Below are 288358 nucleotides of genomic sequence, written 5' to 3'. Positions count from 1 at the left end.
CCTCAAACAGTTGTTAATTTAAAAGAGACATAGACTCTTAATTCTCCTCTTGAATAAGGAATTCAACAAAACTCTGGATTTTACTTTATCTTTTGAATAATGGGAATAAACAAAATTTCAAAGCTCTTCCTTAAAAATAAGACTCACAAGTACCTATATCTTTGATAAAACATACATGAATTTGAATATTATAACCAGGGCTAACATTATTAAAATAACTATTCAGAAGCCCATACTTTCAGGGGATATGTTACAAACCATAGAATGACTTTTATATAATATGCTTCTGAGAGTCTTTGTAGGAGAGATGATGGGAAATATATTTTAACCAGGTTGGCTTACAGTTAAGCAGCCGGTCCAGGCTTTCCCCTACTGAAAGTCCCACTCAGAGAAAAAGGCCTTTCACTAAGTTTAGGTAATTTGTGATAGGACAGTATGCCACACTGCTCCCAAGAAAACAGAATTATTTACTGTAGGGGGGGGGAACCCCAATGTAAATCAAGACAAAAGAACTATTCATTGTAGAAAAATTATTGAGACAAAAAGCACTGTGTTGTCTTTAGGTTTTAGGAAAACTAGGAATCATCTAGACTTATAATTTCTGATAAATTTGTAATTTATCTTTTTTGATGCCTCAGAAAGAGGAACAAGTGAAATTGTTTATCTTCATCATCAGAAGTACAGGAATTATAGTGAAGTTGAGAGTTATTGTAATTTTCACGTCATTGTTTTACATCTTTATATAATTATTTAAAACAAGATTTTTCAAATTATCATATTGTATAGCTAATGCATATGTTCTTTTCCATATGCAGTTATTAGAGGGTGATGTCCTTTTTTCCTTTTGAAGAGGAAAGTGAATTTTGTCAGTTATGATTATGTCTCCATCTAGTGGTGGAAATATATTTCAAGTACTTGGACAATAAGGAAACATCTTATCCTTATTTCCTGTATTTCCACACTGTGAGACATCTGCAGTGCTGAATAAATAGGAATTACTGTGGTTGTTATTGGGTACATATCATTAGGGTCTCCACAATTTCTTTTGCTGTTATAAGGGAGGAAATACTATTTTCTGCTGAGTGATATCTTTATTTAAATTTTACTTTCTTCCATTCAAATAGTAGCATCAAGTTTTTGAAATATTAGCAAAGTGTCTTCCTAAAAAATGTAAAATTCTAAAAACATATAGTAAAGATGCTGGTACTTCTTATTTATGTGAAGAAGTCAATTAGCTATATGGCCATTGTATCAGCTCTGCCTCGTCCTAACATTTAGAGCTAAGGTTTGTTATTAACACTGTCCTTAAAAATAAAAAGTTCCAGGTATAAAATTTAAATACTTTTGTAATGACTCTCCCTCATTTACCAACTGAGTCTTTCTGAGCCTTCATTTCTTTACCCATAACAATGTAAATAAACACTTGATAAACCCACAGTACTTCCTGCATTTACACACATACTCTCAACCCTTCTTACAACTTTGCCAGGGGGTAGGAAAGGTGTTTATGACTCTGTCTTATGATGAAGAAAATGTGGTGCAAAGAGATCTTATAACTTATCCAACCTCAATAAACAGGTAATGGCAGAAATGGAAATTTATGGTAGATTTCCAGATTCAAAATTCAGTACTTTTTATAAGACCTCTCCCCACTTGACAATTATAATGATTAAGTGAAATAATACTCATACAAATGCTTAAGCCCAATAGGAACATAAGTTATTGTAAAATTACATAATAAAGAGAATGATGAGGTCCCTGAATGTAAGAAGGTTATGGGCAGATAAGATAGAAAAATACTTCATAAAAGTATGTATGTCAAGTTGAATTGAACGGACCATTAAAATAAAAAAACTCCAGAAATTTGAGAAGCTTTTAATACATACAATTTATACAAATATATATTTTTCTACCACCCCACTCTTTTCCTATAACCATCTTCTTAAAATACTGTTGGGTGGATTACTGGTAGGTTAGGATTTCTGCCATAAATTAGAAGAGTGACTAGGAGAAGATGCTATATAGTTCAGTAGACATTTGTTTATAATAGAAGAAAGAAAGAAAGAAAGAAAGAAAGAAAGAAAGAAAGAAAGAAAGAAAGAAAGAAAGAAAGAAAGAAAGAAAGAAAGAAAAAGAAAGAAGAGAAGAGAAAAGAGAAAAAGAAAAGGAAACAAGCTAAGTGTTGATTGTATATATAAGGCACTGTATGTAAGAAGTGTGCATGTGGGGACTGGAGGCTGGCTGTAGAGAAGAGTAAGGTCAGGTTCTTTCTCTTGAAAAAGTTCTTGTTTCCTTCCTCCTGTACTTCCCTTTCACATTTCACTGTATTCCCATCAAGGGAATTGTGATTTATATACAAGTATGTAACAATAGAAATGGAGGAGAGAGATAAAAGCTGAGTCACATCTTCTTCTGTTCCCATCAAGTTTCATGGGAACAACTAGTCTGCACAACTAGTCTCCAAATTCACTTGGAGGTCCTTGTACTTAGTGGTACCTTAGGAACCTGCTGTATGTGGTTGTAGAAAAGTAGATTCTGAGTACATACTCCACGTAGAAGGGTAACTGAATTGCAACCTCAATTTCTCTTAACTTCTGCCTCCTGGCCCCCTCCTTCCCACCTCTTGCTCCTTTTAGAGATAATGAGATGCAAAACCCAAAGATCTAATCTCAAGCTCAGTCTTTCTTGTCAGCCATTTCTGAAAACAGAGGGGACTGGAATTACTTGTGGCCCTAATAATCCAACCAGGCATACTCAAAGCTAATCACAGATTTTTATTTTAGGACTAAAATTGAGTTTGGAAACCTAGACTTTCTTCCTTCCTATCACAGGTACAGGCTAGCTCACATTTTTTCTGCACTTGGAAAGGTCCCATTATGTCTGGACAAATGACTTCTCAACCAGAAGTTAGTATTATCTTGTCTCACATATAGGCCAACTTGGAGCATGTTCTCCAGCCCAGAAGAGCTTTTGGTTGTATCTGGAAAGGACATTAACTAGGTGTCAGGAAATCAGATTCCAGCCCCAGCTGTCCCTGACTTGTACTCACCTACCTTTCTGGACCTTAATGCCCTCTCTTGCAAATTGAATGAGTTAAACTAAAGACTCTCAAAACTTTCTTCTAGCATTAGTAAGCTGATTCTAGTGTTTAATAGAGAGCTGGAAATGAATTCCTGCCTGACATTTGCTTCAAAAGCCCCTGGTACTGGAGTGAGTCAATTCTCTTAGCAATCCTTGCAGAGAATCTGCTCTAAAAATAACTGAAGCAAGCTCAGTATGAGTTCTTCCACAACAGAATCCTTCCTTTCCTTTACGTTTAACATTTTATTTGTCAGCAAAGTTAATCTATTTTTTATAAGTGCCAAAAGGATAGACTCAAGTTCAGGGATGTCTTTATCTGACTTCGGAGAATCACTGTCATCATTGCTGCTTTTCCTCTTTCTTAGTAAACTCTAATTTAAATTTTAAAATTCCATGTAAATCACAGATATTTGATTGCATTTAGCCTTTTTTCAATATCAGCTAGATTTTTTCTTTAAGGACTCTTCTAGAGTCCCTCTCTGAAAGAGGAGTCACCTGTGGAATGAAACATGGCCCTCTGCTCTCAATTTGACAACAAGCCCATCAAGTCTGTCATGCTTAGTACTGGGGCTGCCTCGCTCCTAAAACCTGCCCTTACTCCTTACTACTTGCCCCTCCAGGGATCCTGGATCCTTCTGGAGAGAGGTTTCCTAAGATTCTGATATAAGAATCAGGCACGCAAATAAATTACCCCCCCCCCCGCTGTGCTCCTCAAGTTTCTCAAATTTGTATCATGCCCCCAGTCCCCAATTCTCTCTGTATCCTCTTTAGGTAAATTGTCTAAAAAATTATCCAGAGTCCCAAGTTTTCCAAATGATTCATTTTTTGCAGAAAGCAGCCAAAATTCCTTCCTCCTTAAGGGAAGTCTGGAGCAACTCAATTGCATAAGTTTCCAGCTAAGTGTCTCTAGGGACTTTCTTTAAGTAAAGAAGAATGGGGTGCCTCTAACTACTGAAGTCTCCAGCTAGGAGGTCAACTGAAGACCCTTTCAGTCCTGCACTGCACAAGCCTTCTGGGAGATCCCACCCCTTGTGGAGCTACAGGCAACAAGTGTGAGACTTCAAAGCTCCTACAGCTCTCACCTCCTCCTCACAGAAGAGTCCCCTGCCTCTGCATCCCATTCTGCTCTGGCTCCAGATTCTGAGACTGTCCCTGAGTGGTCCAATGACAGGTTCCCAAGGGTGCCACCACCCACTCCTTCCTGATCCCTCACCCCCATTTGTAAGGTTTTGTTTCTTATGCTGTTTACTAGATGTTTATTTTATCATTCTCTATGTATCTTTGTATATCTAAATTACTTAATGATGAGCAAAAAAATTTCAGAGGATTGGATCTGTTTTGTCACCTTCTACCTTAGTGAACTGAAACATTGCTTCTATGAGGAGACATTATTTCTTACTGAGTTTTTTCTAGTGTTATATTTTCTTACCAGCTTAATAGAGAAAACTTTAAAAATAGCTACTAGTTTAGGGATCATTTACATACTTAACTAATTAACAGGTATCTTGAGTCAAATAAAAACAATGAAATTTTGTCTTAAATTTCATTTAAAAAAATTGAACTTAATACATACAAGTTTTTAATAACCTTTTAGAAAGCTCTCTTGTATTGTTTTCAACAGATACTTATTCCACACTGTATTCGGCCAGTGTTGCATTAGGAGTCTTAGAGCGTACAAATTGAAATAACATGCTCCATGCCATTTAAGTAACCTATAACCAAATAAGGAGATAATAAATTCATGCACTAGCATCTAACATTATTTTTGGAACAAAGTATAGGATAAATATACTTTCATCAAGAGTTAAAAGCTATGATTCTGGAAATTGAGAGTGGGCATGATGCTCTTCTTAATACTCCACATACATCAAGGTGATATGGTAGATGGGACTGACTTTTGTAACTTCTCATCCCACATAAAATAATTAGAAAAACTGGGTACGATAAGTGCAAATTAACTTTGAAAATACATAGCTGAACTTGGAGTTAAGAACGAGAGATCCCTAGGTAGAAGAAATGAATAGAATATTCAAAATCAATGTAGTGAGCAAGAGCTAAACCCAGTGACCCATAGAGGAGACAGAATGAAGTAAATCCCTATGGGGACCATGGTTTTAACACTTACCAGGGTTCTGGACTTGAGCCCAAAATCCTAGACAACATTGACACCTAGAACTGGGCCTTTTCATACATCTGAGAGCCAGTCTATAACATGGAAAGTAGAATATCCTGCCCACCAAGCCAGTGAGGCAGCAAAGAAGCAAAAGGGAGGAAAAAAAGAAATAGAAAGCCTGCCTCTAAACCTTAGAGTGCCGTATGAATTTGCATTTTCTTATCTATACGGAAAACCCCAACTGATAAATTCTTATAAACACTGAAACCTGTGGGGCCTTGGCAAAGTCAAATGTGCTCCTGTCCCACAGGGAAACCACAAAGTAGTACACTTCATTACTGTGGAAACAACTCCCACTGAAGAAGAGTTCCTAGTAAAAATGTATAACTCACTAGAGGAGACAAAGGACTAGGGATGAGGGTAGGGGGGGAGAGGGAGAGAGGGAAAGTGAGAGAGAGAGAGAGAGAGAGAGCAATGAACTAGAGAAATCCGATGTATTATCTATCCCAGATAATAGAAAAATATGAGCATGCCTTAAGCTAAGAATATTTACGATGTTCAAAGAGAGGTAAGGAGTAGAAATTGTATTGCAAGAACAAGACATAATGAAGAGGATCAGACATGTTTAAAACAGAGCAAAACAGAAATTCTAAAAATTAAAAATATAGTAATTCATACTTCCATATCTGGCCAGAGAGAATAGCTAGTACCAGACTTGCCCTGCTACATAAACAACAAGTAAGTTGAATAAAATATAGGGAACAATTGTTTTAGACATTACATTACAGCCTGAGAAAATGGAAACAAATAGCTGACCCCTACAATTGCTCTGGCTTCTATGTGGTGACATATTTTGGATCACAACAGAGAGAGGGAACGCCCAAGCAGAGCACAGTGAGCTCAAAGAACTTAAGAGAAGAAGTCAGGGTTCAGGGAGGTTGAAGTGGAAGGATTTTTCTGAGAAGAGTGAAGAGAGCAACACACAGAAAGAGCTCCATAAATTCGCCTAAGCATCACCTTGCATCAGACATTGTAGAAGCAGCAGCACAAGACTGTGATCCTTGAGAGAAGGGAAAGAGACAAGGTGAACTTCACCACAGGAACAGCTTATCACCTGGAGATGGTTACCAGACTACAGTACTGGGAGCTAGCAGTCTCACTGGTTGACAGGCAGAGACTGGAGTTTGGTATGGGCAAGGCAGCTAGGATTTGCAGGGTCAAGTATCAGACAGAAAAGGAGCTGCAAAGAAATTTATGGAGGGATGCTCTCAAGTATTTGGCTGAGTGCTAGCTACACATGTATAACAAATTACCTGAGACCAGAGAAACAACACCAGAAAGACAAAGGCAGAACATTCTCGAAGCTCAAAAGACTGGGGATAATTTGTGTTCTCACTGGAAAGACCTCAAGACATGGGCCATCAGGTAGAAACCTGAAAGTGTATTATTGCCTTACCATTAAGGCCAAATTAACTTGAGTAAAGACTGTTCTGAATCAAGTTAACAAACTTTAGGAACAGAGAAAATAAGAAAAAACAAAAAAACTAATGTTTCTTTTTAGGATTTTTTTTTATTGTGGTAAAATATACATCACACAAAATTTACCATTTTAACCACATTTAAGTGTACAATTCAGTGGCATTGTACACATACATTCACCATATTTTGTGACTGTTACCAAACTCAGGTTCAGCTGCTTGCCACTCAAAAGCCAATAATCAAGGGGCAAGTGTTGGTAGAAAGGAAAGTTGTTTTATTCAGAAAAGCTGGCAACCTAGGGAGTAGGTGGACTCATGTCCCTAGACCAAAGATTCTGCTCAACCATGACAAATTTTAAAGGGAAAGAGGGGGAAGAATCTCAGTGAATCATCAAGGCAGGCAGTCAAGATCTGCATCATCTTCCATTGTGTGCAGGCTGGCTGACTCCTCATGATCTTTCTTCAGATGTCTCATCTGAGTGGTCTGCCTGCAGGATTGCTAAGGTGGCTGCTGGGGGTAGAGAGAACTACTTAATTCTTCATTCCTACTTCTTTTAATCTAGGGGAAAAATCAGCAGGTTAGGAAAGGTATTGTGTGCATTTAGTAGAGCATAAGTCAGGAGTTAGGGTAAATGTTACCTAGTGATCTCAGGGTTTTTTTTATGTTTTTTAAAAATTTTTATTGGAGTATAGCTGATTTACAATGTTATGTTAGTTTCTGCTGTATAGCAAAGTGAATCAGTTATACATATACTTTAAAAAATATTCTTTCCTATATAGGTCATTACAGAGTATTGAGTAGAGTTCCCTGTGCTATACAGTAAATCCTTATTATCTATTTTATATATAGTAGTGTGTATATGTCAATCCCAGTTTTATAATTAAGGTTTAAGGGGAACAGAAATGGAAAATGTCAACATGGGTCTGTAGCATCTCTTTGTTGACAGTTTTAGTTGCCCACTTACATATATGGGCAGAGCAAGCTACAATTATTTTGATGACCACAAAAATATAGATTATTATGAGCAATAAGGTTAATTCCATTCTCTTGAGGTCAGTTCTTGGCATTTTGCTAGCCATAGATGGAGTGGCTTATGTCATGGCTAGAGTCTGGTCATCATGCAGTTGGCTTTTTTCATCTGATGGCAGTTACAGTATCTGTAAAACAACTCAAGAATGTGCAGAGTCTGTGACTCTATTGTCCTAATTATTAACTGCTTGAGCCTGCTGTTTTGTGAGTCTTGGAGGCCTGGGAGACTTCAGATTTTCTACAAACAAGAGACAGGGGATATAGAGGGGTCTTTTTACTTGAGGAAGGAGCTGCACAGTTCTGCTCAGTCCCATAACTATCACCACTATCCATTTTTAGAAAATATTCATCATCCCAAACTGAAACTCTGTACCCATTAAACAATAACTCCCCATTCTCCCTTCCCTCTAGCCCTTGGTAACCTCTATTCTATATTCTGTCTCTATGAAGTTGCCTATTCTAGGTATATCATATAAGTGGAATCATACAGTATTTGTCTTCTCATGTCTAGCATTTTCACTTAGCATAATGTCTTCAAGGTTCATTCATTGTGGCATGTTTCAGAATTCCATTCTTTTTTAAGGCTGTATAATACTCTGTTGTATGTATACACTGCCTTTTTAAAATATCATTTTCTGTTAACGGACATTTGGATTGTTTCCACATTTTGGTTATTGTGAATAATGCTGCAATATACATTGGTGTACAAATATATATTGGAGTTCCTGTTTTCAATTTTTTTTTGGGGGGGTGTCCCTAGAAGTGGAATTTCTACATCCTATGATAATTCTATGTTTACTTTTTTGAGGAACTGCCAAACTGTTTTCCACAGGGGCTGTACCATTTTTCATCGTCATCAGCAATGCATAAGGGTTCCGTTTTCTTCACATTCTTCTTAAAAACTACTTAAGTCAACTTAATTTTTAAATCTTTCCATCTCAGCTGGTTGAAAATTCCTCTTCATTTCTTCCTGTGCCCTCCACACCCACCCCAGGGCTGTATTGAAGTCCAAGGGAGACAGGGTGTAGGGGTTTGGGCACTTACGTCACTGAAATGTTCTTTGCTGCTGACTGATACCTTCAAGGTTGGCAGCTTTCTGTCACTTCCACCACCTTTATGACATGGGGCATTCTTGGAAGGCAGGGAATCCCAGGGTCTATAAGTTCTTCTCCCTATATATAGCATGCAGACATTTCCCTCTGAGGTCGCACAAGACCCCAGCATTATCAGAAAGCCTGTCGTGGTGCCTGGTATTCTGAAATGCACAGATCCTCTCTTTCAATCTCTAGACTTCATTTTGCTCTCTGGGAGCAAGTTTCATCCCCTTCTTTTGTTTCTTCCAAATCCCCAATTTGTCTTAAAAATTTTGCAAACTTTACACCTTCAAATGAAAGACCGGAAATCCTGCATATAACTTCTGCTTTCCTGCCAACCACATACTTTCCCAGAAGCAAGGAAGCCCAGGGTCAGTCTGTTACCTGATCAATTGAATAGGGGAAGGAAATAGGGAGATTTGGGGGATAGGGGCATCATTAATACTTCAAAGTATTATCCAGACAAATAAACATTTAGATTTAAAACAAAAATAAACACTTATACATACTCATGGAGAAAATTTGAGAAATTCAGTAAATAGAAAGAAAAAATACAAATTATTTATAATCATAGCACCTAAAGTTAACATTTTGAAAAATAATCTTCCAATCTTTTCTTTAAACATAGAAATGTGCTTTACAATTTTAAGTTCATACAGTATATATGTTACCTTTCAACGTATTAGTCACTGTTTCTTAAATAACTAAATAAAATACGTTAAGCTTCTATTTCACATGATTTCCAGAAATCTAGAGCCTTCTCTACTAGTTCTGAGATTTCTGAATGACAGAGAACCTGCTTATGGTCATTTATCTTTCACCCACTATTTCTGGTTTTATCTAAACACTATGAGTTGTCCAATATGATAACCACTACCCACATGTGGCTACTTACATTTAAATTAGTTAAATTTAAATAAGCTGAAAATTCATTTCCCCAGTCACACTAGCCACATTGCAAATATTCAATAAGCACATGTGGCTAACAGCTATTGTATTAGCACAGACCTAGAGCATTTCATCACTGCGGAAAGTTTTATCGGCCAGCATTGCTCAGGATCAACTAACTCATCTGACTTCTCCCCTGCAACTGCTACCATTTCCTCTCATCACCTAACTCCCACTCCCACATTCCCCAGAACACCAAAAGCACGTTGCTGCTGGATGTAAAAAAAAAAAAAAAGTATATTTATAAAAGTCTAGTAATATCAGAGGAATACTATTGCAATAGATAAGAAAATAACTTAAAACCAAATAATGGGTGTCACTGTTGCTCAAGTTCACTAACCTGCAAGCCCAGTGTATAAATCCAGGCAACTAGTTAACCAACTAACTAGTTAATCAGTTCTGCAACTGATGGGTAAAGCATCATAATCTTTTTATCCAAATGTTAACTGGTTTTGAGTATTTATTATTCTCTTCTAATTAAAAACTGTATGTAAATATAAATATATATGATGTAAAGTTAAAAATTAAGATTGGGACTTCCCTGGTGGCGCAGTGGCTAAGAATTCACCTGCCAATCCAGGGGGCACAGGTTTGAGCCCTGGCCTGGGAAGATCCCACATGCCGCAGAGGAACTAAGCCCATGCGCCACAACTACTGAGCCTATACTCTAGAGCCCGTGAGCCACAGCTACTGAGCCCACGTGCCACAACTACTGAAGCCTGCGTGCCTAGAGCCTGTGCTCCACAACAAGAGAAGCCACCATAATGAGAAGCCCACGCACCACAACTAAGAGTAGCCCCCACTTGCCACAGCTAGAGAAAGCCCGCGTGCAACAGTGAAGACCCAAAGCAGCCAAAAATAAATAAATAAAATAAATAAATTTATTTAAAAAAATTAAGATCAAGTATTCTTATGAAATTAGATGTTCATTTTTATTACAAAAGCAACTTTTCCTTAGTCCCTGGCCTGCTGCTATAGTGCTGACCTTCTTTTTCCTTCTCCTCTCTTTCCTGAGTAAGTGCTCCAACTTTCTTTTAGGCTGCCAATGCACAAACTTAAAACTCCTGTTACATAATATGCTGAACAATTTAGCTCCTGATTTCTAAACCTCTACATATATAGACTGGCCCATGGCCTTCCCTTTCAGACCCAGAGAGTCTCTTTCATCAAGAATTTTGCCATTCTTCTAAAATGCTGAAGCAGCCACTGGGAAATTTGTTTATATAACTGACAATTTTTCTTTCTGCTTCATGCTGCTTGTTTCACTTCTCATTACTTCATAAGTATTTTCATAATTATTTTGGTAGATGTCTGTAATATTCCTTGGCTATATCCTTTACTTAACTATCTCCTGTTGGATACTTAGGTATTTTATTGGCTTGTTTTAATCTTACTACACATGCAGAAATTAGTAAATTTTGCACATACTTATGATGATTTCTCTGACCTAGGTTTTTAGAAGTAGAATTATTTGATCCAGAATAATTTAGCAAATATTCACTACCCTCCCACTGTAGATGAGTTTACAGCCCTATGCTCAACACCACCTACCCCACCTCCATTGATGTTGGGTTTGGTCAAGCTACTTGCTTTGGCCAATAAAACTTTAGTACATGTGACACAAGCAGAAACCTTAAATGTCTTTCAGCAGTTGGGCTTGCCCTCTTGCACTTCAATAATCTGCCATGAAAAGAGCACACTCTGTGTAGCAACTGACCTTCAGACTTGGCCCTTGAATCCAGCCCATAGCCTAGCGCCGGCCCAGCTGACTCCTTCTAAAGCAGAGCCACCTGGCTGAGCCCATCCTAGATCAACCAAACTGCAGTCTACCTGCAGAGCATGAGCATGAGAAAAAAATACTGGTTAAAATGGCAATGACTTTTAGGGTAGGTAGTTACATATCGTTTATTTCAGTGTTAACCAACTAGTGTACTTTTCTTATTATGGTTTGCATTCAGTAACAAGGTTTCCAAAATGTTCTAGAGTCAGGAGTTCTAGCTAGAACTTATAGTTCTGATTCTAGAAAACTCAAAGGACAAAACCTTTACCATGACTAAAGAGCTTTTTATTATACAGCCAAGACCAAAATATAAACTAATTTTACCTAAATGAGACTAACATACTATAACTCAAGACATTAACTTTATAGTTCCAAAATCTTGTGGAATTCAGCTTTTAAACCCCAGGCAAGAGTCACTGTGATGATTTTCAAATGCATATTCTTAAAGGTTTTACCACTGGGGCACAATAGTAACTGTCCACAGATAATACCTGGGTAACTTTGCTGCAGGCTCCAGCTGCTCAGCATACACTGGCCAAAGCTAAACAACTCCAACCTTAGGAGATCTATAAACAAACATAACATGTGCCTCATGCAACTGTGAAGGAAATAAATATATTTCTATTTTTTCGTTAGCCCATGGATCTAATTTTAATGGAAATGAAGGAACTCTAAGGACTGTATGGTCCATTGATTGATTCTAAATGCACTGAAGAGCATGAAGGAAGAAAATGATAAGTTAAAGGCTTTACATTCTCAATTCAAGGTTAATATAGGAACATGAAAAAAATTTTGAATGCCATGAAAAAAATTATCTTTTATAGCCAAAGAGTCAAAATTTCTGAAAAACAAACCTACAGTCAAATTCTAAGGGTAGCCAAGTTACAGTGTAATAAGAAACATTTATTTTGAAGAAGTTTTAATGAAATTCCCAGAGAAATTATACATGCTAATTCTCATCAAGACCCACTTCTATCAGGTTTCATTTCTTCTAGACCTATAACCGTTTCTAAATTCTATCAGTTCTCAGGGCTTGGGTAAATGTGTGACCTGGGAGGAGGTACCATATGCATGGAAAGAATTTCAAGTTTTTTCTAATTCATATTCACAGAAGCCTGGGAAATATGAATGGGAGTGTGTCCTAACACAGTTGATTCAGGGTGGAAAAAGTATAATGTAATATTTTGCCAGATTTCACATTGATGCACTAACAAGAAATGCTGAATTTGATGTATTCACTTAGGCAACTGGGAGTGGCTCTAACAGTTTGCTCCATTGGTTGACTTAAACCTAGACTCAAAGGTGGCCTATGCTGGATAAAATTGAAATGCCAGAATTTCCTTGGTCTATTGTAGAGGAGGGTGTCTAAGTACTAAGGACATTTCTGCTTCCAGCAAAGACAGAAGAATAGGAACTGGATTTACCCTTCCATCTGTAACAATCAAAGATAGATAAAATATATAAAATAATAATTTGGAAGACATTGGATATCACAGAACAAAGAACAGTGATCCATGTGAGGTGGAGAGTAATGAACTCCATGAGTTGAGGAGATAATATTGAGTTTCAGGAGACCATGGGACCAAGGATGGTAGAGTTCATAAGACAGAGACGAAGAGGAGAGAAATACATAAAAAGAGAACTCTGGATATCTGTAGAGGGTCACCTTGAGTGTTCAGCTGAGTAACAATCAATATATGCATGTGAGAAAAGTACCTGTCTCCAAGGAAAAATCCACCCCCCAAAATTAGCTGTAACAGGGCCTGCTGCTCACAAAAGGGCAGGAACAGTGTCTGTTCTCATAAGCTTGAAGTTTGAACCTCAAAATTCATGGGGCATTATGTAAAGTACCACAGTGTTTTTAGCCCTGAATTGAGCACTGCTCTGGTCCCATCTAAAAAATCCTTAAAAATAAGATACAAAAGGATCAAATGGTTTTTAAGTAGGTAAATTGCACCCAAGAACAAAGCTCAAGAATATATAGAAGTACAAAAATATCTGCCACCCAACAAGGTAAAATTCATAATTTCTAGCATCTAATAAAAAATTACCAACTATGCAAAAAGCAAGAAAAACAGTCCATAACAAAGAAACAAATCAACCAATTGAAACATACACAGAATTGATGCAGATGTTAGAACTAGCAGACAAGGAGAGTAAAACAGTTATTATATCTGTATTTCATATGTACTAAAAGTTAAACAAAGGCATGGAAGGTATCTTTTAAAAAAGACCCATGCTGAACTGCTGGAGGTGAAAACTATATCTGAAATGAAAAATATAGTGGATAAGATTAGCAGTAGATTAAACATTGCAGAAGTGATTAGTAAATATGAAGACAGCAATCACAGCTATCCAAATGAAATACAGAAAAAGGAATAAAAGCGGGGCAGAGTATGTTTGAGCTGTGGGATAACTTCAAGTGACCCTAATATACATGTAATTTGGGTCTTCAAAGAGGAGAGGAAAGGAGAACAGAAAAAAAAAATATTTGAAGAAATAATAGTCAGAAATTTTACTAATTTGATGAAAAATGTAATGCATAGATCAGATAAGCTCAAAGAATCCCAAGCACAAGAAATATGGGGAAAAAAACTACACCAAGCACATCATAATCAAATTACTCAAAACCAGTTATAAAAAGAAAATCTTAAAAGTAGTCAGAGACAAACACCTTATGTACAGAGAAATCATGGTAAGGATGACAGCAGAGACAATGCAAGCAAGAATATGGCACAGCAATGTCTTTGAAATACTGAAAGAAAAACCATCAATCTAGAATTCTATACGCAGCAAAAATATAGTGAAAAATAAAGGCTTTTTCAGACATACAGAAGCTGCCAAAATTCATCACCAGCAGACTTACACTACAAGAAATATGAAAGGAAATTCTTTAGGCAGAAGGAAAATAGCAAATGGAAATATTGACCTATACAAAGGAATGAAAAGCACCAGAATGGTAATACATTTGTAAATATGTCAGTTTTCTCTTATTATTCAAATACTAAGGGATATTGGAATTCTGAAATGGATTATGTACAAGCTATTCATCTGTCACATATTACGTCCCATGGGAGAATCCAGAGGAAAATACCTTCCCAAGAGTTTGAGAAATACATTGGTGAGAGGAATTTCAAGATTCTTCAAGTCCTCTGTACTACATTTTCTTTGAGGGCTGGAGATGACAGTAGGAAATTCTGCCAGTTTTCAATGGCAGCATCCTGAAGTGCCTCTTTGAATTCAGTGAGGGTAATTGAATCCTGAAGTGGTAAGGGTCAAGTGGTATCTCTTATTCAACAGAGACAAGGTGGTTATTATAATTAAAATCAATGTCAAAGCTGTAATAAGAATGGTTGACCCAGAGATGTCCTTGGCTTTGGCTAATTGATTAAGGTGGTCCCTTTAACTGATATAGGTGAATGATGAGTGGAGTTTTTGACTCAGGTCCATTTCAAAGGGAGCTCATGAGGTCCCTGGACACATTTCATAGATATTTTCCAATTCCTGAATGCATAGTTGAAATACACATACTCAGCAACTGGCAAAATCCAAATATTGTTTCTTTAATTGGCATATTGGGGTTATTCTGAAAAGAAAACCCAAGAAATGACTAGTGGAAACCCCTAGAACTACTACTATTATCAAAAGAGTAAACCAAAGCAATCTCACTTTCCTGAAGAAATTGCAGAGATTAATTCAACCATCAGAGAATTGAAAGAACTGGAGATTATGATTTCTATATCATCATTCAACTTACCTGTTTGGCCTTTGCAGAAGAGAAATGGTCATCAAAATGATATTGATTTATTATTAACTTAATGAGATGATGACTCCAGTTGATGGTGCCAGTCAACACAGCCCATCCTATCTGCTATGTAGTTGTTGATCCAGAAAATAGTTTTCTTTTTACCTGTTAGTAAAAACGACCAGAAGTAGTTTGCTTTCACCTGGAAATGCCATCAATACACCTTTTCTGTTCTACTTATTATTACATCAACTCTCAATCTTCTGTCTTAATCTAGTCTGTAGGGATCTTGATCATCTCTCCATTCCAAAGAATATTACAGCCCTGTGGCATAACTTAGGAACAAAGAGAAACTAGGAGGATAGTGGTAGAAGGCAAGGCTCGGAAGATTGGCATGGGCCAGACAATTCAGCTTCTTTTAGAGGATTTCAAGAATGTTAAGGATTTTGGTCTTTAGATTAAACACAATGGAAAGTCTTTAAAGATTTTAAAGCTTGAGGGATTGATAAAAGATGGCAACATTCTTTTAAAACTGTTATTCAATAACAATAAGAAACTTATTCTAGCTGAGAAGAACATGAGAATTGCATTTTGAAGAGACCACTCAGTATCTTGTCAAAAATGGATTAGAATGGTGAAGTACAGGAAGTGAGGGGAAATTAATTAAATGACTAGTATGTTAATTCAGGTTAGAGATGGTGGTGGCTTAGAATATGGTGACAGAAGATATGGAAAATGTGAATTGATAGAAAAGAATAAAGAATAGATGAATCTCAAAGAAGGATTAACTTTTGGAGTGTGAAAAGAGTCCAATATCATGGATGAATCTGAGATTTTTAAGTTATGCATCTGTATGCATTGTGTAACTGTTCAATGACATTAGAAACATTGCAGAGAAAAATAAACTTTGGAGGGAGTTTGGTGTTTGACATATTGAGACTGAAGCATTCATATGGAGATGTGAAATAAGATATATAGTAGGTTTATTAGACTTAGTAGACTCAGGCTTAGAAGAGAGATGTGAGCTACATTTAGAATTTTTAAAGTTATGTACATATACTTGGTAATAGATGTATTTGCCTGTAGATATGTAATAGAATGTGAAGAGAGACCAGGCTTGAGTCTTGAGAAAGTCCAACATTTAATTAACAAGTAGAGGAGGATGAATCTGCAGAAAAAAATTTTTTTTAATTATAGAAAGTTAGAATGGCCGGAGAGCTAGGTAGAAAACCAGTAGATAATACTATCCATGGAAACCAGCGGGATTGTTTTAAGACGAAAAGTGAGGTTAATAATGTCAAAATCTGCCAAGATCTGAAAAATGTCCATTGGGTTTGGCAGTATGGAGGTGATTGTTAACCTCAGAGGCCAAATTAAAGAAGATAGAACATCAGTCAAAGTGTTGAAAAGAACAGGGAATCTATAACTCTTTTAAGAGGTTAAAACATTTGGCTCTGAAAGTGACGAGAAAGGTGGAAAGTGAGGTGTTAGCCAGAATGGGGTCTGAGGTTAAAAAATAGACTTTAAAACTTTTTTTTTTTTTCCCGGTACGTGGGCCTCCCACCGCTGCGGCCTCTCCTGTTGCGGAGCACAGGCTCCGGATGCGCAGGTTCAGCAGCCATGGCTCACGGGCCCAGCCGCTCCGCGGCATGTGGGATCCTCCTGGACCGGGACATGAACCCCTGTCCTCTGCATTGGCAGGCGGACCCCCAACCACTGTGCCACCAGGGAAGCTCTAAAACATTTTTATGCATGTTTAAATGTCATTGGGAATGATCCAATGTTAGGAATCACTTTAACATGCAGAAAAGAGAGAGGAATTATTTGGTTGTGTAATGTTTATGAAAGATCAGGAAGGAGTAGAATCCAAGACTCAGGTGAAAAGATTGACCTTAAATAGGAGTAGAGACAAGAGAGAAGGAAAAGATGAGTGCAGGTGGCGGTTCATAGAACTGGTAGCAGGAAGTTGAGAAAATGTATTTCTGTTGGCTTCCAAGTGAGAAAGCAGGAAGGAGGCAGTATGTTTGGAAGGGTGAGGGGTATAAAGAAGTTACAAAGTAATCACTGAGAAAGTGAATTAAGAAGAAAAAAATAATTGTAAGGTTGCTATGCAAGGTGGAAAACCGATTTGAAATTGGTTACCCTAAATTTATCTGCCATTGCAACATGCAGTTGAAGAAGAGCATTCAGAGAAAGAGGAAAATAGGGCTGATCCAGGTTTGGGGCTTTCTGAACACTTATAATAAGAAAGCAAAGAGGCAAAGGAACATTTGTTATTGGCAGGAGTGCTATTGAATTTGAGCTTTGTAATCTCTAGACTGATTAAGGAACTGGAGAAAGAGTGGGCAAGCGGATTAGGAGGACAGGGAAGGGCAACCGAAAGTCCTGATGTGGTCAAACAAAGGTCAAGAGTGAAATAAGTAAGCTGAATATAGAGGAGATTATGGACAGAGAACAGGATGTTCGAATTAGCAATTTTGTGTGCAATATTGAGATGCAGTATTATGATGTAACAAGGTCTAGGGTGTTACCAAGGAAGTAATTTGGTGGGAGAATCTACTTGAAACCTTGCTGAATTTTAACCTCACTCTTCAAAGTCAATACAATGACAATTATCATTTTTAACCCTGACATTTGGGGTTTATATTATAAAAAAATAATAAATCCACTAGGGATAGCTCTGCATGGTTAATCTCTGAATCCATTCTCATAGACTTCATTTACATGTCTTCACCTGCTGGCAACTGTAAAATTTTATATTTAGAGGGCATACTTCCTCTCCATGGCATTCAAATTTCTCTTACCCATTTACCGGAATTTCCTAAGTCTGTGGTTTCACAACCTTGGCTGATCATCAGTATCACCTGTGGAGCTTTTTAAATTCATAAATTCCCAGCCTGCCCAAGGTTAACCAGATTCAGTAGTTCTCAGGTGGTGCGTGGGAATCTGTATATTAAACAAAAGCTACCCAAGTCATTCTGACAATTCGCCAGGGATGGCAACCATTGCCCTGTGGGATGGGGGAAGTATTCTGCCTCTGACTTATCAACTCCTCAATACAAACTTCTGGAGCTAGACATGTCAAAGGAACCAGGTGGAATTCCACAGACTTTAAAATAATGAGGCCAACGTTTACGTTTCATTGAGCTAATTTATGTATTTTGAATAATTTAAAATATTAAGACATTCTGTTACTTTGCCTTCTGGTTGTCTTTAAGGTCAAGGACTGTGACTTGACCTAAGTAAGGAGAAGGGAATATTTCACAATTTCTCTGAGAGTAATACCCAGATAATTTTATTGTAACATTACTGTGTAATAACAGTGTGATAGACTTTACTGTAAAATGGTATAATGATTTGTGATATCGATTTCAAAGTTTTCTTTATTAAAATATTCCCCTCCATATCTGATTTTTGGAGACTGAAAAAAGAGAGAGGACTTGGGAAGCTGTTGTAGAAGACTACATTAGAGATAATGGTTGATGGAATCTACAAAAGTAGCAAAATGAATTCAAAGAAGACAAAAGGTTGAAAGTGATTTATGAGATAGGATAGAGACAATTTGGGATTAGGGATAGTACATTCATATTTCTACTGGAGTTCTAAAACTAACTTTGTATGAGTTATATCTTTAAGTGCCACAAAGTAGAAAGCGTCTTTATTTTGGTTTAAAGATTGTACCTTTGTCTTATTTCAAATTATACGATTATTCCTAATATTAGCTTATTGTTTTAACCAAAAACAGAGACTTAAAACCAAATTTCAAAGTTGTCACAAACACTCTTAACTCTTCCAACTTAAGAAGGACCAGAAAAACAAGAATTGAGAAACGAGTGCAATGTACCTTGGTTCCTATTTCATATGGGAAGTCTTATGAGAGTTTAAGCTAAAACCCATGGGGGAAAGGAGGAAGTGAACTTAATTATGTAAGTCAGATCACCAGAGAACAGATAGAATAAAACAGTAACAAGACTCACCAACTCCAGGTGGAGGAAATTAAACCCTTTTAAAGTCCACATGTAAGGAAATAGAGTTCAACACTGCAGGGAAGCATATGCATGATCTATGAGGTTGTGCTTAAGTTAAACTCATTTTATTTTTACCTTAATCCTTACAAAATAATTATTCCTTGCAATTGATAGTTCATTCTAAATAGAAGCATGACTTTGGCTCTCTGGGTGACTTGGAAGAATTACTTATGGCTTGTGTATAAAATGTGTGATTGATATGAATTAAGAATGAACAGCCAGAGCTAGTTGAAAGGATGAGGATCCAAAATAATATTGACCTAGGAAAAGTTTAGGCCAAATGCAGCATGAAGAATATTGTAAATATAACTATAAACACTGGTACTTAATTTTTAAAGCATCTCCAAGTGTTCAAATGTGTAAATTCAGTATGGGAACTAACATGGCTTAAGAGCAGCACATATTAACTTCAGGATTTAATGAATTCAATATTAGCCAATAATGTGATGAAATAGCCTAAGCTGCTTCTGTTATCCTGGAACACGCTGACACAAGTATAGTGTTCAGGAAAAGAGAAATGATAATCTCATTCTTCTCTTCACTGTTTATACTGCACAGTGTTGAGGTCAGCTTTGCCCACCATATTTTAGAAACAACATAAGCAAACTGGGTGGTATCCAGCTGTGAGTGAAGACAATCGTACTAGAACTTGAATCCATAATGTAATTAATGAAAGAAGCAAAATACTTGCCCTATATAAGAGAAAGACATAGCTGGTGTCAAATATGTGAAGTAGCATTAGATTCATTCTGTGTAGTTCTACAGTGGCAGGACTCAGAAAGGCCAATGGGTGAAAATGGCAAGTAAGCGAATTTTGTCTGTGTGCTAAAATAAGTAAGAAGAGAATTGTTTTACAAATTTCAAGCCAAGAGGGAACTAGTAAAGCTTCTTGGGGATAATACTAACACAGAAACTCTTGCATAAGGTATAAGAATAAAATGTTTAGCGGCCTTCAATAATTGTTCAAATATTGGTGCTAAACTGACTACATGCAAACAATCACCTGGGAGATCATTAAAAAAAATTCTAGATTCTTCACCTGGGGCTTCTAAGTTATTTGGACTTAATTGGGTTGTGGTACAGGAATCCAGATCTTTAACATGCTCTTGGGTGATTGTGATGAACAGCCATGTTTGGAAACCACTGAATCATATTTTTTCCAAAAGTCTATTTCAGCTCTTAAATTCTATAATTCCAAATACTTAAAAAAGATCATATTATTGGCCAAATGATCTAATGAGATATTCAGTGAAGTTAAGATTTAATTTGTATTTATTAATTTGTCATTTGTTAACATATATGAATGTCCTAAAAAAACATGACCTGAAAGAGAATTTGGAAGAATTAAGAAGCAAAACCAAACACTAGGTTTTTTTTGCTACATAGTCACTCCACTAGATCATTTAAGAACATAGATGTTTGTTAGATGTCATGGAAGCCCTGGGGTCAAATATAATACTCCTTTGCAATCCTGCAGAAAGCACCGGTCTTTCTTAGTTTGATATAGGGGTTTTCCAAAAGGGAGCAAGGAATCTTTTGTCCAAATAGCCAACTGTATTGTCTACTATTGCTGCTCATTTAAAAAACATATTAGAAAGAAAACTGTTATGATTAAAAGTTTCACAAAGCACAAATGATCTTTAGTCAGCATGAACATAAGCCAGTAACACTTAGAAATTGTTTCTGCAATATCTGTTTTCTACTCCTGGATTCTGGTCCCACTGTGTGTACTCAAACATGTGGCAACCAGGACCTGGGACAGTAATTTGTTTCCTCAGAACAAGGATACCTGAACTGAAAAGGCTGGGATAAAAGCAGAGTTTTATGGGTGAGGCCATAGACCTATTTTCAATAGGTCAGTCCTGAAAGTGCTAAGAGACTTAAAAATCATAACACACAAGAGTTGAAACAGCCGTTAAACAGTATAGAGTGCAACCCCCTTTACAAACAAGAAAACAGATCCAGAGAAGGACTGTGACTTGACCTAAGTCTTTCCCTTAGATAGTAATAGAACTGGGACTGGAACCTGAATCTCCAGTCTCAGGCCTGTTGAAAAAGAAAATCCAAGATACCACTTTGAGGAAAAGGAGCTCCATATAAATGGAGAAGTCGTGATGGGAGATGTAATTAACACTTGATATGCTCTGTGCTGACAACCAGAACTGGATAGTGATTTGCTCTGCATGTAGAAGGCAGGTAAATAGGATGACAATGAGGTGGAATCAATAACTGTGGTAATTTAAGAGCCAGCCAAAGAAAAGAACTGCAGGCTAAATTCAGGTTATTAGGATGAAAATTTAATCTGGGATCTCTGGATTAGCCTTTATAAAATGTCATTTATGTCATAAATAGAACACGAGAAATAGAAAGAGAACCAGAATCTTAAGAGTACAAAGAGTGCAATCCTGCAAAGAAAGAGAATTAGACGCACTGTGGATTCTTTGGGGCTGGAGTGGGAGAGATAACATCTAGAGAGAAAGCATTGGAGTTCCCTGTACCACCACAGTAGTATCACACCATTCACGCTAAAATACAGTTCTAGAGCAATTTTAAAATTAAAAATGAGGTAAACGTTAGAAGGATCTTCAAATAAATTAGTGTCTAGGAGGGAATATTAGGAAAGAATATTCTAGAAGGAAGTTAGGATTTTGATTCACCTATCAAACTGGAAAACAGTCAGGTATTATAAAATGAGACTTTGTAGAAATGCTACAAACCTAAAACTTAACCAGCTGTCATTCAATCTTTTTGGATAGGAGTGTGGAGTCATAGTTAAATTGGGTAAATGGTTAAGTAAATTTTGGAATATGTTTGGTGAATATTATGTGACTATTAAAGTGACACATATGAAAATTTTAGAAATAAATTTTTTAAATGTAAGGCCTAGGATAAGTGAAACATATATCACAGGTTTATTGTGAGGATTAAAATAAATAATTGATGATAGTAATTTTAAACAATACAATGGCATTAAATATAAAATATCATTATTATAACTACAGGAAAAATATTTTTACATTTGGATAAAGATTTTAGAAGACCATAGAATATATATAGCTGTTGTTTTAAGAAGAGTGGTCCTAATTTTTCATAAAACTGTTCAAATAATAAGCATTTGTTTTAAACAGTTAAATTAAATTCTTTACCAAACGTGAGAACTCACATATAATGTAAACTTCAGGTGCTTCATAGATGGAACTTAATGGATAAAATTCAGTTTTATCAAACCATAAAATCTTTAGGAGGAAACACTCAAAGAAAACATGTACTGCACTTGTAATGATCTTATTGAAAGTGAAGGAATTGCAGAATTTTTTAGTGAAACTTTTTCACGGTATAGAATTAGAAAGTGGACCAGAGAGCTAATGACTGGGACAACAAAGTTGACCCCCAAACTCCAAACTGGTTTGGAAAATCTGCAAAATACATGACAAGATCCAGAATTTTGTGTGGGATAAATGGCAGCTTCCCAAACAGGTGGTGTCAGAATCACAAGGAAAGAAGTTTGTGTGCATTCTTGATTTAGCTAAGAGAAGTCTTCTGTCCTTATCTCACCTGAATTCTATCACAGTTAGCACTCAAACAGAAGTATCTGGATTGTCTTAGTTCTACCATGAAAACCCTATGCAGCTTGGAGATGACTAAGGACATTCTCTTTTAAAAAATGCTTCTCTAAGTCACAGACATCTTGATGTTTCAAGTTTTTAAAATTACCTGCTTCTTTCCTTAGCCCTCATCTTGACTTGTGTTGTCCCAGAAGCAAACCTGAGTACAAGTAGTCTGAAAGGGAAGCGACTCCAGGAAATACTAATAGGAGTATGAGAAGATGAGACATGGAAAGGAAAGAAACCAAAAGTGGGCATTATCACACTCCAGTCCACTGGGGAACTCCAACAGTGAAGAACCCACCTCAAATTTATCCCAACCGAGGGGAAGAGAAGGTGGGATGCTTCTCCACCAACTCCCAATTTGTCACTAGTTGAGAATTGCGTGGGGGAACATGGCTTTCAAACAGTTCTGACTTGCCCTCTTTGGGCCCAATATTCCTTCATAGTGAGAACAAAGTCCATGGACAGAGGATCCCAGTGTTTACAGTAAACAGCCTTAGGTATATAGAGGTAAAACACCAAGGGGACCTCTAGCTATAGTGTCATCTGCTACAGACCTTTTCATATAGGACAAAAGATATCCCTCAAGAAAAGTCTCTGTGCTTCTGCTCTTCTCTCTATATATGAATTTACTCAGAGACCTAACTGTTACTTATCACTTTACACCTTTTCTGTGTTGCAAATTTGTAATCTGTATTTCACATTCTGTCTTTCCCTCAAATCCTGATTCCACATCCCTGGCTGTTGATAGCATAAATCCATTTGGATATCACCATCAACAAATATCCACTAATATTTTCTGAGCCCTAGCTATGGTGCCAGGCATTGTCTAGGTAGTGGGGATATGCCAATAAATAAACTAAATTTGCCTTCGCAGATTTTAAAGCCTGAAGATGAAGAGAGGTATATAGTCAAACAAACAGGTGATTTTAGGGTGTGAAAAGCCCTGGGATACGGAACAGTCCAGAGTGCTGTGGGAGATGCCGGAGAGGCATCTTGGGCAAGCTTGGGTGTGAGGAGTCAGGAATGCTCCTTGGAAGAAGTAAGGCCTGAATTGAGACCAAAGGATGAGTAGAAGTTAATGATCCTTGTCAAGGCTGTTTTCCCAAGACTCAGATCAGGACCTAGAGCAAATTCCCAATTAATGTTTGCCAAATGTGTGAATAAGGAAAAAACACTTCAGGTACAGATAAAAATGTATAGGGAACTCAGTGTTTTGAGAGAAGTCACCTTACATTTGGGCAAATGGTAGTAACATTGTATGGATAGAAAAGGGATGAATTTCCATCTGAGATGAATAATACTGATGATAAAACTATTCATTCCAATAGATAGAAATGTGATTGCAAACTTTTAAAAGTGCATTTCCTTCCTGTGCATTGCGCACTTCCTTCTAGCTCCAATAACACTGAGAATAGTTAAGCAGTAAAAGAGAAGGATCCCCAGGGGATGTGAGCTCTAAGTTTGAAACCTGAGAGATGAGTAGTTGTCCAAAAGAGGGAAAGTGGTAATAGTTGTGGAAAAGGAGTTGGAAAAATATCCTAGGCAAGAGAATACCTTGTTCAAGGATGAAAGCTCAGAGACTTGGCAACTTTAGGTGGTAAGGCAAGTGATTCAGTAGTGTGGAAGTGAAGACAAGAGCAAAAAGCCCAAGGGACCCTACTCATAAGTCTTAAAGGTCTTGTTAAAATATTTGGACTTTACTTGAGGATAATGATGAGTCAAAGATTTTATATGGAGCCATGTGATCAGTTAGAAAGAAAGAGTGAGGTGTTGAGAAAATCTGACTGGATGGCCACCCAGACAAGGTTTCTCATGGTTACTATTTGTATCCCCACATTCCAAGGTCTAATCTTTGACTTCAGAGTTTCAGAAATTGGCTTTCATCAACATAAGGACAATGGATTGTTAGTCTCACACTAACAGAACTTCCAAGGAACTTTTTCTATCAATTATATAAATTTTCCAGTGACCAGTATATTCATGTCTCCTACACAGAATCTCACCTCCCTTCTCTGTATCCAAGTCTGGACCTCAGAAAGTTACTTCTTAAGTTAGAATCAGAGAAAAGAGACAAGTCAAGTATATTGAGGGATATTTTACCCCAGCCTGCAGCTCTCAACCCTGACTGTACATTAGAATAATTCAGGGAGGTTTTCTTAAAAATTATTGATGTCCCTTTTAGCCCAGTTAAATCAGAATCTCCAGGAGTGAGCCCCAATTTACTTTTGTAAACCTCTCACATGATTCTAATGTACAGCCATTGACCTAGGCCCTGGTCTAACTTGATGAGACAACTCCACTACTGAGTAGATGTTCACACCCTTCCAAATTCATTGTTTGCTCACTGGACAAGACAGGATACATATTGCCAACTTCTTGTCTCTGACCCCAGGTTTTCTAGTTTCTGTTGCAAACCACCTCTATTCCATTGACATATACTTTCTTTTTCACTTTAAACTATTTCAAACATAGACTAGAATAGAAAATAGAATAATGAATAACTGTGAATCCAAAACCAAACTTTCTCAAATCTAACAATTTTGTACATTTGTTTCAGATATTTTGTAAGATTACAGGTATGAATTTTAGTCCCCTATACACTCTTGTCCAATCCAATTTTCCTCCTTCTCTGCTTAGAGGTAACCATGATCGTTAAAGTGGTATTCATTATTTCTAAGCATATCCTTTTACCAAAAATGGATGCCTTTTTAAACGGATGCAAAAAACCAGAACTGCTTTGTGTACTTGTAATTTTTATATAAATGACATCATCCTTCATGTAGCCTGCAATTTTCAATATCGATCAAGAGTATGTTTTGGAGAATTATTTATTTTAATACATTTAACTTCATTTCAACCATTTTCACTGATGTATAAACTATATGAATTTATATAAATGTAGCTTCCATGCTAGAGTTTCTCTTGGGTATATATCTAGAAGTGGAATTACTGGGTCAATATATATATATGCATATTTAACTTTCCTTGATGTAACTAAATTATTCTCCAAAGAAGTTCTAATTTAGTCACCCACCAGCAGGGTATGAAAGTTCCATTTGCGTCACAGCCTTATCAATGCTAGACATTGTTGCCAATACGAACTTTAAAATTTTGCCAATCTAATGAGTGTAAAATAATATGGGTTTTAATTTGTAATTCCTTTGTTACTAGTGAGATTGAGCATCTTTTCATATGTATTGGCTATACAGTTTTCCTTTGCTAGGAAACAAGAGTCAAATATTTTTATCCAGCGTAGAAAAACTTAATGATCTTTTTTTTATTTGTTCTATATACAATGGAACTTGAAATGACTACTAATTACCAGTTAAAATTATATGTTAACTGGCAAGAATTTATAGACTTTCTGGGAGATTTACAGTTTGGGGGATGACAGATTGTCTAAGTTTCCTATTTGCTGTCACTGCTGATTTTATGGATCTTTGCTCAATAAAAACCAGAATCAAAAGTGAGATTGTATACGTTGTGTGCTTTAGTATATTGACCCTATTGTCTTGTGATTACAAGTTGTAGACCCTTTATGAACTTTGACTTTTTCATCTACTTGCTATATGTGCAGATGTCAGCTATCTATTTCTACCAAATATGTATAAAAATACTATAATCCCAAATTGTTTTGTATTACCCAATGATCTAAGAACTTTAAAAAGGGATTTTTCATAATCTCTAGGTCCATGCCAATCACATTATTTCATTCTTTTTTATGGCTGAGTAATATTCCATTGATATACGTACCACATCTTCATTATACATTCCTCTGTTTATGGACATTTATGTTGCTTCCATGTCTCGGTTATTATAAATAGTGCTTCAGTGAACATTGGGATGCATGTATCTTTTTGAAATATGTTTTTTCTGGATATATGCCTAGTAGTGGGATTTCTGGATCATATGGTAGTTCTGTTTTTAGTTTTTTAAGGAACCTCCATACTGTTCTCCATAGTGGCTGTATCAAATTACATCCACCAACGGTGCAAGAAAGTTCCCTTTTCTCCACACCCTCTTCAGCATTTATTGTTTGTAGACTTTTTGATGATGACCATTCTGACTGGTGTGTGGTAATACCTCATTGTAGTTTTGATTTGCATTTCTCTAATAATTAGCAATGTTGAGCATATTTTCATGTGCTTTTTGGCCATCTGTATGTCTTCCTTGGAAAAATGTCTATTTAGGTCTTCTGCCAATTTTCTAATTGGGTTGTTTGTTTTTTGATACTGAGCTGTATGAGCTGTTTGTATATTTTGGAGATTAATCTCTTGTCAGTTGCTTCATTTGCAAATATTTTCTCCCATTCTGTGGGTTATCTTTCCATTTTGTTTATGGCTTCCTTTTCTATACAAAAGCTTTTAAGTTTAATTTGGTCCCATTTCTTTATTTTTCTTTTTATTTTCATTACTCTAGATGGTGGATCCAAAAAGGTATTTCTGTAATTTTTGTCAAAGAGTATTCTGCCTATGTTTTCCTCTAAGAGTTTTATAGTATCCAGTCTTACATTTAGGTCTTTAATCTATATTGAGTTTATTTTTGTGTGTGGTGTTAGAGGATGTTTTAGTTTCGTCCTTTTACATGTAGCTGTCTAGTTTTCCCAGCACCACTTATTGAAGGGACTGTCTTTTCTCCATTGTATATTCTTGCCTCCTTTGTTGTAGATTAATTGACCATAGGTGCAAAGGTTTATTTTTGGGCTTTCTATTCTGTTCCATTGATCTATATTTCTGTTTTTGTACCAGAACCATACTGTTTTGATTACTGTAGCTTTGCCATTTACAGCAACATGGATGGACCTAGAGATTATCATGCTAAGTGAAGTAAGTCAGACAGAGAAAGACAAATATCACATGATATCACTTATACGTGAAACCTAAAGAAATGATGCAAATGAACTTGTTTACAAAACAGAAATAGACTCACAGACTTCAAAAACAAACTTATGGTTACCAAAGGGGAAAGGTGGGAGGAGGGATAAATTAGGAGTTTTGGATTAACACATACACAGTACTACATATAAAATAGATAATCAACAAGGGCCTACTGTATAACACAGGGAACTCTACTCAATAATCTGTAATAACCTATATGGGAAAGGAATCTGAAAAAGAATGGATATATGCATATGTATAACTGAATCACTTTGCTGTACACCTGAAACTAACACAACATTGTAAATCAAATTTACTCCAATATAAAATAAAAATTAAATTAAAAAGGAGATCTTTCAAACTGTTTATAAAATTAAGGTTTTATCATGTTTATTGCTGCTACTGCTTTTTATTGTTTTTGAGTTTAGAGGCATTGTTTTTATTTTAATTTTCAGATCCTATGAACTCAAGTGAACATACTGATTTAGAGCTTTTACAGAGGTGTTAAAATTGCTGTAATAAGCTTATCAACTTTTTATGTATATAAGTATTCTTGTCATGAACAAGTTAAAATTTTCACTGGGTTAGTTATACTATATGTCATATTAATTACTAATTTTACAGATTATAGATTTTGACAGAAATTCAAAACTACTTCACTTGATTACTCTTTGTCTTATTTCCGATGTTGAGAATAATTCTTTCTAATTCCTCTTAATACACAAACTGAACTCCATCTTATAAAAATTTGTTTCCGGTTAGAATACCAAATACTCTTGGGCTTATAAAGATGCCTTTATAAACTCATACTTTGCTCTTTGTAAGCTTGTATATATATTTCAACTAACTACTGATAAACTGTATAATTTGGCACTGTCTTTCCTCAGTCTTCAAATCTTCAGCGAAAAGTTTAAAAAATACACTTGATTGCTGAGTGAATTAGGGAAAGTGATTTTTTGAAAAATAAAATTATGTCTTAAGTGTTTGGAATTTAAATTAGTGTTATCAGTAAATTAGTCTGTTAAAGTTATTTTTAAAGTGAACTCTCTGCAAGGAACATCAAATGAGGATTTCTTCACATGTCAGGCAGAAATGCGAGACAATGAGCTGTGAGATTCCTGTGTCTTCTTGACACCAAAGATCTTTGTTTAAATGAAAATTTGGATAAACCCCAAGTAAGAGAAACAAAGGAACCATTAAGAAGGTTGGAGAAGTCTGGAAGGAGTGTGAAAGGACACTTTCCTCCACTACTTACTGTCCCCTCACTGCTCTTCTTAATCAGGCCTCCTCAGGAGGCAAGATAGGATGACAAAAAGGACAGCAGTCAGTCTCCTTTCCCAGGGCCTTCACGAGGAACATTCAGGGGTTCTGCACTTCTGAAAACTGTAATTGGTCAAGCCTTTGCTTCAGTAACCTATAAACACAGGATCACAGGATATAAGTTAAATATAGAAAAATATGATACGTAAATTCATGAGTTTTGCAGGTAGGTAGATCCAAATGGTAGGAAAATCTCTTCTGCCTTGACTTTAAAGGAATGAAAACAGAAATGGCGATGAAATGAATGTTTATAAAGAGTTAGGCAGCCTGCAAAGCCCCTGTAAATGTCCCTGTCCCCTAGTCTCCTGACCACCCCACACCATTATCACCACTAGCACCACCACCTGGCCTCAAGGCTCTGAATTAGAAATTGATGTTTGACCACTTTCGTGGACATTTCATTCATTGATTAACATTATGTGATAGAAGTATTCTGAGGCAACTTAGTATAGGAGGCGCTTGTTTTAAACTGGCCACTCACTGAAATAATCAAGCAGTTTGGGAGGGGGAAGGAATTGTCCTAGCCAGAATCTAGACACTGATTCTACTCAGTCTGAAACTACATTAAATCTGCTTTCCAAAAGAGAAAGAACATTCTTCCTTAGGTGACTCCTGTATGAACTTTTTAACTATTGAGGTCCAGCATTCCACACCCCCAAGCCAGTGTGGAAACTCCCCAAAGGAGCAGTTCCTCTTCTGTTTTTTAAATGAATTGACCATATCTTTTTTCCCCAAGAAATCCCTAGGGATTCTTTCCTTCTTTCTTTCACACACATTACTTTTGTTGTATTCAAGAGACCACATTCCAAGTAATGTTAATGTTAATTAATTAGATGGTAAAAATATTGCAGTTCTTTTAAAACTCCATATCAATGTCATGATAGGATTAGTGTCATGATAGATTTTTTTTAACACTATTTATTTTAAGTTGCGAAAAATTAAATTTCATGGAGAATGATTTTCCTCTCTTGTAGCTATCTGGGTGCTCTCTATCATGCCTATACACCCCCTATACATATGTGTTCTTGGCAATACCCCAGGAGGTTTGTGTCCCAGATCCTGTCACCACTGAACATCACAATATGCAGATGTGGTAGCCCCACTCTTATAATGGTGATTGCTCCATGCTGGAGCCATGTGCCCACCCACAACCTATGGTAACCTAAGCGTAAATATAATTTTGTCGTAGGAAAGGGGGACTGGGGATTATTTATGATGACTTGAAATCAATCTCCTTTATAATTCACCAGAAGTTTGGAAGTTCCAAAACTGCTCATAGTCATAGATAAATATCTTTGGGTAAATCATAGACTGGGAGGCATTTTGCGAGGGAGTTCTGGGTTGATTCATTCAACAAACTTAGCATGACTTTTTTTTTTTTTTGTGGTACACGGGCCTCTCACTGTTGTGGCCTCTCCCGTTGCGGAGCACAGGCTCCGGACGCACAGGCTCAGCGGCCATGACTCACGGGCCCAGCCGCTCCGCGGCATGTGGAATCTTCCCGGACTGGGGCACAAACCCGTGTCCCCTGCATCGGCAGGCGGACTCTCAACCACTGCGCCACCAGGGAAGCCCTAGCATGACTTCTTGATCCATCTGCAGTAATGACCCTATAGATTTCCGTATTGTGGATTTTCATATGAATGGATCATATAATGTGTGAAATTTTGTGACTGGCTTCTTTTGCTTAGCATGTTTTCAAGGTTCATCCAACTGTAACATGTATCAGTACTTCATTCTTTTTATTGAAGAATAATATTCCATTGTATGGTTGCTTATCCTTTCATCAGTTGATTGACATTTGGATTATTCCCACCTTTTGGCTATTAAGAACAATGCTACTATAAACATTCGTTTACAAGTTTTATTATGAACACGTTTTCATTCTCTAGGGTATTTACCAAGGAGTGGAATTGCTGGGCTTAATCATTTGAGAAATTCCCAAACTGTTTTCCAAATAACCTGCACAATTTTATATTCCCACCAGCAGTGTAAGAGAGTTCTGATTTCTCCATATTTTTAAAGCACTTTTGTTATTTGATTTTGTTATTTTAGTCATCCTTGTGAGCCTTGATTTCTGTTCTCCGTGGCTCAAGAAACTTTTAGAATCAAAGCTCAAATTCTCCCACACCCCGCAAAATACCTAACTGGCTTCCCTCTTTCTCTTTTATTTTGCCCTGATAATTTCACTTACATATTCTGGTTACATATACTTAAATGGATATCTAAATAGATAAATAGATCCATACACACACACACACACACACACACACACACACACACACACACACACACTAGCACTTAGAATTGTTTTCAGTAGAACGATTTGTCTAATTTACCTAGGACATAATATAACTGAAAGTAGAAATTTGTTCTTTTGTCCATTTTTTATTGGGACCTTTTTATGATTGATAGTAGGAGTTCTTTACATATTCTGCATAATAATCTTAATTTTAGTTATATGTGTTGTAAATGTCTTATGCAGTTTATATTATTTTACTCTTAATACTGTCTTTTAATGAACAAAATTCTTAATTTTAATATAGCTGAATTCATCAATCTTTTCCTTTAGGGTTTTCATTTGTATGTCTATTATAAGAAATATTTCTTTACCCCAAGGTCATAAAAATACTGCCATGTATTTTCTTTTAAATATTTTAATGTCTTTCACATTTAAGCCTTTATCCATTCGGAATAGATTTAGTCTGTGAGGTTGGGATCCAATTTCATTAATTCATTATGTGTAACTGACTGTCCTAACAGTGTTTATTGAACAGTCCCATCTTTCACCAGTGATATACAGTGCCACCTGTGTCATATAGCTCTCTTCTATATATGACGTCTTTTTCTTTTTTTCTCATTAATTTGTCTGTGTATTTATAAATACCACACTGTCCTAAATATTAAGAATTTATGTCTTGATACCTAATAGAACAAGTTTCACCAAGTGCCACATTAACTGTTTCTGTCATTTTGCTTTTCTTGTATATTTTAGAATTATATTACCAAATTCCTTGAAAGCTGTTATTAAATTTTGACTATAATTGCATTTAATCTATAGATCAGTTTGTAGAGAGCTGATATATTTTCTTTGTCAAGTTTTCCTACCCATGGGTGAGCTTACTTATCCACTTATTTAGGGCATATTCAACTTCTCTGAATAATATTCTATAATTTTCTTCATAAAGATTCTTCACATATTTTGCTAAATGTAGTAAGCGTCTTGTCTTCTTTGGATTTAAAACGGGATGCTTCTAATAGTTCACCATAAAAAATGGTATTAACTGTAGGTTTTTTTTGCAAATACCTTTATCAGGCTAAGGGAGTTCCTCTAAATTCTGATTTATTTGAGAGGGATTTTTTAAAAAAAAATATGACTTAAATTTTATTAAATACTTTGATTATGAGTTTATATTTGGTTGATCTTAATCTCTGAAAAATCTGATAGCCTCCATCAAGTATGCTTCCTCTGAAGGAATGTGTTTCCTGCAGTCAGAAGCTGGAGAATCACAATAGCCCCCTTTTAGGTTACTCAGCTTAATTCAAGAATTTTAGATGGGGACTTCCCTGGTGGTCCAGTGGTTAAGAATCGACCTTCCAATGCAGGGGACATGGATTGGATCCCTGGTCGGGGAAATAAGATCCCACATGCTGCGGGGCAACTAAGCTTGTGCACTGCAACTACTGAGCTCACGCTCTCTGGAGCCCGTGTGCCACAACTAGAGAGGAAAGCACGCCACAACAAAAGATCCAGCATGCCACAGTGAAAATCCTTCATGCCACAACTAAGACCCATTGCAGCCAAATAAATAAATAAACATTAAAAAAAAAAAAAAGAATATTAGATCAAATTATCTACCTTTTGCAAATCCCTACATGCAAACCTTAGTCCCTTGATTGCAGTAAAACTTGACATTTGCTCTCAGGGAACCTGCCTTTTGTGAATACCTATAATTCACTGTTACAGTTTCAGTTCCATTTAGATTTTTTAAATTGGCCCCACAGGCAAAAACATATGTATTCTGGATTTTGTTTATTAATAATAATTAGAAAATCCTCCCAATGCATACCTAGTGTCTTAAGTGCAGTAGAGGAAGAAAACCCTGTGCAGCATCCTCATTCCTCCATTGGATTCATATATTTTTTAAATTCAACAAATTTCTATTGAGGGTCCACTATGTACCAGACAATATTCTTGGAACTAGGGAGTTTGGTCATGGATAAACAAAGAGACAAAAAAAAAAAATTCTGCCTTCATGAGTCTTACATTATAAACACAGATAAACAAGATCATTGTAAAATATATAAAGCATTCAATAGGATTAAGTACTAAGGAGAAAAAATAAATAAATCAAAGGGAATATGAATGGAAAAGTAGGTAAAAACATGAGATAGGCTATCCAGGGAAGACCAGGCTGAGAAGGTGTCATAGAGTAAGACTAGAAAGAAATGAGGGAGCTGGCCATTGGGATATTCAGGATAAGAGTCTTCTGGGCAGAGCACACAAGACCCTCTGTGGTCAAAAGAGCTTAGTTAGAGCATTAAGGGTCTACTCTAGAGCAGCAGAAGTCTTTGCGATCAGAGGGGGGAAAGAAAGGGAAGTTAGCAGAAGATATACTCAAAGAGGTTAAAGGGAACCAGATCATATAGGGCCATATAGTTCTTACTTTGAATGAGACAGGAAATTATTGGAGAGTTTGGAGCAGGAAGAAGTAATTTTTTTTCTGCCAAAGGTTTAAATAGAATCACTGCAAAACACTAGACACTCAGCACACTTACCTGCTGAGAACTTGGGTTTTGGTGTTGGTGAGAGGTGTTTATTTGCAAAAGAATATACTTTGGAAATCCAGGAATGAGCACAGGAGTAAACACCAAATGTATCATGGATTTACCTGTAAAATCAAGAAAATGATACAAGTGCAAGAACACATGGATGAATTACTTTATAACCTGGGTGTATTGTACATAAAGCTTTCTCACTATAGCTCATAATCCAGATACAATAAAAGAAAAGATTGATCAACTTTTGATAAAAGTAAAAGAAAATGTTTACAAGGCAAAATCAACATAAATACACATCACTTGCACACCCCTCAGAAGGGCAAAAATTAGGAAGTTGGATAATGTCTAAGACTGGCAGGGATATGGAGGCAGAAGAAGCCTGATTCAGCTGTTGGTAGGACTGCAGACCAATGCAGGGGGGCCAATAGTAGCAGTGTGTATGGTCGAATAGTACAGGCACTCTGTAACCCAGTAACACTGCCCCGAGGTAAATTTCCCAATGAAATTCTTTTATAATTCCATATGGTACATATATAAGGATGTTCCTAATAGCATTGTAATAGCAGAGAGTTAAAGGCAATCTAGGTGCCCAACATCACAGGGAGTAGGTAAGTGAAATGTGGTATATGTAGCAGTCAGAAGTAACAGATTAGATGTACATTTAGCAAAATAGATGGATATTAAAAACATAGTGTTGATTGAAGAAAAGAAATAGAACAAGGCCTATATGATGATAGCATCTATGTAAATTAAAAGCAGATACCCATAAAACTATATATTTTGCAAGAACATATGCAAATAAAGGGATACACATCAAACACATTAGAATGGTTATTTATGGAGAGGAAGAAGAAGCGTGAGAGTGAAGAAGGGAAATAAAAGCAAATGTCATGGAGTCTTCTGAGGCTCACCTATAGGTAATTCTCCTTTCCTCCTAAATGTATGAGAGGATAGCACTTCCCTTCCCCCCTCCACCCTTTACTTGGGCAATGTCATGGGGTTAGTTCTGTCTTAAGAGTTGTAGGTGGAATTCATGTGTGCCAGTTCTAGAACAGAGCATTTAATTTCTGGTGGGAGATCATCCAGTGCTCTAGTCCCCTACTGCAAATAATCATGAAAGCACACATTGCGAAGAAACTTCCATCAGCCTGGATCTCTGAGCGAATACAAGGAGCTGAGCACTCCTCCAGATTCTAACCCACTAACAGTCATTGGACAGGTAGTTTTAGTGAAAGATATACTTTTGCTGTTTTAAAATTCTGGGATTTGGGGGTGTTTGTTAATACAGCATAGTCCTAGCCTATTCTGATTAATACAGGGAATAATCAGTTAAATAAAACCAGAGGGGGGTCTTTCAGGGACCAGTGATGCTGAAGAGAATGACTAACTCAAATGTATACACCTGAGCTTTCCCCTACCCCACCCCAAGTGAGATGGAGAAAGAAGACAAGGTAATTGCCTAAGATCACACTGCCTTGAATTAGGGCATGATAAAAACCCTCAAAAGAATGAACAAGAATAAATGCTTCACCAGCCTAGAATTCAATGAAGTTTTCACAGAGTTCCCTGTGTCATTTTCAGAGATAGGATAGAGACTTTTAGGCTGAGGAGTATGGCTACTGGTTTTCTCAAGGATGAAAATCCATCTTACCCTACAAGGGCTGAAGAGTGAATCCATGTTAGCCTGAAGTTTCACCCCATTCAACCTTAAAAAAATAAATAAACAAAGTCAAAGTATAACTGACTTACTGGGAGAAAATATCTGCAAAAACTGATAGAAAAGTGGACAAAACCATGAACAGAGAATTCACAAAAGAGCAAAAAATTAATTGCTATTGAACCTATCAAAATATGTTCATACTCACTCATAATAAGAGAAATGCAAATTCAGAGTACACTGAGATACAATTTCTCACCTATTAGTTTGGCTAAAATTAAAAACTATGATAACAACATATTTGTTTAATGAGACTGTGGAGAAATAGAGTGCTCGTATGCAACCCAGGTAGAAATGTAAATTGATACAACTCTTATTGAGAGAATTTGGCAATATCTAGCAAAACAAAATATTTGTTTACTTTTTAAACCAAGAATTCCACTTTGAGGAATTTGCACTGAAGATAAACTTCCAATAGTAGAAAAATAAATACATACAAAGTTATCTTTTATAGCATTATAGAGAATTACAAAACATTAACTACAACCTAAATGCCCATATATAGGAAAATGCTTGAATAAACTATGGTTATCTACATGAGGTCCTATAAGCTATAAAAGAATGAGGAATACCTCTGGACTTATGAATTCCAGCATATCTCTTAAGTGGGGGAAAAGTGTCTAAACTATGCTTTTTTTATGTAATAAAGAGAGATAAGAAGACATACGTGGTCTGCTCATTTGGGCAAAATTTAAAAGATATATCCAGAAACTACTGAAATTGGGTACCCATAAAAAGTGGGTGGAAAGGAAGAGGACAGAGTAGAAGTGGTGGGCAAAAGGAACATGTCGCTGATCATATCTTTTTATATAGTTCTGACATTTGAAACTATATTAATGTTTACTGATACAAAAACTAAAAAATAAAAAAGGATGTGAAAAAAACTAAAATGGAATACAAAGAAAAACAAATACATCTATCAGTATAACATACCCACACTGCAGGGAGGAGGTAATTAATCTAAGCAAATTTTGGACAAAGCAATGTTATTTTTATGCTCTCAGGCTAAAGGCAAAACAAAATAATTTTAAACTAATAGGTTTGATTTCCACCATGGTATAGGATTAGCAATTCCAAAACTTCTTTCTGTGTATTCTAGGACTGAGTAAATAAGTTAATAGATTGTGGATAATGGGAACTAGGTATCTCACTGCTGGAAAGGGAGTTACAAATAAGGAAAAAGGGAAGGTTAAAATAACATCCATGGTATTGACTTTGAGTTTGAAGAACTGATATAAATTCATGACTTATACATAAATATGAATAGAAATAGATTTAAATAGGTATAGGGATATGTATACAAACATATGTTTCCCAGCTCTGCTTTCTGAGAGAGTCTAGAAGCAATGTTACTCCAATGGCAATGAACACACTTAGTATCCAGATCTTGGTTTTCAAATACGTTTCTCTACCAAAGGAACCAGAATCCTTTGGAGAAGTGACAAATTCTAGTGCTGGGTCTGGAAAAACACAAGGTGAGCCTGGGACATCTTGTTTTGCCAGAAAAGAAATGTTCAAAGAATGAGGACAACCAGTCAAAATGACACAGGAGCTACTTTGAGGGCTCCCACCAGCCATATCAAGGGCAATCAAAATAAATGATGATAGTAATAGATTATGACTCATTAAATAAATGAAGTCTATATTGATATAGATATTGAGTCTGTGTTGATATAAATAAATGAATAAACAAATGGGAGAGAAGGGAAATCTTTTCTTTATAGTGGAATGTCAATAATAAATATAGAAGTAATGACTGAATGAGAAAAAAATACAGTTTGGCAACCATCATGGTAATAATCGATTTAGGCAAGAATCATAAAAATATTAAAACTAAAATTAGTGGGTAAAAATTTGATGAAAAATGGGATATCTACATAGTTTTAAAGAATCTCTTCATAAAATGCTTATTAATTACAAAAGGAAAATATTAACTTTACACTAGAACAACTGAGCAGACACCACTTTAACTAAGTGATCAAAATTAACACCATCCATAACAAGACAAATAGATAATATATGCCTCCTGCTATAATGTACTGAAAAGGACATAATCTCCCTTCTGTGATGTTCCTGAAAAAAATGCATAATCAGAATCTAATCTGATGAAGAAACATCAGACAAAACCAAATTGAGGCAAGTGCTGGACAGCCTCCAGGATGGCTCTGAGTGATCCCTGCTTCCTGTTATTCTCATCCATGTATAATTCCTTCTCACACTGAAAAGGGCTGATCTGTGTGTCTATATTAGTCAAGGTTCTCTACAGAGAAAGAGATATAGTGACAGAGACACAGAGACTCATACACAGAGACAGAGAAAGAGACAGAAAAAGTGACAAAGAAAGAGAGACAGAGGCAGAAACAGAGATTTATAATAAATAACTGGCTCACACAATTATGGAGGCTGATAATCCCCAAGATCTGCAAGGTGAGTTGGCAAGCTAGAGACCCCCAAGAGCCAACAGTGTAGCTCTAGTCCAAAGGCCAGCAGGCTTGAACCTCTGGAAGAGCTGATCTTCAGTTCGAGTCTGAAGACAACATAAAAGCCAATGTCCCAGTCTGAGGGTAGTCACACAGGAAGAATTCTCTCTTACTCAAGGAATGTTCAGCCTTTTCTTCTATTCAAACCTTTAACTGATTAGATAAGGCACATTAGGCAGGACAATGTGCTTTACATAGTCTACTGATATTACATGTTAATTTCAAGGATTCCAGTCCAATATGGTGACCTGGGAGGCTCCTGAACTTACCTCCTGCCATGGACATGCCAAAACACCCATTCCCTGTCTTTCTCTGAAAGAGGCCTATTTCCATATCTTAGAAGATATAACCTGAAGGTCAAGCTTCTATTTTAACACATATCTCGAGGTGGATTGCAATCCTCTCCAGAGACCGGGGACACTTGCAGGCACTATCTTCATGTTCTCCCTGTGGCCAGCACCAGGTTGCTGGTGTCGTCCTGGAAAGAGCTTATGTACACATCTGGCATCCTGGCTTTTGCGACTGCCATCCAGGGGATGTACACCTTGGATAACCTGGTTCTGATGGCCAGCACTGCTTGAGGTCCAGTTCCACCGGACTGTAATGAACAAAGAAGCACTTCTTAATCAGCTATCCCTACCCCAACCCTCCAGGCTTAGTCCACAGGGAGCAGACAGAAATGGCCATCTCCTAGTCTTTCCCTAAAAGAGGTCTATTTGCCTGCTTTAAAAGGTGCTGCCCAAGTGTCAGGCTTCTAATTTAGCAGTCACCTAGCAGACTGTGATCCTCCCTGGAGACCAGGGATGTTAGCAAGTGTCATCTCCATGTTCTCCCTCTGGCTTGCTCCAGGTCACCAGTGTCTACCTGGAATGAGTTTGAACACATGTCTGTCACCCTGGCTTTTGTGGCTGCCACCCAGGGGCCTTTTATCACCTGCTTCTGGTGGAAAGCAGGGCTTGTGTTCATGTTACCACAGACTGTAGCAAACAAAGAAACAGTTTTTAACCATCTATCTCCCCAGGGCTCAGTGCAGGGGGAGCAGACAGAAATGCTCAGCTCCCAGTCTTTCCTTGAAAGAGGTCTACATATACACTTTAACAGCTGCTTCCTGAGGTTCCAGCTTCCAATCAGCATGCTTCTAGGTGATGACTGAGATCCTTCCCTGTGGGACACTGAAAGATCTTGACACACCCACATCTATTGGGAGCCTCTGAGAACAAAGAGGTGTCTTGGGCAAAAAAGTTTGAGAAACAACCAAGAGCTAGGGCTGGCATGAACAACATGATTCATTTTCTACATAAAACCACTCTGTCAAGACTGGAAGAGGTACCTGTTTTCTCTAATGCACAGAAATCAACAGAGAGAATAAAGAAGATGAAGGAACAGGAATATGTTATAAACAAAAGAATAAGATAAAGGTCCAGAAACAGACCTTAATGAAAGGGAGATAAGTGATTTACCTGGAAAAGAGTTAAAAATAATGATCATAAAGATGCTCGCTGAGATCAGGAGAACAATGCATGAACAAAGTGAGAATCTCAACAAAGAAATAGAAAATATATGAAAGAAGAAAACAAAAATCACAGAGCTGAAGAATACAATAACTGATATGAAAAATTCAACAGAGTGGTTCAACATCAGGCTAGATCAAGCAGAAGAAAGGATCAGTGAACTAAAAGCAATTCATGCAATGAGTAAAGAGAAAAAAGAATGGGAAAGAATGAAGGAAATTAAGGGATTTGTGGAACACCATCAAGTGGATCAATATTCACATTATAGGGGTCCCAGAAAGGAAAAACTCGAGAAAGGGACAGAAAGCTTATTCAAAGAAATGATAGCTGAAAACTTCCCTAACCTGGGGAAGAAAACAGACATCCAGATCCAGGAATCCCAGAGAGTTCCAGTTAGATTAATCCAAAGAGACTTATACCAAAGTACATCATAACTGAATGGTCAAAAGTTAAAGACAAGGAGAAACACTTAAAAGCAGAAAGAGAAAAGCAATGTATTATGTATAAGGGAACCCTCATAAGACTAGCAGCAGATTTTTCAGCAGAAACTATGCAGGCCAAAATAGAGTGGCATGATATATTCAATGGCTGATCAAGAATATTGTATCCAACAAAATTGTCCTTGAGAATTTAAGGAGAAATGAAAAGTTTTCCAGATAAGTAAAAGTGGAAGAAATTCATCACCACAAGAACAGCCTTATAAGAAATGTTAAAGGGACTTTCTCAACCTGAAATAAAAGGGTGCAAATTAGTAACAGAAAAACATATAAAAGTATCAATCTCACTGGAAAAGATAAATATATAATTAAATTCAGAATACTCTGATGTTGTAATGGTGGTGGATAAAACACTTATAAATCTAGTATGAAGTTTAAAAGATAAAAGTAGTATAAATAACTATAACTACAATAATTTGTTAATGAATATAATAAAGGTGTGAATTGTGATATCAAAAACAAAACATATGGGTGGGAGAGTGTGAAAATATAGAGCCTCAGTACGTGCTCAGTCTTAAAGTGTTATGAGTTTAAAATAGACTATTATAAGTACAAGATGTTTTACACAAGCCTTGTGGTAACCACAGCACAAATACCTATAACAGATGTACAAAAAGTAAAGAGAAAGAAATCAAAGCATAACATTACAGAAAGCCATCAAATCACAAAGGAAGTGACACAGAGAAGAAAGGCACAAAGGAATTACAAAACAGTCAGAAAATAATTAAAATGACAATAGTAAGTCCATACTTAACAATAATTACTTTAAATGTAAATTGACTAAATTCTTCAATCAAAAGACATAGAGTGTCTGAATGGGAAAAAAAAAAAAAGAGCCAATTCTATGCTGCCTACAAGAGACTCATATCAGATTTAAGGGCACATACACAGTGAAGGAAATGAATGAAAAAAATATATGCCATGCAAATGGAAACTAAAAGAAAGCAGGAGTAGGTATACTTATATTAGACAAAATATATTTTTAGTCAGAGACTATAAAAAGAGACAGATGGTCAATATATAATGATAAAGAGGTCAATCCAACAAGAGAACATAATATTTGTAAATATTTATGTCCCTAACATAGGAGCACCAGAACATATAAAGCAAAGATTAACAGAGCTGAAGGGAGAAACAAACAATACAGTAATGGTAGGGGATTTCAAAACCGCACTTTCAGCAGTGTATAAATCATCCAGACAGAAAATCAGCAAAGAAACATTATACTTAAATGACGTTAGACCTGATGGTCTCAACGGAAATTTATATGTTCTATGTAACAGCAGCAGAATACACTTTCTTCTCAATATGGAACATCTCCCAGGATAGATCATATGTAAGCCAAGAAAAAGTTAATAAATTTAAGAAGATTGAATTGATATCAAACATCTTTTCTGACCACAAAGACATGAAACCAGAAATCAATTACAAGAAGAAAAACTGAAAATTCCATAGGTATGTGGAAATTAAACATACGACTGAACAACCAGTGGGTCAAAGAAAAAAATCAAAATGGAAATTAAAAAATATCTTGAGACAAATGAAAATGGAAATAAAAATACCAAAACTTACAGGATGCAGTAAATGCAGTTCTGAGAGGGAAGTTCATAGTGATAAATGCCTATATCAAGAAGAAAGATCTCAAGTAAACAATCTAATCTACACCTCAACAAATTAGAAAAAGAAAAAACACAGCCCAGAGTCAGCAGAAGGAAGGCAATAATAAATATCAGAGAGGAAATAAATAAAAGAGAGACAAAAAAAAAAAAAGAGAAAAGATCATTGAAACAAATAACTGTTTTTTGAAAAGATAAAAATATTGATAAGCCTTTAGCCAGGCTCATAAGGAAAATAGAGAGAGGACCCAAATAAATAAAATAAGAAATGAAAGCAGAGAAATAACAACCAATACCACAGAGATACAAATATCATAAGAGAATACTACAAAGAATTATATGCCAATAAATTGGACAACCTAGAAGTTGACAAATTTTTAGAAACATACAACCTTCCAAAATTGAATCAGGAAGAAACAGACCATCTGAACATGCCAATCACTAGTGGTGAAATTGAATTTGTAATTTAAAATAACTTCCAGCAGACAGCTTCACAGGGGAATGCTACCAAATAGATAAATACCTACCCTCCTCAAACTATTCCAAAAAATTGCAGACTACAGGGCACTCCCAAGTTCATTCTATGAGGTCACCATGACCCTGATACCAAAACCAGACAAAGACACCACAAAAAAGAAAATTACAGGCAATATATTTGATGAATATAGATGCAAAAATCTCAGCAAAATATTAGCAAACCAAATTCAACAATATATAAAAAGGATCATACACCATTATCAAGTGGAATTTATTTCAGGGATGCAAGGATGCTTCAATATTCATAAATCAGTCAATTTGATACACCACATTAACACAAGGAAGAATAACCACATCATCACCACAATAGATGCAGAAAAAGCATCTGACAAAATTTAACTTCCATTCATGACAAAAACTCTCATTAAAGTTGGTATAGAGGTATATATCTCATATATGTTGGTACATATTTCAACATAATAAAGGCCATTTATGGCAAACCCACAGCTAACTTCATACTCAATTGTGAAATTGAAAGTTTTTCCTCTAAAATCAGGAACAAGACAAGGATGCTCACTCTTGCCACTTCTATTTAAACATAGTATTTATTTAGCAACAGCTACAGCAATCAGACAAGAAAAAGAAATAAAAGGCATCCAAATTGGAAGGGAAAAAGTAAAACTGTCACTATTTGCAGATGACATGATACTTTATATAGAAAACTCTAATATCTCCACCAAAAACTATTAGTGCTAATAAATGAATTCAGTAGAGTTTCAGAATACAAGATTTATATACAGAAATTTGTTTCTTTTCTATATACTAATAATGACCTATCAGAAAAAATAAGGAAACAATCCCATTTACAATTTTAAGAAAAAGAATAAAATAGCCAGGAATAATCTTAACCAAGGAGGAGGAAGACCCATACTCTAAGAACTATAAAACATTCATGAAGAAATTTGAAAATGATACAAGGAAATGGAAAGATGTCCCATGTTCCTGGATTAAAAGAATTAATATTATTAAAATGTCCATGCTACCCAGAGTAATCTACAGATTGAATGTAATCCCTATCAAAATACCTATGATATTTTTCACAGAACTAGAAAAAAAATCTTAAAACAAATTATATGCCAAATCTTGAGAAAAAAGAACAAAGCTGGAGGTCTCATGCTCCCTGACTTCAGACTATACTAAAAATCTACAGTAATCAAAACTTCATGGTACTGGCACTAAAACAGACACATTGGTCAGTGGAACAGAATACAGCGTCCAGAAATAAACCCACACACATATGATCAATTAATCTACAACAAAGGAAGCAAGAATATGCAATGGGGAAAAGACAGTCTTTTCAATAAGTGTGTTGGGAAAATTGGACAGCTACCTATAAAACAATGAGAATAGAACATTTCCTGACCCCATATATGAAATAAACTCAAAGTGGGTTAAAGACCTAAATGTAAGACCTAAAACCATAAAACTAGAAGAAAACATAGGCAGAACACTTTTTGACATAAATTGGAGTGATATTTTTTTTGGATCTGTCTCCTAAGACAAAAGAAATAAAAGCATAAATAAACAAATGAGACCTAATTAAACCTTTTTCACAGCAACAAAATGAAAGGACAGCTTACTGAATGGGATAAAGTATTTGCAAATGATATGACCAATAAGAAGTTAATATCCAAAATATATAAACAACTTATACAACATGATATTTAAAAAAAAAAAATCAAAAAATGGGCAGAAGACCTGAATAGACATTTTGCCAAAGAAGATGTACAGATGGCCAACAGGCACATGATAAGATGCTCAACATCACTAATCATCAGAGAAATGCACATCAAAACCACAATGAGAAATCACCTCACGCCGTCAAAAAGTCTACAAGTAAAAAAGTTTGGCAAATATGTGGAGAAAAGGGAATCCTAGTAAACTGTTGAGATTGTAAATTGGTGCAGCCACTGTGGAAAACAGTATGGAGATTACTCAAAAAACTAAAAATAGAATGTCCTACGATCTAGCGATTCCACTGTTGGGTATCAATGTGAGGAAAATGAACACACTAATTCAAAAAGATACATGTGCCCCAATGTTCATAGCAGCATTATTTACAATAGCTAAAATATGGAAGTGCCCATCAACAGATTAATGGATATCATTTCAAACATTTAATGCCATAAATTTCTCTCTACATGCTGCTCTAGTTCCATCCTACAATTTTTTGTATATTATGCTTTTATTATCATTCAGTTTGAAAATTTTAAATTTCTCTTGAGATATTTTTTCTTTGACACATGGGTTATTTATAAGTATTTTTTATAGGTATCTAAACATTTGGTGATTTTCTGAGTATCTAATATTTATTGATTTCCAGTTTAATTTCATTGTGATCAGAGAATATATTTTCTAAGGTATCAATTATTTGACTTTTTTGAGACCTACTTTATGGATCAACATGTGCTTTATATTGGCAAGTGATACATGTGTGCTGAAAAAACTAATAGATTCATTGCAGTTGGGTTATTTAGCAGTCACTTGGTGTTGTGTTCTTTGTTTTCACTTTTGTGCTTTTCATTAAATGCATGCACATTTAGAATGTTTGTTTTCCTGATGATTGTTTCTTTTAATATTATGTATATTCCCTCTTATGCTCTTGTGAAATTCTTTGCCTTGAAGTCTACTTTGTCTGATATTAATGTAGACATGCCAGTTTTCTTGTTGTTACTGTTTGCATGTTATAACTTTTCAATTATTTTACCTATCTTTGTCTTTATAATGCATTTCTTGCAGAAAACATATGGATTTGCAATAAACTGATTTTCTAAGGAAAAAACCAGATGAATGGATAAAGAAACTGAGTAATATGCAACGGAATATTACTCAACCATAAAGAAGAATGAAATTCAGTCATTTGCAGCAATGTGGATGGACCTAGAGGGTATTATGCTTAGTGAAATAAGTCACACAGAGAAAGACAATTACTCTATGTTATCACTTATATGTGGAATCTAAAAAAATGAAACTAATGTATATAACAAAACAGAAACAGACTCATACATATACAGAACAAACTAGTGGTTACCAGTGGGGAGAGGGTGGGGGGAGGGGGGAGATAAGAGTATGGGATTAAGAGACACAAACTATCATGTACAAAATAAATAACCTACGAGGATATATTGTATAGCACAGGAAAATGTAGCCATTATTTTGTAATAACTTTAAATGGAATATAATCTATAAAAACATTGAATCACTATGTCATACACCTGAAACTAATATAATATTGTAAATCAACTATTCTTCAATAAAAATAAAATAGAATAAAGTAAAATGAAAAATAACTGTACAAGACACACATAAATGCAAAGATATTCTGTGCTTATGAATTAGAAGACTTAATATTGCTACACTATCCATACTACCAAAAGTGATCCACAGATTCAATGCAATCCTAATTAAAATTCCAATGGTAGTTTCAACATAAATAGAAAAAATGATCCCAAAATTCGTATGAAGCCACAAAATACCCCTAATAGCCAAAGCAATCTTGAGAAAGTATAACAAAGCTGGAGGCATCACACTTCCTAATTTCAAACTATAAAGACAAAAATTCAGCTTTTTACTTTCCGGTGTAGGGAAAACCCCAGTTCTTCCCCACTATGTTTTTCTTTCTTGTGTGTCTCCTTTTCTTTTAATAGAACACTCCTTCTGACACTTCTGGTGACCAAATGTGTGGAGGATTTTCCTCACATCAAGCAATTCTCTGCAACACCTGCTGAGGTCCTACACTACAATTCTGACACTACCTACACAGAGATTGCATTAGATCTCACAGGTTAGGGGCTCAGTTCCACAAAACTGCCCCCTCACCCCAATTCAGATGTCAGTCAGAAGCCCAGTTAATTTCCTGTGGCCGTGACCAACTGACTATAGATTGGAGGTTACAAATACCCCCTCCTTGAGTCTGATAAATTTGCTAGAGCAGCTCACAAAACTCAGGGAAACACTTCCTTACATTTACCAGTTTATTAAAGGATATAATAGAAAATACAGATAAACAGCCAGATGAAGAGATACATAGGGCAAGGTCTGGGAGGGTCCCAAGTGCAGGAGCTTCTGTCCACACGGAGTTGGAGTGTGTCACCCTCCTGGTGTGGATGTGTTCACCAGCCTGGAAGCTCTCTAAGGCCATGCTATTGGGATTTTATGAAGGCTTCCTCATGTAGCTATGGTCAATTATTAACTCCATGTCCATCCTCTCTGGAGGATGCGGAGGGGAGGCAAAACTTCCAAGCTTCTAATCATGGCTTGGTCTTTCTCATGACCAGCCTCAATCTGGATCCCATCCAGAGTCACGTCAAGGGAATAAAAGATGTTCCTCGTGCTCTTATCATGGGAATTTACAAGGGTTTTATGATTCCTGTGTCAGGGGTGGGGTCAAAGACAAATATCAGAACAAGAGATCCTCCTAGTACTCTTAACAGTTAGACAATTTCAAGGGTTTTAGGAGGTCTGTGCCAGGAACAGGGGGCAGAGACCAACATATATATTTTATAGTATCTCCTATGAACTATATTACAAAGCTATAAAAATCAAAACAGTATAATATTTGCATAATAACAAACACAAAGATTAATGGAATAGAACAGAGCACTCAGAAATATACCCACACATATATGCTTAATTAATTTACAACAAAGGAGCCAAGAATATACAATGGGGAGAGGACAGTTTCTTCAATAAAGGGTGTTGGTAAAACTGAACAGCCACATGCAAAAGAGTGCAACTGAACCCCTATCTTACACCATACACAAAAATCAACTCAAAATGGATTAAAGACATGAACATAAGACCTGAAACCATTAAATTCCTGGAAGAAAGCATAGGGCCTAAGCTCCTTGACATTGGTCTTGGTAATTTTTTTTTTATTTGACACGAAAAGCAAAGGCAACATAAGCAAAAAATAAACAACTATGACCACATCAAACTAAAAACTTCTGCATAGCAAACATGAAAAAATGCTCAATATCATTAATTGTCAAAGAAATGCAAACCCAAACCAAAATGAGATATCACCTCACACCTGTTAGGATGGCTACTATCAAAAAGATAAGGGAAAAAATATTGGAGAGGATGTGGATAAAAAGGAACTCATATAAATTATAAACTGGTGCACCTACTATGGAAAAAGAGTAGTTCCTCAAAAAATGAAAAATAGAACTGCTATATAATCCAACAATTCCACTTCTGGGTATATATCAGAAGGAAAAGAATCACTATCTTGAAGAGATGGATGAATAAGGAAAATGTGCCATATATATATATATATATATATATATATATATATATATATATATATATATATATATATATATATATATATATATATATATTCAGCCATAAAAGAGAATGAATCTTGCCATTTTTGATACCATGGATGAACTTTGAAGGCATTATACTAAGTGAAACAAGACAAGCAGGGAGAGACAAATACTGTATGATCTCATTTATATGTGGAATCTAAAAAAACTGAACTCATAAAAAGAGAACAGACTGGTGGTTGCCAAAGGTGGGGGGTGGGAATCAGGGAAAATGGGTGAAGGTGATTAAAAGGCACAAAATTCCAGTTATAAGATAAGTAAGTTCTGGTTATACAATGTACAGCAGGATGACTATATTTAACAATACTGTATTGTATATTTGAAAGTTGCTGAGAGAATAGATCTTAAAAGTTATTATCAGAAAAAATTTGTAACTATGTGAGGAGATGGATGTTAACTTACTGCGCTAGTCATTTGCAATATGTACATATATCAAATCATTATGTTGTATACCTTAAACTAATACAATGTTATATATCAATTATATCTCAATAAAACTGGAAAGAATTAAAATAAATATATCAGTTACCCCCCAAAATTAATCTCATCCAAAAACATCCTTACAGAAACTCTCAGAATAATTTTTGACCATATATCTGGACACTCATAGCCCAGTCAAGTTGACATAAAATTAACCATCATAGTATCCAACAGGATATTGTGGAAGTAATACAGTGTGAATTCTGAGAATAGGTTTTAAATGACACTGAGCCTTCTGCCTTTCTCTCTTGTTCTACAGGAAGCCAGCTGCCATGTCACAAGACACTCAAATAGTCCTAGGGCAAGGTCCTCCTGGTGAGGATATCCGGCCTCCAGTCCACAACCATGACAGTGAGTCATCTTAGACTTGGATCCTCCAGTGTCAGTCAAACTTTCAGATGACTGTAATTCTGGCCAATGTCTGCACTGCAACCTCCTGAAAGATCCCAAGCCAGAACCACCTTGCTTAGCTTCTTTTAAATTCCTGACACCCAGAAACTGTGTGAGATAATACATGTTTATTCTTGCTTTAAATTAATAAGTTTAGGGTAATTTGTTCCTATGCAATAGATAACTGATTTAAAAGTCATTCTACAAAAATAATTGCTGTGTACTCTTCAAAAATGTCAAGGTCAGGAAAACAGAAAAAACTTAGGATCTTTACCAGATTAAATGAGAAAAAAGACAATCAAGTGCAATGCATGATCCTAGAATGATCCTGGACCAGAATAAAAGGGGGTGTGTGTGTTCGTGTGTGTGCACGTGCGGGCACCCGCCCGCCCGCACGTGTTTGCTATAATAAGGAATATTAGATGATTGGAGAAATCTGTACAATCTGTCCCTTATGTAATATGTTAATTTCCTCTTTTTGATCATTGTACTGAAATTGTGTAAGACTATGCTCTTGTTTTTAGGAAATACATACTAAAGTATTTAGAAGAGGGGTATCATGCTTGTAACTCATCTCGAAGAGTTCCAAAGTAAAAAATTATATAATTATACTTATGTACACATATAAATTATATGTGTATATATCTAGATCTCTCTATATATATAACTATACTATAGCTATTTATCTAGAAATAGAGATGGAGAATGATAAAGAAAATACAGTAAAATGTTAACATTTGGAGAATCGAGTGATGGGTGTATAGGGATTCTTTGTATTATTTTTGCAACTTTTCTGTAGTAATTACTTCAAAAGAAAAAGAAAAGAATAGCAGAGCTGGTTGCTGTTCCTAAGTTTCCTTTGTAAATAAACGGTTTTCAAACGGAGGGTTGGAAACATTAATAACTTTTGAAATGAATTTAGCGAATCCAAACCAGAATTTTCAAGAGAGAGGGGGAGGGGAGTGAAGGGGAAGGGAGGGAATGGGAGGAAAGGGGAGGAGTGGAAAGGAAAGGCGTTGATAATAGAATAGAACAGAATAGAATAGAATGGAAGCGAGCGTTGTACATTAGTAAAGCCAGTACTATTTTGTTTCAGTTCTCCAGAGAGACAAAAGTGGATGCACTGGGTGGCGTGGTCAAAAACGTTGGAAAGCCACTGCACTGACGAGTAGAGTCTGAGCCAAAGACTGAATCAGAGTTCTTCTGCCCGCCCGCCCCCGGCCAACCCCTCGCCCGCTCTGCAGCCCTCACCGCGTGGTCCCGCCCCCAGCAGCCAGCAGGTGCGCGCTCAAGCTAGCACGTGGTGCCAGACACTACTTAAGGGCCCACCTTCCCCTGCTTGCAGCTGCCCCCTTCTCCAGCCCTGTCATCCCGGAGCTGCCGGAGGCTTGCGGGTCTCAGACAGACGCATCCAGCCGCTGGGGCTGCAGCCTTGGCATGGGCGCCTCGGGTCCGCTCTGGGTTTTCTTGGCTTTCGCCGTGCCAGGGGTCCTCGGTGAGCTGGGAATGGGAGCACGGAGGTAGGGACGCGTCTGGGGCTGGGACGGACTCTGTGCCGCGATGCAAAGGAGACAGGCAAAAGTTAGAAGGCGGGGAAGTCTTGCATGCCTCGCTCGCTTTGGGGGACCCCGAGATCTCTTGGTCCTGAACGTCCCCGCTCGCTCCTCCTGGGCTGGGACCACTAGAATTGCAGGCTGCATCAGAGACGCACTATGTGATCTGCACTATGTGATCTGCCCAGTGTGGCTTGTGGCGTGGCGTGCCCGCTCTGTGCCCTCCGGGCTCCCCGCCCCCGGGACTCAGCAGGTGCTCAGCGCTCTGGGTCTGGAGGTCTTTGAGCTCTAACGCCCGGACACGTATCCGAAGCCTACTCGTGCTGAGTGCATGCGAATCTGTTGCATGCTCCGCTAGGCGCGGGAGTTTCTGTGCACACTGAACTCCCTCCTGCCTGGTAAAAGCAGCACAGCCTCCTGCTGCCTTCCCAGAATAAGAATAATGTCTGATCCCCAGGCGTGGGTCTAAACGACAAACATCTGGAGTTATTTAGAAAAGTTGATACGTGAATAAAAACTGCAGTTCTTTGTGTTATTTACCTTCTGTAATGGTAAGAGCTCCAGAAGGTGTCATTAAATGTTTATTATAATTTTCTTCCTTCAGACTGGCTTAATTTTAAAGAAGTATTGTAATTTTTAAACATTGGAGTCTCTAAGTGATAAGATAGGTATAACTTTTTAATAATTTTCAGAGTACATTGGATTCCCAGTTTATTAAGAAGTTTACTGTATACAGACCTCAATACTGTGTGACTTTTGGCAAGTCATTTTGCTCCCTCGCCTCAGTTTCTTCATCGGTAAAATGAAACTAGAGATAAGCAGCCCTACCCTTACTTGGCTGCCCTGAATATCAGATGAAATTAGGCAAATGAAAGTTAGATGTTGGATGTCACTACTAGATGCCAGTAATAAGACGACTGTCTGGACCTGTTTTGATGGAGTCAGCATTTAAGCTTGACCACGCCCAGCTTGTTAAGGGACAGTGCATACGTTTGTTGTATTACAGTTCACTTTGTCTGCTTCCTGACATTCAACTTTATCCTGACCCTTAACTGAACATTTCCCCAAACCATTATCTTCATCTCTCTCTCTCCTGCATGTTAACTCTTTGAACAAACACTTTCACAGCATTCTCTAACACCTCCGTGTGTCACAGTTCCCGACCTGACTTCTTACCAGAATTCCATTCCTTTTTCTAAATTTCAGAGAGGATGCTATCAATTGAAAATAACTTCTTTTCCAGTCCTGTCAATTCATTGTACCCTACAAGGATGCCAGAGCATCCCCTTCCAGTACCAGAGCAGGACCACCCTTTCGGTCATTTAACTCCAGATGCACGAAAGATCAGGTCTACCTTTCTGTCGACTGTCACAGCTAATGTGCTTCTGTTGTTTGTCTTATTCTTACACCAATATTCTAACCATATTCATTATGATTACCTTTGTAACAACCTCCTCTCTTACAGGTAATTCTGATACCAGTCTTTAACTTTTCCAATGGTGAAAACTAAAATTTAAAAACATTTTTTTTCATTATTCCACTCCCTTGCTCAAAAATCTAAAAGGGCTTCCTACTGCCTTTGGAATTAAAAAAAAGATCTGTCTTCAGCCTTTCAATCCTTTGGTAATTGGCTCTCACCTAAGCATGCCCCTCCTGATTCCCCACTGCTTCCTATCACAAATGCACTGCTCATCTTCTTGCCTGACTGACACCCCAAAGTCCTTTGCTCATGCTATACCCACGCCCCCTCCTGACTTTTGCATGATGGTTTGATTTACATATATTGTGGAATGATTACCATAGTAAGTTTAGTTAACATCCATCATCTCATATAGATACAATAAAAAGAAAAGAAAAATTTTCTCCTTGTGATGAGAACTCTTAGGATCTACTCTATTAACAATTTTCCTATGTATCATAAAACCATGTTAACTATAATCATCGTGTTGGACATTGCATCACTAGTATTTATTTTTCTTATAACTGGAAGTTTGAACTTTTTGACCACCTTCCTCCAATTCTCTCTCCTCCCACTCCCTGCCTCCAATAACCACAAATCTGATCTTTTTTCCAAACTTTGTCTTTTTGTTTTTAGATTCCACATAAAAGTGAGATCATACATTATATGTATGTCTCTGTGTGACTTATTTCACTATTTCACTTAGTATAATGCTTTCAAGGTCCATCCATGTGGTTGCAAGTGGTAGGATTCCCTTGTTTTCTTAATGGCTGAATGATATTCCATTGTATATATTCATCCACAACTTCTTTATCCATTCATCTATTGATGGACACCTAGGCTGTTTCCATGAGTTGGCTATGTTTCCATTTGTAAATAATGCCACTGTGAACATGGGGGTGTAGTTATCTTTTCAAGTTAGTGTTTTCATTTCCTTTGTATATATCCCCAGAAGTGGAATTGCTGGATCGTATGGTAGTTCTGTTGTTAATTTTTTGAGGAATCGTGGAGCCTTTTAAAAATACAGGTTTCTGGGTTCCATCTCACCTTCCAGAGATTCATATGTTTGGGGTGGGGGTGGCCCAGGAAGCTGAGATTTAACAAGCACTCTGGAAAATTCTGAAGCAAGTGTCTTAAAGAGCAAATTTCCTTCTCAGAGTGTTTTCATTTTTCTCCTTTTATCTATTTGCATAAGCCAATTCAAATTTCCTGTGCTCTTAAATTTCACTCTTGCCTTGACTGACTGCCTCACCTTAACCAACACTAAGAAAATAAAATCATCAAGTAGGAATTCCCTTATTTTCCAATCATCTACCTCCATCTGAGATCAGATCTTTTTCTCTCCTCTGGTTAAAACCTGTCAAGGGCTACCCATCACATTAGGACAAAATCCATGCTCCTTAACCTCAACTCCAGGCCTCTGCTTCTCTGAAGTTCTCTGTACTCCTCCCTCACTGATTCTTCTCCAGCCACACTGGCCTTCTTTCTATTCCTTAAGTGGAGTCATGTTTGTTTAGCTATGCACTAGGTGTTCCTCTCTTAAAATGCTCTTCTATGGGTCATCCCTTACCTGTCTCCTCAACATTCAGATCTCAGCTCCACTGACACTTTTCTGCGACGCTCTGACTCTTACCTGAAGTAGTCTATTCCCCAGGTCACTCTCTATCACATAACCATGTTTTATTTTCCACAGAGCACCTATCATCATATAAAACCTTCTTATTCATTTACTTGCTTGTTCCCTCACTGGTATACAAGTTCTATGAGATCAAGACCTTTATCTGTCTTTATTGCCTGATGAATCTCAGTACATGGTATTACCATCAACCAAGTCGCTCAAGTCAAAAGCCTAAAAGTCATTACTGAATCCTCTCATTCCCTTAGCCCCACATTTAAGTACAACAGTCACCCATTTCTCACTGTCTCCTTGTGCTCAAGCTTCATTAGTTTGGTCTAAGCTACTATAATAGCTTCCAGACTGCACTCCCTACTTCTGAAAGTAAAAGTCCAGTCCATTCTCCATCCAATTGCCAGACTATATTTTTAAAAAGTTAAATCAGGCCATGTGACTCTCTTGCTTGAGCTCTCCAGTGACTCCTACCCAGAATAAGATGGGGACATCCTCCTGTGGACTACGAAGCCCTGTGCAATCCTACCTTCTGGGCTTTTTAACTCGATTCCATTTCACTCTGATCACTAAGTTCCAGCCACACTTGCTTTCCGTTTACCCCTAAAGTATAGTAAATCCATCCCTGCTGTTAGGCTTCTGCCTAAAATGCTTTTACCCAGCACTTTACCTGTCTGGCACCTTCTTATCCTTCAGTCATAACTCAAATGTCTCCTCTTCATAAGCCTTCTTTAACCATCATAACTGAAGTCATATGCCATCCTGCCCCCTCCTTTTTCCATTGCATTACATTTTGTTACATCACCCTGTTTATTTCCTTTACCTACCATCTATTTATTTATTGGTATTTATTTATGGTCCCTCTCCCTCTATTGGAATATAAATTCCATGAATGTGAGAGCCTTGTGTCTAATGTTCACTGATGCATATTCTGTGCTTAAGACAGTATCTGGGTTCATATGCACACCCATCATTCAAAAATGATCAGATAGACAGGAAACCCAGTGTTATGTTATCTGATCATAATAATTCTCATTATCAATAATAATATTTCCTCCTACCTGCTATCTGACCTAAATTTCAGGGTTATTTTGATCATCTTGTATATTTGTTCTTCATTCATTTCAAATGGATTTCTAAGCCAGTCCAGGTAAATCCCCTTAGACACAAATAAAGAGTTAAATGTATTTCTGTTCTCTAGAAAGTCCTTTGCCTAGTTACTTTTAACATGGTTCAAGGGATGTGTATGTCAATGTTTTGTCACTATATTCTATTTTAGATCCAGTCATGATCTACACTGATGTTTACTCCTGATTTTAAAAAGATGTGAAGAGGGTCCAATGACTCTTAAGAAAATTAATGTTACTTAATGGTTCATAGGCTAACTTTCCCTTTTCTGATATGGAAGAGAACATGATTGCTGGAAATTCTGTCTTGTGACCTGGAATTTTGGCAATATCATTACTAATAAGAGCTGGTGTCCCCCGAGAGAGAGATGTCCCTAAGTCTCATTGAAGATAAAAATTTCCCATTGTTTCTCATCCAGAAAGTATGATTCTTATCTCCTTTCACCTTCTACTTTTTTTGCCTCAAGATCTTGGTTACTTCTCGGTCCATGTCATCACTATTGATTAAATCTTGTAAACCCAAATTGGTTTTCAGATTGTGGAAAATTATTTAGGATTGTTCTTATTCACATTGGATAATTACAGGTTAAATCATTTGATTAGGGTGAATTAGTACAAATAATGGCAGGGTCGTGAAGTTGGTCTTCATTGAGGTCAAACCCTGACTTTCCCTATAGAGTCTTGCTGTTTTGAGAAAGTATGCATTTGGAAACATTTGTAGGTGTTAATGGAGGAAACCAAAGGAGTTGAGGAAAGAAATAGGAGACCTACAGTGGGATCTGGGTCCCAACAGTAATGGCTATTCTTAGATCCTGTCCATATGACTTCTCCAACAGAAGTGTTGGGCCACAAAAAGGCTGGGTCTGGCCACAACTTTGGGAGTTCTGTGTTTACCTTTGTGTCAGTTAGTCCATGTTTGTTCTTTGACTTGCACCTGTATCAGTTTCAGATTTGTTTGAAAAAGGAGATTTATAAATTTGATATTCAAATATACCACCATTCTGGAGTTGAAACTTGAACTCTCTTTCATACCTAGAAAAATTCTTTTCCAGGTACATCCTCAAGTATCTGGGTGTTACAGTTTCTTACCCATCTCCTAGAATAAGATTTGTTTCATCTTCATCATCATCATCATAATTATTTTAAGTCACAGAGAAGTGTCTTGAAAAAACTGGCTCCTTTTATCTGGTACCCATCAGGAAGTATTAACTCTTTTGGGGGTATATTACTCTACTAGGTTAATGGAATAAAATAATAAAGAATAAAAAACAACCCTATTTTCTTCTTGCTAGGACCTAAAGGTTTAATGACTAAGATAGTAATGTTAATTCATTAAAGTAATTTTAGAGGATCATGCATGTGATGAGCTTTCAAGGTCTGATATACTTGTTTCCTGTGCTTTTCCAGAAAAGTTTTTACTTATAAGGTTTTAGTTTTTATTTATGAGGTTGTAAGACGATAGAACAACTCCAGGACCTTTATGGAATTTTACTAAAAAATGATTTTCTCCAGCTCTTCTTCTGAAGTCTATCCTAAAATGCCTTTGAACTCCCGAGCTTATTTCTCTTGCATTCAATATGCATTCATACCGCAATATCTTCTTTGACCCAGAAAATATTGACATCTTGGGTTTACTGTCTAAAGATCAAAGTTGTCATTGTAACTGGTGACAAAACAAGCCGAATAGAGATTTTAGTCTCTCTTAGTTTTGATATTCCTGTGGTCTTTGTCTCTAGGTCAGTGTAAGTTCCTGCCAAGGTATCCTTTTGCTAAGCCTAAAATTCAGAGTGATCAGTCTGAGTTTGCTGTTGGGACAACTTGGCAATATGAATGTCTTCCTGGGTATGTCAAGAGGTCATTCTTTATCACCTGCCTAGAAACCTCCAAGTGGTCAGATGCTCAGCCAGTCTGTAAACGTGAGTAATCAGTAATAGAAGAATCTTTGGGTCTATAGCATGTCTCTATGGGCTAACCTATTATTTTCAAGATAAAAGATGAGAAAGTTAGTAAGTAATCTCAAATGAAAAGGGCTCCTAGGTTCTCCATGTTTTCTTTTACTCCTAAGGGTATTAAGTATCAGGTATTGGGGTTAAGTCGCACAGCTGGCCAACCCTGTTTATCCTATAATCTTCATGACCTTGTTCTATGGTCTCTGTACTGCGTTACAGTGATCTTAGAAGTTAGTATACAAGGAATATTAGTTTCACCTCATATTAGTTTTCACCCAACTCAATTCAAGAAATATTTTTGAGTAACCACTGGGTATGAAGCGTTAGGCTAGATGGTGGGGCTTGGAAGAGATATAAAAATTAATCTGCTAGTCTCTGTCATTGAGGAAGTCCTATGTTATTTGTAAAGACTGATTTTTAAACAAATACTGTACTATGGTGTAATTTCTTTTATTTATAGAGATAAAATTTTATGATATCATAGAGAAGTAAATAATAAGTACTATCTAGAAGGATAGAGAAATCTAGGCATTACAGACAGAGGAAACAGCATATGCCAACGCATAAAGGTATGGAAGAATATGATGTCTCTGGAAAACAGAAAAATTCAGAGTGGTTAGAATATAAGGTGCATGATGAGGAATAGTAGTTGATTAAGTGTATTGGAGTTTAAGTGTGGTGGGCCATGCATTCTTTTCCAATAAACAATGGTAATCATTGTAAGTTTTTGAAAGTGGGGAGTGGCGTGACCACATTTGTACTTCTGAAAGATAATGTGTGCAGCAGCATAGAAGATGTGCTGGACCAATGGCGACCAGCATTAGAAAGGTAAATTTTATTACTCGAAGATCCAATGAGAGATTATAGTGGTGGCAAAATAGTTGGCTTGGAAAGAGATTTCTGGAATCCAGTCATGAAAACTTGGTGATCTATTGAATTAAGGACAGGGGGTAGAGAAAATGAGTTACAGATAGGAAATGATGACTGTGAGTTTTTTTTGTTTTAAGCCATAAGACTTGGTAGATGTTGCCATCAACTGACAGAATATAAAAAGGGGAAATAGAGATTATAAATTATGGCTGACTACAAATAATGTTTGCATCCATGCTCAGAAACATAGACTACATGCATTAAACAAATAGTGTTATGGTGTTGACTGATCCTTTGGAAGACAGAAGTTTTGTAAATGCCCCAAATTTCTTTGAATAAACATAAGTAGACTACTCAGCAAGTCCAGTCAGGTTGGAATTTAATGTAAAACACAAAACATCCCCCAAATCCCAGTCCCAAATCCTGTTTTGTCTTGTTCTCCCTTATAGGTAAATCATGTGTGAGTCCTAGAGAACTCCTCCATGGCTCTGTCCTTGCACCCAGGGGTATCGTGTTTGGGTCAACAATTACATATTCTTGTGATAAAGGGTGAGTTGCCAGGAGACATCTCCAGAGTACATGGATATTAGAACACTAGTTTCAACCCGAAATCACCCATCTTCCAAAAGAGAGCTGAGTAATTGCCACCCACCCTTAACCATAGATAAGTAAAAAGAGAATCACCTCTCTGATTTGCTCCAGAGGCAACTCTTCAGGATTACCTAGTAGAGAGGATCCCTAGAAGAGAAAAAGATTTGGGCTATTCTTCTTCCAATTTTAAATCTTCAGTGTTACTGACCAGGAGGTCAAGTTTCATTTGTCTTTAGGTTGTTGAATCTTTTGTATGAGTCCTTAATCTGTCACCATTATTTGTCATATATGATATTCTATTCTTTGCCATTCTTTCAGTGGGAAAAGAACTAAGCTTTCCTAAAATGTCCAGCTGGGAGATGATCACTCATCTCTTTGTCTTTAGATATCGACTCATTGGTGACTCCTCTGCCACATGTATTATCTCAGACAATATTGTAACCTGGGATAAGGAAATGCCTTTTTGTGAATGTGAGTAGAATTTTCCCTTTATTGCACCTAGGTAATTCCTCTTGTCCCCCTCCAAAGAGAAAGTGGGCATCTACACATCAAAATAAGTAGCCAGGTGGGTTACACTTGGCTTGAGTAGTTCTGAACACAGATCTGTGGTTTATCTTCTTCCATGCCCCCAATCCCATTACACATTCCTTTGCTTATTGTCTTTTGATGATACATTATCTCATAGTGAATAAGTGCTCAAATCTAAAATATGCCACAAGATTACACACTGCCAACTTTAATCCATGCAAAACGTTCGCCAACCTAGGTGCCTTTTTTTAACAGTTTATCTGTACTTTGGGGTTCAGGACTGGTGACCAGATCAGATTTTTGTGGGTTTTTATCAGGCCAGTTCTGTGTATCTTCCTACCTTGCTACTTCCCATTTAGAACCATCTTTGAGATGAGGATACAGAATTTCAATAATAGGGGTTAATTGTAGGCTAAGTGGAAGTTTGGTTTGCAAGAGTTAAGACAAAATTCCCAGAAGGTATAATATTTAAATGCCTTCTCTCTTTTCCTATGTACCCCATCCTCCCCAAGCTATTCCTTGTGAGTCACCCCCAGCCATCTCCAATGGAGGCTTTTACAGCAGCAGTAGCGAGGACTTTTACTATGGAATGGTGGTTACTTATAAGTGCCATGTTGGACAGAATGGGAAAAAGCTGTTTGACCTCGTGGGTGAAAAGTCAATATATTGCACCAGCAAAGACAATCGAATTGGCATCTGGAACAGCCCTCCCCCTCGGTGTATTCCTGTAGTCAAATGCCCAATTCCAGAAGTTGAAAATGGAATTATGGAATCTGGATTTAGACGCTCATTTTCCTTAAATGATTCTGTGATGTTTAAGTGTAAGCCCGGCTTTACCATGAAAGGCAGCAACACAGTATGGTGCCAACCAAACAGCAAATGGAACCCTCCACTGCCAAGGTGCTTCAAGGGTGAGTTGGGCTGAAACTTTGGGGACATAGAAATAAATTGAGACTTTGGGAGGAATAGATACATGGTACCTATGAGAAGAGGAGGATAAAGACAGTGTATGTAGTTGGGTATCCTGGTTAAAGAATTTAAAAGTAAACTTTGAAAGTAGTATCTAAATGTTGAAGAGTTGGGAAATTTACTATATTCTGGGACAGTGCTAGATATGCATTAATGTAGGGGAAATTAGAAGACATTTTAAAAAAATGCAGGTAGTACCAGAGCTAATGATCAGAGATTTTAATATGATTAAAATCATATGTGATTGCCAACAAACACATGAGATTGCCAACAAACACATGAAAGAATGCTCAACATCATTAATCACTAGAGAAATGCAAATAAAAACTACAATGAAATATCATCTCACACCCGTCAGAATGGCCATCATCAAGAAATCTACAAACAATAAATGCTGGAGAGGGTGTGGAGAAAAGGGAACCCTCTTGCACTGTTGGTGGGAATGTAAATTGATACAGCCACTATGGAGAACAGTATGGAGGTTCCTGAAAAAACTAAAAATAGAACTACCATACGACCCAGCATTCCCACTACTGGGCACATACCCTGAGAAAACCATAATTCAAAAAGAGTCATGTACCAAAATGTTCATTGCAGCTCTATTTACAATAGCCAGGAGACAGAAGCAACCTAAGTGTCCAACAACAGATGAATGGATAAAGAAGATGTGGCACATATATATAATGGAATATTACCCAGCCATAAAAAGAAACGAAATTGAGTTATTTGTAGTGAGGTGGATGGACATAGAGTCTATCATACAGAATGAAGTAAGTCAGAAAGAGAAAAACAAATACCATATGCTAACACATATATATGGAATCTAAAAAAAAAAAAAGATCATGAAGAACCTAGGGGCAAGACGGGAATAAAGATGTAGACCTACTAGAGAATGGACTTGAGGATACAGGGAGGGGGAAGGGTAAGCTGGGACAAAGTGAGAGAGTGGCATGGACATATATACACTACCAAACGTAAAATAGATAGGTAGTGGGAGGCAGCCACATAGCACAGGGAGATCAGCTCAGTGTTTTGTGACCACCTAGAGGGGTGGGATAGGGAGGGTGGGAGGGAGGGAGATGCAAGAGTGAAGAGATATGGGGATATATGTATATGTATAACTGATTCACTTTGTTATAAAGCAGAAACTAACACACCATTGTAAAGCAATTATACTCCAATACAGACGTTAAAAAAATCATATGTGATTAGATTTTATTTAAATGAGGATAAAATAAACTCTCAATCCTATTGGCCAGGCCAATGGGGGAAATGGGCTGATCAGAATTTGATTCAAATTACTATAGGTATTATACATTCTCCTATTGAAAAATGTAGCCTTTATGGAATAAGGCTAGAGTTAAGATCAAGTCACTTCCCCCATTCCCCCTTTCTCCCCTACTCTTATTGAGAAGTGCCTGACTTACTAAAAACCTGGCAACATTGGGAGCGCCTCCCATAAGGCTCAGAAACTTCATCAGTGGTTTGGGAAGCAGGAAGAAAGAGGAGATTTTTGGTGGTAAAAATGGATTATAATAGTTTGATTCCCTTGGCTACAACATTAATGAGAGTATATCCATTTAAATGAAATGGGAAAATGATGAATGGGAATAATGTTTCCTGGCATAGATCAAGGTACAGAAGGAAGATAGATGCAAGGTTGATCGTGTCTAAAATATGTAACACATGTTAGCCCCACTGCACCTCACCCAAAATAGTGTCTGCCTTATACTTTGGAGAATTGACATGACCACCTTCATCCAACTCCTGCCAACCTCAAGTTGGCTTAGGTTGTAGAGAAGAAAGTTCTTATTTCAGAAATAAAAGGACTCTGGTCCTGTTCTTTTCTCAGGGTGTCTACCACCTCCACATATCTACCACGGTAATTATAACAGATTGGATGAGGAATTCTTTGCAGTTGGACAGGAAGTGTCCTACAGCTGTGAGCCTGGCTATACTCTCATTGGAACTAACCCTATGCAGTGTACCTCCTTGGGAACCTGGAGGCATCCAGCCCCCAACTGTGAAGGTGCCTAAAGGTCTATTCCATCTCAAGGAAACTTAGCTGTTTCCTGACTCTTCATGTGCCAGCCTTGTCTCTTTTTTCCTAGCGAAATCATGTGATGCCATTCCAGACCAACTTCTCAACGGTCATGTGGTAGCTCCTCCTAATCTCCAGCTTGGGGCAGAGGTTGCATTTGTTTGTGATAAGGGGTGAGTGCAAGGTGATGGGGCCTGACTTGGGGCCTATGATCCATAGCTAAGCATTGCGAAGTGTGACCTTTAAAGGTAGTTAAAATTCTTTTCTCTCCTTTTCTTTACCCTTTATGATTAAGAATTCTGTTATTAAGCAAATTCCATTGATTTTCTCCAAATGTGTATATTGTGCATGGCCAGCCAAAGCTGAGAATTATCCTTTCATCATGTGCAAAAGCAAAGTTTGGGCTCCGAAGTTAAGGCTTCTATTATGGAGTCTGAATAGATGTTGGGGGTTCAGTAAGAGGAGCTCTTTGAAGTGAGATTAGGGAACAAAGTCTTTGATGTTTTCTTTACTAGGAACTGAGGTTATGCTCTTCTAATGGTCAAGAAAATCTTGATATTTGGATGCCAAAGAGGAAAGAGAGAATTCAAGAAAAGAACAGATCATTAGGACTGTTTTCTCTGTGTTTTTAGCTGGTCTGAAGTCCTCACGTAGCTTGGCTGATTCACAATCTTAGACATTTTCCTTAAGCCAGAAATGCTTATAAAAATAGAGGCCATTAATACCATATACTTGAGAGAAGTGATGAATTCCATGCAACCGAGAATTGTTTTGTTCTGGTGATGATTTGCTGCCCCTTATTGTTTAAGGTACCGGTTAAATGGCCAATCTTCTAGTCAGTGTGTCTCAGAAGGAATGAGAGTACTCTGGAATAATAAGTTTCCTGTCTGTGAACGTGAGTAGAAAGCAAAAATAATCGAGTATGGATCGTGCCTCTTGATTTTTGGTGTATTCTCATGCATTTATCAATTATAAAATCTTATCAATATGAACATATATATGCCACTTTTCTGTATGTTCTAGAATGCAGAACAAAGCTAAATTTATTCAGTTGACTACATATGGTATTGAGTATTCTATGTGTATAAGGATAAAGGCTCTCGAAAGTTACCCCTACTGAAAATGAATAACACTGATGTGCTGAAATGGTTTGGCTGTGTCTTCTTATGCCATTTCCTCATCTGATGAGCAATTCTTGGAGCTAAATGGAAATCAACCAGAAGTTTTGGAGGTTGGCAATTTTTCCTTTATTCTAAGACTCACTCAGGAAAGGTGTGCATATACCAACACAACTATAAACAATTAATATTCTTCATGCCTATTAGGACAAATAAATAAAAGGTATGAGGTCACTATTCCAAACCTCTGATCACTTCCTGTGGGTCTTTCAACTGGGACCAGCATCAAAGGATGACAAATGACTTGCAGTGAGGCTGCAGTATCTTTTGTAACGGGACAGAATGTGGTCTCACTACTTATAGCACCAGCTGTGTGTTTGAAACAGGCACTGCACAATTAGTATGTTCCAGGTACTGTACTTGCCCCTTCCAGGTAGTTTTATGTCACTGGATTCTCATTACAACATTGAATTATACTAGACTAGGAAACTGAGGCTTAAAGAGGGTGAGACTTGCCTAAGGTCACACAGCTATTGAATGACTGTGGGGATTTGAAACCAGGTCTAATGAGCCCAGATTTCATTAGTCCATGTGCCTCTCCACGTGTGATTAGTATGTCATTAACATATTATTTTCATGTACTGTTTGCCTTTTGTTTCATTATTAAAGTTGATTGGACACAGAACTATTTAATAAGTTCTGTTTCATTGTTATTGTTTGGTCAAGATGGTTTATAGTCCTATATTGCTTTGTTTGCTGAGGATCAAGAGAAAGGTAAGAATTTAGGAACTTGGGGACAGGCAGGGACTATGAGTAAGAAATAAATTATACAAATTTCTAAGTCTATTTCTGAAAAAGTGACATGACCTATATTTGGACTTTTACCTAAATTTGAATCTTATTGTCATGATCAGTATGACCACATATTTTCTTTTCTACTTTGCAGGGATTTTTTGTGACCCTCCTCCTCGTATCAAAAATGGGCGGAATAGTTATTATCCTAGTCCCATAGCTGTTAACGCTGTGGTGAGGTACAGCTGCTCGAGTGCCTTCCGCCTCATTGGAGAAAGTATTCTTTTTTGTATAACTAAAGACAATGTAAATGGAATCTGGGATAAAGCTGCTCCTATCTGTGAATATTACAATAAAAATTCTATTTGCTCTGAGCCCATAGTACCAGGTGGATACAGAAATAAAATGTCTAGACCACCATACAGACATGGTGATTCTGTGACATTTACCTGTAATGCCAACTTCACCATGAAAGGAAACAAAACTGTTTGGTGCCAAGCAAATAAAACATGGGGACCAACACCACTACCAACCTGTGAGAGTGGTGAGTAGAATGAAAATAAAACTGATTCAGGAGCTTGGAGCCTCGCATTTCTGTGCAGATTAAGTTTGGTATCATTCTGAAGGAAGAACAGTGTGGATGTATGAATGGTAAGGGTGGAGGGAGGAAACAACGGAAAGGGTGAAAATTACAGTTTCCTGGCTTTTTCTTGGTTGTAGAGGGATGTAAATGTTCATTCAACAAACATCAGTAGAGCAAAGAATTTTAAACTGTAATGGAAAAATCTAACTAAACACACCTAATAATTGAATGGAATAAGTCCCACAAGGATGGGGGCCAGAGTTTGTTTGGACTGCGGGAATTGGGTTTTACAGTTTTCAACTGCATATCTGGGTTATTGTTAAAACGAGAAGAAATGTGGGCTCTAATAGCAAAAACACAATGAATGGATTTAAAATTGATCTATAAAAGCTGTTAGTATAGTCTGGCAGAAATGATGTGCTGTTCTCTTTGGCCTCTATAAATACTTTCTGAGTGATCCACTATTTTTCAAACTCATGTCCTAAGCCATAACATTTCAAATCAAGTAACTTTGAAAATAAGAACTACTGTAAGCTCTTCCTTTCCTTATTATTTGGTGTGGTTTATGTTGCTGCTGAACTCTAAATCTGAATTTCAGTTATGTAATTATGGGAACCGGCAATATTTGACAAAAATTATACCATCAAAATAAGGTATTTATTTTCTTAATAAAGAACAATATTGATAAATTCTAAATTGATTAAAGGGTCGAAAAATTATTATTAGAAAAATATGGTTCTATCTGTCTGTAAACAGATATATAGTCTTGGAGGGAGGGAAGATCTGAAGATAGTCTCAAGTGGGGTGACCATGCAAAACAATTAAAGATTATAGATAGGATTAAAGATTATAAAGATTTAGATAGGCCTATATATATTGACATGGAAAGATATAGATTATTAAGCAAATAAAGCAGGGCCTAGAATAATATGTATTGAGTATACATACATACCCAAAATATGTGTATAGATATATCACATATAGGATCCAGAAACACTATATTACTAGTATCTGGCAGGATAACCCCATAAATAACAACATGCTACTTTTGGAGCAGAAAATAGGCTTAAGGGTAGAATGAGAGTATGAGTGAAAATGGACTTTTTTTTTGGTAATTGAAGTTTTTCACGCTGCAAATGTGATTCATAAAGTGTAACTAAAAATAAAAAATAATGTACTATTTGTGGTATAAAATGGATATAATTAAACCATACCTGTTTGATCTTTAAAAGACTGAGTTGAAAATTAATGACGACTGCTTAGCATAGACCATGTATCATTTATTTGGATGTATGTACTAAGTCAAAATACAGACTGTGAAGGAGCTATCTGATGACATTTTTCCTAATGTGTGTGTGTAAAGATATCTCCCTGGAGTGTCCATCACTTCCCACAATCGCCAATGGGTATCACACAGGGGAGAGCGTTGATTCCTTTGCCCCGGGATTGTCTGTGACCTACAGCTGTGAACCTGGTTACTTGCTTCTTGGAGAAAAGACCATTCGCTGTTTGTCTTCGGGAGACTGGAGTGCTGTCGCTCCCACATGTAAAGGTACCCTAAATTTACAATCAATGTTAAGAATTTGGGCTACTATGTTACTTGCCACACTTTGCTCATCTCTGGCTTGTTTTCTTAGAGGCAGAGTGTAAGCCTCCAGGACCATTTCTCAATGGGCAGTTAAAGAGGCCCACAAGTCTTCGGGTTGGTGCAACTGTGAACTTTTTCTGTAGTGAAGGGTGAGTGTCTAGAGGGCCTATGAGATTTAATTCATTTGACTTATGTGTGCATGGTGTGTACTGTGAAACCTGCAGAAGGTTTCTCTGTGACGGTCGATGGGCAGCTTAAGGTTGTGAGAGATAATGCCAATAAAAGGAGTTGGTGCCCACAAATTAAGTGAATTTGGATTTTAAATAGAGGGTTTTGTTCTGCCTAATAGTTCTGAATGACCTCCCTTTGTCTCCAGGTATCGATTACAAGGTCAACCTTCTAGCCAGTGTGTAATTGTTGGACAGCGTACTTTTTGGACCAAATTTCCAGTATGTGAAGGTAGGTTAAGTGACTGTGGTTTGCAACTAGTTCCTTGGCCAGAGGTTCAACAGGACACCACATTCTCAGCTTAACTGAAAGTTTTCATGCATTTCTTACTATATAGGATCTTATAGAGCAAAGATCTCCCCCAGAGATCTTTAGATCTTTAAGGGATATGTTCTTCACTGAAACCATCCTTGAATTACCTCTTTGTCCTTTGCTTACTCAAGTAAAACAGGGTTTCTAAGCTTTTCTTTCTCTGAAAACTATGTACAATTGCCAGCCAGGCCATGCACATAAAGGAGATTATATACTTGGTAAAAGAAATCAAAGGATCAGCAAAGTAGATATATTCAGGAATAAAGTTTTAAATCATACTTTCTGAATTATATTGCTATAGCCGCTTTGACAGATTCATTACAGATTCCAATATTACTGTCCCTGAACCCAGGATGTGAGAGTGGCATGTAGCAACACCCAAGACATTCTTTGTTTGTAGTACAGTCGGAATCTTGTCATCTCTCTCTGTAATTTCCTAGAAATTCTTTGCCCACCACCTCCTCCTATTCTCAATGGAAGACATACGGGCAGCTCTTCAATGAATGTTCGGTATGGAAGCACAGTCACTTACACCTGTGACCGGGGCCCAGAGCAAGGAGTGAACTTCATTCTCACTGGGGAGAGAACTATCCGTTGTACCACTGATAGTCAGAAGACTGGGACCTGGAGCGGCCCTGCCCCACGCTGTGAACTTTCTGTTTCTGAGGTTCGGTGTCCACCTCCCCAGATCCTAAGAGGCCAAATATCATCCGGGCAGAAAGATCAATATTCCTATAATGACACTGTGGTATTTGCTTGCGTATTTGGCTTCACCATGAAGGGCAGCAAGGGAATCCGATGTAATGCCCAAGGCACATGGGAACCATCGGTACCAGTCTGTGAAAAGGGTGGGTATTCCAATGCTCGGAACAGGTGCCACTGATTCATCCTTCTGAAGCGTTAGAGATGGGGTTATGGACTTCAGCAGGGCCTTTTCCAACTTCCAGTCCCCTCAATTTTACAAAATATAGTGAAGATAAATTATAAAGAAGGCTTTTTAAACACTGTCTCTCATTCATTTTGTAGGATTATCCTTGGGGGAAAAAATCATTAGGGACCACTAAGTTGCCTATTTCTTTAAAGGGGAAACAACTGGGAAAAATGTTTGTCTTAACAGTGATTTCTTAAAAGAAAAGTGATTTTGACTTCAGCAAAATAACCCTACAGATAGGTCAGAATCTCCCATTAGAAATGTACAAGATGATTCCTTGTACAACAGAGGAATTGGAGCACCCAGTGGGAATGGAAAAAAAAAAAATCTGCAGCTGCCTAAATGCAGAAAAAAAATTGACAACCACTGGTCTAAAATTACCCAAAATTGGGCTACAAGATTACTTCTGTACTGTACAACTGCCACCAGAGTGGAATTGTAGCATAAATGTCACTTTCTGTGGCTCAGTTTCTTTCTATCATTGTTTACATAAGAAAAATTCTCTGTCTTTCTTTTAGATTGTCAAGCTCCTCCTAAAATCCTCCATGGGCAAAAGGAAGATAGACACATGATTCGCTTTGACCCTGGAACATCCATAAAATATAGCTGCGACCCTGGCTATGTGCTGGTGGGAGAAGAATCCATACATTGTACCTCTGAGGGAGTGTGGATACCCACTGCCCCAACATGCAAAGGTTCCAGGCTTTGAATGTCGATGTTTTTTGGTTTTGAGATTGCCTTGAGTTGATTTCTCATCCTCCTCTCTTTTCTTAGTGGCAGAATGTGAACCTATAGGAAAGCAAGTCTTTAAAAAACCCAAGAACCAACTTATTAGACTAGATGTCAACTCTTCTTGTGATGAAGGGTGAGTGAGGACTGTCTCAGTCTGAACTAGGTCTGGTTTATCAGTTACACTGCAAGCTCTGTGTAGGAGTTTATCTCAAAGACCCCCCTGTCACGTGTTCATGGAAGTGTTGATCACTATGTTTCCATTAACGGAAACCATGCTGTGCAATGAGTGGGTCATGCTGCTGCTGGCTACGTTTTTGTTCCTATTGATTCCTGTACCGAAAGTAATGTGTCTGCTATTGAGCCAATAGCTCTTGCTTAGGTTAGTGGTCACCAGATGGCAAAATGTCATGACTCTTTGTCCCTAGGTTCCGGCTAAGCGAGAGTGTTTATCAGCAGTGCCAAGGCACAATTCCTTGGTTTATGGAGATTCGTCTCTGTAAAGGTGAGTAGAAAAATAACAAAGGATCTTGAATAATGTGAGATCTATAAATATGAATAACAGAGAGTCTAGAATCCTGTGAGATTTCTGTTTTAGGCATGTTATGGGATTAAGAATATTAGATTCCATTCTATTCACTGTGTCAACAGTTATAGTTGCACAGTTTTGCTTTCTTTTACTTCAAAGCCTAACAATCACTTAATTTAAATGCATTTAGTTACTGATTCTCTTTTGTGATATGGGAGAATAAGAGTAGTGAGGTCAATGAGTATGTGAGCCACCATCCTTGGGTACACTGTAGTTTAGTGGAGAGAAAGGGAACTGGTGTGGGATCTGAAGTCAGGTTCTATTTCTGCTGCTTATTGACCGGGGGCAATTTATGTAACTTCTCTGAACTCTAGCCTCTTATCTGTAACATTAGCATCAGACTGCAGACCTCAAAGTTATTATAATTAAATGGTACTATCCCTCCTTTGCAGATGAGACAATTGCCTGTCAAAAAGTAGATGTTCAATCAACAATAAATATTCTTGGCTAGCCTGTCATATCACCACAGCAAAAAAATGTACCATCTCAAAAAAGTTTAATTCTATCCCCCGTGCCTTTTATTGACCTGCTGGTTATTAAAAAAAGAATTCTTTTCTTAATTAATAATTTGCTATCAGACTTTACTGCCTCACAATATGATATTGATCTACATCTTCACTTTTAACACATTACAAAAATCTTTCCTATGAAATCTTTTAAACTGAATTTTGCGTCATAATGAGCTTTGATAGAATGCATATCATCACATCTCACCCATATCCTTCAAGAAACCTGATAACAAAAGATTCATACCAGCCTCATTTCTCTTCTTTGGTGTTTAATACTGGAACAGAATTGTACAGTAACTTTTCATCTCTCCAGATATCACCTGCCCACCACCCCCTGTTATCTACAATGGAGTACACACAGGGAGTTCCTCAGATGTCCTATATGGTACCACAGTCACTTACACATGTAACCCCGGGCCAGAGAGAGGAGTGAAGTTCAACCTCATTGGGGAGAGCACCATCCGTTGTACAAGCAACGATCAAGAGACGGGCATCTGGAGTGGCCCCGCTCCTGTCTGTAAACTTTCCCTCCCTGCTGTTCAGTGCTCACATGTCCACATTGCAAATGGATACAAGATATCTAGCAAGGAAGCCCCATATTTCTACAATGACAGTGTGATATTCAAGTGTAATAATGGATTTACTTTGAAGGGCAGCAATCAGGTTCGTTGCAAAGCCAATAACACCTGGGATCCTGAAATACCAGTTTGTGAAAAAGGTAAAAACTCAGTGGAGAGGAAAATGAGGTATTTACTTGTTTATTCTTGTTTGTTATCTCCCACCCAAAGCTAGAGTTATGGAAAAAAGCAAGGGGGCACAGATTACTGTCCCATTTCTTCCATTCTGTAACAAAACAGTCTATGTGTGTTGTTGTATATATTCTTTATGCAAATGCTCCCTTGGATCTGGGATACAGTCAGGGTAGATAATTGAGAGGAACTTTTTTAAGGTTCCAGGTTCCTTCAAAAGAGCAGAAAGCATTCAGTAATGAATAAGAGCTTGATGATCTTTGGCTTAAAAGTTTCAGACTGTCTATTGTCAAACGTTGTATACTTAGTGTTCTTGAGTTTTTGTTGGTATTTATGTGGGAAGTTTTTTCTTTAGGCTGTCAGCCACCTTCTGAGCTCCACCATGGTCGGCATACAGGTGGAAATAGGGTCCTCTTTGTCTCTGGGATGACTGTAGACTACACCTGTGATCCTGGCTACTTGCTTGTGGGAAACAGATCCATTCACTGTATGCCTTCAGGAAATTGGAGTCCTTCTGCCCCTCGGTGTGAAGGTACTTTCAGTTCCTGAGTTGTCTTTCTCTTTTATATCAGGCATGTATAAGTAATTCCAACTTTGCTCCTCTAGAAGCACCATGCCAACCTTTGAAAGAAGGTCTTCAAGAGGTTCCAGTTGGTTCACCTGTGGTACCAGTTAATATGTCCTGCCAAGATGGGTAAGTATGATTCATTCTCAGAAAGGGTGTCCACCTTGCTTTGTGCATTAATTCTAGCCTCAGTTTGTCTTGGTGACTCCCTCTAGAGGTTCCTCGTTGTCACACTAACAGAGATTGTGAGGTTCCAAAGGCCTAAGTAGCATCTCTGACTTTTCAGTCCTTTCTTGACATGGAAATGGCTTTGCTGGGAGTAACTCTTAAGTCTAAAGTAGTTTGCTTACTTGAAGGGCCAGGAGTTTTGACTCCTTTCTGCCAAATTTCTTATTTAGAAGTGCTTCTGTATTAGTGGTTTGAGGAGGCTAGGTTTCAGAGATGTGATTTTTAGGAAGAGAAAACGTATGATAATCTCTCTCTAGGTACCGGTTGACTGGACATGCTTATCGGAAATGTCAAGATGATAGGAATAGGGTTTGGTTCCAAAAGATTCTACTTTGTAAAGGTAAGTTAAAAAAAAAGTTGTCAGTGGGTTGTAGGGGGTTAAAGAGAACAGGTCACTACAGAGCTAATCTATACCTTAACAGTCGATGTGTTCTAGCTCAGTGTACATAAGAAACATGTTTTAGTGTTTGTATGGTACTAGCATTGGGAAACAAAATTGTCAAGTAGGAAATGAGTACAGTTGGCCCTCTGTATCTGCAGGTTTCATATCCATGGAGTCAGTCGACTGCAGATCAAAAATATTTTTTTTTATCCTGAAAGCTTCCAAAAGCTAAACTTGAATTTGCTATGTTCTGGCTACTATTTACCTAGCACTTACATTTTATTTACAACTATTTACACAGTGTTTACATTGTATTAGGTATTATAAGTCATCTAGAGATGATTTAAAGTATATGGGAGGTTGTGCGTAGGTTATATGCAAACACTATGCTATTTTATATAAGGGGCTTGAGCATCCTCAGAATTTGGTATTGATGGGGGATTCTGGAACCAATCCCCTGTGGATACCGAGGAATGACTGTATTTGCCATATACCTGCTAATTGCTCAAAATTTTAAAAATAACAAATATAGACTATTTCTCTATTTCATGAGAACATAGCTGTATTTATTCCTTTCTTAATACTTTACTGTATTTTCTGAACTTTTTTTGGAATGAGTATGTGTTATTCATGTAGTCAAAAATTTAATAAAGCTTTTTAAAAGAAAGCATAATCTAGCATCTAAAATTTAAATAACTTAATAGCTACATGCACTACATGCAGTTGCATAGTTTTATTATTTAGTTTTATAGTATCTGATTGAAGACTGTCCACCATGGTGTACTACCTGAAGTAGAATTTCCTAATCTCTTCTGCAGTTATCCACTGTCAACCTCCACCAGTGATTAACAATGGGAGGCACAGGGGTGTAATGGCAGAACACTTTCTGTATGGAAATGAAGTCTCTTATGAATGTGACCAAGGATTCTATCTTCTGGGAGAGAAAAGTATACGGTGCATAAGTGATTCTAAAGGACGTGGATCTTGGCGTGGACCTCCCCCACAGTGCATAAAATCTCCTCCTGTGACTCACTGCCCTAATCCAGAAGTCACACATGGATACAAGCTGAATAAAACTCGTTCTTCATATTCCCACAATGACATAGTACATGTTGCCTGTGATCCTGGCTTCATCATGAATGGGAGTCACTTGATTAGGTGTCATACTGACAACAAATGGGTGCCAGGTGTACCAACTTGTATCAAAAAGGGTAAGATATTTTCAGGACTAAAATATGGGATGTTGCACAGAATAAAGAAAAAGGGTTTTGAACCTGCACTTGCCATGCCGCCTAAAGAAAAGCAAGTAAAATCTAAGGCAGTCATATTATTTACAAAATACCTGCCTTGCCTTATCTTCTCAGCCCATTCTTTTTTTCCCTTTTCTTTCTAAGCTTTTTGAAAAAAGGTACATGAAAGGATAATGGTTAACTTTGAAACTGATGGAGTCTCCCAAGTTTATTACTTTTATTACTTTAGAATGGGGAAAATGCACATACCATTTTGGGCAAATGTTTGGCAGTAATATTGCTTGATAATTTGATATTTAAGGCTGTGATACCAGCCAGAAAGGGATCTTTGAGTATTCTGGAGAATGGAGCTGGCCTTAAAACTCACTGAATTGTCTTGTAATTTTAGTTATTATCGGTAGTTTTATTCCTATCAGTGGCTATCTACAACAGAGGCTGCCACCTGGCGACCAAGAACTGAGTTCAAAACTGTTTTCTTTGGCTAGCACAGTATTATTTTAAATGAAACCCATCCCCACCATCCAAGGCAAACAGTGAACCTGTGATACAGTGAGGGCCCCCTCTGCTTTCCTGCAAGGTACCATTATCTTGAATTGGGCAGTGGCTGCCATTTTTAGAAGGACAGGTGCTCTGTGACTTACCATATCTGGTGGCTTCACTTCCTGTCTCCTGTAGATATTTGAGGGTGTGACACTTGACTACAGCCTTTTTACCATTTAAAGAGAAAAGAAAAGATTACTATTCTCTGATAGACTACAATTGTGGGCTGTAACCACTGATGTTTCATTATCTTACATTTGACATTTGTCTTCAGATCATATATGATATAGGTAGGAAATGCAAATCTCTGTCCTGTACTGTTTGGTTTGGGCTAAATGAATACTTTTGGATACTGACTATTTGGCTTGTTGCCTGCCTTCTTTCTGTATCGCTATCACCCATTTGCTGGCTATGCGTTCCTCTGTAATAAATTAAAGATCTTTTTAAATTGGTGTCTAAGCTTTCTTAGGATGTCAACGTCCGTTTAAGATCCCCCACGGAAATCATACCGGTGGAGACATAGCTCGATTTTCTCCCGGAATGTCAATCCTGTATAGCTGCAACCGAGGCTACCTGCTTGTAGGAGAGGCAGTCCTTCTTTGCACACATGAGGGAACCTGGAACGGACCTGTCCCTTATTGCAAAGGTGTGTTGTTTATTTGTTTTCTTGTTTTTTAAATAAAATTTTTCCCAAATAGATATATTCAGTTAGGTACTTTCAACTTAAAGTAGCCAAATAAATGCATTAATTGGATCATTTAATTAAATGCATTTAATTGGATTAATTTAATTGGATTAATAGATGAAATCATCTAAATACTGCAAAATAAGAAAAGTGGCTGAGGCTCTATCTGAGCTATCACTTATGTAGTCATTTAAATATGGAAAGTTGAAGTCTTTATGTAAATCAAACAACTAAAGTACAGATTGAATTTACACTGTGGTTACAGTTATGATAAGTGTGCATTTGACAAAATACTCATAAAAAGTAAAGTCATCTTTTGAATATGTTTCCTCTAAGTGGTGATCGGATTTGGGTATATTTTTATAAAAGTTTCAGAATGTCATTTTCATTAGCAGTGCATATGAAATATGAGTAATGAATTAATACTGAATATTAGTTGAGACTTCTTACCATATGCCAGATTCTGTGCACAGCACTTTGCATGCATTATCTCATTTAATCCTCCTGAGAACCATATCAGTGATTGGTGCCATTATCCCTGTATTATAGATGAGGTCCCAGTAGAATGGAGAGATTTGTAACTTACACAAAGTCCCACAGCTAGAAAATCCTACAGTCAGGTTCAAATCCAAAATCTCACACTATTGGCCCCTACACTGAAAAGATGAAAGAAGAAATGAGGAAGCATTTACATGTAAGAAGAATTGGAGAATAAGAGTCAAAGTTGATGAAACAAAAATTCAGAAGTCTTAATGTTACCCATTCAGCCCTCATCATTTCTCTAAGAATCCATAAAATTTACTCAACATTATTGGTTTAGAAACTAAAGCACAAAGAAGGAAAGTAATCTAGTATGATTACCTGGACGTTCCTGAGGTAGATGGCTGACACTAAAAGGCTATGCCTAGGACATCATTTTGTGTTATTTCAGTGAAGTTTTACTAACTGAGAATAAACTAAATTGGTTCCATAAACCTTTCCATTAAGGGCAGTATCTACGTTCTTGGTAAAATGTCAAAATATGACTCAGCTTCAACTAGATTTCTTTAATTTCAGAGGTGAACTGTAGCTTCCCAGAGCATATAAATGGAATCCAGAGTGGTCTGGAGCCTGGAAAAATGTATCAGTATGGAGCTGTCATCACTTTAGAATGTGAAGATGGATATACCCTAGAAGGCAGTCCCCAGAGCCAGTGTCAGGAAGATCACGGATGGAACCCTCCCCTGGCTGTTTGCAAATCCCCAAGTAAGTGCAAAGGGCTTCACTGCAGCTCCTACTTGTTTCACTGGAAAGAAGAGAGTGAGCAGTATCCCTCAATGTTAGGGACTCCTGGGTTTTAAATTGACATAGGTCTGTGACCAGTGGTATAGTAACAGACGAATTTGAAGTCGGTGGTCTATTGTAGTAAAAGTGAGACTTTCTAAGAATGGGAGAAGGAAAGAAAGAAAATAAAGAGAGAAGAGCACTAACTTAAAAGGTGCAAAACTAACAACCTTATAGAGTTGTCCTTTGGTATCCTCAGGGGGATTGGTTCCAGGACCCCCTTGGATACCAAAATCTGCAGATGCTCAAGTCCCTTATATAAAATGGCATAATACTTGCATATAACCTGTGCATATCCTCCCATATACTTTAAATCATTTCTAGATTATTTATTATACCTAAAACAATGTAAACGGTTGCTGGCCTCGCAGTGTGAGTTTTGCTTTTTGGAACTTTCTGAAATTTTTTGCTTTTTTGAATATTTTTGATCTGTGGTTGTTGAATCCACAGATATAGACTGTATTTTGAAAGGAGTTGCTGCTGAGACTTCTGTTATTGCTGAATCTTGATTTATAAGTGCTTAGCAATATGACAGGGGCCTCCAAAAATATGTTAACCAACCTGTTGTAACAGTTAATGTTTGCATTCTGACCTGAGAAATCCCTGATTATAAAGCTGATTTTATTGTTTTTTTTCATGGATGAACTACCCCAACTTAATTAAGGTGGAAAAAAAATGTAAAGGCGAAGGGAGTTGTTACATAAGAAATGAAGAAAAAGTGGGTAGGGACTTCCCTGGTGGCACAGTGGTTAAGAATCCGCCTGCCAATGCAGGGGACACAGGTTCGAACCCTGGTCCGGGAAGATCCCACACACCACGGAGCAACTATGCCCGTGCGCCACAACTACTGAGCCTGTGTTATGGAGCCCACGAGCCACAACTACTGAAGCCCGCGTGTGCCACAGCTACTGAAGCCCATGCGCCTAGAGCCCATGCTCTGCAACAAGAGAAGCCACTGCAATGAGAAACCCACACACCACAACAAAGAGTAGTCCCCTCTCGCCGCAGCTAGCGAAAACCTGCATGCAGCAACGAAGGCCCAATGCAGCCCTAAATAAATACATTTATTAAAAAAAAAAAAAAGAAAGAGTGGGTATAATTCAGGGTTCCAATATCTCTTTTTAAGTAGACTTAGAGAGGAGGGGGCTGAGATTAATTTCTGGGACATTACCATGGGACTTTGAGATATGTGGAACCATGCAACTAGACTAATATTTTCATGATTTTGTATTCTCCTTAGGCTCACTTGTTCCTCTTATTTGTGGTAAGTTTTCTTAAATACTTGAAGAAAACTTCTAATGGTGATTTATAAAAATGTATGTAAAATGTGAGGCCCTATATCCTGACTGCTAATTTTTTTTTTCACTTTAACTCATAAGAAGTTATCTTTCTTTTAGTGTTTTAAGTATCTTTTAATGTGCACTTCACATCACAAACTGTCACTTTTGGATAGCATGGAATAAATGACTTGAACAGCTATTCCCAGTTTTTAAATTGAAAGTTAAAGTTTACCAAAAATTTAGTTTAACTCTTGATCTTTTGCATGATTTGGTTACTATCAAAATAGGCTGGCTTATTCTGCAGTAACAAAATATATTTCACAACCGAGAGTTAAATGTTGCTATGCAAAGTCATGGGATCCTGGTGTCCTGAGCTCCTAATTTCACCCCAGTGACAAGAATATTACTGATAAAACTGAAAAGAACAGAAAAGCTCAACAGAAACTTGACTGGAGCCCTGTGGTCAAATGGTTGGTCCTTTAGATTAAATATGGACTGGATTGAATCCAAAACTTTAGGCCCACATACGATGATCTAGGAATTCAGTATTTATATGGCTGAAGAAGAACAAGTAGAAAAGTCACGTAACATTTTCCCCACCACTAGGAATAGGCCCCACAGTCACTTCAAAACAAGGTAGGTCACATTTTTCTAGCATTTGATACTCTGATTTGTTTTCTAGGTTTTTCGGCAGGGGTAGTCACTCTTTTCTGCTTGGGTGCTATCACCTTACGCATGATATTAAAACACAGAGAACGGTAAGTTCTACGCATGCTTGATCAAAACGCACAAAAGATTTTGACTTCTTGCCTGAAACTAAACACAGAAGGACAAGTTAAATGAAATAAATACTGCAGTGGGATAACTGCAATAAGGTATCTTGTGTTAAATAGAAGGCCCTTTCTGTAAGAACTTAAAAAATAACAAACTAATTTTATTTGAATGGTGTTTATTCAGATCAGATTATGTTTATTTATACATAATAAAAAATCTGGAAAACAGAAAAAAATCCCAGTCATAACAACTGTAGGTATTTGGTACGTTCCTATACAGGTATGATCATTTTTCTTATATTATTTATCTTTTTCCTTTTAAAACTGAAATTTTGGGCTTAGAGTCTCCTGCCTTAATTTTTTTTTCATTTAGCCTCATGTACAGATTTTTTTTTATTAAATCATGTTTTCTTCTTACCTACTTAATTGCATATTTTTTCTATTATATGTATCTATATTGTGGAAATTTTAGGTTGCTTCCACATTTATTTTGATAATAAATAAGATATGAGAAACACCTTTAAAGAAACTTTTTCCACATCTCCTTATTTCCTTAGCCTAGATTCCTAGAATTGCTAGGGATAAGTGTATGAACATTTAGATGCTTAGTAAATATAGCCAAATGACTTTCTAGAAGGTTAGTTCTAACTTGATCATATGTTAACATATGATAACATCAAATAATTAACATATCTGGATGTATTGTGTTTCTGGATTCTTTTGTTGTTGTTGTTGTAGTGATCTGTCTATTCTATCACAAACCACTTTGTGTTTACATAGTATAGCTTTCTACTATTATAATATCTGATAAAGCAAGAACCCCGTCACTATAATTTTTTAAGCTTTTCCTCTCTCTTCTGTTTGTTTTTACAGGAGTATTAGATGATTTGTCATTTTCTAAAAACAGATATGTTGTGATTGCATTTAAGTTTATAGATTAACTGTTGAAAACTGGCACACTTTCTGTAATGCTTTCCCATTCAGAAATTTACTAAGCCTTTCTATTTGTTCAAGTAATCTTTTCTCTCACTTGGTTGTTTTCATGACTCCTTAAATATACTACTAGGTTTCTATATTTTGCTATGTTTTATTAACCAGAAATTAGACATACTTTTACATTTTAACTTATTCTTTTTAGAAAACATTTGTATCCATAAAGTAATGTTGCCATAGTGGGTCATGTGATATTTGGTGAGGACACAATCAAATGGACAGTGCTTGGGAATTTTAATCAGAAAAGTTTCCACAGTGGAGGAGATATTTCAGATGCATCTCAAGAGAGTGTAAACAAGGGGAGAAAGGTATTCCAGGTAGAAGGAGCAGTTTGAGCAAAGACCCAGAGGCTTGTCATTCCATCATATATTATGAAAACTACATAAGCAGTTGACATGACTGGGAAAATAGTATGTGTGATGGTGATTGAAGGTGAAGGTGGCATAGGTTTATGTGGAGGAGTGGCATAAAAGACCCCCCTGACCATATAAACCTTGTGGAAATTACAGAATATTCTGATAGGTGCAAAGGATACATTTTTAGCAAATGATATCATCAGGTATCAGCCTGGAAATGTTCCATGTACTCAGGTTCTTAAGTCTCCATACATGCTAGTGTTAGGGAGGATAATTATGTGAAGTCTTACCAAATCTCAGGTAACTTCCAGTGGGGGATGACCAAGTCATGTCACCCTAAACATGTCACCCACAAACTCCAGCAAAATTACTTTAACATGCCCAGTCACTTGGATCTATCTAAATGATCTGATTACACTGTTCACAGTTCTATAATGCCTAGTGCAGGCATCAGACATGAAGGGGTTACATTGAAACTATGTAAGAGTGGCATCTTTGAACCTGAATAGTTTGCTCTAAGCCTGGGAGGGTCTGAGCACAGTTGGTCTTGCAAGGGTCTACATTTGAGATGTACTTTTGGCAGTAGTGTTTATCAGAGTATGTATCACATTACCCTGGTTTTGTGAATGATTTCAGGAGAAACAGTGCTCTCTGATCAAAAAAGATTGGGAAATAATTCATACTACATTTTTCTCATGGTGATTCACAATGACCATGAGAATATTTAAAGTCCTACAATAAAGAGGCCTGTTTAATTTTTTAAAAACTAATCTCTCAAACTAGTTGGACTGCAGAACTTTTTTTTTTCTCATATAATGAATGCTTTTAACATCCCATTGGACTAATGTTTAATTTAACAGTTTTGGGGAAATCTGGAAAGATGGTCAAGAGCTAGATCATCAAAAGCCTTGCATGTGATGACAAGGAATTGGTGTTTATCCTGTAGAATCTTAAGCAAAGAAACAATACGTTCAGATTTGCATTTTTAAAAGAAGGGGCAGTACTGGGCTGTCAAACAAAGCAGCAGTGGTGGGGCTCAAGAGGATGGAATAGATGTAAGAAATACTTTCACTATGAAGAAGATAGGCTTTCCAGGATTTAGTGAATTGATGAATGTGGGGAGAAGGGGACACAAAGAATGAGTCAAGCAGATGTCACTGGGTGGACCCAATGGTTCATCAAAAGAAGGGAGGGACATGTTTGTGGGGAAAGATGATGAGTTCAGTTCTGACCTACTACTTCCAGGCACCCATGACGTAGGAATCAAGAGAGAGGACTGGACTCAGGTAGATGACATTTAAATCACAATTGAAGCCTTGGTACTAAACAGAACATAGAAGATTAAAATAGGGATGAGAACAGATCTCAGAAGGACAGTAATGCTTAAGAGGCAGGAGGGGAAGGAACAGTCAGAAGTAAGATGAAAGGGGAAAATAGTTTCACAGAATTCAAGACAGAAAAATGTCTCAAGAAAACAAAACTAGGGATGTCATTTGCATGGCTTTCCTCACAGGAAGTTAGAAGATAATTTTAGCCAAGGGTAATTTAAATAGAAATTTAAGTAAAATAGAAAATGTGGTCTCTATCTCCTTCCTTCCTGCTTCTAAGTTTGCTATCAGAGCATTGCATGTGTAGGAAAATTTGCAAACTTCAGGAATGCCTACAAGCTCAAACAATTCATAATGTTCCAGTCTGATTATTAAGGTTATTAACATGTTTTTATCAAATACTATATTTAAGTGTCTCAGTTGATATGAACCAAATATATATGTTAAACTAAATTCTTAAGCATCACTCACTTGTTTTATTTCCATTTTCTAACTGACTTCAATTTAGTTTCTGATACTTGATGTAGACATTTGAGTTGCCTTAAATACTTTTTGTAAGTAAGATGAGTAATGAATCATTCGAAAATTGATGTCTAGTAACAAAATTAAATATTTTTAAAAGTCATCCTAACACGTGAAGAAGAGACTATGTTATTTTTTTTCTTGTCTTCTAAGATATTTTAATAAAACCTAAATCTCACATTAACCTAAAAGTTACCATTTTGTAATAATTTTAATGTATATTCCCCTTAAATATGTAAGTTGACCTCTTAAATATGATAGTGAGTGACAGGCTGTAAGTACCCTCAACAGTAATCTTTCTTCCCCAATAATTTTGTATTACTTTATCTCAGAGTTCTACATGATATTACAATCACATTTTATTGTCCTTTGCTAATTTTGGCAAAGAGTTTTAGAAACACAGCAAAGTACATGTGCTTTCAAAGAATAAAAGTAAAAATGTCTTCAAAATAATTTAAAGCTTTTAGTACTGCATGACTATGTAAGGATTTTGAATTAAACATCAAATCTAAAAACTTTCTTTTTAAGTTAGATTGGAAGATTGGTTCCCCAAAGGTAAATTTATGATCATATTATAAAATGAAAGCTTATGACATTTTTTCAATCTGGGAGTCATAGTTATTAGTCATTAAGAGTCCTGCCTAATATCAACTTCTGTCTCGGATACTTAGCAGCTTAGCAAGTTGTTTTTATGGGTCTTTCCAAAAAACGGGGGTTACTTCATAGGATATTTAAGACAATAAAATGAAATCATCCATGAAAAGTACTTACCTGGTGTTGGGAATTATGGAAAGGAAACAACTTTTACACCTTTATAGTAATCATGGCCAATGAGTAAAGAATTTCTTTTTTCTTTTTTCTTCCATTTAGCAATTACTATACAAATACAAGCCGTAAAGAAGACGTTCGTTTAGAAACACTGGAAGTATATTCTGTTGATCCATACAACCTAGCAAACTAATCAGAAGACAAACGGGTATCTAATGAAATTTTAAATATTCTTATTAATTTATATGTCAAAATTTCCTTCAATTTAAATTTATCACTAAGCATAGTACTAAATATATATGGTTCTGTTGCACATCTTTACTAATCATGCACAAAAATTGTTAACATCTATTTCACATTGCCAACTATGTCCCTGTTTTTGTTAAAATTTATTCATCTATTCAACAAATATCTAAATAAATAGCAAAATAATTAAGAATAAGATAAATAAGAACATGATAAGTATTGTGGAGGAAAAGAAAGCAGGAAAGGGGATAGATAGGGCAGGGTAGTTGGAAGAGAAGTTCTCACTAAGAAAATGACATTTGAGCAAAGACTAATGTGAAGGAGCTAGCCTTGTAAAGGAAAGAGCATTCCAGGAAGAAAGAACAGTAAGTGCAAAGATCATAATAAGGTGGTGTGTTCCTGCTGCAGTGTGGCCTTGCATGGACTGACCAAGGGAGAGAGTGGCAGAGACGAAACCAGAGAGGTACAGGAGGAGGGTGAGGATGGTGGATCCTACAGAGTATGCTAGGTCATTGTAATGAGCGTAGTGTTTATTCTGAGATGGGAACCACTGGAGGGTTTTAAGCAGAGAAGCAAATGATCACTTTAACTGCTGTGTTAAGAAGAGAGTGTAGGTAGCCATGGGTAGAAGATGGGGAATCCCTGTGGACCCTATCACAGAACTCCAATAAATTGTGAGTGGCTACCAACAAGCTGGTGAGAAGAGTTCAGATTCTGCATGCATTTTTGAGATAGTGACAGTAGAGTTTGCTGACAATTTGTATCAGGATATGAGAGAAAGGGAGGAGTCTATGATGATGCCTGGGTTTTTTGGCCTGAGTAACTGGAAGGACAGAATTGCCATTAATTACGACAACTGAGAATGAAAAGCAAGACTGGGGAGAAAAATGAGTTCCACTTTGGAGATGTTAAGTGTGAGATAATCTAATAGACATCCACATACAAGTGCCGGAAAGGTAGCTGGATGTACAGGTCAGCACTTTGGGAATAGGACCAGGCTTGGCATACAAATTTGGGCCTTGTCAGTATATGGATGTACAGAATAATGAAACCGAGTAAGATCATCAAGGGGGTGAAAGAGGCTAGCGAAGAGGAAATGTCCAAGTGCTGAGCCCTGGATCCTCCAACATTAGGAGTCATGGAGTGGGGAGGAGCCAAAACAGGGGTGAAGAAGCAGCTCTGATACAGGACAGAACCCCAGAGTGTGGTGCTCTAGAGTCATGCAAAAAGAGAACTTTAATGAGGAGGGAATGATAGACCCTGTCAAATGCTGCTGAGAGATCGGGAAAGATTAGTCGTGAAAACTGACCATTGTGTTTAGCAGCACAAGATTTGCTGGTGAACTTGACAAGTGCAGTTTTGGTGTAGAGGAAAGAGGCAAATTAGAGCTGATTGAAGTGACCTTAAGAGAGAATGAAAGGAGAGAAATCGGAGATATTAACTCTTTCAAGGAGTTTTTCTATAAAAAGGAGCAGGTAAGTAGAGTAATGGCAAGAATAAGAAGTAAAGGGAAGTATTTTTAAGAGTGGAGGAATAGCTGTTATTCCTGTAAGCTGAAGAGAATATTTAGCAGGAAGGGGGAAAATGATGGCAGGAAATAAAAGGAAGAATTGCTGGAGCAACATCTGGGTAAGCTAGAAGGAGTGGGATCTAGGACTTAAGCAGAGGAGTAGACCTTAGATAGGAGCATGGCATTAGTAACAGGAGGGAAGGTAGAATATATGGGTGCAGATGAAGGTAGGTGGGGAGATGTGATGATGAAAGCACATGTGGAAGTTCTCTTCTGTTGCTTCTGTTTTCTCGGTGAATAAAAAGAAAAATGATCAGCTGAGAGGGAGATTAGGAAAGGAGATGTTAGAGATTTAAGGAGAAATGAGAAGGTATTAAACAGTCACCATGAGAGTTGAAGCCTGAATGATAGGGAGTATAGAAAGGTTGACAGGCAACATGAAGAGTCCCCCTGAGGTTCCCAGGAGAAAAAGGGTGTGAACATTTGACAGTTTGCTAAGCCCAGGCCGTACGCTGAGGCTCTTTCATGCCTTATCTCATTTAGCCCTCATTATAGCTTTAAAAGGTGTGTATTATTCCAAGATAATACCTAGGTGAGCATATAATATCCCAGCTGAGAAAACCAAGGCGAAAAGGCTCTCTTGGCCAAAGACTTGGGGGTCAGTAATTAGCAAAGGTAGAATTCAAGCTCCAATCTGACTTCAAGCTGCTTTCTCCTACATAATCTATAAGATATAAAATAAAGATACCACCTCTGCCCTCTTGGAACTTATTTTAGTAACAAAAATAAGACATATACATATCATAGTTTAAGATTAAGTGCTAAAAACAAGATACAGAAAAACTGCTGTGGCAGTTGAGGAAGAAAAGCTTCCTTGTTGCTAGTGAGTCATAGCCAAAGAGAAGAAGAGAACAGGAGAGACTACCAGAGTGATCTCTAAATCCAAAGCCGTGGGAACCCAAAGTAAAGTTATTACCTAAATGTTTGTTGAATGAATATTTGAATGAGTGAGAATGAAACCATTGCTTCAATTTCTCCCTCATTTATTTTTATTCATATTTATCAGTATAAAATTTAATTATTATTTGCTTTACTTCATGTTATATGAAGAAGGACCACTTAATTGAATGATACCTTCTCATAGGCTTGATGCTCCATTATTTATAGCACTTTTAATTGGTATATATAGAGAGAATGTTAAAGCTCATATTTAAACTTCGAGTTATACCACTGCCTTTCATGCTGTCTCCTAAATAGAAATTCATCTATTTCAGTATGCCTTGTTGCTTGGAACCCAACTGAACATTGGTTGGAGAGAAACCTAATATCAGCAAGTCTGTTGGCATGGTCTCAACATCAGTGAGATTATTTCATAAGTTTTAGCTCCTATATGCACTTAGCCTCAAGCAGAACAAAGAAAATTTGCTTGATGATAAAGATGGAAGCCCAGTTTTACTGCTACGTGCTCTTCAAGGACTTTTTGAAGCCTCACCTGTGACATACTTGGAGCCAGGCTATGGATATAAACAGTTAAATAGCTCTGAAAATTGTCACCTTTTTCAGGAAGGCACTAAAAAGAGCTGTCCTTGTGTCTAGACTCTTCTTTTTATAATCAGCGTACTCACTGTTACCATATACTTTTGGTTGTAATGTGGTTTAAATTATTTAAGCAAAGTATGAAGCATATCCTGTGGTTATGATGGGCATACATTTTGGGGGAAGTCTGATTTTATTTTAATAGGAGTATCTTTCTCTGATATAGTTAAATGTTTCACTTTTATTTCCTCTTGGTTTGAGTTTTTCTCATCATATATACTTTACCTTTGCATAATCACTCAGTAATTCCAATTTGCACAATTTTTGTAAATTATGGGAGTCAAGTTTTAATTCTGAAGTTTAATTCTGAAGTAACTGTAGTTGCTTGTAAAATGTCATTTGATAATGTGTACATTCATCATTCAAATAAATGTTGTCTTTAAAGAAAAACACTTGCCTTATGTGATTTTTTTTTTTTCTGGAGTCAATGAACTCTTGAATAACGACATAGTCTTAGGGTTTTTAGAGTTCCTGATTTAATGTCGATGCATTCTGGATCCCACCACTTCGTCATGTTAGCCAAACTCTCAACCCCCAAACTCAGTTCCCTCATCCTCAAGGCTTAGCAAGCCAATACTTTCCCCCAGGGCACTCATTCTCTCCTTCCACACTCTAAATCCAGCTGTCAGTTTGCTCTGTTCAACCATTTCAATTATTGAGAAAATAAGATCTTGCTCATTGGCTACCACAGATTTAATCTCCCCATTTTCTCTCAGACTGTGTATGCTGTTTGACATCTTTTTTTTTAAAGAAATTGTGGTTAAAAAAAATGTAACATAAAATTTACGATCTTAACCATTTTTAGTGTACAGTTCAGAAGTATAGAAGCGTTAAGTATATTCACATTGCTATGCAACAGATCTCCAGAACTTTTTCATCTTACAAAACTAAAGCTCTATATCCATTAAACAGTAACTCCACATTCTCTTCATCCTTCAGCCCCTGCCAACCACCATTCTACTTTTCCATTTCTATGAATTTGACTACTTTAGATACCTCATATAAATGCAACCATACAGTATTTGTCTTTTTGTGACAGGTTTATTTCACTTAGTATAGTGTCCTCAAGGTCCATCTATGTTGTAGCATGTGTCAGAATTTTTTTTCAGACTGAACAATATTTCACTGTATGTATAGACAATATTTTTTATTCCATTCATCCATCAGTGGACATTTAGGTTGTAATGCTGCTATGAACATGGGTGTGTAGATATCTCTTCAAGACATTGCTTTCAGTTCTTTTGGATATATACCCAGAAGTAGTATGCTGTTTGGTATCTTATTCATTCACAGTCAGTACCATTTTCCTTTCTACAACTCGTCTGTTCTTGCACCTCAAGCCATCTGCTCTATTATACCTTCATCTCTACTCTATTCTCCTTCTTTATCATAGCAGAGGATGAAAACATCACAGGATAACTCTATTTCCTCTCCCTTTACCTTCAAGCTTATTTATACCCACTCATCCTTATTCTCATTTCCACCTACCACTTTTTACAGACTATACAGTTCTCTTCTCATCCCTTTCTGTTTCTTCCAGGATATTGCTCCCTCAGTAATACCATCTCTCATCACTGGCTTATTCTTTCCACCTACAAATATGTTCAAGCCAGTACCCATTCAGCTGCAAGTGACAGAAATCCATCTCACACTGGCTTAAACCAAAAAGGAATTTTATTATGCCACATGAGAGAAAAGGTCAAGCATGCAGCTGGCTTCAGTTAAAATGGGAATTAACTATTCAAATCATATCCTCAGGACTCTGTTCCATTCCCTGGTTCTGTTTTTTTCTTGCTGGACTCATTCTCTGATAGACACTCCCTAAAAACGGGCAAAATGTTTGTTCACGATGCCAAGTGCACGTCTCGTCAGCTTAGCATTCCAGCACAATGAACTTCTTTTGTCCAATAACTCCTGCAAAAGTGCCTTCATTACCTCTGATTTGTCCAACTAGGGTCACATGTCCCCATTTCAACCATTTACTAGGATGAGAGCAGTGAAATAAGCAGATGACAAGGCCTAGGCTCCTTGTCCAGGCTTAGAGCTAGGGATAGGATTGATCTACCTCAGTTGTTCTCAAGTGGGGCACTCACACCTCCTCCCTGCAGAGGACATTTGGCAATGTTTATAGACGTTTGTGATTGTTACAGCTGGAGGAGGGGAGTGCTACTGGCATCTAGTGGGTAGAAGTCAGAGATGCTGCTAAACATCTTATAGTGCACAGGACAGCCCCCCAAACAGAGAATTGTCTGCTCAACGTGTCAATAGTGTTGTATTTGAGAAACCTTGGTCCACCTGAACCACATGGAACTGTGGAAAAGAGGAAAAATCAGGGGCCCAATTCCAGAAGAAGGGGCCCAGTTAAAGCAACAAATTTCCACCCTCAAGCCTGAAAACAAATCCTCCCCAAACCATCCATGCTTTCTCTCTTAAACTATCTCCCTTCTCTTTACCACCAAATTTTCTGAAAAAGGGGTTGACCTTAGCTGATTTACTCATTTCATTTATTCACTTAACAAACAATTGTAGAAATCATTCTTGTGTGCTAAGCAGTGTTTTAGGTTGTGGGATATAGCAGTGATAAATGGACATGTTCTCTCATGTAGCTTTTATTCTAGTGAAGAGAGGCAGACAACAAGCAGATTGTCAGATGGAAATAAAATGAAAACATAAGTAAAATTTTAAAAATTATATGAAGCAGAGAAAGAGGAAAGGAAGTTCCGAATGGACGTGCAATTGTAAATAGTGGCCAGAGAAGGCTTCACTGAGAACATCACATTTGAGCAAAAAAACTCAAGGAGATGATGGAGGTAGCCATGCAGATAGATATCTGGTTGGAAAGTGTTCCAAGCAAAAGAAACATTAGATGAAAAAAAACCAAAACAAAACACAATAGAACAAACAAAAACAAACAAACCAAAAAAAATCAAAGAGGGACTATGTCTGCTGCATTTGGAGAAATTTTTTTGCATGCTTATGGTAAAATCCAGTAGAAAGGGGGAAAATAATGATTCTGGAGAAAGAGGGGAATTCCTGGAGTGATGTCTTTGAGCAAGTAAGAACAAATTGAATCTAGTGCACCAGTGGAGAAGTTAGCCTTCGATAAGGGTGTGAACAGTATAACCATACTAAGAGGAGATAAGGAAACTATATAAACCAGATAGAGGTATTGGTGTTAAGTAATGAAAGAAGTTTGTGGAAGTTTTCTTTGATTTTTTTTCTGGAAAAAAAAAAAGAAGTGAAGCTATAAACAGAGACTAAGAATGATGGAGGAGAAGTCAGAGTTCAATGTCAAAATAAAAAATTTGAAATAGTCTCTTGGAAGAATGAGAGAGTAAATGGACTAGGTAACTATAGTAAGAACACCAGGCAGCATTACAAAGGTCCATTTGAAATGAGTTGTCATTAAACAGACTAGTTCCCATGGATATGTGTTTTTCTCCAACCATGTTCAATTTCATGGGTACAGGGGCAAAATTATGGAGAAATGAATCTAACCAAGATTGTTCATTTAATAAATATGATAAAGTGGGAGAAGGGCAAAGAAGCCGAGGTTGTATGCAAGATAGTGATTATAATGATCGACCATGGAATTTAACCTGGTACGGATGAAAGTGAGGACACTAAGGGGGTTTGAGATTGAAAGATGGCGGTAAGATCAATGGACTGTAGGTACTGAGAGATACAAAGATTGTTGGGATCAGGGTACTAGAGGTGAAATAGAAGGATAGGACTGGTGGTTGGACAGTGGGATGGCCAAAATTATGAAGGGATTATAGTAATTGAGGATGACAGGGTCTAAAGTATGGCCATGGACATAAGTGGCAGAGTAGAAGGAAGAACAAGATCATTGGCAGAGAAGAGGTCAAGGTGCCGAAAGGCCAGGTATTTGGAAAATACCATCACTGTGAATATCAAATCCCTGAGGACTATGACAGGAGTAACAGTAGAGGAGTTTGCCATGAGCTAGGAGCTAAAACCTTCAAGATATGAGGGAAGAAAGCAGATGCTAGAAGATTAGTGTAAAAAGAAGTGGTAATGAGTGGCATATTCTGATAGCATGTGAGGTAAGCCTGGGGAATTGAATCTTCTATTCCCTTTGCCATGGTCTACCATGATCTAGCTTCTTTTTCCGTTGCTCTGTAGAGAATATCTTGAAAGGATAATATCAAATCCTTGATAGAGTGGTATTAAAGTATTAAAAAGGAGGTGTGGTAAATGATGTGATCAAAGTAGACGTTTCTTGCAGTAGAGTCTTGGGAGAGAGTCTAATGGAAAGGAATGGAAAATTAAGAACATATCTGGCCTTTGGGACACTGCCCTTTCTCAACTAGTGAGGGTAGGAAGTGAGACTTGAATAAAAGGGACAAATAAAGTAACACAGTATTCTGGATTGTTTTTGTGAGCTAAGGCTGTATATGCTGAGTGATATAGGTTTGCTGGACTGTGTGTACATGGGTCTCCAACGGTGAAAGTACACTGAGTAGAGAATAGTTTTCAACCTTGAGTGTCTTTATTCCACCATGAATCATATCTATGCATGGAGGAGAAAAGAGCTAGCATATTTACTGAAATATCTGCTACAATATCTTTTCAACCTTCATCCCCCTCTCCTCTCTACAGCATTTGATATTTGGAATTACTCCACTCGCCATACGACTTGTTTCGACTCTTGCTTCAGAAATGAGTGGCTCTTGTTTCTACTAATTTTTAAATCTGGAGTTCTTGTCTTAGGAACCACAGACCTCCAAAAATTCGTGGCTAGAACTGTATTTCAGTTTAACCAGTGTTCTTTGTAATCCCATGTACTTTATTTTTTGCATTTAAAAAATAATTCTGAGAAGGGGTCCTGCTTGATCAAACAGGCAAAGTGGTCCATGATACACAAAAATGTTAAAAACCTCTGGTTGATAAGTCATACAGAAAAAGACAAATGCTGTATGTTATCATTTGTATGTGGAATCTAAAAAATAAAACAGAAGGATGAATATAGGGCTTCCCTGGTGGCGCAGTGGTTAAGAACCCACCTGCCAATGCAGGGGACACGTGTTTGAGCCCTGGTCCCAGAAGATCCCACATGCCTCAGAGCAACTAAGCCCATGTGCCACAATTACCGAGCCTGCACTCTAGAGCCCTTGAGCCACAACTACTGAGCCCGCATGCCACAACTACTGAAGCCTGCGTGCCTAGAGCCCATGCTCTGCAACAAGAGAAGCCACCGCAATGAGAAGCCCACGTACCGCAACGGAGAGTAGCCCCCACTTGCTGCAACTAGAGGAAGCCCACGTGCAGCAATGAAGACCCAATACAGCCAAAAATAAAAACAAATAAATTAATTAATTTTAAAAAATGAATGAATATAACAGAACAGAAACAGACTCACAGATATAAGGAACAAACTAGTGGTTACCAGTAGGGAGAGGGAGGGGGAGAGGGACAAGATAGGGGTAGGGAACTAAGAGGTACAAACTACTATGTATTAATAAATAAGGTACATCATACCTTATATATATATATATATATATATATATATATATATATATCATACAGCACAGGGAATATAGCCAATAATAACTTTAAATGGAATATAATCAATAAAAAATTTGAATCACTATGTTGTACACCTGAAACTAATATTGTACATCAACTATACTTCAACAAAAATTTTTTAAAACCTCTAGATGAATCCTGATCTTTCTATTGTTTATTGTACATGTTCTCCCTTAACAGACCCAACAATTCCTGAGATTTTTAACCCTCTTCCATCTATTTCCTTTTCAGAAGTCCTCATTATGGGCCTTACTAGAAGTCCAGCTTCATAATCAACAAACTACCTATATTCCTAAACTTTTCCTAGAACATTCCCACAGCTCCTGGCTGTCATGAAACTCCATTTGCCCAATGACCATAACTTTCTCAGTTAAAAATCCAAAAAGCTTTTGACATTCTCCCTTGATCAGGTTACCCTCCCTCCTCCATATTAATTTCCTGTTACTGCTATAACAAATTACCTTGAATCTTAAAACAACACAGATTTTTGTTTTAACAATTCTGGAGGTCAGAAGTCTAAAATGAGTATTACAGGGCTGGACCAAGGTGTTGGTGGGACTGACTCTTTCTGAAAACTCCAGAAAAGAATCTGTTCCTTGCCTCTTCCAGCTTCTAGAGGTAGCTGGCATTCCTTGGCTTGTGGCAGCATCACTCCAATCTCTGCTTCAGACATTGCCTTTTCCCACTTTGTTCTGCTGCATTCCTCTTATAAGAACCCCTTTGATTATGTTGCCCACCCAGATAATACAGGATAATCTCCCCATCTCAAACTCCTTAATTTAATCACACTTGCAAAATCCCTCTTGCCACATAAGGTGACATATCACACGTTGTGGGGAATAGGACAGGGACATCTTGGGGACCATTATTCTGCCTACCACACACTCCCATTTCTCTCATCTTTTCATTCTTACCTTTCCCTCCCCCATACTTCTTATTTCAATAAATAGCACTACCATTCATTTTGAATCCTCGGGCTAACTATTGATTTCCTTCTTTTTCTCACCACTAACTTTAAGAAAGAAATTAACCAAAATCCAATGCTTGAGTAAATTTTGTTCATCTGCAATATCTTTCTTAATTGTCTACTTTATCCCCAGTCACAGGCACCACCAAACCCCACCCAGATGATGGCAAAAGCCTCCTTGCTGGTCTCCGCTATTGCCTTATTCCTATCCAGTCTCTATACTATAGACAGCATCATATTTTTAAAAATGCAAATTTGATTAAGTCACTCTCGTTTAAAAAATCTTTCAGTGGCTTGGTGTATCTCAATTCAACATAAAGAAATTGGTTCTTCATATTCCCTGTACACTGAGCATGCTGCCTGCAACTGTTGCTTCAACAGAGAAAGCAGGCATTTCTTTAGGTGACCTACCCACGTGGATTCTTGAGAAGGGGAAAAGTCGTGCAAGGGTGTATAAAAGCGAAGTTGTGAGAATCCACCGCCTTTGTCTGGAACTGCCCATCCTCACATGCGGAATACATCAAGGAGCTGAAAACGCTGCCAGATTTTCCTCCTGTACCTGGATCTCTAAAGTGGTCTTTGGGAGTGATACTTGTTAGAAACAATGCAAACTGCGAGTAAACAAGACCTTGCTCACCAAGGGGAAGTTGTGGTCAAAAGCTTTTTGTCCCGGAACCTCCGCCACGCTTCTCAGACTCTGGGAGCGGAACCGTGTGTGTGGTACTTCTCTCGGCTGCACTTTCCCCTGACTTCGATTTTCTCCGAGATCGCATCTGGTTACTAGAGGCCCTTGGGGACGATGGGAGCCACTTCTCCAAGGAGCCGGGAGCCTCTCCTGCCGCCAGCGTTCCCTACCTTCTGCCCCGGAGGAGCCCTCCTGGCGATTCTGGTGCTGCTCGAGCTGCCGGCGGCCTGGGGTGAGATGCGGGCGGGCGTGGGAGCGGGCGCGGCGGGCACTACCTCGCTGGCCCTCGCGTCCGAAGTGTCTCTTTCCATGCGCTAGGCGCGCGAGAAGGCAAGTCGGCTCCGGGATTCCCCTCTGTGTCCCGGGACCCTGCTGGCACTGGTCGAATTCCTCTCGTCGGGGGGCTTATGTTGTGCTCAGCGCAGACGATGAACAGGTGCTGCACGGAATTGTTTGCCTTTGTGTTAATACAGAGACTGGCTTATAGCAGTGCGGCGCTGATCACAAGGAAAGAAAGGGGGGTTGGAAATTCGACAAACTTGGGTTCTAATCCTAGAAACATATTAATTGTGAGGAAAGTTGCTACATGTGTTTCGTCATCTGTCAATGCGAATACTGATCTCTGTACCTCATGGAGTTGGTACCTAAATGGCATAAAGCGTGTCAAAGGTCTAACACAGGGCCTGCCACTTGATTTCTATCGTCATTACTTCAGCTCTTTGTTCATGAGAGTGTTTGGACAAGCAGTCCAGGGGGTGCAATTATCACCTGAAAAGTGCCCTGCATCCGGCTATATTCACCCCACCCACACCCCAAACAACCACTGCCATCATTACAGATCCCAGGTGCTTGGGGTTAGAAGAGCTAGCTAAGCTGCAGAACCCTCAGTGTAACGGTTACCAGTAGAAGGAGAGTGTAGAGATGTTTACATATTGTCCTATTTTAGTCAATTGTTTAGAACAAAACTATCATGAAAATTTTGATGTGGCATCCTCCCTTCCTTCCGTTAGCTTCAAACAGGTAAACAGAGATTAGAACCCTTCTCTTCTTATTTTTGGCTTTCCTAGAAGTCTTCTTAGTTGCTTAGACTCTTGTCAACATCTTGGTTGAAGAGACAGTCTTTTTTTGCCCAGCCTCTTCTTGACAACTCAGTTTGCTCTTCGCAGTCACTAGACGTTTTGCATTCATTCATTATTTATTTATTTATTTATTTATTTATTTATTTATTTTGCGGTACGCGGGCCTCTCACCGCTGTGGCCTCTCCCGCTGCGGAGCACAGGCTCCAGGTTCCGGACGCGCAGGCTCAGCGGCCACGGCTCACGGGTCCAGCCGCTCCGCGGCACGTGGGATCCTCCCGGACTGGGGCACGAACCCCTGTCCCCTGCATCAGCAGGCGGACTCTCAAACACTGCGCCACCACGGAAGCCCCATTCACTACTTGATTGTGCCTTCTCTTCTAAGAGGAAAAGGGAAACCAAGTTTCCAAAGAAATTGCTATTAATATCTTATCTCCTTAGACGTCATAAAAGAACCTGTTCACTGAAGAAATGGGATAAAACCTAAAGCTTTATTTTCAGAAGAGAAGCATGCCAAGTAAGTTAAGCAATCTGTGCTTATAATTTTTGTGGACTTTGTGGCTATCTGGCTCCGTTCTTACTGGAATGTTGTTGTAGCCTGTCCATGTTTATTAAATTACTATTACAGTACAATCACAGACACTATTTTTTTCAATGTCAATTTATCTCTTTATTTTTAATGTAACATTTGTTCAATTTATAGAACTAATTTTTTTTAACATCTTTATTGGAGTATAATTGCTTTACAATGTTGTGTTAGTTTCTGCTGCATAACAAAGTTAATCAGCTATATGTATACATATAACCTCATATCCCCTTCCTCTTGTGTCTCCCCCCGACCTTCCCTATCCCACCCCTCTAGGTGGTCACAAAGCACCAAGCTGATCTCCCTGTGCTATGCAGCTTCTTCTGACTAGCTATCTATTTTACATTTGGTAGTGTATATATGTCAGTGCTACTCTCTCACTTCGTCCCAGCTTACCTTTCTCCCTCCCCGCCAGACACTATTAATTACAAAACAAAATTTCCTAAGGTCATCATAATAACTTCAAAATGTGAAACAGCCTAAACTAAACTATCTAGTAATTTACTTGCCAAAGTAATTTAGCTAAAGAAAATGCTGATGGAATACTGACAGTGTGCACAGCACTTTGGAGTTTGAAAGAAATGTAAGAGAGAGCTATGCCTCCAAGGTGTATGCATACAGGGTGGTAGGGTGGTGGGGTTTTATGAAATCTCCTTAATTAGGAGGCCAGGGCTCTGGTTTGCCCAGCCTCTGCTACTTACTAGCTGGGAGCCTTGAACCCAGCAAGTCAATTAACATTCCTGATCTTGAGAGTCCACACATATAAAATAAACATAATTGGCATTCTGCTATCTGAGAGGGTTATTGTAAAAATCAGATGAGGTAGTGTGTGTGACAGGGTTTTATAACCTGAAAATCCCCACGGGGATCTACAAAACCATTACTAAGAAGTCACACAAGAGCGTGAAGGCCATGGGGTGATTGAAAAGGGAGATCCAGTGATCTTAACCTGAGTGGAAGGAGCATGGCTTTAACAGCACTAGAGGAGTGAATCCAAAAAAAAAGATTGTAAAGCATGTTTCACAGGAATATTTATTTTACATAAAAATTAGCACACTAGTTAAGCATTGCTAGGACCACTTTGCACATGGAGCAGACTCTGACGCCCTCACTTGGTAAATATACATGTTTAAATATATTTAACATTTAAATATACATAATATAACATGTTACATATAAATTAACAATATAATTATGTTATATTCTGTAATATAACATACTGTTTTATATACATAAATTGTTATATTCATATTATAAAACATATGCTATATTTATGCTGTTATATAATATAGCATGTATGATTACATTGTATATTGCAAACATATAATTGTATATAATAGCTTTATTAAGTTATATAATATATATATAATGTAATATCTAATATTAACTTCTTATAGTTTGTATATATTATATATAATATATAATATTAATCTATATAATACATAATGTGTATATTAAATATCATATATTATTTAATACCAAAGTATATATTATATTATGCCATATAGAAAATCTAATGTATATTATACATTATAACAAAGTATGTAGTACATATTATATATTATATAATACACCAAATATATAACATTTAATATATATCATAAAATATATAAATATATTTAAATATTTAAATATAAAATATTTTAAAAAAATTTAAAGTGCATGCTCTTTTTTCTTTAACTTAAAGAGTTACTTAAGCAAAACATTTTCAGGTCCCTTCAAGAAAGGAGAGTATGCAGTATGGGGAGCAGAGCATACTCCAGGTTGCCAGCTCATGTTTGAACAGACATGGAAGAAATAAAGGGTAGTTTGTACTTATAGTATAGAATAAATCAACCTGCCTTGAGTAGAAGTTTTGAGTCAGGTGTATTTCAAAGTGGACTGTGTCATCCAAGACAAAAATCACAATGAGATGACACTATACACCCACCAGAATGGCTAAAATTTTAAAAACTCACCATGCCAAGTATTGGCTATAAGGTGAAGTAACTAGAATTATCATACATTGCTCATTGGTAAAATGATACAACCACTTTGGAAACAGAGTTTTGGCAGTTTCTTTAAAAGTTAAACACACATGTATCTAAGCATTTCACTCCTAGGTATTTACTCAAGAGAAATGAAAGCATATGTTCTCATAAAGACTTGTTCATGAATTTTTATAGCGGTTTTATTTGTAACAGCCAACAACTGGAAACAATTCAAAAGTCCTTCAACAACTGAAAGGGTAAACTAAATTAAGGTGTATTTTTGCAACTGAATGTTATTCAGCAAACAAAACAAAACAAAACCACGCAAATTTTTATATGCAACACCTGGATTATTCTCAAAATAATTATGCTATGTGAAAGCTAGACAAAAATAAAAAGTACAAACTGAGTGATTCAATTTATAGAAAATTCTAGAAGTCAGATCAATCTGTGTAAGAGGAAGCAGGTTGGAGGTTGCCTAAAGAAGGAGATAGAGAGATGGATGGATTACAAAGAAACATTAGGAAACTGTAGGGAGTGTGATGGAAATGTTTGTTGTCTTGATTATGGTGATCATTTCATGGTACATACATATGTCAAGAGTCATCAAATTGTACACTTACTGTATTTAATATATCTTAATAAAGCTATACAAAAAGTTTTTTTGTAAATTCTTGTATATCTTGAGTTTACAGAGTTCATATTAATATAGTTATCATAGGAACCATCCATAATTTGAGGGATTGGCAATGAAGGAGGAAAAAGAAACTAGATCAAGCTTTCTCAGATGAAGTTTCATATATTCTTTTTTATCTGGGATATTATCCAAATTTGAATTTTTAATTATTCCATATGCTATACCCAGAACTCAGGTAAGAATTTTAGGTAATTAAAGGAAAGTAATGCCATTCCAAGAACTATCCATTCCATTTGCTTTTTTGTTTTAGATCTCTGTCTTCTCCTTGTGAGCTTTGCTGTGACATTCAGCCTCTCCTAGTAAAACTTTTGGCACCAGAAGGTCCATTTGGAATCTTTTCCCTTGTCCAGCATCAATGGATGAGATGAATATCAAAATTACACTCATCCCACATATCAACTAAAGAAAAGGTGAAGGCATAACATTTGGAATCACAGGAGTTGTTTTTTACTTAGTAGTTTTTCCTGTTTGTCACGGTGGTTCTCAAAGTGCTGTTATCTATCAAAATCACCTGTGAAGCTTTTTAAAAAGATAGTTTCGTGGGCTGTAACCCACAACGACTGAATTAAAGCTTTTAGGGATATAGCCCGGACTCTTGATTTTTTCGTTTTGTAGGTAATTCATCATTCATCTATTCATTGCAACAAATATGCACAGACTGCTTATAATTGAGTGCTAGGCACCTGGACTAGGTATTAGTTTAGAGGAGCAAAAATCATGGGGCTTCTTGCCTTCATATTATGCATATTATAGTAAGTGATATAAAAGGAAAAGTAAACTGCCCAATTAGAAATTATTATGGGGGTGGGCCGAGGGAAGTAGTCCAGATTCAAAATCCCTGGGAGGGTCAGGGAAGGCTTCAGAAAGGAAGCAGCATTTAAGCAGAGACCTGGAAGAAGAGTGAAAGTCAGAATGAAGATAAAAGTAATCACATGGAGGGAATATCACAGAAAGGGGAAAGAACATATATCTTAAAGAAGGTGGAGAATGGGTTGTGGCAGGGAAGGACTACAGCTCAGTCAGAGGAGATAGTGGTACAAGATGAGGAAAGAAACATAGGCAAGGGCACTCGTGCTTAGCAATTGCTGGTTTAATAAAGAGAATGTGTAGTGATAGATATAAGACTGTCTAATATTAGGAAAAATAATTAAGAAATATGAGCTTTCTTGGATCACCATCCTTTGCTTAAGTAGGGTACACAGATTAAGTCCCCTAATTCTGATTAAAGCCATTAAACAGGAAAAAGCAACTTAGCAACTCTGTAGGCCTAATGGCTAGCTGGATCCAGTTTCTTCAGGAATTCTCATGTCTGTCAGTGGTCCCGTGGGAACCATGATAGAACTCATGGGTTACAGAGATTAAATCCCAGCCTGAATCTGGGACACACTCATTCAGGAGAACTTCTGAGATCACTGGTCACTGAGGTCCTTCAGGGCTTTTCCAACTAGACAAGTTTATTCTAAACTAGCTCTGAACACCTAGGTAGAAAATAAGCTCTTGGAAGCAAAGTGAGCATGCCCACTTTTGCAGAATATTCGAATCTACCTGTTAGCATCTACCTTTCTCTATGGATGATAACTACTATAACAACAATTTATTAAGTGCTTTCTATGTGTAAGATGCTACTAAATACTTTGCATCTTTGACCCTCTCAGCGAAAGTACTAGGTAAATATTATTATCACTTTTATGAAGGTGAAACTGAGGCTCAGAGAAATTTAAGCTGCTCATCTAAGACACCACAGCTAGTAAGTAGAAGACATTGGATTCAAAGCCAGGTCTCTACAAATTCAAACTTTTTAACACCGTGTGCCATTATCTTTTGTGTTAGTTTCTGATTGCTGCTATAACAAATTGCCACAAACTCAGTAGCTTAAAACAACAGAAATTTATTCTCTTAAAGTTCTGGAGGTCAAAATCTACAGTGGGTCCATAGAGTTGTGTTCTTTCTGGATGCTCAAGTGGAGTATAGGTTTCCTTGCTCTTTCTACCTTCCAGAGGCAGTGTACAGCCTTTGGCTCGTGGCCCCCTTTCTCTACTTTCAAAGTCAGCAGCGCACCATTTTCAAAACTTCTTCGGTCTCCTTTGATCCTTTGCTTCTTTCCTATAAGGACCTTTGTGATTAAATTTAGGGTCCATCCAAATAATCCAGGATGATCTTCCCATTTCAAGGTTTTTAACTGAATCACATCTGCAAAGTGCTGTTGCCGTCCTATGTAACATTCACAGTTTCCAAGGATTAGGGCATGGATGTTTTGGGAGCTCATTATCTAGCCTACCGCATATTTCCACACAGATTTTCAAAATTTTAGCTGAGCCTGCTGAGGGAATCCATTGCCATTAGGGTCCAGGTTAGCAGCAAATGGTTACAGCCCAGCAAACAGCCTGCAGTGTGTACATTGATTATGACTAGTGTTAGTTTAAAATGTATGTAGAATTTAAGTACATGATAATGATAGAACAAAAGACAGGAGGGAAGTAAATGGAGTTAGCATTTTCTATGGTTCTTAAATTGTTGGGGAAGTTATAATTGTTAATTACCTGTTACTATGTTAAGGATGCACATTATCTTTTTTTTTAACATCTTTATTGGAGTATAATTGCTTTACAATGGTGTGTTAGTTTCTGCTTTATAACAAAGTGAATCAGTTATACTTATACATATGTTCCCATATCTTTTCCCTCTTGTGTCTCCCTCCCTCCCATCCTCCCTATCCCACTCCTCTAGGTGGTCACAAAGCACCAAGCTGATCTCCCCATGCTATGCGGCTGCTTCCCACTAGCTATCTATTTTACGTTTCGTAGTGTATGTATGTCCATGCCACTCTCTCACTTTGTCCCAGCTTACCCTTCCCCCTCCCCATATCCTCAAGTCCATTCTCTAGTAGGTCTGTGTCTTTACTCCCATCTTACCCCTAGGTTCTTCATGACTTTTTTTTTTCTTAGATTCCATATATATGTGTTAGCATACGGTATTTGTTTTTCTCTTTCTGACTTACTTCACTCTGTATGACAGACTCTAAGTCTATCCACCTCACTACAAATAACTCAATTTCGTTTCTTTTTATGGCTGAGTAATATTCCATTGTATATATGTGCCACATCTTCTTTATCCATTCATCTGATGATGGACACTTAGGTTGCTTCCATCTCCTGGCTATTGTAAATAGAGCTGCAATGAACATTTTGGTGCATGACTCTTTTTGAATTATGGTTTTCTCAGGGTATATGCCCAGTAGTGGGATTGCTGGGTCGTATGGTAGTTCTATTTGTAGTTTTTTAAGGAACCTCCATACTGTTCTCCATAGTGGCTGTATCAATTTACATTCCCACCAGCAGTGCAAGAGTATTCCCTTTTCTCCACACCCTCTCCAGCATTTATTGTTTCTAGATTTGTATTCTGTTGTTTTTGGATGGAATGTCCTGTAAATATCAATTAAGTCCATCTTGTTTAATGTATCATTTAAAGCTTGTGTTTCCTTATTTATTTTCATTTTGGATGATCTGTCCATTGGTGAAAGTGGAGTGTTAAAGTCCCTTATTATGAATGTGTTACTGTCGATTTCCCCTTTTATGGCTGTTAGTATTTGCCTTATGTATTGAAGTGCTCCTATGTTGGAGGGATGCACATTATCTTTAAAGGAACAATAAAAGTAGATTATTATTATGTTCATAATAATCTAATAAAAAGAAATAAGTAAAATAATAAGTACAATTGATAATCAATAAGAAGGCAAAATAGAAGAGAATAAAGCACATAGAAAACATAGGATAAGTAAAAAACAAATAGTAAGATGATTGATTGAGTCCCAAAGACATCAATAATTATATTAAATATAAACAGACAATTCCACTTTAAATACAAAGACTGTCATACTACTACATTTCCCAAACTGTGGGCTGAGGTGCCCTGGTGGCCTTCATAAATTCACAGGAGACCTAAGGAATATTTTAAATTTTCAGTGGAAACAAAGCAATATTTGATATCTCTCACATATTTTGCAAACTGCTAGCTCAGAGTAGCTCCCAGTTACATTAGGTTGCAGAAAGTTCTGCTTGGTGACATCAAATCTTTGCAAAGCTGGGTTTTCAGCAGTGACTGTGATAAAGAAAAAGTACCAAATGAAAATTAATGGTATAGGAAATTAGGTGGCAGTTTATAATCTGATTCCAAGGTCTGAGAAATTGAGCAGTGTCTAACATTCTATTACTAAGAATTATGGTGGGCACAAGACTTATTAAGTGGTTTGGGTCCAGTTATTTAATAAATAAAACTGTTAAGTATTTCTTTTTTGGCTAGGAATGACGTGAACAAATTACTAAGATCCTAAGAGTGCTGTGAACTAAGTTTGGGAACATCTATCATAATTAATTAAAAATAAAGACTACAGGGAATTCCCTGCTGGTCCAGTGGTTAGCACTCCGTGCTTTCACTGCCAGGGCCCAGGTTCAATCCCTGGTCAGGGAACTAAGATCCTGCAAGCTCTGCTGTGCAGTCTAAATAAATAAATATATAAATAAAAGAATAAATAAAAGTAAAAACTATGTGTTCCATACAAAACAAATAATATATATGTTCAGAGACAGAATGAATGAATATAAAAAGATGGAAAACACATTATGCAAAAATGAACCAAAAGAAAGCTGATTTGACAAATGTGGCATTATGACAATCTTTGTCTTTAAATTATCATTGTGTGTTTATATTTAAATAGTTATAGATATATTGAGGATTAAATCTACAAACTTTTTATTTGTTTCTTAATTGCCTTATAACTAAAGTAGACAAAATAGAATTTGAGTCAAGATACATTACTAAAGAGAGATATGTTCTAATAATAAAAGAGTCTATCTACTAGAAAATATAATTTTAAAATATATAAAGGTACATTACTGTACCTAAATAAAAATGTTAAAAATATGTATATATTAATATATAAAAGTAAAAAAATGGACAGAGTTAGAAAAAGAAATAAGACACATGTACAATAGATGGAACATTATCTGGTAGAATAAGCAGACATCCAACTAATCAGTAACTGTGTAGAAGACTTAAACAAATATTAACAGATTGTCCCTCACTGATATACCCAGGGCACTGCACCCTCTACCACAGACACATATTTTTTACATACACCTACAGTTATCTCAGTTGATCATACGCTGAGCCATAAAACAAACTCAATCTCAAAACTTGTTAATAAATATACAGCTAAAAACATTCTTCAAATGGTTGTAAATTCTGTAAAACATTTCTAAGTAAACCATGGGTCATTGAAGAAACTACAATGGTCATTATCAAATATTTTAAACTGAAAAAAAAGAAAATATGACACATTAAAACTTGTGCAATACAGCTAAATCGATGCTTAGAATAAAAATAATAGTCTGAAGCTTTTTTTTAGACTATGAAAAGCTGAAAATAAAAAATTCTAAGTAATTATCTCAAGAAATTCATTTTTTAAAAAAGAACACCAAATAAACTCAAGAAAATTTTAGTAAAAATAAAATGAAGATAAACATAAACCAACAAAGCCAAAAGTTGGTTCTTTGAAGACTGAAAATATTGACCAGTTAATTGATTGGTTTCAATCTATCCTCCATTATTTGAATTAATTAGTAGGAAGTGTGGGGAGGAACAAGAGATTAAAAAAAAGAGAGAGAGATTTTAAAAACTAAAGTAAAATGGTATTTTTCCAGCATATATTTCTTCTTGATTACATATTGATTGACTCTAAATGGTATTTTTATTACTTTAACTTAAACCTATGAGGTCTTAAGGGGTAGTAGCTGAGTCTAATATTTAAAATATGCACTTAAAAATATGCTTTCATAGTTGTTGAGCTTTGTCTACAAATCATGTGCTGAAATTTCTTTGTGCTGACTTTGCAACAGACTTCCAACATAGGTTACTGCTACGTCTATGAAACATACTGGAGAAAAAAAGAGAAAGTAGCATAGAAATTTCTACAATAACTATTTTTTTAACTCAAACACATATTGTTTACTTTATTTCTTTAACAATAAAACAGTAATAATGACACAATAATTTAGTTGTAATAAAGCACTCAACAGAGCAAAATAAAAACAAAGCTAATTAAGGAGGCAGAGCTTCAGCTCAAGTTACTCATCTCCTTTAAACAGGAAAAACTATCATTAGTCTAGTGGTTCTCAAACAGGTCTGTTCATTTGAGGAATGAGAGGAAGGAGAATTGGTTCCTGAAAGAAATAGCTACATCCAAAGCCCACCTCAGAACAATTACATGTGAATCTCGCAGGAGTGGGGCCCATTCAAAACTTTTTGAAGTGTTGTCAGTGTTTATAACTACAAGTCTAACGTAATAAGCGTGAAACACCATATCCTCAAAACAATCCAAAACCAAGGAATTAAAAAAAAAAGAAAAGAAAGAGAAATATGATAAATTTCTTTCCTCTTATCCTGGGAAAAGGGGGAAGGAAGCATTTACTCATTTCTCCTTGTTTTTTATCCATTTTTTGATTGCCCAAAGTCAAGTTTAACAAATGTTAAATATTGGAACTTAGGCAAATATCCTACCCAATTAAAATTTTCACTACTTTACATTTAGAAAGCTCTTTTAAAACAATACAAGGGGGAAGGAGCTTCAACATGGCAGAAGAGTAAGACGTGGAGAGACCTTCCCCCCCCACAAATACATCAGAAGTACATCTACATGTGGAACAACTCCTACAGAACACCTACTGAACGCTGGCAGAAGACCTCAGACCTCCCAAAAGGGTCTCAGTGTTCTGACCGGGTGTCAGGGCAGTGCCTCTGAAGTGGGAGAGCCAAGTTCAGGACATTGGTCCACCAGAGACCTCCCAGCTCCATGTAATATCAAACGGTGAAAAACTCCCAGAGATCTCCATATCAACACCAACTCCACTAAACGACCAGCAATCTACAGTGCTGGACACCCGATGCCAAACAACTAGCAAGACAGGAACACAACCCCACCCATTAGCAGAGAGGCTGCCTAAAATCATACTAAGTTCACAGACACCCCAAAACACACAGCAGATGTGGACCTGCCCACCAGAAAGACAAGATCCACCCTTATCCACCAGAACACAGGCACTAGTCCCCTCCACCAGGAAGCCTACACGACCCACTGAACCAACCTTAGCCACTGGGGACAGACACCAAAAACAACGGGAATTACGAACCTGCAGCCTGTGAAAAGGAGACCCCAAACACAGTAAGTTAAGCAAAATAAGAAGACAGAGAAACACACAACAGATAAAGGAGCAAGGTAAAAACCCACCAGACCAAACAAATGAAGTGGAAATAGGCAGTCTACCTGAAAAAGAATTCAGAATAATACTAAAGATGATCCAAAATCTTGGAAATAGAATGGAGAAAATAAAAGAAACATTTAACAAGGACACAGAAGAACTAAGGAGCAAACAAACAATAATGAACAACACAATAAATGAAATTTAAAATTCTCTAGAAGGAATCAGTAGCAGAATAACTGAGGCAGAAGAATTGATAGGTGACCTGGAAGATAAAAGAGTGGAAATAACTACTGCAGAGCAGAATAAAGAAAAAAGAATGAAAAGAATTGAGGACAGTCTCAGAGACCTCTGGGACAATATTAAACACACGAACATTCGAATTATAGGGGTCCCAGAAGAAGAAGAGAAAAAGAAAGGGACTGAGAAAATATGTGAAGAGATTAGAGTTGAAAACTTCCCTAATATGGGAAAGGTAATAGTCAATCAAGTCTAGGAAGCACAGAGAGTCCCATACAGGATAAATCCAAGGAGAAACATGCCAACACACATATTAATCAAACTATCAAAAAGTAAATACAAAGAAAAAATATTAAAAGCAGCAAGGGAAAAACAACAAATAACATACAAGGGAATCCCCATAAAGTTAACAGCTAATCTTTCAGCAGAAACTCTGAAAGCCAGAAGGGAGTGGCAGGACATATTTAAAGTGATGAAAGGGAAAAACCGACAACAACATTACTCTACCCAGCAAGGATCTCATTCAAATTAAATGAGACGAGAAATTAAAATATTCACAGAGAAACAAAAACTAAGACAATTTAGCACCACCAAACCATCTTTACAACAAATGCTAAAGGAACTTCTCTAGGTAGGAAACACAAGAGAAGGAAAAGACCTACAATAACAAACCAAAAACAATTAAGAAAATGGTAATAGGAACATACATATCAGTAATTACCTTAAAGGTAAACGGATTAAATGCTCCAACCAAAAGACATAGACTGGCTGAATGGATACAAAAACAAGACCCATATATATGCTGTCTACAAGAGACCCACTTCAGACCTAGGGACACATACAGACTGAAAGTGAGGGGATGGAAAAAGATATTCCATGCAAACAGAAATCAAAAGAAAGCTGGAGTAGTAATTCTCATATCAGACAAAATAGACTTGATCAAAGGATCAATCCAAGAAGATGATATAACAATTGTAAATATTTATGCACCCAACATAGGAGCACCTCAATACATAAGGCAAATACTAACAGCCATAAAAGGGGAAATCGATGGTAACACAATCATAGTAGGGGACGTTAACACCCCACTTTCACCAATGGGGAGATCATCAAAAACGAAAATAAATAAGGAAACACAAGCTTTAAATGATACATTAAACAAGATGGACTTAATTGGTATTTATAGGATATTCCATCCAAAAACAACAGAATACACTGTCTTCTCAAGTGTTCATGGAACATTCTCCAGGATAGATCATATCATGGGTGGCAAATCAAACCTTCGTAAATTTAAGAAAATTGAAATCATATCAAGTATATTTCCCGACCACAACACTATGAGACTAGATATCAATTACAGGAAAAAAATCTGTAAAAGACGCTAAGACATGGAGGCTAAACAATACACTACTTAATAACCAAGAGATCACTGAAGAAATCAAAGAGGAAATCAAAAAATACCTAGAAGCAAATGAAAATGAAAACTCAAAGATGCAAAACCTATGGGATTCAGCAAAAACAGTTCTAAGAGGGAAGTTTATAGCAATACAATCCTACCTTAAGAAACAAGAAACTTATCAAATAAACAACCTAACCTTACACCTAAAGCAATTAGAGAAAGAAGAACAAGAAAACCACAAAGTTAGTAGAAGGAAAGAAATCATAAAGATCAGATCAGAAATACATGAAAAAGAAATGAAGGAAACAATAGCAAAGCTCAATAAAACTAAAAGCTGGTTCTTTGAGAAGATAAACAAAATTGATAAACCATTAGCCAGACTCATCAAGAACAAAAGGGAGAAAACTCAAATCAATAGAATTAGAAATGAAAAAGGAGAAGTAACAACTGACAGAGCAGAAATACAAAGGATCATGAGAGACTACTACAAGCAACTATATGCCAATAGGATAACCTGGAAGAAATGGACAAATTCTTAGAAATGCACAACTTTCAGGAAGAAATAGAAAATATAAACAGACCAATCACAAGCACTGAAATTGAAACTGTGATTAAAAATCTTCCAACAAACAAAAGCCCAGGATCAGATGCCTTCACAGGCGAATTCTATCAAACATTTAGAGAAGAGCTAACACCTATCGTTCTCAAACTCTTCCAAAATATAGCAGAGGGAGGAACAATCCCAAACTCATTCTACGAGGCCACCATCACCCTGATACCAAAACCAGACAAGGATGTCACAAAGAAAGAAAACTACAGGCCAATATCACTGATGAACATAGATTCAAAAATCCTCAACAAAATACTAGAAAACAGAATCCAACAGCACATTAAAAGGATCATACACCATGATCAACTGGGGCTTATCCCAGGAATGCAAGGATATTTCAATACACGCAATCAATCAATGTGATACACCATATTAACAAATTGAAAAATAAAAACCATATGATCATCTCAATAGATGGAGAAAAAGCTTTCGACAAAATTCAACACCCATTTATGATAAAAACCCTTCAGAAAGGAGGCACAGAGGGAACTTACCTCAACATAATAAAGGCCATATATGACAAAACCCCAGCCAACATTGTTCTCAATGGTGAAAAACTGTAACCATTTCCACGAAGATCAGGAAAAAGACAACGTTGTCCACTCTCAGCACTATTATTCAACATAGTTTTGGAAGTTTTAGCCACAGCAATCAGAGAAGAAAAAGAAATAACAGGAATCCAAATCGGAAAAGAAGTAAAGCTGTCACTGTTTGCAGATGACATGATACTATACATAGAGAATCCTAAAGATGCTACCAGAAAACTACTAGAGCTAATCAATGAATTTGGTAAAGTAGCAGTATACAAAATTAATGCACAGAAATCTCTGGCATTCCTATACACTAATGATGAAAAATCTGAAAGAGAAATTAGGAAACACTCCCATTTACCATTGCAACAAAAAGAATAAAATATTTAGGAATAAACCTACCTAAGGAAACAAAAGACCTGCATGCAGAAAACTATAAGACACTGATGAAAGTAATTAAAGCTGATACAAACAGATGGAGAGATATACCATGTTCCTGGACTGGAAGAATCAACACTGTGAAAATGACTCTACTATCCAAAGCAATCTACATATTCAATGCAATCCCTATCAAACTACCACAGGCATTTTTCACAAAACTAGAACAAGAAATTTCACAATTTGTATGGAAACACAAAAGACCCCGAATAGCCAAAGCAATCTTGAGAAAGAAAAATGGAGCTGGAGGAATCAGACTCCCTGACTTCAGACTATACTATAAAGCTACAGTAATCCAGAGAGTATGGACTGGCACAAAAACTGAAGTATAGATCAATGGACCAGGATAGAAAGCCCAGAGATAAGGCCACACACATATGGTCACCTTATCTTTGATAAAGGAGGCAAGAATATACAATGGAGAAAACACAGCCTTTTCAATAAGTGGTGCTGGGAAAACTGGACAGCTACATGTAAAAGAATGAAATTAGAACACTTCCTAACACCATACACAAAAATAAACTAAAAATGGATTAAAGACCTAAATGTAAGGCCAGACACTATAAAATCCTTAGAGGAAAACATAGGTAGAACACTCTATGACATAAATCACAGCAAGATACTTTCTGATCCACCTCCTAGAGAAATGGAAATAAAAAGAAAAATAAACAAATGGGACCCAATGAAACCTAAAAGCTTTTGTACAGCAAAGGAAACCATGAACAAGATGAAAAGACAACCCTCAGAATGGGAGAAAATATTTGCAAATGAAGCAACTGACAAAGGGTTAATCTCCAAAATTTACAAGCAGCTCATGCAACTCAATATCAAAAAAACAAACAACCCAATCCAAAAGTGAGCAGAAGACCTAAATAGACATTTCTCCAAAGAAGATATACAGACTGCGAACAAAGACATGAAAGAATGCTCAACATCATTAATCATTAGAGAAATGCAAATCAAAACTACAATGAGATATCATCTCACCCCAGTCAGAATTGCCATCATCAAGAAATCTACAAACAATAAATGCTGGAGAGGGTGTGGAGAAAAGTGAACCCTCCCGCACTGTTGGTGGGAATGTAAATTGATACAGCCACTATGGAGAACATTATGGAGGTTCCTTAAAAAACTACAAATAGAACTACCATATGACCCAGCAATCCCACTACTGGGCATATACCCTGAGAAAACCATAATTCAAAAAGAGTCATCTACCGCAATGCTTATTGAAGCTCTATTTACCATAGCCAGAACATGGAAGCAACCTAAGTGCCCATGTACAGATGAATGGATAAAGAAGATGTGGCACATATATACAATGGAATATTACTCAGCCATAAAAAGGAACGAAATTGAGTTATTTGTAGTGAGGTGGATGGACCTAGAGTCTATCATACAGAGTGAAGTAAGTCAGAAGGAGAAAAACAAATACCGTATGCTAACACATATATATGGAATCTAAAAAAACAAAACAAAACAAAACAAAAATGGTCATGAAGAACCTAGGGGCAAGATGGAAATAAAGATGCAGACCTACTAGAGAATGGACTTGAGGACTCGGGGAGGGGGAAGGGTAAGCTGGGACAATGTGAGAGAGTGGCATGGACTACCAAACGTAAAATAGATAGCTAGTAGGAAGCAGCCGCATAGCACAGGGAGATTAGCTCGGTGCTTTGTGACCACCTAGAGGGGTGGGATAGGGAGGGTAGGAATCAGGCAGACATAAGAGGGAAGAGATACTGGGAAATATGTATATGTATAGCTGATTTACTTTCTTATAAAGCAGAAACTAACACACCATCATAAAGCAATTATACTCCAATAAAGATATTAAAAAAAATTAAAAAAATTAAATTAACTTAAATTAAAAAAATAAAATAAAATGGATCATGGATAAGGACCTACTGTATAGCACAGAGAACTCTACTTAATACTCTGTAATGACCTATATGGGCAAAGAATCTAGAAAAGAGTGGATATATGTATATGTATAACTGATTCACTTTGCTGTACAGCAGAAACTAACACAACATTGTAAATCAACTATACCAATAACAATTTAAAAAATAAATAAGTAAATAAACTAAGGGGAGAAAAAAAAAAACAATACTGGGGGGAGTTCCCTGGTGCCGCAGTGGTTAAGAATCCCTCTGCCAATGCAGGGGACACGGGCTCGACCCCTGGTCTGGGAAGATCCCACATGTCGCAGAGCAACTGAGCCCGTGAGCCACAATTACTGAGCCTGCGCTTTAGAGCCCGTGAGCCACAACTACTGAGCCCGTGTGTCACAACTACTGAAGCCCTTGCGCCTAGAGCCTGTGCTCCGCAACAAGAAAAGCCACCACAGTGAGAAGCCTGTGCACCGCAAAGAAGAGTAGCCCCCGCTCACCGCAACTAGAGAAAACCTGCGTGCAGCCAAAATAAATAAATAAAACAAAACAGAAACAATACCAGGTTTCAGAAAGAATCCCCCACATTTTAAGTTTGCATAGATGTTTAAGTCAGCTATTTGTTGAACGAAGAAGAGTTGATGAAATATATTAGAAAGCATTTTATTAATAAGTTATTATAAAACAATATTCATTTCATGTAGCACAAATTAACTTTTTGGTGCAAGAAGAGGAATATCTGAATGCTTCCCATCTATTTCTAAAACTGTCAGAATTCCTTTGTATAAGATTGATATCTTCAAATCTAGAACCTAAACATAAATTTTTCTTAAGAATGCATACATAAAATACTTCTCCTGTAAATGCACTATATCTTTGACAAATCCCTATTGGGAGGTACAGTAGTGACTGCAGGCATTTACCTTTAAAACAACTTTTCCTGGGCTTCCCTGGTGGCGCAGTGGTTGAGGGTCCGCCTGCCGATGCAGGGGACACGGGTTCGCGCCCCGGTCTGGGAAGATCCCATATGCCGCGGAGCGGCTGGGCCTGTGGGGCATGGCCGCTGGGCCTGCGCGTCCGGAGCCTGTGCTCCGCAGGGGGAGAGGCCACAGCGATGAGAGGCCCGCGTACCACAAAAAAACAAAAAAACACAACTTTTTCTCATTTTTCAGGTTTGAGAATGATATCACATCAAATATGGAAAATAAGTTTTTTCCTTAAGAAGACATAAATTCACTCAGAGATGTCTCCTCAAATTCAGAAAAACCCATTTCTTCAGCTCCTTCTGTCAGGACTCCATATTAATCTCAAACCACTTCATTCTTGCCCGGAAGTGTTTTTGTCGCGTTGTCTTCACTTACACCTTCAGTGTCTGCCAGATCAATAGGTGGTAAAGGATTCCTCCAGCACTGGAAGTTGTTATACTGACAAAATGCTTCATTGAGCTGGCGCGGCGCGGCCCACCAGTCTACCCGCAGGGAGTCTGCGCGCCCCGCCCCGTCGTCGCCACCGCCCCTCCCCTGGCCCGCGGGGCCTCACGGGCGGCTGCAGCAGAGGCGGCTCGCCGGTCTCCAGTCCTCGGCCCTCACGCTCCGCGCCGTCCGGGGCGCCAGTGTCCCCACCATCGCGGCGCTTGCTGGGCGAAACCGAAGGCTCAGTCATAGCCCCTGCGTCGATTTTACGCTTTCGGGGCAGCTCCGGGACGCCGAGGGGCTGCCCGGAATGCGAGACCCCCGACGGCGGGATCCAAAGCCGTGGCCGCGCCGGCTCCTCAGGAAAGTCGCGGAGCAGGATCCGCTTCCAGGGCACGTGGAACGTCAGGGGCTCGGCAGCACGCCGCTTGCCCGTGGGCCCCAAAGGCTCGGGCGGAGCCCGCCAGGAGCGGGACTCCCGTAGCTGTGGGAGCGGAGGGTCTCTCCACTAACTTTGACGTCCCTGTGGTCTTGCTCTCCAGGTCAATGCCAATCCCCGGTGCACCTTACATTCGCCATGCCTACAGAACAGATTGACAAAGATGAGTTTCCTGTTGGGACATCTTTGAAGTATAAATGCCGCCTTGGTTACTACAGAAGAGTGTTCTCTATCACCTGCCTGCAAAACTCTGTCTGGTCAAGCCCTGCAAACTACTGTAGGCGTAAGTAACTCTAGACTGAGGACTCCTCTGTGTCAATAATCCTTAAGATCTGATCAGTCGTTCAAAGTTTGAAACAAAGACACGTGTCTTGGTAACTTTGCCTAAAGTATAAAAAGATGTGAGAGTTATTCTTGTAGGTCATATCTTCCTACTGCTTTGAGTTCCTAGCACCTTCATTACAAGTTCATTTCACGAGAAATGACCATCACGAGGCATGCCTGAGGGAAAATCTCCATTCACTAGGGGTGTCCCATTTTTACAACTGAAACTAAGTAATGAATGACTCAGGAAAGGAAAGAAAAGTGTAGGTGGGGAGAGAATCCCAAACTTCAAGACTTTTGATGTACACTGTTTGAATGACAGAGTAAGCATTTTAGTAATAAACAGAGTTTACATCTTTCTAAGAGGCAAAAAATATGGGGATGAGATCTGGAAGGGAGGTCTTTTTGAAAGTGGTGCTTAGTAGGTGGCTGATCCTGAGGCAGTCTTGTGAGTTTCCTCAAGGTGGCAAATCTGTGGAACTACAAGAGCTATGGTCAGTTTGGGACCTTATGTATTAACAGACGTTCAGAGTATTCTAGACCCAGTCCCCACATTCTGCTTCTTTCCCATAGGTAAATCATGTGGATCTCTTCCAGACCTCATAAATGGCAAAATGGACATCAACAAAGACACCCAGTTTGGATCAACTGTCAATTATTTTTGTAATGAAGGGTGAGTTGGCAGTAGCCTTGTTTGGGATGACAGTTCTAGAATTGTAACACTAGTCTCTTAACAGTAGTCTCAGAAAGGAAAGTCAAACTACCTGTCCATTTAAAACAGAGCAGTAAGATTTCTAAGTAGAAGTTGTGCCTTGAATCCAGGCATTTAACTACCCTTGCAATGACTAAACAAATATTTGAAAAAATAGGAAAAAACCTGTAACCATGCTAGAAATTGGAGGGGTGAGGGTAGTGTTTGCACACCAAATTAATGTACCTAAAGCCAAGTGAAGCATTTACTAGATGAGAAGGACCAGCATTCTAAAGAAGTAAGTGGAACAAACACACATATATTCTTAACTCAGAGCAATAAGAGCTAGAAATGTTGGACTCAGGAAAAAGTAGGAAAGAGTTGTTTATTTGGGATGATGGAGTAGATGTGGTGGATGGGCAAATCTTAATTGTGATAGCACCTCCCCAGAAGTGTTCACAATACAGGAATCTTGCTGTGGATATACTCTTGGCTTATCTGTAGGGGAGACAACAAATTTAGGAAAAAAATAGGGACCCCTTTTATCTTAACTTTTGTTCTGTTTTTATTACTTATTATTACTTAAAATACACGCAAAATAACATAAGTGAAACATAAAAATAGTAATAACAATAAAATGAATTTCCATGCATACCCCACCCACCTTAAAAACCATCACTAGTACCTTTGACACTATGTGCTTTTCCCAGTTTCCATTCCTTCACCTCCAAAACTTCTTCAGAAGTAACCACCATCCTGAATTTTGTTTATCCCTTGCATTTTTTTTCCATTTTTTCCCATACATAGTCCTAATCATTATATTTTTAGTTATACATATTTTGAACTTTATATAAATGACATGATTTTATATGAACATCTTTGCAAATTGATTTTGATTTAATAGTTTTTTTCTGATATTCACTCACGTTGTTGTGGTTAATTCATTTTCATTTAGGATAATGTTCTCTTGTCTGGATACAGAAGAATTTCTTTCTTTTTTTTTGTTGTTGTTAGATATTTAATTATTTCTAGTTTGTTTTGCTTTGTTTTGTTTTGGCTATTATAAGCATCCCTGATATAAAGATACTCATACATGTCACCTAGTACACATGGGCAAAAGTTTCTCTAGGACAGTGGTTTTCAAACTTATTTTACCATGATCAACAACTAAGAAATATATTTCTGCAGCACATACACACACACATAAACAGATACACATGTATACCACATCACATACACATTTATATAAATTAAAATTGTCACACAAATATTTAACATTATACTGAAAGTTCTAGCCAGGAAATTAGTCAAGAAAAAGAAATAAAAGGCATCCAGATTGGAAAGGAGAATTAAAACAATCTCTGTTTGGAATTAAAACAGTCTCTATTTGGAGGCCAGATCAAGACGGTGGAGTAGAAAAATCCTCGCCTTCTCCCACAGATATACGAAAACTACAAGTACATATAGAATAACTATCTCTGAAAGTGACCTGAAGACTAGCAGAACAGATTTTCTACAACTAAGGATATAAAGAAAAGGCCACATTGAGATGAAGAGGAGGGGAAGAGATGTGGTCTAGTCAGAACACACCCCACCCCCCATGCAGTGACCCACAAGCCAGAAGAAAATCACAACCATGGGGATCCCCCCTGAGGAGTGAGGAGTCCAAGACCCACACTGGGCTCCCCAGCCTGGGGCATCTGCACCAGGAAGACAAACCACCATAGTGTCTGGCTTTGAAAACCAGCAGGCTTATGTTTCAGGGGAGCCAGAGGGCAGCGGGAGACTGCTCTTGAAGGGCTCACTTGCTCTGGGTCCCAGCACAGACAGAGCAGCAACTTAAAAAATGCCTTGGCTTTATGAGGAGGAGATTTATTGATTAATTCTGGGGCAGGTACCAGGGGATGGAAGTGCTGGTAGGTGCCATTTTTTTCTCTCCTTACACCTAGCTGGCCCAGTGCTGGTAGGTGCCTTTCTGTTACTCTCCATCAACATAGGTAACACTGTGTGCCCCACCCCAACGTTCCTCTAAGTACCTGCCCAGCCCAACCCACCTGCCTCAGCCAGTCCCTCTAAAGAAGCTCCTACCCCATCCTACCTGGTACATGGTTCTGCCCAGGACCAGTGCTCCTCCAAAGTGGCTCACATTCTGGGGACCTAGCCCTTCCCACTAGCGAGCCCACACAAGTTGCAACCAGGCCTCACAGACAGCTGGGCTGGGGATCAGCCCTGCCTACCAGTGTGTCTGTAGAAGTCATGGCCTAAACACAACAGGAAGATGCAGGCAGCCCATGCAGGGGATAGCCTTGAGCACCTGGCTCGGGTGACCAGGGGGGATTATGCCACTGGGCTCTACATAACACTGTCTACATAAGGCCACTCTTTTAAGGTTGGGAGATGTAGCTGATGTACCTAATGGATAAAAACAAACACCTAGAGTTAGGCAAAATAGGAGACAAAGGAATACCTTCCAAGTAAAAGAACAAGATAAAACCCCAGAAAAAGAAATATACAAGATGGAGATAAGCAATTTACAAGATAAAGAGTTCAAAGTAATAGTCATAAAGATGCTCATCAAACTCAGGAGAAGAATGGATGAACAGCATGAGAACTTCAACAAAGAGATAGAAAATACAAACAAGAGCCAATCAGAACTGAAGAATACAATAACTGAAATGAAAAATACATTAGAGGGAATCAATTACAGAATAGAGGATGCAGAAGAACAGATCAGTGGTCTGGAAGACAGAGTAGTGGAAATCACCCAATTGGAACAGCGAAAAGAAAAAAAGGAATTAAAAAATGAAGATAGCCTTAGGAACCTCTGAGACTACATCAAGCATACTAACATTTTCATTAGAGGGGGCCCAGAAGGAGAAAAGAGAAAGAAAGGGACAGAAAGCCTATTTGAAAAGATAATGGCTGGAAACTTCCCTAACCTGGCAAAGGAAACATACGTTAAAATCCGGGAAGCACAGAGAGTCCCAAACAAGATGAAGCCAAAGAGACCCACATGAAGATACACTGCAATTAAAACGTCAAAAGTTAAAGAGAGAATCTTAAAAGGAACAAGAAATAAACAAGTTATGTACAAGGAAACCCCCATAAGACTATCAACTGATTTTTAGGCAGAAACTTTACAGGCCAGAAGGGACTGGCACAATATTTTCAAAGTGCTGAAAGGAAAAGACTTATAAGAATATTTACCCAACAAATTTATCATTCAGAATTGAAGGAGAGATGGAGCCTCCCAGACAAGTAAAAGCTAAAAGTTCATCACCACTAAACTAAGCTTGTAAAAGCTTTACAAGAAATGTTAAAGGAACTTCTTTGAATGGAAAAGAAAAGGCCATAACTAGAAACAAAAAAAAATTATGAAGGGAAAAATATCTCACTAGTAAAGGCAAACACAGAGTTAAGGTAGTGGATCTACCACTTATAAAGCTAGTATGAAGTTTAAAAGACAAAGTTAGTAAAATCCATCTAAATCTAAAATAAATAGTTAAGCAATACGCAGAATGAAAGGATGTAAAATATGATGTCAAAAACATAAAATGGGGGAAGGAGTAAAAATGCAGTGCTTTTAGAATGTGCTCCAACTTAAGCAACAATCAAATTAAAATAGGCTGCTATATACATAGGTTGCTATATGTAAATCTCATGGTAATTACAAACCAAAAACCTATAACACAAAATATAAAGAGAAAAGAATACAGACATAAAGCTAGAGAGAATCATCCAATCACACGGGAAGAGAACAAGAGAACAAGAAAGGAACAGAGAAGAACTACAAAAACAACCATAAAACAATTAACAATATGGCAAAAAGTAGTTACCTATCAGTAATTACTTTAAATGTAAATGAATGAAATACTCTAATCAAAAGATACAATGTTCTTGGATTGGAAGAATCAATATTGTGAAAATGACTATACTACCCAAAGCAATCTACAGATTCAATGCAATCCCTGTCAAATTACCAATGGCATTTTTCACAGAAGTAGAACAAAAAAATTAACAATTTGTATGGAAACACAATAGACTCCAAATAGCCAAAGCAATCTTGAGAAAGAAAAGTGGAGCTGGAGGAATCAGGCTTCCTGATTTCAGACTATACTACAAAGCTATAGTAATCAAGACAGTATGGTACTGGCACCAAAACAGAAATATAGATCAATGGTACAGGATAGAAAGCCCAGAGATAAACTCACACAGCTATGTTCACCTAATCTATGACAAAGGAGGCAAGAATATACAATGGAGAAAAGACAGTATCTTCAATAAGTGGTACTGGGAAAAGAATGAAATTAGAACACTCCCTAACACCATATGCAAAAATAAACTCAAAATGGATTAAAGACCAAATATAAGGCCAGAAACTATAAAACTCTTAGAGGAAAACAGGCAGAACACTCTTTGACATAAATCGCAGCAGGATCTTTTTTGACCCACCTCCTAGAGAAATGAAAATAAATACAAAAATAAATGGGACCTAATGAAACTTCAAAGCTTTTGCAGAGCAAAGGAAACCATAAACAAGATGAAAAGACAACCCTCAGAATAGGAGAAAATATTTGCAAACGAAGCAACTGACAAAGGATTAATCTCCAAAATGTACAAGCAGCTCATGCAGCTCAATATCAAAAAAACAAACAACCCAATCCAAAAATAGGCAGGAGACCTAAACAGACATTTCTCCAAAGAAGACACACAGATGGCCAAGAGACACATGAAAAGCTGCTCAACATCACTAATTATTAGAGAAATGCAAATCAAAACTACAATGAGGTATCACCTCACACCAGTGAGAATGGCCATCATCAAAAAATCTACAAACAATAAATGCTGGAGAAGGTGTGGAGAAAAGGGAACCCTCTTGCACTGTTGGTGGAATGTAAATTGATACAGCCACTATGGAGAACAGTATGGTTACTTAAAAAAACTAAAAATAGAACTACCATATGATCCAGCAATACCACTAAGGGGCATATACCCTGAGAAAACTATAATTCAAAAAGACACATGCACCCCAATATTCATTGCAACACTATCTACAATACCAGGGCATGGAAGCATATAAATGTCAACAGATGAATGGATAAAGAAGATGTGGCACATATATACAATGGAATATTACTCAGCCATAAAAAGGAATGAAATTGGGTCATTTGTAGAGATGTGCATAGACCTAGAGTCTCTCATACAGAGTGAAGTAAGTCAGAAAGAGAAAAACAAATATTGTATATTAAGGCATATATGTAGAATCTAGAAAAATGGTACAGGTACATATTTGCAGAGCAGGAATAGAGACGTAGACATAGAGAACGGATGTGTTGACATGTGGGGGGAAAGGGAGTTGGGATGAATTGGGAGATTGGGACTGACATATATACACTACCATGTGTAAAATAGCTAGCTAGTGGGAAACTGCAGTATAGCAAAGGGAGCTCAGCTCGGTGCTCTGTGGTGACCTAGATGGGTGGGATGGAGGGGGGTGGGAGGGAGGTCAGAGACGGAGGGGATATGTATATACATATAGCTGATTCACTTTGTTGTGCAGCAGAAACCTATGCAACATTGTAAAGCAACTATACCCCAATTAAAAAAAAAAAAGATACAGGGTGGCTGAATGGATTAAGAAAACAAGACCCATATATATGCTGTCTACAAGAGACTCACTTCAAATCTAAAGGCACACACAGACTGAAAGTGAAAGGATAGAAAAAGATATCCCACACAAATGTAAACAAAAAGAAAGCTGGAACAGCAAGACTTATATTAGACAAAATATACTTTAAAACAAAGACTGTAACAGAAGACACAGAAGGACATTACATAATGATAAAGGGATAAACCCAAGAAGAGGACATAACATAAATATATCTATGACAATAGTCAAGATATGGAAGCAACCTAAGTGTCATTGATAGGTAAATGGATAAAGAAGATGGAGTATATATACAAAATAATATCACTTAGCCATAAAAAAGAATGAAATCTTGTCATTTGTGACAACATGAATGGACCTAGAGGGCATTATGTTAAGTGAAATAAGTTAGGCAAAGAAAGACAAATATGATTTCACTTATATGTGGAATCCAAAAAACAAAACAAATGAACAAACAAAACAAAGCAAAGCAGAAATGGACTCATAGATACAGAGAACAAACTGGTGGTCATCAAAGGGAAGGGGGATAGGGGGTTGGGTGAAACAGGTAAAGGAGATCAAGAGGTATAAACTTCCAGTTATAAAATAAATAAATCACAGGATGTAATGTACAGCATAGAGAATATAGGCAGTAATATTGTAATAACTTTGCATCATGACAGATGGTTACTAGGCTTATTGTGGTGATCAATTCAATATATACATATATATACACATGTATATGTATATATATAATATGTCAAATCACCATGTTGTACATCTGAAATTAATACAATATTGTATACCAACTATAGTTCAATCAAAAAAAGAAAAGGGAAACAACCCCTCTGTTTGCAAATGACATATCTGGTATAGAGAATGCTAAGGAATGCACACACACACACAAACATATTATAACTAATAAATAGTTCATCAAGATTTCAGGATACAAGTTATCAGATGATTTATTTTTAACATGGGTGTTTCATTGATGTAAAGGAAGATTATTTTAGAGAGGGATTTAAGAACATAATTATATCTAAAATCGCAGAGTGTAACAGGAAATCTTGAAATTAAGAAAATTTTAAAGTGCTAGACTTATAGTCAATGTCTCATTCTTGACCTCAAAAAATGGAGAAAACAAATTCATGTGTATTTTTAATGGATGTTACCCTGGTAGGGTAAAAAATAATTTCCAACTGAACAAAAGTAAACAAATTAATCCATGTAGCAAAATAGAGGGAAGAAAATGTTACACTTTCTTCATATAAGTTGGGGGCACAATTGGGGTATTTTTGTTTTTTCCTTTTAGAAATTTGTTTTATAAAAATGAGATCATGTTCATTGTAATCAGGATGTAAAGCAAATTTGTTGTTTTTCTACATGAAGATTTTCTACCTAGTATATCTATTACCTTTCTTGAATAACCTAGAATTTAAAAGTACATTCTCTCACCGTAGAGTACAAAGTTGAAAACCAATCTACTAAAAGGGCTTCGGTTTATATTATTCAAATCTTCAACATCTTTACTTCAAAGCATATTATTAAGTTAAAGTAATTTTAAGTATATTATAATGGTATATTATAAAATACAGAGCTCAAGAGTAGAATGGGAAGTCCAGAAATAGACTCAAATTTGTAAAAGAGGGAATTATATGAAGGTATCATGCAGCATTTCAAAGCAGTAAGAGAACTAGTATTTTTTATTTATGTTAAATAATTAGCACATTTTATGCACCACAAAAAATTTCATATTGATCAAAGAATTACATGTTATATGTGACACCTAAATAAAATGAAATAAAAAAATAATAAATATGTATCAGATTTAGGAACATTTCAAGTCAGTGGGTTCATTTCAAGCAAAGGCAGAATCCACAGAGAGGTTTATAGAATTGACACATATACAAATACTAAAAACAAATAAAATACAAATGAAAAACCACAAAAATATATAAAAAGCCCTTACAAACAAAATATGAACACCTAAATAGAGAAATGATTAAAAGATACAAAGTGGCAATTAACAAAAGAAAAAGGTACAAATTGTAAATACATGTGGAAGAGTCTGGCCTTGCTATTAATAAAATTAATACAAATGAAAATAACAATAATATGCTACTTTAACCACTTATTCAATCCAAAAGTATTTATTCAGAGCTCACAAATACTAAGAATAGGTACTATTCTGGAAGCTGGAGATATAGCAATAAACAAAATACACAAAAATCCCTCTGTGTAGCTGTTAGTTTTGAAGTTCAGGGTAATGGGCATTGACATAAACTCCTAGTAGCACTATAAATTGATACAAATTTATACCATTTAACACAATTTAGGCAATACACTTTTGCCAAGAAGTCAAACTTAACAGTCTTCCTTTTTGAAGTCTTTTAGACTCTAAAGGCTTGGAAAGGTTGGAATGGAAAACATCTTAATGTTCAACAACAGGGGATTATTTGAGTAAATTATGGTCCATTCATGTGATGGAATATTATTCTGCCAATAAAAATATTGGGGATTGATTATATTTGCTGGGGTTTGAGGGATTCCAATAAACAATACATATATCTTCACCACGAAATTTCTGAACCAGCTGAGGAATCAGACAGATGAAGATCAAATTATATCTTTATTGCTGAAAGAGATTAGTAGAGAATATAACTTTAGGTCAGGGCTAAATGACCTAATTTTTAAAATCCCATAATTAAATGTAATTACCTGTTCTCAGACACAGCTGGACAACTGTAAGCTTCCCGTATCCATCCCATCCCCACCACCACTAACCACAGGGGGTAAGAGAGGCCCCTTAGCACATGGCAGAGAATATACATCCTCTCTGCAGGCATGAAGAGTGGGAATGAGGCACAAGATGCAGAAGTTTGAGATGAATTGCCCTATACTTCTCCCAAACTCACCAGTCTGAGAACTCATGATGGGTAGGTAGGGGTAAACAGAGAGCCCAGGGCTGTCGATCTCAATAAGGCCCCAAAAGGAAATCTGAAAAGCAAATGTAGGTGTCCTACCCAACAATATTGTATATAATGAAAACAGTTTTAGGATAGACATTATATTTAAAGAAGGTGAGACCCCAAAGGGACTGTTCTGTGCAAGGAAAGGAGAGGAAGTTGCTTGTTTTTCCAGAGAAGAAGGAGGAGAAAGACAAGTGAGGGTTGGAATAAAATGCCTAATGGCATTCACTTCCCAGTGTAACACTCCCTAAAACTTCCCCCAAATGCAACAACAAATGCTTTGAGCAAGTGGATTTGTGGGAGAAACCCACAAAAATCCTGGGCATGGCTGCTAGATGAAATGTAGTGCAGAACCCAAAGCCAGTAGGGAGGGACACAGGAAAGTGGAAGCAGAGAGGAGTATGGGGAAATTAGCCCTAAGACACACAGTAATCATGTGTGCGGAAGAGGACTCTCACACAGCTGTGAAATATAGGTCCTGGCCCAGTTTAACTACACCTCCTTGACAGCTGACATCCATGTTACATGTATATCTCTTCATGTAAGAAACCGAAAGAATTTTCCGTAAGTTCTTGACCCAGAGTTTGGTGCACAGACCAGCAAGGTCAGCATCTCCTGGGAGCTTGTTAGAAATGCAGAATTTTCATACCCACTGAATCAGAATCGTATTTTCACAAGATCCCCTGGTGATTTCTATGCAAATAAAACTTTGGAGAAACACTTCTCTAAACCATTAACTATGTTGTAAGATACAGTTTAGGTAATTTTTTTCCATTACTGGAATTTTCTGTATCTTTCACAGTTTTTCTACAATGACTATTAACTTTTGTAATCAGCTTTTAAAGAGCTGTTATTGAACTTCCAGTTCCAGATTCACTTTTCCCTGCTTCTCTCTCTACACATAGTTAAATACCATAGAAATTGTTCAACATACAACCATAAAAGGACCACAAAAGGTAGAAAGAAAGTGGACTGGCTAGGGACCCCAGAACTTAAAGAATGACCCTGCAGTGAGTTCCCTGCGTTTTCTTTTTATCTCTCAGGATGGGTGCTATAGAAGACTGTAAGCCAGAACAGTCAACAAGCAGAGAGAGAGAGAAGCCTACTCCCCTGTTAAAGGACTGGGGAAGGGAAAGCTCAGCAGGGATGTAGTAGGGAGACCCATACTTAGTGATAGTGGTGGCCCAATCTGCCTAAATTAGCAGCATAAGGAGAAATTCGGGATGGGGGAAGTCTATCCTTCCCATGTCACACACACATGGGAAGCAGCAGGTCCCAGTCCACCAGCAGCTCTGTCAATAGCGGAACCTGGGTGCGCTGGCATATCTCATGCCCCCGCATGTGAGCCTTATTCTGCCTGCAATGGCAGCATCAGCAGAGCCTGGTTGGTGAGACCTAGACTTCAAGATAGCAGCAGGAGGGCTCCTCCACTCACACCAGACATTGGATTGGTAACTTATTTGTCTGGCTTCTTGGAGGCACCTCTGTGCATTTGTCCTCAAGTGGTCTTATGGATGTCTTTCAGAAAATGGTTATTTTATATGATTTGTTATGGAATTTGTTCTAATAAATCATTCTTCTATCATGTGACAACATGCAAAAAAATAAAACAAAACAAAACGTTTTAGAAGAATTGCCGACTCAAGTTAGAACTTGCTTCACCATTTTTCTCCCAATCCTCTTGATTAGAAAATCAAAAAGAGCACTTTAAGAAATAATCTTTATGAAGTCGAAAACCAGAGGGGTCTCCATGATTCTCCGCTCGTATGGCAAACAGGAAGGAAGAGGTGCACACACAGTGGAAAGACTGCAGCTTTCCTTTACTCCATTTGTTATCTATTTGTGTGTATGTGTGTTTGCAGTGCAATTTAGAATATCTTCATTTTTGATGGTGTACTGGAAGGCATTAAAAACCTGAAAACAATACTGAAGGCATTAATAAATACAACATAACCACTGCTTCAATGTAACAGTGCTTCAGGTTTCTTCAAGAACATCCACAGCTCTTTTCATTTGATCTCCATTTGACCCATTTTTATGTTTGAATAAAGTTTGTGCTGCCATAGTTTCTTATATATTCATAAGGCAGTGTTCTCAGCTATACCAAATAACACTTGACTGTTATTTGACACTATTTGTCTTAACCTGTAGTAGTATCAAGTTCGGCCTTACTCTCCACCAATTTTCATGAATGGTTCAGCCCAACACACCATGACTATAGAAAATTTCAGTTGAAGTAAAAATAAATGTCATCAGTTTTTCCAAATTGTATGGCAAACTTTGAACAGCTTGTGGTGTACTAATTGAGAATTTCTGCCTTTAACATTTATAATATGAAATAAGTGTTCAACTGTTTTTGTCTTGTTTGGATTTCCTTTGGTTATAGTTTGATGAATCATATTTATCTTAGATGTATATAAAAAATGTGCCTTAACCTAATAAAGAAGAGAGATCTCATCTAATTTAGAAGGCATGGAGAAGATAATTTTAAAGTTCAGATAAAGACACAAAAGTTGGGAAAGCAATAGTACTTTGACAAATGGAAATTGTCCTTCTAAATTTTCCAAGATTGTAATCTCTTATAAGCAGCAATTTAAACAGGATTAAGTGTTTATTTAGAATATAACATTCATTATTCTTTGCCTCTAGATACCGACTCATTGGTAAATCCTCTGCTGCATGCATCATCTCTGGCAACTCTGTCACCTGGGATAATGACCCACCTATTTGTGAGAGTGAGTTGAAATATTCTTTTCTATCACCTTTACCAATACATTCTCACTTTCCCCCTGGAGTTATAAAAATCTTAGTTGATTTTTGCATTCTGTCATTCAGATGGCTGCTGACAGCTATAATGGTCTCAAAAATACATGCGGGGTCCTGGCAACTGTTTTCTTAAGTTCATCTTTATCCTGGGTTGTGCCTTTTCTGAACCTCAGGACTTAAATGCATAAAAGTCTTCAAACTTTATTTTTACTCCAATTAATTTGGAATTATGTTGGTTCTGCCATCCCCAGTATAATAACTATGCTACTTAAAAAATTAGTAAAGATTTTTAAAATGATATTCTTTGAGGTTTGATGAAGCTGTGGAGGAATTCACACTTTCATGTGCCAATGGTTCAACACACTCTCTTGAAAGTCATAATGTAATATGAGCCTCAAAAATGGGCTTATATTTTGACCCGCTTCTTAGAATTTATACTTAGGAAATAAACAGATTGTAAACTTTTTATTGCAGCATACTTTATAATGGCAAACATGTTAAACTAACCTAAATGCACTGCATGGTCCCTAATATGGTTTGGAAATAACCTATTGGAAGCAAAAAGACATGTCAAAAGTGACTACAGAGAATTCCCTAAGAAGCATAAAATAGCCATGCAGAATTAGAAGAAATACATCCATACATTGAAAATTTATTCAGCCATAAAAAGATATTATGGAAAAGCACTTAATATTTATAAGGATGATTATTATATCTATTTCTGTGAAGAAAATCAGATGACAAAATAGTATGTTTTATACACAATTTATACAAGACTATAGAAGATCTCATTATATTAAAAATAATACACCTTGACATATTTCCATTTTTTTGTCTCTATCTATAATTCTGTAACCTTTTCTATATCCAACCCTGACAAGTGGCTTTAAGCCTCCTTGGTGAAGGGTAGGGAGGAAACTTACAGTATACATTTTGGCTGTGCAGCAGGTGCTTCCTCTTCCTCAAGAAGAGCCAGTCTCCTGTTTTATTGAAGCTGCTCTGGGTCTCTAAATTGGTTCTCAAGTCTTAGAATTGGTTGATAAATAACCAAAACTCTCTTTTGTAGTGATTCAAGTCAGGCTTCTGTTCACTAGACCTAGATCTTCTTTGCTAATACAAATCAACTAAAACTTTAGACCAGTATCCATCTACTTCAGTTTTAGAGATTCCATGATCAATGAGCCAATGATAAAGATCTTTGCAGGAAAATCATTCTGATTTCTGCTTCAGTTGTCTCTGACAGTTAAGTGTTACCACTTGGCCTCTGCAACCCTGAGGTCCTTTCATCCCCATTGGATTCAGGTAACCCCATTTAATAGCTACCATTCCCACTGTCATTCCTGGCCTATGGAGAATAGCCATCACAGAGTTCTTCAAGGATGCTGAAACTTTTGCATAAATGTATTTCTCAAAGCCTTGGGTAAAAGGTCTCACTTTCAACCTGTGTGCACCATGGAGATAATTAGGGAGTAGATGAACAGGTCTTACATAATAAATCCACTCTAGCATTCCTAAGTCCCTAGGCCACAGGATGTTTTCCTCTGCAGTATACTAATAATGTTCTGCTTTTCAACTTCATTCTGTTAGGCCACACTCAAACTAACACATTGAATTCAGAATCTCAATTCTTTTGCTGTATTTTATACTTTCTCATAGGTCATAAGTTTTATTTCCCCAAATCTCCCTGGTCCTGTCAGGGCTTGAATCTGGTTAGAGGACTAGAAACAATGCAAGGTGGTAGGGATAGGTCCTGAGGAAAATCATCAGTTCTTGCAATTTGGGTTGCCAGACTTAGTAAATAAAAATGCAAGATGCCCAATTAAATTTGAATTCAGAGAAGCAACAAATATTTCTGTAGTATAAATATGTGCCATGCAATATTTGGGATATACTTAGAAATTTTCTTGTTTTTCTGAAATTCAAATTTAATAGAGCATTCTGTATTTTCCATGGCAGTCCTATCAGGACAGCTACCTCAGGAGAGGCTGTTAGTTTCTTCAGGCAAGAGGAGGCTTTTCTCCTCAGATCAGGGAGGAAGGCCCTCCTTCTGGCAAAGGAGGCTTGGCAGAATTTCTTGTTTTCTTTTGTGCCATCTGTGTATCTTCTTTTTTTTTTTTGTATTTACAATTATTTACTTTTCTTTGTGGTTACAATTTTTTTTAACATCTTTATTGGAGTATAATTGCTTTACAATGTTGTGTTAGTTTCTGCTGTATAAAAAAGCGAATCAGCTGTATGCATACATATATCCCCACATCGCCTCCCTCTTGCATCTCCCTCCCACCCTCCCTATGCCACCCCTCTAGGTGGTCACAAAGCACCGAGCTGACCTCCCTGTGCTATGCAGCTGTTTCCCACCAGCTATCTATTTTACATTTGGTAGTGTATATATGTCAATGCTACTCTCTCACTTCATCCCAGCTTAACCTTCCCACTTACCGTGTACTCAAGTGCATTCTCTATGTCTCTGTCTTTATTCCTGTCCTGCCCCTAGGTTCATCAGAACCTTTTCTTTTTAGATTCCATATATATGTGTTGGCATATGGTATTTGTTTTTCTCTTTCTGACTTACATCACTCTGTATGACAGACTCTAGGTCCATCTACCTCACTACAAATAACTCAATTTTGTTTCTTTTTATGGCTGAGTAATATTCCATTGTATATATGTGGCACATCTCCTTTATTCATTCATCTGTCAATGGACACTTAGGTTGTTTCCATGTCCCAGCTATTGTAAATAGAGCTGAAATGAACATTGTGGTACATGACTCTTTTTGAATTATGGTGTTCTCAGGGTATATGCCCAGCAGTGGGATTGCTGGGTGGTATGGTAGTTCTATTTGTAGTTTTTTAAGGAACCTCCATACTGTTCTCCAGAGTGGCTGTGTCAATTTACATCCCACCAACAGTGCAAGAGGGTTCCCTTTTCGCCACCTTCTCTCCAACATTTATTGTTTGTAGATTTCTTGATGATGGCCATTCTGACTGGTGTGAGGTGATACCTCATTGTAGATTTGATTTGCATTTCTCTAATGATTAGTGATGTTGAGCATCCTTTCATGTGTTTGTTGGCAATCTGTATAGCTTCTTTGGAGAAATGTCTATTTAGGTCTTCTGCCCATTTTTCGATTGGGTTGTTTGTTTTTCTGATATTGAGCTGCTTGTAAATTTTGGAGATGAATCCTTTGTCAGTTGCTTCATTTGAAAATATTTTCTCCCATTCTGAGGTTGTCTTTTTGTCTTGCTTATGGTTTCCTTTGCTGTGAAAAAGCTTTTAAGTTTCATTAGGTCCCATTTGTTTACTTTTCTTTTTATTTCCATTTCTCTAGCAGGTGAGTCAAAAAGGATATTGCTGTGATTTATATCATAGAGTGTTCTGCTTATATTTTCAGCTAGGAGTTTTATACTGTCTGGACTTACATTTAGGTATTTAATCCATTTTGAGTTTATTTTTGTGTATGGTGTTAGGGAGTGTTCTAATTTCATTCTTTTACATGTAGCATGCCAGTTTTCCATTGTATATTCTTGCCTCCTTTATAAAAAATAAGGTGACCATATGTGTGTGGGTTTATGTCGGGGCTTTCTGTCCTGTTCCATTGATCTATGTTTCTGTTTTTGTGCCGGTACCATACTGTCTTGATTACTGGAGCTTTGTAGAATAGTCTGAAATCAGGGAGTCTGATTCCTCCACCTCCGTTTTTTTTTTTCTTCTCAAGATTGCTTTGGCTATTCGGAGTCTTTTGTGTTTCCATACAAATTGTGTAATCTTTTGTTCTACTTCTGTGAAAATGCCATTGGTAGTTTGATAGGGATTGCATTGAATCTGTAGATTGCTTTGGATAGTAGAGTCATTTTCACAATGTTGATTCTTCCAGTCCAGGAACATGGTATATCTCTCCATCTGTTTGTATCAGCTTTAATTACTTTCATCAGTGTCTTATAGTTTTCTGCATGCAGGTCTTTTGTTTCCTTAGGTAGGTTTATTCCTAGGTATTTTATTCTTTTTGTTGCAGTGGTAAATGGGAGTGTTTCCTTAATTTCTCTTTCAGAATTTTCATCATTAGTGTATAGGAATGCCAGAGATTTCTGTGCATTAATTTTTATCCTGCTACTTTACCAAATTCATTGATTAGCTCTAGTAGTTTTCTGGTAGCGTCTTTAGGATTCTGTATGTATAGTATCATGTCATCTGCAAACAGTGACCATTTTACTTCTTCTTTTCTGATTTGGATTCCTGTTATTTCTTTTTCTTCTATGATTGCTGTGGCTAAAACTTCCAAAAGTATGTTGAATAATAGTGGTGAGAGTGGACAACATTGTCTTGTTCCTGATCTTATAGGAAATGGTTAAATTTTTCACAATTGAGAATGATGCTGGCTATTGGTTTGTCATATATGGCCTTTATTATGTTGAGGTAACTTCCCTCTATGCCTACTTTCTGGAGGGTTTTTATGATAAATGGGTGTTGAATTTTGTTGAACACTTTTTCTGCATCTATTGAGATGATCATATGGTTTTTATCCTTCAGTTTGTTAATATGATGTATCACATTGATTGATTTGTGTATATTGAAGAATCCTTGAATTCCTGGGATAAACCCCAGTTGATCATGGTGTATGATCCTTTTAATGTGCTGTTGGATTCTGTTTGCCTGTATGTTGTTGAGGATTTTTGCATCTATGCTCATCAGTGATATTGGCCTGTAGATTTCTTTCTTTGTGACAACTTTTTCTGGTTTTGGTATCAGGGTGATGGTGGCCTCGTAGAATGAGTTTGGGATTGTTCCTCCCTCTGCTATGTTTTGGAAGAGTTTGAGAAGGATAGGGGCTTAGCTCTTCTCTAAATGTTTGATGAATTTGCCTGTGAAGGCATCTGGTCCTGAGCTTTTGTTTGTTGGAAGATTTTTAATCACAGTCTCAATTTCAGTACTTGTGATTGGCCTGCTTATATCTTCTATTTCTTCCTGGTTCAGTCTCAGAAGGTTGTGCTTTTCTAAGAATTTGTCAATTTCTTCCAGGTTTTCCATTTTATTGGCATAGAGTTGCTTGAAGTAATCTCTAATGATCCTTTGTATTTCTGCAGTGTCAGTTGTTACTTCTTTTTCATTTCTAATTCTATTGATTTGAGTCTTCTCCCTTTTGTTCTTGATGAGTCTGGCTAATGGTTTATTTTGTTTATCTTCTCAAGGAACCAGCTTTTAGTTTTATTGATCTTTGCTATTGTTTCCTTTATTTCTTTTTCATTTATTTCTGAGCTGATCTTTATGATTTCTTTCTTTCTGCTAATTGTGGGGGTTTTTTGTTCTTGTTTCTCTAATTGCTTTAAGTGTAAGGTTAGGTTGTTTATTTGAGATGTTTCTTGTTTCTTGAGGTAAGGTTGTATTACTAAAAACTTCCCTCTTAGAATTGCTTTTGCTGTATCACATAGCTTTTGGGTCATTGTGTTTTCATTGTCATTTGTTTCTAGGTATTTTGATTTCCTCTTTGATTTCTTTAGTGATCTCTTGGTTATTAAGTTGTGTATTGTTTAGTCAGCCTCCATGTGTTTGTATTTTTTACATATTTTTTTCCTGTGGTTGATATCTAGTCTCATAGTGTTGTGCGTGGAAGAGATACTTGATATGATTTCAATATTCTTAAATTTACCAAGGCTTGATTTGTGACCCAAGATATAATCTATGCTGGAGAATGTTCCATGAGCACTTGAGAAGAAAGTGTATTCTGTTGTTTTTGGATGGAATGTCCTATAAATGTCAATTAAGTTCATCTTGTTTAATGTATCATTTAAAGCTTGTGTTTCCTTATTTATTTTCATTTTGGATGATCTGCCCATTAGTGAAAGTGGGGTGTTAAAGTCCCTACTATGATTGTGTTACTGTCGATTTCCACTTTTATGGCTGTTAGCATTTGCCTTATGTATTAAGGTACTCCTATGTTGGGTGCATAAATATTTACAATTGTTATATCTTCCTCTTGGATTGATCCCTGGATCATTATGTAGTGTCCTTCTTTGTCTCTTATAAGTGTCTTAATTTAAAGTGTATTTTGTCTGATATGAGAATTGCTACTCCAACTTTCTTTTGATATCCATTTGCATGGAATATCTTTTTCCATCCCCTCACTTTCAATCTGTGTGTGTCCCTAGGTCTGAAGTGGGACTCTTGTAGCAGCATACATATGGGTCTTGTTTTTGTATCCATCAGCCAGTGTATGTCTTTTGGTTGGTGCATTTAATCCATTTACTTTAAGGTGATTATCGATATGTATGTTCCTATTACCATTTTCTTAATTGTTTTGGGTTTGTTATTGTAGGTCTTTTCCTTCTCTTGGGTTTCCTGCCTAGAGAAATTCTGTTAGCATTTTTTGTAAAGCTGGTTTGGTTGTGCTGAATTCTGTTAGCTTTTGCTTGTCTGTAAAGGTTTCAATTTCTCCTCGAATCTGAATGAGATCCTTGCTGGGTAGAGTAATGTTGGTTGTAGGTTTTTCCCTTTCATCACTTTAAATATGTCCTGCCACTCCCTTCTGGCTTGCAGAGTTTCTGCTGAAAGATCATCTGTTTACCTTATGGAGATTTCCTTCTATGTTTTATGTTGCTTTTCCTTTGCTGCTTTTAATATTTTTTCTTTGCATTTAATTTTTGATAGTTTGATTAATATGTGTCTTGGTGTGTTTCACGTTGGATATATCCTGTATGGGGCTTTCTGTGCTTCCTAGACTTGATTGACTATTACCTTTCCCATGTTAGGGAAGTTTTCAACTCTAATATCTTCAAGTATATTCTCAGTCTGTTTCTTTTTCTTTTCTTCTTCTGGGACCCCTAATTCGAATGTTGGTGTGTTTAATGTTGTCCCAGAAGTCTCTGAGACTGTCCTCTATTCTTTTCATTTTGTTTTCTTTATTCTGCTCTGTGGTAGTTATTTCTACTATTTTATCTTCCAGGTCACTTATCCATTCTTCTGCCTCAGTTATTCTGCTACTGATTCCTTCTTGAGAATTTTTAATTTCATTTACTGTGTTTTTCATCATTTTTTGTTTGCTCTTTAGTTCTTCTCGGTCCTTGTTCGATGTTTCTTGTATTTTCTCCATTCTATTTCCAAGGTTTTGGATCATCTTTACTATCATTACTCTGAATTCTTTTTCAGGTAGACTGCCTATTTCCTTCATTTGTTTAGTCTGGTAAGTTTTTACCTTGTGCCTTCATCTGCTGCATATTTCTCTGTCTTCTCATTTTGTTTAAGTTACTGTGTTTGGGGTCTCCTTTTTGCAGGCTGCAGGTTCATAGTCCCCATTGTTTTTGGTGTCTGCCCCCAGTGGGTGAGGTTGGTTCAGTTGCTCGTGTAGGCTTTTTGGTGGAGGGGACTGGTGCCTGTGTTCTGGTGAGGGGGCTGGATCTTGTCTTTCTCGTGGGCAGTGCCATGTCCTGTGGTGCGTTTTGGGGTGTCTGTGAACTTAGTATGAATTTAGGCAGCCTCTCTGCTAATGGGTGGGGTTGTATTCCTGTCTTGCTAGTTGATTGGCATGGGGCGTCTAGCACTGGAGCTTGCTGGCTGTTCGGTGGTGTTGTGTCTTATTGTTGAGATGGAGATCTGTGTGAGAGCTCTCGCCGATTGATATTATGTGGGGTGGGACATCTCTGGTTTTCCAATGTCCTGAACTTGGCTCTTCGACCTCAAAGGCTCAGGCCTGATGCCAGGCCTGAGCACCAAGACCCTGTCAGCCACATGGCTCAGAAGAAAAGGGAGAAAAAAAGAAAGAAAAAACAATTTAAGAAAAAAAAATTATTGCAATTAAAAAAATAATAATAATAGAAAGAAGAGAGCAATGAAACCAATAAACAAATCCACCAATTATAACAAGTGCTAAAAACTATACTAAGATAAACATAAAAATCAGAAACAAATCAGTCACAGACAGCAAACCCCAAGTCTACAGTTGCTCCCAAAGTCTACCGCCTCAATTTTGGGATGATTCATTGTCCATTCATGTATTCCACAGATGCAGGGTACCTCAAGTTGATTGTGGGGATTTAATCCGCTGCTCCTGAGGCTGCACGGAGCAATTTCCCTTTCTCTTCTTTGTTCCCACAGCTCCTGAGGTTCAGCTTTGGTTTTGGCCCTACCTCTACGTGTAGCTTGCCCTCAGGCATCTGTTCCCACCCAGACCAGACAGGGTTTAAGCAGAAGCCGATTAGGGGGCAGTGGCTCACTGAGGCTGGAGCAGGGAGGGAGGGGTACGGTAGTTATAATTGGAATGCGTAGTGAGCCTGTGGCGACAGAGGCCAGCGTGGTGTTGCAACAGCCTGAGGCGCACTGTGTGTTCTCCTGGGGAAGTTGTCTCTGGATCACAGGACCCTGGCAGTGGTGTGTTGCACAGGCTCCCAGTGGGGTGTGGAGAGTGACCTGTGCTTGCATACAGGATTCTTGGTGGCTGCAGCCGCAGTGTTAGCATTTCATGCCCATCTCTGGGGTCTGAGCTGATAGCCATGGCTCATGCCTGTCTCTGGAACTTGTTTAGACGGTGCTCTGCCTTCTGTGGGCAGACAGGGAAGGAATCCCCTCTCCTTGTGTACCCTGAAACAATGGTCTCTTGCCCCTTAGGCAGGTCTATACTTTTTTCCACACTCCCTCCTGGCTAGCTGTGGCACACTGGCCCACTTCAGGCTGTGTTCACGCAGCCAACCCCAGTCCTCTCCCTGGGATCTGACTTCCGAAGCCAGAGCCTTAGCTCCCAGACCCCACCCACCCTGGCGGGTGAGCAGACAAGCCTCTCAGGCTGGTGAGTGCTGGTCAGCACTGATCCTCTGTGCGGGAATCTCTCCACTTTGCCCTCTACACCCCTGTTTCTGCACTGTCTTCTATGGCTCTGAAGCTTTTGCCATGCCCACCTCCCATCTCCACCAGTGAAGGGGCTTCCTAGTGTGTGGAAACTTTTCCTTCTTCACAGCTCCCTCCCAGAAGTACAGGTCTCGTCCCTATTGTTTTGTCTCCGTTTTTTCTTTTTTCTTTTGCCCTACCCAGGTGCGTGGGGATTTTCTCGCCTTTTGGGAAGTCTGAGGTCTTCTGCCAGCATTCAGTAGGTGTTCTGTAGGAGTGGTTCCACATGTAGATGTATTTTTGATGTATTTGTGCAGAGGAAGGTACTCTCCATGTCTTACTTCTCTGCCATCTTGAAGGTCTTCTCTCGGCAGAATTTCCAGGTTCAAGGTATTCTGTTTCATTAGAATTTTTCCATATATCTTCATCTCAATTTTCAGAGTCTTTCTTTTTCTAATCAATGCCCAAACTTTAGCGTAAGAGATTCTGAAATTGTGAATTCAATTTGCATTGCAGTTCAGCCACAGGATTAGGTGGTGTGTTTGTTTTTCAGGAATCTTGGCCCTGTGGCTACAGGATACAAGTGTTTCTTTTAGGGCAGATGTAGAAGCTTCCAGATCCAGACCTTGAGCAGGAATTTAAAGCTTTGTACTCACAATTTTCTTTCTCTTAAGTTCTCTGGTGCACTTAGAAGTACACAACCAACTCCATTATTTGCCTTCCTTAAAATGTTCTAGGACAGCAACCACTTGGTCACCCAAAACCTTGCTTCGATTGATTGTAGATGTCTGTGGGTGTTAACTGAGGTGATCTTCTTTCTCTACGCTCCATAAACTACTTGTGTGCCCTTTTTCATGGGCAATGTTAATTCCTTTAAATCCAGTCGTATCAAAGAACCAATCCCAGACTCTTCTGTTACTCTGGGATAAATTTTGGTCCAAATATGGAAGCAGAACTACTATTGGTATTATGAAATAAGAGATTTATTATGGAATTAAACTTTATCCAGTTGCATGAGAAGCTGCTCTAAAAAGATCAGAAAAATCACTAACCAGCTGTCTTGGAGTTGGGGCTTTCAGGAAGCTAAGCACATCTGACTGCTGGGGTAGAACTGGGAAGAGGGCTGGTGTTAGAAATCTATAAAAGTTTTTTGCTCTTCATGACTACTGCTTCTGTAACCTCACAGTGAAGCATCTGAGACTGGGTTGGAATCACTGTAGGTAAGCAGGACCAGCAGTTAAGGAGAGCTGGATGCAGAAATAAGGAGAGCAAGAACAAATGGGAACCTGTCCGTTTGTTTGGTGCATTTGTCCCCTTGCCATCTCTGACCAAGGATGACCTTCAGAGTGGAACAGCTGTTGCTTCATTTCTACCTTGCATTTCATGCCAATTTCTCAAACTCTAACCCCAACCTAGAACCATACAAACAAAGTAAGTCTGGGAAAACTAGCTCCAATTTAGCCTTGATGACATTGTACAAAAACAGTAGATAACTACAAACTTTCTGTCTCCCTCCCTCTTCCTCCTCTTCCTCCTGCTTCTTTCTTTTCTTTCTCTATCCCTTTCTTCCTTGTTCTATCTTTCTTTCTGTTTTTTGTTTGTTTGTTTGTTTTTTGTTTTTTCCATGCTACATGATTTCTGGGATCTTAATTCCCCAACCAGGGATTGAACCTGGGCCCATGGCAGTGAAAGCACTGAGTCCTAACCACTGGACCACCAGGGAACTCTCTCTTCATTCCTTCCTCCCTCCCTCCCTCCCTCCCTTCCTTCCTTCCTTCCTTCCTCTCTTTCTTTCTTCCTTTCTTTCTTTCACTAGGTAGACCACCAGTGTAACATTTCACATTGGGGGCTAGAAGGCATCCTTGTTTTGTTCCCCATCTCAAAGGGAAAGATTCAATCAAATATTTCACTATTAATCTGGTATGTGTTGTAGGTTTTTTTGTAGCTACCCATTTTCAGATTAAGGAAGTTCCCTTATGCTCTTCATTGCTAAGAAATTTGAAAGACAAACTGATTCAAATTCCAATTTTACATTCTTGAAATAAATCAGCTTGGTCATAATATTTTATAATTTTTATTAGTTGTTTAATATGCTTTTGTTTGAGACACAATTCACATACCATAAAATTACCCTTTTAAAGTATACAGTTCAATGATTTTTGGTATATTCATCCTTGTGTAACCAGCACCACTAATTTTAGAACACTTTTATTACTCCATTCTTAATATTTTTTAGAGATTAGACTGTAATTTTCTTTCTTGTAATGTTTTTATCTGATTTTAGTATCAAATTTATGATAGTCTCATAAAGCCAGCTGGTAGTATTCCATATATCTGTTTCCCTGTAAGGTTTAGGTGAGATTGGCATTAATTCTTTTTTAGATATTTGAAATAATTCATCAATAAAGCCTTGTGGCCTGGAATTTACTTTGTTAGATGGTCTTTTTCTCCCAACAATTTTTTCACACTGTGTATACTTTTTATTGAAGTTTAACATATATTAAAGTGCACAATCTTATTAATTCAGTTCATTGAATTTTTACAAAGTGAACACACCCATGTAAATAGCACTCAGATAAGACATAGAACATTATCAGCACCTCAAACTCCCCATCTTGCCCTTTCTCAGTTATTATCTTCCCAAAGTAACTATTATTCTGCCCTCTATCACCAAAGATTAGCTCTGCCTCTTCTTAAATTTTATATTAAAGGAACAAAAAGATGTGTATTCCTGTGTCCAGCTTCTGCTCAGTGTTATACTTAGGAGACTCATCCATGTTGTTGCATGTAGGATTAATTGGATCTTTTCTATTGCTATATTGTATTTAATTAATTTGTAAATTCAGCTGTTTAAATATCAGCAGTATTTCTTACAGGTACATATGCAAATCTATATAAGTTTGAGAATCTTTATATATATGCAAATCTATACATATTTATATACATGCAAACCTATATAAATTGTTTATATTTCTATAAGTGGAATTGCTGGGTATAAATATATTCAGTTTTAGTAGATACTGCCAAAAGATTTTATAAAATGGTTGTACAAATTTACACTTCCACCAGAAGCATATGAAAGGTCCAGCTGCTCCCCATCCTTTGAAACTTGTTATTTATCAATTGTTTAAATATTAGCTATTCTGGTGGCTCACTGTGGTTTTTAATTTGCATTTTCCTAATGACTGATGCTGAGTACCTTTGCATACACTTATGAATGCCTGTTTAAAACTTTTCCCCAATGTTTACCTGTTTGTGTATCTCTTTATTGTTCTGTAGAAGTTCTTTACATATTCTCAGATTTTCCAATAAATGTAACACAAAAATTTTCTTCCAGGCTATAACTTGTCTTTCTGCTTTCTTAACGATGTCCTTGGTAATAGAAATACATTTTAATAATGTCTAATTATGAGTCTTTTCCTTTCTAGTTACTGCTTTCTCTGTTCCACTTAAAAAAAATCTTTGCCTATCATTTTATTTTTCATGTTTAAGTCTGTGATTCATCTCAGATTTATTTTTTGTATGGTGTGGAGTATGGTCAAAGTATTCACTTTTTGTGTTTTTTTTCCCTGTTGGATAGACAATTAATCTAATAACATTTATTTAAAAGGACCATTCCTTATATACCACAATGCCCATGAGTCAGGTGATGTGATATGTGAATCTCATTCCAGAGAGGTTCTCTTCCTTTGGTTTATTTACTACACTGTTTTCATTTCTATAGAATTATATTAAGACTGATATCTGGTGGCTCATATCCTCTAACCATTTACTTTCAAGATTTACATGATAATTCTTGGCCCTTTGCATTTCCATATAAAATTTAGAATCAGCTTGTCAGTTTACACACACACACACACACAAAATCCTGCTTGAATTTGTATTGGGTTTCTATTGACTCAGTAGATCAATTTGTGGACCATTAACATATTTACATTTTTGAGTTTTAAATTCATGAACATGATATATCCCTCCATTTTTGAAGTCTTCTTTAATTTCTCTTAATATATTCCAGTTTACATTATAGAAGTCTTGAACATCATTTATTAGATTTATTCCTAGATATCTTTTTCAAAATTTTATTTTCTAATTGTGTATTTCTTAAACATGCAATCATTTGACCTTGAATCCAGCAATTTTGCTAAATTTTCTTTTAAATTCAATAGTTTATCTGCCTATTCTTTTTGATATGCTGCATAAACAATCATGTCATTTGTGAATAATTATCATATTTTTAAATTCTTTCCTTTCCTGTATCTTTTATTTATTTCTTTTATTTTATTGCATTGGCTAGAAACTCCAATACAATGTCGAATGGAAGAGATAATATTGGTTTTACATAGTCATTATAAAGCATGATATTTCCTGTAAATTTATGGCAGATATCCTTTATCAGATTAAGGAAATTCCTTTTGCTATCTGATTTGCTGAAAGACTTATCATGAATGTGTGTTCTAATTTATCACTCTGCATCTATTGAGATAGTCATATCTGTTTCTCCTTTACTTTGTTGATGTTTTGTATTACATTGATTGATCTTTGGAAAGCTAACCAGCTTTGAATTACTAGAATAAATCCATCTTGGTCATGATGTGTTATATATGATTATCTTGTGTGTGGTGTATGTGTTTGTGTGTGTGTGATTGCTAATATTTTTTTCAAGTATTGTAAGATTGGTTTAATATTTTTAAATTAGTCAATGAAATTCCTATTTTGACCATTATACCATCCTCTGTAAGTACTGCTGTGTTCAGTTTCTTAATATTTTGTTTAGAAAATTTGCATTTATGTTCTCAAGAGATGTTGAACTCTAATTTATTTATTTCTTTTAATGCCCTTGTCAGGTTTGGGCATCAAGATTATGCTAGTCTTATAAAATGTTTTGGAAAGTATTCATTCTTTTCTATTCTCTGGAATTATTTATGTAACATTAATATTATTTTTCTTTATATCTTTGCAATAATTCAGCAGTAAAGCAATCTGGATGTGAGTTTTTGTTGTTAGGTTTTTAATTACTGATTTAATTTCTTCAATAGCTCTAAATTTTAAAAATATTTTTAATATCTTATTTAATAAGTTTTAGTATGTTGTGCTTTTTAAGGAATGTATTTCATTTACATTTGCTAAGTTATTGGTATAATGTTGTTCATTATATCCTCTTATTATATTTTAACGTGTATGGGGTCTGTACTGATATCTCTATTTTAATTCTTGATAATGGTAACATTTTAAAATTTCTTTCTCTTGATTACTTTTACTAGGCATTTAAAATTTTTTCTAAGATTTTTTTGAAAAACAACTATTAACTTAATCTTCTGTAGTGTATAACTAGTTTCTATTTTATTGATTTCTGATTTATTATTTCCTTTCTGATACTTTCTTTGAGCTTAATTTGGTGTTCTCTGTTCATTAATTCTTGATATGGAAGCCTAGATAATTTTGTTTTGGCTTTTATTTTTTCTAACAGATATATTTAAACCTGTAAATTTTTCTCCAAAAGTGCTGTATTTGCTTCCCACAATCTTCATATTTTCATTATCATGATACAGAAAAATTGTCTAATTTTCCTTTTGATATCTTCTTCTATCTATAGTTTATTTTAAAGTGTGTTACTTAATTTTCAAACACTTGGAGATTTTTTAGTTATCATTCTTTTGTTTTAATCCTTTGAAACTTTTTGAAACATGTTTTATAGCCCAGAATATGGACAGTTTTGGTAAAATGTTACATACGCCTTTGAAAAGAAGGTGTAGTTGTTTTATGTCATTTTCTATAAATTTCTCTTAGGAAAGTATGATTTACTGTGTTTTTTTTCCTCCACTTGTTCTCTCAGTTATTGATGGGAATTTGTAAAATACCTGTGTTACTTTCCTAGGGCTGCCATAACAAATTACCACAAATTTAGTAGCTTTAAATGATAGAAATTTATTCTCTCTTAGTTCAGAGGTCAGCAGTCCAAAATCAAGGTGTCAGCAAGGCTGGTTCCTTTTCCTGGGAGAAAGAATCTGTCCTATGCCTCTCTCCTACCCCTGGTGGCTGCTGCAATCCTTGGCATTCCTTGGCTTATAGATGCATCCCTCCAATATCTGCCGCCATTGCACATTGCCTTCTCCTCTGTGTGTGTGTCCCCTTCCCTTCTGTCTCTTACAAACACTGTGGTCTTTAGATTGAAGATATACTCTGTTAATCCAAGATGATCTCATCTCAAGATCCTTAACTTAATTATATCTTCAAAGACCCTTTTGCCAAATAAGTTCACATTCACAGGTACTATGCGTTAGGACATGGAATATCTTTTTAGGGAATCACCATTTAAACTGCTACAATCACCAAATATGACTGGATTTGTCTATCTCTCCTATCAGCTATAGGGATTTTTCTTTATGTAATTTAAAAGCTATGTTATTACATACATGAAAATTTTGAATTATTATATTTTCCTGCTTAATTGACTCTTTTATCATAATGAAATGTCTCTCTTTACCTTTCATAATATTTCTTGCCTTAAAATCTATTTTGTATGATATCAATATAGATACACCAGCCTTCTTTTGTTTCCTGTTTTTGTATTACATATGTTTCAAATCTTTTACTTTCATCCATTCTTTGTTCTATATTTAAAATTTACCTGGGAATTCCCTGGCAGTCCAGTGGTTAGGACTCTGTGCTTTCACTGCTGAGAGACTGGGTTCAATCCCTGGTCAGGGAACTAAAATTCCACAAGCCGCCCAGCACATCCAAAAAATAAAATAAAATAAAATAGATCTCTTGTAAACATCATATACTCAGATTTTGTTGTTTCATTCAGTCTGAAAATCTTTGCTTTTAATTAGAATGTTTAGGACATTTCAGGTTAATATAGTTACTGATATAGTTAGGTTTAAACTAACTATAGTTATAGGTTAGTTAGTTATAGGTTTCTCACATTTTAAAATTAATCAAGTATTTTTATTGTTCTATTTTTTTCTCCTCAAGAACATTTTAGCTGTACTTTATTTTCTTATTAATGCTATCTTAGAGACTCCAATATAGATCCTTGATTTATTATAATCTAATTAATTATAACCTATTATAATTATATAATCTAATTTATTATAAATAATGCTTTTTACCACTTCCCAAACAATGCAAGAACCATAGCAGTTTAACTCCATTGATGCTCTCCTGCCATTTTCTACTGTTTTTTTTACATATATTATATATCTCACAAGACAGTATAGTTGCTGCTTTTATAAAAGTGGTATTTATTTATATTTATCTACACATTAACTCTTTCTGTTACACTTCCTCCATATTGCAGTTCTATCAGTTCTATGTGACACTATTTTCCTTCAGCCTAAAGAATTCTTTCTAAGCATTTTTGTATTGCAGGTCTTCTGGCAATAAATGCTTTAAACATCTTTCTACGTATGGTTCCTCTGTTACTCTTTTGTCTATTTACGATCCTTTTGTCAATCTGTGTTGTGTCCTGGATATTTTTTTCTGTCCTAGTTTCCAGTTCATTGATTTTTCTTCAACTGTGTCTAAACTGCAACTAATCTTATCCAAATTCTTAATTTCGGTATCAAATGCCCCCTCCTGGTTCAACTAAACTTCCCAGGGGGGAAAGTAGCCCAAATGCTTGGCTCTCACCTGGATTTTAACCTTCTGTGAAACCAGTTTGTTAGCACTCTGATGCATTCTGTATGTTTTATATTTTACCCAGCATTTTTTCTCTGCGGGTGAGATGGGTGGAGTGATGTTTGATTTGAATTATTGAGATTACCATTACCAGAAGCAGAAGCTTCCTAAAGAATTTTCATTTTTAATTTTAAGTGTTTTGGAATTTTGGATGATGTTACTTAGTTCCAGTTATATAGTGTTAGAACAACACAATTTTTTCTAACTATGTACTAGTCTTACTTCTAATTTTTAAGTGTATTTCGCTTTTTTTTTGTGGACTACTATATGATCACTTTTACATGGGTATAATATTATGATATCAAACTTAGGCTTGATAAAATGGGTTGCTAAGTTCTCTCCTTTACCTCTTGGAAACACCTGAAATTACATTTAGAAGTATATATTACTTGAAACTATGATAGAATTATAGGTGAAATTTTTTCTTCTATTTTTACAAGTTTCTTGGTCTATTCTAGCTTTCTATATCTGCTTTAATGAATATTAGTAATTTATATTTCCATTTATATCATTTAGCTTTCCAAAATGTTTAACATCCAGTAGTCTACAGTTTCATAAATATTCTCATGTTTACCCAAATATACTCAAATTCTACTTAGTTATGTCCACCTAAATTACAACTTCATAAAAACTTATCTCTATTAGCAAAGATTAAAAGCAAATAATGAAGGTAAAAATAGTTACAATTTAGTGACTCATTTGATTTCTCTCACTAGTTATTTTAATTCACTGCTTTCCCTTTTCCCAGGGATTCCTTGTGGGCCACCCCCAGCCATCGCCAATGGAGATTTCATTAGCACTGACAGAGAATACTTTCAATACGGAACAGTGGTGACCTATCGCTGCAGTCTTGGAGAGAGAAGGCAGAAGCTGTTTGACCTCGTGGGTGAGCCGTCAATATATTGCACCAGTGAAGACAATCAAGTTGGCATCTGGAGTGGCCCTCCCCCTCAGTGCATTGCACCTAATAAATGCACGCCTCCAGTCATTGAAAATGGAATAAGGATGTCTGAGAACAAAAGCTTATTTTCTTTACGTGAAAGCGTGAGGTTTAGGTGTCAGCCCGGCTTTGCCATGAAAGGACCCTCCACTGTTGAATGCCAGGCCCAAAACAAGTGGGGGCCGGAGTTGCCCAGCTGCTCCAGGGGTGAGTCTGACTGAGGCTTTGAAGGGGCCTACAAATGACGTGAGTTGTAGGAGGATAGGGAGGTTAGTGTCGGTTCTGCGGGGAGGATGTGTGGTGAGCAGTGTGGATGGGTAAATTTTCTTGGGAGGAAACATTAAATAAAGCAGGTGTGTGTGTATGTGTGTGTGAATGTGTATGTGTTCAAACTCAGAAGCAAAGATAAATCTGGGTAAAGAATGTAAAATTTCCTTGGGATGACACTAGTGACATCATCTTTCAGTTCTTTCTTTTTTTCAGTTAAAATAATCTTTTTAAAAAAAATTTATTAATTACTCTTGAGTGTTTTAACTGCGAATATGTAATGACTGATTCTTCTTGTTAGGCACCGCTGTATAATCTATGGATTCACTTAATTTTTTTTTTCATTAAATTTATTTATTTATTTATTTGTTTATTTTTTGGCTGCATTGGGTCTTCGTTGCTGCACGCAGTCTTTCTCTAGTTGCAGTGAGCAGAGGCTACTCTTTGTTGCGGTGCGCGGACTTCTCATTGCGGTGGCTTCTCTTGTGGAGCACGGGCTCTAGGCACACGGACTTCGCTAGTTGTGGCACGCGGGTTCAGTAGTAGTGGCTCGCAGGCTGTAGATCACAGGCTCAGTAGTTGTGGCGCATGGGCTTAGTTGCTCCGCGGCATGTGGGATCTTCGTGGACCAGGGCTCGAACCTGTGTCCCCTGCATTGGCAGGCAGATTCTTAACCACTGTGCCACCAGGGAAGCCCCACTTAATTCTTAAAACAAAGACATGAGGTAGTTACTATTCTTTCCATGTTTTACAGAGAAAGTGAGTCTTAGAGAGATTAGATAACTGTGCAAGATTAAATAGATACTAACTCTGTGAAGACAAGAACCCAAGCCTACCTGACTCCAGAGCCAGGGAAATCGAAAGCTACTCTAGATATTTCAAGGAGTGAGGGATTTAGTGCAGGTAAGAGAATATAAAGGCGTTAAAAGGGCAGGAAGAGCAAAAGGAGGAAGGCAGTGTTCCCAGAGCTCAGGGGGCTGCCATTCCTCCTGGACTAGAGCACAGGCACCTGCACTCACTGAGCATGTATTTCCTCCAGCTGCTCACGCTGCAGAAGCTGCTGCTGCTGCCAGAACGTAGCTGAGGTTGCTGGAGCCTTCAGTCACTGGCATTGATAGAATTAATGTTGCTGCTGCTAAGGAAGAGCCATCAGTTGCCACTTCCTGAGCCTCCTTTACAAGAAGAATGACTTCTATCATCTTCCTACCTTTTAATTTAGTATATATGCCTCCAATTGTCAGAGCTTAACCAGGACCCAGCTGGCAAGGAAGATTAGCAGTTGTACTTTCAGGCTTCTGGCCCCAGCAGTCAAAGGAGAATGCAGAAGTGTAAGGCTGGGAGTCAACAGAGATTTAACCAGCACAGCACTTAAATGATCCCATCACAGTGCACTTATTAATCAAGGCAAACAGGGGGGTGATGAGCCCTGAAATTGGGTGCTACAGCATCAGAGTATTTACAGAGTCCTTAAGGGGGTCATTTATTCTAGTCCAATGCCCCATTCTATACTTGAGAAAGCTACAGGCCAGAGAGAGAAACTGACCTGATCTAAGCCAAAATGAAATGACTTTTCATGTTACTACAGTTTTATATAATTTAGGAGATTCCAGTGCATTCTGATTCTAAATTCAAACCAACTGTATAAAGAGACAGAGGCTCAGTTACAACATATGGTATGGAATATGCACTCTCATTGTGAGGGCTGTAGGTTTTTTAGAAGATTTCATTCAATGGTTGCCCATCTTCTCATTGGAATGAAGTGAATGGTTAAGCAGGACCTGGCCCTGTAGAGTGCAGAAAGGAGACTTATCTTCTCCACCAACCCATGTCAGGTGGCGTGACCACTGGAGAGGAGCTGGAAAGAGATGAGAAGAGATGTATGAATCTTGTTTGTCACAGCAGAGTGTGATAGGTGATTGGGAAATCTGTTGGATGAGATTTGGGCTCAAGATTTCCTTATGCCAGAAAGGTGGATATAAATTGGTGGTGCCAATAAAAATAAAAATATAAAATAAAAAATCCATCAATAGGGGCTTCCCTGGTGGTGCAGTGGTTGAGAGTCGGCCTGCCGATGCAGGGGATGCGGGTTCGTGCCCCGGTCCAGTAAGATCGCACATGCCGCAGAGCGGCTGGGCCCGTGAGCCATGGCCGCTGAGCCTGCGCATCCGGAGCCTGTGCTCTGCAACAGGAGAGGCCATAACAGTGCGAGGCCCGTCTACTGCAAAAAAAAAAAAAAAAAAAATCCATCAATCTAACAACTGTGTACTAAGTGAACAATAAAAGGAAGAATTGTGTAGGGGAACTGTTCGTTGTGTCATCTTGGGTGTGTACTTTAGATGGAAAACCATGAACTGTAGATGTCTCAGTTCTAGTTACTGTCCTGCAGTCTATCAGTTCTATGACTTTTCACAAGACTCTCTCTCTCTCTCTCTCTGTCTCTGTTCAATTTTGCCATCAATAAAACGAGAGGGTGTTAGTCTACCAGATTTTTAAAAACAAATACATTTATGCTGTTGATTGTCTTAGCCAGTTTACCACCGAGGAAAAGTTATTTTCACACAATTAACAGTACTTTGGTTCTCTTTCCCTAGTATGTCAGCCACCTCCAAAAGTCCCGCATGGTAAACACACCCCAAGCCACAGGAACAACTTTTCTTCTGGGCAGGAAGTGTTCTACAGCTGTGAGCCTGGCTATGATCTCAGAGGGGCTGCTTCTCTGCATTGTACGCCCCAGGGAGACTGGAGCCCGTCAGCCCCCAAATGTGCAGGTGCCTATACTGTCATCTTGTATGTGGATCAGTCTCTTTGTCCCTCACAGGAACATCTCACTCCTGTGTGTGTGTGTTTTTTTTTTCCTAGTGAAATCATGTGCTGACTTCCTGGACCAGTTACCTAATGGACATGTACTCTTTCCACTTAATTTTCAGCTTGGAGCAAAAGTATCCTTCGTTTGTGATGAGGGGTGAGTGTGAGTTTGCCTGGCCTACCGAGCAATGAAACTGAGGTTAATTCAAAAAGGCAAGGTTTAGTGTGATTTTTAAAATAGGAAATACTCAGGGATGTTAAATTTGGGGAGTGTATGTGGGAAGTTAAGAGTAAGGAACAGGTGGAACTAATAACATAAGATATGAAGGAAAAACTGAAACGTATATTAGCTGGCATGCTTAAACACAAATACAACTACTGTTTAAGAGTATACATAGGTGACACATTAAGTGAAAAAATCATATTTTCCAAGCATAAAAGAAAAAGAGTAATTTGGAGAGTTCCAGGAAAAGTTTGATATGTGACAAAAATCTTATTAAAAATAAGATCATTTAAGAATTATTTCAGAAAATATTTTAACCATCCAAAGTGCATTTTGTAATAAGAGAGAAAGTATAAGAATAAGCATTTTTAATCCAGTCATATATCACCTGGTTGATAACAGGCCAAGGGCTCTGAAATGGTATTATGGTGGCTGATATTAAAGTTTTAAGTAAGGTCATTCACTTGACCTTACACAGCATGCACATCTCTACATGGGAAGTATCAAGCATGGGCAACAAAGTACCTGATCTCAAAATGTTCCAAAGAATCCTTGACAGGCACCAAATAAAATTTAGGAGAATTTTGTACAAGAGTCATTTCCAATCTCCTTTCGTTTTTCCCCCCAGAACATTCACGCTTACTCTTCCGTAGCCCAGCGTGCTGTTGTGAGCCTTCTGCATAACCACCACAAAGATAGAGACAAAAGAACAATCGTTGTTCTCTTTCCAGCTATTCTCTGCTTGTCCAATGCAAACTGGGAGCTGTTTTACTAGCTGTTCCAGTGTCATCACTTGGAGGATGTTTTATTCCAATAATGACTATGAGTAGATTTATCAGCTTTACCGTGGGATGCACAGTGAGAGACTGGTTTCTCTGAGCCTAGGTCCAGGATCACGGCGATGGCAGCTATGCTACAACTGCCTTCTTCAACTTAGGCTGGGACTATATTATGTGGCCAAGTGACTGTGCTTTGCTGTTCTCCCTCACTGGAAGCTGTGACTTTTCCAGATTGAGGTGGCCTCTGAACCTCTGCCACCTGCTGGTTTCAGATCCTCAAAAAGCTGAGATTTTTGCAAATGGAATGGCATTTTGGCTTAAGCAGCTCACATGTTCACTACCATTTTCTTCCTTAGATTCCAGTTAAAAGGCAGTTCTGCTAGTTACTGTGTCTTGGTTGGAATGGAAAGCCTTTGGAACAGCAGCATTCCTGTGTGTGAACGTGAGTAGAAGGGATAACACTTCAGGCCAATCTCTCCCTTTAATCTATTTGGTAATTTGACCCATGGCCTCCCCAGCCGTGGTTCTTCTATTTTCTAATCTGAATTATTGGTAAATAGTTGCTTATTTTAATAGTATTTTATTGTGGATCAATTTGTTGTGATGCACTTTCTTGTGCATCATGTGTTTTGAGAACCATCTGATCAATCTCTGTCATTTAGAATTCTTTGTTTTACGTGATAAATCCTGCTGTAGTTTGTCTCTGAATCAGGAGAGATTAGCTAACGTGAAGCTTTGACAAATTTCTTTCTTTCTTTTTTCCTTCCTTCCTTCTTTCTTTTTCTTTTTTATGCCATCAAGGTGAAGTCACTCTACAACATTCCTGTCTATTTGCTAATATACAAATATGAAACATTCATTCATTCAATTATTTATTGAGCACATACTATGTGCTTGATGTTCTTCCAGGCACCAGTGTTATAGCAGTGAACAAGATGAGCAAATTCCCTGTCCCATGTTATTTATACTCAAGTGGGAAGATGTACAAGAAAGAAACTAAATGAAATCTTATGGAGATGATAGGTCAGAGCAATGCAGAAATGAGGGGAAAGTGGGGAACAGCATTACGCAGGGTGAGCAGTTTAATACTCCTTAAACTCTCAAAATTTGCATCTAAATAAATTATGCTGAAAGATTCAGAAATAATGAGCTGATTAAAAAATGAGTCTCCTATATGCAATGCCACCACTGATTTCTCCTAGTCCACCCATTTGTATTTCCCCAATAGAAGATAGGACTTTGCCTCATCGCTTGATCCTAAAGATTGGAAAATATATAGATTTTAAACTAATCCAAATTTTACTAAAATGTTTATGTTGCAAGAAATCTGCTCAGTTATCCTATGACACATTTTATAGTAAAACTTTATTAAAAAAACATAACTTCTGTATAGATCCTGTCATCCAAGAAACCCAACTTTCACTGAAGTAACATGACAAATGGCTGTCCACTGGCCTGGGTTAGAGCTCAGTTACTGATTGTACTATTCCTCTTACTTTTCATGACTGTTTCTAATTTAAGTAGCTTCTTCCAAATCCCAAGCCTAATAAGAAACACTAAATAGAAATAAGGAAAGGACTGTTTAAACAGACAAGCAGACACCAGAGAGAAGTAACAATCTGAATCCTGACGGAAAGTAAAGAAATAAAAATAATAATAAGCAATCCCATGCATCAAAAAAAAAAATAACAAAACAGTATGTATCATTTAGAGTTTTTACAATGAACCATGTATGTTTCAATTCATTGTGACAGCACTACTGTCATAATCGGTTGATGGTCACTATGGATAAGTTATTAAGGAAAGGTTTCATATGATTAGGTGATTAGTACATATGGAATACATTGTAGAAATATTTCCTGAGAATGTCAGTTCCCTGGAGAACAGAGACTTTATCTGTGCTCTTCACCATTTCATCCAGCCGGCCCTGACGAGTGGCTGACACAGAGTAAGTGCCCAATGTGTTGATTAAATGAATGAGTTACTCTCCAATAGATTCTCTTTCTTCTTTAAAAGTTTTGGTACGCAATTCAAGGTGTAAAGTTTCTATTATCCAGAAAACTTAAAAGTCTGAAAGATTCAGGATAGGCAAATTCTTTTGTACTTTTTCAATTAAAAAAAAAATGGGATTGAAATCTCACTTCACTTAGTCCATTCAGTGTTTTTAGGTAGTACCAACTATAACACCCGATGACTATAGATTACCTGTGGTGAAAACTCATGAATGACACTTAGAGCTTTTGCCTTCTTTCCAGAAATCTTGTGTCCAAATCCTCCTGATATCCTTAATGGGAGACACACAGGCAAACCTCTGGAAGTCTTTCCTTTTGGAAAAGAAGTCACTTACACATGTGACCCGCACCCAGAGAGAGGGATGATCTTCAGCCTCACTGGGGAGAGCACCATCCGCTGTACCGGTGACAGTCAAGGGAACGGAATTTGGAGCAGCCCTGCCCCTCGCTGTGGACCTCCAGGTTACTGCGTGCTACCCCACATTCCAAATGGATTCAGAATATCTAAACCAGACTGTCCAAGTTTCCGTAATTACAATGTGGTGTTTATTTGTGCACTCAATACAGTTAAATGCCAAAACAATAATAAATGTTTTTAAGATACATCAACATGTAAGATTGTGATGACCTTTGCTTCTAGAGGGCTGGTGAAAAGAGAGGGAGGAAGTGGGTGGCGGTTCTAGTTCTAATTAGAATTAGAAGGAAAATGTTTTCAAAGCATAGGAACTGAAAGCAAATACCTATGAACCTTAACTAGCATAAGTTGTACCATCTTCACAGGTTTTGGAGAGAAGCACAGACCAGCAGAGAACGAAGCCTGGCAAAATCGCTTTTAATTACCTATTTAATTACCTATTTGTCCAGAGACCACTGTGTGTTCTCTCTGAAAACTGGGCTGCATTGTAAACAAAACACAAAGATTCTTTTAGCCAGTATGGGCTAAGTTCTAAGTTAAGATAAGGCTTACTTGCTCCTTAGCCCCGCACTAATTTCAGCTGTTGAAGTTTTCCCTCTTTGGTGGAAAGAAAAAGCAAAGCAATGTGAACTCAAGGAAAAAATGCAAAATAGAGTGTTTATTTCTAAGGTCTGGAGAAGGTATCCTAAGGTAAACAATACCACTATGACACCCACACTCAGGAAGTGAAGAAGGAAGCGGAAAGTAAATTGTCAAAGTGACCCTAGTCCCGGCAAAACATACTGACTGCTGAGGAACTCTGAAATAAAAGAGCAGTTCTGAAAGGAAAGGGACCAAGAATCGATATTCAGAAGTCATTTTTGCCCTCACTCTCCTTCTGTAACACCATGGCTTCAGCTTGGGGTGTCCCTATAAGCGTGTTTACAAACACAGAGACCTAGGTCAGATTCACTGAATCGGCAGTGAAAGGCAATCTTCCCCTAAGTTCTATGACTTTTTTCACCAGTACCCTATGCTGAGATGGCAGTCCTAGTTTTATCAGCTAGATTTTTTAGACTGGAGACCTGCCAGACCATCTTCATGTGTGGTTTGGCCTTGGGTAGTAGATTTTAGTCATAAGGGGGACTCCTTGAACTAGAAGCTAGTATAGCTAATATTCAAGCTCTAAAATAAAAAGAAACAGGCAATATAGATGGATGTATTTCCTGTGAAGCCACCTTGAAAATAAGCCAAATTTTCATATTGAGAAAAATCACTTAATTATATGTTAAAGAAATGAGAAATTGGTTTGCAAGTCTTCATACAGAGAATTATCTGGGTGCAGAATTGGCTCTAGCATAGCTTTTAGTCTTTGAAAAAATAATTGAAAGGGAGGTGGAGGACAGCTGAAATAGAAACTAAAAGAGAAGTTATTGTCAAAACCAAGTGGAAACGATTTCTATTTTTCCAAACATATACACTTTTTTGATTTCATACTACTTGAGTCCAAAGTGAGTTTTCACTTCTCAAACCTAGAGCTTTAGGTGTAGGGGCTTGGAGCTAAAGCTAGAATTTGATTCAACATATACTTCACACAATGTTTCTGTTTTTGTTTTGTTGTTGTTTTTATTTTGAAGCGATGCTGTTTATTTCCTTGTTGTGTTGAAATAGCCAGGTTAGGAATCAGACCTGGAAAGTTGGTGGCTGCTTCCTAGTTTCAAAAAACATCTTGAGTCGTCCATTCTTGCTTGTAAGCATGGGTTTTGATACACTGAAGTACAAAGAAACCAGACCAGGTGTAACCTGGGCAGAAACACTCCTCTGTCTCCCTAAAAATGTGAAAAATTGAATTGGAGCTGTCTTTTACAGTAAATGATATGAGTAAAATGCCCAGATAGCAAAATAGCCTTCCGGGTAGTATATTTTCTAATGGGCACATGCTAATGGAACTTTCCCTTCAAAGATTACAAGGAAATTATCTTTCCACAACTAAAAGTTTCTTTTGTTCTGATATCAAATCTAACAAGAAAGAGAAAAGGAAGAATGGCCTTGGGTATCTTTTTGTTAACTCTGATGTTCTTGATTTTTTGGTCTCTAGGTCACTGTAACACCCCAGATCATTTTCAATTTGCCAAGTTGAAAATCCAGACCAATGAATCTGAGTTTCCCATTGGGACATCTTTAAAGTATGAATGCCGCCCTGGGTACCACAGGAAGTCATTCTCTATCACGTGTCTACAAAACCTCACGTGGTCAAGTGCCAAAGATGTCTGTAAACGTGAGTAAGCCCTGCATTGGAGCGTTCCTATGTTTGTCAAAGTATCTCTAGGATCTTATTTAATTTCTCCAAATTGTAGAGATAAGAAAACTTTGTCAAACATGTTCACATAGGTGGAGGTCAGAGTTGGTCTTGTAGGTCACCCCTAATTATTGGTTGAAATGCTTGTCTCCTGAGAATGTTTCAAGGAATATTTGCAGGAGAACTCCATGTTTTTTTATGGGGTAGTGAATAATGAATTACTCCAGATCAGGAAAAAAAATCTGTAAGGAGACATAAACTGTTTGAATAACGAGGTAATAAAAACTTTTACACTGGTGGGATATAAGGCCACAAATGACCTTTATATTTAGATAAGAGATTTGAGGCACAGATAGGAGAGATTTAGAGGGGAGGTCTCTTTGAAAGTGGTGCTTAGTGGGTGGCTATCCCGAGGCAGTCTGGTGAGGTTCCTCAAGGTGAAAAAACCTGTAGAGCCATCAGAATTGCATGTGCTCTTCAGAAAGCTGCAGTCAGGTGGGGACTGACTTGTTATACACTAAAGAAAGTTCAAATTACTCTTCCTGGCTCCAAAATTCTCTTTCTTTCCCAAGGTAAATCATGTAATACTCCTCCAGATCCTGTGAACGGTGTGGTGCACATAGATACAGACACCCAGTTCGGATCCAGAATCATTTTTTCTTGTAATAGAGGGTGAGTGGGCAGGACCATCTCTTGGTTCAAGAGTTCCAGGACAGCGATACTACCTTCTGGTCCTATCTTGGAAAAGAGGACTAGGCTATTACCATCTGTTCTCAAGAAGCTTGAACATAGGTGTTTAACTCCTAATTGAAATGGACAAAGGTATGACAAGATTTGAGGGGAAATCTGTCTCCTTGCTGGAAACCAGGACAGTACATACAAGAAAAGTGAGGTATTCACCAGGTAGAAAGGAAGAAAATGGGGGGAGGGCATAGTCAAACCCTACAAACAGCACTTGCCCAGAGCAGACATTGCTGAAAGAAGGGGAAGGCCACGGAGCCACTGTGTAGAAAGCAGATCTTATAAGGTAACTGCACTCTTCGTTTGCTAGGGCTGCCATAACAAAGTAGGACAAACTGGGTATCTCAGAACAGCAACAAAAGTTTATTCTCTCAAGGTTCTGGAAGTTAGAGGTCCAAAATCAAGGTGCAGGCAGGACATGTTCCCTCCAGAGCCTCTGAGGGAGGATCCCTCCTTGCCTCTTCCAGATTATGGTGACCTCAGGGCTTCCTTGGCGTGTGGCGCATCACTCCCGTTTTTGCCTCTGTCTTCCCATTGCCATCTTCATTCTGTGTCTGTGTCTTCACATGGCACTCTCCTCTCTGTGTGGGTCTATGTCCAAAGTGCTCTCTTTTTGTAAGGACTCCAGTCATATTGGATTAGGGCCCAGCCTAATAACCTCATCTTAACATGATTATATCTGCAAAGGCCCTATTTCCTAAAAAGGTCACATTCATGGGGATTGGGGGCTAGGGCTTCGACATACTTTTGGGGGTGCACTGCTCAACCCATAACAGAGTCCCCTGTGAAAATGTCAGACATAAAGTGTTTACTGGGCAGCAGTCCCACCCACAAGGGTGCTTACCCTTGCTCAGTCTCAACCCCACTCCCAGTGGGAGCAGCTGAACCAGTTAGAGAATATGGGCTAAATTTGCACTGCCATGATAAACACTGAAAAGGAACTTGTGGCCTTCAGCATATTTGCTAACCAAGGCCTTACAGATCATAGTACCTATAATCTGACAAAGTGAAATTAGAGTAAATCTAAACACTTCTGTCTTTCTCCGAGCATTTTTAAGTACAATCTATAAATTCTCTGTCTGTACCCTCTTTATAACGTATTACGGAATAAGAGTGAACCTCTCAATGGCATAAAATAGAAAACCGTTGAGCTTATGATATGTTACAGGAAATTAATGTGAAAAGAGCAATCTGAAAAATCAGAAGAATTGTCCTCTTACAAAATAGAGTTACTTCTAAGAAATAAGAGAAGCTTTTAGAAAAATCTCCTGTTTACGTTTTTAACAAGATTCAGTTGCACGCTGTTTCTGTGAAACTAGTTAGGAAATAGACAATGTTTGCATATGAATAAAAAACACAATTGTCAAACTAAAGAAAAATTCTGTGATAAACACACTGAATATTGTAGAAAATTAAAGCAGAGGGTAAGAAGATAAATTAATCAACTTCTCCCAGCATTAAGTGGAAAAGGATGCAGAAGAAGAGAAAAGAGAAGATATGTCTAAAAGAGTACTGGGATTCAAATTACATGTAACAAAAATTCCAGAAGGGAAAACAATAAGCCCATATTTAGCCATCACTAGGTAATCATCTGTATTTCAGGGATCATGAAAAAAACCTCAAGAATGCAGAAAGGAAATTAATAAACTATAATAGCTGCAAAAGAAATTAATTTGTATTGATATCACATTGATCCTTCACATCACTAAATTGCAGAAGATGGAGTTTCTAATGAGCTAAGCTAGTATTCACATCTAGAGGCTACAGATGTACAGTAAAGGATAAGCAAGGACCTAAAAATCACACCTGTGTACCTTACAGGAAGCATACTTCCTGGGAGAAGGAAAAAGATAAACTCAGGCAATCCATAAGTATTTTCTTAAAGGATAATGATAAATGCTGGTGAGGTAGAAAATTGCCAAAAGTCAAACAAAAGAAAAACAAATTTTTGAAAAAGTTCAAATATTTTCAACAAAGTTATAAAATTTATACAATGACAGAACTAGTTGTTAAAAAGTGAAACTTGACAATGTAATCATAATCCAGTAACAATTTCTGAAGTCATAAAATATATCCATAAACCTAGAAAATAGAAGAAAGCAAAAAAAATCATAGTCTAGACTTTTATTACATAGGAGATGGGTAGACTGTATATATTTTGACACCAAAATTGAGAAAATAGGGTTGAATACCTGTGTTGTGTATGTATTGGGTTGGCCAAAAAGTTCGCTTAGGTTTTTCCAGAGGATGTAGCGGAAAAACCTGAACGAACTTTTTGGCCAACTCAATATATAACACATGAAATGAAATTTCAAAGGAACAAAAATTGGTTATTTAGCTTCCAAATTATTAGAGCAACTGAAAGAGGTTCACCTATCTGGTTCATGTAGCAAATGAGAGGGAAGAAAAAGGAATAGCATGGACTATATCCATCTCATTCACCAGAAATAAGCCCCCTTATATTTGGGGCAGATCGGCTGTATTCACTGCTATGTGCTTACTACTGAACATCATGAAGGAACATTATGAAGTGATGACAAAAGCAAGATCAACCATACCATTTAGTTCAGTAAATTTGAATGGTTTAATATCCCTGTTGAAAAACAAAAGTTTCCAAATAGGATCAAAAGCATCACAAATCTTGTTGTATTTACAAGAAACATGCCTAAACTAAAATGCCATAGCAGTGTTAATATACAATATGTATATTTATGTATATCAGGAAAATGCAAAAAGAAACTTAAGTAACAATAATAATATAAGAAAAAACAGATTTTAAGAAGAAAATTATCAGGCAGGTCTACAAAAGTATTGTTTTATTTAGGTACTGGGTACAATCCAAAATGAAACCAAGAAATGAAGAAGCAGAGCGAGCCATGAGGAGTTAGAGAGGAAATATTCCTTTCAACAGTGAGAGGATAGAAAAAGAGAAATAAGAAAAGTCAGATGAAACAGGTGGAGTTTAGGCTAGTCCTTGAACTTCTTTCAGATTGTAGCCTTTCAGATTTGCCATGCATGTATGCATGCTGAGGAAATTGATGGGATGTGTACAGCATGCCTATTTTTCATTTTTGGTTTCAGGTATCAACTCATTGGTCACTCAGCTGCTGAATGTATTATCTCAGGCAATACTGTCTTCTGGGATTCAGAGCCACCAATTTGTGAACGTGAGTTGAAATCTCTAGCCCCATTTATTCCATGCTCAATCCTACAGTTGGCCCCTAGAATTACAAAGGATAAATTTCATCCCTTTTGGCAATAGTATCCTTCTGATATTTGAAGAAAACACTCCTACCCTTAAAGGTGCTCACAATGTTCCAAGCTTCTAGTTCCTCCTGATTTTTCCTTATCCTAGGGTATAATTTATTTTAAGTAATAGTTTGGAAGTCATTTAGAAGAGCACCCAAATTCTTCTTTTGTTGGTTGAACACCTTCCAGGTTGAAGATTGTTCTCTTTAGTGAAGTAAATGAATACAAGGTTAGTGAAAGTGCCTTCCTTCCTGTCTGTCCACTCTTAATCCCAGGTCATCTGTTCAAGCGGTGGGCCCTCCCTGCTCTCTTATTCTTTGTCTGGACAGTGACATGCCATCTTTCCCATGAGTTGTTTGGAATATGAACTTTCTACACTTCAGGGCACATAGAGAAAGGAGCAGTTGCAAATTAACAAAGAACATAAAGATATAACCCTGGGTTTGGTGATAATATAAAAAAATCAGCTCGGTTCTTTGTGACCAGCTAGAGGGGTGGGATAGGGAGGGTTGGAGGGAGACGCAATAGGGAGGGGATAGGGGGATATATGTATACGTATAGCTGATTCACTTTGTTATACAGCAGCAACTAACACAACAATGTAAAGCAATTATACTCCAATAGAGATGTTAAAAAAAAAAAAGAAATCGACACTCTCCAACTCAACTGATAGTAGGATAAGTGGTAATGAATTTTCTAACAGGCCAGTACACAGTATGTATCAAAAACCTTAACTGTACGCAAGCCTTTAATCCAGAAATTCTACAGTTCATGACTTTAAAAAATCACCGTGGGTTTCTGCGAGGGTTGATGTACAGATGTTGCCTATATTATTATTTTATGATAGTGAAAAATTCAAAAGAATCTAAATATTGTGCATATTTCCAAACAATGTTCTGGAAATAATCTACAAAATAATAATCTTATAAAGGTACACGGAATGTGTTCTAATAAAAAAAGTTTAAAATATGCCGGAATGCATTTGACAAGAGAGAGAACACTTTCAAATGGAATCAGTTAGTATGTTTGTACTCTGAAATATTACTTAGATGACAAAGATATTTTAGAAAAAAAATATGTGTGTGTGTGTGTGTGTATTAATGATTGCACATTAAATAGTTAATAGTGATTCCTTCTAGATAATGGGCTTAAAGGTGATTTTTATTAATATTTTAGAAATTTTCTACAATAAATATGCATCTTAAATATTTTCTTAAGCAAAATTAAATAAATAAGTGTCTACTTTGATATTCATGCCAAAAATGATAGAAATATTTTATGTGCTCAGGAATGATTTAACGTGCCTAGAAATTATCTGTTACTTGAATATTAAATTAAATTTGTCGATAAGATTATCTGTGCTTCATACCTTTTCAGCAGTAGTGTTTTTGATATATTTTTTGCCACTTCTATATGCTACCTTTTCTTGAGTCAATATTGGCAAAATATATTTTCATTTCTAATGTCCTCATTTTCAAGATTATTAGCATAGAGTAGATACACATTCAGTTATTTTTATTACTTCTGAATCTGTGATTGTTATGTTTGTTGTGTGTAATATTGTGTATTTGTGTTTATTTTTTATTAGTTGTACCAGAGCTTTTGGGTTTTATTTATTTGATAGACTATATTGTATGCTATACCATATTAATAACCAATAGAATAAATCCAAATGCCCTCTACAGAGAAAGAATTGAATTAAAAATAGTTAAATAACATATAACTTCTCACTTAAAAGGAGTATGTGGACTATAATAATATATGGATACATTTATTGAAACAGCATTAATTGAGAAGAGCAGAGGTCATAATATTGTGGCTATCTAATCTGCGATTGTGTAAAAACATGTCTGTACATTAGCAAATATTAGACAAGAGCAGAAGTGTTCTGAATAGTGACATTTTGATCATTTTTTAAACTGGTTACCCAAATTCATAATTGGATATAACTTTAAGAAACTGAGGTTTTAACTTGCTGTCCCTTTTCCCAGGCATTCCTTGTGGGCCACCCCCGGCCATCGCCAATGGAGATTTCATTAGCACCGACAGAGAATACTTTCAATACGGAACAGTGGTGACCTATCGCTGCAATCTTGGAGAGAGAAGGCAGAAGCTGTTTGACCTCGTGGGTGAGCCGTCAATATATTGCACCAGTGAAGACAATCAAGTTGGCATCTGGAGTGGCCCTCCCCCTCAGTGCATTGCACCTAATAAATGCACGCCTCCAGTCATTGAAAATGGAATAAGGATGTCTGAGAACAAAAGCTTATTTTCTTTACGTGAAAGCGTGAGGTTTAGGTGTCAGCCCGGCTTTGCCATGAAAGGACCCTCCACTGTTGAATGCCAGGCCCAAAACAAGTGGGGGCCGGAGTTGCCCAGCTGCTCCAGGGGTGAGTCTGACTGAGGCTTTGAAGGGGCCTACAAATGACGTGAGTTGTAGGAGGATCAGGAGGTTAGTGTCGGTTCTCGGGGGAGGATGTGTGGTGAGCAGTGTGAGTAAATTTGGGGCAAGGAAGCACAAATTTAATAAAATGTGTGTTTGCACTTGTGTGTAAGTGCCTTCATTTTGAGAAGCAAGCGTTTAATTATTCAAGGAAGGAGACATTTGGGACTCTCATATTGAGGAATTCTCAAGGCAAAGTACCAGTTCCAATATCTCTCAGTTGTATTCAAGAATGATGTGGACTTTCTGGTCAGCTGTATAATAATCTTGTTTACTCTTTGCAACACTCCTTTGAAATAGTGCTATCCTTATATCCATAGGACAGTGAAGTTAGCTTGGTCTTTCAGAGGTTAAATAAGTTGTCTAAATTATGTGCTACTAAGTGGCATATCCAGGAATAGAAGGCAGTGTGTCAGCCCCTAAAGTTGAATGCTCTGGTTCTTGACAGAAATTTGCTTTATAGAATTCTACTTTTATCAGCATCTATCACAGAAAGAAACTGGCTTATGAAGAAAGATATCATAGCCTCAGAATAGTGGCAAAGACTTTAGAGTTTGTTTTGGTCCACCTCCTACATTTTATCATTAGAAATCTGAAATTGAAAGTGCAAGTAACTTGCTCAAAGCCAAACAGATTTTTCATTCATCTTTAATTAGGTACAGGTTAAGTTGAAGTTCAAATGAGTTCTAATGCCCCTAGCACATACCAAAAGGACTGTGAATGGAGGCAGCCACACCTTGAGTTGAATATTCTCTAAGAAATGTGTCCTCTCATTACAAGGACTGGCTTATTTAGGGGATTTTGTTCTCAATGGCTGGTCTTGTCTTCTTATGCCACAATAGCTGGCATAAGAAGGACTGTAGAAGTGGATTGGTAAATATTGTGGTTGATACTAGGGACAGAGAGGGAGCTTACAGTTTTTCCACCAACCCATATCAGCCTTGTACAACCAATGAGAGGGCAGCTGGGAGGACAAACAGATACAGTATGGGTAATTACTACACTTTGATCATAGAAGTGTGAAAAAAAAGAGATAAGGGGAAATCTGTTACAGATTCAGGCTCAGGTAACCTTCTCATTACCTGAAAGATGAGGCTGTAAATTGTATTGCCTTTCTAGCAAATATGTGAGTTGGGTAGCCCACCAGTACTAGTGACTCTATACTAGAGAGCCAGCAGTGGAAGAAGAGACAGCATGCCTGGTGGACTAATGAATGTATTTTAGAACTTGTGCTGGGAAGGACTGGGTTCTAATTCTCTACCTTGTACTAGCTGTGAGGTTTTTGGCTACTTCTCTTCCCTATCCAGAACTTCCACATTAGTAAAACAAGGGGATTGGAGTATCATTTGACTTCCTTTGTTATACCTGTACCCCTTGGAAGGGTTAGAATTTAGCAAAAGGTATTTCCCTATAACTGACAGGTACTTTACTGTTCTTTACCCAGTATGTCAGCCACCTCCAGAAGTCCTGCATGGTAAACACACTCCAAGCCATAAGAACAACTTTTCCTCTGGGCAGGAAGTGTTCTACAGCTGTGAGCCTGGCTATGATCTCAATGGGGCTGCTTCTCTGCACTGTACGCCCCAGGGAGACTGGAGCCCGGAAGCTCCCAGATGTGCAGGTGCCTATACTCTCTTCTGGTTTGCAGATCAATCTCTTTGTCCCTTACTTGGCAGTCTTACTCTTGTTTTTTTTTTTTTTTTTCTAGTGAAATCATGTGCTGACTTCCTGGACCAACTTCCTAATGGACATGTGCTCTTTCCACTTAATTTCCACCTTGGGGCAAAAGTGTCCTTCATTTGTGATGAGGGGTGAGTGTGAACTGGAAAAGAGACCAGGGCCACACTGCCAGATGCTGATATGCTGATGCCCTGGGCAATGGGTTTTATCCAAACAGGAGGCTGACTAATGGAGAAAAAGTACTAAAAGAGACTAATATCTCAAACAGTGATTGGGAAGTATGGTAAGAACCAGATGGACCATGAACAGATGCTTAAAAAGGAAAAGTGGTAAATATACTGAACAGCAGAAACATAACAACAGAACTTGAATATTTAGGTGGAACATTAAGTGTTTGGATAAAATGGATAAATAGTAATTTGTAGGCATGAAGAGATACATATTCCAGAGGTTAAGTTCGATATATATATATGTATATGTATATATATATATATATACTCATATATGTGTGTATATATATATATATATATATACACATATATATGAAAGAAAGTTATTTATAAGAGAGATGACATGCAAGGATTGTGTCAGGAAATTTTTTAACCAATCATTAGTGGCATTTGGAATAGGAACAAAAGAGTAAGCAGAAGTATTTTTAATCTGTAATAATTACATATCATCTAATTAGTATTAGGCTGTGTTGAAAGAGCATGAAGACTGCTGTTCATATTTCAAGTAACATCATTAACTCTTTGTGTGAATCTCAATGATCTTGATGTTATGTTCCAACACCATTGGCAGGTAAAAAGCATGGACAATAGAGCAGTTGTTCTCAGTATATTCCAAGGACTCTTGACAAGCATCAATTACCAGTCACCCAATAAAGGCCCAGAGGCAATTCAGGAGCCACTGGTCTGACAATAAACCAGATGTTTTAGGATGATTGTACTCCAAGGAATCCTGTCTCCTCACTGTTTCTTATTTTTCCTAGATAATTTGGCTTTACTCTTCAGTAATCCAGATATGTCAGAAGTCTCATTCAGGAACATTCCAAATGTATTGGCAAAAGGAACAGTCTCTGATATCTTTCCTCATGTTCTCTGATTTGCTTAAATCAGGAGTTGTTTTCCTCCTGGATTACTGAAAGAGGAAAATGCCACGCTTTGCATTAGAGGACAAAGTTTCTCCTAATGACAAATGGGGTCTTGTTAGAGAGCAGTCAGGGTAAGATGGTCTCCTGAAGGTCCAGGACCAGACTAAGGAAATGCCTGTCTATGTTTTTTGTACCTTCTTTAGTTCAGGCAAGTCTGATTACTGAGCTTTGACAGGTGTCATTGCTTTGTCCTCATTGGAAGCAGTAATTTTTTAAAATGTTTTGGTTTCTGAGCCTCTATCAGCTGAGAAACAAAATGGGCTGAGCTTTTTCTTTCATTTGGGATTTAACTTAGGCATTAAATTGTGTTTTAGCAGAAGGGAAGTAGCTGAGATCTGTCAGTGGATGGAAGAGAGAAATGGTGTGCTCATCCAGTCACTACTGCTTTTTGTTCCTTAGGTTCCAGTTAAAGGGAAGCTCAGCCAGTTACTGTATCTTGGTTGGAATGAAAAGCCTTTGGAATAACAGTGTTCCTGTGTGTGAACGTAAGTAGAAAGAATATCTGTTCAGGTCTGCATCTTTCTCCTTGTTTTTTTCATTTTCTTGTTGCATTTTACCATATGAAATTATCTAATGTCTGTCCCTCTGTTTATTTTGTTTTTGATACAAATATTTATTGTTGAAATAGTTACAAAGAATGTTTTTTGGGGAAATAAACCTGAACATCATGGGCTTTGTGTGTCATTCTATAAATATTTATAAACGTACTATGTGCTATAAATGGGAAGAAATGCTTCACAGATGGGGAGAAATTTATGGCCTGAAGCTTTGTCAAATGTTCCCTTTTTCCTTCTCAAAAATGATAGTCACACTTCAGCTTTTTTTATCCTTTCTTCAATCATCAATCCATCATATACACATTCTTTCAACAGATTTTTTTTTGAGTAACTACTATGTGCCAACCAGTCTTCTAGATACTAGGAATATGCCTGTAAACAAGACAGACTAGGTCCCTGCTCCAATGTTGTTTATATTCTTGTGCAGGGAGAAAGGCTATATATATATATATATATATATATATATATATATATATATGTATATGAAGTAAACAAACAAACACATAAATAGACAATTTCAAATAATACTAAGTGTTATTAAGAAAAAAACAGGGTAATGCAAAAAATAGTTGTGTAAATGGGAAAAAGGAATTCCAGAAAAAAATTGTTTCCATTTAAAATAAAATGATTAGGAAGAAAAAGAGAAAATAACATTTGAGCATTGATGAAAATTGATTGATTACCAATGTGCAAAGATAGAGGAAGAACTTTCCATGCAGATGGAGCAGAAACTACAAAGGTCCAAGGCAGAAGTGTTCCTGGCATTTTCTTTGAAAAGCCTGCTCCTGACATTTCTCAGAAGTCAATATGGCTGATGTTCAGTGAGCAAATACGGAAGTATGCAAGAGCAATAAAAGAGAATAACTCTATACTCTGTAAGAATTTAGGTTTTCACTCTAAGCAAGATGAAAAGCCATTGGAGTATTATGAGTAGAAAAGTAACATGATCTAACTTTTTTTTTTTTGCGGTACGTGGGCCTCTCGCTGTTGTGGCCTCTCCCGTTGCGGAGCACAGGCTCCGGATGCGCAGGCTCAGCGGCCATGGCTCACGGGCCCAGCTGCTCCGCGGCATGTGGGATCTTCCCGGACCGGGGCACGAACCCGCATCCCCTGCATCGGCAGGCGAACTCTCAACCACTGTGCCACCAGGGAAGCCCCTCTAACTTACTTTTAATGATTTCACTCTGGCTACTCTAGAGAGAGCTGAGTTGAAAGGATGTATCTTAGACTGAGATTCCCCAAAAAACAGTGCCAGAGACAAAGTTTGAGTTATAATGCTCTACTGGAGGGTATAGTCCCAGGGCAGCAAAGGTGAAGGAAAACAAAAAGGGAGGTGGAGAGGAAAGAAAAGCAGATAAATAAAAGAGATTGTGTTATTGAAGTGGCCATAAGCTTCACAAGAAAGACGGCTGGTTGTTTGGCCATATAGGACATCTCCAGAGAGATTCTGTGGAACCAGAACTGACCATTAGAAGAGAAAGAACGAGCAACTTATCTGCTCGGTCTTTCCTGTCTCTCATCTTCTGTTTATTCCAAGGCTATTAAGTCCTTGGATTTCATGTTGTATTATTTCTCTCCCTGATCAGACTCTGGGGACACTAGAGCCCATGATCTGTTGCCTGGTACTCCACCTAAGCCAGGAAGTGATAGAAAGAGCCAGAGTGGACATGGATCCAGTCACTTTGGCTTCGATTTAGAACTACTGTGACCTCCACTGCAGTGGTACAGCACAGGCTGTGCAGAAGCCCATCTCACCCTTGGGGGTGCTGACACAGCCAGTGTTGTCAGGAAATGAGGTAGCAGTGGTATCAGCACTCTCAATTGAGAAAGCAACTGAAGGCCGAAAAGATACCTGTAGCCAAGAAAATCTGAGGGTAGAGCTGAGGATACAAGCTGGGAGGCTATTGCAAAAATCTAACCAGAGATGTTGGCCCAGGATAACACTGAGAGAAGTGATAAGCAGTATTCAAATTCTGGATATATTCTGAAGGTAGAAATGACAGGATTTGCTGATGGTTTAGATATAGAGTTTAAAATAGAGATTAAGTGAGATCACCCAGAGAGTGAATGGGGCCAGAGAATAGATGCATGGCCTGAACCTTGTAAATTCAACATTAAGATGTTGGAAAGATTAGAAGGAATCAGAAAAGGAGATTAAGAAGAAGCAGCCAGTGTGTTGAGAGAAAAATCAGGAGGATGAGGTATCTTGGAAGACAAGTGGAGAACTTTGTTTAAGGAGATGAGTCTCAGAAACTGCGTTATATTTTTCAGAGAGGTCAAATAATATGAGGACAGAAAATTATCATTGGGTTTAGCGACTTGGAGGTAATGAATGACCTCGATAAAAGCAGTTCAGTAGAGTTGTGGGGGCAAATGCCCGATTGGAATGAGTTCAAGGGATAATGAAGGGGAGGAAGGACAGACCATAGACAACATCTTAGAGGACTTCTAATGTAAAGGGGGTAGAGAAAAGGGACTACAGCTGCAAAGGGAAGTGGGATTAGGGAGCTTTTTCTTTTTTCATGACAGAAATGTAACCTGTTAAATAGAGAAACACTACTAATATATCCAATCTGTACATTTATTTCTTCACTAAATCACCAGGATGTTGCTTCATCTTCTGATTGTAATGACTGAAAGATATATATTTATTTTTTCAAATGAATACTTTGCTTTAATATTATTTGAATATATTGTACTGATTTATATAGTGAAACCATAGTTACATCTTTCATGTTTGAAAGTCAGCTATTTGAAAATCTTAATGTAATTAAGAAACACGAAAGAAAGAAAGAAAGAAAGAAAGAAAGAAAGAAAGAAAGAAAGAAAGAAAGAAAGAGAGAAAGAAAGAAAGAAAGAAAAAAAGAAAGAAAGAAAGGAAGGAAGGAAGGAAGGAAGGAAGAAAGGAAGGAAGGAAGGAAGGAAGGAAGGAAGGAAGAAAAGAAAGAAAGAAAGAAAGAAAATTACTCCCATGAACTCAAGGATATACCTAAAATCACTTAATAGAGTGTAAACATTGGTTAAGCTATTCCACCCTTTGACTAGTTAGTTTATCCATAATTCTTTCAAGCTGCAGTATCCTCTTCCTAAATACAGATCAGATCAGAAGGGGAAAGGAGCATCTCTAAATACATAACGCTCAAAAGAAGAAATGTGTGTTTCTTCAATGATAAAAACAAACTGTAAAACCTATAAGTATCTTAAAAGTCAAAACATTTTTGAGCCTTTGGAGCACGCACTGGAGTATGGAGATGTTTCATTTCACTGTGGCAGCATTTCTGTAACCATTCATTTTGCTTTTGAGAATAACAGCCTCAAGGTATCAAGAAAAGATTAAATCATGGATAGACAAATAGTAAATGTATATATTTGAAATATATTTGGAAAAAATTCTCTAGGATGAAGATCCTTGATGTTAAAAGATGTCACCTATTTTGTGCTTAAAATAGTACTTGCTGTATAGTAGGTGCTCAAAAAAAAAGAAAAAAAACCTTGGTGAAATAATGGATAATTTCCTTGTTAAATGGATGTGGTTAAGAAGATTTTTGTTTATTTAAGCCTCAATTATCCAGAAGGCTTAACTCGCTGAAGAGTTCAGGATGCTTAAGTCCCTTTTAGACTTTTATAATAAAAATTGATTTTGATGTAACTTCATTTAGCTGCATCTCAGCAGTGTCCTAATATATTTATATTGTAGTTTGTACTCTCCCTAAGAGTTTAATTGTTGTTGAACTGGCAACACAGTCACAGAATCCCACAATTGTGAAATTGACCCAGATGAAAATTTAAGCATTTTAATGTAACTTTTAGCTCTTTTAGAAATCTTTTGTCCAAATCTGCTGGCTATCCTTAATGGGAACCACACAGGAACTTCTCTGGGAGGCATTTCCTGTGGAAAAGAAATATCTTGCACATGTGACCCCCACCCAGATAGAGGGATGACTTTCAATCTCTTTAGGGAGAGCACCATCCACTGCACAAGTGACAGTCAAGGGAATGAGGTTTGGAGCATCCCTGACCCTCACTGTGAACTTTCTGGTCCTGTTGGTCAGTGCCCACCCCTATATACCCTAAATGGGTTCAGAACACCTGGACCACATCCTTTATATTTCTATAATGAGATATGGTGTTTTCTTGTGAGTTTAACTTTGTCATAAGTGGAAGTGTCGAAATTACATGCCATAGCTAAAACAGATATTTCCAGCAGTGCCAAGATGTTTAACTAGGTAAGATGCTAATCATTCTACTTGCTGGTGGCGTGGTGAGGAGAGTGGGGCAAGAGAAGAATGGAAGCTGGGGTAGAGTGGGGGTGTGGCACCAACCTTGGAATACCACATCATTGGCAGGGGAGCCCTAAGATAGAAGAGCAATCCAGTGAGAAAAGGCTACACATGATGAGAGGCATTTAACCTTTCCTTGATCTTCCTCACCCTCCAACTGGATAGTAGGTATCAGAATCCAGTGAGATTTCTTTAAATGCAGTTGCCTAGGTCCCCAGCCAGGCTTATTGAATGGGCAAATAGAAGCAGTCGCCACCAAAGAGGAGATAGTTGAGTTCAGACTCTATTTCAAATTATGCAGCACACAGTATACCCTCTCATAAAGAAGACCTAGCTTCTTAGAGGAAGCTACTGAATGCTTAGTCTGTTTTGTCCTTGTCCTTGAATATCTGCATCAGAATGAGAAGAATGGTCTATTAGTATCCTAGGGCCGCCATAAACCATGAACTAGGTAGCTTAAAATAACAGAAATTAGTTCTCTCACAGATCTAGGGGCTGGAAGTCTGAAATCAAGGTGTTGTTAGGGCTGCACTCTCTCCTATGGCTCTAAAAGGAGGATCCTTCTTGCAGCTTCTGGTGGCTCCTAGCATTACTTGGCTTGTGGACACATCACTTAAATCCCTGCCTCTGTCTTCACATGGCCTTCTCTCCAATATCTCTGTGTCTCAAATCTCCACTTCCTCTCTCTTAAAAGCACAGGGAGCTCAGCTTGGTGCTCTGTGATGAGGTGGGATGAGGCGCTCTGTGATGCTCTAGATGAGTGGGATGGAGGTTGGGAGGGAGGTGCAAGAGGAAGGGGATATATGTATACGTATAGCTGATTCATTTTGTTGTACATCAGAAACGAACACAACATTGTAAAGCAATTATCCTCCAATAAAAAAAAATAAAAGCAAAAAAATAAAAGGACATCAGCAGTCACTGGAGTTAGGGTTCACTCTGGTAATCCAGGATAATTTCATCTCAAGATCATTACCTTAATTGTATCTGAAATGACCTTTATTCCAAATGAGTTCCCATTCTAATGTTTTAGATGGTTGTATCTTTGCAGGGGACATCATTCACCCACTACAAGTGGTGACTGCTATTTAGTACCAGAGAAGCAGCTTATGGTAGGCATCCTGAGACTGAGGTAGGGAGGAATAAGTGAAAAGAGACAGTAAATATGTCTTAATATACGTGAGTATGTTAACACCAGTAAATGAGGATGTAATGGTTAACTTAACTCTAGATAAAGGCACCCTGATAGAAGGCCTGGCATGTGAAACTATTGACTAAAACTCTTGCTCTGAACAGAAAGGCCAAAAAGGTGAATAGTCTTCCAAGCAGTAAAAATTTCCTGATGGGTAGATGCTATTGTAAAGCACCATCCTAAGGTAACTTCAGGGGTTACCTTAGGGGAAGAAACTCTTTTGCCATTATTATGTCTCTGTTTCTGTGATCCCATCTATCAGCTCAGTTGGAGAGAAAGAGGAGATAGGGTGGAAGTCTCTCTGCTTACTTTGATATTTCTGTGGTTTTGGTCTTCAAGTATTGTAAAGCCCCTAAACAGTTTCCATTTACAAAGCCTACAATCCTGACTGATGAGTCTGAGTTTCCAGTTGGGACATCTTTGAATTATGAATGCTTCCTTGGGTATTTTGAAAATATGTTCTCTATCACCTGCTTAGAAAACTTGGTCTCGTCAAGTGCCAAGATATTTAGAGATATGAGTAACCCCTTCCTGGGAGCCAATTTATGTATATCAAAGAATCTGTGAGATCTGATTTAATTTGTTCAAATTTTGAAGGTGAGGCATCTAAGTTTGCCCAAGATATTTAAATGGAGGGTGGACTTGTAAGTCATCCCTTCTTATTGCCTTGCATTTCTACACCTTGACTAGATATTCATTTCATAGGAATGGCTCTCACAAGAGGAATTGGAGAAAAAATTTCCATTCACTGGAGGTTACACTTGGTGGCTAAAACCATGAAATGAATAAAACAGGGGCACAAGAAAATTATGTGGGTCACAGTGAATTGTGCTTGGCTAACTAAGATAGGAGGAAAATCCCAAATTTAAGGCCTTTGATTTAGGCTGATGGGATGGAAAACCACAAATGACCTTTATTGGGTGATGCTCACTGGTCGTTTTAAAAGCAGGTGCCCTATAGCTACTTGTATGGTGAGTTTCCTCAAAGTGGTCAATTCTGTAGAACAATCAGAAGTATACAGGCTGTTCAGTATGCTGCACTCCAGTCTGAATCTTAAAAACAAATGTAAATTGAACTGTACACCTCATCCCGAATTCTGCTTCTTTTCTGTAGGAAAATCATGTGGAAAACCTCCAGAACCCTTCAATGGCATGGTTTATATAAACACAGATACGCAGTTTGGATCAACAGTTAATTATTCATGTAATAAAGGGTGAGTTGGGAGCACTATCTTTGGAATGTGAGTTGCAGAACAGCAATGCCAACCTTCCACCCAGTCTAAGATATACAAACCAGACTACTGACATATGTACTTCAAAAAGTAAGCAATAGGACTTTTGGGTAGAGATGGTAGCTTGAACAACATAGGCATTTGACCAAGGAATCTAAAAAAAGAAGGCACAATGTGTACCTGTATTAAAACTAGGAGAGGGCACCATGCTTCTGCTGAAGGTAGTACATGCGAAAGATATTCACTGAATAAAAAGGACCAGCTTGCCAAATAAAAGGAAAAATGCTGGTTGAACTATGCAAACATCCTTAACAGGTTAGCGGGTGTATAGCTGATTAGAGGATCCTGGGGCAGGGTTTGGGAGGATAAATATTAAAGGTAACAGCAGCTCTGGGAAATGTAAGTGTTAAAGTGCACACAGAGTGGGGACCTTAAGGGAGTTCTTGCACCTGACTTTTCCCTGGAATGGGGAAACATGCTAGAAGCCATTGCCTCAACTTAGAGGGAGCAATTAAAGAATGTTTACTAATTTTCAGTTGGCACAATAACTTAGAGGGAAAAAAGATATCTATATTAAATCTTCCTGCAAAAACTGTCCCTAGTCATCGGCCCCATGCTATTCTGCCCAAGCTATTATACCTATGATCCAGCAAGTTTAAACTAGGATAAATCAATATTCACCCCTTCTCACTTTGTCTGAGCTTGAGAGACATAAAAACTTTCCATACAATCTCATCACCAGTCCCTTCTCACCTCCCCTCAGAAATAAGCCTAAAACTCTCTGTGGTGAGCAAGCCAAAACATCATTAAATATAAGGTAAGATACAGCAATTGAAAATAAAAAGACCAATTTGAGAAATCAGAGAAAATATTCCTCTATAAATCAGAGTATTCCAATAAACATGGGAATAAGCTACAAAATAAGATATTAGAAATCTCTCATATGTGTTTATAACATAGAATCTATGAAAGGCATTTATAAGATTTACTGATCTGATATTAGGAAAATTTACCTATGGATAAAACACACAGGAATCTAAAAAGCAGCAATAATCAGGAGATTGAATCCAGGAAAAAAACAAAGAGATCATTAGAAAATAAGATTAAATTCTCCAGAATTAATCCAGGACAAAACTGGAAATTATACACATATTCACTCACACACAATCTAGATATGAGAAAAACAAAAGAAACCAGAAAAAACTGAAGCATTAATTAGCACATAATGGAAGATAGTTTCTCAGACCAGAATAAAAAAGCCTAGATCGTTTGAATCTTTAAGGCTTACTAAACAAATGCAAGGTTAATGGTAAGAGGCACTGGCCCTACATGAAGGAAATGTATGAAATTCAGATACTGAATAAAAATACTGCAACTATCGAGAGATAAACAGAAAAAGAAGAACTTCATTTTGGCATCAAAAGCCTCTTCCACACACTAAATTACAGAAATTAGTGTTCGAGAGAAAATATTATGCCATAAAATATCTGTGCTCAGCCAAGCTGTCATTTATCTCCAAGGCACAGATATATAGTCTTACATGAGTAAGAACCCAAAACATATGCCAATTAGATATGCTTCCTGAAAAAAGAATAATTCTCACAAAAATATGAGTAAATTTTTGAAAGAAGAAATCAAAGAAATAGTAGTGAGTCACAAAACTATTTAAACAGAGTTAAAGTTGTTATTTTTAGTATGGTTGTGAAACTAAATATAATGGCAGAACTAATTCTTAAAAGAGAACTCATGTATGAAAGGAAGTATAGTAAACTTGATATAAAATAATAGATTTTTATCACAACAACTAGGAAGTTGGTGATGCAGTAAAATAAATATATATATATATGCTTAACTTATAATACATATAGATAAGTACATATTCTTGACATGATAAATAAAGAAGATAGATATTATTCCATGCTAGTATAAAATCAAAATATATAAATTCAAAATCACAATGGCAATCAAAAAAGCACAACCACTTGGTCCATATGACAAAAGAGGGGTAAGAAAAGGAAGACTAGGAAGCTTTCTATCTCTCTTGCTGGAAACAGCATCAGCAGAGCAAGAATGGAGCTCGTTTTATACAGTACTGAGTTCCAACCCTGGGAATTGTTAAATAAATAAAAGTAAAGAACACTATAAGCAAGATAAAATGTGTAAGTTATTACAGTACGTGTGATGGCTTAAATTCCCCTTTTGAAGAACAATGCCTTCTAAATATAGTCAATAAAAACTTCAAACTACATGATAATTAAAAGACACATTTCTAAAATAAAATAATAGAAAAATTCCATTTATAATTGTATCAAACAATAAAATCCTTAGACATAAATTTAGCCAAGGAGACATAAGACTTATACACTGAATACTATAAAACATTGCTGAAAAGAAGTTAAAGAAGACTTAATAAATGGAAATACATTCATATTCTTGGATTGGAAGACTTAGTATTGGTAAGATGAAAATACTGCCCAAAGTGATGATATACAGATTCAAGGCAATACCTACAAAAATCCCAACAGTATTTTTTGCAGAAATGGAAAACCATCCTAAATTTTGTATGGAATTTCAAGGGACCCAGAACACCCAGTCTTGAAAAGAACAAAGTTGGTTGACTCACACTTTTTATTTCAACATTTACTACAAAGCTATAGTCATTAAAATAGTATGTTACTGACATAAAGTTAGACACACAGGCCAGCGGAGTAAGTGATAGCCCAGAAATAAAGCCGCATATTTATGGTCAGTTGATTTTCAGCAAGGGTGCAAGGACCACTCACTGCGGAAAGAACTGTCTCTTCAACAATGGTCCTGGCAAAATTGGATATTCACATGCAAAACAATGAAGCCACCTTACACCATATACAAAACTAAATCAAAATGGATCAAAGACTTGAAGTTAAAAGTTAAAATTATAAAATTCTTAGAGGAAAATATAGGGACAAATCTTCATGACCGTGGATTTGGCAATAGTTTCTTAAATATGACACCAAAAGTACAGGCAACAAAAGCAGACATAGACAAATTGGGTTTCATTAAAATTAAGAACATTTTTGCATCAAGACACTATCAAGTTCATTCAGCTTACTATAACAAAATATCACAGGCTAGGTAGTTTATAAACAACAGAACTTTATTTCTCACCATTCTAGGAACTGGAAGTCTGAGGTCAGGGTGTTGGCAGGGTCAACAAAGGTCCTCTTCTAGGTGTATGCTTCTAGTGTGTCCTCACATGGTGTAGGGGTTAGGAAGCTCTGTGGGGTCTCTTTTATAAGAGCATTACTCCCACTCATGAGGACTTCACCTTTATGACATAGCTCCTAAAGGCCCTACTTATTAATGCCATCACTTTTGGAGGTTAGGATTTCAACATATGAATTTTGGGGAGACATAAACATTCAGACCATAGCAGACACTATCAAGACAGTGAAAAGACAACTCATAGAATGAGAAAAAAATATTTGCAAATCATATATCTGACAAAATTAAATATACAGAATATATAAAGAACTCTATAACTCCACAAGAAAAAAACTACCCAATTTTAAATGGGCCAAGGACTTGAGTAAGACATTTCTCCAAAGGAGGTATACAAATGGCCAATAAACACATAAAAAATGCTAAACATTATTAACCATTAGGTAAATGCAAATCAAACCCATTCATACCTCTTAATATGACTTTAATAATAATTATTAATAAACAGAAAATAAAAAGTGTTGGTGAGAATGTGTAGAAATTAGAATCCTTGTACATTGCTGGTGAGAATGTAAAATGATGCCGCCACTATAGAAATTGTTAGGTATCTACACATGCACTATTTTGCAGCAATCAAAAAGACTTAATTAGATCCTATATTCAGTGATCTGGATGGATGATCATGGTGTGATATTGACTGAGAAAACAATTTGTAGAGTTTGTTTTCAACTTGGAAAAACAATGACAAATTTTGAGGAGATACTCTATATGCATATATATGTTTGAATGTGCTTAGAGAAAGTAGGGTTATCTGAAATACATGGTATTCTAAGCAAAAACATATGTTGTAATTTTCTGTTGTTAAGTTACTGAAAAGAAATAAATTAAACTTAAATAAACAAATAGCCAAGGAGCAGATGTTAACCTGGACAAATAAAACGCAGATTGCTTTGACAAAGGGGTGGCAAACTTTTTCTGTCAAGACCCAGATAGTAAATACTTTCAGATTTGTGGGCCATATAATCTCTGTTATAACTACTCACCTCTGCAGTTGCAGTGGGATAGTAGCCCTAGACAGTGAATGAATGAATGTGTGATACAGCATACATGGGGCCTGCAGAACTCAGTTTGCCAACCTATGGTTAGATGAAAGAGCATTAGTTTTCCTCAATTTCTTTTATTATTCCAGGTCAAGGAGGTTCTAAAAAGAAGTAAAAAGATAAATTGATAAAATAATAATAATAGTTGAAAACTTCAGATTGGGTAAGCAAAGGTACAAAAAATAAGACACTGATGGATGAGGCTGTTTTGGTACATGTGTATTGAATTTTGTACCTTACAGAGAATGCAAACTCTTTCTAGGAACCATTTATAAGAGTTGATAGCATATCACTCCACAGGGTGTGCCTCAATAGATTTGAACACAGGAGAAACTAAAACAGCGATATACTCTTATTATAATAAAAATAACACTAGGAATTAATGACAAAAGAATAAATAAAAATTCAAGTTTTGGATCTTAGTCAAAGAGAAAATTAAAACAGACATTGCAGATTACATATCAAATAACAATAAGGAATGATTATTGAGTGCATGAGCCCTGAGAACTCTTCTAGTGCTTTACATGAATTAACTTACTCTTGAAAATGACTCTTTGAAGTGAATATTACACATAGCCCCATTTTACAGGAGAGAAACTAAGACAGAGAGATGAACCAATTTACCAAAACTCACAGGACAGAGGCTCAGGTTAGAATTTGAATATTGCCAGTCTGCCTCCACAGCCCGTATTGGTAAACCTTACATTATTCAGCCTGTTCGTTATGAATGCTGGTGCAAATATTACTCGTGAAAATTTCTGGGATACTGATGCCAAAACTGTCCTTAGAGAAATAGTCAGTACTTTTGTTATCTGACAAAACGTTTTCAAATAAATGAACAAAGTATTTTACCTAAGAATTTTTAAATGACTAGAACATGAACATATAAAAGAAGCTGGACTAAGAAATTAATAAAGAAAGGAAATTAATAAAAAGGAAAAAGGGAAACGATAAGTAAAAATCTCAGAGTAGTTTCTTAAAGTGGCCAATTAAACAAACGGAATTTGGCCAATTGTAATTTCACAAAATAACAAATCTGCCAATACACGTGAATGAGAAAGGAGATATCGTAGATATTGAAGGGATTCAATCAATACTAAATAAAAGTAGTATATCCTCTCTAGCCTAATGAAATTGAAAACATCCATGAAATGTGCCATTTTGTAGGAAAAATACAGTTTCCAAGATGTACTTAAAAATACATAAATCAGCTGATAAACCTGTATCTACTTGAGTCTCTGTTGTCAGTCTTTTTGGATATATAGCTAGGATTGGAATTGCTAGACCATATGTTAATTATATATTTAACTTTTTGAGGAATAGCCAAACTGTTTTCTACAGTGGCTGCACCATTTTACATTCCCACCAACGATTACAAGCATTCCATTTTCTCCACATCTTCACCAACACTTTTATTTTCCATTTTTAAAAAGTTATTATTAAAAAAAAACTCAAAAAGGTTATTATTATAGCCATCCATCCTGGAAGGTCTGAATTGGGTTTGACTTGGATTTCCCTAATGACTAATAATTGTTAGTATCTTTTCATGTGTATATCTTTTGTACATTTGTATATCTTCTTTAGAAAAATGTCCATTCAAGTTCTTTGTCCATTTTTCAATTGGGTTGTTTGTCTTTTTGTTGTTGTGTTATAGGCGTTCTTTATATATTCTGTATATTAAACACTTCTCAGATAAATGATTTCCACATATTTTCTTTTATCCTTTTATCTTTTCACTCTCTTGATAGTGTCTTTGATGTTGACTGGGGCTGCAGTCATCTGTAGGACTGATGGGGCTGAGAAATCTGAGAATGTTTGGAGGGGGTTGGAGGGCAGATGGGAATCTGTATTTACAAATGTAGAATTGGTGCTTGTGTCCAATTTAACCAGCTCTTTCTTCTAAAGGTAGCTAAGCCCAGTTGACATCTGGGTTACACGTATATTTTTAGATAAAAAGGCTAGAAGTATTCATAGCAAAATATTAGCTACTACGAGTGGTGCTATCTTGGGTGGTGACATTTTTGATCTTTGGGTTATTCACAACTTCCAAATATGTCTACAATGAATGTATGTTAACTTTTATAAGCCAATAAAATTCAATTTTAAATTTCTTTTTTTTTTTAAAAAAAGAGGGCTGCTGAAAATCATATCTGTGAGCTACTTTTAGTAATTTGCAGCCTACTGAATGTCTCCATAGATTCCCTCCACTGCTAAATAGTTCAAAGTACATGAACAAATAGGAAAAAATAAAAATGACACCATCCTAGCCCTTGATTCTCCCATCCCTGACCTTACTTAATGGGCTGTCCAGTGCCTCAGCACGCTTCTCCACAGTATGTATGATGCTTATAGGGAAAGGAATCTCATGGCTCTTGAACAACAATTTAGAGTGGTTCTATACAGAAAACTATACAGATTTCTAATGCTCAGGGGAACTGAGTGGGCTCCAGTAAAAGTAATTCACAGAGATGGAAAATCCATCCAGGAAAAATATTACAACATAATCACTACTGCAGCATACTAGTGTCTTACAATATGTTCAAAAATATTCACTGCTTTTTACAGTCATACAGGGGCTGGAACCTGCTTCACATTTTTACTCCAAAGCTCTAGTTTAGTCATAGTGAGTACGTTAAGAGTAGCCTTTATAAGGTCAAAAGTCAGAGGATACCCATGGCCCTGTGCTCCTAAGGCAACATTTAAATGTATGATAGGAGACAGGCGGAAGGAAACACACATGTAGTACAGGGATGATTATCCTCTTTCCTTACTAAAGTGGTTCTCAAAATGTTTGTTTGCAGACATTTTGAAGATTAAATATTTGTTTGCACACTTAAAAGATTTTAGAACACAGCTCATAAAAAACAAGGTAACAATAAGTAAAATTTAATCACTACCTAAATATAAAAGTGACTTACCGTGTCTACCAAAATATTCACTGTCATTGCTCTACCAACGTGGTTCCCACCATCTTTTTGTTACTGTTTTGGGAAGAGCTGGTATACCAGTTAAGATTAGATTAAGTTATAAAAGACAGAAAAAACACAAAATAACAGGAGCTTGAACAAGACAGCAGTTCACTTATCTCTCATGTTAAGAACCATGGCGGCCCAGGGCTCATACAGTGGCTCTAAGATCCACAGAAACTTGGGATCCTTCCATTAGAGAGTCCATCTCAACTCATCGTCCAAACTCCATTTAGCAAAGAGGAAGAACGGAGGAAGGGAACACTTATCCCTGTGAAGACACTTTCCAGACACTCCATTTACATCCCTCCAGCCAGAACATAGTCACACGGCTGTAAGGGAAGCTGAGAAATGAAGCTGTTTTTGAAAGTGGCCAATGGCCCAGTTAAAAATACAGGGTCATGTTAATAATGAAGAAAAGTGGATGCTGGAGATTCCAGTAGTCTCTGCTACAAATGGGTACTGCCCTGATCACATGTCCTAGGTAATCAAAAGACAGATTTCTTAACTGTTGCAGTAACTACCTCACTGTTATGTGACTTTGCATTACACCCATCACTTTTTACTTTATCAAGTTTAGCCCTGCTGTACATTGGAACATATGAATAGCTTGGCTGAGTATCTTTTGTGACATTTCTCACAGTAACAGCATAGAGGTGTAATAAATAAAAAATAAATGATGAAGTTTCAAATTTTGTGACCTACTTAGAATGATTTTATGACACAGTGGGTGAGTACCCCTGCTTTCTACATTTGAAAGGTAAAATGGTTAGCTGTTTCCTCTGACTCTCATTTACTAAGTCTTCAGGGTAAAGCCATCATTCTTTCCTTCACTCAGTAGATATTTTTGAGCACCACATGCTTGAAAGTCTCTAGGCTAGGTGCTAAAGGGTGTATATATTTCAGTAAGGCATCTTCCCTCCTAATCAAGCGCTTATAATTTCTTAGCTGAAAGTACAAATGGATAAAATAATTCTGAGGTATCTTTAAGACAAGTACAGAAGTGTCCCATGATTAATAATGGGAATATTACAATGAGTTGTGAGGGGACTAGGAATGGAGATGGATTAAAGAGGTACGAATTTTAGCTTGCCCTGAAGAATAAAGACTAATTTGTAGGTGGAGATGGGGTTTCTTTCTTGAGGTCTCCCATGTTTTAATCTGTCCTGTAATTTGTAACATCCTCCTGCTATTGTTTTCTCATGGTGATTTAAGTGGGAAATCTGTGTAGAGTCTAACCATTTTTCATCCTTTGCTTCTAGGTATCGACTCATTGGTTCCCCTTCTGCTACTTGTCTCCTCTCAGGCATTGATGTCACTTGGGGTAAAAAGGCACCTATTTGTGAGAGTGAGTTGAATTATTTTTTCCCATAATTCCCTCCATTTGATCCTTATTTGTCCCTGGAATTATGAAGAAGGAATTGAATCCTTCTTGCACAGAGTTGTCTCTCAGTTGTTTGAAACTTGGAGTCATGTGCTGCACGGTCCTCCTGGTTTTTCTTCACTTTAGGAGGTAATTTATCTGAAACTATGGACTTAAACTCAGGTAAAATTGCCCCACTTTCCTACTTTGATAATAAACTCTCAGTATAATGATCATTCTCCTTAGTGACTAAACTTAAAAGATACTAAAGAAAATTAATTTTGTCTCTACAACCTCTTAATATCACATTATAAGCCCAGGAAGTAGATTACTCCCTTTCTTATCATTCTTACTCTGAAGCATAAAAGATCTTACAATCCTTAGCAATTTTCCCAAGCCTCGGGTTATTCTGCTCTTTATTCTTCCCTCAAATTCTTCCAAGCTCATGCCCTAGTTGTATTTGTTCTTGATTAGTTGGCCATTCATCTTTTCAGTGGAATATTGTAAAGTGAATCTCCAAAATTTTGAGGAACATAGAAGAATGATTGCAAATTGGTAAAGTATTAAGGCTGTGAAGAAATCAGTATCACATGCAGAAGTGATGGCAGTAAAAGTGGGCACAAACTTCTGGAAGGCTAATGAGCAATATATACTAAAGCCTTAAATGCAAATACCCTTTGACCTAGCAATTCCATTTCCCAGAATTTATCCCAAGAAAATAATCATCATGGACTTTTCCCGTGATTTTCATCCAAAGACACTCAATGCAACCATATTTATGGTAGTGGAAAATGTTAGAAATCATGGTTTGTAAATAGCTGATGGAAGACATAAGGCTTATTAAAAATGGTTATGATAAGTTTTTAAGAAAGGTAAAAAGTATACCATGAAAAATTAGAGATAGAGATGCCACATCCAAGTAGCAATAGATAGTATATTTATATATCTACATCCTGGAATATTATTCAGCCACCAAATATACCATAGAAAATATAACCATAGACACACATGCACGTGCACACACATATCTGAAACAATATACATTAAACTATTAAGAATATTTATTTTTGGACCTTATCATTTTTTGTTTGTCCACATTTTATAAATTTCCTACAATGAATATGTTCATTGTATTCACAGGTATTCCTCCAAAACTTACTGTCCTTTTCCCATTGGGTTATTTTCCCTCCATAAAATAACATTGGCTTTTAGATATCCAAAGACATAAATGAGAAACTATAAAAGGTGCCTTCTTTACTTGCCAAAAAATATTAAATTCTCTGAAAAAAATTCAACTTAGCAAGGTATTATCATTTACTATATACAATTTTCAAGGTCTGGCACCTTTTGTAGGAGGTTATCTTTAATGAAAAATGTTTCCACTTCTACTGTATTTATAGGTCAATAAACATTTAACTGAGTCAATATTGGTCATGTGTGTACATGTGAACGTATGAATAGTCAATTATGCCAGTATGTTTTAAATTACTATGTTGTGATAGAACATAGTAGTTATTTAACATTTTATTACCCCAAATCTGTGATTATTTCCTCATGTCTTATCTTTTATATTTTCTTTTCAACCTTTTTTTGAAATATATTAGACATATAGCTTTGTGTAAATTTAAGATGTACATTCATATATTGTAATATGATTGCCATCATAGGAATAATTATCACCTCCATCACAGTACGTAATTATTCTTTATTTTTAGTAGTTGGAATAATTAGTTTCTAGTCTCTCAGCAAGTTTTATGATTATAGTACAATGTTGTCGTCTATATTCATTGATCTGTGCATCTCTAGGGCATATTTTCTACTTGTTGTAAGTTTATACTCTTAGACAACATCCATCCTGTCCTCCCATCCCCTGGTAACCACCATTTTATTCTGTTTTTAAAACTTGGCTTTTTTACATTCCACATGTAAGTGGTATCATACAGTTCTTGTCTTCCTCTGTCTGACATCTCATTTAGCATAACATGCTAAAATTCCATTCATGTTGTCACAAATCTCACTTAGCATAATGCGCTAAAAGTCCATCCATGTTGTCACAAATGGTAGGATGTCCATCTTTCAATATTTCATTGTATATGTACCACATTTTCTTTACCCATTCAGCTGTTGATGGACACTTAGGTTGTTTCTATATCTTTGCTGTTGTAACTAATGCCATCATGAACATGGGAGTGCATACACCTTTTTGAGTTAGTGTTTTTATTTTCTTTGGATAAATACTCAGAGGTGGAATTCCTGGATCTGTTTTAAGATTTTTTAGGAACCTCCATATGTTTTCCATAGTGGCCACACCAATTTACATTCCTACCACCTTTGTACAAGTGTTCCCTTTTCTCCACATCCTCATCACCACTAGTCATCTCTTGTCTTCTTGATGACAACCATTCTAACAGATGTGAGGTGATATCCCGTTGTGGTTTTAATCTGCATTTCCCTGATGATTAGTGATGTTGACCATCTTTTTATGCACCTGTTGACCATTTGTATGTCTTCTTTTGAAAATTGTTTAGTTGTGCCCATTTTTCAATCAGATTTTTTGTTTTTTGTTATTGAGTTGTATGAATTCTTTATATATTAAACCCCTTATCCAATATATGGTTTGCAAAAATTTCCCCCCATTCTGTAAGTTTCCTTTTAATTTTGCTAATTGTTTCTTTTGCTGCACAAAAGCTTTTAAGTTTTAAGTTTGATGATTTTTCCATTTGTTGTTTGTGCTTTTGTTGGTATTGTATTGAAAAAGTCATTGCCATGACTAATGTTAAGAGCCTCTTCCCTACACTTCCTTCTAAGAGTCTTATAATATCAGGTCTTATATTTAAATTTTTGATCCTCTTCAAGATACTTTTTGTGAGTGATATAATATAGGGATCCAGTTTCATTGCTCTGCATGTATTCATCCAGTTTTCCCAGCACCAATTGCTGAAGAGACTATCCTTTTCCCATTGTGTGCTCTTGCCTCCCTTATCAAATATTCATTGACTGTATAAGCAGGGGATTAATTCTGGGCTCTCTATTCTGTTCCACTGGTCTATGTGTTTATTTTTGTACTAGTACTGTACTGTTTTTTATTATTGTAGTTTTGTAGTGTAGTTTGAAATCAGGAATTGTAATACCTCCAGTTTTGTTCTTTTTCATCAGTATTGCTTTGGCTCTTCAAAGTCTTCTGTGGTTACATATACATTTTAAGATTCTTTTTCTATTTCTGTGAAGAGTGCCATTGGTATTTTTATGTGGATTGCATTAAATCTATATATGGGTTTGAAAAATATAGACATTTTAACAATATTAATTCTTTTGACCCATGAACATGGGGTATCTTTCCATTAGTTTGTGTCTTGTTCTATTTGTTTCAGCAAAGTCTTGTGAGTTTTGTTGTGCAGATCTTTCAGTTCCTTGGTTAAATTTATTCCTAAGTATTTTATTCTTTTTCATGCTATTGTGAATGGAAAAGTTTTTATTCTCATTCAAATGTTTCATCCTTTGTGTATAAAAATGCAACTGATTTATCTATATTGATTTTGTATCTTGCAACTTTACTGAAATAATTGATTAGTTCCAACAGTGTTTGGGTTGAGCATTTCAGATTTTCTATATACAGAATCATATCATCTGCAAGTAGCAACAGTTTTACTTCTTCCATCCTGATTTGGATGCCTTTTATTTCCCTATCTTGCATATTCACTCTAGCTAGGACTTCCAGTATTATACTGAATAAGAGTTGTAAGAGTGCGCATCCTTGCATTGTTCCTGATCTTAGGGGAAAAGCTTCCAAGTTTTTCTCCATTTTGTATAATGTTAGCTGTGGATTTGTTATGGCTGACCTTTATTATGTTAAGATATATTCCTCTATACCCAATCTGCCAAGACTTTTTATCATGGAAGGATGTCATTTTGTCAAATGCTTTTTCTGCATGTATTGACATGATCACGTAAGTTTTTATCTTTAATTTTATTAATGTGATGTATTAAATTTATTGATTTGTATATGTTGAACCATCCTTGCATCTCCCAGGGGTAAATCCCACTTGGTTGTGGTGTATAATCCATTTTATGTGTTCTTGAATTTGTTTTGCTAATTTTTTGTTGAGAATTTTTGGACCTATATTTATCAGAGATATTGGTCTATAGCTTTCTTTTCTTGTGTTGTCCCTGTCTGACTTTGTTACCAAAGTAATCTAATGCTGGCCTCATAGAATGAATTTGGAAGCATTCACGCCTCTTTAATTTTTTGGAAGAATCTGAGGAAAATTGGTATTAATTATTCTTTAAATTTTGGTAGAATTCACCAGTGAATCCATCTGGCCCTAGGGTTTTCTATGTTGGGAGGTTTTCGATTACTGATCCAAATTTTGCTCATTATCGGTCTGTGCAGATTTTCTATTTCTTCCTGATTCAGTCTTGGTAGGTTTTGTGTTTCTAGAAATTTATTTTTTCTAGGTTATCTAATTTGTTGGCATATAATTTTTCATAATAGTCTCTTATAGTCCTATGTATTTCTGTAGTATCAGTTGTAATATCTTCTTTTTAATTTTATCTATTTGAGTTTTCTTTTTTTCATAGTTAGCCTGGCTAAAGGTTTGCCAATTTTGTTTATCTTTTTGTAGAGCCAGGCTTTAGTTTCATTGATCCTTTCTATTGTTTATCTGGTGTCTATTTCATTTACTTCTGCAGAGATCTTTATTATGTCCTTCTTTCTGCTAACTCTGGGCTTAATTTGTTCTTTTTTTTTAATTCTTCAAGGTGTAAAGTTAAGTTGACTGAGAACTTTCTAATTTCTTAGTATATGCGTTTATCACTGTAAACGTTCCTCTCAGAATTGCTTTGCTGCATTCCATAAGATTTGATTTGTCGTATTTCCATTTTCATTTGTTTTGAGATAATTTTCTAATTCCCTTTTGATTTCTTCTTTAACCCATTGGTTGTTCAGAAGTGTATTTTTCAGTTTCCACATATTTGTAGATTTTCCAGCTTTCCTCTTGTTGTTGATTTCTAGTTTTATACAATTGTGGTCAGAAAAGATAATTGGTGTCATTTCAGTCTCCTTAAATTTGCTAAGATTTGTTTTGTGCTTTCTCATATGATCTATCCTGGAAAATGTCCCATGTGCACTCGAGAACAATGTTTATTCTGCTGCTGTTGGATGGAATGTTTTATATATGTATGTTAAGTCCATTTGTTCTAGAGTATGGTTCAATTCCAATGTTTCCTTGTTGATTTTCTGGATGATCTATCCTTGCTGAGAGTAGGTATTGAAGTCCCCTACTATGATTGTATTGTTGTCTATTTCTCCCTTTAGATCTCTTAGTATTTGCCTAATATATTTCAGTGCTCTGATGTTGGGTGCATATGTATTCATGATTGTTATATATTCTTGATGTTCTGACACTTTTATCATTATATAATAACCTTCTTTGTCTCTTGTTATCATTTTTGACTTGAAGTCTATTTTGTCTGACATAAGTATGAATATGCCCTCTTTCTTTTGTTTTACACTTGCATGGAATATCCTCTTCCATCCTTTCATTTTAAGCCTATGTGTTCTTTAGAGCTGAAATGAGTTTCTTGTAAGCAGCATACACTTGGGCTTTGTTGTTGTTTTTTTAAATCTATCCCGCCACTCTGTGACTTTTGATTGATGAATTCAATCCATTTATATTTCGAGTGATTATTGATATGTAAGAACTTACTATGGCTGTCTTATCATTTTTTTGTTTCTCCTTTGTTTCTTTTTCCCTCTGTTTCTGTCTAGCTTTGTAAAGTGGTGCTTTTCCATGGTGATTTTCTCAGTCTCCCCTTGTTTTGTTTCATGACTTCTGAATTTTGATTTGTAATTACTGTATGGCTTACATAGAACATCACATAGATCAAATCATCCTTTTTATGATGATAGGAATTTATCTTAATTCACCTATAAAATTTCCACAGTTTTAGTCCTCCCTTTTTGTATTTTTGATGTCACAATTTATCTTTTTTTGAGCTATGAATTTATTGAGAAATTATAGTAGCTATAGTTTTTTTTTAGTTGAAAGCTATAGTCTTTTTAATACTCTTTGCCTTAAACCTTTATACTATAACTAAGTGACTGACCCACTGTTCTAATATTGAAGTACTGTTTTCTAATTCTGACTATTTTTCACCTTTGCTAGAATATTGTGTACTCTCATTTGCTTTTATGTTACAAAGTAGCATCTTTTCATTTCAGCTTGAAGAACTTCTTTCAGCATTTCTTGCAAAGCAAGTCTCATTATGGTAAACATTCTCAGTTTTTGTTTGCCCGGTAAACCTTTACTTCTACTTCATAGCTGAAGAATAACTTTGCTGGATAAAGTATTCTTGACTGGCAAATTTTATCTTTCAGCACTTTGAATGTGTCATTCCACTCCATCTGGCCTGTAGAGTTTGTGCTGAGAAATCTGCTAGTAGCCTCATGGCTACTTTGTAAGTTACTTTCTTTTTTCCCTGGCTGCATTTAAGATTCTTTCTTTGTCATTGATTTTTGACAGTTTCATTATAATATATATTGGAGAAGGTCTTTTTGCATTGAGATAATAGGGTGTTTTATTAGCTTCTTGGACTTCCAGTACCTTCCCCGGGTTTGAGAAGTTCCCAGATATTATTTCTCTAACTACGCTCTCTGCTCCCTTCTCCTTCTCTTCTTTTTCTTGTAGACCAATTATTCTCACATTTGTTTTTCTCATTATATCTGATAGCTCTCATAGAACTTCTTTTAATTTTTTAACACCTTTATTGGAATGTAATTACAATGTTCTGTTAGTTTCTGCTGTATAACAAAGTAAATCAGCTATACGTATACATATATCCCCATATCCCCTCCCTCTTGTGTCTCCCTCCCACCCTCCCAATCCCACCCCTCTAGGTGGTCACAGAGCACCGAGCTGATCTCCCTGTGCTATGTGGCTGCTTCCCACTATCTATTTTACATTTGGTAGTGTATATATGTCCATGCCACTCTCTCACTTCATCCCAGCTTACCCTTAACCCTCCCCGTGTCCTCAAGTCTGTTCTCTACGTCTGCATCTTTATTCCTGTCCTGCCCCTAGGTTCTTCAGAGCCATTTCTTTTTAGATTCCATATATATGTGTTAGCATACGATATTTGTATTTCTCTTTCTGACTTACTTCACTCTGTATGACAGACTATAGGTCCATCCACCTCACTACAAATAACTCAATTTCATTTCTTTTTATGGCTGAGTAATATTCCATTGTATATGTGTGCCACATCATCTTTATCCATTCATCTGTTGATGGACACTTAGGTTGCTTCCATGTCCTGGCTATTGTAAATAGTGCTACAGTGAACATTGTGGTACATGATTCTTTTTGAATTATGGTTTTCTCAGGGTATATGCCCATTAGTGGGAATGCTGGGTCATATGGTAGTTCTTTTTTTAGTTTTTTAAGGAACCTCCATACTGTTCTACATAGTGGCTGTATCAATTTACATTCCCACCAACAGTGCCAAGAGGGTTCCTTTTTCTCCATATCCTCTCCAGCATTTACTGTTTGTAGATTTTTTGATGATGGCCATTATAACTGGTGTGAGGTGATACCTCATTGTATTTTTTTTCTTTTTCTTTGTGTTATTTTATTTAAAATTAAAATGAGGTTTTAGGTCTCAGCTTTCTGAAATCAACAGACTGTGTTGATTTACTAAAGATATCTCTTCAAAAAGCATTCTTTCTTCCAATTTTCCCTCCCCCCCTTACTCCCTGGTAACTATAAGTTTGTTTTCTACACCTATAACTCTATTTCTGTTTTTGTGGAAAAGTTCGTTTGTACACTATTTTTAGATTCTACGTATAAACAATATCATGTGATATTTGCCTTTTTCTGTCTGACTTACTTTGCTCAGTATGACAATCTCTAAGTCCATCCATGTTGCTGTAAATGGCATTATTTGTTCTTTTTTATGGCTGAGTAATATTCCATTTTATATATGTACCACATCTTCTTTGTCCATTCCTCCATTGATGAACATTTAGGTTGCTTCCATGTGGAGTGCGCGTATCTTTTTGAATTATGGTTTTGTCCAAATATAGGCCAGGAGTGGAATTGCAGGATCATATGGTAGCTCTATTTTTAGTTTTTTAAGGAACCTCCGTACCGTTCTCCACAGTGGCTGCACTAATTTACATTCCCACCAGCTGTGTAGAAGGGTTCCCTTTTCTCTACATCCTCTCTAGCATTTACTGTTTGTAGATTTTTTTTTTTTTGCGGTATGTGGGCCTCTCACTGCTGTGGCCTCTCCCGTTGCAGAGCACAGGCTCCGGACGCACGGGCTCAGCATCCATGACTCACGGGCCCAGCTGCTCTGTGGCATGTGGGATCTTCCTGGACCGGGGCATGAACCTGGGTCCCCTGCATCGGCAGGCGGCCTCTCAACCACTGTGCCACTAGGGAAGCCCGTGTTTGTAGATTTTTTGATGGTGATCTTTCTGCCCAGTGTGAGGAGATAACTAATAAGGACCTACTGTTAAAATAGAATTACCATATGACCCAGCAGTCCCACTAATGGGCATATACCCTGAGAAAACCATAATTCAAAAAGAGCCATGTACCAAAATGCTCATTGCAGCTCTATTTACAATAGCCCGGAGATGGAAACAACCTAAGTGTCCATCATCGGATGAATGGATAAAGAAGATGTGGCACATATATACAATGGAATATTACTCAGCCATAAAAAGGAACGAAATTAGGCTTCCCTGGTGGCGCAGTGGTTGAGAGTCTGCCTGCCAATGCAGGGGACACGGGTTTGTGCCCCGGTCCGGGAAGATCCCACATGCCACGGAGTGGCTGGGCCCGTGAGCCATGGCCGCTGAGCCTGCGCTTCTGGAGCCTGGGCTCCGCAACGGGAGAGGCCACAACAGTGAGAGGCCCACGTACCGCAAAAAAAAAAAAAAAAAAAAAATTGAGTTATTTGTAGTGAGGTGGATGGACCTAGAGTCTGTCATACAGAGTGAAGTAGGTCAGAAAAACGAAAACAAATACCATATGCTAACACATATATATGGAATCTAAAAAAAAAAAAAAAATTGGTCATGAAGAACCTAGGGGCAAGACGGGAATAAAGACACAGACCTACCAGAGAATGGACCTCATTGTAATTTTGATTTGCATTTCTCTAACGATTAGTGATGTTGAGCATACTTTCATGTGTTGGTTGGCAATCTGTGTATCTTCTTTGGAGAAATGTCTGTTTAGGTCTTCTGCCCATTTTTGAATTCGGTTGTTTGTTTTTTTGATATTGAGCGGCATGAACTGCTTGTATATTTTGGAGATTAATCCTTTGTCAGTTGCTTCATTTACAAATACTTTCTCCCATTCTGAGGGTTGTCTTTTCATTTTATTTATGGTTTCCTTTGCTGTGCAAAAGCTTTGAAGTTTCATTAGGTCCTATTTGTTTATTTTAGTTTTTATTTCCATGTCTCTAGGATGTGGGTCAAAAAGGATCTTGCTGTGATTTATGCCATAGAGTGTTCTGCCTATGTTTTCCTCTAACAGTTTTATAGTGCCTGGCCTTACATTTAGGTCTTTAATCCATTTTGAGTTCATTTTCATTTATGATGTTAGGAAATGTTCTAATTTCATTCTTTTACATGTAGCTTTCCAGTTTTCCCAGCATCATTTATTGAAGAGGCTGTGTTTTCTCCATTGTATATTCTTGCCTCCTTTATCAAAGATAAGGTGACCATATGTGCGTGGGTTTATCTCTGGGCTTTCTATCCTGTTCCATTGATCTATATTTCTGTTTTTGTGCCAGTACCATACTGTCTTGATTATTGTAGCTTTGTAGTATAGTCTGAAGTCAGGGAGTCTGATTCCTCCAGCTCTGTTTTTCTTTCTCAAGATTGCTCTGACTATTCAGGGTCTTTTGTATTTCCATACAAATTGTGAAATTTTTTGTTCTAGTTCTGTGAAAAATGCCAGTGGTAGTTTGATAGGGATTGCATTGAATCTGTAGATTGCTTTGGGTAGTATAGTCATTTTCACAATATTGATTCTTCCAATCCAAGAACATGGTATATCTCTCCATCTGTTTGTGTCATCTTTCATTTCTTTCATCAGTGTCTTATAGTTTTCTGCATACAGGTATTTTGTCTCCTTAGGTAGGTTTACTCCTAGGTATTTTATTATTTTTGTTGCAGTTGTAAATGGGAGTGTTTCCTTAATTTCTCTTTCAGATTTTTCATCATTAGTGTATAGGAACGCAAGAGATTTCTGTGCATTAATTTTGTATCCCACTACTTTCCATGTATTTTGCAACTGACAGTTTGTACCTCTTAATCTCCCTCACCTATTTGTTTCTTCACCCCATTTCCCTCCCCTCTGGCAATCACCTGTTTCTTCTCGGTATCTATAACTCTGTTTCTGTTTTCTTATATTTGTTCATTTGTTTTGTTTTGTTTTTAGATTCCACAATAAGTGAAATCATGTAGTACTTGCCTTTCTCTGTCTGCCATGTCATTTAGCATAGTACCTCGAGGTCCATCCATGTTGTTGCAGATGGTAAGATATCATTCTTTTTATGCCTCAGGAATATTCCATTGTGTATGTATACCACATCTTCTTCTTCCATTCATTTATTGATGGGTATTTAGGTTGCTTCCATATATTGGCTTTTGTGAATAATGCTACAATGAGCATGGGGTGCATATATCTTTTCTAATTAGTGTTTTCATTTTCTTCAGATGAATGCACAGGAGTGGAATTGCTGTCATGTGGTAGTTCTAGTTTTAATTTTTTTAATTAATTAATTTATTTAATTTTGGTTTCATTGGGTCTTTGTTGCTGCATGCAGGCTTTCTCTAGTTGTGGAGACCGGGGGCTACTCTTTGTTGTGGTGTGCGTGCTTTTCATGGCAGTGGCTTCTCTTGTTGCGGAGCATGGGCTCTAGGCGTGCAGGCTTCAGTAATTGTGGCATGCAGGCTCAGTAGTTGTGGCTCATGGTCTCTAGAGTGCAGGCTCAGTTGTTGTGGCACACGGGCTTAGTTGCTCTGCAGCATGTGGGATCTTCACACAGCAGGGCTCGAACCCACGTGCCCTGCACTGGCAGGCAGATTCTTAACCACTGCACCACCAGGGAAGTCCCTAGTTTTAATTTTTTGAAAAATCTTCATACTGTTTTCCACAGTGGGTACAATTTACATTCCCAACAACAGTGCATGAGAGTTCCCTTTTCTCCACATCCTTCCTAACACTTGTTATTTGTTTCTTTTGATATTAACCATGCTGACAGGTGTTAGGAGATATCTCACTATGGCTTTGATTCTCATTTCTCTGGTGATTAATGATGCTGAGCATCTTCTCACATGCCTGCTGGTCATCTGTATGTATTATTTGGAAAATGTCTATTCAGATCCTCTGCCCATTTTTTAATTGGATTGTTTGTTTTTTTGATGTTGAGTTGTATGAGTTCTTTGTATCTTTCAGCCTTTCTTTGTCTTTTGATTGGAGCATTTAGTCCATTTACATTTAAAGTAATTATTCATACATATGGACCTATTGCCATTTTGTTAATTTTGGGGGATTGTTTTGTTGTGTAGTTCTTCTTTCTTCTTTTCCTCTCCTCTTTTGCAATTTGATGACTTTCTTTAGCATTATTTTTGGATTTCTTTCTCTCTTTTTTTGTGTGTATCTATTATAGGTTTTGGTTTGTGGTCACCATGAGGTTCATATATAACAGCTCTCTATCTATCTATCTATCTATCTATCATCTATCTATCTATCTCTCATCTATGATTACATATAGATGTATATATGATTAATTGATGATCTCTTAAGTTCGAATGTATTCTAACAACCCTGCATATTTACTCCTCCCACAACAATGTTGAATATTTTTGATGTCATATTTTACATCTTTTTGTTTTTTGTATCCCTTAACTACTTATTTTGTATATAGATGATTTCCCTACTTTTGTCTTTTAACCTTCCTGCTAGCTTTATAAATAGTTGATCTACTATTTTGCCTTTACCAGTGAGATATTTTCTTTCATAATTTTCACATTTCTAATTGTGGCCTTTTCTTTTCCACTTAAAGAAGTTCCTTTAACGTTTCTTGTAAAGCCAGTTTAGTGGTGCTGAACTCTTTCAGTTTTTATTTGTCTGTAAAACTCTCCTTCAAATATGAGTGATAACTTTGCCAGGTAGAATATTCTTGTTTGTAGATTTTCCCCTTTTATCATTTGATTGTATTGTGCCACTCCCTTCTGGCCTGCAAAGTTTCTGTTAAAGAGTCAGCTGATATTCTTATGGAGGTTCCCTTGTACGTAACTAGTTGCTTTTCTCTTGCTGTTTTTAATATTCCCTCTTAATCGTTCACTTTTTGCGACTCTAATAGTATGTGTTTTGGTGTAAATCTCTTTGGGTTCATCTTGTTTGTGATTCTCTGTACTTCCTTACTTGGGTGTCTGTTTCCTTCCCCAGGTTAAGGAAGTTTTCCACTATTATTTCTTCAAATAAGTTCTCTGCCCCTTGGTCTCTGTCTTGTCCTTCTGGGACCCCCATCATGTGAATGTTAGTATGCTTGATATTGTTCCAGAGCTTTCTTAAACTATCCCCATTTAAAAAAACTTTTTTCTCTTTTCTGTTCGGCTTAAGAGATTTCCATAACTTTGTCTTTCAGATCACTGATCTACTCCTCTGCATCATCTAATCTACTGTTGATTCCTTCTAGTGTATTTTTAATTTCAGTTATTGTATTCTTCAGCTTTGTTTGGTTCTTCTTTATATTTTCTATTCCTTTGTTAAACTTCTCACTGTGCTCATCCATTCTTCCCCTGAGTTCAGTGAGTATCTTTATGACCATTACCTTGAACTCTTTATCATGTAGTTTTCTTACCTCCACTTCAGTTATTTCTTTTATGGAAATTTTGTCTTGTTCAATCATTTGGAACATACACCTCTGTTTCCTCATTTTGCCCAATATTCGGTGTTTATATCTGTGTGTTAAGTTGGTCCATTATGTTTCCTGATCTTGAAGCAGTGCCCATGGTAGGAAACATCCTGTGGTTCCAGCAGCATGCTCCCCTTTGGTCATGAACGCTGTATGCTCTATGGGCGCCCCCTATGTGTGATGCTTGTGCCCTTCTTTTGTGGTGGTATCAACTACTGTGGGCACACTGGTATGTGGGGCTGACAACTAGCCAAGTTGGCTGCTAAGCCATGCTTTGTACAGTAGCTGTGGGCCCACTGGAGGGCTGGGTAAGCTTCCTTCATGGTTGGCTGCACACCCAGGGGGATGTGGGGCTGATGCTGGTCCACTGAAGGGTAAGACTGTGTCCCTGTGTGGCTGTCTGCATAGCCTGGTGGTGGTGGTGGGCTCAGCATTGGTGCTGGGCCACTAGTATGAGTGGCTGGGTCCCCATGAGGCTGTCTACATGACCCTGGGGGCTCAGGGCTCATGCAAGCCCACCGTAGGTTGGGGCCAGGTCCCTATGTGGCTGTCTGCATGGCCCAGAGGGACTCAGGGCAGGTGCTGTCCTGCTGGTGGGTGGGGCCAGGTCCCCACATGGCTGTGTACATGTCTGGGTTGGGTTGGGCTGGTACAGGCCCACTGGTGGTGGTAAGCCTCCAGCACGAATAGGCTAGAGGGAGGATTTCCAAATGGCATTTGCTAGCACTGTTGTTATCTCGGTAGAGTGAGCTCCCCAGAGTGGCTGCTAACAGTGTCTAAGGGGAATCCCAGTTGCCTGCTGCCTCTCTGGGAGGCTCTTCAAGATTAGCAAGTAGGTCGGACTGAAGCTCTTTTCAAACTACTGCCTCTGTGCTGGGACTCGGAGCATATGAGACTTTGCACGTGCCCTATAAGAGTGACATTTTTGTTTCCTATAACCCTCTGGCACTCCCGAACATAAGCCCCACTGGGTTTCAAAGCTAGGGGGCTCATCTCCCTGGAGCAGGACCCCTGGCTGGGGAGCCCAGTGAAGTGCTCAGACTCCTCACTCCTCGGGGAGGACCTTTATGATTGTGATATTCTTCCCATTTGTGGGTCACCAACCAAGGCTGTGGGTCTTGACTGTACCATGTCTCTACCTCTCCTATTCATCTCATTATGGTTCCTTCTTTATCTCTTTAGTTATGGAAATTTTTTTTTTTCCGCTAGCATTCAGGTCATTTTCATAGGTAGTTGCTCTGTAAGTAGTTGTAATTTTGGTGTGTCCATGGGAGGAGGTGAGTTTAGGGTCTTCCTATGCTACCATCTTGAACACCTTTCCCTAAAAAGACAGATTCTTAAATTCCATTCTCAAGAACTCTCTGATATGTTGAGGTAGAGTCCAGAGGTCTATTTTTAACAAACCCATCAGAATATTTTGATGTAGCAGGACCACAGACCATATTTTGAGAAATGCCACTTTACCTTGTTGGTTTTTATTTTAAAAAGAGAACTTAGTCTAATTTTGAGACCATTACAACTGAAAAGCAGGCTTTGCTTGGAAGGTATCAGTGGCAAGGCAGAGAAAGAAAGCAAAACAAAGGATGGGCTTGTTCACCGAAAACAAATAGACTGCCAGTTATTTCTCTAGCAAAAATGGTCTTGCTTGGGATCAGCAGAGAATTGCGGTTTGGGGTCTGCAGCCATGGTGAGCCACATGCAAGTCCCCGCATAGCAAAGGAAGGAGAACTGTTTTAACAGAAGGGAAAAGAAAGTTGTAAGGGCTCTAGCAAACAAAGAGTCCATGGCTTTTCCTTGCTGATTTGCTGCTAGGAAAGAAGAGGAGTCTTTCTTCTTGCTGTTGAGCTCTGCTGTCATCACAGTGTGTGAAAGCTCCCCCTTCTGGTCTCCAGACTCTATTTAATTATTTAATTTAAGGTTTCTATTTATTAATTTTTACAAGGTAAATGAGATAAAATTAAGTAGAAAATTAATACTTTAAATTCAGAATCATAATTTATTAATTTCTTTGTTCTATGTATAGAAATGAGCCAGAAATATGCATTTATTCAAGAGACAAAATACCTGTTGCATACCTAAAGAGAGTTAAAATGATATTCCTGTTTTCTTATGGTGTGGCCCAAGTGGTTCCAAGGCTGGAACATGGTTATCCTAATTCCTAACCTTTCCATAACTTTCCTGTTGAAGAGTTAACAATAATTTAAGGTATGATAATTTAAAATAATTATAAGCAATATATTTATATTCCCTTGCTTTACATAAAAAGGGAAGTCAGAGAATTTTAAATAATAAGATGTTGTAGGAGAGGTATCAATAATTTTTGATGGAAGACATGACTCATCTTTGCTAGAAGCAAAGTTTCAACTAACAGTAAAATATCAATTTCTTTTTTTCTTTTTCTAATTTCAGAAGTAAAGTGTAGCCTCCCACAGATTATGAATGGAATCAAGAAGGAACTGAAAATAAGAAAAGTATATCACTCTGGAGATAATGTAACTTTGGAGTGTGAAGATGGGTATACTCTGGAAGGCAGTCCCTGGAGTCAGTGCCAGGAAGATGACCTGTGGGACCCTCCTCTGGCCATATGTACCTCTCGTAAGTGCAAGTGCAAGGAATGTAGGTCCTTCCCAGCCCTGGTTACTGTTCATTCATTCATCTGTACTGACACTGAATGTGGTGGTGTGCCATATGGTGTGCATTAGCTAAGAGCTAAGGAGTGCAGTAAGAGTCCCTAATTCTTCCCCAAAAGCCCTTAGCAATGAGAATAAGGCAAGCCTGGCTCCTCACACTTCTTAACCCATCCATCTCTCCTCAGGGACTCCTCTGAACCTTTTTTGCCCATTATCACTCTATTGCTGCATACATTGCACAGTAATAATTTGATTACATCCTATGGGTCTTAAAATTCAGTAGCAGATTAGTGGTAGAGCAGGCCTTCAAGAATGTTTTCAGCATGAGTCGGGGATCACCTTCCAACTTGCAGAGACTAGCTGGCCGGTCTCCCACACTGGTGTAGACTACAGGATTTTAACCTGGTACATTGGATACAGTGATTTAGGAATCATGTGTCATTGAGATCTGTAGAAGGGTAGCCTTCTGCTGGCAACTAGAGGGTGATGTAAAATAGAAAATCCTAAACCTTAAACTTGTACACATCAAGTAACAGATGAGCAAAATGAATAATGAATAACCTTCCTTAATCTAAATTAGTCTTAGCCTTCTCTTCTCCCCCATTCTTATCACTCTTACTTAAATTATGTGGTTGAATACCAAGACTGTCCAAGATACAATTTTTTTACAGTTAATGCCTTAAATGCATTAACAAAGCTCACTCGCAAATAATATTTCTAAATTATAAACTTGATACTCCCTTAATATCAAATTATATTCATTTCTTTGGCAAAAAGATCACTGCCTATCTGAATGTCTTTTGAGTATTCTAACGATGTGGCTGTGAGAGACAGAAAATTCACATAATGTCGGGGGACTGACCTGCCAGATATTAAAATAGAAAGTCACAATACATAAATCATTTTATATCACCGAAAATAGACTTATCTTTATTAAAAATGGAATAAAGTAGATATTAATAAAATAGAGCTAGTATAAATAGAAATTAAAGTATCTTACAGAAAACAATCTAATAACGGAGACACCATCAATCCAAGGGGAAGAAAAAGATGATCAAATAGTATACGTAGCACTGAAAAAATTTGGAACCTTTCTTTATATCTTACAATAAATACCAGATTTAATAAATAGTTAAAAGTTTTAAAAGTCAACATAGGAAAGCTAAAGTAGAAAAGGAAAAAAAGAAGATAAAACAGCTAGAAAAAGAAAAACAACTTTTGGAAAATTTTGATATGATAGAGAAAATTATAAAAGGTCAACAAATTTGACTTAGAACTTATGAACTTTTAAAAGTAAATAAGAAAGCAGTAGACAGATGAGAAATATGTTAAAAATATAATGAAGTGTTAATAATGTTATACACATAGCAGTAGTGTTGGTTGTGGTAATAATAAAGGTTGTAAAAGTTAACATATGTTGAGCACTTAATTCAACTGTTCAAAGATTAGATATTCTATAACTATGTAAAAACTTAGATGCATGAGAAAATGTACTAGAAGGGAATGTACTAAAGTATTTCAGGATAGTAGGATTATGGATGATATTTTTCTTTTGTTCTGTTTTATAAACTCTCTGCTCTAATTATACTACTTTTATGACAAAACAGTAATTTTAAAAGAAAAAAACAGACTTTGCTGCGTACACAAAATAATATGAGATTGTGTGACTAAAACCAATGGCTTTTTATATTAGAGAAAAGTTAAGAATCTGTACAGAAAAAAATCAGGATGAATTATAACTGGCTGAGAGCTCCTGTTTGATCATATTGTGTGCCAGACTGATGTTTTTTGTGGCTTTTGCTTCCTTTTAGGCACGAGTGATGAGCTCATAGCTGGTAAGTTTTATGAAGGGTTTGCTGAGAAAACATCCTTAACAGTAGGTATCCACTGATAATAAGTGAAATGTAAAAAGAGAGATCAAAATATCCTAGACTGCAATTTTAATTAGAAAGAAAAGAATAATGAATTCAGGCCATAGTGTAGCAAAACTGGTATCCTTATATGCATATAGAGTGAGTGTCCTTTATCAAAGTTGCCTTACTATCTTTGAACCATTATAAAAAAAGAAGCATTCTTCCTATTTTAATGTGTCTGGAGAAGGCAACTTGCTCTTTAGTTTATAACCTGGGAATAGTCTTCAGGATGGTAGTCATGCCCATTTGCATAAATTGAAAGCCACAAAGACAAATTTTCTAAGCCCATTTCTGTGATCTGCCTATGTGAGAGGAATAGTTTTGTGGTAGAGTTTCTAAGAGAATCAGTAGAGTCTGCTGCATAGAGTAGCTCGTGCCTTGCGCCTCACACAAGAGACATGCAGGGTCATGGCGAGCTGAGCAGAGGAGCTCCAGTGCTTGTTCCCACCCACCTGTTGAAAGGCTGCTGTTGGACAAAGGCCACAAACTGCTCTCTCACTGCTCATTTATAACCCTGGGGTAATAAGACCAATATGCTAGATTAAACCTGGAGCAGAGGGGAAATCTTAAAGATAAGCCTGTGGGGGGCGTGTTTTAAAAACAGAATTTATACTTACTTTTTATTGGTTTTTTTTTTTTTTTTTTTTTTTTGCGGTACGCGGGCCTCTCACTGTTGTGGCCTCTCTCGTTGCGGAGCACAGGCTCCGGACGCGCAGGCTTAGCGGCCATGGCTCACGGGCCTAGCCGTTCCGCGGCATGTGGGATCTTCCCGGACTGGGGCACGAACCCGTGTCCCCTGCATCGGCAGGCAGACTGTCAACCACTGTGCCACCAGGGAAGCCCTATACTTACTTTTTAAAAACTCATTAAGACACAGTTTGAAACCTACAGTTTATATTTTCCATGCATTTAATTACCATGTTTTACTGCCTAGGCATGTTCTTTGGTATGATCCTCTTGATTTTACCTGTCATTGTTTCCTGTTTGATAATTCTAAAGTGCAAAAAAGGGTAAGTACGGCCATATTCTCCTAGAATATGTTTATAACTCTATTTGCTGCTTCTTGGAAGCCAAAGAGATGTAAAATATGTTGACCTAAAACAGATAGACTGCCAGTTATTTCTCCAGCAAAAATGGGTTTATTTGGGATCCACAGAGAATAGCAGTTTGAAGTCTGCAACCATGGTGAGTCATATGCAAGTCCCTGCATGACAAGGGAAGGAGAGTGCTTTTCTTGGGAGGAAAAGGAAGTTGGGCAGGCTGTAGTAAACAAAGAGTCCATGAGTTTTCACTGGCTGAGCCCTTTCCAGGAAAGAAAAGGAGTCTTTCTTCTTCCTGCTAGTCTCTGTTGTCTTCCTAGGGCAGGAGAACTCCCCCTTCTGGTCCCTCAACTCTATTTATTTTTGGTTTATGGGGATTAATTTTTTACAAAGAAAACCTCAAAAAAGAAGTACTGCATAAACAGAGGTGATAATTCTTATAAAGAAGGCTGATGACACATATTAGGCATAAAGAAGGATTTATACTATTAAAAACAAAAAAATTCAGCTGGGTAAATTTGAAGATCTAATTGGCTTTATTAAAAGATTCATGGATTGGGCAGCATCCCATTTAGCAACTAGAAGGATGCACAGAGGAGTTGTACAAACGGAAGGTTTTCATAGGAAGAAGGGTGGGGCAAAGGAGCTATTCAGGGAAACAAGGGTTATTTTTAAATCAGGACATCTTCTTTGGAGGCAGGGCAGAGGTGTTAGACAGCAAGGATTTATGAAATTGATTACCTCTTCTTCCTCTGGGAGGTGGAGAGGACCTACATAACAGATTACCTTATTGATGCTGACCAGAAAATTTCAGACTGGTTGATTAAGATTAATTTCTGCAGGTCAAAACTGCAATTAAGTCTTGGGATCAAATGGTTCCATTTTGTGTCTGTTACTTTCTTTAAAAAAATATATATGATAAGAAGAACACTTTTTTTAAAAGCATAGAATTTATGAAGGACTCAAATTTTGCAAAAGAGAAAATAGAAGGAATTTTTACAAGGGTGTTGATGAGAATGTTGGTATCCTTGTTTTGCTAAAACATTTCAGACTCCAACCTCTATACACTGACCCTATCAGGGCACGAGAAGTTAGAAAGTGTGTCCCACTGGCACACATACCCAGGCTGTCAGTGTGGAAGAATTAAGGTTTTGCATGGGTATTTTAAAAAGATAATAGTCTTTGAGATTGGTTCAAGATGAAGGAGTAGAATGACCACTCTCACTCCCTCTTTTGAGAACACCAGAATCAAAACTAACTGCTGAACAATCATCAACAGGAAGACACTGGAACTCACCAAAAAAGATACCCCACATGCAAAGACAAAGGAGAAGCAACAATGAGACTGTAGGAGGGGCACGACCACAATAAAATCAAATCCCACCCAGTCACACTGGGTGGGTGACTCACAAACTGGAGAACACTTATACCATAGAAGTCCAGCCACTGGAGTGAAGATTCTGAGCCCCACGTCAGGCTTCTGAACCTGGGGGTCCGGCAATGGCAGGAGGAATTCCTAGATAATGACACTTTGAAGGCTAGCGGGATTTGATTGCAACATTTTGACAGGACAGGGGGAAACAGAGACTCCACTCTTGGACGGCACACACAAAGTAGTGTCTACATTGGGACTGAGAAGAAGGAGCAGTGACCCCATAGGAGACTGAACCAGACCTACCTGCTAGTGTTGGAGGGTCTCCTGCAGAGGTGGGGGTTGGCTGTGCCTCACCGTGAGGACAAAGACACTGGCAGCAGAAGTTCTGAGAAGTACTCCTTGGTGTGAGCCCTCCCAGAATCCACCATTAGCTCCACCAAAGAGCCCAGCTAGGCTCCAGTGTTGGGTCGCCTTAGACCAAAAAAACAACAGGGAGGGAACCCAGCCCCACCCATCAGCAGACAAGCAGATTAAAGTTTTACTGAGCTCTGCCCACCAGAGCAACAGCCAGCTCTACCCACCACCAGTCCCTCCCATCAGGAAACGTGCACGAGCCTCTTAGATAGCCTCATCCACCAGAGGGCAGACAGCAGAAGCAAGAAGAACTACAATCCTGCAGCCTATGGAACAAAAACCACATTCACAGAAAGATAGACAAGATGAAAAGGCAGAGGGCTATGTACCAGATGAAGAACAAGATAAAACCCCAGAAAAACAACTAAATGAAATGGAGAGAGGCAATCTTCCAGAAAAAGAATTCAAAATAATGATAGTGAAGATGATCCAGGACCTCAGAAAAAGAATGGAGGCAAAGATTGAGAAGATGCAAGAAATGTTCCACAAAGATCTAGAAGAATTAAAGAACAAGCAAACAGAGATGAACAATACAATAACTGAAATGAAAAATACACTAGAAGAAATCAATAGCAGAATAACTGAGGCAGAAGAATGGATAAGTGAGCTGGAAGATAGAATGGTGGAATTCACTGCTGCAGAACAGAATAAAGAAAAAAGAATGAAAAGAAATGAAGACAGCTGAAGAGACCTCTGGGACAACATTAAATGCAAGAACATTTGCATTATAGGGGTCTCAGAAGGAGAAGAGAGAGAGAAAGGACCAGAGAAAACATTTGAAGAGATTATAGTGGAAAACTTCCCTAACATGGGAAGGGAAATACCACCCAAGTCCAGGAAGTGCAGAGAGTCCAATACAGGAGAAACCCAAGGAGAAACACACCGAGACACATAGTAATCAAATTGGCAAGAATTAAACACAAAGAAAAATTATTGAAAGCAGCAAGGGAAAAATGACAAATAACATACAAGGGAACTCCCATAATGTTAACAGCTGATTTCTCAGCAGACACTCTACAAGCCAGAAGGGAATGGCATGATATACTTAAAGTGATGAAAGGGAAGGACCTACAACCAAGATACTCTACCCAGCACTGATCTCATTCAGATTCCATGGAGAAATCAAAACCTTTACAGATGAGCAAAAGCTAAAAGAATTCAGCACCACCAAACCAGCTCTACAACAAATGCTAAAGGAACTTATCTAAGTGGGAGACACAAGAGAAGAAAAGGACCTACAAAAACAAGCCCAACACAATAAAGAAAATGGAAATAGGAACATACATATCGATAATTACCTTAAACATGAATGGATTAAATGCTCCAACCAAAAGACACAGGCTTGCTGAATGGATAAAAAAACAAGACCCATATATATGCTGTCTACAAGAGACCCACTTCAGGCCTAGGGACACATACAAACTGAAAATGAGGGGATGGAAAAAGATATTCCATGTAAATGGGAATCAAAAGAAAGCTGGAGTAGCAATACTCATATCAGATAAAATAGACTTTAAAATACAGAATGTTATAAGAGACAAGGAAGGACACTACGTAACATTCAAGGGATCAATCCAAAAAGAAGATATAACAATTATAAATATATATGCACCCAACATAGGAGCACCTCAATACATAAGGCAACGGCTAACAGCTCTAAAAGAGGAAATCGACAGTAACACAATAATAGTGGGGGACTTTAACACCTCACTAACACCAATGAACAGATCATCCAAACAGAAAATTAATAAGGAAACACAAGCTTTAAATGACACAATAGACCAGATAGATTTAATTGATATTTATAGGACATTCCATCCAAAAACAGCAGATTATACTTTCTTCGCGAGTGCGCACGGAACATTCTCCAGGATAGATCATATCTTGGGTCATAAATCAAGCTTCAGTAAATTTAAGAAAATTGAAATCATATCAAGCATCTTTTCTGACCACAACGCTATGAGATTAGAAATCAATTACAGGGAAAAAAACATAAAAAACACAAATACATAGAGGCTAAACAATACGTTACTAAATAACCAAGAGATCACTGAAGAAATCAAAGAGGAAATCAAAAATTACCTAGAGACAAATGACAATGAAAACACAACAATCCAAAACCTGTGGGATGCAGCAAAAGCAGTTCTAAGAGGGAAGTTTATACCTTTACAAGTCTACCTCAAGAAACAAGGAAAATCTCAAATAAACAATCTAATGTTAAACCTAAAGGAAGTAGAGAAAGAAGAACAAACAAAACCCAGTGTTAGCAGAAGGACAGAAATCATCAAGATCAGAGCAGAAATAAATGAAATAGAAACAAAGAAAACAATAGCAAAGACCAATAAAACTAAAAGATGGTTCTTTGAGAAGATAAACAAAATTGATAAACCATTAGTCAGACTCCTGAAGAAAAAGAAGGAGAGGACTCAAATCAATAAAATTAGAAATGAAAAAGGAGAAGTTACAACAGACACTGCAGAAGTACAAAGTATCCTAAGAGACTACTACAAGCAACTCTATGCCAATAAAATGGACAACCTGGAAGAAATGGACAAATTGTCAGAAAGGTATGACCTTCCAAGACTGAACCAGGAAGAAATATTAAATATGAACACACTAATCCCAAGTGATGAAATTGAAACTGGAATTAAATATCTTCCAACAAACAAAAGTCCAGGACCAGATGGCTTCACAGGTGGATTCTATCAAATATTTAGAGAAGAGCTAACACCCATCCTTCTCAAACTCTTCCAAAAAATTGCAGAGGAAGGAACACTCCCAAACTCATTCTACGAGGTCACCATCACCCTGATACCAAAACCAGACAAAGATACTACAAAACAAAGAAAATTACAGACCAATATCACTGATGAATATAGATGCAAAAATCCACAACAAAATACTAGCAAACAGAATCCAATGACACATTAAAAGGATCATACACCGTGATCAAGTGGCAGTTATCCCAGGGATGCAAGGATTCTTCAATATACGCAAATCAATCAATATGATACACCATATTAACAAATTGAAGAAGAAAAACCATATGATCATCTCAACAGATGCAGAAAAAGGTTTTGACAAAATTCAACACCCATTTATGATAAAAACCCTCCAGAAAGTAAGCATAGAGGGAACCTACCTAAACATAATAAAGGCCATATATGACAAACCCACAGCCAACATCATCCTCAATGGTGAAAAACTGAAAGCATTTCCTCTAAGATCAGGAACAAGATGAGGATGTCCACTCGCACCACTATTACTCAACATAGTTTTGGAAGTCCTAGACACAGCAATCAGAGAAGAAAAAGAAATAGAAGGAATACAAAATGGAAAAGAAGAAGTAAAACTGTCACTGTTTGCAGATGACATGATACTATACGTAGAGTACCCTAAAGATGCCACCAGGAAACTACTAGAGCTAATCAATGAATGTGGTAAAGTTGCAGGATACAAAATTAATGTACAGAACTCTCTTGCATTCCTATACACTAATGATGAAAAATCTGAAACAGAAATTAAGGAAACACTCCCATTTACCATTGCAACAAAAAGAATAAAATACCTAGGAATAAACCTACATAGGGAGACAAAAGACCTGTATGCAGAAAACTATAAGACATTGATGAAATAAATTAAAGATGATACCAACAGATGGAGAGATATACCATGTTCTTGGATTGGAAGAACCAATATTGTGAAAATGATTATACTACCCAAAGCAATCTACAGATTCAATGCAATCCCTATCAAATTACCAATGGCATTTTTTACAGAACTGGAACAAAAAATCTTAAAATTTGTATGGAGACACAAAGACCCTGAATAGCCAAAGCAGTCTTGAGGGAAAAAAGCAGAGCAGGAGGAATCAGACTCCCTGACTTCAGACTATACTACAAAGCTACAGTAATCAAGACAATATGGTACTGGCACAAAAAAAGAAATATAGATCAATGGAACAGGATAGAAAGCCCAGAGATAAACCCACACACCTATGGTCAACTAACCTATGACAAAGGAGGCAAGGATATACAATGGAGAAAAGACAGTGTCTTCAATAAGTGGTGCTGGGAAAACTGGACAGCTACATGTAAAAGAATGAAATTAGAACAATTCCTAACACTGTACACAAAAATAAACTCAAAATGGATTAGAGACCTAAATGTAAGACCAGGCACTATAAAACTCTTAGAGGAAAGCATAGGAAGAACACTCTTTGACATAAATCACAGCAACAAATTTTTTGATCTATCTCCTAGAGTCATGGAAATAAAAACAAAAATAAACAAATGAGACCTAATGAAACTTCAAAGCTTTTGCACAGCAAAGGAAACCATAAACAAGACAAAAAGACAACCCTCAGAATGGGAGAAAATATTTGCAAACGAATCAACGGACAAAGAATTAATCTCCAAAATACATAAACAGCTCATGCAGCTTAATATTAAAGAAACAAACAACCCAATGCAAAAATGGGCAGAAGACCTAAATAGACATCTCTCCAAAGAAGACATACAGATGGCCTAGAGGCACATGAAAAGCTGCTCAACATCACTAATTGTTAGAGAAATGCAAATCAAAAGTACCATGAGGTATCACCTCACACTGGTTAGAATGGGTATCATCAGAAAATCTACAAATAAAAAATGCTGGAGAAGGTGTGGAGAAAAGGGAACCCTCTTGCACTGTTGGTGGGAATGTAAATTGATATAGCCACTATGGAGAACAGTATGGAAGTTCCTTAAAAATCTAAAAATTGAATTACCATATGATCCAGCAATCCCACTACTAGGCATATTCCCAGAGAAAACCATAATTCAAAAAGACACATGCACCCCAATGTTCATTGCAGCACTATTTACAATAGCCAGGTCATGGAAGCAACCTAAATGCCCACTGACAGACGAATGGATAAAGAAGTTGTGGTACATATATACAATGGAATATTACTCAGCCATAAAAAGGAACGAAAGTGGGTCATTTGTGGAGACGTGGATGCATCTAGAGACTGTCATACAGAGTGAAGTAAGTCAGAAAGAGAAAAACCAATAATGTATATTAATGCATATATGTGGAACCTAGAAAGTGGTACAGATGAACCGGTTTACAGAGCAGAAATTGAGACTTATAAGTAGAGAAAAAACATACAGACACCAAGGGGGGAAAGCGGCAGAGGTGGGCAGGGGTTGGTGTGATGAACTGGGAGATTGGGATTGACATGTATACACTGATGTGTATAAAATTGATGAGTAGTAAGAACCTGTTGTATAAGTAAATAAATAAAAATTTTAAAAAACTAATAATAATCTTTCATAAACTCCATTTATTTTTTAAACTTGCCAAAACCTTGTAAGGATTCAGATCTAAATAAAGAAATGTGGGTTTTTTTTGTTTTGTTTTGTTTTGTTTTTTTGCAGTACGCGGGCCTCTCACTGTTGTGGCCTCTTCTGTTGCGGAGCACAGGCTCTGGACGCACAGGCTCAACGGCCATGGCTCACGGGCCCAGCCACTCTGCGGCATGTGGGATCTTCCCAGACCGGGGCACGAACCTGTGTCCCCTGCATCAGCAGGCGGACTCTCAACCACTGAGCCATAAGGGAAGCCCAAGAAATGTTTTTGACTGGGAATAGAACATACACAGCTTGTGTACTAGTTGATGTAATTATAACAAAATCAATGTGGTCAAAGTCAATGAGATAGGAGCAAACTATATCCAGGAGAAACAGTTTGAACTTTAAATGAACAGTTTTCTATAGCAAATGTTCTAAGCAAATACAGTCTCCTAAGGAAGCTTTACAGAAATTGTAGTTTTGATATGCACAGAGGATGCCAATATAAACTTTTAAAAAAACAAAGTATCAGAGCAGAACTTCTTGCAAACAAGCTAGCCATTTCCTGCTCTCCCTGAATTGTCCTTTCTCACACTCTTTAAATTCTCTCTTGTCTTCTTGGTGTCCACTACACTCCTCACTATGCCCCTCTGCAGACAATGAGCTACTTGTGAACAGGGACCACCTACCTACAAGGGACTCAAAATAATTTTTATTTAATGACTTTTGATCTCCACTTTTACAGTAGTCAAGACTAGTAGTAAGAATAGCAACAGCTAAAACATTGTTTACAAAATGCTTTACCATTTGTGGTCTTCTTTGGCCCTCAAAACAACTCTGTGAAGTAGGTAGACCCAATAATATTATCATCCCAAAGCAGAGAAGCCTCTGAGATGCAGAGAAATTCAGTGACTTACTTAAAATCATATCAGTGGAAAGTTGTTAAGAGTTAAGGCTCTAGTCCAAGTTATCTGAAGCAAAATCATGAACCCTTTCACACGTTCTGTTGATAATTTTCTTTGCCCATTTCTGAATCTGATTTTGTATAACTGAATTTCAGTATCTAGAACTGTGTATAGTACAGGGTTGAAATATTTCCTCTTTCTTTCAATAATCCTTTTTTTGTCCCTCTATTTTATTGGATTTGTCTTAGCTACTCTGGTATAATGAGTCAGTATCTTTCTAGAGAATGGTAGACAAACTCTCATTTTTCACTCTATTTTGAGTTATTAGCCTACAAGAGAATTATAATATTTCTGTAAGGGCCTCTGTCTTATTAAGGTTTAGTGACAATTTTCCTATTTGTTCATGCAAGGTTTTTTTCTGTGATATAACCTCACTGGCTTGACATTTCACTAGATTTTTTTTTAAAAAAAGGTCTTATCTGCACACTTGGTATTTTACTATGTATTTACTACCTCAATAATTTGTGACAAATGTTAAGCAAGATAAGTCATGCACTGATTACTGAGAAATAATAGATTCCTCCATTCAGAGCCCAATAATCCTTACCTGTTGTTTTTGCCTCTGATTCGCTCCAATTTCTATACAAAATAGCCCCTTGTCCACATTTAGATAAAGCCTGAAGTCTTCATTAGTATTATGCATAGAGTTCAAAATTATTAAGGCCGCTCTCTGGAAAGGCTCACTGCATTACTCTGTATTCACATTAGCCACCATCAACCACCTGCACAGCCATTCTTTGAACACATACTCACTAAGGTTGTATCCTCTCACGCCCCATGTACCACTCAGCATCCAAGACCACTTTCAGGCCATTACTCACCTAACCACCTAGTCACTGCTACTTGGACGCCCATCCAACGTGGCTGTCCAGCCCTCTACGCTTCCTCATGCATGAATCTCAAGTTGCCCTTCCTCATCCTGTGGACAATTTGCTCCTGACTCAGTCTCCTCTTGGTCTCAAGTGGTACCACCCCATGAGAGTGTAAAGAGGAATAATGAGGAAGTGCTGGGAAGTGGTGGAGTGAGTGAACTCTTTGTGCTTCCATTCTTAAATCCCTAATACCAACCTAGACTTGAAGTCTAAAGGTACTGGTATCGTATGATTCATCATTTCATTTATGTAAAGTGAAGTGCTGATTAAATGACCCACAAAGGCAGAGGAGCATACCCGGTAAGACCCTGGGCTTTGCAATCGGTAAGACATGTGTTCACACTCACTTACTACTATGAGACCCTCAACAAGATACATATCCTGTCTAAACTCTACTTTCCTTCCCTACAAAATAGGGAAAATAATAGATTCTACCTCACTTAACACAGGTTCTCACATATGGTGAATGTCAGAAAAGTTAACTCTATTTATTGTTATTTACACATGATTGTTATTATTGACATTTAAAAGTAATTAAGTACTTCTGTATACTCTCAGTTCTATATACCTTCATGAAAACTACTGCTGCTCTCCTAACTGTGGGTATTAACGGTACAGAAAACAAAACTTACATCTTCACTACATGGAAAGAAAGAAGCCTTGTGTAAAATTGCAGTGCAAAGCCATTCAGATTGTGAAGCCTAACTAAATGTCACAGTATTGTGGTGAACAAAATTTACTAATCAAAATTACATTGGAAATAGTGAAATGTGTTATTTTAAGTATGGACACTTGTCTATAAGCAAGTTAGAATCTTCTGACACAATGAATAGGATGGTTTTATTATTATTTCCTAATGCAAGTTTTTACTTAGACTTGAAATGTGGGATTTGGTTTTTCTTTTTAGATATCTTCAAAGATTTGAGAAACTTGAAGTAAAGTATGGCCTAAATTTCAAAATGAAAGCTACTCATTTCTTTCAACACTGAAAGTTATATATTTAAAATATTTTTCCTATTTTTCTCCATTGTCAATTAGCAACAATACAGATGAAAACTTGAAAGAAGCAGTTATCCATCTGCATCCCAAAGAAGGCAGTGGTGTCCATCCTCATACTCTGCAAACAAATCAGGAAAATATCAGGTACCTAATACATAAACTGAATTCAAAACGTTTTCAACAACTCAAATGTTGAAAATGAAAGTAGGATTTGAATATGCTATGGCACTAGTTGGATCACTGATAAAAAAGGAGATGGAATGTACTTCAGGAGCTGGAAACGCCTTTGTGGTTTTTTTCTTGGATTGTTGTTTCCAGTGATTTTGGGGTGATGACTGTCAGTGCTCTGCACAGGCAGTTTCTTTTCAAAGCTTTCCTACATTTTTGTGCATTTATGCTATGAACCTTTGAGAATAGTAAGCTTTTCTTTTTCTTTTGGAACCCAAGCATTTGCTCAAGGTGCATCTCAATCTGTGCACATTGACCGTTGATCGCCTTTTTAAAAACAGGTAGGAATTCCTTAATGAAATTGTCTCAAATTTCCCTTTTAAAATTGGAATTTTGGCCACAGTATTTCACAGGAGTAAGGTTAATCATTTGCGGCAACATATGGTTGACAACGAGTGAGTTAGAGTCTGTAAAAAATTACGACCTGTGCACCCAGACCAGGTGCAGGGGCAGAGAGGGCAATATAGCCATCTCCAGTGTCACAGAACCATGTTAAAGGACATGAGAATATTCAGTGATGCACGTAACACATGATGTTGGGAAGTCTTGTGAGGTGGAAGGAGAACAATGATGAGGGATCCAGTGGCAGTAATAACTGCGAGTGACAGGTGAGCTGATGAGCCTCATCAGGGGTGTCCATTAGTACAAGAACAGTGTTCCTGGCCTTGAGAAACAGGAGAGGCTTCAGCATGGCCAAGGGAGCATTTGGATATCTTGAACTATACAGTAACTTCTTTCGATCTTACTGCGAGTAGGGGAGGAGGACATGCTATCTGAAGCTGACCCTCCTCCAAACCTCGAGCTCCTGTTTATTTCCTCTAACAAAACCATCAATCAGAAAAGAGACTCAAGGAATCATTTTATGTGTTATGAGGGACCTGTGTGTGTTCCAGAATGAGGCTCTTTTTATTTAGTTGCTCAGTTCTTTTTTAAATTTTTTTTTTTATTTTTGCCTGCGTTGGGTCTTCGTTGCTGTGTGCGGGGCTTTCTCTAGTTGCAGCGAGCAGGGGCTACTCTTCGCTGCAGTGCACAATCTTCTCATTGTGGTGGCTTCTGTTGTTGCAGAGCACAGGCTCTAGGCACATGGGTTTCAGTAGTTGTGGCACATGGGCTCAGTAGTTGTGGCCCGCAGGCTCTAGAGCGCAGGCTCAGTAGTTGTGGCGCACAGACTTAATTGCTCCACGGCATGTGGGATCTTCCCGGACCAGGGCTCAAACTCGTGTCCCCTGCATTGGCAGGCAGATTCTTAACCACTGCACCACCAGGGAAGCCCACTTGCTCAATTCTGAGAACTCTTCCTTTGACAAAAGAAGCAATGAGGAAAGGTCAAGTTATTGTTAGTCTCATCGATTTATGATGTCGACTGAAAAGAACGCACAATGTGAGAGTTGTGAGTTAAGTTTTATTGGGGGCAAAATGAGGACTAACACCCGGAAGACAGCATTCAGATATCTCTGAGAAATCGCTACGAAGAGCAGGGGGGCAGGTCAGTATATATGTGATTTTGGGGGTGGGGGGGGTATATGCAGTCAAGCCTACATTTTTGCAGAAGGCTGCTGCTAGTCTTGTGAAGGTTGCTGCTAGTTACAAGGAGCAGACATCACCATGAAAACTTTCAGTACTTACCTAGATAGGAGGAGATGCAAGAATAAAAATAAAATCTCATATAATCTTCTCCTGAAAATATCTAACTATCTGAAGGCCTGTTCTGCCAGTTTTTTCCAAAGCACAGAGTGCCTCATTCCCGATCTCCACCCTGAACTCCTTTCAGGGGATGTTGAAAGTCAGCAGCTGCAGCAGCTCATGATTTAATCCTTGTAGAGGTAGATGGCAAGTGCCAATTGGTAGTTGGCAATGCTATACTTTTTTGTGCCTGACATAGCAGCCACAACAGAGGACAGTAAACACTTCTTTTATTTATTTATTTATTTATTTATTTATTTATTTATTTATTTATTTATGGCTGTGTTGGGTCTTCGTTGCTGCATGTGGGCTTTTCTCTAGTTGTGGTGAGCAGGGGCTACTCTTTGCTGCCATGCACAGGCTTCTCATTGTGGTGGCTTCTCTTGTTGTGGAGCATGAGCTCTAGGTGTGTAGGATCAGTAGTTGTAGTTCATGGGCTCTAGAGCACAGGCTCAGTAGTTGTGACGCATGGGCTTAGTTGCTCCATGGCATGTGGGATCTTCCCAGACCAGGGCTCGAACCTGTGTCCCTTGCATTGGCAGGTGGATTTGTAACCACTGTGCCACCGGGGAAGTCCAAGTAAACACTTCTTTTAAAACTTGTAATTTACGTGCAATGCTAGCATCATGATTATCAGCATATAAATTCTGGGTAGTTCAGTTGTTGACCACGCTGTCATCTAAATAAAAATATCTTGTTATTTCAGTGTCCTTCCTTGACAAAGTACTATAAAGCTGGAGAACACCTCCAATTAAAATGTTGATTGGAAAAGAGCCAATTCATTTCAACAGAATAAGATCTGAGACTCATAAAATCTTTGAAGTGACTTCACAGAGATGCAAACATGTGCACTTGAAGATGCTGAACCTCTGCCAGTACCTAGTGGAGCACCCTCCTCTTAGCTTGGATTACGGTCACCCCTTCACCCTCTTCTCTTGTGCGGAAAGCACACATTATCTAGTCAGGGGAAAGCTATACTTAGGATTTTATAAATAGTCTAACTATTTAAAGGAAAAAAGTGTTGCCTAGGATTTCTGTTTGTAAGTTGGTCATTTTTTTTTCAAATGTTTATAATAAGAATGGGCTCATTAGGGCAACTTTGGAAAATGCAGGGAGAAGATATGAAGAAAAGTCACATTAATTATACTACCCAGTGGTAACCATTGTTAATATTTTAATTCATGTTCTGCTAATCTTTATATATGTTTCTTTATACACATGTTTTTATTTCTTAAATACTTTCTTTTTTATTGAATAGAATCCACTCATTTTAGACACTTTGAAGAAAAATGTATGGTATATCAGTTTTCACTTTCTCAAAGAAAAATAAATTAATTTCTGTTTATTAAAAAGGCATTGGGGGCTTCCCTGGTGGTGCAGTGGTTGAGAGTCCACCTGCCGATGCAGGGGACACGGGTTCGTGCCCCGGTCCGGGAAGATCCCACATGCTGCGGAGCGGCTGGGCTCGTGAGCCATGGCCGCTGAGCCTGTGCGTCTGGAGCCTGTGCTCCGCAACGGGAGAGGCCAGAACAGTGAGAGGCCCACATTCCACAAAAAAAAAAAAAAAAAGAAAAGGCATTGGGAGTTCCCTGGTGGTCCAGCGGTTAAGACTCCATGCTCCCAATGCAGGGGGCCCAGGCTGGATCCCTGGTCAGGGAACTAGATCCCGCATGCCACAACGAAGAGCCTGCATGCCACAACCAAAGATCCCGCACGCCGCAATGAAGAGGCAATGAAGATCCTGAGTGCTGCAACTAAAGACCCAGCACAGCCAAATAAATAAATAAATTTTTTAAAAAATGTATTAAATGATTATAGGGGAGATGGGTCAATACTATTCAAGAGAAATAGCTGGAAGAAAAATTAAGCTTTGGATATTTCCTAAACTCTATTTCAAAAGCGCTTTGACCTATGTTATTAATTTTAAAATACGAAATTTAAATAAAAATAATTTTTATCATAAAAATAACTAGCTTACTTTTGTATCAATTCAGAATATACTAAATTAACTAAGAAAGCATGACTTTTAATAATTTATCAAGCTAATAATGTCAGGGAGGAAATATTTCCCTCTGGAAATTTTTATAGCTGGTCTAAGAATTAAATTGACATCAGACAGATTAACAGGAGAAAATCAAACCAATTTTAATAACATGTTTATGTGGGAAAAACCCAGGAAAACTGAGTAACTCCCAAAATGGTCAGAGCACTCCCCTTAAATACCATTTTCAGCTAAAGACGAAGGAGGTATGTTGAGGGTAGTGGTTTGGGACTTTAAAGGGGAGGAAGGTAATTTACATGGAGGTGGAAAAACAAATGTTTGAAAAATGCTTGCTGGGCCAGGCAGAGATAATGAGACTCAGAGTAGACTCTGATCTCTAGGCCGTGCCAAGTTCCCCCCCACACACACCGCTCCCACCACTTTAGCCCATATTCTTTGCACATATCTCTGGTTATAGTCCTATGCCAGGAACAATCACTTTATCTAAATTTTTTTAGGCAGTTAAGAGGGTGGTAACAAGAAAAAACTTCCTGAGCTTTCTGTTTCTTAAAAATAATCAGCCTAGGGCTTCCCTGGTAGTGCAGTGGTTAAGAATCTGCCTGCCAACGCAGGGGACATGGATTCGAGCCCTGGTCCGGGAAGATCCCACATGCCGTGGAGCAACTAAGCCCATGCACCACAACTACTGAGCCTGTGCTCTAGAGCCCGTGAGCCACAGCTACTGAGCCTGCATGCCACAGCTACTGAAGCCGATGCGCTTAGAGCCCATGCTCCGCAACAAGAGAAGCCACCGCAACGAGAAGCCCGCGCACCGCAACGAAGAGTAGCCCCCACTCGCAGTAACTAGAGAAAGCCCGCACGCAGCAACGAAGATCCAATGCAGCCACAAATAAATAACTTTACTTAAAAAAAAATAATAATCAGCCTAATAATCCTCATGCCAATGAGACACATTTCCAGGTGGCACATTTTATTCCCCTACAATAAACATGTACTGACACCTTCTAAATAAGTAGCCCTGGAACCTTTAATGCATCCACATCCTTATAGATCAAAACTTTATTTGGTATAATATTATCAGCCACTCTAATGATCTCTAAAAAATATCAAATCTTTCTGGATATTTAACAATAGATTTGTATAAAACTACTGCTAATTTCTGTGTAATTCTGTGTTTTAAAGTATATTCTTTCACATTTACCTTGATAAATATAAAGAGTGAACTGGACATCAACTTGACTTTCAATTTAAAATCATACAAGATAGAAAAATAAAACAGTATAAGCAAAGAAAAATGAAAGAAAAAATTGCAACTTATATCACAGGCAAAGGGTAAATGGCTTGAGACTTAAGAATTCAAAGACAACCGCTGCTCACCTCACAAAATACAGGCAAAGGACATACACCTACGTCAACAAAACAAAAAAGAAAGACAAGTAGCCCCTGAAAATATGAAAAGTTGCTCAATGTTTTGCTTAGCTAAAATTTTAGCAATCTCTATTATTTCTTGGGTTTCTGAGGAAGTAAATTTTAAAGGAGAACTAGAAATCAATTGCTTGGGAATCAACCATTCTTAGAATCAAAATTTCCCATCACAAGAAAAAAATTCTCATTGCTTTTTTTCCCCCCCAGAATGGAGTATGTCAGTGAACAATGTGATTAAAAAATATTTGATGTGTGTGACTTTCTAACTGCAAGAAATCTGTGCGTTTCTCTAAACATCAGTTATCTATGGGAAATATGTGTTTAAATTATGTATATATTAACTATATATATACTATGTATTAATGTATATACTGTCCACTGAAAGAAAAACTCACAAGGTAAAAGTTGTGAGTTAAGTTTTATTCTGTGACCTTTCTGAGGACTACAGCCCAGGAAACAGTCTCTCAGCTCTGAGGAATGGCTTTGAGGAGGTAAGGCAGCAGTCAGGATATACATTAATTTTTTGCTGGAAAATAAAAGCAGACATGTAGTTGAACATCAAAAGATTACTGCTAATCCCAAAGAACAGACATCTCAAGTTAATGATTTTATTGCTTTTCTAAGTATGAAAGATATATATCCAAAGCACAACGTACTTCCTGTTTTTCTCCATCTTGAATTCCCCTTGGGGTGCACTGTCCATGAGCAACTGCAGTAGCTAATGGCTTAATCCTTGCAGAACTGGAATAGCAGGCAACATTTTTTTTTCTTCACATTACTAATTATGGGTAAAATACTATACTGCTTAACTTGTATTACTGAGCACTTCTGTTCACTCTGACCTTATATATTTCATCTGAAAAGCAGGGGCTGGGCCAATTGATCTCCAAAGCTATTCCTAGTACTAACATTCTAATATTGTTTTGTTTCACTTGCCTTTTTGTACAGTTAAATGTGAGATGTAAGTTAAAGTACATGATGTTTAAATGTAATTTGTCTCAGCATTATAATAAGAAAGGAATAAGAGATTTTATCTTTGCAAATCGACTTGTGGAATATGGTTTGTAATATATTTACTGTGTAAAGATTTCAAAAGCCAAGAGGAAACAAAATGAATATGTGATCCTTATGAGAAATGCCCTCCTTTCTGTACTTGACTGGGTTCAGAATCCCTGTGTCGGGTTTGGCACCACAGTAATGCTCTTGAGGTAACAGCCAAGTAAGAAGGTCAATTTGCTGGCAGGTGCCTACCAGGTGCGAGTAGAGGTGGCAGAGCTCCCAGGACCAGCCTCAAAAAGGTGGCTTAACTATCCTCTGTTTAGCCATTCTCTTTCAGGTTTTCACAAACACCTAACCTGTAAAGCACCATGACAGGTGAAAGCCTCTTCTGAGAGCATTCACAGGCCCCTTCATGCTACTACCCTCACCTCTGAAAAGCAAAATGTAAATATACCAATTTAGGAGGCAAAGGATCATCTAACGTTTTTTTATTTAATGAAGTTCCCCTAGGTTTAATGACATCCACAGACACTTCCCTCCACCTTACCGCCATTCCTAAAGCTTACAGGAGAGCTACTACATAGCTCAAAATCTGGTCTACAAACAATCATATTTTCCATTCTCTCCTCATTTTATCGCTGGCAGCTTGACAAAATCTTTAGGGGGAGTTGGAGGAACCACTAGTGTTTAAGCCCCTACTTCACTCAAAGCCTCAACTCTTGAGTTCTGTTCCTCTCAGCACCTTAGGAAGTTCACAGTCCATACTCTCCCTTTGAACTCAGTCACTAAAATGATCTCAAGACTAAGGGTTAGACAGTAGATCCACTTCATAGGTCAGCTTGCCATGCCTGATTTAGGAAAGTTTTCTCTGCAGACAGTTGTAGACAAATCCTTTCAGAGACAAATCCTGCTTTGTTCCTAGTGGCTAAAATTACTAAAATCAAAATCCCTCAGGACCTTCCCAGCATTTGGTAAATGCACACTGGGGGAGGATTGGCAGAGACATGTTAAATGCACTTGACAGCAACGCCCATTTATTTCATTCAGTATTTAATGCGTATTTATTATGCACCTAGTGTAGGTCTAGAACTGTCTCAGCACTGGAGATATAGCAAGAAAACTATCCCTGCCTCGTGGAACTTGTCCAGAAAAATAGAGAACAAGACTTAGAACCTTTCAAATGGAGCCTCAGTTGGGTCAAATCAAAATAAGTTAAAGAAATCTATGTGAATCTCTTCAATTGTATTTGGGATGATTTGATGAGCCCCAGGTACAGAAATTTCACTGAAACAAAGTCCCAGTAAAACCTCAATCCTTGAATCTAATCTAGCAAAAACTAGCCTACTTCTTTCCCTACCTTTTAAATTTTCTCATGAGAATAAAACAAAACAAAACGAAAAAAACCTTACTTTCAAGCCCAAAAATAAACAGGAAAGTTTTTTTTTCAGCTTATTGACATACAATATTATGTACAAATAGTTGCAGAAGAAATAATTTCTGTTTTCATAAGTTAATGCCAACAGTTAGCCACAGAATATTTCTGTTATATCACTCCTTCATAACTGAAAGTATTAACAGAAATGATAATTCCCCCTCATTGCATTTCCTTTCACTGTCCCCTTAATTATAAAATTATGGATTTTATAACCCCCAATACTAAGGTGTATATTTTATATATCACATCCACATTTGGTGTTTATATGCTCTGCCAAGAATTCAAAAAATTGTATTGGTCTGGGAGGAAGAGGAAATTCCATGGTTTGTTCATCCCAGAATAGCTTTAGTACGTCTCACATATAAAATTGTTTAAAAATATATAAAGTTTTGTTGGAAGCAGCCTAAATGTCCATTGACAGAGGAACGGATAAAGAAGATGTGGTACAATGGAATATTACTCAGCCATAAAAAAGAATGAAATAATGCCGTTTGCAGCAACATGGATGAACCTAGAGATTGTCATACTGAGTGAAGTAAGTCAGAGAAAGACAAATATCATATGATATTGCTTATATCTGGAATCTAAAAAATGATACAAATGAACTTATTTACAAAACAGAAATAGAGTCACAGATGTAAAAAACAAACATGGTTACGGGGGAGAAGGGTGAAAGGGATAAATTGACAGGTTGGGATTGACATATACATACTACTATACATAAGATAGTTAACTAATAAGGACCTACTGTATAGCACAGGGAACTCTAACCAATACTCTGTAATGACCTATATGGGAAAAGAATCTAAAAAAGAGTGGATATATGTATATGTATAACTGATTCACTTTGCTGTACAGCAGAAACTAACAGTCCAATAGTCCAATAAAAATTTTTAAAAATTAAAAAATATATATAAAGTTTTGTAATTCCAGATGATGCATTTGATGTTTATACGGAGAATTTCCATTTCCTCACCATCCTCTCATACCTTAACTCTGTGTGATAACAGGTTCTATCCCCACCATTCTATGAATGAAATAGCAATTGAAATATAGGTTGGATGTAAATAATTATTTTTCTTTACCTGATTCCAAAGGTAACATAGTGTCAGTATAGAAAGCTGAAAAGCACAAAGAAAATTAAATATCCATAATCCTATCAACTATTGGTTAATTTTGGTATATTTCCAACTAATCTCTTTCTGTATCAATATACTACTTTTGTTTTAATAAAAGGAATGAAAAAAGGTACACACTGATTTGGAGTCTGCTTTTTCCACTCAGGAATTTATCATAGTTTCTCACATTGATTTTTTTTTTAAACAATAAACTACCTACTATAAAATCCTTAATATTTTTGCTAGACACATGGATTTAAATTTTTTTTTGAAAACTATACAGCTTTGCTCACAGCTCTGATGATTTTTTTGGGATAAACTCTAAATGGAACTGGTGGTTTAAAAGTCATGTCCATTTTAAAACTTTTGACATACAGAAAAGTTACGTTAAATACTAAAATTTGAGGGTACTGGTTCCCCAAATACGTTTACTTACGTTGGTTGACCTTCTTATTCTTTGCCAACTAATAAGAAAATGTCAACTTCTTTTGTTTGCTCTTTAATACCAGTCAGGTTACTTTTATATTTCTTTTACTAGTCATACAGGTTTACTTACAATTCTACAAATAAATCTTGCTCATTGATAATTTTCCAGCATTGTTTGCAAGATCGTTTCAACAGAAAAGTTCTCCCCCTTATCCACTTCAGCTGACCAATTCCTACCCCTCCCAACTCTAATGACATTTACTGCTTCCAAGAAATTTGGCACTTAATGCCCCCCACCCCGTCCTTGCCTTTTTCATGCATGTATATTTCATCTTCAATAAAACATTTAGTGGCTCAAGGACAAAAGCCCGGTAGCGTTGGAACCCATTATGCTAATGGCCCGGTGTTAACAATTTACCTTCCCAGGGGTCCTTTCCTGGGAACACAGGGAAGGCTAATTGACTTTAGCAGTTGGGAGAGCAATGACCAAACCTTTCGTGATTTTGAAATCAGGCCATGAGAGGCTTCAGAAGCAGAGGCTCAACCACGGAAACCTCAACTATTGTCCCGAATTATGCCTGACTAATGCTAAAGATTGAGCAAGGGTACAGGTGTCCGGACAGCTTGGAGTGCCCCAGGTCCAAACTGGAGTCCTGAGGGGTGTCTGACCCACAGTGGCCCACTGGCTGGGCTCTAGGTTTCTATTTTCGGGTCGATGCGCTTGATTCTTTAGTCCAGCTTTCCGGAAAAGGGACAGTGATGACCGCACCGGCCCTTGATTCCTTTCCACCGTTCTTGAGTAGGTTGGTAACAGTCTGTTTACGTAGAGGCGGTGAGATAGCCATTTCCCGCAAGCCGCCGCGGCTCTCCTTCAGGTCTGCAGACAGAGGACTCAGAGACAGTCCGAGTCCAAGAAGGAGGCGCAAAGCTCCCAGCCCACCGGGAGGGTTAGCCCCGCGCAAGGGCCTCGCCCCGCCTCTCCAGGCTTAAGGGCCGCCCCGGGCGCCGAGGCCCAGCCTTGCAGCCCGCCCATTGGCCTCGCAAGGCCCTCTCCTTCGCTCCTGCAGCGTTCTAGGCCACGCCCACCTGCGTGACCGCACAGGACACTGTGAATCCGGGGATTATTGCGTCTGGTAACTGAACTCTATCTAAAAGGTTTCTCCTGGCTTGCTCTCGGGTTTCCCGCTGATTTTCCCAAAAATGACGGCGTCTTGCGCGCCTCGCCGCGCGCCTTGCCAGGCACCTCCCGGCCGCCCAGAGAGTCCCCCTTTTCCTTGGTGCTGCGGCGGGATTCTTTTGCTGTCTTTAGTGCTCCCGTTGCCCATATTCTCCGGTAGGAGCCTGGAGAGAGTGTGCGCCCTGGCGGCGAACTGGAGTGGGTCGGGGAGCAGGCAGGTCAGAACCGAGGGCCGGGTGAGCTTTGCTTGTTGGCTCCGGGCGGAGGCGCGAAGCTGGATCCACCCGGGGTCGTGCGGAGTTAGGGTTGAAGGCGTGGCCGGAATGTCCTGGGTCTTGCTGTGCGGGGACCCACCGGGGTGGAGACCACGTAGTGGCCGAGGAGAAGGCTTGCTTGGTGGTGGGCACTGAGCGGTGAGGGGTGGTGGGCTCGGCCGGGGTTTACCCCGGACCAGGCTGGGTCCCTAGCAAAAGTCTGTAGGGTGTTTCCAGGACTGAGCCAAGTCGGAACAGGAGCAGGGACCCGTGCTGGTGGGGACGGCTTGCTCTTGAGTGCCCCTGTGTCTGGGGATGCTGCTAGGCTGGTGCTGTGCCCTGGGGGAGGGGTTGCCTTATGTTCTCTAGGCCGGTGATGCCTTGTGTGGGGGGTGTTTGTGCCCCGCTGGGGAGCCTGGGGGAATGTACCCTGGTGTATGCTTTGTGGAAGTCGCCAGCCCAGTGGTGCGCAGTGTGGGACAAGGAAGCTGCTTTGTATGGGGCTTACCGAAGCAACCTAAAAAACATTGGTAGCCAAACCTAGTGAAAAATGAGTATCCTGAAAATGAACTATAAATGACGTTCATCTGGTTTTCCCATACAGCTTCATAAACTAGAGCTGAGGCCCATTCACTTTTTTTTTCTTTTCCGTGTTTCATTGAATCGAATAAATACTTTAAATATATGCCCAAAAAAAGGCATGCTTAATTGTATAAAACATACACAGTCAAAGGACAACCATTTTTAATACTTTGGTATATTTCCTTCTGTCTTTATATACACGTGTGTTTCCATGTCCAAGTTATTTTTAGGATCTATTACATATACAGTTTGTATGCTGCATTTTTTCTTAGCAGCCTTCATTCAATAAATACTTGCCTTCTATATGCCAGGTCCTATGCTGGTCTTGGGTCCCCAGTGCCAGGCCCATGTTAGGAAATAAAATACTTGCTACAATTTATTGGGAGTGGTAGACAGTAGCCAAAACATAATGTTAATGAATATGTTATAACCCAAAAGAAGTACCCAGGAGGAAAGGAGCATGATTCTCTGACAGCATTTAACAAATGACTGGTGGAAGGGAAGACATTTCTGCTCATCAGACAGGCCAAACTCTGCCCTTTGCCTTCTGTACATGCTGTTCCCTTGGCCTTGGAACATTCTCCTTCTGCCTCTTGCGTAATTGGCTCCTTCTTATTCTTCAAAGTCAGTTGTGATGTTATCCCCTCAGAGGGACCTTCTCTGATGCAGTTTCCGGTGGACACACACACTTCAGCTCAATTCCCCCCAACTGGTAGTCACCCTCCCAAACTATGTTTTCTGTTCTCTCCTCACTAGAATGCAGAGATCTTGGCTCTCTTGTCGCACTTGTGGTTTCAAATGCCCATTTTTTTTTGCCTCAGTGTCAACATTATTGTATAACTCTCAAGTACCAGCAAATTAAAGGTAACATTCAGCTGAGGCTTAGAGCCCAGGAACAACTTCTTTTGCTTCCAGGAGGAAGGTTCTCTAAAGAACCATGCTTAGGATGGACTTTCTGTGGTGCCTAAAAAGCTAAGGCAGGGACAGCTGGGGGTCAGAAAGAATCTATCTTCTCCTGACTGTAGACTCCTCAGCGTTCTCAATACTCCAGTCTTGCTTGTTACGGATCACTTTGGAAGTTTATTTCTCTGCAAGAGAGTTGTGGGTGATGGAACAGCAGTGCTAACAAAAAATTAAAAGGAATTTTTTAAAGAATGATAATGTTTAGAATAGGCTTAAAGCTAGAAGTTGAAGGAGATGATGAAAACTATTCAAAATAGAGGAAAATAGATAAGTAAAATGAATAGGATGTATCAGGGAAGATAACAGCTAGAAATGAAGAGGAGGAAAAACAAGGTTAGGTTTAAGGTTGAAAGGTAAAATCAGGATAGGTAAGAAACTTAGGTAAGGTACAAATGCGAACTCACTATGTTGGGCAGGGAAAGTATGTGGATATAATAAACATGCGCTGAAGCGGCTCACGAGGAGAAGGTTTTGTAGTCGAACAGTGTTGTGCCTTGGGAGTCTTGCCATCTCAGAGGTAGTTGCCAAATGGTAGATCACAGAAGGGACCAGTGTCATTCCTCCAGAATGAGTCTGCTTTGTTGGACAAAACCTACAATTTCCTTTTATGGGTGGTCTCTTCTGCCTATTTTAGGTCTTTTCTTTTGAAAGAAGCCACGGTCAATAAGTGCTTACACAGTAGTTTCTTAGTTTCTTACTCTGCATATTACAGTGCAAGAAGAATAGTCCTTATTGGTCAATTGCTAGGTTACAATAATACTGGGAGATAGAGAACAAAAGAAATTAGGTGGTCAAATCTTTCTCCAGTGCATAACGTTTTAAGATGATTATTTTCAATATTAAATTCATTATACTGTATTCTTTACCATTGGTTTCTGTTTGACAGCAGTGTAACTTTGAGAACCAAAGCGTTTTGAATAGCGACTATGAGGCATGTACTGTGTGAGGTGTTGTGGCCACACGGCTGAATGGAGTCCACAATATCATGTGTTAAACATGAAGACATGTGATGGTGAGCTGAGAGATCCATGCAGAGGAGAGTCCGAGTACTACCGAACTCAGGTCTGGCTGCTCGCTGCTCAGAAAGTCAATACTTGAGAGACAAGTACTGGTAGGAATGGAAAGGTTTAATCAGAAGGCTGGCATCTGGGGAGAAGGCAGACTCCTGTCCCAGAGCTAACTCTGAAGATTCTGCTTGGCCATGAAAGTTTTTTAAGGGAAAAAGGGGAAGTAATCTCAGTTAATCATTGAGATAGGGAGTCATATTTATTGACATCTCCCATTGCCTGCAGACTTGTTGACTCCTTGTGATATTTCTTTAGATGTTATCTGTTTCACACAATTTGCTCTCGAGGTTACTGAAGGGAAAGCTGGGGGAAAGATCTGATCATCTGTTAATTATTCTTCCTTTCTATTTGATCTAAGAAGAGAACCAACAGGTTAGGCAAAGTATTGTGTAATCAAAAGATGTGAAAGGTGTGCTTGGGCCAGAAGTTAATTAAAGTATAGCTTTGCTAAAGTGACAAGACAAAAGGGACCTCCTGCAAAAAGCTCTTTCCTACAAAAAGCTGCTTACACAAGAGAAGGGGAGTGGTCAGTGCCTCCCCAGGGAAGCAGAGACTACTTCCTAGAGGAGATGTTGAGTGAATTAAGTCAAGGAAGACAAGAGTTGAAGGAGTTCTCCTGAGCAGGAAGAAATGTGTTCAGAGCAGAGATAACAGTGTGAGCAAAGGCTCAGAGATGTCACATGGCTCGGGGCAGTCATGGACTGCCTAGCTACCCAGTGTGGCAGCAGTAGGGCAAAGGAGGCAAGAGGAAGGCAGCGGTGTAGATCACAGAGTGAATTATTATGGAAGAACAGGATAGTTAGGAATGAAAAATTACTATCATAAAAATCAGACTGTGGTGTTATTACCTGTTCTTTTTGGGCACCTTGAGGCCTTTCGTTCGCCCTAGCACAATGCAAATCTAAACTAAGCTTGCTTTAATCTCCCCAGGCTCTGTAGAAGACCATTGCTTAAGGACTAAATTGCAGACAAACGTTGTTGTCATAACCATACGAGGGTTCTAGATGACAGACAGTGATGGAAAGCAATGTGGGTAGTGGAACTGGGTTTCCTGGCTTGACCCTGGGTCTGCTATCTACAGGGAATATATTCATGGGCAAATTACTTCACCTTACCATGGTTCAGATTGCTCATCTTAAAGAATGGGAAATAGTACACAACTCATAGGAAGATTGTGGAGGATAAGTTAGTTAAAAAACACTAAAATAGTGATTGGCACAGGTTTAATTTGCTATTTCTAAAATGATTACTATCACCACGGTTTTAAGAAACAAGTTCTAGAATTGTTCATTGCTAATCTTTAGGAAAAAAATATAACCCACAGTCTTTGGAGTTCACTTTTAATAATGTTAAAATACTATTTCTAGTCATAGAAGTAATATAAAATGGGTTTATAATAAAATATTAAAACAAATATTTTGGCATGAAAGAAATTAAAAATTCTCATAAAGTGAAATGTCTGTAAATAAATGAATGAAAGAAATGGAAAATAGGAACAGAAACAGCAGTGAAAAGAGTGATGACTTGAAGCTATCTCTGGAGCAGTTTGGCTGAACAGTAAAGAATTTGAACTTTGACCCAAGGATGTATAAAACTGATAACAGTACTCATTCAGCTTTGGCACTAGGAACTAGAAATGCAGTGATGAATGAGACATGGTCCTCAAGAAGGCTACAGTCTCCTATGGAAATAAGCAATGAATAATTACAGTATGAAAAGTGCTATGAAAGAAGTAAATTGGGGCTCATGAGGACACTTAACTGAAATTTTTGGGTGAGAGATGTTAGGAGCCTCCAGGAAGAAGTGGCATCTAAGATGAAACTGAAGGAGGAGTGGGTGGGAGGAATGGCAGGGTCTCTGGTCAAAGCTGAAGTAATATGATGCATGGAGGTCTAGAGCACTACAGTAAGTTGAGTAATTTAATGGGCACTACTAGTGGAATTGAATGTGGCTTAGAAGAGTATGCAAGAGTGAGCAGATATTAAAGCTCTGTTAGCCATGTCAAGGAGCCTTAGACATTATCATGAGGGAAGCAGGGAGCCGTTGAAACATATCTGACTTGGAAGGGCCTTGGTCCTAGCATCACATCAGTATTACTCTGGTGGCAGTGTGAAGATGAACTGAATGAAAGGTGGCAAGACCAGTAAGGAGACCTATTCAGAAACTCTTGTAGCAATCCAGATAAGAAATGATAGTGGCTTGAATTAGAAGTAAAGGTGGAAACAGAGAGAGGGAACAGGCATTTCAGTTGTGGAAAACATGTATCTTGTTTGCTGGCTTCATTATGTTATTTGAGATAGTGTGACACATTCCAAGTGGAGCTGTGGGGAGGCAGTTGAACACATAGACTTGGCACCCCAGCTAAGATCTACGATGGAGAGAGGGATTTGGGAGGCAGCTCTCATCAGTTGTAATGATGTCATGAGAGTATACATTCTGACCCGGGGGGATTTGAAGAATGAAAATAAGGGGAGCTCGTAGAATAACTCATGAGGAACGTCACATTATGCAATCAGACAGAGAAGGAAGAGCAGCCAGAGGACAGGCTGAAAACCAGGCTGGTTTGCTACCTGGAAACCAAGGAAAAGAGCTTTTCAGGCACAAGAGAGCAAAGAGAGAATGAACAATAGCTCCTGATGTTGTAGACAGGGTAATTAAAATTACTGCGGGAGAGAGTGTTAGGGTGAATTTACCAAGAGGGAGGCTACTTAATGACTTGAAAATAATTTAAGTGGCTTATAAATGAGTGGGAACTGAGAAATAAAATTGATAGGTTAGATGTTAGAGCCTGTGTTTTGAAGAAGCAATGAAAGTTTAAAAATAGGTTGAGTGGACAGTGAGAGAAGGAGGGGGTGGTCAGATTTCAGGAAGTTCCAATTTGGGTCAGAGACCATGATTTTCTGAAGGGAACCACATGGGAAGGGGTGTGGCGTGTGCTTATGTCAGGGAGTTATTTTTAATTTTGCAAGCAGGTAGAGAGTGCTTGCACAATTTTTGCAAGTGTATAGAAAGTGAACAGTTTTCTTGATTCACAGCAGAGCATTATTTCACTTTCCTGACACTCACCTGGAACACTGGGGAGTTTTCTGAATGCAGCCTATCTTATTATGTAATAGCATCCATTGTTAAAGTTTAGCATTACAGCCTAATAATAATGTTGTAAACTATTTAGAAAAAACTAAGTTAAGATGTTATTTTTTTGGAGCTAGGGGCATTTACTTTGAAAATCCTCATAGGAAAAAAATTCAATGTTCTGAGCAAAAGAAGAAATTTGATTATAAAAATGTGTGATTATTGGGCTCAATTATTACAGTGTATAAAGCTTGTGATCAACTGGTTGACAAAGCCAACATTCTAAACTGCACATTGTTAAAAGCACTCATTTCATGATGCATATTGGTAGGAAGAAATCCTTCATTAGTTGAATGGATTAAACTGTCCAATTGACATGTCTTTTTCCATTCAGAACACTATGTGTGAGAGTTATTTTAGGAATTTTCTCTTCTTTTTTATACTTTCGAGATAGTTACTGAAATTGAGTGCATAAACAAAGAACACTTGTGTAATTTAATTATGGGCATGCTATTAACTTGATTTCTTTCTTGGTGGTTCCAGGAAATTCTAGAATGATGTAATACATTTGCATCTAGTACGAAATTATATAGCATTTCTAGCCTGTGTTTTTTGTTTGTTTGTTTTTTTCCTATGTTAAAATGAGAATGTCTGGCTCAGGGTATTGAGTAAATTTAATATTATTAATAAAATTCAACTCAACTAATTTTCTTTTTAAGCAATGCTTTTAATACTAAAGGGTTTTGTTTTGTTTTGGGGGGTTTTTTGTTTTGTTTTGTTTTCCTTTTTTTTTTTTTTTTTTTGCTTTTTGCTTTTGTTTTGTTTGGGGCAGTTAATTGAGAAGCATTCATGTAACAAGATCAGCATAGTAGAAATGTTGAAAACATTTGCTAAGTGTTGAAACAGTTTCAGCACATGATGTAAATGAAATGTTGGACGGTGTATCAAGAGAGGAGTTTAGAGTTTAGAATATGATAGGAAAGGAGGGTAATATTTCACCTCTTTAGAGTTCTCTCTTGACCAGTCTCTCAATCTGCAGTAAGACAGAGATCCAGGGGAGTAATAAAAAAAAGGTTCGTCAGGGACCAAAATAGGTCTATTTCTTTCTCCTTAGATCCTTAACCTTATAGGTGTGGCCTCTGCATTCCTTTAGCACTTTAGGACTTGATGCGTCTCCATATCATTATTTTACATAATTTTTCTAACAGATTTGTTAGGTTGTTGAGCCCACAGATAATTAAAAGGAAGAGAAATTGTTGAAGTAGGAATTACATTCTCCTAGGGAGGGACTCCCCACGCCAAAAAATAAAAAGAATAAAAACTTATAAAAGTATAGCAAGAAAGTAGCTTTACTGTTGGGGTATATTAGATAAATAGCCCAAACATCTACCTCAGGGAGCTTCTAAGGATATGCATGCTCTATTGATCAGAGAAGAAAAATTAAATTACATTTAAAGTAATATCAAGAAAACAAAATTTTTTCAATGTAAGTCTATTCAAAATGGCAAATTTTGATATTTAAATGTTATCTATTTACTCATAAAATTATTTAGTTCACAAATATGAAATGAAGTCATACTTTGAAATACTTAGTCCATATGTATTTTGATCTTTGAAACCCACAATGTTTATTTAATAGTCACCTCTTATCATAGCATGTCTTGAGTACCCAGTGTGTACAGAGTGTAGTAGAAAAAGAAGGCATATGATCCCTGCCCTCTAGGACTTTGCCTACTGAGAGGAAACTGAGCCTGAAGTGACAAGTGATCACATGCTTGTGTTTCAAACTATGGAAGAGTAATCTGAGCAGAGTGCTATATACTATGGAAGACTTTTTAGAGGAGAGGTGAACTTTGAAATGAATTTAGAAAAAAGTATGTAAGGATATGTATATATATATATATATATATATATATATATATATATATTTAGTCAATACCAAAAAGATTTTGTCTCCTTTAATTTACTGTTGAATGAAAATTTAGCTTATTCCTCAACAAATTAAAAGCTAATAGGATGTTATTTAAAGTAAACAAGACACATCCTCTGCTACTACCATCACTTGGGTAAAAGCATGTGACAATCACTTAAAATCTTGCTAAGAACCTTTCCATTTATTCTGTACTGCCTACTTGCTGCTAGGCCACAAGTGGCTGGTGAAAGAGATTAAATCCTTAATTTTCTGTTTTTATTTTTATTCCTAGGTCCCTGTATTGACCCACCAGTAATGGAGAGTATGAAGCTCAAGGGTGTCATTAAACGCCATTATTATTCTGGGGACAGAATAAACTATGAGTGTCGCATAGGATACTTTTATGTGTGGCCTTATCTCCTCTCATCTACTTGTGAGCCTAATGGCTCATGGAGCCCTATTGAAGAAGCATGTTTAAGTAAGGAAACAAAACCATTTTTGTTTGTTGTTTTTTGCTTTCTGTAGAGATTTTTACACATTTTAGGGTCAATTTTCCACTGCAACAATAATGATTTTCTCATGCAAAACTAGGTTTTAGATAGCAATGCATTTTTTCAGGCTTTGAGAAATCTCCAGGGAATCTTTATTGGTGATTGGTTCCTCAGTAAATGTGAATTTTAAGTTTGCCCTTATAATAATTAAATAAAGAAAATAATATTTCATCAATATAAAAGAGCAGTGTAGAATTTTGATCTTGATTTAAATGTTTTGAAATTGGTATGAAAAAACGAATTTGAAAATTTTCTTTTAGGAAAATCATGTCCAAATCCAGAAATAAAGCATGGTGAAGTATATGCCCCAAATAAAACCTTTGAGTTTGAATCAGAAGCTCACATTTCTTGTAATGAGGGGTAAGTAAGTTACTCCTTAGAGGAAATAAGTTAAATGTTATGAATTCCATTTTTCTTTGCTTCTCAGCTTAATCATTCCCTTAAAGTTGATTTCATTTTTCTTTCTAGGTCATAAGTTGCACTTGTAGCCAAATAACTCTTGGGCTTTTTATGGAGAATGAAATGATGTGTAATTAATAGAAAGGAATTTAAATTGAAGAAAAGCAAAATCATATACTTATTATATGTGGTAATAAGCCTATTGGAAGCATTGAAAATGTAGTAATCATGGTGAATTTATCCTTAACAACACAGTGCACCCTAGTAAAAATGGCCAGCTCTCAGAGTTGAAGGAGGGCTCACAGAAATGACACCAACAGTGTAAGAGGGCTCCTTTTTCTCCACACCCTCTCCAGCATTTATCATTTGTAGACTTTTTAATGATGGCCATTCTGACTGGTGTGAGATGATATCTCATTGTAGTTTTGATTTGCATTTCTCTAATAATTAGTTATGTTGAGCATCTTTTCATGTGCCTGTTGGCCATTTGTATGTCTTCTTTGAAGAAATGTCTACCTAGGTCTTTTGCCCATTTTTTGATTATGTTGTTGTTGTTGTTGTTGATATTAAGCTGGATGAGCTGTATGTATTGGAAATTAATCCCTTCTTGGTAGCATCATTTACAAATATTTTCTCCCAGTCTGTAGGTTTTCTTTTCATTTTGTTTATGGTTTCCTTTGCTGTGCAAAAGCTTTTAAGTTTAATTAGGTCCCAGTTTTTATTTTTGTTTTTATCTCCATCACTCTAGGAGACGTATCCAAAAAAAATATTGCTGCAATTTATGTCAAAGAGTGTTCTGCCTATGTTTTCTTCTGTATTATAATATACTGTCTTATATTTAGGTCTTTAATCCATTTTGAGTTTATTTTTGTATACGTTTCTATATGGTATTAAAGAATGTTCTAATTTCATTCTTTTTACATATAGCTGTCCAGTTTTCTCAGCACCACTTGTTGACTGTCTTTTCTCCATTGTCTATTCTTGCCTCCTTTGTCATAGATTAATTGACCATCAGTGTATGGGTTTATTTATGGGCTTTCTATCATGCTCCATTGATTTATATGTCTGGCTTTTCTGCCAGTACCATACTGTTTTGATGACTGTTGCTTTATTGTATAGTCTGAAGTCAGGGAGCATGATTCCTCCTGCTCCGTTCTTCTTTCTCAAGAGTGTTTTGGCTAATAGGAGTCTTTTGTGTTTCCATACAAATTTAAAAATATTTTGTTCTAGTTCTGTGAAAAATGCCATTGTATTGAATCTGTAGATTGCCTTGGGTAGTATAGTCATTTTGACAATGCTGATTCTCCCAATCCAAGAACATGGGATATCTCTCCATCTGTTTGTGTCATCTTCAGTTTCTTTCATCAGTGTCTTATAGTTTTCAGAGTACAGGTCTTTTGCCTCCTTAGGTAAGTTTATTTCTAGATATTTTATTCTTTTTGATGCAGTGGTAAATGGGATTGTTTCCTTAATTTCTGTTTCTCATCTTTCGTTGTTAGTGTATAGAAGTGAAACAGATTTCTGTATATTAATTTTGTATTCAGCAACTTTACCAGATTCATTTATGAGCTCTAGTAGTTTTCTGGTAGTGTCTTTAGGATTTTCTATGTATAACATCATGTCATCTGCAAACAGTGACAGTTTTACTTCTTTTCCAATTTGGATTCCTTTATTTCTTTTTCTTTTCTGCTTCCTGTGGCTAGGACTTCCAAAACTATGCTGAATAAAAGTGGTGAGAGTGGGCCTCCTTGTACTGTTCCAGATCTTAGAGGAAATGCTTTCAGCTTTTCACCATTGAGTATGATGTGGGTTTGTCATATATGGCCTTTATTATGTTGAGCTATGTTTCCTCTATGCCTACTTTCTGAAGAGTTTTTATCATAAATGGATGTTGAATTTTATAAAAAGTTTGTCTGCATCTGTTGAGAGGATCACATGGTTTTTATCCTTCAATTTGTTAATATGCTGTATCACATTGATCAATCACATTGATTGATTTGTGAATATTGAAAATCCTTGCCTCCCTGTGATAAATCCCACTAGATCATGATGTATGATCCTTTTAACGTATTTTTGGAATTGGTTTGCTGGTATTTTGCTGAGGATTTTTGCATCTATTTTCATCAGTGATATTGACCTATAAATTTCTTTTTTGTGTGATATCTTTGTCTGGTTTTGGTATCAGGGTGATGGTGGCCTCAGAGAACAAGTTTGGAAGAGTTCTTTCCTCTGCAGTTTTTTGGAATAGTTTCAGAAGGATGGGTGTTACCTGTGTTTCCTTATTGATTTTCTGTCTGGATGATCTGTCCATTGATGTAAGTGGAGTGTTAAGGTCCCCTACTATCATTGTGTTACTGTCAATTTTTGCTTTATGGCTGTTAGCCCTTGCCTTATATATTGAGGTGCTCCTATGTTGGGTGCATATATATTTACAATTGTTATAATCTTCTTCTTCTACTGATCCTTTGCTCATTATGTAGTGTCTTTGTCTCTTGTAACCGTCTTTATTAAAGTCCATTTTTGTCTGACATAAGTATTGCAACTCTGACTTTCTTTTGATTTCCATTTGCATGGAATACTTTTTCCATTTCCTCACTATCAGTCTGTATGTGTCTCCAGATCTGAAGTGAGTCTCTTGTAGGCAGTGTATATATTAGTCTTGTTTTTGTAACCATTCAGCCAGTCTGTCTTTTGCTTGGAGCATTTAGTCTATTTACATTTAAGGTAATTATAGATAAGTATGTTCCTATTGCCATTTTGTTAATTGTTTTTTGTTTTTGTAGGTCTTCTTCTTTCCCCTTCTTTCATTCTCTACTCTTGTGATGACTATCTTTAATGTTATGTTTGGATTCCTTTTTCTTTTTGTATGTATATCTATTATAGATTTTTGACAATTACTGTTTTTGATTTTATATTTTACATCTAATTGTTTTGTGTAGCCCTTAACTGCTTATTGTGGATACAAATGATTTTTACTATTTGCATCTTTTAACCTCCCTACTAGCTTTGTGTGTGGATGATTTCCTACCTTTCTTGTAAGTTTGCCTTTACCAGTGAGCTTTTCCATTTTATAATTTTCTTGTTTCTATTTGTGGCCTTTGCTTTTCCACCTAGAGAAGTTCTTTATCATTTGTTGTAAAGTTGGTTTGGTAAAACTGAATTATTTTAGCTTTTGCTTGTCTGTAAAGCTGTTGATTTCTCCATGAAGTCTGAATGGGAGCGTTGCTGGGTAGAGGATTCTTAGTTGTAGGTTTTTGTCTTTCATCACTTTAAGTATATCATTGCCACTCCTTTCTGACCTGCAGAGTTTCTGCTGAAAAATCAGTTGATAGCCTTATGGGAGTTCTCTTGTATGTTACTTGTTGCTTTTCCCTTGTTGCTTTTAATATTCTCTCTTTATCTTTAATTTTCATCATTTTGATTACACTGTGTCATGGTGTATTCCTCTGTGGGTTAATCCTGTATGGGACTCTCTGCACTTCTGGACTTGGGTGACTGTTTCCTTCCCCAGGTTAGAGAAGTTTTCAGCAATTATCTTTTCAAATATTTTCTCAGGTCCTTTCTCTCTCTCTCTTCTCCTTCTGGGACCCTGATAATGCAAATATTAGCATGCTTGATGTTGTCCCAGAAGTCTCTTGAACTGTCCTCATTCCTTTTCATTTTTTTTTTCTCTTCAGTGGCAGTGATTTCCACTACTCTGTCTTCCACCTCACTAATCAGTTCTTCCATCTCATTTACTCTACTATTGATACCTTCTAGTGTATTTTTCATTTCAGTTATTGTATTCTTTAATTCTGTTTGGTTGTTCTTTATAGTTTCTAATTCTTTGTTAAAAACTTCTAATTTTTCATTCCGTGCATCCATTCTCTGCCCGAGTTCTTTGATCATCTTTACTATCATTACTCTGAACTCTTTCTTGGGTAGATTGCCTATCTCCATGTCACTTAGTTCTTCTGGGGTTTTATCTTGTTCCTTCATCTGAAACATATTCCTCTGTTGCTTCATTTTCTCTAAATTGCTATTTGTATTTTTATGTATGTGGTAGGTTGGTTACTTTTTTTTGGCCTTAGAGAAGTGACCCTCTGTAGGAGACATCCTATGCATCCCAGCAGTGCACTCCCCTCTCATCACCCAAGGGCCAGGGGCCAGCTGGTCCCAGGGTAGTATCTGGCCTGCATTTGCAGACTTGGCTTGCAGGTTGCAGGACTGTATTTTCTTGCTTCTGGTGTCTGCCCCCTAACTGTTGGAGCTGGGTTTTGGTCCTCTGGTGGGCAGGGCCATGGCTAGGGGTGTGTTTAGAGGTGGCTGTGGACTCAGGAAGTCTTTAAGCAGCCTGTCTGCTCATGGGTAGGGGTGTCTCCCCTCCCAGTTTGTTGTTTGGCCTGAGATGTCCCAGCACTGGAGCCTACAGGCTGTTGGGTGGGGCCAGGTCTTGGTGCCAAAGTATCAGCCTCTGGGAGAACTCACACAAATGAATCCCCTGATATATCTGCCGCAATGTCTATATCCCCAGAGTGAGCCACAGCTGCCTCCACTTCCCTAGGAGACCCTCCAAGATGAGTAGGTAGCTCCGGCCCAGGCTCCTATGAAGTTACTGCTTTTACCTTTGGTCCTTTGGTGTGTTTGAGACTTTTTTGTGCACGCTTTAAGAGTGAAATCTCTATTTTCCCCAATCCTGTGGAGCTCCTGCAATCAAGCCCCACTGGCCTTCAAAGCCAAATGCTCTGGGAGTTCCTCTTCCCAGTGCTGGACCCCTGGGCTGTGGGGCCTCACGTGGGGCTCAGAATTCACTCCTGTGGGAGAATCTCTGTAATATAATTATTCTCCAGTTTGTGGGGTGCCCACTGTGGGGTATGGGATTTAATTATATTGCAAGGCTGCCCTTTCTACCAGTCTCCTTGTGGTTCCATCTTTATGTCTTTAGCTGTAGGGGATCTTTTCTAGTAGGTTTCAGTCTTTTTCAATGATGATTGCTCTATAGATTGTTGTGATTTTGGTGTTCTTGTGAGAGGAGGTGAGCTTAGGGTCCTTCTACTCTGCCATCTTAGCCACTCTGTCTTTGTCTTTTGAAAGTTTGGTTATTATGTGACTTAGTGTTGATGTCTTTAAGTTCATTTTACCTGGGGGTTGTTGAGCTTCTTGGATGTTTATATTTGTGTCTTTCATCAAATTTGCAAAGTTGCTCACCATTATTTTTTTTAAATATTCTCTCTGCCCCTTTCTATCTCTCTTCTCCCTCTGAGACTCCCACGCTGTGTAGGTTGATCCACTTGATGATATCACACAGGTCCTTTAGGCTTTGCTCACTTTTCTTCACTCTTTTTCCTTTCTGTTCCTCAGACTCAGTAACTTCCACCATTCTATATTCATGTTCACTGATCCTTCTGCAGCTCAAATTTGCCTTTAATCCCTCTATTGAATTTTTAATACCAGGTATTGTACTTTTAAGCTCCACAATTTCTTTTTGGTTCCTTTTTAGGTTTTCTAGCTCCTTATGATACTTCCATTTTGTTCACACATCATTTTCTTGACTTTCTCCAAGTCTTTCTTTAGTTCTTTGAGCATCTTTAAGATATTTTGATGTCTTTATCTAATATATCTATCATCAGATATTTTTCAGGAACAGTTTCTGTTCATTTGTTTTTTTATTCTGAATGGACCACACTTTCCTGTTTCTTTGTATGTCTGGTGAATTTTTGTGGAATATTGGACATTGGAATCTAATAATGTGGTCACCCTGGAAATCAGATTCTCCCCTTTCCCTAGACATTGCAGTTTTTGTTATTGTTTTTGTTTATTGATTTTTGTATCATGTTTCTGTGGCAGGGATCACCTGAGATGTAAACTGAAGGCCTTCTCAGGCTGTTTCTGTGTTTTTTCCCTGAACATGCACACTCACTTTCTAAATTTCCCCACATATGCAGTTGTTTTTGAATGTCCTAGTCTTTAGTGCCTGGCTTCTGAGAGTGGAAACATGAAAAATGAAGGTGGAAGCAAATGTTGTTGGATCTTTAAATCCCATGTAAGTCACTTCAACCAACAAGGAAAGGGCTTGCAAGAGTCGGCGAGGTGTGACGACAATGGCTGCCACCACTTTCTGTGATCAGAAATAGTAGTCAGCAATCAGAGTACAGATCCTTGGTACTTGGAAGACAGTCTTTTTGGCTATTGTACCTCCTGTAACCTGTGTGTAAGCTGCTTCAGGAGCACACGCACAGTTGCCTGCCACACTGCTGAGGGTAGGGATAAGTTGCTGCTGTTTTCCTAAGAGCTGAAACGGGCTGAAATTAATGCAATTTACCTGTCTGAGTTTTCCTCTAGAACTTGCAAGCCTTCAACAGACTCCAGAGTTCCAAAACAGTGACATCAGACAGATTCTGCCATTGCAGTTTTTGTCTAGTTATGGTGACAGATTCCTAGAGCTTCCAACTCTACCACCTTCCCAAAATCCTCTCCTAAAACACTAATATACAGAAAATGAGTACAGCTTAATGGAAAAGTCAACTTGAACCTTGTACAAGCAGTTTCACTGATTATTTTTAAACTGATCAAGTAAAAATATTAGAACATCCTGTCATAGATATAGAGAGCCTATTAGGTACTTTGAGAGGTACCAAAAACTTAAAGCATAGACTCTTCTCAAAAAAAGTTGTAGCCTGGTTAGAAACACAATATATACTAACATAATATATTAAATCAAAATAGTAAATAAGAAGTGCCAAATACATGCCATTATTTATGATCATTACAATGAGAATCCAGAAGAAGAGAGTACTGTGAATTTAAATCATCAGAGAAGATTTCATTAAGTAATATTCCCAAGCTATTCCTGGAAAGATATTCTGATCTAAAGAATATTAAAAAGAACTAAAACTTACCTAGTACTCACTATGTGTCAGATGCTAACTTATTCTCAAAACAACCCCATGATGTATGTACTATTATCTCTTTTACATAGATGAGGAAATTGAGCAAGAGGAACAGTAAGAGACTTTCCAAAGCTTAAATAACAAGTCATTCATGGAGCTGGGTCTCGAATCCAGGCAGGCAAGCTCTAGGGCCTGATCTCTCTGCTCAGTCCTTGCTGAGCAGAATGGTGTGAGCAAAAGCATAGAAGTGAATGCGTGGTGCATTTGCCAGAGATGGTGAAGAGGCCACACTGACAGGCGTGATAGTAATTTCGACATTTTGCTGTTGGACAGTGTGTGTCCACATGCAGAAGCTCTATTTGATTAAAATTGCAGATTTGGTTAGCACTTTCATTATATCATGTCATTTAAGAAACTTCTCCCTCAAACTACTGTAGTACAGAAAAACAACCATATAAAAATTTTCAGTATTATGTGCTGTTAAAGAAACAGTAACCTTTTCTTTTTTCATTTAGTTATTACTTAAGAGGAAAAAGCATTCTAACTTGTAACCGTATTGGAGGGAATGTGCATTGGAGTGATAAGATACCACATTGTGAAAGTAAGTAAATTCTCACTTTAGAATTTAGATTAGGAATTTTCAAACTTTTTGGCTTCAGGACCTGTTTATGCTGTTAAATCAACAACGATTCCAAAGAGCTTTTCTTTATGTGGGTTATGTCTATTGGTATTCATTATATTGGAATTAAAACAAAAGTTTTTAAAATAGTTAATTATTAAATCATTTTTAGGAACAGTAAAGTCAATACATGTTAATATATACAACATATTTTTATGAAAAAATTAAAAATTTCCAAAACCAACAGTGGGAATAGTGGCATTGTTTTACATTTTTGAAAATCTCTTCAATATCTGGCTTAAAGGAAGCTGTCTGGATTCAGTCTGTGGCAAAATCACCCAATTTGTAGATTCTGGAAAATTTCACCATAAACTTACAAGGATGACAGTGAAATAAGACCATATCTTGGTATTAGTGTGAACCATGGATGGAGTGAATGGATATGTTTTAAAATTACAAATATGCGTTTCTTAGCTAGCAGTGAATTTTATTTTTAATCACAAGCATATTTTCTCATTAAATTTTCATCTCTTATGATGATTAGAACAAAACTTAGCATATCCTTATAGATAAATATAGGTATTTCATATAGGTACTTTATATAGGTATTTAAGAAAATGAGTTTGGTTCTTAAAAGTTTATTTCTACATGATTTGAATTTGGGATAACACATTTTCTCATGGAAACTCTCCTCTAAATGGATAAAGGATTCACAACTAACTTCTAGAAATCATATGTTAAAGAACTTACTGAAGGTAGTTCATAGGACTTTTCTGATGCTGTCTTACTCCTTCACCTTCCCTTTACCTTTATTTTCTCTTTTTACCCCTTTTTAAGAGATTTTTTGTGGACGACCTCCAGAAATAAAACATGGAAAACACACCAATAGCTACAGGAATATATTTGAATATAATGAATTAGTAACTTATAGTTGTAATCCTTCAAATGGATCAGATGAATATTCGCTTGTTGGAGAGAGACAGCTTATTTGTTCTGGACCTGGCAAATGGAGTAGTGCTGCTCCTCTGTGTAAAGGTAATAATGTTTCCATTTGTTTCCTTCGTCATTTGTAAATACTGTGGAACACTTCGTAAATAGTTTTACCTATAAGTGAAACAGTCATATATGTTTCTTTCTCCGGTTAAATTGACTTCTAATCTAATTTAGGCCAAATCGAACAGAAAATATTTCTAGTTGTGAGGTTTCCCACCCCTCACACCAGATGTTCTTGACATTACAATTTACACAGTGTGAACTAATTGTGTGTGTGTGTGTGTGTGTGTGTGTGTGTGTATTAGGATATTTTTGCTTGAAAGAACTGAAAAACTTAACACATCCTGCCTCAAAAATAAAGTTTGTTCTTATATTGCAAGATGTCTGAGAGTTCTGGCTACAAATAATGGTAGAGAAATTTTTAAAAGCTAAGCTTCTCATTGATAAGAATGATAAACTCTGAACAAAATATATCTTTAAAACAATATTTAAGGCACTAGAGAGTGACATAAAGCAAGGAGATGCTAGAGGAGATTTGATTCTTGGAAGAAAACCACTGAATAACAGGATAATATTTACTCTTTTCAAGTGCACATGGGACATTCTCTAGGGTAGCTCATATTCTAGGCAATAAGATTATTTTTAGCACATTCCAAAGAATTGAAATCATTAAGTGCATTATCTGTTCACAATGGAATAAACATAGACATTGAAACAGGGCTAATCTAGAAAATTCACAAATACTTGAAAATTATGAAAGGCACTCCTTACTAACCCATGAGTCAAAGATGAAGTAACAAGGGAAGTTAGACAGTGTTTTGAATTGAGTAAAAATGAAAAACACAATACATCAAAATATCAAAATTTGTGTGATAACAACAAAAGCATTGCTTAAAGGGAAATTTATAGCATGAAATACTTGTGTTAGAAAAAAATAAAAGTCTCAAATCAACAATCTAAGCTTCCACCTTAAAAAACTAAAAAAAGAAGAGCAAACTCAAAATAAGGAGACATAAGATGATCATAAAGTTAGAGAGAAATCAATGAAATTGTGAAGAGAAAATAATAGAGAAAACCAATGAAACAAACCCCTGGTTCTTGGGGAAGATCAATAAAATAGATAAAGCTATAACTAGGCTGACAAGAAAGAAAAAGATATTTAATAAGTCAGACAGAGAAAGACAAATACTGTATGATATCATTTATATGTGGAATCTAAAAAATACAACAAAGTAGTAAATATAACAAAAAAGAAGCAGACTCACAGATATAGAGAGCAAACTAGTGGTCACCAGTGAGGAGGGGCAATATGGGAGTGTGGGCGTGGAAGGTACAAACTATCGGGTATAAGATAGGCTACAAGGATGTATTGCACAACACGAGGAATATAGCCAATATTTTGTAATAACTGTAAATAGAATGTAACCTTTAAAAGTTGTATTAGGGGCTTCTCTGGTGGTGCAGTGGTTGAGAATCTTCCTGCTAATGAAGGGGACACGGGTTCGAGCCCTGGTCTGGGAGGATCCCACATGCCGCGGAGCAAGTAGGCCTGTGAGCCACAACTACTGAGCCTGTGCATCTGGAGACTGTGCTCCGCAACAAGAGAGGCCGCGATAGTGAGAGGCCTCCGCACACCGCGATGAAGAGTGGCCCCCGCTTGCCACAGCTAGAGAAAGTCCTTGCACAGAAATGAAGACCCAACACAGCAAAAATAAATAAATTAATTAATAAACTCCTACCCCCACCATCTCCTTTAAAAAAAAAAAGTTGTATTAAAAAAATAAATTTTTCGGGGCTTCCCTGGTGGCACAGTGGTTGAGAGTCCGCCTGCCGATGCAGGGGACACGGGTTCGTGCCCCGGTCCGGGAGGATCCCACATGCAGCGGAGTGGCTGGGATCGTGAGTCATGGCCGCTGGGCCTGCGAGCCATGGCCGCTGGGCCTGCACATCCGGAGCCTGTGCTCCACAACAGCGAGACGCCCGCGTACTGCAAAATAAATAAATTAAATAAAATAACTTTTTTAAAAGAATGAAAAAGAGGACAACACTATTCTTCAGACATTTAAATGGATATTAAAAAATATTACAATGATGATAGTTGTAATATTACATCTTTATGCCTATAAATTTGACAACTGAAATAAAATTGACAAATTCCTTGAAAGACAAAAAAATACCGAAATATCTTCACATGAATATATAGGTAACCTAAATAGTCTTATACCTATTAAGGAGATATAATTTGTAGTTAAAAACCTTCCCACAGTGAGAACTGAGGCCCAGATGGCCTCCTTGGGGAATTAATTCTACCACACATTGCAGATATAAATAATAGCACCTCTACACAAACTGTTCAAGAAATATAAGAGGAGGAAATGCTTCTCAACTCACTTCATGGGGACATTACTTGTTACTAAAACCAGACAAAAACATTGAAAGAAAATTGTAAACAATATCCTTATTGAATATAGAACTTTTCAACAAAATGTCAACAAATCAAATCCTGCTATACGTCTACGTCTCTATTCCTGCCCTACAAATAGGTTCATCTGTACCATTTTTCTAGATTCCACATATTCCAAAAACAAATATACGATATTTGTTTTTCTCTTTCTGGCTCACTTCACCCTGTATAACAGACTCTAGGTCCATCCACATCTCTACAAATGACCCAATTTCGTCCCTTTTCATTGTACTGCAGAAACTAACACAACATTGTAAAGCAGTTTTACTCCAATTAAAAAAAAAAAAGAAAAAAAATCCTGCTATATATAAAAATAAGAATACATTATAGCCAAGTAAGATTTATTCCATAAATGCAAGATTGGTTCAGATTTTAAAATTAATCAGTGTTATTTACCATGTCAAAAGACTATAATGAAAAAATATATGATCATCTTAATAGATGCAAAAAAAAGCAATTGACAGAATTCATCATCTTTTTATGGTAAAACTTAGCAAACTAGGAACAGAATGGAACTAACTATATCAACCTGATAAAAGGTACATACGAAAATCGCACAACTAACATTATGCTTAATAGTAAAAACCTACTTTCTTTCCCCCCAAGGTAGGAAGAAAGGAAGTATGTCTACATTCATTACTCTATTCAGCATTGCACTGGAGGTCCCACTCACTGCAATAAGGCAAGAGAAAGAAATAAGCATACATACATTGGAATGAAAGAAATAAAATAGTCTGTATTCATTTATAACATGATTGTCTATGTAGAAAATTCCAAAGACTGATGTTTTAGCAAGGTTGCAAAATATAAGATCAACATACAGAAATCAATCGTATGTCTACATACTAGCAATAAATCATTACTGAAAGTTTTATTTACAACTATTTGCAAATCCAAAACACAAAATGCTTGCATATAAATCTAACTAACATATATGAAAGATTTAGATGGTGTAAACCACTAAACACTAATAAAGGAAATTAAAGACCTTAATAAATAAAGGGATATACATTGGCCATGAAATGGAAGACTCAAAATAACAAAGGTGTAAATTCATTATAATTGATCTATAAATTCAACATAATCCCAATAGAAACCCCAGTAAACCTTTTTGTATAAATTGACAAACTGATTCTGAAATTTATATGGAAAGACAAAAGAGCTAGAATAGTTAAACAGTTTTTGAAAATGAACTGGAGGATGTACTGTACCTGCTGTCAAGACTTAGTATAAAGCATACTATAAGGCATATAAGCAAGACAGTTTGGTAGTGGTGAAAGGATAGATATATAGAGCAATAAACAAAATAGTGAGTCCAGGATCAGACCCTTGTAAATATGTCCAGTTGATTTTCACAGGTATACAGACAATTCAGTGGGGAACAATTTTTTTCAACAAATGGTACCAGCACAATTGAACACCCATATGCTATAAAAAAAAAAAGAACCTCAGCCCATGTTAGCACCATATGGAAACATTTATTCAAAATGAAGCATAGACATACATATGAAACCTACAACTACAACACTTTTACAAGAAAACACAGAAAATATTTGTGACCTAGTCAAAGATTTCTCTAATACAACCCATAAAGCATGATGCTTTAAAGAAAAAAATAATAAATTGGATACTCCAAACTCAAAATTTCTGGACTGCAGAAGATATTATTAAGAGAACAACAACAAAAAGCAATAGATGGGGAGAAAATATTTTCAAAGTACGTATCTAATAATTTGCTTGTATCTATTATATAGGAAGAACCCTCAAAACACAATAATAAGAAAACAGTTTTTTTAAATGAGCAAAAATTAGTAATAGACATATTTCACCAAATGTGATATGTAGATGGCAAAAAGTACATGAAAAGTTGCTCAATATCATTAGTAATTACAGGAATGTAATTTAAAATCACAATGAGATACCACTAACCAACTATTAGAATGGCTGAAATTAAAATAAAAAATGTGGCAATGCAAGCAGTCAAATATACATGTAATTGAAGTTTCAGAGAGGAGGGAGAGGAATACAGAAAATTATTTGAATAAACACAGGCCAAAATATTTCAAATTTGATCCAAAACAATAACTCTACAGGTACAAGAAATTCAGTGACCCTAGCAGGATAAGTAAAAACTTTAATTTTACCAAGAAACCTCCACCAAACTAAATACATCATGTTAAAACTACTGAAAACAAAAAATAAAAGAAAAGGGAGCCAGGGAAAAAAGGTATTATATTGAGGACACACCCACCCACCCCCATCTCCCCGTTACCCACGTTAAGAATGACAGCTGATGTCTCTTAAGGAACTGTGGAGATGAGAAGACAATAATCTCTGCTAATGTGCTGAAAGAAAAATAAAACACTTAACCTAGAATTCACTGTCAAGGAGAAATCTTCCAAAACTGAAGGTGAAATAAATAAAAAACAGTTTCAGATAAACAAAAGTTTGGGGAATTTGTCATCAGCCAACCTGAACACAAGAATTGATAAAGAAGTTCTCCTGGCTGAACAGAAATGATGTGATACTTGATGGAAATTCAGATCCACAGGAAAGGAGGAAGAACACTATTCTGGTTTAAAAGTCTGTATATTATCTGGCCCTTATCAATTGCTCAGATTTAATCTCATAAGATATCCTCTTGAACTCTCTGCTCAGCCCAGTGTTTTTCAGTGTTTTTTTTTTTCCGAATTCTGCAAAACACATTCACAGATATTGAAGTCAATCTAGAGGGTCACGACCTGTATTTTACTTTGGAGAAGTAGAGTAGAATGGGAAACACCAGAGTACACTGGTGTGAGGGCTGAGCATTTTGCCTGGCTAGCTTCTTTTCAACTTTTAAAATCGAACTCAAATATTACCTTCTCAAAAAAGTCTTTGCTACCTTTCTAAAAGAGCAGGGTACTGTAATTAGTGTCAGCATGACCTTAGAAAAAATCCTAGAGCTAAAGAGTATCAAAAGTATCAAAAGTTTTGAACTTGCCCTGAATTTGTATCTGGTAGTCACACTTTCTCAAGACGTGTCATTAATGGAAAAAAATGTAGGAAAGCCAATAAAGTATAATGACAGTCTGTTCTAGGTGGAAAAACGTTATTAAGTTTCTCTAAATCCATTTGCCTGAAATTCAGATGCACAAATGAAGTCTTTTTTTGTTTTCAATTAACATCTTGCCTTTCATTCCTCGGCTTTTTCTTCCCACTGGAAATTACTACTTTGCACTAGTTTTTCTGGTCCTGTGTGAAAGCAGCTTTTTATTAATTCTGGAATTTCTCCAATTTTCAGTGGTCAAATGTGAACGTCCAGTACTCGAACATGGAATAATGGTATCAGGAAGTAGAAAAAAATTTTCTTACCAAGCAGTGGTGATATTTGAATGCCTCCAGGGTTTTTACCTTAATGGCAGCAACCTAGTGTTCTGTGGTGGTAATAATACTTGGGAGCCTGAGATGCCAAAGTGTATTAAAGGTACAAATGTTGTCTCTTTCCTTTTTTTAAATTTTGTCTTTTAGTTTTTATTTCTTTGACATTGACAAGAATAATTGAAAAAATAAATCTTTGTATTTAACTCTGTCTTGTATCCATTTCCATGAGAGATGTATGACAGAACTTACATAGAATTCTGCTGTTGTGATTTTGTATGTTTTTATAGAGTCTTAGCACATTCTGTTAGCAAAGAACACAGGTATATTAATGTCTCTTGTTTGGTATTTTTATGTATAAAAATAGATGGGAATGATTTTTCAGAGTAAATCGAAGCATGGGAATTTTTACCTATATAAGTCAAGAATGAGAGCCATAATTCATATAAATGATATGAAAGTAGTAATCCCATGTGGTTTGTTCTTCAGTGCTGATTCCTCTCAATACAAAACTCCCAATTTTGAGCCATTCAGATTAAGTAACTTCCTGCTTATATTTTACAAAAAAAATCCTTTAAATTCATGTGATTTACACTCATTCATCATTTTTAGTAATGAAAAGAGGAAGAATATATTTACAGCCATTTTAGTTGTTATGCTTAGTGATTCTAAAAGTATTTGCCATAGTCCACAGATATCAACAGATGTGTGAACTTGGACAAGTTACGTAAACTTTAAATATATTTACTTACATGTAAAATGATTTAATGCCTTCCTCACTGGGTGATAACAAAGTCAAAATGGGATCCATTTAAAGCACTTAGCACAGTGCCTGGCATCTAGAAAGCTCTTAGGTAGCTTGTATGACTTACAGCATCACCTTCACAGGGTATCTTCCAGGTCCAGGACTATGTTTCATTTTCCAGACTGCAACCAGTTTTGTTCTTTTTATACTGGGAAATTTCTGTTGTCACCAGAATAAGACCAGTATTTCTACCACTCCCCACCTCATACAAATATCATTTGTATCTTTACTGGGCATTTTTATTTGACAACAGAAAGTAAATTTCATAACAACAGAAAGGCAGGAGAAGTCCTTACTTATTGAAATGAAATGGAGGATTTCTGGCAGGGACTACTAATTAGCTGCTCTGCTTAAGACTTGAGAGACTATTTTGATATGGTAGAAGGAATTATATTCCTGATTTCAGGGCTGCTTTCTCTGGCTTCTTCCTTTTAGTTGCAGCAGAAGCAAGAGACAAGAGGAAGAGAGGGAAGAGCATTAACCTGGGCAGACTGCATTCAGGGTCCTAGTGTGGCTCTGCTCACTCAAGTAACATCATTTCTATGGGTTCTAGTTTCCTGTTGTCTAATGACTCAAACTAATGTCAGTTACTGGCATCTAATTTGTTTCCTATTGCCCTGATATTTTGAAGGATTGAGGGGGATTATTCATGTTAACATGGTAATTAGAACACCTTATATAATTCCTGTAAACCTGGTACCCAGTAACCTCCTTCAGTACCTTGGTGAGTGCTGTGAAGTTTTGTGGGAAAAGAGATGTTTTTTTGGTGGATGGTATATAAAGATTGCATACGAAATTTATATTCATTGACCCATCCATGTCCTAGTGGGCCTATACACTGTGGTATACTATATTTGTTGATATGCTCTTTTGAAAGTTGACCATAAACATTTCATAAGGACTTATAAAACACTGATACAGTTTAGTGTTTGAAGAAGATATGAATTGTTTGTGAGAAAAAGCCTATGACGAGAAGAAGCTACAGTGATCTTTTTTTAAAATCAAAAGTCAACTCTCCTTATGGGATTGTCAATCATTTTTTATCATCAGTTAGAGAAAGACTATACCAAAAGGATCAGTAGCAACATATAATGGTGTTAAGTCAGATCTAAATGTGCTAATATGAAAAAATGTCCAAGAAATCCTTAGTGAAAAAGAAAAAAATTATGGAATATACTACTTGGATCTTTTAAAAGAATACGTAAATTTTATGATTTATAATTAGTTAACTACTAGGATTTTCATTATAGAATACAAAGTTGTAGTGAACATTTTATATACACATCCTTATGCACTTGTACAAATATATATTTAGGTTAAACCCAGGAGTAGAATTGCAAAGTTCTGAGTGTATGTGTATTATTTATTTTGAGAAATAATCTTAAAAAAAAATTAAAAACCAAAATTAAATTCATAATTTTGTGTTGACAAGGATGGTGAATTGAGTCAACTTTATTTTTCCAGGTTACAAGCCTACTCATCCAACCAAGACTCCACTTGCAAAATATCCAGGTTCAGTAACTCTTTATCCTACTTATAGTTAAGAAATTTATAAAGTGATGGGTGTAAAATCATGTCTTATTTTAATTTGCATTTCTTTAATTATCAGTGAGGCTTAACTTTTTCTGTCTACATTTATTTATTCATGTTCTTTGTTCATTTTTCTATTAGGTTCCTAAAACTTTTTTTTTGTTGATTTGAACTTACTATAAATTAAAGCCCTTTTAATGTGAAGTGAACTTTTTTCCTAGGGTTGTTTTTTTTAGTTTAGTTTAGTTTAGTTTAGTTTTTTGCTTTATTTTCACTAGTCAGTTTTCTTTTAGGATTTTATACTGTACTTTTAGATATGGGTTGCTTTTTACAACTTTTTGTTACCTGAGTATATTTTTATACATGAATATATTTTGGTAAATTTTCAAACATTACAGAAGTATACAGAGTAAAAGATTAGTTCTCCCTTCCTAGCCTATTACCTTAGTTAATCACTGTTAGGGTGTCTTTGTATCTGTTTCTGTACATCAAAATCCTTATATATGTAGCTATACATTTAATTTGTTGTTTATTTTCTTAAACAAAAATGGCATCATACCATTCATATTTTTTTGAAACTAGCATTTTTCCACTTAATGTCTTATATTGGGATTGTATTTTGATTTATTCTCATCCTTTTAAATGATGACTTTAATATATGCCATCATATTTTATTTAACTCTTCTCCTTTTGGTGGTCATTTATATGTGCAAAACTTTTACATTAATAGGTAGCTGGATATATCGATCTTTTCCCTAATGGCTATGAGTGTTGTGTCTTTCTTATAAAAGTTTTAGGACTTCCTCAAGCTGAAATTATATAAACATTTCAACCATGCATCCTAATTGCATTCTTTGGATTTAAATCTTTGGTACATCTGAAATTCATTATGGTATGTGGAATGAGATTGGGTACCTCTTCACTCCACCCACCCCTATCCAATGGCAAAGTAGCACCATTTGTTGAATAACTTGTCTTCTCTCCAAGTGTTTTGAGGTGATTAGTGATATGGTGAGCAGCTTTTCATGTGCTTCTTGACCATTTGCATATCTTCTTTGGAGAAATGTCTATTCAAGTCCCTTGCTCATTTGTAAAATGTCTTTTTGTTGTTGTTATTGAGTTTTAGGAATTCGTAATATATTTCGGATATCAATCCCTTATCAGATGTATGATTTACAGATGTTTCTGCCTATTCTGTGAGTTGGTTTTTACTCTGTTGATAGTGTCCTTTGATGCACAAAAGTTTTTAATTTTGATGTAGTCCAATATATCTATTTTTTCTTTTGTTGCCTATGCTTTTGGTGTCACATCTAAAAAGTCATTGCCAGTTCAACATCATGAAATTTGTCCTCTATGTTTTCTTCTAAGAGTTTTATAGTTTTAAGTCTTTTGTTTTTGATTCATTTTGAATTAATTTTTTTTTTTTTTTTCGGTACGCGGGCCTCTCACTGTTGTGGCCTCTCCCATTGCGGAGCACAGGCTCCGGCCCGTGCAGGCTCAGCAGCCATGGCTCATGGGTCCAGCCGCTCCACGGCATGTGGAATCCTCCCGGACCGGGGCACGAACCCGTGTCCCCTGCATCGGCAGGCAGACTCTCAACCACTGTGCCACCAGGGAAGCCCCTTGAATTAATTTTTGTATATGGTGTAAGATAAGTGTCAAATTTCATTCTTTGCTTATGGATATCCAGTTTTCCAAAAATCACTTGTTGAAAAGACTGCCCTTTCCCCATTGAATGCTCTTAGCACCCTTGTGAACAATCATTTGACCATATAAGCAAGGGTTTATTTCTGGGCCCTATATTCTATACCATTGGTCTGTATGTCTGTCTCTATGCCAGTACGATTCTGTTTTATTATTGTAGCTTTTTAGTAAGTTTTGAAATCAGGAAGTATGAGCCCTTTCAACATTGCTCTTCTTTTTCAAGATTGTCTTGGCTGTTGCTAGTCCCTTGAGATTCCATATAAATTATAGGTTGTATTTTTCTTTTCCTGCAAAATGCATTTTCAAGATGGTGATAGAGAGTGCATTTAATCTGTAAATTGTTTTGTGTAGTATTAACATCTTAACAATATTAAGTCTTCCTGTCCATGACCACAGGATGTCTTTCTGTTTATTTATGTCTTCTTCACTTTCTTTCAGCAATTTTTATAGTTTTTAATGTACAAGTCTTTCATCTCCTTTGTTAAGTTTGAGTATTTTATTCTTTTTAATGCTATTGTAAATGGAATTGTTTGCTTAATTTCATTTTTGGATTGTTCATTGTTAGTGTATAGAAACACAACTGATTTTTGTGTGTTCATTTTGTATCTTCAACTTTGCTGAATTTATGTATTAGTTCTAACAGTTGTGTATGTGTTTGTGTGTACATGTGTGATCTTTATAGAGCTTTCTATATAAAAAATCATGTCATCTATAAAGAGAGATCATTTTATTTCTTTTTTCCCATCTGGATATTTTTAACTTCTTTTTTACATAATGGTTCTGACCCAAACTTCCAATGTTACATTGAATTGAAGTGGCAAATGCAGGAATTCTGTGTTGTTCCTGATCTTAAGGGGAAAAAGTTTTAGTATTTCAACATTGAGTATGATGTTAACCATGAGTATTTTATAAATGGCCTGTATAATATTGAAGAGTCTTTCTACTCCAGAGCGACTTCTAAATCATTTTTAAGCCCTCCTCTATCTTTTAAGTAGAATCATATTGAATTCAAGCCTAATTTTTTGGAATACACTAATGATAAGTTTGCTTGCTATACCACAGAATTAGTTGCAAGGAATATCAGTGGACAGGAAGAAGAATGTTGATGGCATTGGATATAAATTTATAATATTTTATGATGCAACTTTTAGGAAACATTAATATAATTTATAAGGAAAATTAAATTATAATTATGAATTATAAAAAGGCACAAGACCAAAACCAATGAATTTATAGATCTTTAAGATTTATTTAGTCTTTCATTTTACCTATTTCCATTTTTTTCCCTAGGATATCCCAATCCCAGCAATGAAATACTATCACTTGATGACTTTGAGGATTTAGGTATTATTTTGTTATTAATAACCCTGTACTATGAGGCCTTAGAGTTCTACATGGAAATATCATGTTCCAATCATTTGTAGGTAGGGAAAAAACAATGTGTCACAAATAATTAGTAATAGTTGACATTTATAGTTATTTTATTAGTGCAGGTACCATAACAAATGTAAGTGGTAGTATATATAGACACATGTAGATAATTTTCTCTAATCTAGTAAATTCTAACAGTACTAGTAACCTATACAAAATAACCTGGTGTGGTAGCTAAAGCACAAAACAATGAAAAATGAGGCTCCTGTTAAGAGTTTCACAAGGTGTATCCTGTACCTGGAATCTGTTTAAAAGGGTTCTGTGATCAAAATTACTTGGATGCAGTAGCAGACATGCTAAAACTAGATTGATAAACATTTTTGCTGTAGTTTTTAGATGATCTGATCAAAATTAAAATACAGCTGCTATCTAGGACCCATAGATGCTTAATATCTTCAAAACTGTTTTCATTTTTTCTCAGATACAGGAATCATTGCTCTGATTATTCTTACTGCAAGTAAGTATCTCAAACTTCGATACCACTTAAATGAAAATGTAATATGAAGATGAGATGCACATTATTTTTTCAATGACTTTTCAGTTGCTGTAGTTTTTATAGGTTGAAATTGAGTAGAACAGTCTAAAAAAACCTGACCTTTTCTGTGATATACTACCTTGTGTTGGTGATTGTATATTCTTTTATATTCTACATGTCCACTTAGTAACAAACCCTAAATGATGCACGTTTTTTTCAAAATTATTAGTCATATGAGTCTATTTCCCAAATATACTTTGGGTAATGTTCTAAATTAAGCAAAGACTCTGGCTTATTGTGGACTGTTTAAGTGATTCCAGGGGATTGGATTTAGATACTGAAGGGTTGAGATGGAATATAAATGTATATGTATAGAAAATAACATTTTCTAACCGCAGAAATGTAACCAATGTTTATTTCTTCTGCTTGGTTTGGAATCTTGGTGATTAATTTTCAGAGTCACATGTCATTTGTTTCCTGTTTTCTTGTAGTTGTTGCTGTTGTAGTAGTTTGTACCTGCTTATACAGATGTCTTCACGGTGAGAGGAAAGAGGAGAAGGATATGAAAAAGAAGGAGAAGAAAGAGAAGAAGGAAAAGGAGAAAAAGGAAAACAAGAAGAAGGAGAAGGAGAAGAGAAGAAGATGAAAGAGTAAATCAAAGCATGTTTCCTCTAACTTATTCTAAACTTTGTACTTCTGATATACTTTTGTGCAGTTTTTTTTTTGTCCTCTATATTGCATGCTGTGTTTTCCTAAAATGTGCCTGCATGAGTGTGCTGTCTGAATTGCATTTCATTACTAAAAATGTTTTTAGCTGCTTTTAATATCACTGCAACCAGAGAAATTTGTGCAGAATTTCATCAGCTATTCTGACTGTAGGAAAAGTTTCTGTGGGATTTGAGGTTTAAGTTCTTCAGCAAATCGTGGACTGTTAGAGGATTTTCCCTACCCTAGATGTACCCTACTTCCTAGATTGGACTGGTGGCCAAGATGAAATTTTAAATGGTTCACTGGATACTTTGACATTTATATTCACTGCAGTTTTTATGATGAAAATCTCCATTTATCTGTCCAACTTAGGTCACTGTAAGAAGCTATGTAGTTAAAATTTGATTTCATTTAGAGTTGTTATTTATATAACTGGGGAATTAAAAGCAGCATTATTTGATTTCCCATTTATGATCTCTTAATTTACTAAGTGGCAGTAAAACTGATGGGATTAAACTTCAAGTTACTGAAAGGGGTAGGATTTATAAGGCACCTCATTAGTTTTGTCTTTCTCTTTATCTGTAAAAGTAAAAAAATCAGTGGGGTGCTTAGAATAAAAAGAAAGTGTGCAGAGGATATTCAAGATGGCGAAGGATTAAGACATGGAGATCACCTTCCTCCCCACACATACATCAAAAATACATCTACATGTGAAACAACTCCTACAGAACACCTACTGAACGCTGGCAGAAGACCTCAGACTCCGCAAAAGGCAAGAAACTCCCCACATACCTGGGTAGGGCAAAAGAAAAAACAGAGACAAAAGAATAGGGATGGGACCTGTACTTCTGGGAGGGAGCTGTGAAGGAGGAAAAGTTTCCACACAGTAGGAAGGCCCTTCACTGGCAGAGACGGGGGTGGGTGAGGGGGAAGCTTCGGAGCCACGGAGGAGAGTGCAGCAACAGGGTGCAGAGGGCACAGCGGAGAGATTCCCGCACAGAGGATCAGTGCCGACCAGCACTCACCAGCCTGAGAAGCTTGTCTGCTCACCCGCTGGGACTGGTGGGGGCTGGGAGCTGAGGCTCCAGCTTCGGAGGTCAGATTCCAGGGAGAGGACTGGGGTTGGCTGCGTGAACACAGCCTGAAGGAGGCTAGTGCACCACAGCTAAACAGGAGGGAGTCCGGGAAAAAGTCTGGAACTGCCTAAGAGTCAAGAGACCATTGTTTCAGGGTGCACGAGGAGAGGAAGTTCAGAAAACCGCCTAAACAAGCTTCAGAGCCGCGGTGCGAACCGCGGCTATCACTGCAGACACCAGAGACGGGCATGAAATGCTGTGGGTGCAGCTGCAGCCACCAGGAATCCTGTGTGCAAGAACAGGTCACTATCCACACCTCCCCTTCCAGGAGCCTGTGCAGCCTGCCACTGCCAGTGCCCCGTGATCCAGGGAGAATTTCCTCAGAAGAACACACGGCATGCCTCAGGCTGTTGCAACGTCACACTGGCCTCTGCCGCCACTGGCTTGCCCTGCATTCCGTACCCATCACTCCCCCTGGCCTGAGTGAGCCAGAGCCCCCAATCACCCGCTCCTTTAACCTCCTTCTGTCTGGGCAAAGAACAGATGCCAGAGGGCGACCTACATGCAGAGATGGGGCCAAATCCAAAGGTGAACCCCAGGAGCTGTGTGAACAAAGAAGAGAAAGGGAAATATCTCCGTGCAGCCTCAGGAGCAGCAGATTAAATATCCACAATCAACTTGATGTACCCTCCATCTGTGGAATACCTGAATAGACAACAAATCATCCCAAAATTGAGGCAGTGGATTTTGGGAGCAAGTGTGGACTTGGGGTTTGCTTTATGCAACTGACTACTTTTTGATTTTTATGTTTATCTTAGTATAGTTTTTAGCGCTTGTTATCATTGTTGGATTTGTTTATTGCTTTGGCTGCTCTCTTCTTTTTTCTTTCATTACTTTTTAATTGTTTTACTTTAATAATTTTTTTAATTTTAATAACTTTCTTTTCTTTTCTTTTATTATTGTTTTTTCTTTCATTCTATTTTTTCTCCCTTTTCTTCTGAGCCATGTGGCTGACAGGGTCTGGGTGCTCCGGCTGGGTGTCAGGCCTGAGGTTCTGAGGTGGGAGAGCCAAGTTCAGGACATCAGACCACCAGAGACCTCCCAGCCCCAAGTAATATCAATCGGTGAGAGCTCTCCCTGAGATCTCTGTCTCAAGATGAAGACCCTGCTCCACTCAACGACCAGCAAGCTCCAGTGCTGGACACCCCATGCCAAACAACTAGCAAGACAGGAACACAATCCCACCCATTAGCAGAGAGGCTGCCTAAGATCATAATAAGTTCACAGACACCCCAAAACACACCACCGGACACAGTTCTGCCCACCAGAAAGAAGAGGTCCAGGCTCATCCACCAAAACACAGGCACCTGTCCCCTCCATGAGGAAGCCTACACAACCCACAGAACCAAACTTACTCACTGGGGGCAGACACCAAAAACAATGGGAACTATGAACCTGCAGCCTGAGAAAAGGATACCCCAAACACAGCAACTTAAGCAAAATGAGGAGACAGGGAAATACGCAGCAGGTGAAGGAGCAAAGTAAAAACCCACAGACCATACAAATGAAGAGGAAATAGGCAGTCTACCTGAAAAAGAATCCAGAGTAATGATAGTAAAGATGATCCAAAATCTTGGAAATAAAATGGAGAAAATACAAGAAACATTTAACAAGGACCTAAAAAAACTGAAGAGCAAACAAGCAGTGATGAAAAACACAATAAATGAATTTAAAAATTCTCTAGAAGCAATCAATAGCAGAATAACTGTGGCAGAAGAACAGATAAGTGACTTGGAAGATAAAAGAGTGGAAATGACTACTGCAGAGCAGAAAAAAGAATGAAAAGAATTGAGGACAGTCTCAGAGACCTCTGGGGCCATTAAATGCACTAACTTTCAAATTATGTGGGTCCCAGAAGAAGAGAAAAAGAAAGGGACTGAGAAAATATTTGAAGAGATTATAGTTGAAAATTTCCCTCTTGTGGGTAAGGTAACAGTCAATCAAGCCCAGGAAGCACAGAGAGTCCCATACAGGATACTCAAAGGAGAAACATAATAAGACACATATTAATCAAACTATCAAAAAGTAAATACAAAGAAAAAATATTAAAAGCAGCAAAGGAAAAGCAACAAATAACATACAAGGGAATCCCCATAAGGTTAACAGCTGATCTTTCAGCAGAAACTCTGCAGTCCAGAAGGGAGTGGCAGGATATATTTAAAGTGATTAAAGGGAAAAACCTACAACCAAGATTACTCTACCCAGCAAGGATCTCATTCAGATTTGACAGAGCAATTAAACCTTTACAGACAAGCAAAAGCTAAGAGAATTCAGCACCACCAAACCAGCTTTACAAGAAATGCTAAAGGAACTTCTCTGGGCAGGAAATACAAGAGAAGGAAAAGACCTACAAAAAGAAGCCCATAGCAATTAAGAAAATGGTAATAGGAACATACATATTGATAATTACCTTAAATGTAAATGGATTAAATGCTCCAACTAAGGGCTTCCCTGGTGGCACAGTGGTTGAGAGTCTGCCTGCCGATGCAGGGGATACAGGTTCATGCCCCGGTCCAGGAAGATCCCACACACTGCGGAGCAGCTAGGTCCATGAACCATGGCTGCTGAGCCTGCGCGTCCGAAACCTGTGCTCTGCAATGGGAGAGGCCACAACAGTGAGAGGCCCGCATACCACACACACACACACACACACAAAAGCTCCAACTAAAAGACACAGGCTCGCTGAATGGTTACAAAAACAAGACCCATATATATGCTGTCTACAAGAGACCCACTTCAGACCTAGGGACACATACAGACTGAAAGTGAGGGGATGGAAAAAGATTTTCAATGCAAATGGAAATCAAAGAAAGCTGGAGTACAAATTCTCATATCAGACAAAATAGACTAAAATAAAGACTATTACAAGGGGCAAAGAAGGACACTACATAATGATCAAGGGATCAGTCCAAGAAGAAGAAATAACAATTGTTATGCAACATAGGAGCACCTCAATACATAAGGCAAATGCTAAGAGCCATAAAAGGGAAATCGACACTAACACAATAATAGTAGGAGACTGTAACACCCCACTTTCACCACTGGACAGATCATCCAATATGAAAATAAATAAGGAAACACAAGCTTTAAAGGACACATTAAACAAGAGGCACTTAATTGATAGTTATAGAACATTCATTCCCAAAACAACAGAATACATTTCTTCTCAAGTGCTCATGGAACATTCTCCAGGATAGATCATATCTTGGGTCACAAATCAAGCCTTGGTAAATATAAAAAAAATGAAATTGTATCAAGTATCTTTGCTGAACACAATGCTATAAGACTAGATATCAATTTCAGGAAAGGGCTTCCCTGGTGGCACAGTGGTTGAGAATCTGCCTGCTAAGGCAGGGAACACGGGTTTGAGCCCTGGTCTGGGAAGATCCCAAATGCCACGGAGCAACTAGGCCCTTGAGCCACAACTACTGAGCCTGCACGTCTGGAGCCTGTGCTCCACAACAAGAGAGGCCCGTGCACCACGATGAAGAGTGGCCCCCAATTGCCACAACTAGAGAAAGCCCTCGCACAGAAACGAAGACCCAACACAGCAAAAATAGATAAATAAATTAATAAACTCCTACCCCCAACATCTTCTTTAAAAAAAAAATTCAGGAAAAAACTGTAAAAGATACAAACAAATGGAGGCTAAACAATGCACTAATAAATAACCAAGAGATAACTGAAGAAATCAAAGAGGAAATCAAAAAATACCTAGAAACAAATGACAGTGAAAACATGACGACCCAAAACCTATAGGACGCAGCAAAAGCAGTTGTAAGAGGGAAACTTATAACAATACAATCCTACCTCAAGAAACAAGAAACATCTCAAATAAACAACCTAACCTTATATCTAAAGCAATTATAGAAAAAGAACAAAAAACCGCAAGTTAGCAGAAGGAAAGAAATCATAAATATCCGATCAGAAATAAATGAAAAAGAAATGAAAGAAACAATAGCAAAGATCAATAAAACTGAAAGCTGGTTCTTTGAGAAGATAAGCAAAATGGATAAACAATTAGCCAGATCCATCAAGAAAAAAAGGGAGAAGACTCAAATCAACAGAATTAGAAATGAAAAAGGAGAAGTACCCACTGACACTGCAGAAATACAAAGGATCATGAGAGATTACTACAAGCAACTATATACCAATAAAATGGACAACCTGGAAGAAATGAAAAAGTTGTTAGAAAAGCACAACTTCCGAGATTGAAACAGGAAGAAATAGAAAATATAAACACACCAATCGCAAGTACTGAAATTGAAACTGTGATTAAAAATCTTCCAACAAACAAAGGACCAGGACCAGATGGCTTCACAGGCGAATTCTATCAAACATTTAGAGAAGAGCTAACGCCTATTGTTCTCAAACTCTCCCAAAATATAGCAGAGGGAGGAAAACTCCCAAACTCATTCTATAAGGCCACCATCACCCTGATACCAAACCCAGACAAAGATGTCACAAAAAAATAAAGCTATAAGCCAATATCACTGATGAACATAGATGCAAAAACCCTCAGCAAAATACTAGCAAACAGAATACAACAATACATTAAAAGGGTCATACACCATGATCAAGTGGGGGTGTATCCCAGGAATGCAAGGATTCTTCAATATACGCAAATCAATCAATGTGATACATCATATTAACAAATTGAAGGATAAAAACCATGTGATCATCTCAATAGATGCAGAAAAAGCTTTCGACAAAATTCAACACCCATTTATGATAAAATCCCTCCAGAAAGTAGGCATAGAGGGAACTTACCTCAACATAATAAAGGACATATATGACAAAACCACAGCCAACATCATCCTCAATGGTGAAAAACTGAAAGCATTTCCACTAAGATCAGGAACAAGACAAGTTTGCCCACTCTCACCACTCTTATTCAACATAGTTTTGGAAGTTTTAGCCACAGCAATCAGAGAAGAAAAAGAAATAAAAGAATCCAAATTGGAAAAGAAGAAGTAAAACTGTCACTGTTTGCAGACGAGATGATACTATACATAGAAAATTCTAGATGCCACCAGAAAACTACTAGAGCTAATCAATGAATTTGGTAAAGTAGCAGGATACAAAATTCATGCCCAGAAATCTCTTGCATTCCTATACACTAATGATGAAAAGTCTGAAAGAGAATTTAAGGAAACACTCCCATTTATTTTTGCAACAAAAAGAATAAAATACCTAGGAATAAACCTACCTAAGGAGACAAAAGACCTGTATGCAGAAAATTATAAGGCACTGATGAAAGAAATTAAAGGTGATACAAATAGATGGAGAGATATACCATGTTCTTGGATTGGAAGAATCAACATTGTGAAAGTGACTCTACTACCCAAAGCAATCTACAGATTCAGTGCAATCCCTATCAAACTACCAATGGCATTTTTCACAGAACTAGAACAGAAAATTTCACACTTTGTATGGAAACACAAAAGACCCCAAATAGCCAAAGCAATCTTGAGAATGAAAGACGGAGCTGTAGGAATCAGGCTCCCTGACTTCAGACTATACTACAAAGCTACAGTAATCCAGACAGTATGGTACTGGCACAAAAACAGAAATATAGATCAATGGAACAGGATAGAAAGCCCTGAGATAAACCCATGCACATATGGTCACCTTATCTTTGATAAAGGAGGCAAGAGTATGTGATGGAGAAAAGGCAGCCTCTTCAATAAGGGGTGCTGGGATAATTGGACCCATACATGTAATAGAATACAATTAGAACACTCCCTAACACGACACACAAAAATAAACCCAAAATGGATTAAAGACCTAAATATAAGGCCAGACACTATAAAACTCTTAGAGGAAAACATAGGCAGAGCACTCTATGACATAAATCACAGCAAGATCCCTTTTGACCCACCTCCTAGAGAAATGGAAATAAAAACTAAAATAAACAAATGGGACCTAATGAAACTTAAAAGCTTTTTCACAGCAAAGGAAACCATAAGAAAGACAAAAAGACAACCTCAGAATGGGAGAAAATATTTGCAAATGAAGCAACTGACAAAGGATTAATCTCCAGAATATACAAGTAGCTCATGCAGCTCAATATCAAAAAAGCAAGCAACCCAATCCAAAAAGGGGCAGAAAACCCAAATAGACATTTCTCCAAAGAAGATATACAGATTGCCTACAAAAACATGATAGGATGCTCAATGTCACTAATCATTAGATAAATGCAAATCAAAACTACAATGAGGTATTTCCTCACACCCAGAATGGCCATCATCAAAAAATCTGCAAACAGTACATGCTGGAGAGGGTGTGGAGAAAAGGGAACCCTCTTGCACACTTGGTGGGAATGTAAATTGATACAGCCAATTGAGAACAGTGTGGAGGTTCCTTAAAAAACTAAAACTAGGGCTTCCCTGGTGGCGCAGTGGTTGAGAGTCCGCCTGCCGATGCAGGGGACACGGGTTCGTGTCCCGGTCCGGGAGGATCCCACATGCCGTGGAGCGGCTGGGCCCGTGAGCCATGGCCGCTGAGCCTGTGAGTCCAGAGCCTGTGCTCCGTACCGGGAGAGGCCACAACAGTGAGAGGCCCGCGTACAGCAAAAAAACAAACAAACAAACAAAAAAACAACAAAAAAAAACCTAAAACTAGAATTACCATATGACCTAGCAATCCCACTACTGGCCGTATACCCTGAGAAAATCATAACTCAAAAAAGAATCATGTACCACAATGTTCATTGCAGCTCTATTTACAATAGCCAGGACATGGAAGCAACCTAAGTGTCCATCAACAGATGAATGGATAAAGAAGATGGGGCACATATATACAATGGAATATTACTCAGCCATAAAAAGTAACAAAATTGAGTTATTTGTAGTGAGGTGGATGGACCTGGAGTCTCTCATACAGAGTGAATTAAGTCAGAAAGAGAAAAGCAAATACCGTATGCTAACACATTTATATGGAATCCAAAAAAAATGGTTCTGAAGAACCTAGGGGCAGGACAGGAATAAAGATGCAGATGTAGATAATGGACTTGAGGACATGGTGAGGGGGAAGGGTAAGCTGCGACTAAGTGAGAGAGTGGCATTGACATATATACACTACCAAATGTAAAATAGATAGCTAGTGGGAAGCAGCTGCATAGCACAGGGAGATCAGCTTGGTGCTTTGTGACCATCTAGAGGGGTGGGATAGGGTGGGTGGGAGGGAGACGCAAGAAGGAGGGGATATATGGATATATGTATACATATAGCTGATTCACTGTTATACAGCAGAAACTAACAATACATTGTAAAGCAATTATACTCCAATAAAGATTTTTTAATTGTATAAATTGACATTGTCTTCAGAAAATAGCGGCTTTAAACATAAAAATTAAAATTTTAAGGGTATAATTTACAATTTTATGAAAGATTTAGAATAAATCATGGCCAATAAACCTGATTAACATAGACACAAAGAATCCTCAACAAAGCACAAACTGCATTCAACAATACATTAAATGGATCATACATCATGATCAAGTGGAATTTATGCAAGGATGGTTCAACATCTGCAAAATAATCAATGTGATATACCACATTAACAAAATGTAGGATAAAAGTTATATGATCATCTCAATAGATGTGGCAAAAGCATTTGACCAAATTCAGCATCCATTTATAATAAAAACTCTGAGTAATGTGGGTATTGAAGGAACATACCTCAATATAATAAAGGCCATATATATATATCAGCTGAAAGCTTTTCCTGTAAGATCAATAGCAATACAAGGTGCCCACTCCTGCCACTTTTATTAAACATAGAATTGGAATACCTAACCACAGAAATCAGAGAAGAAAAAGAAATAAAATCAGCCAAATTCAAAAGGAAAAAGTAAAACTGTCACTATTTGCTGGTGACATGATATTATACGTAGGACACCTTGAAGATTTTACCAGAGATCTTATAGAGCTAATAAACAAATTCAGTAATGTTACAGGATACAAAATCAATGTACAAATATCTGTTGCATCTCTTACACTAACAACAAACTATCCGAAAGAGAAGTTAAGAAAACAGTCTCATTTGCAGTAACATCAAAAAGAAAAGTACCTGTATTTAACCAAGGAGTTGGAAGACCTGTACACTGAAAATTATCTCTAATTAAAGAAATTGAAGAAGACGAATAAATGGAAAGATATTTCATGTTCATGGATTGGAAGAATTAACATTGTTAACATATTCTCAAAGCGATCTACAGATTCAGCGCAATCTCCATCAAAATTCCAATGACATTTTTCACAGAAGTAGAACAAACAATCCTAAAAAATTCATATGAAGCCACAAAAGCAATCTTAAGAAAGAACAAAGCTGGTGACACCATGCTCCGTGGTTTCAAACTATATTATAATGCTCTAGAAATCTTTTTTGGTTTTTAGCTCATTTTATTCAATTTAATCACCTCTGAATTGTGTAGAAGTTTTTTACATCTTTAGTCACATTTCTAAGAAACAAAGTGATGGAAGAGATGTTTTTAAAGCTACAGGTGCTGGAGGGCAAGGGCTAAGTATAGGCTTGACAAGTAGACAAAGCCTCCCGGGTTTACTCAGAAGTTCAGAGAGGAAAGTGTTCTCTGCACACACCTATGCAGTGTTGGCATAAAAACATAGATCAATGGAACAGAATAGAGAGCCCAGAAATAGACCCACGTTTATAAAGTCAATTAATTTACAACAAAGGAGGCAAGAATATACAATGGGGAAAGGAGTCTCTTCAATAAATTGTGTTGGGAAAACTGAACAGCTACATTCAAAAGAATGAAACTGGATTGCTATCTTACACCATACATAAAAATTAACTCAAAGTAGATTCAAGACTTGAACATAAGACCTGAAATCATAAAACTCCTAGAAGAAAACTCGTTGATATACATCTTCACAATGATATTTTTTGGATTTCACACCAAAAGCAAAAGCAACAAAATAAACAAGTGAACTACATCAAACTAAAAATGCTTCTGTACAGCAAAGGAAACCATGAACAAAATGAAAGGGCAAGCTACTGAACTGCAGAAAATAATTGCAAATAATATATTTGATAAATTGTTAATATCCAAAATATGTGAAGAACTGATACAGCTCAGTAGTAAAAAATCAAACAATTTTATTAAAAATGGGCATAGGATCTAGATGGACATTTTCCAAAGAAGGCATATAGATCACCAACAGGTGCATGAAAAGATACTCAACATTACTAATCATCAGGGAAATACAAATCAAAATCCCAATGTTATATCATCTCATACTATTGAGGTTCCTCAAAATATCAAAAATAGAACTACCATACAGTTCAGCAATTCCACTTCTGGGTATTTATCCAAAGGAAATAAAAACACTAACTTGAAAAGATATCTGCCCCCCTATATTCATTGCAACATTATTCATTAGCCTAGATATGGAGACAATCTAAGTGTCCATCGATGGATGAATGTATAAAGAAAATGTGATAGATAGATAGATAGATAGATAGATAGATAGATAGATAGATAGATAGATAATAGAATTATTCAGCCATAAAAAAGAATGAAATCTTGCCATTTGCAACAACATGGATGGACATGGACCTCGAGGGCATTTTGCTTAGTGAAATAAGTCAGATAGAGAAAGACAAATACCGTATGATCTCATTTATATGTGGAATCTTAAAAAACAAAAGACAAGCTCATGCATGCAGAAAGCTGATTGGTGAGGCCAGAGGAAGGGACTGGGGGGTTGGCATATCACGTGAAAGGAGTCAAAACTTATAAACTTCCAGTTATAAAATAAGTCATGGGGATGTAATGTACAGCATGGTGACTATAGTTAATATTAATAATACGGTATTGCATATTTGAAAGTTGCTAAGAGAGTATAAAAAGTTCTTATCACAAGAAAAAAATTTGTACATATGTATGGTGCCGGATATTTACAAAACTTATTGTGGTGATCATCTTGCAGTATTTACATATATCAAGTCATTCTGAGTACACCTAAAGCTAAGACAACGCTATATCTCAATTTTAAGAAAAAGCCCATATTTTACAACATAGCATCTAAATTATCTTTGTAAAGAAAACCAAAAATTGCCATATTAAATTTTTTTAATATATTGGAAACATTATATCTTTAACCAATGAAATATAATTAATCCTATATGTGGTAGCATAATTTGAGAAAAAATTGTTTTCAAAAAATAATGTGGGAGGGGTAATTAATAATTGCCTTTGAGGTAAAATATAAAGTACAGTTGACCCTTCACAACACAGTGATTAGAGGCTCAAGTTGAAAATCCACATACAATTTTATAATTTTACATTTGCTCCCCTGCCTCCACTGCCAATCCATGGTTCTGCCTTTGCAGATTCAACCAACCATGGATCCAGCAGTACTGTAGTACTTATCTATCTACTGAAAAAAGTCCATGTGTAAGTGGACCACACAGTTCAAGCTCATGTTGTGCAAAGATCAACTGTATATGGAAATCTTTTTGGTTATATGTTATCCTTTTCATGACAGGAACATGGGCAGTTAGAAATTCAGTGTTACAGAATGGCTCAGCTTTATGCTCTTTGCGTGGATTGTTTCATTTCCAGACTTTGAAGTCATTTCTTACCCTTTAAGTTCTGTATTATTTTAATAGCTGAAGTTACTCTAATGCATGGGAGGTATGCCTTTCTTTTTCAAAGTTTAGAACAGCGCTTCTCTAATATGTACATTAATCACATGGCATCTTGTTAAAATGCAGATTCTGATTCATTAGGTCTGGTGCAGAGCCTGATATCTTGCATCTCTAATGATCTCCCAAGTAATGATGCTGCTGGGCCTGGACTGTGCAGATTCTGATTCATTAGGTCTGGTGCAGAGCCTGATATCGTGCATCTCTAATGGCCTCCCAAGTAATGATGCTGCTGGGCCTGGACTGTGCTCTACCAAGGAGTAGACTATTACTGATGTGCCCATATTCTTGAAATTTGAAGAAACATCATCAATCTTATTGACAAATTTTTATCCTCTTTAAGATAATTGGATTTTTTAAAGACTCCTCATCAATATGTATGCTTAAAAAAAAGGATGTGGGGTAATACTAAGCTTTAAAAAAAAGTAAAGATTTTTATTATATTCTTTACACTGTTTAATGTTCATAATCTTTCCCCATATCCCAAATCGGCTATTGTTGCCTTAGAAACTCCTTTATAAGACTGTAAAATATATGCAGTTACTTCTCTATTTCTAGGAGTAACTGTGGAAGCAGGATACTGAGCAAAGATAATCCCAAATTGCTGTTAAAAGTGGATAGAAAATGGATTTGATGTAATTTTGTATTTAGGATGATTTGGGAACACAGTTGCCCTACTGCAGCCTCCATCCCAAAGTACAGAAGTACTGTAGTAGTCACTTTTTAGGATCACTAAACATCATTTAAAATACTTGATTAAAAATGGCCAACAAGGTTAGTGTAGTCTGCTACAGTTTTCTGTTTCTTAGCTCTCAACTAAGAATAGAATATGATCCCAATTGGTCTGATGGGCTCCATCTACATCTTCCTTTTCCCTTCCAATCTTTTTTTCTTTTTCTTTCTTTCTTTCTTTCTTTCTTTCCTCCTTCCTTCCTTCCTTCCTTCCTTCCTTCCTTCCTTTCTATTTCTTTCTTTTTCTGTCTTTCTCCTGCGTTGGGTCTTCGTTGCTGTGTGCAGGCTTTCTCTAGTTGTGGAAAGCCAAATCTCCTTTCTTAACGAATTCTTCTACCATACTTTCCAGACTTGGAATCCACAGCCTTTGCCCTCTCCTTTGCTACTGCTCAAACTTGTTTTGCCTGTCTGGACTGTGTGGTTTCAAGAAAACAAATGTTTTCACTTATTTGTAGTAATTTTCTTTTCATAAATGCATGATTTTCTTTACTCCAGGTAAATTATTGCAGGATAAGTGAGAGTTTGCTAAGTTTGCTAGAATAATTTCCATAATTTATATACTTATTACCCGTGACAAAATATATTTTTTTTATTTTCTTCCAAAAAGGATATTTACTATTTGGTATAACTTAAGCCTATTTTTAATGTTATATTAATAATGAGTGATCCAGAAACTTTGTAATATTTAACCTGTCTGTTTAAATGAATGTTACAGAAGTTTTTTGGACTTGCTGTAGATAGTTGCCAGTTAGGTGCTGAAGAGTGTAATGATGGGGGGAAAAATGAAACATCACATTAATTTGAATTTTTTCTACCTGGCTTTCAAATTCTTGAGCATTCAAAGAATTCTACAAAAACATTTTACATAGTAACTAATAAATCAGAAAGATTATTTGATTCATTGAGAGAACACATTTATAAAATTTAGATCCATCCCAGAAAAATAGGAGGTCACCTAATAAGTTTTACAGAGATCTTCCCTCAGGTGAAAACAGCTGTGCTACAGAAAGAAACTGTCCTCAATGCAAAAGTTAAGATACATCCAAAAATGTATGACTTGTTATAAAATCAATTTCTGAGACAATATTACATGGAATCAATACATGCTCTGCGTATTACCTCAAATTCTAGGGTGCTAGAGGCCAGGACCACTTTTTCTCATACAATCTCATTCTGTGAAAAAGAGTTTACATTATTCACTTGAGGCTAAGTCCTTTCAGGGTTAAACAGATTGCACACAAATATAGAATCTGCTTATCTGCTGGATGATCTATAAGACCTCAAAGGTAAAGTAGTTTCTTGCACCAAATTCTTGTTTCAAGTTCCTAATGAGAATCAGGAGAGCCATAATTCATGAACTTAATTGTCAGCTTACTTCCCTTCTCCTCTATCATTGATTTTATCCCATTTTTATGCCACTCTTGCTTCCTTTTGGTTTGACGTCACTGTTTTATTCAGCCCTTTTCCCTTCCTCTGTTGAGCAAATAGCTAACTGGTGAGAGCCACAGACAAGTAAATTTTCTTTCTTTCTTAGAAGAGATGAGAGAAAGGTTTGCTTTTATCATTAAAAGGTATCTTCTTTCTGTTGCGTTTCTTTTCAGAGATGTCCTTTCTTCTGAAAAGTATTCAATGAATATTTAGATATCAATAACCTGAACTAAGATAAGTGGGCAGTAGACATCCAAGAGGACACTAGGATTCTTGCTCTCTGTGTTAGATTATTGAGGTTTTCTCATACCTTCCCTGTTTTAATGTAAAATAATGTGAATTGATAGGCTGTTGCTTTGACATAGGTGCCAACAATGTAATGTCCCCCTTATCCTTTTATCAGGCTACCTAGCTTCTCTACCTTATAACAGCTCTGAATCCAAAGCTGGGGGAATTTTTTAGCCCAATGGGAAATAATCACAGAATCTGTTCATTTTAAGTGCAGAGAGGAAAATTATTCTTTGACAGAAGAAAAAATACATTTTACTTAATTTTTTAAAGAAATTCAATTTCAACTTGTAAATATTATTTCTGTAAAGGCATTTATCTCTTCCCTTGACCAGGATATTTTTGGCATATGAAAGAGAAACCAACAAAAAATATAATCAGATTTTGAAAAATTATGAAATGTATTGTCTTAAGCCATTTAACCCACTCAACTTCTGTCTTTGAATGAAATGAATTGGAACTTCCTCTTTTTGACTGAAGTATTCTTTGTTTTCTTGACTCATTTTTTCTTATATAGCAGGTTCTTATTATTTGTCTATTTTATACATATTACTGTACAAAGGTCAATCCCAATCTCCCAATTCATCCCACCAGCACCACCACCTCCCACACTTTCACCCCTTGGTGTCCATACTTTTGTTCTCTACATCTGTGTCTCTATTTCTGTCTTGCAAACTGGTTCATCTGTACCATTTTTCTAGATTCCACATATATGCGTTAATATACGATATCTGTTTTCCTCTTTCTGACTTACTTCACTCTGTAAGACATTCTGTAGGTCCATCCATGTTTCTACAAATGACCCAATTTCATTCTTTTTTATGGCTTAGTAATATTCCATTGTATATATGTGCCACAACTTCGTTATCTATTCATCTGTCAATGGGCATTTAGGTTATTTCCATGACCTGGGTATTGTAAATAGCATTGCAGTGACCATTGGGGTGCGTGTGTCTTTCTGAATTATGGTTTTATCTGGGTATGTGCCCAGTAGTGGGATTGCTGGGTCATATGGTAATTCTATTTTTAGATTTTTTAAGGAACCTCCATACTGTTCTCCAGAGTGGCTGTATCAATTTACATTCTCATCAACTGTGCAAGAGGATTCCCTTTTCTCCACATCCTCTCCAGCAGTTATTGTTTGTGGATTTTCTGAAGATGCCCATTCTAACTGGTGTGAGGTGATACCTCATTAATAAGTTTTGATTTGCATTTCTCTAATAATTAGTGATGTTGTGCATCTTTTCATGTGCTTCTTGGCCATCTGTGTGTCTTCTTTGGAGAAATGTCTAATTAGGTCTTCTGCCCATTTTTGGATTGAGTTATTTGTTTTTTTTAATATTGAGCTGCATGAGCTGTTTATATATTTTGGAGATTAATCTTTTGTCCGATGATTCGTCTGCAAATATTTTCTCCGATTCTGAGGGTTGTCTTTTCGTCTTGTTTATGGTTTCCTTTGCTGTGCAAAAGGTTTGAAGTTTCATTAGGTTCCATTTGTTTATTTTTGTTTTTATTTCCATTACTCTAGGAAGTGGGTCAAAAAAGATGTAGCTGTGATTTGTCAGAGAGTGTTCTTCCTATCTTTTCGTCTAGACTTTTATAGTGTCTGGTCTTACATTTAGACGTCTAATCCATTTTGGGTTTATTTTTGTGTATGGTGTTAGAGAGTGTTCTAATTTCATTCTTTTACATGTAGCTATCCAGTTTTCCCAGCACCACTTATTGAAGAGACTGTCTTTTCTCCATTTTATATCCTTGCCTTCTTTGTCATAGATTAGTTGAATATAGCTGCGTGGGTTTATCTCTGGGCTTTATATCTTGTTCCATTGATCTATGTTTCTGTTTTTGTACCAGTACCATATTGTCTTGATTACTGTAGCTTTGTAGTATTGTCTGAAGTCAGGGAGTCTGATTCCTCCAACTCCGCTTTTTTCCCTCAAGATTGCTTTGGCTATTCGGGGTCTTTTGTGTCTCCATACAAATTTTAATATTTTTTGTTCTAGTTCTGTAAAAAATGCTATTGGTAATTAGATAGGGTTTGCATTGAATCTGTGGATTGCTTTGGGTAGTATAGTCATTTTCACAATATTGATTCTTCCAATCCAAGAACATGGTATATCTCTCCATCTGTTGGTATCATCTTTAATTTCTTTCATCAGTGTCTTATAGTTTTCTGCATACAAGTCTTTTTTCTCCCTAGGTAAGTTTATTCCTAGGTATTTTATTCTTTTTGTTGCAATGGTAAATGGGAGTGTTTCCTTAATTTCTCTTTCAGATTTTGCATGATTAGTGTATAGGAATGCAAGAGAGTTCTGTGCATTAATTTTGTATCCTGCAACTTTGCCAAATTCATTGATTAACTCTAGTAGTTTTCTGGTGGCATCTTTAGGATTCTCTATGTATAGTATCATGTCATCTGCAAACGGTGACAGTTTTACTTCTTCTTTTCCAATTTGTATTCATTTTATTTCTTTTTCTTCTCTGATTGCCTTGGTAGGACTTCCAAAACTATGTTGAATAACAGTGCTGAGAGTGGACATCCTTGTCTTGTTCCTGATCTTAGAGGAAATACTTTCAGTTTTTTAAAATTGAGAATGATGTTTATTGTGGGTTTGTTGTATATGGCCTTTATTATATTGAGGTAGGTTCCCTCTATGCCCACTTTCTGGAGATTTTTATCATAAATGGGTGTTGAATTTTGTCAAAAGCTTTTTCTGCATCTATTGAGATGATCATATGTTTTTTATTCTTCAATTTGTTAATATGGTGTATCACATTGACTGATTTGCATATATTGAAGAATCCTTGCATCCCTGGGATAAATCCCACTTAATCATGGTGTATGATCCTTTAATGCGTTGTTGGATTCTGTTTGCTAGCATTTTGTTGAGGATTTTTGCATCTATATTCATCAGTGATATTGGTCTGTAATTTTCTTTTTTTGTAGTATCTTTGTCTGGTTTTGATATCATGTGATGGTGGCCTCATAGAATGAGTTTGGGAGTGTTCCTTCCTCTGCAGTTTTTTGGAAGAGTTTGAGAAGGATGTGTGTTAGCTCTTCTCTAAATGTTTGATAGAATTCCCCTGTGAAGCCATCTGGTCCTGGACTTTTGTTTGTTGGAAGAATTTTAATCACATTTTCAATTTCATTACTTGTGATTGGTCTGTTCATATTTTCTATTTCTTCCTGGTTCAGGCTTGGGAGGTTATTCCTTTCTACGAATTTGTCCATTTCTTCCAGGTTGTCCATTTTATTGGCATAGAGGTGCTTGTAGTAGTCTCTTAGGATGCTTTGTATTTCTTCGATGTCTGTTGTAATTTCTCTTTTTTCATTTCTAATTTTATTGATTTGAGTCCTCTCCCTCTTTTTCTTGATGTGTCTGGTGAATGGTTTATCAATTTTGTTTATCTTCTCAAAGAAGCAGCTTTTAGTTTTATTGATCTTTGCCATTGTTTTCTTTGTTTCTATTTCATTTATTTCTGCTCTGATTTTTATTTCTTTTCTTCTGCTAACTTTAGACTTAACTTCTGCTTCCTGGACTTGGGTGGCTATCTCCTTTCCCATGTTAGGGAAGTTTTCAACTATAATCTCTTCAAATATTTTCTCGGGTCCTTTCTCTCTCTCTTCTCCTCTGGGACCCCTATTATGTGAATGTTGTTACGTTTAATGTTGTCCCAGAGGTCTCTTAGTCTGTCTTCATTTCTTTTCATTCTTTTTTCTTTATTCTGTTCCACAGCAGTGAATTCCACCATTCTGTCTTCCAGGTCACTTATCCGTTCTTCTGACTCAGTTATTCTGCCATTGATTCCTTCTAGTGTAGTTTTCATTTCAGTTATTGTATTGGTCATCTCTGTTTGTTTGTTCTTTAATTCTTCTGAATTAAATGTCTCTGTTAAACATTTCTTGCATCTTCTCGATTTTTGCCTCCCTTCTTTTTCCGAGGTCCTGGATCATCTTCACTATCATTATTCTGAATTATTTTTCTGGAAGGTTTCCTATCTCCACTTCATTTAGTTGTTTCTCTGGGATTTTTTCTTGTTCCTTCATCTGGTATATAGTCCTCTGCCTTTTCATTTTGTCTATCTTTCTGTGAATGTGGTTTCTGTTCCACAGACTGCAGGATTGTAGTTCTTGCTTCTGCTGTCTGCCCTCTGGTGGATGAGGCTATCTAAGAGGCTTTTGCAGTCTTTCTGATGGGAGGGACTGTTGGTGGGTAGAGCTGGGTATTGCTCTGGTGGGCAGAGCTCAGTAAAACTTTAATCTGCTTTTCTGCTGATGAGTGAGGCTACAGGGTCTTTGGTGGGGCTAATGGTGGACTTCAGGAGGGCTCATGCCAAGAAGAACTTCCCAGAACTTCTGCTGCCAGTGTCCTTGTCCCTGCGGTGATCCACAGCCAGCACCCCTCTGTAGGAGACCCTCCAACACTAGCATATAGGTCTGTTTCAATCTCCTATAGTGTCACTGCTCCTTCCCCCTGGGACCTGATGCACACACTACCTTGTGTGTGCCCTTCTTGTGTGGAGTCTCTGTTTCCCCCAGTCCTGTCAAAGTCCTGCAATCAAATCCCACTAGCCTTCAAAGTTTGATTCTCTGGGAATTCCTCTTCCCATCGCCAGACCTCCAGGTTGGGAAGCCTGACGTGGGGCTCAGAACCTTCCCTCCAGTGGGTGTACATCTGTGGTATAATTGTTCTCCAGTTTGTGAGTCACCCTCCCAGCAGTTATGGGATTTGATTTTATTGTGATTGCGCCCCTCCTACCATCTCATTGTGGGTCTCCTTTTTCTTTGGATGCGGGGTGTCTTTTTTGATGAGTTCCAGTGTCTTCCTGTCGATGATTGTTCAGCAGTTAGTTGTGATTCTGGTGCTCTCGCAAGAGGGAGTGCTGATTGAAGTATCCTTGATTTACAATGTTGTATTAATTTCTGCTGTACAATAAAGTGGTTCAGTTATACAACTGTATATTATTTTTCATATTCTTTTCCATAATATGTTATTACTTCCATAATATGTTATTACATAATATGTTATTATATATAATATAATATATATTATATTCAAGATATTGAATATAGTTCCCTGCACCAAAGATTTGGACATTGTTGTTTATCTATTTTATGTATAGTTGTTTGTATGTACTAATCTCAAACTGCTAATTTATCCCTCCCCCCATTTCCTCTTTGGTAACTATAAGTTTGTTTCCTGTCTGTGTGTCTGTTTCTGTACTGTACACAAGTTCTTTTGTACCATATTTTAGATTCCACATTTAAGTGATATCATATGATATTTGTCTTTCTCTGTCTTACTTCACTTAGTATGATAATCTCTAGGTCCATCCATGTTGTGGCAAATGGCATTATTTCGTTCTTTTTTATGGCTGAGTAGTATTTCATTGTGTGTATATATATATATATATATATATATATATATATATATATATACCACATCTTCTTTATCCATTCATCTGTTGATGGACATTTAGTTTGCTTCCATGTCTTTGCTATTGTAAATAGTGCTGCTGTGAACATTGGGGTGCATATATCTTTTTGAATTAGAGTTTTTTCTGGTTATATGCCCAGGAGTGGGATTGCTGGGTCATATGGAAACTCTTGTTTTTAGGTTTTTAAGGAACCTCCATGCTGTTCTCTGTAGTGGTTGCACCAATTTACATCCCCACCAACAGTGTAGGAGGGTTCCTTTTTCTTCACAACTCTCCAGCATTTATTATGTATAGATTTTTTGATGATGGTCATTCTGACCAGTGTGAGGTGATACCTTATTGGAGTTTGGATTTGCGTTTCTCTGATAATTAGCGATGTTGAGTATCTTTTCATGTGCCTATTGGCCATCTGCATGTCTTCTTTGGGAAATGTCTATTTAGGTCTTCCACCCATTTTTTGATTGCACTGTTTGTCTGTTATTGAGTTGTATGAGATGTTTGTATATATTGGAATTTAATCCCTTGTGAGTCACATCATTTACAAATATCTTCTCCCATTCCGTAGGTTGTCTTTTCATTTTGTTTATGGTTTCCTTTTCTGTGCAAAAGTTTATAACTTTGATTAGGTCCCGTTTGTTTATTTTTGCTTTTATTCATATTGCCTTGGGAGACTGACCTAAGAAAACATTGGCACAATTTATGTCAGAGAACTTTTTGCCTATGTTCTCTGCTAGGAGTTTTATGGTGTAATGTCTTATATTTAAGCCTTTAAGCCATTTTGAGTTTATTTTTGTGTATGGTGTAAGGGAGTGTTCTAGCTTCATTGATTTACATGTGACTGTCCAGCTTTCCAAACACCCACCACTTGCCAAAGAGATTGTCTTTTCTTCATTTAATATTATTGCCTTCTTTGTCAAAGATTGACCATAGGTGTGTGGTTTATTTCTGGGCTCTCTATTCTGTTCTGTTGATCCATATATCTGTTTTTGTGCCAATACATGCTGTTTGATTGCTATAGCTTTGTAGTATTGTCTGAATTCTGGGAGGGTTATGCTTCCAGGTTTGTTCTTTTCCCTCAGGATTGCTTTGGAAATTCTGGATCTTTTATGGTTCCATATAAAGTTTAGGATTATTTGTTGTAGTTCTGTGAAAAATATCATGGGTAATTTGATAAGTATCACATTAAATCTGTAGGTTGCTTTGGGTAGTATGGTCATTTTAACAATAGTGATTCTTCCATTTCAAGAGCATGGAGTATCTTTTCATTTCTTTAAATCATCATCAATTTCCCTTATCAATGTTTTATAGTTCTCAGCATATAAGTCTTTTACCTACTAGGTCAGGTTTATTTCTAAGTATTTTATTCTTTTTGATGCAATTTTTAAAGGGATTTTTTTTTTTTTTACTTTCCCTTTCTGATATTGTTAGTGTAAAGAAATGCAACAGATTTTTATATGTTAATCTTGTATCTTGCTACCTTGCTAAATTTGTTTATCAGTTCTAGTAATTTTTGTGTGGACTCTTTAGGGTTTTCTATATATATAATAACCCTGTTATCTACATATAATGACAGTTTTACTTCCCTTCCAATTAGGATACATTTTATTTTCCTGTATGATTGCTGTGGCTAGGACTTCCAGTACTATATTGAATAGAAATGGTGAGAGGGAGCATCCTTGTATTGTTCCAGATTTTAGTGAGAAGGCTTTCAACTTTTCACCACTGAGTATTATGTTGGCTGTAGGTTTGTCATAAATAGCTTTTATTAAGTTGAGATATGTTCCCTCTATACCCACTTTGGTAAGAGTTTTTATCATGAATGATGTTGAATTTTATCAAATGCTTTTTCTGCATCTATTGAGATGATCACGTGGTTTTTTTCCACTTCTTTTATTGATGTGGTGTGTTGCATTGAATGATTTGTGTATGTTGAACCATCCTTGTGTCCCTGGGGAGAATCCAACTTGGTCGTGGTGTATGATTTTTTATGTGTTGAATTTGGTTGCTGATATTGTGTTAAGAATTTTTGTATCTATATTCAAAAAGATATTGGCCTGTAATGTTCTTTTTTGGTAGTGTCTTTGTCTGGTTTTGGTATCAGGGTGATGGTGGCTTCATAAAATGACTTTGGGAGTGTTCTGGATCTGTATAAGTTCTTTGTATGTTTGGTAGAATTCCCAAGTGAAGCCATACAGTCCTGGACTTTTGTTTGCAGGGAGTTTTTAAATTATCAATTCTATTTTACTTCTAGCTATAGGTCTGTTTAAATTATCTATTTCTTCTTCATTCAGTTTTGGAGGGCTATATGTTTCTAGAAACTTGTTCATTTCTTCTGGGTTGTCCAGTTTGTCACATATAATTATTCTAGTATTCTCTTATGATTTTTTTTTTTTTGTGGACGTTCCTCTTTTGTGCCAGAATGTGTGTCTGCAAACTTGGGAAGAGGAGATATGTTTCCCACCAATTATAATGTGAGGCACTACCCTAGGTTACAGTCACGAGTTTGGGAACAGATTCTACAAAGGCCAATAAGAAGGGCAGTTTCTTTGTAAAAGCAAAGTGGTGTCTTTGATCACAGGGGCAAAGGGGAAGACAAACATAACAACTAGAATGGCAGTGTGGGCCTACCCAGCCCTACGTATCTGCTTCGTTCTCTAAGGATTCCTTTGAGGATAAAGCCAACCAGAAAAGCAGTTTTCAGAAGTCCATGAGCTTCAAGTTTTCTGTAAATACTTGAAGTTAACTTAATGAATGCTGAAGGTAATATATAATTAGTAATTCACTTCCACATTTTAATCATCTTCAAAGAGCTTCATTGTTATATCAAATGAATGTTTCTTTAAGTTTATATTAATGCTTATTTATCTTTCTCATATATTGGATTTCAATTTTTAATTCTATTTTTTAAAAAAAAGATTCCATTACTACTAGAAAAAATAAGTATTGCTTCAAAATAGAAAAATATACTGGTCTTAGAAGAGTCAGTGACAGGCCTAAATATTGAATCACTCTCCACAATATTCTTGAGGAAACTGCTATATAACAAGTATTGTGCTGTGACAGTGCTCGTTCATAGTGATGCCTCCCTCACCAAGAGAAATATGAAAGTCTCCAAAATTAACACAGTCAGCTCTTACATGGGGTAGGCACCCTGAAGTGTTAGCTGGGGCAGGCATACTGTAAATAACTGACGGGTCCCCATTTGGTTGTAGTCTGTCTATTGTAGTCAGTTTCCTAAGTAGGAACTGGAACTGCGTTTTCCAGCTCCAGAGTCAGTAGCTCTGAGTGGCTGCCGAGGACGTCAGAAGTGGCTCATCCTTTGTAAGATGAGCACACTACACACCAGATTCAAAGACTTAGTGCAAAGGAATGTACAATCCATGGGTATTGGGTTAAGTAAAAAATTTAAAACTAGTTTTCCTACTTCTTTTCCTTTTTTTAATGTAGCTTCTACAAAATTCAAAATTACCTGTGTGACTCACATTATATTTCTATGGACAATGCTGGACTTGAGTAATAGATTTTAGAAAGCTCTCTGTTGTTACAAAAAATAAGTGTGATGTGAGTTTCAGTTACTTAGGAGACTCTCTAACCAGAACACATGATTTTCTTGACAGTGAGGGGTAAATGAGGCATTACTGAACTTGAACACCACTGGAATTGTTACCTTTTTAAAGGTTTCATCTCAGAGCCAGAATTAAAATTGTATTTAGGGAAAACATGTACTTCTCTCTAGTCTTTCTCACCGGCCCTAAACTAAAATAAGGGAATATGTACTAAGTATATGAGGCTATTCTATTTCTTGTTTTGGAGGGAATCAGAAATATAATACAGGGATAGAAAAAGGGTTCCTGGAGTGAGACTAATTGAACATTTGAAATTACTTTAAAAGAATCATTTATTTCCTAGTTCAGTGACTCTTACTGTTATAAATACTTTTTCATTGTCCATTTTGTAACTGTGCTTCTGGAGTTTAATTTCTGTACTTAATTATGTTCACCTCTGATGCTATCTTCTTGTCTGTCCTTGTAGGAAAAAGGAAGTTGGTGCCGGACCCACCACTCACCAGAAAAAAACAACCAGTCGATCAGTGCAGAAGCACTAATTATTTTCCACAAACCCATGTGTCAGTTTATCTTTTGATTCTATTAATATGTTAAGATCTACAGTAAATTCATACAGCAACTATGGAAAACAGTATACATGTTACTCAAAAAATTAAAAATAGTGCCACCGGGGCTTCCCTGGTGGTGCAGTGGTTGAGAGTCCGCCTGCCAATGCAGGGGACATGGGATCATGCCCCGGTCCGGGAAGATCCCACATGCCACGGAGCGGCTGGGCCCGTGAGCCATGGCCGCTGAGCCTGCACGTCCGGAGCCTATGCTCCGCAACGGGAGAGGCCACAACAGTGAGAGGCCCGCGTACCGCAAAAAAAAAAAAATAATAGTGCCACCATATGATTCAGCAATTCCACAATAGGTATATATCCGAAGGAAACGAAATCACCCTATGAAGAGATAACTGCACCTCCCTGTGTATTGCAGCATTATTTACAACAACCACGACATGGAAGGAACCTAAGTGTTCAGTGATGGATGAATGGATAAAGAAAATGTGAGATATATATAGGTATATATATATATATATATATATATATATATATATATATATATATATACACACACGCACACACATACACACAAATGTATATACATACACATATACACACATACAGTGGAATACAATTCAGCCATGAAAAAGAAGGAAATCCTGCCATTTGCAACAACGCTTATGGAACTTGAGGGCATTATGCTAAGTGAACAAGCCATACAGAAAGAGACAAATGCTGAATGACCTCACTTATATATGGAATCCAAAAATCCACACTCACAGAAAAAGAAATCAGCTTTTTGGTTGCCAGAGGCAGGGGGTGGGGATGATGGGGGAATTGGGTGAAGGGTGTCAAAAGGTACAAAATTCCAGATATAAGATAAATGAATATTGGGATATAATGTACAGCGTAGTGACAATAATTAGTAATTCTTTATTGTATACAGCTGACACTCTGTATCTGATGGTTCTGCATCAGCATCCCTGGATACAGAGGGCCGCCTGTGCTCTGCCATATAATATAAAGGACTTGAGAATTCAGAGTTTTATTTGCAGGGGAAGGGGGTGGGAATCTGGAACCAATCCTCCTAGGATATCAAAGAAAACTGCATTGGCAAATTGCTAAGAGAGTAGGTCTTCAAATTTCTGATCATGAAGAAGAAGAGGAAAACTTTTGGTAACTATGAGAGGTGATGGATGTTAAGAAATTTATTGTGGTAATCATTTCACAACGTATACATTATCAACTCATGCTGTACACCTTAAACCTATACAGTGTTATACAGGCATACCTCAGTTTTCTTGTTCTTCACTTTGTTGCACTTTGCAGATATTGCATTTTTTACAGATTGAAGATTTGTGGCAACCCTGCATCAGCAAGTTTATTGACGCCATTTTTCCAACAGCATTTGTTCATTTCAGGTCTCTGTCACATTTTGGTAATTCTTGGAATAACTCAAACTTTTAAAATTATTATTCTATGTGTACACTACTTCAGCCCTTAGTAAAAAGAAAAACACTGCACATTTGGGATTTGAACAAGTTTGACTTCCTTAACAAGAATATTACCAGAAAATGTTCTTAGAGTAATAGAATGAAATTCTATTTTTAAAAATTATTTGTAACTTCCTGGTGATTTAGAGACACTATAAAGTTTGTCTGGCATTTGTTCTTCACCCCTTTTAATAACAATTAACCAGTCTAAGAAATCAAGAAGAATTCAGCATCAGTTGCAGTTGCATGCTTCTGTACAAAGTTAGAGGACTTCTAACACCCATAGCAGGAATGCCAGCTCAGGACAAAGTGAACACTGTGGCCTTGTAGTTTTCTTAAAAAGAATTCCATTCTTTAAGAGAGTTGGAGTCCACCCTAAATTCTGGCTATAGGTGGTTTTCTTTCCCCACTTGAATAAAGAGATGTCTTACTTTAAACATGTCATCTGATTGTAGGCAGCTTATAGGGAATAAATTCATCAGATAACCTCAAGTTGCATCAGAATCTGAGTCTTTGAGGGCTCCTCCCCTCATCTGTAAAGGACAGAGTAAAAATGAAGCCCCGTATTTCAGAAAAGCAAACTTTGTGGATTTGCTGTAAGTCATGCAAAGGGAAAGAAAGAAGAAAGAGCTCAGTAGCACTTGACGCTCAGGTGGGACAGATCCCAGCCCTCTTCTCTGTCCTCACACCAGGCAGGGCCTCCTTCAAATGAGCCAGGGGCCAAAGAGGAGGGACTGCTGCTCTAACTCAAATTTACATTTTTACATGTTTTGCTTCACAATTTTTTAGTTACTTTTTTCAGTTACAGCACAAATTGGGCCAAAGAAACGTTGCCTTGAGAAGGATATGAATGAGGAATCAAGGGTGGACCAGAGTAAATATTCCTTTACTCCCCAAGGACATGTTTGTAAAGCCCTGTAAGTGGTCTTTCTCTTTGTAATCTCGGGCAAGGCACTTTAGGAAGATAATTCTGAACAGAATAAATTCAGGAGTTTTGAAATAAATGTTGAAGTTTTGCTGTACCCACTTTCACACGCTTTTCAAGAATGCAGCACTTGCTTAGAAACAAGGGGTGGCTGTAAGTACTTAATTTTTAGAAACCCTCAAGGAGGTATTTTTCAACCAAAGATTATTATGCTTACCAAAATAAACTGACTTTCATAGTAGTTTCAAATTTAGTTTTTCCAATTTAATGTATTTATATGTGAGATTGAAATATGTGTGGAAATATAAATTATGTTCTCTTTGTCAAATATTAATTTGCCAATTACTTAAATATATGGGGAAACCATTTTTTCTCTAGAAATGTTTGTTTAAATGAGAGAGGGAAAAGTGTATTTGAATTTAAAGGTTTCTTAAAACTTCAAGAATGTATCCCCAGTGAAATGAGAAGTCTCGTGTCTGTATTGTTCATTTTTCGTGAATTGGTCCTTCAAATGTATTAAAAAAAATAAAATGTCATTATGGAGAAATTTCATTTGTGATAATGCATTTATTTCCAGTGTGTTTTATCTCAAATCGGAGTACGCTTCTAATGGGGCCCACCTTCTGTAAGCCCTCCAACAATCACCACTCCTGCCCCTCCCATCTCAGAGCCTTAACTTAAGCCTGTCCAGGCTTCTCCCCTCCCCAGCGGTCACGTACCTCCCCTGCTCAAAGGTGCTCAGTCCTACCGCCATAACCCACAGCATAAAGTCCATTTCATGAAAGATACTTGAAAGCTTTCTACAGTTAATTCCCAACTTTTCTTCCCAAGCCTTCTCTTTCTGCAAGACTTCAGATAACCTGCTGTCAGTCAAGCCAGACCATCCGTCCTGTGCTGTCTGCTGTATTCCTGGTTCACTATTGGCTGAAGCGCCTCTGGTCTTGTCTGATCCTGGGCATCTTCCAGGGCCCAGCTCACAGAGCCCATCCTGTGCAGCACTTCCTGATTTCTGCCCAGCTTTCAGCCTTCGTTATTTCCTGGCCTTGAGTTAACCACGTTCAAGTATCTATACCCGTGTGTGGGAGAAGACATATCTTCCACATCACATTAGTGCATGGGTGTGGCTGAGTAATTAAAAACCCAAATCCCAACCATGAAAGCATAACATGCTTCTGAACCATGGCTGCACACTGGAATCCCCTGGAGACTTTTACTGATGCCTGGGTCCCACGCCCCAGAGATTTGTCATGTCGTTGACCTGGGGAGCGGCCTGGGCATCAGGCTTCTGTCAAGCTTCCTAAGTGATTCTAATATTCAGCTAAGCGTGAGAACCTCTGCATTAGTGGTTCTCAAGCCTCAGAGTCCACTTCTACGTGTGAACTTATAAAGACAAAGGTTAAGTGCTTATATTTACAAGAGAAAATTGTGGTTTTATAATTCAGCCTATTAAAGAAGTCAGAAAATGACTAAGATTTGAATTAAAATCTTGTTGCCTGGCTAAGCAATGGAAGCTATCTGTAGTTTAAAAAAAAAAAAAGAAGCAATCTTTGTAATACCATCACTGAGTGAAAGGGTTGCCTATAAATAAGGAAAACATTTTGTCAAATGTCATTTGCCTATAACTTGAGACGACTGTATTTTTTTAATTGTCATAAAATGTACAGGGAGAGCTTTTAAGGTGAAAATAAAAGTCTTCTGCAAGAATGCTAAAGAGGCCTGAGATAGGCAGGAAGTTGAATTTTCATTGCTAAAGTACATTCTAGGGTTTAAGGAAGATAGGCAACTCTGGTGCTGCATTCTAAAAGTCAGTAGTGCCTGACAGCTAGCATTTTAATGAAAAACGAAATTTTACGCATATTTTTAAGACTTGCATATTTGTACTCACGGGCAACATTTAACATAAAGAGTCTACTGACTTCCAGAAATGATACAAAACTGATCTTTACACAAAGATGTGTAAACTGCATTGCTTTCATCATTTCCAGGCTCATCTGGAAAAGGTTACCCCAGAATGAAGTGGTCAGCCTTTTATAATCTTAGCACTGCTGCCCTCCTGTGGACTGTTAGGGCATTTGACAGTCCCTTCCTTAGTTGTTCAAACTTTGTCATTCCTCAGAGGTTTCAGACATTGCTGTGATATCTAGAAGTCATTTTCAATTATATTTTAATTAACTAGCCCTTTTCTACTTACCTTCTAGGAAATTAACTTTTTAAAAACGGCTAAACTCTGTCCTTTATGGCATACAAATGGGAGAAGCATGATATAGGGGTCTGCAGTCAATAAAGTATTTTCCTTTCCTCTGGCTTACATACAAGCAGAAGGTGACAAAATTGCTTTAAGTATGGATCACATTAAGAAAGCTACCCACCCTGATTCTTCACTTGCTAGCCAGAGAAAATCTGGTAAAACTTAGGGAAGCGGGACCCATGCCTGACAAAGCCTTTTCTGCCTAAGTGGAAAGCATGGTCTCAAAAAACCAGACTCAAGATGTCTCCAAAAGAAACATTCTGCTTAGCAATTTATTAGCAAAAACTACCTTGGAATGCTAATTTTAGGTAAAGAGCTGTCAACCTCCAGGTGCATAATGAAAAATAATCCTGCTGAGGGGCCCTTCAGTTACAAGTAAGGGGCGTGCATTTTGCTTCTCATGACACATCCATGAGCACTGTTTAAAATCAAGCATTCATGGGAGCACCAGGAAGTACTTTTATGGAAAAGATGTCCCAAGTCATTGTTTTTGTGCTTTGATGTTAAACTCCATCTTTTGGCACTTTCTTATTTGGGGACTGGAATCACAGCAACCTGCTGGCAGAATCCATGAGTTACTTGCTTTATTGATGATACCTAGGCTGGAACTAGGGACACGGTAGGTGAATCAAAAGTTGTTCAGTTGAGCTTCCCTGGTGGCGCAGTGGTTGAGAGTCCGCCTGCCGATGCAGGAGACGCGGGTTCGTGCCCCGGTCCGGGAGGATCCCACATGCCGCGGAGTGGCTGGGCCCGTGAGCCATGGCCGCTGAGCCTGCGCGTCCGGACCCTGTGCTCCGCAACGGGAGAGGCCAAAACAGTGAGAGGCCCGCGTAACGCAAAAAAAAAAAAAAAAAAAAAAAAAAAAAAAAAAGTTGTTCAGTTTTTTACAATTGACCCAAAGCTGTTATGCCCATAGGTCTATTGTAGCTACCTCAGCAGAAAGGTGAATAAAACAATTCAGGGTCTTAACTGGTCCCGCCACCGCATCCTGGGGATTAAAACATGAATTCTCCAGTCAACAGCCTGAAACAGCACTGCAGCTGCAGTGAAAGGATGCATCCCATTCACGGGGAAGTTTTCCCAACAGATGCTTCACCTGTCCCACCCCCACCCGATTGGGCAAGGCAGCCAACTGGGGGAAGACTGGCAGGAGGTGGACTTAGAAAGGCTTCCCAGGTGGTTGAGATGCCACCGCTTATGGAGAACCACTGGCGTGAAACAAAAGTCCTGCGGGTAGGTCAGGGCTGGCCTTGCATCTCCTGTGCAAAATGGTCAATCGGGGACACAGCCCTCCTACCTGAAGAATCCCCTGTGAAGTCAAGTCTGTCTCATCGCTGAATACCTTTACAGAACTGGTGCACTCTGTCCTCAAGAGTTGATAGAAACTAAGAACCAAAAGTAGCAATACTCCTGCATCTCTTATAATGCAGCTGAATTCATCAGTGCTCCTCCACGGGCCATGTGAGTACAGGCTCAGGTATGCCAATGTTTCTGAGGGAACACTGACTGCAGAGGCTCCAGGGCTGCAGCCCACTGGGAACCGAGGTCAGTCTCCCATTCAATAAGCAGCATCCTTCAGCCCAGGTCTGCAACGTGTCTCTCTTCTGTAATCTTTTTTCTCATTTTATTTCTTGGCTCATAGAATTTCATTCCTGTCTTCATAGGCTACATTTTTAATATCTGTCTGCTGTAACCGACTTCAAATTCTTTATGAAGTAGGTAAGATCTGCACAGCAAATGAACTTTTCAGGACCCCACTAATCATCATCATACAATTAGGAATGAAAAATAAGATAGAAAACAAAGACATGATAAATTGAATATAATAAAACAGTTACTAAGGTCAGGACACATAAACAGAAAGATAATTCAACAGCAACCAATTTATAGAGTTTATAGAACTACCATATTTCGGCAAACTGAGGACATCAGATAAACTTTAGTGATTTGCTTCTAAAAATCCATTAACTGATCTATTACCCGTGCATAAAGTATTGTAGATGTAGTTAAAGAAGTTAGCAGGAAAAAGCATAACCTTCCTCCCCCTCTCTCTGCGCATCCATCTTCCAGGAAGCCCCAGGCTGTTGCTGACCAGACTTGGCACGAGGCCTCGAGGCTGCTGCTTTTCCCCCTACATCATAACCGATTTCAAATGGTGCTAGACAAAAACAGACTCTGAACACCAGGAGAAATCGGTCAGCCTGTGTAAGAGATGGGTCCAGTGGTGCTCGGTGGGGTCCGGCACCTTGACAGTGCAGGTGGCAAGTCTGATTTCAGCCGCTCGGCAACTGCAGCTGAATGTTTCACGGCATCTAGGAGCAGGTGGACAGTGCTGATGTGATGAGATAGTCCTTCTGGGACACACCCCTGCCCTTGCCTACTGCAATCAAGTACCCAACCAGCATTGCCCAAGCATGTGCTCAAAGGCCTTACCAACAGGCTATTGCTAGGGGTTGCCGCTCCCTGTCAACAGAAAGACAATCACAACCTCTGGCTCTGCTCAAGCCTCTGAGTTTCTATTGAACACAACCCCATCCCTGCACTGTCCCCCTCCACAACCCAACACACTCAAGAGTGTACTTTGATTCTCAAGTTCTTCCTTTCTTGAACCGGCTCAGGTGGCAGAAGGAGGGAAGCTGATCCCACGAACAGCAGCTCCTCTGCGGTTGGCCTTTTGCTGTACTGCAATTCTTACTCCTAAAACACTGATTTCAAATGGTGCTAGATACAAAGATGGAAAAGTCTAAGCCACCATGTGAAACCAGCTTCCAGAAGAAGAGGATCTCACTGAAGAAAGAAGGGAGATGCGATCGGAAGACCCAGCCTCTGCCCCGAGCAGAGGTGTCTTCTTGCAGTTCCACTTGTGACGGGACATGATATATGGATCCATTAGAAAGGCACAGAGAAGAGTTACAAAGTGATGCTCAAAGAACATGAAAGTCAAAGCTGATAATTTACACAGACAATTGCAATACAAAACTCATGAATTCTAAGTTATTTAATTCCATAACCAGTCCCTACATATTATTATATATATGACAAAATAAAATAGCCAAAGCTGTTACTAAACTGGGTTAATATTTACATTAGTATTGCCCTGCTTTGTAAACTATTTCACAGTGTGAAAAGCATTTTCCAATATTATCTCACGTCATCAGGAAACAAGCACCCTTTCTGCCTGTGAGGCTCTAGACACTACACAAAGGTGGGTTTCACCTGAGCCAGGGCAACTCTTCCATGTGTCCTAGTCACGTAGATCATGGGCTCCTCCTTCCCAGCCATAGGTGAGTGGTCAGGACATTCAAATATGACCCCGTTAATTGCCAATCTTATTTATTCTCTACTGTGACACACAAAGATTAGTGTCTTATAATTGTACTAAGTAGATAATCCTCTAATAAAAGAATGGAGTTTTGTTTTGTGTTGTTTTCAAATTCTGCCTGAAAATTAGGTTTGCAAATGGTGTTCAAATTAGATTTCCCATCTCCTAATTGCACCATCTTTTTTGGTTGTTTGAAGCTAAGAAAATATGTCTGTATTTCCTCTGATACCATAACCAAGAGAAAGAAGAATCTGTATCTCTCCGGTTCCCTACCAATTCTTCAGGACTCTAGATAAACCCTTTGATTTTTTATGCCTCCTGGACATAACATCATGTGCTGCTCTCGGGAAGAGAAGGAAATAAAATTTGAACACCAAGCTGTGCCCTTGAATTCTCACAACAGTTTTGCAGAGTAGGTATTATTCCCATTTTTGCAGGAGAAGAAACTGATCCTCAGTGTGGTTCAAAAACTTGTCCACAGTCCCATGACTAGTGAATGGTGTTGTTCCCAGATCTAACTCCAAAGCCTGTGTTCCTACCCCTCTACCCACTGCTGCCTGCTTTGTAGTTTGACTATCGTCTCATTCTGTTCTTGAACTTAATTATGAGCAAGTTTGAGGGTAAGGGAAGTCCTAGGCAATATTTCTGCATGGAAGTGGGGCATTACTGACTGTACAACACATTAAACTTGGGTGGAGATGAGAGCACGCCTGGTTCTGCAAGGAGCCAGTGCTTTGATACTTGCTTTGTTCTCCAGCACCCTGGTGCCTCTGTGGTCTCCACTGCACGGCTGTGGGAGGGGAAGACGCTGGGGATGAACTGCCCTGCAGTACCTGTGCTGGATGCCTGAGCGATCCTGACAGCAGCACTAGGCTCTGCAGCCCGTGGGATGAGAAAACAATTCTTTAGCCATGAATGACCTTTGTTGTAAGATGCAGGGTAATCTTTTTCAAAGCAGTGCTCTGTATCTGCTTGATTCTGAGGTTGTATGGGGTTTCCTCAAAGTGGTCAATTCTGTGGAACAATCAGAAGTATACAGGACATTCAGTATGCTACACTCCAGTCTGAATCTTAAAAACAAATGTAAATTGAACTGTACACCTCATCGCAAATTCTGCTGCTTTTCTGTAGGAAAATCATGTGCAAAACCTCCAGAACTCTTCAGTGGCATGGTGCAAATTAACACAGACGCCCAGCTCAGATTGACAGTTAAAAATTCTTGTAATGAAGGGTGAGTTGTGAGCATTATCTGTGGAATGTGAGCTCCAGAACAGAAATGCCAACCTCCCACCCAGTCTTAGACATGCAAACCAGAATATAGATATCTGTACTTCAAAAAGTAAGCAATAGGACTTCTGGGTCGAGATGGTAGCTTGAGCAGAGGCATATGACCGAGGAATAGAAGAAAGAAGGAGTAATCCGTACCTGCATAATAAACTAGGGGAAGGCACCATGGTCCTGTTGCAGGTAGTACATGAGAAACCTAGCAAGATATTCACTGGATAAAAAGAATCAGACTGCCAAATAAGTTAAAGGAAAAATGCTGGTTGAACCATGTAAACATCTTTAACTGAGATCGGGGCGGTAGAGCTGATTAGAGGATCCTGGGGCAGGGTTTAGAAGGGTAATCTTAAATGTTACAGCAGCTTTAGAAAAGGTAAGTGTTAAAGTGCACACAGTGTGGGGACCTGAACAGAGTTCTTGCCCTTGACTTTTCCCTGGGCTGGAGAAACATGCTAGAAACCATTCCCTCAACTTAAAGGGAGCAATTAAAAAATGTGTACTAACCTGCAGCTGTTGCCACAATAAAGTCAGAGGAAAAATGACATCTATATTAAATCTTCCTGAGAAAAGTGTCCCTAGTCTTCAGCCTCATCCTATTCAACCCAAGATATTGTACCTATGATCCAGCAAGTGTAAACTAAGATAAATCAATATTTGCCTCTTCTCATTTGGTCTGAGCCTGGGAGATTTTAAAGCTTTCCATACAATCTCATCATCAATCCCTTCTCACCCCCCATTTGAATAAGCCTAAAGCTCTCTCTGTGGTGAGCAAACAAAACATCACTAAACATAAAGGAAGATACTGCAACTGAAAATAAAAGAGACCAATCTGAGAAATCAGAGACAGTATTCCTCTACAAATCAATGTACTGCAATAAACAAGGGAATAACAAGTCCAAAACATGATATTAGAAATCTCTCATATGTTTTTGTAACATAGAATTCATAAAGCAATGAGGCATTTGTAAGATATAATGACTTGATATCAAGAAATTTTACAGGGCTTCCCTGGTGGTGCAGTGGTTGAGAGTCCGCCTGCCGATGCAGGGGACACGGGTTCGTGCCCCGGTCCGGGAAGATCCCACATGCCGCGGAGCGGATGGGCCCGTGAGCCATGGCCGCTGAGCCTGCGCGTCCGGAGCCTGTGCTCCGCAATGGGAGAGGCCACAACAGTGAGAGGCCTGCGTACAGCAAAAAAAAAAAAAAAAAAAAGAAATTTTACATATGAATAAAACATAGGAAGGTCTAAAAACAGCAATAATCAATAGGTTATTAAATCCAGAAAAAAACCCCGAAGAGATCATGAGAAAACCGGATTAAATTCTCCATAATTAACCATGGACAAAACTGTAAATTATATATACACACACACATATACACACATGCACTCACATGTGTACACAGATCTAGATATGAGAAAAATAAAAGAAAGAAAGAAGAGGTGAAGCATTAATTAGCAAATAATGAAGATAGTTTCCCAGACTAGGAAGAAAAAGACTACATTGTTTGAATCTTTAAGGCTTACTAAACAAATGCAAGTTTGATGATAAGAGGCCCTGCCTTGCATGGAGAAAATTTATGAAATTCAGATATTAAAAAATATTGTAACTATCCAGAGATTTTTAAAAAATACAGAAAAAGAAGAAATTCATATTGGTATCAAATGTTTTTTTCATATACTAAATAACAGAAATTAGTGTTTTGAGAGAAAATATTATGGCATAAAATTTCTGTACTCATGCAAGCTACCATTTATCTACAAGGCACAGATAAATAGTCTTACTTGAGCAAGAATCCAAAACATACACTAATTAGATATACTTCCTTAAAAAAAAGAATAATTCTTACAAACCCATGGGGAATTTTTAAAGAAGAAATCAAAGAAATAGTAATGAGGCACCAAACTAGTTAAATAGTGTTTTTTAATATGGATCTGAAATTAGATATAATGGCAGGACTAATTCTTGAAAGAGAACTCATGGACCATGAAAAGAAGAATAATAAACTTGACATAAAATAATAGATTTTGTCACTACAACTAGGAAGTTGGGATGAAGTAAAGATAAAAACTATGCTTAACTTGTAATACATAAGGGATAAGTAGAAAACACATATTCTTGACATGATAAAGAGAAAATGGTATTCCATACTAGTATAAAATCGAAAAATGCAACTTCAAAATCACAAGGACAATCAAAACAGCAAAACCACTTGGTTCATATAACAAAAGAGGGATGAGAAAAGGAAGAGCAAAGAAGCTTTCTATCTCTTTCGCTGGAAACAGCATCAGCAGAGCAAGAATGGAGCTAGTCTTGTACAGTGTTGTGTTCTAGCCCTTGGAATTGTTAAATAAATAAAAGGGAAAGAACACTACAAGCAAGATCAAACACGTCAGTTACAACAGTACATGTGAACAGCTTAAATTCCCCTTTTGAAGGACAATGCTTTCTAAATACAGTCAGTGAAAACTTCAAACTACATGATATTTGAAGACACATTCCTAAAATAAAATGACACAGAAAAATTCCATTTATAATAACATCAAAAACAATAACATTTTTATACATATATTTGACCAAGGATACACAGACATACACTGAAAACTATAAATTGTTGCTGAAAGAAATTAAAGATCTAAATAAATAGAAAAACATCCATATTCAGGGATTGGAAGACATTAATATTCTTAAGATGAAAATACTGCCCAAAGTGATATACAGATTTGATTCAATCCCTATCAAAATCCCAACAGTACTTTTTGAGGAATGGAAAAAACATCCTAAAATTCATTTGGAATTTCAAGGGACCCAGAATAGTCAAACAATCGTGTAAAGAACAAAGTTGGAGGACTCACACTTCCTGATTTCAAAATTACTACAAAGCTACAGTCATTAAAACACTGTGTAACTAGCATAAGGTTAGACATACTGAACAAGGGAATAGAGTGATAGCCTAGAAATAAACCTGTATGTTTATGGTCAATTGATTTTCAACAAGAGTGCCAAGACCATTCACTCAGGAATGAACAGTCATTCAACAAATGGTCACGGGAAAATTGGATATCCACATGCAAGAGAATAAAATTAGAGCTTTACCTTATACCATATATAAAAATTAACTCAAAATGGATCACAGACCTGAATTTAAGATCTAAAATTATAAAATTCTTAGAGGAAAACTGTAGGGGCAAATCTTCCCAATCTTGGATTTGGCAATGGTTTCTTAAGTATGACACCAAAAGCATAGGCAACAAAAGAAGACATAGATAAATTGGGCCTTACTAAAATTAAACATCTTTGTGCGTCAAGACACTGTCTAGTCTGTTTGGGCTGCTATGACAATATATCAGCTAAACAGCTTATAAACAACAGAACTTTACTTCTTATCCATTTAGAGGCTAAAACTCTGAGATCAGGGTATCAGCATGATCAGTGAGGTTCTTCTTTCAGGTTGCACATGTCTCGTCATGTCCTCACATGGTGGAGGAACTAAGAGCTCTGTGTGGTCCCTTTTATAAGAGTACTAATCCCATTCATGAGGGCTCCATCCTCATGTCCTAATAACCTTCCAGAGGCCCCACCTACTAATGCCATCACCATTGTAGGTTAGGATTTCAACATATGAATTTTGGGAAGATAAAAACACTGAAACCATAGAAGACACCATCAAGAGAGTGGAAAGACAACCTACAGAATGAGAAAAAAATATTTGCAAATCATATATCTGACAAAGGTTATATATCCAGAATATATAAAGAACTCTGTAATCCAACAATAAAAAGACAAACAATCCAATTTTGAAATGGGCAAAAAACTTGAATAGACACTTCTCCAGAGAAGGTATACAAATGGGCAATAAACACATGAAAAGATACTAAACAGCATTAGTCATTTGGGAAATGCATATAAACCCACTTCACACTTCCTAGGATGGCTTTAATAATAATTTGTTTTAAACTGAAAATAAAAAGTGTTAGTGAGAATGTGGAGAAATTGGAACACTTACACATTGCTGGTTGGAACATAAAATGGTGCAGGCACTGTGGAAATTGTAAGGTATCTATACTATGAACTATTTTGCATCAATGAAAAGGACTTCATTAGATCCTGTATTCAGTGACCATGATGTGATATTAACTGAGAAAACAATTTGCAGAGAGTCATGTAGAGTTTGTTCTCAATTTAGAAAAAATGATGACAATTTTGGAGGAGATGCTCTATATGTATATGTGTGTTTGAATGCTCTTGAAAAAGTGGGGTTATTGAGACAGGGTGAGACTGACAAAAAAATACATGCTATTCTAAGCAAATACATATATTGTAAAATTTTGTTGTCACATTACTGAAAAGAAATAAATTAAACTTAAATAAGCAAATAACCAAGGAGCAGATGCTAACTTGGACAAATGAAATATAGATTGCTTTGACAAAAGGATGACAAACTTTTTCTGTGAAGAGCCAGATAGTAAATATTTTCAGCTTTGTGGGCCTTACAATCTGTGTTGTAACTACTCACCTCTGTAGTTGCAGTGGGACAGCAGCCCTAGACAATACATGAATGAATGTGTGGTTGAGTTCCAATAATACTCAATTTACAAATACAGGCTGCAGCATACGTGGGGCCCATGGGACTTAGTTTGCCAACCCCTGGATAGATGAAGGGATTGTCAACATTATTTTTCCTCAATTCCTGTTGTTGATCAAAATCAGAGAAGTTTTACAAAGAAGTAAAAAGACAAATTCTAAAATAATAATAATAGTTGAAAACTTCATATTGGGTAAGCAAAGGTACAAAAAATAAGACACTGATGGATGAGGCTGTTTTGGTACATGTGTATTGAATTTTGTACCTTACAGAGAATGCAAACTCTTTCTAGGAACCATTTATAAGAGTTGATAGCATATCACTCCACAGGATGTACCTCAATAAATTTGAACATAGGAGAAACTAAAACAGCTATATGCTCTTATTGTAATAAAAATAACACTAGGAATTAATGACAAAAGAATAAATAAAAATTCAAGTTTGGGTAAAGAATCCACTTTACAATGCAGATGACACAGCTTAAATCTCTGGTCAGGGAACTAAGATCCCACATGCTGCACAGCAACTAAACCCGTGTGCCACAAGTGCAGAGCTCACACGCCTCAACTAGAGAGCCTGCATACCACAAACTACAGAGCCCACGTGCCCTGGAGCCTGTGCACCACAACTGGAGAGAGAAAACCCTCATGCCACAACTAGAGAGAAGCCCACCACAAAGAAGAATCCATGAGCCGCAACAAAAGATCCTGCATGCCTTAACGAAGATCCTGCGTGCTGCAGCTAAGAACTGACACAGCCAAAAATAAAGTAAATGAATAATAAATAAATCTTAAAAGAAAAGAAATTAATAACTAAAAAATAGAAACAACAGAAACGATAAGTAAATCTAAGAGTAGGTTCTCTAAAGTGGTCAATTAAACAAACAGAATTTAGCCAATTGTAAGTTCACAAAATAACAAATCTACAAATACCCATGAATTCGAAAGAAGATATCACTATAGATGTTGAAGAGATTCAATACTTTTTAAAAATAGTATATCCTCTGTATTCTAATGAAATTGAAAACATCCATGAAATATGTCATTTTGTAGGAAAAATACAATTTATCAAATGGTATGTAAAAACAGATAAATCAGATGATTTATCAATTTCTGTGAGTCTCTTTTTTCAATCCTTTCTGATATATAGTTAGGATTGGAATTGCTGGGTAATATGGTAATTCTATGTTTAAGTTTTGAGGAATCACCTCTTTTCCACAGTGGTTTTTACATTCTCACTATCAATGTTCAAGAGTTCCATTTTCTTTACATTCTCACCAACATTTTATTTTCCATTAAAAAATTATTATTATAGCCATCCTACATCGTGCGAAGTGGGCCTGATTTGCATTTCCCTAACAACTAATGATGTTTAGTATCTTTTCATGCTTTTTTTTAAATAGATCTTTATTGGAGTATAATTGCTTCACAGTACTGTTTTAGCTTCTGTTACATAACAAAGTGAATCAGCCATATGCATACCCATGTCCTCATATCCCCTCCCTCTTGAGCCTCCCTCCCATCCTCCCTATCCCACCCCTCTAGGTCATCGCAAAGCACCGAGCCAATTTCCCTGTGCTATGCTGCTGCTTCCCACCAGCCAACTATTTTACATTCTGTAGTGTATGTATGTTGATGCTACTCTCACTTTGCCCCAGCTTTGCCCTAGCTTTGCCCTCCCACCCCATGTCCTCAAGTCCATTTTCTATGTCTACCTTTTTATTCCTGCCCTGCAACTTCCTTGGATAATGTCTATTCAAGACTTTTGCCCATTTTAAAATTGGGCTGTTTGTCTTTTTGCTACTGAGTTGCAGGAGTTCTTTCTATATTCTGTATAATAAACCCTGACCAGATAGTTAATTTGCAAATATTTTCTTCCATTCAGTGGGTTGTCTTCTCACTCTCTTGATAGTGTCATTCATGTTGACTGGGACTATAGTCACCTAAAGGTTTGACAGGGTTGGAGGATCAACTTCCAAGAAGGCTCACTCACATGGCTATTAGCAGGAGACTTCAGTTCCTCATCTCATGGACCTCTCCTAAGGGCAGCTGGCTTCTTCTAGAATGAGCAATCTGAAAGACAGAGGAAGACTTCATAGTGCCTTTTCTGACCGGTTTCCAAAGTTGCTCACTATCCCTTTTGCTTTTATTTTATTCATTAAAATCACATCACTAAGCCCAGCCTGTATTAAGAGGAGAGGAATTAGGCTCCACAACTTGAAGGGAGATGCATCAGGGGATGTGTGGGCATGTTTAAAACCACCACAAAGAAAAGTGCCTTCAAATAAAGAAAATGGCCCAGTTTTATGACTTCTTTTAAACCTCAATAAATAAATAATAAAAATATTATTCAAACTATTACAGAGTATAGAAATAAAATTGTGCCCATAGTAAAATTTGCTGAAGATGGCAAATGAAAAGAAAATACATTTCTGGTTCATTTCCTAATATAAATGCTAAACTCTTAAATCAAATATTAAATAAATATAATATAAAAAGAATCATGCAGGGCTTCCCTGGTGGCGCAGTGGTTGAGAGTCTGCCTGCCAATGCAGGGGACACGGGTTCATGCCTCGGTCCAGGAAGATCCCACGTGCCGCGGAGCGGCTGGGCCCGTGAGCCATGGCCGCTGAGCCTGCACGTCCGGAACCTGTGCTCCACAATGAGAGAGGCCACAACAGTGAGAGGCCCGTGTACAGCAAAAAAAAAAAAAAAAAATCATGCAAAGTGAACAAGTAGGACTATTCCATAAATGGTTCAAAACTAGAAATCCATAAATTTATTTCATAATAGTATAGAAAAATATAGTGTTCCTTTCATATAAATATACTATATGATACCCCCCCAAAAAAACAACATAACAAAAGGAAAAGATAAAAATGACACCATCCTAGCCCTTGATTCTCCCATCCCTGACATTACTTAATGGGCTCTCCAATGCCTCAGCATGCTTCTCCACAGTGTATAAGATGCTTACAAGGAAAGGAGTCTCATAACTCCTCTTGAACAACAGTTTAGATTCAGATTCATGGCTACACAAATTTCTAATCCCCAAGGGAGCTAAGTGGGCTCCAATAAAAGAACTTCACAGATATGGGAAATCAGGTCCGGAAAAATTACAACATAATCACTACTGGGTCTTACAATACATTCAAAAATAGTCACTGGTTTTGGGCTTCCCTGGTAGCGCAGTGGTTAAGAATCCTCCTGCCAATGCAGGGGATACGGGTTCGAGCCCTGGTCCAGGAAGATCCCACATGCTGCGGAGCAACTAAGCCCATGCACCACAACTACTGGGCCTGTGCTCTAGAGCCCGTGAGCCACAACTACTGAGCCTGCGTGCCACAACTACTGAAGCCCGCGCGCCTAGAGCCTGTGCTCTGCAACAAGAGAAGCCACTGCAATGTGAAGCCCGCTCACCGCAACGAAGAGTAGCCCCTGCTCACCACAACTAGAGAAAGCCCACGCACAGCAACGAAGACCCAATGCAGCCAAAAAGTAATTAATTAAACTTTAAAAAATATTCACTGGCTTTTATAGCCATACAGAGGCTGGAACTTGCCTCACATTTTTACTCCAAGTCTCTAGCTTAGTCATAGTGAGCACATTAAGAGCAGCCTTTATTAGGTCAAAAGTCAGAGGACACCCATGACCCTGTGCTTCTAAGGCCACTTTTAAATGTGTGATAGGAGACGGGCAGAAGGAAACACACATGTAGTAGAGGGATTATTCTTTCCTTATTCAAGTGGTTCTCAAAATGTTTGTTTGCAGAAATTTTGAAGATTAAATATTTGTTGGCACACTTAAAACATTTTACAAGATAGCCAATAAAAAACAAGTTAATACGAAGTAAAATTCAATCACTACCTAAATATAAAAGTGACTCACTGTGTCTACAAAAATATTCACTCTCATTGCTATACCCACATTGTTCCCGTCATTTTTATATGTCACTGTTTCAGGAAGTGCTGATATATCTGTTAAGATTATATTAAGCTGCAAAAGACAGGAAAAAAAATAACGGGAGTTTAAACAAGATAGCAGTTGACTTCTCTCTCAGGTTAAGAATCATGGTCGGCCCAGCGCTCAAACGGTGGCTCCATTATCCACAGAAACCTGGGATCCTTCCATTAGAGAATCCATCTCAGTTCATCCTCCAAACTCCATTCAGCAGAGGAAGAATGGAGGAAGGGGACACTTATCTCTGTAAAGACACTTTCCAGACACTCCGCTTACATCTCTCTAGCCAGAATATGGTCACATGGCAGTAAGGGAAGCTGAGAAATGAAGCCTTTAGGAAGGTGGCCAATGGCCCAGTTAAAAATACAGGGTCCTGTTACTAATGAAGAAGAGGAAACTGGATACTGGAGATCCCAGCAGTCTCTGCTACAAAAGGGTACTGCCCTTACCACGTCGTAGGTAATCAAGAGGCAATGTTCTTAGCTGTTGCAGTAACTGACTCACTGTTATATGACATTGCCTTTTACTTTATCAACTTTAGCCCTCCTGTGCACTGGAACACATGAAGAGCTTCGCTGAGTATCTTTTGTGACATTTCTCACAGTAATAGTACTGAGATACTTAATACATGAAAAATATATAATGAAATTTTCCAAATTTGGGGACCTGCTCTAAATGATTTTATGACACAGTGAGTAAGTACCCCTGTCTTTCTTTTATTTTCTGTACGCGGGCCTCTCACTGTTGCGGCCTCTCCCACTGTGGAGCACAGGCACCGGTCGCGAAGGCTCCGGACGTGCAGGCTCAGCGGCCATGCCTCACGGGTCCAGCCGCTCCGTGCGCGGCACGTGGGACCTTCCCCGACCAGGGCACGAACCCGTGTCCCACGCATCGGCAGGCGGACTCCCAACCACTGCGCCACCAGGGAAGCCCCTACCCCTGTCTTTTACATTTAAAGTGTTAAGATGGTTAGCTATTTCCTCTGGCTCTCACTTAGTGAGTCTTCAGGGTAAAGACACCGCTCTTTACTTCAACAAATATTTTTGAGCACCCTAAGCTTAACAGTCTTTAGGCTAGGTGTTGGAGTGTGCACATATTTCAATAAGGCATCTTCCCTGTCATCAAGGAACTTATAATTCCCTGGATGGAAGTACACACGAATAAAATAACTCTGTGAAGTTCCCTAAAGACAAGCACAAATATGTCCCATGATGAGCAAGGAAAATACTGCATTAAGTTGTGAGGAGACCAGGAGTGAAGATAAATTAAAGAGGTAAGAATTTAAGCTTCTCCTTAGAAATAAAGGACTAATTTGCAGATGGAGATGGTCTTTCTTCTTTGAGGTCTCCCGTGCATAATTAGTAATTTGTAACATCCTCCTGCTATTATGTGTAGAGTATAATCATTTTTCATTCTTTGCTTCTAGGTATTGAATGATTGGTTCCCCTTCTGCTACTTGTCTCCTCTCAGGCAATGATGTCACTTGGGATAAGGAGGCACCTATCTGTGAGTCATTAAATTTTTTCCCATAATTCCCTCCACATGATCCTGATTTGTTTCCAGAGTTGCAAAGAAAAACTCTAATCCTTCTTGTACGGAGTAGTCTCTAAGATATTTGAAAATTGGAGTCATGTGCTGCGTGGTCCTCCAGTTTTTCTTTACTTTAGGAGGAAATTTATCTGAAACTGTGGGCTTAAACTCAGGTAAAATTGCCCTACTTTCCTACTTTGATAGTAAACTCTTTCCAGTATAAAGATCCTTCTCCTTAGTGACTAAACTTAAAAGACATTAGAGAAAATTAAATCTCTGTGCTACTTCTTAAAATAACATTACAATTCCAGGAAGTATATGTCTCCCTTCCTCATTATTCTTCTCTGAACAATGAAGAACTTCCCCAAGCCTCTGGTCATTCCGCACTTTTCTTCATCCTTCATATTCTTATTTGGACTTCTGAGGGCTCCTTCCCTTAGCTGCATTTGTTGTTGACTAGTAGACAGTCCCTCTTGTCCTTTTATTTTTTATTGAAGTATATTAATTTACAATATTACTACTTTCGGGTGTACAACATAGTAATTCTATTTTATACATTATTTTTATAAATTATATACATTATGAAATGATCAACATGATGTCTAGTTATCATCTGTCACCATACAAATTTATTACTATATTATTGACTATATTCCCTATGCTGTATATTATATCACTGTGACTTCTTTTATTACTGAAAGTTTGTACCTCCTAATCCCCTTCACATATTCTGCTCATCCCCTCCACCCTCTCTCCTCTGGCAACCCTGAGGTTTCTCTGTATCTATGAGTCTGTTTCTGTTTTGTTTTGTTTTTTAGATTCCACACATAAGTGAAATCATATGGTATGTGTCTTTCTCTGACTAACATTTCACTTAGCATTATCCCTTTTAGGTCCATCAATGTTGTCACAAATGGCAAGATTTCATTTTTTATGGCTGAGTAATATTCCATTGTGTACCTATAACATTTCCTCTTTATCCATTCATCTATTGATGGACACTTAAGTCACTTCCATATCTTGGCTAATGTAAATAATGCTGCAATGAATGTAGGGTGCATATATCTTTTCTAGTGTTCTTAGATTTTTCCAGTAAATATCCATAAGTAGAATTCCTGGATCATATGTTAGTTATATTTTTTTATTTTTTGAGGATCATCCATACTATTTTCCACAGTAGCTACACCAATTTACATTCCCACCAACAGTGAATGAGGTATCCTTTTTCTCCACATTCTCACCAACCATATTTTTTGTCTTTTTGATAATAGTCATTCTGACAAGTGTGAAGTATATCTTGTAGTGATTTTGATTTGCATTTTCCTGATGATTAGTGATGTTGACCATTTTTTCATGTTGGCTGTTTATCTTCTTTGGAAGAATGTTCAAGTTCTCTGCCCATTTTTAAATCAGATTATTTGTTCTTTTGATATTAAGTTGTATGTGTTCTTTATATAGTCTGGATATTAAGCCCTTATTGGATATATATGATTTGCAAATATCTTCTTGCATTCAGTAGGTTGCCTTTTCATTTTATTGCTGGTTTCCTTCACTGCATAAAAGCTTTTTTAGTTTGATGTAGTACCATTTGTTGACTGCTGTTTCTGTTGCCTTTGCCTGAGGAGATATCAAAAAAAAAAAATATTGCTAAGACTGATGTCAAAGAGCATAGTGCTTGAATTTTATTCTAGGAGATTTATGATTTCAGTTCTTACCTTTAAATCTTTAATCCATTTTGAGCTTTTTTTTAATATGGTGTTAAAAAGTGGTCTAGTTTCATTCTTGTACATGTGGCTGTCCAGTTTCCCCAGCACCACTTATTGAAGAGGCTGTATTTTCCCCATTGTATATTCTTGTCTCCTCTGTTGTAGATTAATTTACCATATAAGTGTTGTATTGTTTGTGGGCTCTCTATTCTGTTCCTTTGATCAATGTGTCTGTTTTTGTGCCAGTGCCCTACTGCTTTGATGACTATAGCTTTGTAGTATGGTTTGTAATCAGGGCGTATGATACCTCCGGCTTTGTCCTCTTTCAGAATGTTTTGGTTTTTGGGGGGTCCTTTGTGGTTCCATACCAATTTTAGGATTATTTGTTCTAGTTCTGTGAAAAATGCCATGGGAATTGTATTAAATCTGTATATTGCTTTGGGTAATAGGGACATTTTAACAATATTCATTTTTCCAATACATGAGCACATTATATCTTTCCACTTATTCATGTCATCTTCAATTTATTCATCAGTGTCTTGTAGCTTTTTGAGTACAGGTCTTTCATCTCCCTTGGTTAAGTTTATTTCTAGGTATTTCATTCTTTTTGACACAATTGTAAATGGGATTGTTCTCTTAAATTCTTTTTCTGATAGTTCATTAATTAGCATATAGAAATGCAATGGATTTCTTTATATTAATTTTGTATCATGCAACTTCACTGAATTCATTTATTAGTTCTAATAGTTTTTCAGTGGATTCCTTACAGTTTATTGTATCTTGTGATCTGCAAATAGTAACAGTTTTACTTCTTCCTTTCCCATATGGATGCCTCTTATTTCTTTTTCTTTTTTAATTGCTGTGGCTACAACCTCCAATTCTACATTGACTGAAAGTGAGGAGAGGAGGTATCCTTGTCTTGTCCCTGATCTTAGAGGAAAAACTTTCAGGTTTTCATCATTGAGTATGATGTTAAATGTGGGTTTGTCATATAGGCCTTTATTATGTAGCAGTACGTTTCCTCTATACTCACTTTGCTGAGAGTTTTTAATCATAAAGTGGTGTTGAATTTTGTCAAATGATTTTTCTGCATATTGAGATGATCATATGAGTTTTCTCCTTTTTCTTGTTAATGTGGTATATGATGTTGATTGATTTGCAGATCTAGAACTGTCTCTGAATCCCTGAAATAAGGTCCACTTGATCATGGTGTGTGATTCTTTTAATGTATTGTTGGATTTGATTTGCTAATATTTAGTTGAGGATTTTTGCAGACTAGATTTTCAGCTGGATATTTTAAAGTTAACCTCCAGAACTTTAAGAAACATGGAAGAATGACTCACTGCAATTTTGTAAAGTATTAATTAAGATTGTGAAGAAATCAGTGTCACACAGAGCTGATGGCAGTAAAAGTGGGCACAAACTACTGGAAGGTTAATAAACAATATTTACAAAAGCCTTAATGCAAATACCCTTTGATGTGGCAATTCCATTTTTCAGAATTTATCCCAAGAAAAAAACCATGGGATTATCCTATGATTTTGGTTCAAAGACACTCAATGCAACAGTATTTAGGATGGCAGAAAATCTTAAAAATCTAAATGTTCAGTATGGTTTATAAATAG

The 288358-nt window shown here is 37.4% G+C and overlaps 3 protein-coding genes and 1 pseudogene across 7 annotated transcripts; 3 read left to right on the top strand and 1 right to left on the bottom strand.

Moving 5' to 3' along the window:
- The first annotated feature begins 49803 nt into the window (after nucleotides 1-49803).
- CR2 (complement C3d receptor 2) lies at nucleotides 49804-83984 on the top strand. Of its 2 annotated transcripts, XM_067729121.1 has the most exons (27): nucleotides 49804-49940; nucleotides 55948-56127; nucleotides 57480-57579; nucleotides 58007-58092; nucleotides 58662-59060; nucleotides 60971-61147; nucleotides 61230-61332; nucleotides 61969-62054; nucleotides 63224-63613; nucleotides 65016-65204; nucleotides 65290-65389; nucleotides 65617-65699; nucleotides 66221-66628; nucleotides 67230-67406; nucleotides 67486-67576; nucleotides 67869-67945; nucleotides 68852-69256; nucleotides 69643-69819; nucleotides 69894-69981; nucleotides 70338-70420; nucleotides 71281-71673; nucleotides 72713-72898; nucleotides 73994-74182; nucleotides 75501-75524; nucleotides 76223-76298; nucleotides 80383-80488; nucleotides 83311-83984. In XM_067729121.1, the coding sequence occupies exons 1-26, from the start codon at nucleotides 49883-49885 to the stop codon at nucleotides 80471-80473; spliced, it is 4416 nt and encodes a 1471-aa protein (XP_067585222.1). In that variant the 5' UTR covers nucleotides 49804-49882; the 3' UTR covers nucleotides 80474-80488; nucleotides 83311-83984. The 2 variants fall into 2 exon arrangements, with proteins under 2 accessions (XP_067585222.1, XP_067585221.1); XM_067729120.1 differs by lacking the exons at nucleotides 55948-56127; nucleotides 57480-57579; nucleotides 58007-58092; ... (2 more) ...; nucleotides 61230-61332; nucleotides 61969-62054.
- A 6964-nt stretch (nucleotides 83985-90948) lies between these two features.
- On the top strand, nucleotides 90949-211929 carry CR1 (complement C3b/C4b receptor 1 (Knops blood group)). Its single transcript, XM_067711107.1, has 22 exons — nucleotides 90949-91066; nucleotides 109481-109660; nucleotides 110275-110374; nucleotides 121658-121743; nucleotides 139017-139415; nucleotides 142067-142243; nucleotides 142335-142437; nucleotides 143639-143724; nucleotides 145538-145756; nucleotides 147787-147966; nucleotides 148560-148659; nucleotides 151810-151895; nucleotides 153969-154367; nucleotides 155865-156041; nucleotides 156129-156231; nucleotides 157653-157738; nucleotides 161630-161857; nucleotides 188492-188677; nucleotides 190524-190547; nucleotides 191560-191635; nucleotides 201663-201767; nucleotides 211743-211929. The coding sequence occupies exons 1-22, from the start codon at nucleotides 90949-90951 to the stop codon at nucleotides 211927-211929; spliced, it is 3405 nt and encodes a 1134-aa protein (XP_067567208.1).
- On the bottom strand, nucleotides 108680-109392 carry LOC137219058 (uncharacterized protein C9orf40 pseudogene; annotated as a pseudogene).
- On the top strand, nucleotides 211909-268647 carry LOC137219889 (membrane cofactor protein-like). Of its 4 annotated transcripts, none has more exons than XM_067729126.1 (11): nucleotides 211909-212072; nucleotides 220259-220444; nucleotides 220778-220877; nucleotides 228301-228386; nucleotides 229242-229439; nucleotides 235145-235327; nucleotides 237491-237538; nucleotides 240551-240604; nucleotides 241113-241148; nucleotides 241658-241816; nucleotides 265604-268647. In XM_067729126.1, the coding sequence occupies exons 2-10, from the start codon at nucleotides 220282-220284 to the stop codon at nucleotides 241810-241812; spliced, it is 1023 nt and encodes a 340-aa protein (XP_067585227.1). In that variant the 5' UTR covers nucleotides 211909-212072; nucleotides 220259-220281; the 3' UTR covers nucleotides 241813-241816; nucleotides 265604-268647. The 4 variants fall into 4 exon arrangements, with proteins under 4 accessions (XP_067585227.1, XP_067585223.1, XP_067585224.1 ...); XM_067729122.1 differs by having other exon boundaries at nucleotides 212069-212272; XM_067729124.1 differs by lacking the exon at nucleotides 211909-212072 and adding an exon at nucleotides 212129-212334.
- The last annotated feature ends 19711 nt before the right edge of the window (nucleotides 268648-288358 follow it).

Source organism: Pseudorca crassidens, chromosome 2 (genome assembly GCF_039906515.1).
Source record: "Pseudorca crassidens isolate mPseCra1 chromosome 2, mPseCra1.hap1, whole genome shotgun sequence".
Lineage (NCBI taxonomy): Eukaryota > Metazoa > Chordata > Mammalia > Artiodactyla > Delphinidae > Pseudorca > Pseudorca crassidens.
This window is presented reverse-complemented; position numbering and strand designations above follow the sequence as displayed.

Coding starts and splice junctions, on each gene's coding strand:
- CR1 (XM_067711107.1), top strand. CDS start 90,949: ATGGGAGCCACTTCTCCAAGGAGCCGGGAGCCTCTCCTGCCGCCAGCG. Junction 190,548..191,559: donor GAGTGATGAGCTCATAGCTG/GTAAGTTTTATG, acceptor TTTACTGCCTAG/GCATGTTCTTTGGTATGATC. Junction 201,768..211,742: donor ACAAATCAGGAAAATATCAG/GTACCTAATACA, acceptor GTTCTTGAGTAG/GTTGGTAACAGTCTGTTTAC.
- LOC137219889 (XM_067729122.1), top strand. CDS start 212,140: ATGACGGCGTCTTGCGCGCCTCGCCGCGCGCCTTGCCAGGCACCTCCC. Junction 220,445..220,777: donor TATTGAAGAAGCATGTTTAA/GTAAGGAAACAA, acceptor ATTTTCTTTTAG/GAAAATCATGTCCAAATCCA. Junction 229,440..235,144: donor TGCTGCTCCTCTGTGTAAAG/GTAATAATGTTT, acceptor TCCAATTTTCAG/TGGTCAAATGTGAACGTCCA.
- CR2 (XM_067729121.1), top strand. CDS start 49,883: ATGGGCGCCTCGGGTCCGCTCTGGGTTTTCTTGGCTTTCGCCGTGCCA. Junction 62,055..63,223: donor TAAGTTTCCTGTCTGTGAAC/GTGAGTAGAAAG, acceptor TCTACTTTGCAG/GGATTTTTTGTGACCCTCCT. Junction 74,183..75,500: donor GGCTGTTTGCAAATCCCCAA/GTAAGTGCAAAG, acceptor TATTCTCCTTAG/GCTCACTTGTTCCTCTTATT.